Source organism: Setaria viridis, chromosome 9 (genome assembly GCF_005286985.2).
Source record: "Setaria viridis chromosome 9, Setaria_viridis_v4.0, whole genome shotgun sequence".
Classification (NCBI taxonomy): domain Eukaryota; kingdom Viridiplantae; phylum Streptophyta; class Magnoliopsida; order Poales; family Poaceae; genus Setaria; species Setaria viridis.
Window position 1 is genome coordinate 9,492,036 of NC_048271.2, and position 231,002 is coordinate 9,723,037.

General features: G+C 46.7%; 30 protein-coding genes, 1 long non-coding RNA gene, 1 other non-coding gene and 1 pseudogene across 53 annotated transcripts; 19 read left to right on the forward strand and 14 right to left on the reverse strand.

Moving 5' to 3' along the window:
* Positions 1–4,741: 4,741 nt before the first annotated feature.
* Positions 4,742–12,339, forward strand: LOC117836912 (membralin-like protein At1g60995). Of its 2 annotated transcripts, XM_034716440.2 has the most exons (15): positions 4,743–5,307; positions 6,301–6,363; positions 6,523–6,685; positions 6,779–6,945; positions 7,397–7,478; positions 7,623–7,684; positions 8,691–8,785; positions 9,419–9,498; positions 9,695–9,775; positions 10,002–10,118; positions 10,216–10,301; positions 10,421–10,527; positions 10,882–10,973; positions 11,065–11,141; positions 11,481–12,339. In XM_034716440.2, the coding sequence occupies exons 1-15, from the start codon at positions 5,143–5,145 to the stop codon at positions 11,940–11,942; spliced, it is 1,899 nt and encodes a 632-aa protein (XP_034572331.1). In that variant the 5' UTR covers positions 4,743–5,142; the 3' UTR covers positions 11,943–12,339. The 2 variants fall into 2 exon arrangements, with proteins under 2 accessions (XP_034572330.1, XP_034572331.1); XM_034716439.2 differs by having other exon boundaries at positions 4,742–5,307; positions 6,523–6,945.
* Positions 12,340–13,067: 728 nt separating this feature from the next.
* Positions 13,068–16,147, forward strand: LOC117836913 (uncharacterized protein At4g15545). Its single transcript, XM_034716441.2, has 10 exons — positions 13,068–13,704; positions 13,820–13,888; positions 14,511–14,564; positions 14,666–14,732; positions 14,824–14,898; positions 15,000–15,263; positions 15,348–15,393; positions 15,480–15,558; positions 15,654–15,763; positions 15,867–16,147. Exons 1-9 carry the CDS (start codon positions 13,414–13,416, stop codon positions 15,744–15,746), a joined length of 1,038 nt encoding a protein of 345 aa, XP_034572332.1. The 5' UTR covers positions 13,068–13,413; the 3' UTR covers positions 15,747–15,763; positions 15,867–16,147.
* A 170-nt stretch (positions 16,148–16,317) lies between these two features.
* On the reverse strand, positions 16,318–19,469 carry LOC117836914 (LOB domain-containing protein 4). Its single transcript, XM_034716442.2, has 2 exons — positions 18,798–19,469; positions 16,318–17,128 (listed from the first exon to the last, which is right to left on the reverse strand). The coding sequence occupies exons 1-2, from the start codon at positions 19,026–19,028 to the stop codon at positions 16,757–16,759; spliced, it is 603 nt and encodes a 200-aa protein (XP_034572333.1). The 5' UTR covers positions 19,029–19,469; the 3' UTR covers positions 16,318–16,756.
* A 19,289-nt stretch (positions 19,470–38,758) lies between these two features.
* On the forward strand, positions 38,759–43,628 carry LOC117837211 (uncharacterized). Its single transcript, XM_034716798.2, has 7 exons — positions 38,759–39,389; positions 40,394–40,496; positions 40,823–40,963; positions 41,051–41,100; positions 41,486–41,875; positions 42,067–42,835; positions 42,952–43,628. Exons 1-7 carry the CDS (start codon positions 39,206–39,208, stop codon positions 43,349–43,351), a joined length of 2,037 nt encoding a protein of 678 aa, XP_034572689.1. The 5' UTR covers positions 38,759–39,205; the 3' UTR covers positions 43,352–43,628.
* A 327-nt stretch (positions 43,629–43,955) lies between these two features.
* Positions 43,956–46,261, forward strand: LOC117837213 (uncharacterized). Of its 2 annotated transcripts, none has more exons than XM_034716801.2 (3): positions 43,956–44,495; positions 45,772–45,857; positions 46,093–46,261. In XM_034716801.2, the coding sequence occupies exons 1-2, from the start codon at positions 44,114–44,116 to the stop codon at positions 45,816–45,818; spliced, it is 429 nt and encodes a 142-aa protein (XP_034572692.1). In that variant the 5' UTR covers positions 43,956–44,113; the 3' UTR covers positions 45,819–45,857; positions 46,093–46,261. The 2 variants fall into 2 exon arrangements, with proteins under 2 accessions (XP_034572692.1, XP_034572691.1); XM_034716800.2 differs by having other exon boundaries at positions 43,959–44,495; positions 46,082–46,261.
* An 81-nt stretch (positions 46,262–46,342) lies between these two features.
* LOC117837212 (ferredoxin C 1, chloroplastic) lies at positions 46,343–47,130 on the reverse strand. Its single transcript, XM_034716799.2, has one exon. The coding sequence runs from the start codon at positions 46,996–46,998 to the stop codon at positions 46,564–46,566; it is 435 nt and encodes a 144-aa protein (XP_034572690.1). The 5' UTR covers positions 46,999–47,130; the 3' UTR covers positions 46,343–46,563.
* Positions 47,131–50,650: 3,520 nt separating this feature from the next.
* On the forward strand, positions 50,651–55,053 carry LOC117835228 (cytochrome P450 87A3-like; annotated as a pseudogene).
* Positions 55,054–57,651: 2,598 nt separating this feature from the next.
* Positions 57,652–60,516, forward strand: LOC117839957 (probable WRKY transcription factor 4). Its single transcript, XM_034720404.2, has 3 exons — positions 57,652–57,935; positions 58,258–58,404; positions 59,763–60,516. Exons 1-3 carry the CDS (start codon positions 57,907–57,909, stop codon positions 59,974–59,976), a joined length of 390 nt encoding a protein of 129 aa, XP_034576295.1. The 5' UTR covers positions 57,652–57,906; the 3' UTR covers positions 59,977–60,516.
* Positions 60,517–67,653: 7,137 nt separating this feature from the next.
* Positions 67,654–69,555, forward strand: LOC117839730 (probable WRKY transcription factor 10). The gene is made up of 3 exons (XM_034720138.2): positions 67,654–67,814; positions 68,364–68,519; positions 68,904–69,555. The coding sequence occupies exons 1-3, from the start codon at positions 67,783–67,785 to the stop codon at positions 69,112–69,114; spliced, it is 399 nt and encodes a 132-aa protein (XP_034576029.1). The 5' UTR covers positions 67,654–67,782; the 3' UTR covers positions 69,115–69,555.
* Positions 69,556–70,951: 1,396 nt separating this feature from the next.
* Positions 70,952–75,199, reverse strand: LOC117839728 (TATA-box-binding protein 2). Of its 2 annotated transcripts, XM_034720135.2 has the most exons (9): positions 74,881–75,199; positions 73,846–73,933; positions 73,258–73,329; positions 72,648–72,698; positions 72,515–72,559; positions 72,334–72,426; positions 72,133–72,234; positions 71,981–72,054; positions 70,952–71,448 (listed from the first exon to the last, which is right to left on the reverse strand). In XM_034720135.2, coding segments are annotated over exons 1-9 (603 nt in total). In that variant the 5' UTR covers positions 74,958–75,199; the 3' UTR covers positions 70,952–71,447. The 2 variants fall into 2 exon arrangements, with proteins under 2 accessions (XP_034576026.1, XP_034576027.1); XM_034720136.2 differs by lacking the exon at positions 73,258–73,329.
* A 5,814-nt stretch (positions 75,200–81,013) lies between these two features.
* LOC117839731 (uncharacterized) lies at positions 81,014–85,250 on the forward strand. 15 transcript variants are annotated; one of them, XR_011897153.1, is made up of 6 exons: positions 81,015–82,632; positions 82,732–83,460; positions 83,719–83,774; positions 83,862–83,994; positions 84,426–84,509; positions 84,661–85,250. It is a non-coding gene; the product is annotated as an uncharacterized lncRNA (long non-coding RNA). The 15 variants fall into 15 exon arrangements; XR_011897150.1 differs by having other exon boundaries at positions 81,018–82,632; positions 82,732–83,090; positions 83,368–83,460; positions 83,719–83,994; XR_011897147.1 differs by having other exon boundaries at positions 81,018–82,632; positions 82,732–82,937; positions 83,030–83,090; positions 83,368–83,994.
* Positions 85,251–86,198: 948 nt separating this feature from the next.
* On the reverse strand, positions 86,199–86,797 carry LOC117839727 (plant cysteine oxidase 2). The gene is made up of 2 exons (XM_034720134.2): positions 86,416–86,797; positions 86,199–86,326 (listed from the first exon to the last, which is right to left on the reverse strand). Exons 1-2 carry the CDS (start codon positions 86,795–86,797, stop codon positions 86,199–86,201), a joined length of 510 nt encoding a protein of 169 aa, XP_034576025.2.
* Positions 86,798–88,595: 1,798 nt separating this feature from the next.
* LOC117839725 (uncharacterized) lies at positions 88,596–92,008 on the reverse strand. The gene is made up of 7 exons (XM_034720131.2): positions 91,640–92,008; positions 91,468–91,544; positions 91,184–91,318; positions 90,281–90,335; positions 90,035–90,122; positions 89,295–89,393; positions 88,596–89,180 (listed from the first exon to the last, which is right to left on the reverse strand). Exons 1-7 carry the CDS (start codon positions 91,903–91,905, stop codon positions 89,052–89,054), a joined length of 849 nt encoding a protein of 282 aa, XP_034576022.1. The 5' UTR covers positions 91,906–92,008; the 3' UTR covers positions 88,596–89,051.
* A 2,025-nt stretch (positions 92,009–94,033) lies between these two features.
* LOC117839723 (glucan endo-1,3-beta-glucosidase 8) lies at positions 94,034–97,533 on the reverse strand. Its single transcript, XM_034720129.2, has 2 exons — positions 96,559–97,533; positions 94,034–95,349 (listed from the first exon to the last, which is right to left on the reverse strand). Exons 1-2 carry the CDS (start codon positions 96,903–96,905, stop codon positions 94,209–94,211), a joined length of 1,488 nt encoding a protein of 495 aa, XP_034576020.1. The 5' UTR covers positions 96,906–97,533; the 3' UTR covers positions 94,034–94,208.
* A 4,666-nt stretch (positions 97,534–102,199) lies between these two features.
* Positions 102,200–102,270, reverse strand: TRNAG-GCC (transfer RNA glycine (anticodon GCC)). Its single transcript has one exon. It is a non-coding gene; the product is annotated as a tRNA-Gly (tRNA).
* Positions 102,271–113,004: 10,734 nt separating this feature from the next.
* On the reverse strand, positions 113,005–115,606 carry LOC117839722 (cation/calcium exchanger 1). The gene has a single exon (XM_034720128.2). It carries the CDS (start codon positions 115,038–115,040, stop codon positions 113,349–113,351), a length of 1,692 nt encoding a protein of 563 aa, XP_034576019.1. The 5' UTR covers positions 115,041–115,606; the 3' UTR covers positions 113,005–113,348.
* Positions 115,607–118,877: 3,271 nt separating this feature from the next.
* LOC117839729 (uncharacterized) lies at positions 118,878–121,265 on the forward strand. The gene is made up of 3 exons (XM_034720137.1): positions 118,878–119,129; positions 120,581–120,842; positions 120,939–121,265. The coding sequence occupies exons 1-3, from the start codon at positions 118,893–118,895 to the stop codon at positions 120,995–120,997; spliced, it is 558 nt and encodes a 185-aa protein (XP_034576028.1). The 5' UTR covers positions 118,878–118,892; the 3' UTR covers positions 120,998–121,265.
* A 719-nt stretch (positions 121,266–121,984) lies between these two features.
* LOC117839726 (uncharacterized) lies at positions 121,985–123,282 on the forward strand. The gene is made up of 2 exons (XM_034720133.2): positions 121,985–122,217; positions 122,304–123,282. The coding sequence occupies exons 1-2, from the start codon at positions 122,115–122,117 to the stop codon at positions 123,044–123,046; spliced, it is 846 nt and encodes a 281-aa protein (XP_034576024.1). The 5' UTR covers positions 121,985–122,114; the 3' UTR covers positions 123,047–123,282.
* A 1,474-nt stretch (positions 123,283–124,756) lies between these two features.
* Positions 124,757–126,284, forward strand: LOC117839724 (uncharacterized). Its single transcript, XM_034720130.2, has 2 exons — positions 124,757–124,973; positions 125,111–126,284. Exons 1-2 carry the CDS (start codon positions 124,853–124,855, stop codon positions 126,064–126,066), a joined length of 1,077 nt encoding a protein of 358 aa, XP_034576021.1. The 5' UTR covers positions 124,757–124,852; the 3' UTR covers positions 126,067–126,284.
* A 1,257-nt stretch (positions 126,285–127,541) lies between these two features.
* On the forward strand, positions 127,542–128,992 carry LOC117835229 (inactive protein RESTRICTED TEV MOVEMENT 2). Its single transcript, XM_072290401.1, has 3 exons — positions 127,542–127,653; positions 127,769–128,047; positions 128,937–128,992. Exons 1-3 carry the CDS (start codon positions 127,542–127,544, stop codon positions 128,990–128,992), a joined length of 447 nt encoding a protein of 148 aa, XP_072146502.1.
* Positions 128,993–132,271: 3,279 nt separating this feature from the next.
* LOC117838626 (uncharacterized) lies at positions 132,272–133,295 on the forward strand. The gene is made up of 2 exons (XM_034718723.2): positions 132,272–132,542; positions 132,631–133,295. Exons 1-2 carry the CDS (start codon positions 132,407–132,409, stop codon positions 133,245–133,247), a joined length of 753 nt encoding a protein of 250 aa, XP_034574614.1. The 5' UTR covers positions 132,272–132,406; the 3' UTR covers positions 133,248–133,295.
* Positions 133,296–133,348: 53 nt separating this feature from the next.
* Positions 133,349–138,757, reverse strand: LOC117838625 (5-methyltetrahydropteroyltriglutamate--homocysteine methyltransferase 1). 2 transcript variants are annotated; one of them, XM_034718721.2, is made up of 14 exons: positions 138,599–138,757; positions 137,116–137,469; positions 136,938–137,025; positions 136,249–136,376; positions 135,975–136,166; positions 135,672–135,871; positions 135,431–135,594; positions 135,238–135,318; positions 134,988–135,154; positions 134,811–134,916; positions 134,406–134,656; positions 134,234–134,306; positions 134,018–134,146; positions 133,349–133,942 (listed from the first exon to the last, which is right to left on the reverse strand). In XM_034718721.2, the coding sequence occupies exons 1-14, from the start codon at positions 138,706–138,708 to the stop codon at positions 133,574–133,576; spliced, it is 2,412 nt and encodes an 803-aa protein (XP_034574612.1). In that variant the 5' UTR covers positions 138,709–138,757; the 3' UTR covers positions 133,349–133,573. The 2 variants fall into 2 exon arrangements, with proteins under 2 accessions (XP_034574612.1, XP_034574613.1); XM_034718722.2 differs by having other exon boundaries at positions 138,477–138,610.
* A 3,351-nt stretch (positions 138,758–142,108) lies between these two features.
* Positions 142,109–148,023, reverse strand: LOC117838149 (protein FAR1-RELATED SEQUENCE 5). The gene is made up of 3 exons (XM_034718064.2): positions 145,117–148,023; positions 143,496–143,631; positions 142,109–143,053 (listed from the first exon to the last, which is right to left on the reverse strand). Exons 1-3 carry the CDS (start codon positions 147,694–147,696, stop codon positions 142,548–142,550), a joined length of 3,222 nt encoding a protein of 1,073 aa, XP_034573955.1. The 5' UTR covers positions 147,697–148,023; the 3' UTR covers positions 142,109–142,547.
* A 2,203-nt stretch (positions 148,024–150,226) lies between these two features.
* Positions 150,227–153,485, forward strand: LOC117836070 (pentatricopeptide repeat-containing protein At3g16610). Its single transcript, XM_034715430.2, has one exon. It carries the CDS (start codon positions 150,669–150,671, stop codon positions 153,120–153,122), a length of 2,454 nt encoding a protein of 817 aa, XP_034571321.1. The 5' UTR covers positions 150,227–150,668; the 3' UTR covers positions 153,123–153,485.
* A 6,566-nt stretch (positions 153,486–160,051) lies between these two features.
* On the reverse strand, positions 160,052–162,317 carry LOC117839609 (protein VAPYRIN). The gene has a single exon (XM_034719990.2). It carries the CDS (start codon positions 162,049–162,051, stop codon positions 160,390–160,392), a length of 1,662 nt encoding a protein of 553 aa, XP_034575881.1. The 5' UTR covers positions 162,052–162,317; the 3' UTR covers positions 160,052–160,389.
* An 8,267-nt stretch (positions 162,318–170,584) lies between these two features.
* On the reverse strand, positions 170,585–171,374 carry LOC117840728 (protein SRC1). Of its 2 annotated transcripts, none has more exons than XR_004637065.2 (2): positions 170,909–171,374; positions 170,585–170,820 (listed from the first exon to the last, which is right to left on the reverse strand). XR_004637065.2 is itself a non-coding variant. In XM_034721250.2 (2 exons), exon 1 carries the CDS (start codon positions 171,290–171,292, stop codon positions 170,984–170,986), a length of 309 nt encoding a protein of 102 aa, XP_034577141.1. In that variant the 5' UTR covers positions 171,293–171,374; the 3' UTR covers positions 170,585–170,820; positions 170,949–170,983. The 2 variants fall into 2 exon arrangements, 1 of the variants encoding a protein (XP_034577141.1); XM_034721250.2 differs by having other exon boundaries at positions 170,949–171,374.
* A 2,112-nt stretch (positions 171,375–173,486) lies between these two features.
* On the reverse strand, positions 173,487–177,436 carry LOC117840908 (co-chaperone protein p23-2). Of its 2 annotated transcripts, none has more exons than XM_034721450.1 (6): positions 177,243–177,436; positions 175,752–175,932; positions 175,452–175,608; positions 174,799–174,830; positions 174,668–174,710; positions 173,487–174,172 (listed from the first exon to the last, which is right to left on the reverse strand). In XM_034721450.1, the coding sequence occupies exons 1-6, from the start codon at positions 177,245–177,247 to the stop codon at positions 174,138–174,140; spliced, it is 453 nt and encodes a 150-aa protein (XP_034577341.1). In that variant the 5' UTR covers positions 177,248–177,436; the 3' UTR covers positions 173,487–174,137. The 2 variants fall into 2 exon arrangements, with proteins under 2 accessions (XP_034577341.1, XP_034577340.1); XM_034721449.2 differs by having other exon boundaries at positions 174,799–174,833; positions 177,243–177,431.
* Positions 177,437–186,570: 9,134 nt separating this feature from the next.
* LOC117835894 (membrin-11) lies at positions 186,571–190,203 on the forward strand. Its single transcript, XM_034715220.2, has 4 exons — positions 186,571–186,960; positions 189,170–189,290; positions 189,382–189,531; positions 189,640–190,203. The coding sequence occupies exons 1-4, from the start codon at positions 186,668–186,670 to the stop codon at positions 189,799–189,801; spliced, it is 726 nt and encodes a 241-aa protein (XP_034571111.1). The 5' UTR covers positions 186,571–186,667; the 3' UTR covers positions 189,802–190,203.
* Positions 190,204–191,511: 1,308 nt separating this feature from the next.
* On the forward strand, positions 191,512–195,767 carry LOC117839980 (plant cysteine oxidase 2). Its single transcript, XM_034720432.2, has 3 exons — positions 191,512–192,265; positions 194,769–194,896; positions 195,040–195,767. Exons 1-3 carry the CDS (start codon positions 192,010–192,012, stop codon positions 195,601–195,603), a joined length of 948 nt encoding a protein of 315 aa, XP_034576323.1. The 5' UTR covers positions 191,512–192,009; the 3' UTR covers positions 195,604–195,767.
* Positions 195,768–204,306: 8,539 nt separating this feature from the next.
* On the forward strand, positions 204,307–206,856 carry LOC117840460 (plant cysteine oxidase 4). The gene is made up of 3 exons (XM_072290923.1): positions 204,307–205,929; positions 206,064–206,421; positions 206,515–206,856. Exons 1-3 carry the CDS (start codon positions 205,831–205,833, stop codon positions 206,637–206,639), a joined length of 582 nt encoding a protein of 193 aa, XP_072147024.1. The 5' UTR covers positions 204,307–205,830; the 3' UTR covers positions 206,640–206,856.
* Positions 206,857–208,799: 1,943 nt separating this feature from the next.
* Positions 208,800–210,187, reverse strand: LOC140221079 (uncharacterized). The gene is made up of 2 exons (XM_072290402.1): positions 209,855–210,187; positions 208,800–208,817 (listed from the first exon to the last, which is right to left on the reverse strand). Exons 1-2 carry the CDS (start codon positions 210,185–210,187, stop codon positions 208,800–208,802), a joined length of 351 nt encoding a protein of 116 aa, XP_072146503.1.
* Positions 210,188–210,425: 238 nt separating this feature from the next.
* LOC117839805 (uncharacterized) lies at positions 210,426–213,779 on the forward strand. The gene is made up of 4 exons (XM_034720225.2): positions 210,426–210,677; positions 210,859–211,279; positions 211,937–212,000; positions 212,196–213,779. Exons 1-4 carry the CDS (start codon positions 210,673–210,675, stop codon positions 212,282–212,284), a joined length of 579 nt encoding a protein of 192 aa, XP_034576116.1. The 5' UTR covers positions 210,426–210,672; the 3' UTR covers positions 212,285–213,779.
* Positions 213,780–218,855: 5,076 nt separating this feature from the next.
* LOC117839499 (chlorophyll(ide) b reductase NOL, chloroplastic) lies at positions 218,856–224,301 on the forward strand. Of its 2 annotated transcripts, none has more exons than XM_072290826.1 (13): positions 218,856–219,174; positions 219,643–219,711; positions 220,139–220,200; positions 220,340–220,426; positions 220,819–220,886; positions 220,987–221,035; positions 221,126–221,211; positions 221,616–221,673; positions 222,505–222,555; positions 222,767–222,817; positions 222,905–222,946; positions 223,808–223,925; positions 224,024–224,301. In XM_072290826.1, the coding sequence occupies exons 1-13, from the start codon at positions 218,919–218,921 to the stop codon at positions 224,062–224,064; spliced, it is 1,038 nt and encodes a 345-aa protein (XP_072146927.1). In that variant the 5' UTR covers positions 218,856–218,918; the 3' UTR covers positions 224,065–224,301. The 2 variants fall into 2 exon arrangements, with proteins under 2 accessions (XP_072146927.1, XP_034575730.1); XM_034719839.2 differs by having other exon boundaries at positions 218,860–219,174; positions 223,808–223,918.
* Positions 224,302–231,002: the final 6,701 nt, after the last annotated feature.

Genomic DNA, 231,002 nt, shown 5'->3' on the forward strand with positions numbered 1-231,002 from the left:
TGACTGGCCGATGGGACTTTTTGAGCCGGGTCATGTGTGCGATTCCAAAATATTGACCTGAGCAGCTGATGGTTCGTCAATCCCTGGAAAAAGGACATTGTGGATTAGGTTCGTTGCATAGTTGAACGTGGTTGAATAACGAACCGCTCTCTGCACGGATCGGGAACGTAGAGGGGGAAGTGGGGAGCGTAGTTTAATTAGTTCAACTTGTTTGTGACGCCTCCCACCCCATGGCCATTTGGGTTGGGGAACATGTGCTGCATGGCGCAAATTTGACTGCAATACAGGGCCGCAATTGGATTGGACACTGGAATAAGATAGACACACCTATCTAATCCGTTGCCGTATGCCTTACCAAAGCCTAACGTTGAATTATAAAATAACAGACTCCCATGCATGCCGGCCGAATGCAAGAAATGTCCACTCCATGAGGTCGTAATTAAGATTAGTTTGCCAAGCACCGGCTAGGTTGGCACACGTACGTGCCCCGTGGTAATGTGGCTGCATATGGCTCAAGCTTTACAAACCAAACACCAACATTTCATTTGTGTTTTCCTTGTAGAAATCTAATCTACTATCTTAATACAATAGTGTTAAAAGAAGCCACCACGTTTGTCAAGAAAATCTAGAAATTACTACATTAATCTAAAAAAGAGAAGAATATACGTCGTCAGATTTTATAATGATCTAATGCTCTAGATTAATCCAAAAGGTACCACATTAATCTAAAAAAGAGAAGAATATACACCCTTGGATTTTATGATGATCTAATGGTCTAGATTAATCCAAAAAAAATCATGTCAAATACTAATATACGCCGTTGGATTTTGCGATGATCTAATGGTCTAGATTAATCCAAAAAGTTCATGTCAAATACTAGTGTATATATATAAATTCAGAATTTAAAAACAAGAAAATTAGCATTTGACATCCATTGATTACGATAGATACAAAAAGATAAATTTGGAATAGAAGAAACGAGAGAGATGCAACTCCATTATTAGCACATTGATTCGAAGGCATCTAAACGTGACAATTTAGGAAGTTGTACTTTATATGGTAATTTGCATATATTATATTCAAATACAACTCCACTTTCAATTTAGTAACCGAGGAGAGTAGGAAGGTCGGAATTATATTTGTCGGAGTTTTAGTGGTAGAGAGAGGGAAGGAGGAGGAACCGTGCAACAACTTCCTGAAATTGGGCCTACACTTCGCTACTAGCGACCTACACGATGATGGAGGCCAAAAAAGAAAGAACGCCACCTCCTCTGTGATACCAACGGATAGGATCAACCCGACATAGCGGCAAAGAACGTGGCAAGTACGGGTCAGCATCGTTGCACCCGCTGCATGTGATTAGGAGATAATAATAGCGCAATAGTGCGACGATGGCTTCCTAAGCTATTCGAACCACCTTGATCGAAGAAGAGCCGAGGCAGGGCAATGGCATCAACGACGAACGGTGGAGGGGGGAAACACGATGCAGGAATAAAAGGCATTTAGATATGGACAAACGGTGATTACTTGCTCTCTATGGCCAAGCAGCACAATGTCCCAATGCCAGCAATTTATCATGTCTATCTCGAATACAATTAATGCATATGTAAATTCGTCACTGGAAAATAAAAAAATTACGGTTAATTTCCAAACAAGTTGAAAAGCAAAATAAATATTTCGTGCTAAATATAATTAATAAATAACTAATTTAGGGATTAGGATAACAAAAAGTACAAAGTTTGTGTCTATCTGTAATTCTATCTATTATATCATTACTTAATAATTTTAATATAGTAGTATTAGAAAAACTCACGGTATCCACAACGTTGATTGGTGAAAAAAGATAATAATATACAACTACTATCTCAGTCCCAAAATATAGCGACTTTTAGATATGTTCTAAGTCAAATATTTTTAACTTTTAACTTTAACCAGCAATAATTTATTTCAAATAGGAAAGGTTATAGATTATGATAGTTGAATTCGTGTTGAATCTGTTAACATCATTTTTTGTGTTGTCAATTTTTATGATTTTTTTCTATTTATAGTCAGTTCAAAATAGTTGACTTAGGACAAATGTAAACGTAACTATATTCTGGAACGTAGGGAGTAGACTTTAGTAGACCTATGTTATAACGGTTGATTGCGTGTAATCTAAAATAATTGATTAAACTAACCTTCTATGGACTCTGCAATCCAACCTTGATAAGGTTTGGCATATGGGATGAAAATAAAAGTTAAAAAACATGTTTAAGAACAACTATGTTCTCAAATTGAGAAAAAGATCCATATAACTCATCTGATTTTAAGCCTGTGTAGCTTTGCAATGAGACCAAACTCGACTACCCAATGTACTTCCATTAGTGGCTCATAGCTACGGGAAAAAGAGCAATGCCTATAAGACACTGCAAGTGCGACACCAACATGAGAAGCAGCCAGCTCAATTGACATATGCCCACGCTGAGAAGCACAACAACTTCATTGGCCTGGATGGCTTCCATCCGTGCAACATGAGATATTTGGTTGAGAGAAAATAATATTTATAGAAGATTATTTTGGGGAGAGAGAGAGAGAGAGAGAGAGAGAGAGAGAGAGAGAGAGAGAGATTGCATATGCAATTGTAAACCGTCATGCTACTGTCGTTTTCTGGCACCACTGACCAGTGGGGCTAGCAGTTGGAGCTAGACTAATGAGAGAAAACCAGCACCCACCTCATGGCCTTTTGTCCATCAAAACTCACCGGGTAACTATAGTCGTTGTTGGTGATTTGGGGGCAATTTAAGACCGAGTACCGTTAGGAAGCAGATAGGTCGCTGATTGGATGGATCATCAGTTGATTTCACCAGTAGAGTAATCAAGATGTGGTAGTGGAGCAACTTGAGGGAGTAGATTACGGCCCACGAGATCTTGCAGCACCAGCCAGTGAACGTAGTGTGTGCGGGCGAAGATGGCATATGAGGAGAAGTAGTCCAATCCATATAGTGGCATTTATGCATGGTGGTAATTCAAAGGTTGGAGAAGAACATAGAGGGCAGCAGGGGTGAAACAACCGGCAGCCACTAGGCTTGGAGGCATCCTTGCATAGAGGCATGCTAGAATATGGCAATCCGATGGCGTTGTCGAGATGGAACACTGGAGAGTGGTAGTGTGCAACATGCACGGACACTAAAGTGAGATAGACAATCAATGGATGCCTCAATTCATTAAGAAGTGGCTTGGAAGCGTCAATGTTGAAATTGTCATCTATTCGGTGAAAAAGTGCTCCAATACCAAATTACTGAGTAAATCTTGCATGGGAAAAAGAGGAAAATTAATTACTTGCTACCCACTATGACAATGAGAATGCAAATTAAGCTTGATCACGGAACCACGAATGCAGGTCACAAAGAAGCTTGACGATGCAAGCATTCAACGATATGAGGCATGCAATTCACAAAGAAGGTTGGTGCCGTAAGCATACTCCAATATGACACATGGTTCTGCCTTCGTACGAGTAACCGACAAGGTGACAAGACTATGAAATTACGTTCTAAATAAATTTGTAAATACAAGTAAAAAAACAACAGACTTATGATTCAATTGTATATGTGTGAATTTAGCTTGTATAGCTCTTAGTTAAAAATATTAGATTCGAGTTGTTTACATAGAACTGGTGTTGTACATATGTCACTTTTTATAACTTCAATTATTGTTGGAAGAGACGGAAGAAATTGAAGTAAAATCTAAAATAAGTAGTATTAAATCTAGCGGTGCTATTTGTGCGGGCCACCTAGTTTGAATGACTTGCGCTGCAGAGACCTCGTGATGATTCAGATGTCAAGCGGGGAAAAAAGATCATTCTTTTAAGATTTTCATCGTCTCCAACGTACATTTCATGACATGAGTACATGACCCGGGGGGGGGGGGGGGGGGGGGGGGGGGGGAGCAGTGCTGGTGCTCGAGAAGTTTAGCGCGCTAGCCGGCTTCGCAGAAGAAGGCAGGAGCGTCCCAAGAAAGAATCAGAGAGGCCCACGGCGGCGGCCACGACGCGACGGCTGATGGCTTAGCTCAGGACTCCACACGAGCGACAGACGGAATCAAACAGTGCAGCGAGATACCTGCGGCGCCATCTCCTGACAAAACCATACTATATTCTCTTCGGGCGGCTACAGATTGGTCCCTATCATCTGATCGGGATCGTATGACTGCTCCTCAGTCCTGGACCTCGACGTTCGCGACGAACGTGGCAGAGAGGCTGGCCGCTGGCTGGGGCCGTCGAACGCGCACCGCAGCTAGCAGACTCGAGAGCGCCGGCCCATCCCCAACTTGTTACGGTACTACCTGTTGGACCGCCGCAGCAGAGATGATTATTATCCCAGGTGGTGGAGGCCTCGGCCCGTAAAAACATTGCTCCAGTTGAAACTTAAAAAGTCCGGTGGGCTGCCGCTTCCTATTTCCAAGCTCGTTTGCGGCCCCGTGTGGCCGGGAACTTCCGGTTGTGCCACCGTTGAGTCAAAAATGGAATTCTTCCTCGTTGAGTCGCGTCCAGCCGCCGGCGGCGTATCTTATAATAGCAAGCCGTAAGACAAGCCATGTGCATGAGTAATTGTAAATCTGAAAGGAAATACAGGGTTGAATTAACGAGTAAACCCAGCCTTACTGGATGATAAGACGCCACATAAAGATCTTGGCATCCTCATCCGCTCGCGCGGAGGCAGCCAGCCACCAGATTCCGTACTCAACCGAACCAGAAGCAGCCAACCAACCAACGCGCCGGCGGCAGGAAAAATTGCTGCGTGCGCCCCGCCGCCTGCACACACACACCCTCCCCTACGCTTGGCCCATTCCCCAAGAAAGAGCCCCCAGTACTCGTACTGGCACACAGGCAGTCGCAAAGAGGGGGGGAAGGAAAGCGAAACCTATTAATCGCATGCGCACTGCCCCTGGACAAATTCAAATCCCGACCCTCCCCCAAACCAAATTCCCCAGCGCCGAATTTTAGCGGGCGTCTGCAGCTTTCCGTCGTCGATCCCCCGAATAATCCGAAATCCCAATTCGAATCGAAGCTTCCTTCCTTTCGTGGGGAGGGGGGAGGTGGGAGGTGGAGGCGGGCGCGGCGGCCCTGCTTAGGGTTTGGTGGTGGCCGGCGCCGGCGGCAGGGGGATGGATCCAGAGCAGACGTTCCTGCGGGTGCACGCGCGCCTGTCGGGGATGCTGTCCCAGCTGCTCACCCCGCGGATCCGCCTCGCGCTCGAGTACCTCTACCTCGCCGGCGCCGTCGCGCTCTTCTGCCTGCTCGTCGTCATGCACACCAACTTCGTGCAGCAGGTCAGCCACGGTCCCGTCTCTCTTAGTGGCCTGCCTAGCCTTTTCTATTGCTCCTGCTGCTGCTTCCGCTGCCGCTGCGTGATTGATTGGGAGCCCGATATGGCGCTTCTCGTGGGCTTCTGTTGGAGCAGTCACCGGGTTTTGGGTGGGAAATTCGTGCTAGCTTCAGTAATTTTTCAGTTTGATGTTGATTGTGGAAACAGAGCTACCATCGCTGCTTGCTGATTATTTTGCCGGCGTAACGTGAAGAACTTTTGCCAATCCTCTGTTGTTCTTCCTTGCATTGGCATTTAGTTTGAGCTACAAAAAAATGCAACTATTAGTTAATCACTTAATATGTATACATAGTGTTCCATTCCTGTTATGTTCATTACTGACATTTGTAATCTGGACATGCTTATGTTCTGTTCTGTTCAGTGTTCACGCCTCACTCATCATGTCAATGTATATTTCGATTGTTGATTTCATCGAGTTGCTTCTTGGTTGAATTCAGCTAATCTGAGATGTCTATAGGCATATAGCACATCATACAAAGCAAAGCCATGCAAATTTAACCTTACTTATCTAACAATTTATCTATATATCTATACATCCAAAAGAAGGCTCACTGTTACTCGCATAGTCCTAGTAACAAAGTTCCTGGGTCGATGGGGTTAAGGAACGCGAGCAAGGAATGTTGTGTGCTACTTGGGAAAGGTTTTGAGATTGTTCCCGTGTTCCTAGAACAGGAATGTTCCTGGGACAATGTGGGCATGGTTCCACATTCCCGGTGACTACTCATATCAACTGGGTAGAAACAGAAAGTTCACGAGCTGAAGGTTTGTAGCACAAAAACCTAGATTTGGAAGAAAAAGAAAGAATATCTGTAGGAAAAGAAAAGAATGAAACCCTATGTGATGGCTAATACTATTTGATTCTGTAGTCCACATGTCTGTGTCCACTCCAGTGTTTATTTCTAGATTCTCACCTCTGAATTGTCTTTTGCATCCATAGCCTGGCTGCTCAAGTGAGTTTTCTGGAATTGAATTCGGAGAAGCACAACTTGTCCAAATCAAGGTACGTGTTGATGTCATGTGCCCTTTGCATTTGTTCTTGAGTTTGTTGCTACTCTGTAAAACTAAATTATGCATGTTTTGTTCTTCTTCCTTTTCTTTGATGTTTCCTGTTCCTATTGGTGTCAATTTTAAACTGTGCTTATGTTATGAGTTGTTGTAGATTATCAGTGGGGGACTATGGGCCAGCAGAGGTGCTTCTTACATCATGGATCTCCAGAACCTGGGACGTTCAGCTGAGAAAATTTTAGAGGTTAATGGTGATAAGTTCAACATTTTGGCATCTAAGTTTTGGTCAACCTGGGTTGGCCCTGGAGCTAGAAGGAGTAAGCTAATGTTTAGAACTTGGAAGGGAGACAAAGAATTTGAGCCTCAATCCGAGAATGCAGCTGACACAACTGTTACCACGACTATTCCAGGCGTACCAGATTTGAAGGCAGCTGGAGATGGTTCTGTACACTACCCTTTATCTGCTAAGGAGTCGTTTAAAGCAGCAGTGACGTATTTGTTCAGAAAATGGTATTTTCGTGCTGTCTCATTCTGGAGGAATGTAAAGCAACTTTCAGAAAATACCCTCCAGTTAATGGTAAGAAGTTTGACCAGGATTTTGAAACTGCCCCCTTGTTTTCAATACCTGCCCAGAAAATCCTCCTTTTGTTGGGCCTAGGTGGATCGTTTCTGGTGTAGCAAAAGAGCTGCTAGATCTTTCGTTTTGGGAAAAAAGAGTTAGTTCCTAGGTGTTCGTTAGGCTTACATCTTACTTTTTGAGAAGGGTTTCTGAAAATGCAAGTTAGTGGCATTTTAGCAGTTTATTGTCTGTTGGACCAATACTGTAATAGTATTAATCAATATTCAGGTTAAGAAAAGATGCTCATCAAGATTTTTATCCCTGCTGAGTTCCATAAGTGGTACCATTTCTTTTTTGTTTATGTCATTTGCTTGTTTGTGATCTGTGTTGCTGGTTTTATGTATCGGCTAATTAGTCAACCATACATGTATTTTATTCCCTAGGATTCTCTTGTTTATTTGAATGACAGGTCAGGTCAAATTGGAATGACTTCCTCCATATTGTTAAGGATCTTCAACTACCAAGCATGGATCATCTTCTTTCGACGATAGGTAATGTTTGCCATAAACTTTGGTCATATTCTATGATGCCTTGTCCTAGAATGGTGTTTGCCTGAATCTGATTAACCTTGTTACCTGCAAACTCCCAGCACTGTTTTTCTCTAACTTCTTGCTAGCCTATGTTGTTTGTTACAGTGCAGTGGTTTGAGAGGAGAAGTAAAGCATTTGAGCCTACCTATTTATATGGGGTGGAGAAGGTCAGACTCTTCCTGGCATATTGATATCACCTAGCCACTGTCTGCTTTAATATGTTTTTTTGGTGACGAGCTTGTTGAACATATTTGAAACTTTTAGGCCACTCTTCAGTGAGGAAATAGTGTATGCAACTAGTCCATCTCAGCTAGTAAATATGCCATAAAAAAATCTGCTAACTGTGAATATGCCACTGCTTCTTGACAGTTGACAGTGGAATGTTCCATTACGAAGACATTTTCTCTTAACTTCCAAAGAGCATCCTTGCTGTTTCTTTGTTCACTTATCATTATAAACTTCGGCACAGTCTAGTGTCCCACCACTGCTGCTTCAGCGCGCTCTTCTCCAGCGAGCTCATAATGCAACCTCCACCAACACCAGTGCACTCTCCACTGACGAGATGGAACACTGCAGATACAAATGATGGAAGCTACATGCCTTCTCTGTGACCTTCATTGCTCTCTGATCTGCCACTCGCATTTCCAAGCCACCACTCAAGTTGTCTCAACACGTTGGTGAAGTGGAGGCTATTACTGGCCTGCAAGCTCACCTAACTGTCGTAATGCACTCTGAGCAGCCACTTTGCTTGCCCAGCTTGCAACTTGGCATTCTAGCTACTCAGTCACAGGACACAAAGCACTAACGTTGAAGTTGTAGGTGAACTCACCATTCACAGCACATTGGTGGATGCAATTTTTTAATTTGGCAAGGGTATAATAGAGAACAACCAATTTAAAACTGTGAAAGGTCTTTGACCTTATTAGAGTGGCACATTCACTTGAGGAAATAAGGATTTGAAAAGCAATAGCATTCACAGTCAGACAATTTTAGCAATAGAGGTTTAACTGATGACATGTACTCTCTTGAATTAACTGCATGCAAGCCTTGAGTTGCTAATAGGATTGAAGGACCCATTTGTTGTTCCTTTTATGTTTGCATGCATGTACTAGCATTACATGTTGAATAGTATTAATTTTAGGAGCTTTCTCACGTGTCCATTTATTAATGCAGGGATATTTCTTGCTTTCAGAAAGTGCTAAAATTCGTCATGGTGTTCGAACAATCAATATCACAATTTCTGCTCGAAATCCTTGCTTTGGAAACAGGTTATCTTTCATTCTTTCTTGAACCCTCCCTGTTTGCAAGCTTTTAAATGACACGGGTCGCTTGAGTATTTAACACCTTCTCATACGTTGAAACTTTGATCTGACATAGATTTTAGGAGAAAGGCCCTCGTACTTATATGCAAGTAAAGTACACTGCATATTGTATTTTAAGAGTATCGATGACCTTCTCTTGGATACATATCTGTGTCAATGTTTCCACTTCTGCACATATTTGTTCATACCAGTTTGCTACTTAGATTCCAAACGTGTAGTATCCAGCTAACAGAGTTTACATATATGGTTGAGTAACAATTTTGTACATCTATTGTATTTTCATCTTGAGTTAAATGCGGTCTTTGGCAACATTAATCTTGCACCCACATTGTAGGAACCGGTGCCATATTTCAATGAGCACTACGATAATAATTCCTATATCATTGTGAACATGAAATTTTCTATAATTTAATAAAATCTGTCAGTTGTGAGTTTGTATCCAAAATGTGAAATGCATTTCTTTGTCTACATTTAGCTTTGTTACAGTTTTTCTAGTGTGTTTGGGATGCGCTGGCATTTACCAATTGGATTGTCTGCAGTAGAATGCCATCTCAATTTTTTCTACCTTTTCCTTTTCAGGTGGCAGCAGCTTTTGATAAACAGCATTGTTGGCTATGATACTATACTTACAAACAGCTTGGTGAATTCTCCTGGTCATGGTATGCTTCTGATCCTATTGTGCATGTACCAACCTTAATCATCAGAGTAGTTCCAGGCTTGTTTCATGACAGCATTAGTAACAGCACATTTGAATTTCTTGGAAGCATGTTGAACAACAGTTTTTGTGCACTCTGTGTAACTGTTTGCGTTACGACCTGTTATAAATTGATCTTTTTTCTTTGGTACGTTGTGCAGGCTATCTATACAACTTTCAGACTAAGGAGCTCTATGATCTCAGTTATGGACATGAACCACAAGGTCCTACAAGATTTGGAGGTTTGTACAGTTAACTTTGTTTTCTCAGTATGTTGACTTGATTCATGAGTGTTTCCTATATCTATCAGAGCTTTATATATTCCAGCTGCTAAATTGCAGTGAACTTTTTAAATTGGAAAAAGGTCCTTAGTTTTGTTGCAGCCTTTTGATTGCCTTTCATAACATACATGACTCCTATCTTCCTCTCTGCATCAAATCTGATGCATTGCGACTTTGGTGTTTGCAGATTACTTTGTGACAAAATGTGGTGTACTTCTAATGTCACTCTTTGTCTTTTTTACAACCACCATGTCCGTTTCATTTACTCTGAGAGAAACGCAATCCCGCATGCTTAGGTTCACAGGTTTGTGTTCCTTTATGTAGGTTGCGACCTGGATTGCTTTGCGCTTACATATTTTATTTAATTCACCTCTTGCGTTGTTCTTCCTTGAAATTTTCAGTGCAGCTTCAGCACCATGCACGCCACCAACTGCCCACTTTTCAGTTGATATTCGTGCATGTCATCGAATCATTGGTTTTTGTGCCGGTAATGGGAAAATTCTTCGGTGTTTTGAAATATTTGAAGTTTGTGATGAAAATGTATTCACTGCAGGATTCACCAAACTTATACATAGCTCACTCGTTATTTTATTTTGATCTTTGTAGATTATGATTGGGATCCTCTTTTTTCTATTTGAATTCTACGATGATCAATTGCTTGCGTTTCTTGTTTTGACTCTTGTATGGTTATGTGAGCTATTCACAATGATCAGGTAATGTTTTACATGGAGGTATTTATGGAATTTTATTATTCTATGCCTGTTGTTATACAATTATCCTTTTATGGAGTAAATTAGGCTTTTTGCTCAGTAGGACTTTTGAAAGAGCAACTTAGATATACATTTCAGGGTAGAGAAAGCTAAAAAATAATCATTTTGGCTTGTGGAAAAGGTACAAGGCAGCTAGCATGCATGCATTTATGAGAACTGATCTTGTGCAGAACAAACTTTTGAAGCTAATTATCTTGGATACTTAGCATTTATGAGAACTCATCTTGTGCAGAACAAACTTTTGAAGCTAATAATCTTATATACTTATCTTAGTATCCTTATTTTCTCATTTTGCAGTGTGCGGACATCTATATCGATGCAGTTCTTTCCACGCTTTTTCTTGCTTTACTTTCTGGTTTTCCATATCTACTTCTTCTCGTATACTTATGGTAAGTTCAGCGGGTATCCTTTTTTTCCCTACTGAACTACTGGTTAGCATTTCTATCACTCTGACCTATGCATTGATGTATTCTTTACCAGGCTTCTCATATCTGGCATTCTCTGCTACGGCCGCATTTATGCAGCATCTGATTCTATATTTTTGGAACCGGTTTGAGGTAAGTTAATGTCTTATTTTTGTGAGTGTATTTCTCATTCTTTATCCGATGCTTATTTCTACTACATTTTGATATAATGTCCAGTTCACATTCTTTAGGAAATAATCATTGATTACTATTAGATGTTTCAAAGTTTAATATCGCTGCAATTTTTAGCTTCTGAACATTTCTTCGTATGCACAGCTTGGCATAACTTTCATGTATTAAATAAGAAAGTTCTTCCAAAACTGGTTGATTCACTAGGGAGATATTGTGCATATATTGCACATTGGTTTCATTAGCTCCAATAAGTCCTGGCTGGCCAATGTGTTTACTTCATGTTGATTTGTGGTGCTTCAGGTGCCAGCTCTCCAGAGATTCATTCGGAGCCGAGCTCACATTCACCAACAGACAGGTGTCCAGATTACATCTTCAACCATCTACACATCTACCTTACACATTGCTAGGGTAAATGTGAGGGACCCTGGCACTATAAATGATGGCCTTGGTGCTGTTCGTGAAGCAGATGCCCTTTTGGTTCAGGATGAGTCTACCAGGAACCAGCAAGAGGGCCAACAGAATGGAATTGCTGAGCCAGCAGCTAACAATGCTCTCCAATATCAGGAGCAAAACCCTCAGCAAGCTGGAAACACCCCTGCAGGCTCTGGTTCCCTGAATCCATTTGGCTCCCTTTTGTTGTGGTTGTTAGGAGGCGGTGCTTCTGATGGCATAGTTTCTTTCTTCTCTATGTTCAGAGATGTCCGTGATCATGCTCAAGATTACACTGATCCACCTCGAAATGAAAATGATCAGGTGACATAGAATCATGAAAATGAAAATGGAGTGAAGACGAATGGTACTGACGGTGGGTGCTTGGCCAGCGGTAATCTAATTTTGCGAAGATGATATGGAGCTGGCACACCCTTCAAAAAAGATAATGACGAATACTGGTGGCAGTATATACAGACTGGTGTCGCTGGAGATACCATGTTAGTATTATCTGTTTATCTGTTTTTTATTAGTAGGTAAGGATGCTGAATTGTATCTATTCATGATATATGTACATTCCCAACCGTCTGAATGGGGATGCCCATTCCAGTCCTGTACAGAAATGTCTGCAAATTCTTTGTACTTCTATGGGCGGTTTCTGGAACATACAGTGCTACTGTGTGCAGTTGTGACTGAATTCGGCAAATTTTAATGGTATGAATTCATCGTTGCTCGTGCTGTTCCAACTTCAAGGTTAGTGCTTGCAGAATAGTTCCTGGCAATTAAATATTTTTAGGTGCTCTTTGAAATTTTGAAGTGTCGTTGCTGTTGCTTTGAAATTCAGGATTTTTCTTTGGCAGTAGCAGAAGTGCATGTACATGGCTACCACTTCTGCTATTTCTTTGGATATTGTCTCTTTTTACGAGAGAACGGTATGACTCCAGCCATTTCGTCTGGCTGTTGTCACATTATTAATCCTGTATAGAGAAATGTAACCTATCACCAATTCTACAAATTTGTCGTTGCATATTCTGTTCCAGCTTCCAGCTTAATGCTTGCAAATTAGTTGCTTGAATTCTGAACACTAATTCATCTTTGAAACAGGAACTTATGCAATTTTACCTTTTTATAGTGTATATCATGTGTATTGGTTTCTGGTTTGCATATTTTAAGAGTGCATGAAGTATAATGGTAGTATCCCTTTTATAGTTTTACAGGTCTAGTCTCTCCACTTGAGAGACTAGACCTATTATATAAATAGAGATAATCTAAAAGACAGCCTCTACCAATAGGAACTGGACGCGCAAAGTCGTTGCGGAGCTTCTCCCCCAATTACTTCAAGTCGCTAAAGAGAACAGTATGAATCGAAATCTCTCGCTCTCCTTCCATGACCACCGTCCTTTTAAACGAAAAACGCCTTTCGCTTCCAAGCTCCACCACCTTATTATTCCCATTTCGTACCTCATCTCCCTGTGACCACAGGTACGAACCTCACCGCCCCCGTTTCAAACAATTGCCACTTCGGGCGCCCAGTCGCCCACCCCCCAGCAGAACCGAGGCGACGAGGCGCAGGGAACCCCAAAACAATTTCAAACCTCGCGTCGGCCGCCGAGCGAGCCCATTTCAAACCCGGAAAAACCCCAAAGCGCACCGAGGAAGCGGCGGTGGTCCCTTTCCGGCTTCCCCCCGCTCCCCTCCACTCCAAAGCGGACAAACCCAAGCACGCGCCCAATCCGATTCGGTTTCCTTCCTTCTAGGCTCCTCTCTCGCCCCCTCTCTTCCGTGGGGAGATCTGGCGGCGGCGATGCCACTGGGGGAGGGCGCGGCGGGGATGGGGGCGGGGGACTTCGCGCTGCCGGACGAGGTCCTGGCGGCGCTGCCGCGGGACCCGTACGAGCAGCTGGATCTGGCGCGGCGCATCACGGCGCTGGCGGTGGCCGGGCGGGTGTCCGGGCTGGAGCGGGAGGCGGGCCGGCTGCGGGCGGAGGCCGCAGAGAAGGACCGCGAGAGCGCGGAGCTCAGGGAGCGCGTCGCGCTGCTCGACACCGCGCTGCAGGAGACCAACGCCAGGCTCCGCGCCGCGCTCGAGGACAATGTAGGGTGCCGGCGCTCCGGGCGGCCTGCCTGCTGTTTCATTTTTGGATTGGGTTCGATTGGGGTTTCGATTTTTGACAGCGGGGATGATTGGGTGCTTTACGCTGTGGGTGCAGATTAAGCTCAGCAAGGAGCGGGACTCGCTGGCGCAGACGTCCAAGAAGCTGGCGCGCGACCTGCAGAAGGTGCCCTCATTTGACCTCTCCCTGCTCCTCCTACATCAACATTTGTGGTGTAGTGCTCTGTGTAGCTAGGATTAGAAATTCTCATATTAGGAAACTCATTAATCAGGGAGATTATATAAGTTAGGTAAGTGGGGCAATCTGTTTGAACCATTTATTAGTAGATTCTGGGAGCATAATGGAGAACTGGATTGCCATTCCTTAGGCTGCAAGTGGGATTGACACTCAGGAGAAGGATTGAATTGGTCAGATGTTCAATATCATGGTAGAAAGTCAAGGATGTTTCATGGAATAGTAGTCACTGTAAATGGCAAGAAAGTGGTAGTTAATTTGGTTTATGCTGATGAAATCGTTCGCCCAGTCTGCAGACTGCAGCCATGATCGTTGGCTTAGTGGCCCCTACAATATGGTACATTAGGGAGATGCAAAAATTAATCTGAGGAGTGAATAAATCTTTTCTCCTTTTGTTTTCTCCCCTTTTCACATTACACCAAAGGTGCAAACTTTTTTTAAGCACTCTAAGGACCAAGCCAGATGATATTTCAGCTTATCAGCCATACTTGTGTATCCTTTTTCCCTAGCCTTATTATGTGGCGGCATTCTGATATATCTGCTCTATTCTCAGCTGGAGTCATTCAAGAGGCATCTGATGCAGTCATTGCGTGATGATAGTTCATCGGTGTGTTTATCTATTTACCCAATAGATCAATTTATTCGTATGTGTTTGCTAATTTATGGTAAGGGTTGAGGTTGACCGTGTACTGAATCCTTCTCAAGCAGCCACAAGAAACAATTGACATTACAACATGTGATCAGTCAGTAGCATCAAAAGTGTCGTCATGTGGAGGTTATACATACTTTAAAATCTCCCATTTCTATTAACTATTGAAAATTTGTGACATTGATCCCTAATTGTTACTTTGTTTGAAATATTGAAGATGGTGGATCTGCCAGTCACCCTACGCCAAATGTATTGAGCGAGTCTTTTGATGTTGGAAGTACAAACCGAGAAGGTCTTGTTAGCTTATCATTTATTGTTCATCTTGACAGTCATTAACTCATTATGCTGGCAACATAATTCTCAATCGTTTGCATTTTCTTGAAAATCTATTAGGTACAGCAACAAGGCCCCTGATCCAAAAATATGCCCTCTCATCACACATCACTCCTCGCCTTACCCCGGAAGCCACCCCTAAAATATTGTCCACCTCAACTTCTCCAAGGCGAATGTCTACCACAGCAACACCAAAATTGATGTCTGGTGCTACCTCACCAACAAGAGCTCGAATTGAAGGGCACATGTCAATGACACCGTGGTATCCATCAAGCAAGCAATCCTCTGCAGCTAACTCTCCACCCCGGGGACGACCCAATCCAGGTTTCTTCTATTAAATACATGATGTTGTCTGACACTACAGTGTTATATGAATAGAATAATATGTTTAATGCTTGGGGTTTTCAGGTCGCACTCCTCGTATTGATGGAAAGGAGTTTTTCCGTCAGGCCAGGTCTGTTCATATCCTGCTTTTCTGCACCATCAGCAAATAAGATGGATGATATATTGTTATTAACTAAACTTTGTTAAAATTTCTAGGAGCCGTCTATCATACGAACAATTTGGAGCATTCTTAGCCAACATCAAAGAGCTGAATGCCCATAAGCAGTCACGGGAGGTTGGTCAACTTGGTCCATTTGCTATTTTTTTTAAAAAAAATTTGGTCCTGTTGGGGCATAACACAAAACTTGTTCATGTTTACATCTCAACCAGGAAACTCTCAAGAAAGCTGAAGAGATCTTTGGTCCAGACAACAAAGATCTTTACCTCTCTTTCCAAGGATTGCTAAATCGAAGCATGCCATAGGCTTCATGTTTCTCTTGGTAAGTTTGCTACCCAGTTACATGAATTGAAATGGTTCCTTCATCCATGATATATGTACCGCAAAAGCTAACAAGATGCACTAATTTATTGTTGGGATTGCAGATAACTAAGTTGCTGCATTAGCAACTTATTGCCATCTAGTTGCGGATTGCAAGGCCCAGGTGCAAGTTTTGACTCCATAATCCACGTTAGGTGGAATGATCAGACCTCTCTGAACAGCTGAGCGTGCAACTGATGTTGCTTCTGTAAGTGGTGTACTTGCCGAGATCGGATGGCGTTTCGCTGCCTAAATTAGGACGCAGTCTGTCATGGTGCCCATCCTTGTAAAACCGCAAAACAAACTTGAGAGTAATATTGGCATTTCGTCCCTATCTTAATCTTCACATGCAATCGTCAGCTGCATCTTGTTCTGAGTTGACCAGACATTTTTTTGCTCTGGTTGTACTGAAGTGGTTGATTTTTCTTTTAAAATTTTGCTTTGCAGCTAACAAAAGCTGGCAGGTAATTCCCAAAACACAGGCAAGAAAAGACTGAACACCAGGACAAGCATAGATACTAAAATCTGCATTTTCCATGGCAGAGTTCACCTGTTTAACCAAGCAAATGCTACGAGCAAGCGAAAGGTTCTTGCAACGCATAGCACGGTGCCCACCAATATCTGTAACAGTGTTCCACCTCCTCATGGAAGGACAGCCAAAAAACAAGGAGCCCTGGACATACTAGAAGAAGGTAATTGGAGAAGGCCTCGACTACGCCCACCTTCCTCCTAGTGTCACGCTGTTACAGCGCGCGCGCACCATATATACCTGATGATACTCCACTATATACCAACCACTAACCAGATCACCATCATCTGTGACTCAAAAACCGCACCTGATCACACGCTAAAATCAGCTAAAAAGTAAAGAACCTAGCTTGACCTGACCCCAGAATGAAGCACCTGATGCAGTCAGAGACTCAGAGTCAGCTGCTGCTGCCTCCAAAGTCCAATCCTAGTAGGACCAGAACTGGGCGTCGTCCATGCCGGGCTGGTCCACGACCATGTCCAGCAGCTCCGGCGTGGCCTTGCAGTGCGCCTCCGGCTCCGCCGTCTTGGGCGAGGACATGGACGACGGCGAGCCGGCGTAGCTGCTCCCCCCTCCGCCGCGCGAGGCGGCCTTGAGGCGGTGCACGATGTAGTCGTTGCTCATCTTGAGCCTGACCATCTCGGCCTGCGCCAGCGCCAGCTGCGCCTGGAGCGCCTCCACCTGCTGCTGCAGCGACGAGATGGCGCCCACGCAGCCGTACACCGGGTCCCGCACCCGCGCGTTCGCCTCGTACACCAGGCTGCTCACCGCGTCCCCTCGGTGCTGCACCGGGATCTCCTGCAGTTTCCACGGGGAAAAAAGTTTCAGTCTTTCAGAGCATGATCAAGCACCGACAGTGCACAGATCCACTGATGGCCATCACAGGTATTAGAAGATAAACATGACAACGTAGAAATGTAGTGCTAGAATACAGTTTCACACATGAAAAAAGTACACCATCAGATTAGGACCAAGAAGGCAAAAATAGATGGTAGTAGCTGCTGGTTTCTGGAGTTCTTGTTCCAAGAAAGGAGGAGCAGCATGTCTGCATGTTTGGTGCAGCGGAAAGTTTCTTTTTCGAACGCCATGTGCATTTCCATGCCCGGAGACGGCGACGGCCGGTCGTGCACGTACTGCTGCCCGTGCCCGACTGTTGCCGACGGCTCGACACATGGGGGAAATCCAAATCTTTGAATTCGGGATACGGTCAAGAGCAGGGACGTACGAGTCACTGTCGGTTCTAATAAATTTTGTACCAAACAGATATCCATGTCACCGGGCACATGCTGATGAAAACGCAGCTAAATCTGATTGGCTGCTCGTCTCCTAGCAATCTCCCTCGGTTTGGTTTGGTTTGTTGCTGCACTGCTCATGATTGGATCGGGTGGCAACATGACGGGCCCCGGCGTGTGCAGCGAAAGCGATATGCTATTTGCCCATGCCTTGTCGAGCTCATCATGAAGAGAGAGTTCTTGGCACAGTAACTCGGTAAGTGAAGAGCCAGTGCGAACTTCCATCGATCTGTTGATCTGTGATGCGCAGGGACTGTTCATCTCAAGAACATTACTGTACGGGTGTGGCAGAGAGCTCGGGAGCAAGGAGATTTGAGGGAAAGTGGATCAAGCTTCTGGATCAAGGGTGTGTGGAGTGCAAGTGGCCAAAGCAGCATGATCCCTAAAAGTGTGGCCAGTAGGTAGGATCGAGGCTTTGTTAATTGCTCCCTCCGTTCTTAAATATATGACGCGGTTGACTTTTTACTCCAACTTTGACCACCATCTATTAAACGAGTTAGTTAATTAAAGTAAAATGTGTATCATTATATCTATTGTTAAATGTACTTTAAATTTAACTTATAGGTTTATCTATTTGCAAAAAAATATTTGTAGAAAAGACGAATAGCCAAACAAATGAAAAAAATGAACGACGTCGTATATTTAAGAAACAGATAATATAGATGTAAAGCTTGCTACTTTTAGCAAAGCAGTATACCTGAGACACAGACAGTCATCTGAGTCTGATTGCCACAAGACAAGAGTAATATAACGCTTTGAACTATATCCATCCCCTACAGCACACATTGACGAACTGTAGTTCTAAGACTAAAGCAAATAGCATCGTATCTTACTAAAAGAATCAGCACAAGGGGAAACTAAACCATAGAGACATACAGTACATTGCTTCCGTTGCCAGAGGCCCAGAGCAGATCAATGGACGTACACAAGAATATGAGAAGAACTACTCCAACCGTGGAATTACAAGTAACTCTGCCTTGGAATAGATGACTGGGAATCAGTAGATACATGCATGGAAAGTAGTTGACTGAAGCGATGGGCACTTGGACAGTTATCTCCAGTGCAGGAGCACAGCATGGAACACAAGCGAGGAGCAGGGTGCCATACGAACATACGGTGGCATGATATCAAGCAACCAGACGACGCGTGCAGAGTCGAGCAGTGGGCGCGCGTACCTGGAGCAGCTTGCTGACATTGCTGGCCCCGAAGACCTTGTGCACGTTGGCGAACTTGTGCGGCTCCCCGGGCGGGAAGTAGGGCGCGAAGACGCAGCCGGCCGCGCACCGGCGCCGCAGCAGCTTGCACGCCGCACACGGCGCCGACGCCGACGATGCCGCTCCGCCTCCTCCCCCCGCCCTCCCGCCGACGCCGGGCACCGCCACCGCCACGGCCACAGCGTCCCTCATCGCCAACGCCAAGCCAGCAACGATCGAGTCGACTCGGCTGGAGCAAGTATATGTTGGTGTTGCCAAATTGGGCGGCTGGGCTAGATAGGCGCGTCTTCTCGTCGGGGGGGTCTCGACGTCGTCTCGTCTTCTAATCGGAAGCCCCCCTTTTAGTGGAGGCAGGGGGCAGGCAGTGAGGCAGGCAGAGATAAAAACTGGCAGAGCAGAGCAGTGAGTGGAGCCGCTCAGGGGAGAAAGGAAAAGGCGGAGAGGACAGTGGCAGTTGAGGCGTCTGTCGGCTTGGGCTAGGGGAGAGAGAGAGAGAGAGAGCAGTTGGAGGCTGGGACAGGACAGGCAGAGATCGTGCCGCGGCACGTAGCATCATGGGTGTCCCCCCCTCTCCCTCCCCCTTTGATGCACCACCCCATCGATGCGCTTCGTCGCGCTGCCTGCCCTACTATCTTTGACCGAACGATCGATCGATCGATCCGCCATTGATGCTTGATGCAACGCAGAGCAAGGAACACACGGGAAAAAGAAAGAGACGCGCGTTAAAGCTATGGCACGCATGCTAATTGCGGCCGCACCGTCGGAGTAGAAGCATTGCTTGTCGGCTGCGCCTGTCGGCCGGCCGAATCATTCGCGCATGATCCACATCATTATCCCCCAGGTTGCTGCTCCGTTTGATTCCTTCTGATTTGGTAAATACTGTCAAAAGTTAGCGGAGGAGGTGAAACTCTTCATCAGATCAGATGAGGAGAAAGGTGAACCCTGGCGACGACGAGACTGACAGCATGTGGGCTGTTGCGCAGCAGCGCCGATCGAGCCGATTGACGAGGATGGATAGGTTAGCCTGTCGGCTGATTAACCAGAGGGGAAATCTCTGTCGATCCTCGTTTGATTCTCGTCAGGCCAAAGAGAAGGCCAATAGGCCATCGGCCCATCATCTCCAAGGTCTCTGTGGGACGGCGGGCGATGTCGTCGTGCCGGGGCGGAGACACCTTTGGCTCGGTTGGTCCGGCGGTGAATGGACGGACGGACAAGATGGGGCACCGCACCATCAGGATGAAGCGCCGCAGGCCGTCAGCCCCCTGGCGTGGCGGCGTCAAACCGAGGCCCTTTTTGTCTGCACCGTCCCGCGCCGAGCAGTGCCGCAACGCGACCGCCGTCATGCCCACTTGATTAGCCTCCCTCCCTCTCTCTCTCTCTCATCGTCGTCGTCCTCCCTTTGGCCTTTGCCTTTTGGAGGCACTAATCCATGTTCCGGCCCCGTCTACTTTTGCTGCTGTGTGTGTTTTTCTTGTGTTCCTGGCAGGCTGGCACATTGCCAATCCACATTGCTTGCTGCTAAAGAGAGCCATGAGCGAGCGAGCGTGATAATTGATGCGCTTCGAGTGGTGAGGCGATTAGGACGGCCGTCGTACGGCGTCTCATCATCGCTTTTTTCAACCTTCCCAGCACGTAGGCGGCCTCGCCAGAATCATTGCCGCGGTAATCAGCGCCTACTACCCTCGGGCCATCAGGGCCGGCGGCACTGGCATGCCTAGGATCTCTGCCACTGTTCAGGACACAGTAACAGGTCATGGATCTGAAAATTAGAGAGCAACAGTGCCGGGTATGGACCGGCAAAACCATATCTTCCATGGCAGCAGGTATCTCTGGCGCGGGCGCACCCCCACACGTTGGTGTGTCGGGCGATCGAGCGCAGAGGCGAGGCAGTTGCGTTTGCGTCCACCCTCTCCGTCGTGAGTCTCGCTAGGCAGAGCCGGGAGCCGGCAGCAGGTACCTGCAGGCTGCAGCAGCCGTCAGAGTTCTACTAGTGCTCTGCGGCGCGGCGGAGGCAGACAACCCAACCGCACGACCGCCCCCCGGTTTCTCGTGTCCTTTGGACACGATCATGTTGTCACTGCAAATCCCGCTGTTCTCAGTCCAGTCCAGTGAATCAATCCACACGGATCACAGAGAGAGAAAACAAAAGGCTCCCTGCTGCTGCTGCTGCTGGTAGACAAAATCTGCGGCTGTGTACGCGCTGTGGCGACGTACACGGATCGGACGCGGGGTTCCTGAAGACCTGAACCTGTTTGTCTTTCTTTCCACAGGTTCATTGCATCAATCAGGCATGATGGATGTTGGGGGCGTTTGTATACATGAACTATATTGTGACATGCATGGATGATCCAGTGTTTCTAATCTTTGGTTTTGCTTCATATTAATGTGTACAAGGAGATAACAGGAGGCCGGGTTCAAGTACATCGCAATATTCAAAAGAGAATGTTCCAAGGCCAGTGTCTAGCTCTTTTCCGGCTAAAACAAAGCTGTGCTACTGTACTTGGTTTGAATGCTTTCTTTGCAACCTTTTCCTCTTTCCAACAATCCCCTCCCGATCCTCTCACATGCATCAGAGATTCAGAGCAGCAGCTTCTTTGATTCCCTTTTCCTTTTTAATAATGGGAAAAGTGAGACTAAAGAAACTTCTTTTGCTATCAGCCGCTCAACATCTCAACTAGTAACACTAAACATTTTCCTAAAAAAGTACTTGTAACATTGAAAAAAGAACTACTAGTACTTAACCCTTGCAGTAGTATGTACTGGTAGTGCTTAGTGGTGCTGACCAAGACATGGAGTCTAATCCAATCATCACATTTGGGGCACATGAGGGTTGCTCTCAGTGATCGGTGGCTTAAAATACTACTAGCAAACTCTAGACAAAGACTAGCTCCTAGGCGTGGGGAGTAGCCGGCCGCAGCGTAGGAGACACGGGCATTAATGAGCTACAACCTTGGACTGCTGGGCAACAGAGCCATTGATCGGCCTTCTTCTTCTTCTCCGGTACAGACAAATTGGTGATACTCCTACCCACCTGCTCCTGATACACTGTCAACTGTGCGTCCAGTGTAAAATGATGTTGCCTTTTCTTTAGAGGACCACATGATACTGCTGCGTGCATGGAAATCGAAAGTGTTCTGCTGCGCTCTTTCTGTTCACATTTTGGGCTTTGTCAGGATCTGCATTAGAGCAATCCAAGTTCATAGGAACCTGGAGCTACAATCCTTCAGCAAAACTGATACAGTTCTGTTTGTTCGGAATGGCAGGCAATAACACGCACGATTACAGATTTACTAGGCCAAAGGGGCGGTGGATCGTCGCATAGATCGAACGAGAGAGTGAAGAAACCTGTTGCAAAGAGCACGTTCAGGGCAGTTGTGCTCACAGCATCATCATCAGGCATCGAGGTAAGAAATCACGGGCTATGGAACTTAGCGGAAGTTCTTGAAAAACGCTATGGGTGCTATAGCTTAAGCTATCGCGGTGATATACCAATTTAGCGTTTTGCAAAAAAAGCATAATATAGCCCATGACATCAGTAATTTGACGATTTGCAGCTGATATTCCATAAGACCATGGCACTTGTTTAAGCAAATAAGACCATAACAATTCCCAAGTTGCAGTACTGAGTAGTCGGCACATTCACATATGGGAGGTTAGATCACTAGATTTGTAAACAGTAATCACTAAGCAGACTACAAATGATGAAACGGAATAATTTCACATCAAGTCAATATGAGAGGAAGCAGGACACCAGAAATTAGAGGAAGAAGGCGATGAGTAGTAATTGCCTGACACCCAGGCTATATCCAGACAGGCAGACACCCAGCAGCTTGCTGCAGCGTAGGGAGAAACATGTCGCACTCGGTTGCAGGAGGGAGCTAGAAGGTGCAGGTCCTAGGCTCATGTGACGCAGCTACTGTGCTCAGGCGAAGCAGCAGCCGCTGCCGCCGATGACGAATGTTTAGTCACCGACTCGTGAATGGCGAGGGATAGGTTTCTACACCCGGCAGCTATTTTAGTCATTGTTGGACTGGAAACTTGACAGGAGATGTATGGGCTTCAATTTTGGCCATAAACGTCAAGCCAGGGTAGAGCTGCGCTAAACGCTACCGTCGCTACGCGTTTTAGCGCCGCAAAATGCTGCAATACCGCAAGTAGCGGCAATAATCGTAGTATCGTAGCGCCACAACCCCAAAAACGACGCCGCTAAAGCGCTGCTATAGCCCGCTATTTTGTATGCGCTGTACCCGCTATTTTGTACCTTGTCAGGCATGGGTACAGTTGTGCTCGCAGAAGTGAAAGGCTCACTTGCCCCAGTGGTTGCCTGGAGGACTTGATGACCGAACAGCTCGGCAGGTCAGTCCCATGCTTCCCCATTAACAGTAGGACGGTCAGCGTAGGCCGTGCTGACGGGTCTGATTGGTCATGGTAAAGTTTTGGTAAGCTAATTTTTTTACCACTGTTTGATTTGTTACGAAAATTTGGCAACCTCTCACATGTATGTTACCAAAATATTGGTAAGTTTTTTGGCATGCCCAAATTTTGGTAGAGAACCGATGAAGACATTCATCGCAGCGTGGCACTGTGCAGCACTGCGGCAGACGGCGCTGAAACAGTGGCCACTGCTGGCTGCTGCACCGTAGAGGGAGAGGTGGACAGAACATCAAAGGGACAAGTGCAGTGCAGTCACTGCGCATGCATCGCTCGATATCATGTAATGAGTCCTATCCGCCACTGGTACATTTTACATCCATTCCCTCATCGCTTTCTTGTGAGGGAATTTCAACAGTTCATTTAATAGTATGTTCCCGTTCGCTCCCGATGGAATCCAAGAAAATACGAATAAGAAGCTGTTTTGGCACTACTGGTTGTAATCCTTTTCAAAAAGAAAAAAACTGGTTGTAATCCAAAATCACATTTTCTATATTTAATATAATGGATACTTAGTTTCCTGCGTGTAAAATATGAATCACAAAGCGAGATCAGAGCCGTCCATTTTTTTTTATTAAAAACAAGGTAAGAGAAATAGCGAGCTATTTCTGAACGGGGTTTTTGCCTTCCAAAGAAATCCTCTGCAAAACACAACTCGTCGTTATTGGCCCGTTAATTAATTTTGTGCCGGCCCAAGTAGGTAGTAGTATTACCAGAAATTCAGAAATCCACATTCCCCGGCCCGCAAAGCCACCAACAGCACCGTGCTGTTTAATCCCGTACCGGCAGCGCCGACTCACCAACCCAGCATAAGAAACCATTCCTGGGCGCCGCAGCCGCCGGGCTCGGTAGCGCGAGCCTGTGACTCCAGCAATCTCATTCGGAGGGCAGGAGAGTTGGTGCGGCTTTGGGTTCTTGCGGGCTCGAGCCTGGGCTCATGGCCGGCCCCGTGAAGGCCAGGAACAATCGGATGGGAGGGTCCGCTGCATCGTCTTCCATCTCGAGCTAGTGAGGAGCGCTGAAACACACCGGAGGGACCTGCCTTCCGGTGGAACCCTGATTTCATTCCCCGGGTTACCAATTTACCATCCATTGACTTGGCTGGTTGCTCTGGTTCGCTCGTATGACCCCTCGCACCAACTCTTTTTTTTTTCCTTCTCCCACAATCGTCGACTCCAGCAATATGCGAAACTGCTGCCGGTGCGATGACAGACTTCTGAATATTTCAAACTTGGTTCCCCACCCCAGACACACCAATAAGCCAGAATGAATAACACCTTCGAACGCCAGGCCTGTTAGCTCGAGCCTGCGACTCTAGAGTTTATGCCTCCTGGGCCTGATCGTCTTCTCCACGAAGGCAGCTGGAGAATAACGGTGGGGGCAACCGGCTTTGGTTTGGAGAGGGGTCTACGTCGATGGCAACTAGGCGAGAGTGATTTCTGAAGGCTTGCTTCTGGTGCAGCTCTGGTTTGAATCTAGGCTCGAGCGTATTGCTTCTCTGCTCGCTCACATCACATAGGCATACCCCCTCAGCATCAACTCGTAACTCAGTTATACCGTGCAAAATGTAGCAGTCATAGTGTGACTGCGATTTACTCACCACTCAGACCTAATCACAAGTTTTGGATGTATAGTTGCCATGTCCGAACCCCAGGCTACATTTTACTAATCAATAATCACAAGACCAGTCATAGTATGACGCTTGAAGCTAGCCTCAAGGAAACATACTGCACACTCAACTCCCCTGGCAATCCAGAGAAATACAGGTGGTACTAGAATTCTTTTCAAAACTCCAACGCCCAAAAAATCTTCGGTAACAAAATCAGCAGCTACCAGCTTACCACCATGTTTCCAGCTCTGCTTAATTATTGCCCCGACCGTGCCTGGGAGGCACCACAGTCCAACCATCCGCATCGGTGACGGGATTGGAGGGCCTTGGCCTGTCCACCGCCATCTCCTCTGGTGCAGCAACTGAATCATCATCCATCATCAAGGCATCGTCATCGTCATCGTCGTCTGAGCTATCACTGCCGTCGTCACTCCCCTCTACCTGCTCAGGAGAAGAAACACAGTTAATAAGCATATATGTACCTAGCACAGCGCCAGCGAAACTGCTGCAGGTGCAATTACAGTTTGCCAAGGACTTCGAAAACAAAATGCAATTATATTGGAGATCACAGTCCCGGGCTCCCAGCTCTAATTAGGAAATGATGTTTAATGTCCCCATGTTCTTACACACAGGGAGAAATATGCACCCACTAGTGCATACCTGCCTACTTTGGGAAACAGCATTCCCCTGAACATGCAAATTCCTTAACCTCTCTATAGACGAATAGTTGCTTTGCAGGCATTCTTCATGCATAATCAATAACTGTTCAGCGACCTGTTTACAACAACAAAAAAAGACTGTAACTGATTAACATATATATTATGCTTTGTGCAAATAAACAACATTAGTTAATACATTTTGCCCTTAATTATTGTAACAGAAAATTAAGATTGTGTGCTCTAGACCTTTAAAAAGCTTCAGAAGTTCAGAGTCCCAATTAGATATAGTAATTCATATAGAACAAGATAAAACTCATCTGAGGAAATTAGCTATTTTCAGTAATATATGTCACATGATGCACAGGAACTCCCCAACCCCAAAATTCATACTGTAAAATTGGACTGATATAATCTGCATTAATTCATACAGGACAAGATCAAATTCATCTGAGGAAACATTAGATGTTTTTTTCAGTAATATATGTCACGTAATGCACAGAAACTCTCCAACCCCAACATTCATTCTGTAAAAGTGGACTGATCTAATCCATATCCATTACCGTCCAAGTGCTTATTAATACTTCTTGGGCTACCTATCTGGCAACAAACAATTAATTCAAAGGCAGGTGTCATGATCCAAGAAGGTAATATCATGTACACTCATGTCTTGAACACACCTGACATCTCGTTTACACAACCAATTGGAAAGAATATTAAATTACTTCACAGGAAAGGAAGGGAAAGTACATGCTGCCAAACTGGGAAGGAATAGGATCGATCATCAACTTGTAAGAAACAGGGAGGTACAGCAATCCTTAATGTACTAATCAATAACATTAAAAGTGAATCCTTAATTTACTAATCAACAACAGTAAAAGTGAGATCCGCCTATCCCATCTAACATATTCAGTTAACATGTATCAAGTTAACAGTTAAAATGTAGGTTGATAAGGAACATGAATATACAGGGGAAATAACTTCCTCCTCAATACTATTATCACCAAAGTCAGCATTGAACAATTCAGATATATCATGCCCCAACATATCTGTTAAGTCTTCAAAATAATGTGGGCCTGAAAAAGAAACCTTGTCAATACTCAATACAAATGGAATACAAAAGTTCCCAAGTGGAAGAAACTGAACAATCAACCATACAAAGTCAAAATTAGATGTGAAATCTTGATTTCTAAAAATATACTGAAGCCGTGAAAAAGACGGGACAAAATTCCTTTTTTCCAAAACAGAATTCAATTGATCAATTCTCAAGCAAAAGATGAATAACCAGAATCATGTGTAAAGAATACATTTATGTGCTTAACTTTAATACAGATGACCAAAGTAAACTAAAAAAAGAATAAAGATGGTTCATGTTTGAAAGCTCGAATGCAAATCCTTACAAGAGGTAACATAGTAGACAATTTCCCGTTCTGTTAAACAAGGTCCAATTTATATCAAAATTCTCAAATCATACATACTAGCAAAAGGATATTAAGATACACTCATGTGATAAAGTTTACTTTTTTAAAAGGGTAGCAGGATCTGGAACCCCAATAGCAACTAGCTGCTAGCCCCTAATTCCAAGCTAATCCCCACACTTTTTAGTAACTGACACATTCATATTTGTGTCTAGAAACTGATTTATTTCCACCAAAACTGATTAAAAAATAGAACTGTAAAAACGCTTAAAGAGAAGACAAATAAAAACCGAAAACTTGCAGCGAAGCAAGTTAGCATGGTGGGATCCAATTCGCTTAAGGGAAACTAGTTTGACATGTTTTTGGATAATATTTAGGGTGTACTGAGTCCTTGGGCTCTCTTGAGCCTTGACATGGGCACCAATGGCATGCTTCTGCAAAGATCTGGGTGACATCCAATTGGATATGGCTATGTACCCTTGAGTTGCAACAGAATCCAGTAGGAGTTTATAGGCGGCAAATAGCTAAGAACAAAGTATCAAATATGGATTTCGTGGCTAACAACAAAGTAACAGAGTCCCACAAGTGTCTCATAAATCTCAACCAGTGACAAGAGCCTTGTAAATCTCTTCCCGTCACAACTGCACAAGTGTCCTGTAAATCTCTCCCAGTGTATTAGCATGGTGACGTACTAAGTCTCATTGCAGTTATTTTGGGCCTTTTTTTCATCGGTCTACATTTATGATTATGTAATGGATCATAGAAGCTGATAAAACATAGAAGTGATTCTTTAAAATCTAAATGAGGTGGTAAAAATTGACTACATAATACAAGCTAGCTGTGTGGTTCCCGTTTTTAAACCAAAAGCATATTGATCATTCTATCAATGTACATGTACACCCAGAGTGACCTCATTGGTTCCAATCGCAAACTAGTATTGACCATTGGAGAGGAATATTCTGGCAACAAAATTGGAATCCTTGACACTTGCATAATGAAGTGACTAAAACCATCGTCACCTCTCGGTGGCAAAGTCATGTAGAAGCAGAAGCTATTTTACTTGAATCAAATAACTACTTGTGTCTTTGAGGAATCACTTTATAACATTGGGATAACTACTTGTGTCTGATGAGCAGGTAGAAGCAGAAGCTATTTTACTTGAATCAAATAATTTGGCTACTGCCATATGCAATAATACATAGGAAAATTAAATAGTTGCATTTAGCTTTAGATTCTTCAACAAAGAATATATTTTGAAGGTAAGTTCCTACCATAAATTTGCAGTGTTTATTTGAATGATTGTCTATCTTGCTGAATTTGAATATAAATCTGTACCTTTGTCACTTGTGCCATACTCTGGTTGAGCTCATGTCTAACTGATGCACAAAATGGTGGTGGCATACTTCCATAACCTGTCCAGCATAACCAAATTTAGTTTAAATCTAAGCCTGATTTAGTTCAACATAACCATATGCTATCACCTGTACAGCAGTACACGTATTTTTCCTTGCTAAATTTGCAAACTGACTTGTCATATTCTTCGTTACAGTCAGTTCACCTATTGTCAACTAAAGGAAGCATTGTCATGAATGGAACGGAGGGGAGTCATACTCTGGGGCTCTTTTGGATGGAGGGTTACTTTTGGTCACTAGCAACTTAAACGGAACCTTTTGGTTCCACAACATTGCTCACCACTCAAGTGGACGTACGTGACAAATGGTAGGTCTTGTACACATGACATATGTCTTTTGAAATATAATAATGAACAATTGGGACACGTTCATGGATGTGTATTGGAATGAGATTTGGATTTATATGTGCATGACAAGTTAATATTGATTGTGGTTGAATGTATGGATGCAAAATGATTATTATGGTTGGAAACATGGTCGTGGACATATCTGAGAGGCATTTTCCTTCTGGTTATTATGAAGGGAATTTGTTTTGCCTATAGCAACGCACGGGCACATTCCTAGCGTGTAAAAAAAATTCAAAACACGGGCACATTCCTAGTGTGTAAAAAAAATTCAAAACACGAGAGTACTACTATAGCAAATGAGCAATTTTATTCTTGTCTTCTAAAAACTTAAGGTCCTTTTACGTGGTGGCGTTCGAAGCACGAGAGGATGTTGCCTTATCTTGAATTTGTTACACATGAAAAGCATTAGCTAAATAAAGAGATGAAAGGAGAAGGATACAATATGTTCAACAATAACACTTAAACGAGATGACATTGATTTTTGAGTGGTGAACTCCTAATATTGCGTATTGAAGTGGAATTTGTAAAATCGAAAATGTTAAAGTGTAAAACTTTTTTGACGCCTTAATAAAGTGACAAACTATTGAATATGAACAGTCCACGTTTTCGGCTTCCGGTTTTGAGGCTTGGCCCAACACACAGCTCACACACGGTCACACACGGCCCAACACACAGCTCACAGGCACAGGAACCTTCGTCTTCGACTCTTCGTGGGAATTTTTTTATTTTTTTATTTTTTATTTTACGTATTGCAGAAATAAATAGACGACCCAAAAATTTGTAGAAATAGGTCTCTGCCGTCGAAACAAACGGTGGTAACGGGCTACCGCCATCTCAACCAGTGGTAAGAGAAGCTACCGCCGGGTAAAACGGTGGTAGCTTCCCCTATCTATGCCACGTCAGCTAGTAAACCCGCTTACCGCCTTCTGATCCGGTAGGCGGCACATGGTTTGCAGCGGTGTGTGGGACGAGGCTATTACCGCCATTCCATCCAGCGGTAACAGGTTTCCATCGCCGCCAATTCAAACAGCGAGAGCTGGGTAGCTACCGTCGGTTGAGTTGGCAGTAGCTCCCCCGCGCCTTTAAAGTCGCAGCGCGGTCGGCCCCGAGCGCACACGCACACCATTTTCCACCCATCGCCAGAACCAAGCAAGCGAGAGAAGGAGGGATCCGAGGGAGCGCTCGGGATAGAGGAGGAAGGGAGGGAAAGAAGAAAGGGAGGGAGGAGAGGAGGGGAGGGGAGTAGGGTGAAGATTGAAGTCTTGTTCTTCGCTTTGTTTGAGGTATTATTACTAATACCCTAGTTTAGATTAGCTCATAGTTGGTAGATGTAGTAGTTGTTGTAGTAGCTATAGAAATGGTGTAGTGTTAATTAGTAGATGAAATCTACGTGTTGACATGAGGTATAGAAAAATATAGGTTAATCGGTGTAGTAGATTTAGCTTAGGTATTTAGGTTATAGTAAAATTAGTTTGTTGATTTATTTAGATAAATGTAACGTGAATATTATTCGCAATGTAAGAGTTATATTTTGTATAGGTATTCAGAACGTGGGTGTTTTAGGGGTAGTTGAAATTATTAGATTTAGTTACAATTTGAAAGATCTAGGATGTCGATTAGAGGGGGGTAAATAGTCAAACCTGAAAATTTTACAACTTCAAATAAGTTTATCAGCAACTTTCAAAAATTTCTGGAGATTGTTCCGAAAATTCCGAAACTTCCGGAATTTCCGGAGACATCTTTGGATTTTTCCGGAGATCGAATGATTTGAACTACTGTGACGACCGACCCCCAAATCTCCTGAGTTAATCTTAATCTAAGTCCCAAATCCCCCACCTCAGCTCCCCGAGTTGAAACGCTCAACCTCCAGTCCCGTCCCGACCCCTGAGATCCGACCCCTCTCAGCTGGATCCCAGTTCCGACCCTGCCGACCCCAACTCACCCGCCAGATCCTTCTAAGTCTTCCCGCAACATCTCTCTCTCAATCTGAGCAGTGGACCAACCGAGACTGACCGGTGGACCCACAAAATCTTTCTCCCAGATCTCCCACGGCAGACGCACTCGAGTAGCCTGCCCGCCTCAGAGCTTCTCCACCACGTGGCTCAACTTCTCCGACACCCGCAGCTCCACCTCGTCACCGGCCACGACCGGATGGATTCTCGCGCCCCCTTCCCCAATCGTAGCGGAAGCTCCCCTGCAACCCTTGCTGCAGTACCTCGCAGCCCGCGCCCATCATCACCCCGCCGGACCCCCAGCTGCGGAGCCCGACGCCTCCCGTCTTTTCCACCGCATCTCCACCGTCGCGCCACCCCAGACACGCTACGCGACGATTCCTCCTCCGCCAACCCAGACCACGGCTGCAACAGCTCCTTTTCCGCCCTGTCAGAGCTACGCCCCCGACAATCTGTTGCTTCGTGCTCGCCCGCACGACCGCAGCTGCCCGTCTTCTCACCTGTGCGCCCTCGCTTCTAGCGCCGTTTCCCCGGTCACTTCCATCAGATCCACCGCACGACGACGCCCGCCTCCGCCAAATCTCAACCACCGGCTAAACCGCGCCTGCGCCGCCCCGTCTCTGGTGCCCAATGACCGCCGGTGTCATCCCCGAAGCCCTGCTCCGCCGCACCGCTGCTCAATCTCCGCCCCGGCAGAGCACTTGATCGCTTCTTCTCGGTCTTCGCGCCGCTCCAACCTTCTCTCTTCCGCGCAACTATAAAAGGGAATGCCAGAGCTCCGCCGGAGTCCCCTTCGCCATCGCTGCCCTTCCGCCTTGCTCTCTGTTTCGTGCTCAAGCGCTACAGCCTAAGTCCCTGAGGAACTCTCCTCTCCGCTCCACATCCGCCCTTTCCAATCCACCCAGCCGCCTACTCCTCCGTGCTGCGCAAGAGCTTGCTTGTGGTCCACAAGAAGCATCGCCGCCGCCGGAATCCCGCCGGACCTCGCCGCTGTCCAAAGCCTTAGTCCTTCCGCCCAAGTCTGCTCTTTCCCGACCCCAAGCTTCACCTGTAAGACGAAGATAAGCTGCTGACCCTTTTTCCACCTCGTCCGACCCCTTCTATCCGCCCGACCCCTGTTCCGTCTCGCCCGACCCTGTCTGTTTCGCCGATCCTTTCTCCGCCTCGCGCGAGGGCTCGGCTATATCCTTTTTCCTTGACCCAAGGGTATATGTGTAAAATCGGGGACTTCTCTGCGTAAGCCTGAGGACCCCCAGCACCTCTATTCCTCTAGTCTAAGGGTCCGATCCTAAAGTTCCTTCCCATCCGACCCTTCTATCTTGATCTCCACCAACCCCAGTACACTTCCCCACCTTTTTCCGTAGCTATGCTACAAAGTTTCTGAGCTAGAACTTGCAAGTGTTGCTGTTGAAATAACCGTCTAAATGCTAACTCTTGCATTGCATTCGTGTAGAGCTGTGTCTCGCCGACGGCTTCTACGAGTTGTACCCGGCGCCAGAAGACGAAGCTGCAGCAGAGCTCCCGCCTCCCGAAGCCGAAGCCGTCCAAGCAGAAGAGCAGATTCCCTCCTCCTCGTTCGAAGGCAAGCCCCGGAGCATGAACCCAGTTTCCCAAACTTACGCATGCCTTCTGTTCCTTGGTTGTGCATTTACGTATAGGAGTTCCTTGAAACCGTAGATGCATGACTTAGTTCCCTGATCTGAACACTAGCTGTTGGACCGAGTAGATGCTTTGCTTAAATAGGAAGCGATAAAAGCTGAGTGATCTCCTGTCACTCGCGAGTTGTAGGAGTTGGTTGTTCCTTCCTGTTACAACTATAAGGACGATGGACGGGGCAGAGTTTTGGTTAATTCTTTGGTGGTCAGCTGATCGCCCCGTCTGTCTATGAAACTTGTTAAGGCCCGACAGTGGTGGTGTTCGTGATCAAGTGTTTGAAAGTACTAACCTCATACTTATTATGGGATGAGGAAGCCGAGTACCGGATTGAACCTAGACGTGAGCGGTCGCCCCATTGTCCTTGGAACGGAGTTCCCCTGCGGCCGCACGTGGTGGCAAGTGTGGTCACAGAACGGCAGAGGCCGGGTCTGTGGAACATTGCACCAAAGGAAATGGGCCCGACACGGGTTAGGGAATTGATGGGGAAGGCCGACACAGGAAGCGACCCTCGGTGGTGCGCGGATGTCGTGAGGTTAGGTTCACCATGCATGGTTAAAGAACTCGAATCGATTCGTCTGCCTCTCACAGTTTGAGACTGCTTGATCGCTATGCTACACTGAGTAATAAAGGAATCTGATGATGACATGGTCTTGATGATGATATATATACCTTTTGGTTGGTTCTATGTTTGCTTAGAGTAAGTTGCTAACTTAGACCGGATAATGAACTTAGAACTGGAGCTAAAACTTTGAAAATAGGGATCTACTTAGTGCTTCTTGGCAAACAAACCCCTCAGCCAAAGAGCCTTGCATGTCTAGAAGAGGTGGAGTAGCTTTACTCCCTGTCGGTTAAGTCTTGTTGAGCTTAGTAACTCAGCCTTGTTGTGGCTTTTCTTTTTCAGGTGAAGTTGCTGCTCCCGAGCCTTCTTCTGTTGGTACTTGGCCGCCCCAGCTCCCTCCGGGTTGGACGGTCGAGTGGGATCCCTCCTCGGACGGTGAGGAGAGGGATCACTGACGTCTTGGCTGGCCTCACCAAGGACGTCCGACCCCTGCGTTTAGCTTCCGCTGTTTACCTTCTGTTGTTTTCTTCTAAATCTTGTAAAACTCTGATGTTGTTGTTGTTGAACTAAAATGGTTAATTGGATTAGCTCAGTGGACTTGTTGTATTCTCTGAAACCGCTCACCTTCGGGTGAGTTTGCTAACTCGGTCCTGTTCAAGTGGTTAAATCGGATGAAATCCGACGGCATCTCGTGTTAGCCCAATTAAGGCCGAGTGTCGCATGTTAGGCGACTTAACCGTGCCTTGATCTAGCTAATCCGAGGTGGATCCGCCACAACTACAACCTAAAGAAAAACTTGCTGAAAATTAATTAGACGAATATAGGTTATGCAATTGGTTATTCTAAGCCTTTGGCACAAAATAGAACAGTTGGAAATTTGGTAGAAATGTAGATCGAGCACAAGCCTTAGAAATATGTTCTATGCTTGAATATGAACGAATTTAGGAACAACAAGCACAAGAGACACAAGAATTTGTTTCCCAGAGTTCAGCTTCACACCTTGAAGCCTACATCTCCGATGAGGACCCACAAAGGTGGGCTTTTCACCCCTAAGCCACTTTCCTCCCTCTAGTGACCCTAAAGATCAAGCTAGAGTCACTTACTCAATCGTTGGGGTAATACAAACTTCCCGGGGTAGCCACAACCCTTGGATGCTCCACGGGCAATGCCTAGCCGGCTAGGAGCTTGAAGCTCCAAAAGTAACAAACGCGGAACCACCAGGCTGACGAAGAACAAGGTGCTCAAGAGATGGAGATTCAACTCCACTAGCACTCTCCCTTGCTCTCTCTTAAATTCCTGCTTAAATCCCCACCAAATCTCACAAAGAATGCCAAGGAGAGTAAAGAGGGGAGTTGTAAGCTTTTCTGAAGTTCATCATAGTGTTGGGGCGAGAGAGCTTCTATTGGAGGGGGTGAGGGGGTATACTACCCCTTCACCCTAAAACTAGCCGTTGGGGGATAAGTTCCGGAACTTTCTCCAAAAACTTCCGGAACCTTCATATTCTTTCGAAAAACTTTCCGGAAAAATCCAGACCTCTGGAACTCCTCCGGAAACTCTGTAACCTCCGGAAGATTCCGGAAGATTTTTCGAAAAATTTGGACCTCTCAAGTTAGCACCATTTTAAGTATCGCCATGTGATGTGCAGGTGTAAATGTGTCTCTCATAGGTTTGTTAGATCATCTTGAGCACCTTTTTCAACATAAAGTCCAGAGATTACGCATCCCTCTTAATAGTACGACATTCCTATACTCAAATTCAAACCAAAAATAAATTTAGTCTTCAAAGTTTGCCGTTTATCTATTCATTTCCTTTTGAGGGGTCAATCACAAGTGCTCCATAACCAATAATCCTTTTAAACCTGCTTATGCACTTGAAACTTTGTTAGATACTTAAGCTTGTGTCATTAAATCACCAAAACACACTTAAGGGGACCAAGATGCTTTTCACAATTTTTGTTCATGTCGTGCATATCTTTATATATATTTTTGGAAGTAGGGTTGTTTAAGGTTAGTTAAATTTAGTAATTGCCAATGTTAATGTCGTGTATATTGATTGGGTAAAATAAAATGAATTTGTTCATATTTTTAGATAACTCTAAAATTGTTATTATTGGCAATGCTCGAGTTAGATGTTTCTACCATATATTCAAATGTAGGTGTTGTTGGACTTACTTAAATTAAGTACATGAGAGTAATTTCCACTGTTTGTATCATGTATATTGACAGCCATGTCGGAAACTTAATTTTTCCAAGTGTTCTATGGTCAGGGGAGGTTAGATATGATCTAGAAGGGGTAGATTTTCTGAATTTCTGTCGTTTTGCAAGAATTTACCAATAGCAAGAGAGAGGACTTGGGCTTTAATATGCAACTGGCTATTTAAGGCTTTTGATCTTGATAGATATCAAGTGGAGCTATCTGTTAGGGTTTGTAGTGAGGAGACGGCCTGACATAAACTTTTGGTGCTCACACGGGCTGTCAGCTGCCGTGGTGCTCACACGGACGTTGTGCTTCCACCACGGGCTGTCTACCCTGGTTTGTCTTCTCCTGCACCCGCTCGTCCGGCATACCGTGGGGAGTTGATTCTTCCACGTGCACCATCTTGGGTAGCTACTGGAGCAGGTCCTTCCACTTACGCATCGGGTACGCAATACGTGACCCCCACAGGTATGTGTTCGTTACTTTGTCATTTTCCATTGACCAATTGCTCATACTAACTTATAATTTTGTAACACAGCTCGACAACAGTACAGAGGATATAGTGCACCAGGACCGTCTTCAGCTCCACTCCGTGTGGACGACTTCAGTGCTTCATCAATACATGCTTTTTATTCCATTACAAATACGGAATGAAATTGCCAATAACACTTTTCTGGTTCGATAACAGGGTACACAGGCCACAGAGGGACCGATGAGAAGTTCGTAGAGGAGGAGATCCAGAGGACGAGTTCGGCATGTGTGGACTCCATTTTCAGCTACGACGTTGATGAGATAGGTCCTTCGCAGTTGGGTGACGCGCCCGTGCCTCCGACATAAGGCTACACTCGGGACTTCGCGACACCACCTGTGGCCGCACCAGGACGTTTGCCTCGCGAGGTTGCCCCATCGAAGCCCTTCACGTACGACCAGTACCAGACCAGAGCAGCGCAGCGGGCAGCAAAACGTGGTCGTAATGCTCCTCGTTTCAAGCAAGGACACATTTAGTCCATATGACCTCCTTCATCTTTTTTAGGCCGGTGCAGGCTATCATGTGTATGTTGCTATAGACTATGATGTGTGCTCCTTTGCAAACTACATTATATAGCCCAGTGTAGAGACTTTGACAGTTAGACCGATACAGGGTATGATGTCCTTGCATGTCCTTTTTCATTTGCCGTTATGGACATGGTCCATGGACCATCTCAGTAGCGTTCTATATATGAGACGTTCAGACAACATTCAAACGCACTACTAACACTTCCCAACATGAATCCACCGTTTCTAGTGAGGTTGTGTCTCCCTCTAAGAAATGTCGTCGTAGAGGGAGGAGCGAAATGGGGTTCCACCATGGAATGAGCACCCCAAATGCCACTGCGGCTTCCGTGCGTGGTTGCAAGTATGGGAGAATGAGACACCCAAGGGGAAGAAGGGGTGTAGGTACTTCAAGTGTCCCACATTGATGATGATTTTAATGTTAGTCCGTCCATTCATAAACCTTTTAAATACATTTTGTACATAATGGTACCTTGAACTAATAATGAATGAACATTCAAGCATGCACATTCATGAAATAGATCGACACTAGGCCTATGGGGGGTGTCCATTTGACCAGTGGTGCTAGAGACCAAAGCTCAATACTATGGTAGGATGGAAGCGGCTCGAGACGCGGCACGTGTTGCTCGGCTTGAGGAAGAACGACACGTCCGCCAACAACAGATTCGTTTGAAAGGCAAGGAGAATGAACTGCAGAGATGACGCGACCAGTTAGGTGCTTGAGAGGCAGTACTGAAATGGCAGGAGGAAGAATTCGAAGTTTGTCAGGTACAACTCCTCCAGAAAGAAGAGCGACAGAAGAAGATGAAGAAGCAGGAGGCAGAATGTTCCTCCAAAACAACGAGGAAGGGGAAACTTTCCCGGTTCACCCAATAGAACGTTACTTGTCTTCCACCGATTTACATTACGTAAGACATTTTATCGTAGGGAAGGTGCCCTTTAGGTTTGTCATATTGGGCACCTCGGATGCCATTGTACTATTGCTTGTACTGTGATAACATTTCATCTCCATGCTTTGAGTACTAAGATTCCATACTATTCCCATTATACTGCTCTGCGGCCAGTACAATACTCAAAGAGTGGTTTCCACTGTTGACGTGAACCCTCACTAAAAAGTCTACACTATCAAGAATCCTGAACGTGAAGCCTTCTCAGGCGGATGGTACTCGACACTAACCCCTACGTCCTTGCACCTGCAAAGCCTATATCTAGAATTTCTTAGGATGATGGAACACGACGGGGTACTGAGCACATGAGGGCGCAGTGCATCTTCATCTCAGCACTCCTTATATTGGACCTCCATCTCCCGTATCCTTCCACACCACTAAGCAGGAGGAAGAACAATGGCATCCACAAGAGGGAGAGGTTGTGGGAGGAGGGGAAGAGGAGGGGATGCTCCTATTCGTAGCATCAATTGGTCAGGCTCTTTTTTTCCCAATAGAGTACGAGGCATCCCTCGACGACTTCCCTCTAGAGGACAGGGCTAACTACGCCCCTCCAAACTCCCTTAGGTCTTATGACGACGCGTGGTCAATGTGTCCCCATGGCGTGGCTTGTGTCGTCCAGTTGTATGATGGCTATGGAGCTGACGTTTCTTTCGATGCTCGTATGGCTTGGTGAGTCAAGTTATTACTTCTTTACTCTTCCTAAGCTTCTCATGCTAGAAACTAACATCACGTTCAATCTTATCTCGATGAAGCAAACTGCCGCTATGCCAAGTGTGTCGATCCACCACTTCCTGAGCCAACCCAAGAGTACATCGACTACCTCAAGTGCAAGATCTTTGACTTCAAGTTTAAGATCGAGGATCTTCAATCTGAAGTTGATGCAAATCCTCGGGCGGTTAACATTGCAAGTGATTTGATTTGTACCGATCCATGGTGCAAGTGCTCCTACCACCACAACAAGGATCACTCTCCGTCTCGACCATCCTCTAGGGGTGCTAGCTACTATGGAGTTGGGCCCTCTCAGTTCTCGCAAAGCCAGTTCTACTAGCAAGTAAACATGGCTCTTTCCCTAGCTATTTCAATTACCTAAGGCATGCTAGGTTTAGCAACAACGCTTGTTTAGGATAGCATTCGTGCTGCACATGCCGCTGTAATCTATAATTAATTGTTCACCCTAGAGTCATTGTTGTTCGTATGTTGTGCACGATTTCGTTGTAATCTCGCTAGAACAGCTATGTATTTAATAGTCGGGAGTTAATTCATTTTCAGTTACTTCCTTGAATCTCTCTACCTCTCTCAAATTAGGAAGTTTCATATTGCAATAAAAAATGACATTTCTCAAATTATGAAGTTTCATATTGCAACCAAAAGTGACATTTCTCAATATTTAGTGCTTCTAATATAACTACATATTTTTTTTAAAAAAAATATCAGATAAAATTACACGAAAAAGACCAATAAACAAATCAAGGTTTTGCCAACACACACATAAACCAAGCCGCTGGTGGGAGAGCTACCTACCACCGTTTGAAATATGAGATCTATTTCTACAAATTTTTCGACCGTATATTTATTTCTTAAAAAAAATATAAAAATAAAAAAAATTCGCCACGGAAACTAGCAAGAAGCCGCGTCCGACTCGTTCACGCGTTCTCAGCTCTCATCTCTTACCCTATAAAAGTCCAGCACCCCTGCCACCCGCTGCCGTTAGCCGCCACAAAATTCTCCAATCGCATCGCCTGCCTCCGCACGCGCCTCGGAACCCTAGCCCCGGCGACACCTCCAGATCCGGCGGCCTTATACGGCGGAATCGGCCGGTCCTACCCCACGGTCGCCGTTCCCCGGCACCTCTAGTCCCCGGCGCTCAGCACCGGAGTTCTCCGCCTGCGCTCTTCCCCCGGCGGCGTCAAAGGAATCGCGCGGTCTCCAGGCTTCGTCTCCGCCCGCCCGGCCTCGACTCGAAGGGATCCGCGAGCTTCCGCCGACCGCCGACCGCCTCCCAGTAGATCGATTTGATCTGCGATTCTTCTATCGGTTCAATTTCGTGTATTTCATCTGAGGGAGAGAAAAATTCAGGCCATCTCGTGAAAAATTGTGAGAAAGAGAGGCCTCTAGTCTCGCCATCCATCCATAATGGGTGTTGTGTATTACCAATATAAGAGTGAAAAGAATATCTATTCTATGCAAGTGCCCCATGCTTTTATCTCTGTCTCAGAGCTTAAGCAGCTTATCAAGACAAGTGATAAGCACGGTCGTGGGCGAACCCGCGGCCGTGAAACAGAAGATATTATCATCTCCAACGCCCAGACTGGCGAAGGTTTGTTTTAACGGCAATAGCTTCGTTCTACTAGATTTCTTATACAGCAGCTCATATCATCCCGCAAAACCTCATCATAGTTGCCTTTGCTCTATTATGCAGCACAACAGATTTAATAAAATTATGTGCAAACCACCATTTATTATCACAGTTTTGGAAAATTAGCTATGATCGGAGCCGCTGAGATGTTTGGATTCATGCTATAGCCTCTAGGAATTATTAGAACATGTCAGGGCATGTAGTCAAACATCTATTTGTTCATGATCAGAAGACCATATATTCAAGTGTTGCTGGTACTCTCTGTTTGGGAGTTGATGCTGAGTGCACAGTTGTAGCTCTGAACAAAGCAACTTGCATACGGTTTTATCGTATGTTATTGTTTGGGTCTCACTGATTGTAGGTTTATTTCTTGTTGATGCAAATTGAAGGTTATCCAATCCAGTTCTGTATTTTGTGGTTCTTGTTTGCGATCACAAAAAACTCTGTTAAGGCTACGGATAGGTACTCCATTCAGTACAATTGTGTTTTACTTGCCTATGTCCCATTGTTGTTGAGAAAAATATGAGAGCTGTAATATCGTACAATGTAATTGCATATGGTCTCTTTGTATGCATGCCCCATGGGATGTGCTTCAGAAGGTGTTCAGCGAAGCTGTAATCCTTGATGAAAGATGTTCCACATGTAGCTGAACTTCCTTCTTGAGATTGCACCTAGCAATCCCGATGGATAGCTTGTATTTGTAAATTGTGGTCATTGTGACATCTTTTTTCATTTTTCTTTTTCCTGATACTACCATGAATCCAGGACATCTCAATAGGGGTCTGTGTAATCCCAATTGTGAACTTAAGTCAATCTGTCAGTCAAAGATCACAGTCTACATCCTAACAATTCCATTTAGTTTCTTATAAATGCATCATCAGTACACGAGAAGAATTCTTTTGTAATTTACAAAGAATATGCTTGTTTTAGTGGATTGATTGACTTTTGTTTGTTCTTGAATCCAGAATATGCAGATGAAAGAGCATTGGTACTACAGAACACAACTGTGCATGTACGCAGAATTTCCATTCCTGGACAACTGTCAGAAAAAATCGTCTTGTCCCCCGTGTAATGTCTCCTCCTCAATCTTATACTTTACATTTAAATTCATTATTGTCCTTTTTGAACAGATAGGAGACACAAATTTTAAATCATAGAACAATTCTTGTAGAATCTGCACTCAACTGGAACTTGCTAACCTGCCATTGTGCGAACCCCCACTTTCTCCCCTTCCAGGAAAAAGGTTCTTTGAACCATCTCTGTCCAAACAGATTTAAATTGCCATGTCACCTTGCAAAGTCTATAGGTCAAGCCTCAATTAAATCTGCATTAAATGATAACTTGAAGAGCAGAAATTATAACTAAGTATACTAACTTTATGCAACTAATTGCAGGCGGGAAGTCACAGAAGGATATTCTGCACCTTCAAACAAGTCAGTGGTTACTGACTTAAACTCAAAATCGTGTAACTCCACTGGAGTGCAAGATGAAGATGCTGCAATTGCAGCAGTGATCGATGCGGCTGAATTGAAATTGTAAGCATGTCATACTCATTTTCTCACATAATGTTTGTACCTTTTTTTTGCCTTCATTCTGACAATATCGTTCTGTGGTGTATGTAGGGAGCAGCACCCATCTAAAAGAGGGCAAGGCAGTGGAAGACATAACTACGGTAATGCCGATTCTTTGTTTCAACTTCAATTTCATTCATGTTCTGCTTGCTGTGTTAAGATTACAGACCAAGTAGGTTCCCTGGAAAAAAAAAGATTAATCAATTTTTTAGTAAGGAAAGCTGCAGTATTTTCATATATGTCACTGACGCAATAGTTATTTTTGGCAAGTTAATGAAAAATTTATGTGTGTGTTAAGCTTGCTCAGATCAGATTCCACTTAACTGTTAATTTTTAGTCAAACTAAGAAGGTAATCCTGGAATGTCTAACAGTATTTTACCTGATTTGCATTACAACAGCAAAGCCTTTAGTTTCAAATTGACATACATTGTTATAGATATGTTTTTGAACATTTTTTTGACATGTGTTCTATTTGATGAATGAAGGTCATGGACCATTGGAAGGGGAGACACCTCCACCTGGCTACGTCTGCCGCTCTTGTGGCATTCCAGGCCATTTCATTCAACACTGCCCACAGGAAAGCAAGACGCCTCCACCTGGATACATATGCTACAGATGCCGAATCCCAGGGCATTTTATTCATCATTGCCCGACCATTGGTGATTCCAAGTTTGACAATAATAAAATGAGTCGGTCTCTTGCCCCAGTAGTAACTGTAAGTCCTGTCAATGGCATTCTGGAAGCACTTGTCCCAGCTGCACCAGTGAGTGCTGCTGATGACTTGCCAGCAGAGCTCCACTGCCGATTGTGTAAAAAAGTGATGATAGATGCAGTATTGACAAGCAAGTGCTGTTTTGACAGTTTTTGTGATAAATGTAAGTGGTTTTCACATACTCCATATGCATGTATTTTAAGATCTTGGTTTTTGAGTGTCAATCAATGTGCATTATCCAAAAGTATTCAAGATGTGTTACAGTCCAATTTTTTTAGTAATAGAAGTATCTAGCTGTTTGTGTCAAGTAATTCGAACAAGATGAAGAACAACTTTTTGTTTACCTTTTGTCAGGCATTCGGGATTACATTATTACGGAATTGAAGTGCATTTGTGGAGTCAAGACACTAGCAGATGATCTCATTCCCAATCAAACACTTCGGAGCACAATCAGCAATATGTTGGGAACACGGGCTAACAGCGGTGGAAGTGGTACAACCAAGCACAGAAGTTCATCAGGAAGCAACCCTGATCCCCAATTACAGAGCCATATCCCTTCTGCTACCTCAGAAAGGGAGATGAAGCAATCAACAAATCTCCAGCTATCAGCAGCATCTGCACCTAATGATGGACTCCAGGTTGCCACAGAAGGTGATCTAGTGAACCAGCCTCTAGAGAAATCGCCCGCCAACGTTAGAACTCTGAGAAAAGATGAAGGCAGTTCTGCGGAAGTGTCAGCAGAGAAGGCTGTAGCAAGTGCTGAAGTCCTCAAAGTAAAAGATGGAAGTGGATTGACGTCGAAGATCACTACTGTTTCAGGGGCCCTAGAACACAATGCCACTAGGTCAAATCAACTGAAGAAGAAGCGGAAGAAGGCAGACTCAACTAAGAACGTTAATCCTAACATTGTTAACAATGTTGAATATGGTTACAACGTTCCATTTGACCCTGCATATTGCAACCCTTTTGTCAGTGGGTATCCTTGGGTGCCTGAACCTTACATGTACAGCTCTATGGGCATGCCCTACGGTGGTTATCCAATGGACCCATATGGTGTAAATCCCTTCAATGGCATGCCACTGCAGGCTCTTGCAATGCAAGGCTATCCAGCAAATTATCAAAGGTATGTATTGTCTTAGGATCCTCAGTTTGAACTGATCTTCTTTTACTGAATTATCCTCAGCTGCCGTTATTAACATCTATCGTGATGTTAATAGTTCACATGGTTGATTTCTTTAGGCCTGAAACTCAGCCCACACATTACCATGGCAGTGAAGCTGTTGCAGCACGACCTAGGCTGGCTGAGAGACCCAAGGACACTAGTCGTCTGCCCCAATCATCAGTGCGTAACCGCCAACTGGGCTCTCCTCACAGATCAGAATCGAGGAGCAGAACAAGGTCAAGTTCCGAGAGAAGGGACCATGGGCGTTCTGACAGGGCCTCTGATGACTACTATGAGAATCACTCGAGTAGGAAGAGAACGCGCGATCCTTCTCCAGTGTATGGCGACAAGCAGAGCAGCCGGAGGTCGAGACCCAGTTCCAGGAGTCTGAATCGTGAGGATTCGAGCGACGATGAGCGCAACTTCAAGAGGAGATGGGGCCGCAGATCATCAGTCACTGTCGAGACGAGGCACTGATGAACGAAGATAGGACGACTGGACGAGGGAGTACAAGTGCAGCATTCCTGATCTCCTATGCTGTCTTTATAGGTTCCTTTTATTTACTTGTAATTGTATGTATGCCCCTGAAAGCAAAGGAAAGCTTCTCAGAAAGCAGAGGAAAGATTTTCCCGAGGCGAAATGTAATCGTCATCCATCGATGCAGCGCTCTGTACTAACGAGAGCAGCTAGCTCTCGTCTCTGTAATGCAATGTCTCCTCCAAACATAAATGGAATTTCCCTAATTTCCGCGTTATTTTACATGTTGGGTCCACTTTCACCCTTCCGTTAGCCGTTTTGTTTTTGACACTTGTATCTGGTGTGTTGAAACTCGAAAGCATTTTCTGCCCTCGCATTGTTATTCAGCAGCCTCTAGTCCTGCACTCCTTGCTTTGCTGCTAGGCTCAATTTTTTGAGTCTCGCAAACAGTAAATTTGAAATCGTGTCGTTTATAAAAAAAATCGTGTCTGATATATGAAAAATCTGTCGATTGTGCAATAAACAAAACTGCGATATGAATTCCAAATTCGGTTTACGCATTCCAACATATAAACAACCACAAACAAGAACCGGCCCACACGAACCTTCGCCTAGCTCCACACGTGTGCAGCGCGCTGGCCTGCCTCACCCCTTCACGGTTCCCAGTTCCCACATGAGACAACCACAACACTACTCTACTCGCCGCCCGCGCCGCTCCCCACCCCGCACGCTTCTCTTCTCTCCCCTTCTCCCTCGCCTCCGATGGCGACGCTGCAGCTCAACCACATCGCGCGGGAGACCTCCGACGTGCCCCGCCTCGCGGCCTTCTACGAGGCCGTGCTGGGGTTCGAGCGTGTGCCTTCCCCCAACTACTCGGGCTTCCAGGTCGCCTGGCTCCGCCTCCCGAAATCGCCCGACGTCGCGCTCCACCTCATCGAGCGGGACCCCGCCGCGGCACCCGTCGCGGTGGGGCCCGGCGCCGAGGGCGCGCCGCCGTCGCAGCTGCCCCGGCGCCACCACCTGGCCTTCTCCGTCGCCGACTACGACGGGTTCGTGACCGGGCTCAAGGCGCGCGGCACCGAGCTGTTCGAGAAGACGCAGCCCGACGGGCGCACGCGCCAGGTCTTCTTCTTCGACCCCGACGGTGAGACATGCCACAGCACGTATGGTATTTGAGCATAGTTCAGATGCAGTCCCTATTGCCTAAGGCTTGCTAGTTGCTTGGATCTAAGTCCATGAGTTGTGCTATTTGTACAACCTGTGTATTATGATCTTCTGAAAATTTGTAGAATTGTTAGGATTGTGCATGTTGTATGGCCTACTTATAGAATAAGTAATTGGTGCTAACTTGGCTTTTAAGTTATAATAATGTTCTTCACAAAAAAAAAGTTACAATAATGTTAGTTTTCCCCCTGGGATTTTTGCTAGAGCTATGCATTTTCTTGCACCATATGCATAGTAATAAGGTTGCTTTGCTGTTGACAACCAGATGATGCCCGCAACTAAGCTATGCAGTGTGTATCTGATTATGATCAAATCCATTAGGGTGTAGTAATGTAATGTTCAATTGCCCTTTCTTGTGTATTTTCTGGTCAAGGTGTTGCACTTACTTGCACATGTGCTGTTGCCAATCTTAAGCCCTAACTGACTAGGTTCTTCTAAGAGTAGTAAACGTGCTTGGAATTTGGAAACAGGGTATGATTCCTGAAAACTGGGTACTGCTTTGCTACCTCTTACCTGGTATCTGTTTTGCAATAGTAAAAGATGTGAACTATTGACTATAGATAGCAAACATGTCAGCGTTTAGGGGTAGTTAGTGATTTGCAGACAGAGCTGAGCCAGAAAATAGATTGGTTTTTGCTGTTATCTGGTTAACCATGCTCTGTGTATGGTGAAACACTTAATTGGTTTGGAAGAATGTTGCCGTTTAAATAAAAACAGTGTAAAAGGGTGCCAGACCATCAATAACTCAGACTTAGTTCGGAGCTACTTAAAAATCATGTCCTGATTCCTGAAGAGTTTGGCAAACAGACCTGACTAAAACCATGTCCTGAATAGCTTGGCAACCGCTTCTCTTTCAGAGAAGACAACTGTTTTTTTTTTAAAAAAATAATGTAAAACTTATTGTGAGACACGAGTGTCAATTGTGAGACCATCAATAACGCAGACTTTGCATATTAGTCAATTCGTCAATGATTTTCTAAGACTTATAACTTGGTACTGCTCTGTATAGCACTGTCACATCCTATAATGTTATTACTAGCTTGGTTCTTGCATTCGGAATTTTATTGATTGTCAAGCAGTAGTCAGTCACCTTACTAGCTTGGACTTACTAACTATGGGCCAAACTGTGAATTATGTGTATGTTTATCTTTCCCCGTTATGCGTAAACACAACTCTCTGATTTGGTTCTGCTGCAGGCAATGGCCTTGAAGTTACTAGCTCGGGTGCAGGCAGTGATAAGTAATTAGTGAGCTTGATTTGCTGGCTCCTTCTGCTTTAGCATGTAAGTACAATTTTTTTGGGCATAATTGTGTCTGATTCTCTTTGGTTTAGTGCCTGCACGTTCTCAGTTCCCCGCAGTAGTGAGAAATCTGCTGTTGCCTGTTGGAAACTGAGCAGGCAGCTACTATACCACAGTACTATCGCATTTCCTCCTACTTTCAGTTCCTTCATGGTTCCTGTACAGCTGCACATGCATATGGGTACTACATTGATGATCTGATGCAGGTTGGTTGCAGGCAAATGTAAAATCGAAGATGTTTCCAGACCAAGCTTTGTTTCGATAAATAAATAAATCCGAAGCTTATCAAGTCTGCAAATCCACTTCCTATGTTGTAATATGATTCTGTAGTCTGTACTCGACTGGATTTTACTGTATGACAAATGAAGTTTGACTGCTTTGCTTCTCGTCAGCTTCGCATAAGTGGTTCTAGTTCCAGAAAATTAAAGCAAAGGGGATAATTCTATGTGTAACTGTGCCACAAAATGTTAGCGAAATTGTCGATCTTCCCATTTCCACCAAAAAATCTGCTTCTCGCACAGAACTGACACAAGAAATTTGGCAAAGAGGCATCATCCCAATAGTCACTCGAAAAAAGTTTATGTCACTAGAACTAATCAAGATCAAGATAGGTGTACAAGTCTCAGGACCATTATTACACACTGCCGGAGGCCGTTGCCCGGTCGGCCCGCTCGCCGCCGGCGGGGCGTCAGTCGTCGGCGGTGGCGAGCTGGACCTGGAGCAGCTCGTCCTCGGGGATGACGCGGATGGTGCAGTCGGAGCGCGGGTAGGCGGCGCAGAGCAGCGCGTACCCCTGCGCCACCACGTCGTCGCTGAGCATGCCGTCGCTCTGGTCCACCTCGCCGGAGACAAGGCGCGCCGGGCACGTCATGCACACGCCGAGCTTGCAGTCGTGCGGCACGTCCAGGCCCTCGTCCAGCGCGCGGGACAGGATGGTCTCGTCCCCCTCCACCTCCACCACGCGGGACTCGCCGCCGTGCTCGATCGTCACCTTGTACGCCCGCGGCGGCGCCAGGCGAGACGCTACCGGCCGGGCGGTGGGGTGGCGGCGGAGGCGGAGGCTGAGGCGTAGGGAGCCAATCGGGGTGGCGAGGTGGAGCAGTGATGCTGAAGCAGCGGCCATGGTGTGCGCCGTGCGCGGGCGGTGCGCGGTACGGCGAGAGGGTGTGACTGAGAGCGAGGAGGTGGTGTGTGTGCCAGAGGATAAGGCTTCCGTTTTTCTTTCTTTTTCTTTTTGTTTATTTTTCCCTGAATAAGTTGTGTGCATGCGGCAGTTGAGCCGTACTTAACGACAGGGGAATGAAAAAAGTATTTTTTTTCCCAAAAAGGTAGGTATTCGGCAAGTTATAATCTACTCTCTCCCTCCTAAATTATTAATTTAGATCGTTTTGATTTCTAATTCATGAAGATGTCTACTCTCTCCCTCCTAAATTATTAATTTAGATCATTTTGATTTCTAATTCATGAACATGTGTAATAAAAATTATAAATCTAAAAATATCAAAATAATTTACAATTTGGAACAGATGGAGTACATCTTCTCTATGCGCAACTACTTCTTTCTATAATTATTAAATAACTAGTGATATATGGTATAAGGGACGCTTGAGGGGATAAATCCGCCATCAAGTACCAATAAAACTAAAACTAGTAACAACAACTCCAATTTATACCTCATTTAAGCTCTTACCTTTTTCTTTAAAATCCAAACTAAAAAAGATACCTCCAACCGGTCCTTTGTCCAAACCTCTTATCCAAACCTCTTACAATCATTTAGATCCTATTTGGTTGGACTGTGACTTTCGACAAAGCTGCTGTTAGCTGTAGAAAAACAGCTGTGGGATATAACATAAGGCTATTTGATTAGAGTAGCTGTGAAACTGTAGGCTGTGTAAGAAATAATTGTAGTAGCTGGGAAATGTTCTTGTGCATTTAAATTTCTGTAATTTTTAGCACTTCTGACTATGGAAACGATGAACAGGGCAAGCATCAAACCGCAGCACTAGCACAGTATAAACCGAACATTGTGATTGACATTCTCTCTGTTTCTGTTAGCAATTACCAGCACGCCTTTAGCTTTGTGAGATACTGAACCATCACCATCTATGATCAATGCGATTGGGCTGGCCTGCAACATACTAATGATTCCTTATTCTGCCATGTTTCTTGTCTTGAATCTGAGGTTGAGGTCTTGATCAAATACTATACTTGTGACTTGTGAGGAGTTCAGAAACGAATTTGGAGATGTCACTGTCTGCCAATTACAGAGAACTTGCCAGCATTCCAAAGTCCAAGCAGGGCCTCGGCATGAGCAGAGTGCTCAAGGTGAGGTCACGCGCTGTGCTGGACAAGGGCGTGGGGCAGGCTGCAGTCACAGAAGGCTTGCTCGGCGTCGGCGAGGCCCCAGCGGTACCCTCAGAGAACAACAGCGCGAAGGGCCATGGCGGTGCCATGCGCGGACCCGGTGCGCCTCCTCACCGCCACGGTCATTTGTAGGGGTGGCGGGGTGCGGCGGGCGGCGAGCGGTGGGCGGCGGGTCGTCGGGGGCGGCGGTAGGACAGGTGCGCCTGGTGCGGAAGTCGGACGGAAATAGAACGGGGAAAACGAACCAGTATCTTCATAATCAGTGGCAGGTGGGTAATTTTTTTGCCCCAAGAGCAGCTGAAAGCAGAAGGAATGTGCTTTTGGTTTTGTACTAGAGAAAAAACAGTTTTTTGCCTAAAACATCTGTGACTTTTAGGTCCTTTGGTTGATTTTAATTTTTGCTAAAGCAAAAGCATGTTGGAAAGCCCAACCAAAAGCACCTTTAAGCTCTCATCCACCCCCCAGACCCCCTTCCCTTCCACCGAGTTCTCATCTAGCAGTGCCACCAACTGCTGCGACTCACGCTCTGGCAAGGAAACATTCCCGATCAATGCCACAACCGTGCTGCCAACTGCCTCCCACAAAGCCGTGCTACGACAGTAGGAGAAATGACCCATCTTTAGTCATGAAATTTGAGCTATACTTCTTCATATGGGGAAGCAGGGGAGGTATATTAGGAGATATGTTGGAGCACGCACATAAGTAAGGGGTTAGAATGTGGATGAAAGTTCCTCAAGAAGTAGGAACTCAAATTGATCATTTGGAGATGCTGTAAGGTGCAAGAGTGTTTTAACCGCCGATGCATTGATAGGTACCTTCTCCCTCTCTCGAAAGCTGTAAAAACATAGCTCTAGTTTCAGATGGATTCGTCACTTGCATGTTCAACCTCTGCTTTGATAGTTGCGATCGCCATCGAGCATTGCTGCCCAAGCCAACCCCAAGCTCCGCTTCCTTAACCTGAGCTCCACCACCTTAAGCGTCGCCTACGCTTCCCCAACTCGAGTGCCACCTTCTTTCCACGTGCACCTCTACTCCCGGCCTCTACCTCCGACCTCTACCTTGACAATTACGGCCGTCGCGACCATCATCACTCCAGTCCACACCTCTCTCGAGCACCACCTTCGTGAGTGTTGCCACGAGCTCTACCTCCCTAAGTGCCGGCAATGGTGGCGGGCTCCTTATCAAGCTCGCCTTCAACGGCGGCGGCACCTCCTGATGAGCTTGATTGCGGGCACGAGTGGGGAGGAAACTTGCGGGTGTCAGTGGGATGGCGGCCTAGCTAGGGTAAGTGGGAAGAAGGGAATTCAAAGCTGATTGTTATTTGGTAGAGCTCCGCGTCAAATGTATACAATTTTCTCTGTGTTTATGGATTTCCTATGCGACCATTATGGTTCTATTGCACCTGTAGCAATGCGGACTCCATGAGCTGCTTCCTGTAACAAATTGGGGGGAGGCGAGAGCCGATGAAACGAGCGGGAAGCGGCGAAGCTGAAGCTGACCTACTGAATTCTAAAAAAGGGGTCTTATTCTAAGGTTAGTTTCATTGCACAGTTACCGAGACTGGTAACTAGGTATCTGTGCTGAGTGTCATGGGGATGAAACTCCCCTCTCATCTGATGAAACTCTCCCTCTTAATTACCTTGCCCAGTCAGCAATTTTGCTGATGTGTCATTGAATTTAATGCCATGAAACTCTCATGAAACCCTTCATTGAGACTAGCCTAATTCCTCTAAGAGGACCTAAGTCTTAATGGAGGTTTCATGAACATTAACTTCTATACCACATCATCAAAATTGCTGACTTGGTAGCGTAATTATGAGGAGAGAGGAGGGGAGAATTTCATCAGATGAGAAATTAGTTTCATCTCCTGACACCCATCAATCTCAGTTACCAAGTTTCCAATCTTAATAACTGCATAATAAAATTATGCCCGGAGACCGAAGACTCGCCTAAGAATTACAAGAATACCGCGACGGCGTCCGCCGGCGGCCAGCACAAGAATATATAATTCCCGCACACCGAATTGATCGAGCAACACCGTCTAAAATCTTTTATTATTATTTTTGGCAGAAACAACCTTTGCATGAAAGATTCCTAGACGTACTAGTCGCAGACAAAGAAATTAAAGGGAGACACTATTTCTCAACCACCTCAAACTTTCATTTTTGTATCAAGCTGCAATCGATGAACGATAAAGGTTCGGCTGCAATCCCATGGTTTAGAGAACCAATTTTCTATTGTTCCTTTTCCTATATTCGTTTTTCCTCCTGCGTTTGTTTCCATCTTGCTGCGACGGCAGCATGACACGGTCCGTTACATATCATGAAATTTCACAAATTTTAGGAACGAGTTTAAGAGGTGCGAAAAAATTAAAAGTTTACAGAGAGTCTCGCTTGTGGCATGTGCCAAACACACGCCCGGTAAACCGTAACACGTTTAGGTTGCGGCGTAGTAAATTTTTCTTGCACATACCAAACAGGCCTTGCTAACCGGCCGGCAATATTACTCCGTTCACAGGGCTGAATTCCTGAATCCAAGCCCCACATACAAATATTTCAACGCCTGCAGTAGTATCATACTCATCTAAGTGCATAGATGCATTGTCTGCGAAGATGTATATAAGGCTCCGTTTTGTTTAGAATTTTTGGCTTCTTCGTTCAACTAATGCTCAGCTTGTAGTACTACTGCGCCGGCGAGCTAGAGCGCTGCTATATAAACATTCATCGTCTGCGTACATGAACATAGCAAAAAGTGAGTAAGGTTAGCTAGAAATGGCCATCGATTTCCTAGCTGCTACTGTGTTTGTGACACTGGCGCTAGCAACCTTGCTGCTCCGCTTGGTCTCCGGATGGAGGGCCGGCGGGGCGTGCGAGCCAAGGCTGCCGCCGGGATCGAGGGGCCTGCCGCTCGTCGGGGAGACGCTCGAGTTCTTCACGGCGTCCCCGATCCTCGAGCTGCTGCCCTTCTTCAAGCGACGGCTGGAGAGGTACGGGCCGATCTTCCGGACGAGCCTCGTGGGCGAGGACCTGATCGTGTCCCTGGACCCGGAGTTCAGCGCGCTCGTGCTGCAGCAGGAGGAGCGCGCCTTCCAGATCTGGTACCCGTCCTCCTTCATGCGCGTCTTCGGCGCCGACAACATCATCACCGCGCTCGGCCCGCTCCACCGCCACATGAGGGCCCTCATGCTCCGCCTCTTCGGCCCCGAGAGAGCCTCCGCCTCGTCCTGCTCCGCGATGTGCAGCGGAGCTCGCGCGCCGAGCTGCGGTCGTGGCTCGGCCGACCGGACGTCGAGGTCAGGACGGCCACCTCCAGGGTACGTCGATGTCAGTGACATCCCCTCGGTCGAGTTGGTGATCTTCTGTAAACTGTACTGACAACCTTTCACGATGAAGATGATATTCGGCGTCACGGCCAAGAAGCTGATCAGCCACGACGACGCGGCGGCGCAAGGAAGCCTGTGGAAGTGCTTCGACGCGTGCACCAGGGGCCTGCTGGCGTTCCCGGCACAGCATTCTACAAGAGTGCATGCAGGCCAGTGAACTTAACCAAGCCTGCAAATTAACGTGACCATCGACAAATATATATGCATCGTCGATGATAACGATCAGTGACAATTTGGTCTGATTCTCCTCATCAGGGGAGCGAGAAGGTTATGAAGATGCTGAAGCGGCAGCTCGGTGAGCGCAGGGACGCGGCGGCAGAGCGCGGGGCAGTGGATTTCTTCGATGTCGTGATCGACGAGCTGGAGAAGCCAGGATCCGAAATGAACGAGAGCATCGCGCTGGATCTGCTCTTCTTGATGCTCTTTGCTAGCCACGACACCACGTCAATTGGGCTGACCGCGATTCTCAAGTTTCTCACGGACAACCCCGAAGCTCTGCAGGAACTAACGGTAAGTGAAATATTCAGTGGCTATTTGGTTGGCTGTTGCCACATCACAACATGCATGTCTTTTCAGGAGGAGCACGAACGTATCCAGAAAAGAAGGGCGCATCCAGATTCTGAAATCACCTGGGAGCTAGGAGTACAAATCCATGAAATTCACATCTCATGTATGGGCTATGACTGTTGGAGTGTTTCTTTTTTTTAATACTAGTTCGTCAACCGTGCTCCCGCACGGCTTAATAATTTTAAAAATTATAGTTATTTAAAAATTAGATTTCCTAGCTAATAATTAAAATTATCTATCTGCAAATTTTGTATTTATTTAATATTTTTACAGTACTTTAGTTTTGATTGACTTTAATTGGTAATTACTCTATACACTTTTTCATCCAGGTCCAAATATACTGTTTTCACCTAGCTCCATACATTACGTTTAACATTGAAAATTAGTATTTTTCATCAGTACCTCTCATACATGTATAAATGGTCTACACGACGACACACATCATACATATATACCTTAACTTAGTGTTTCTATATTAACAATGATAGAAATTGATAATTTAGAATCATATATTTATTTACTTTTGGATAATTCTGTACAATGAACATGTAGATAATTACATTAAAACTTAGATGCTTACTTTAGGTTATTTTAATAATGACATACGTGGGTAATTTAGATACAAATTTAGAAAGGAATTTTAAGTTATTTTTATAACCACATGTATGGATAATTTAGATGAAGATTATGGGTTACTATAAATTATTTTTTGTAATGCAGAGGTAGGTAATTTAGCTTTTGATTTAGGGTTTACTATATTTTCTAAAAAAATTACCCGCCTATGCTATTCTGAAAACTATCCACCTATGCCATTAGAATATTGTCACAATGATAGTGGTGGTAATTTTTTTTAGAAAAATATGATAGACCAATGGCTGTGATTATTAGAGTCTACAAGACTGATGTCTAGATATTTTTGAATTTTTTGAGAATTTCCAAGCGCGTCTTGTGAAAATTAATTCGTGGTCTCTAATTTTTAAAAATAAGGGCACATAGCTTACTATCAAAATTGTTACATTGAGCTCTCTCGCATTTGTTAAATATACTAACACAATACTTATATAGATATATAATTTTTATCTTCGATCAATTGTGATAGACTTTGTTAAATATACTAACACAATTACTCTACAACGTCTTGATCCACATTTAGAATCTTTCTTTTTTTTCCCTTGCATCGCACATATACGCTTGAATTTGTTTAATGGACTCTAAGTTTGAGCTATATTAATTTTAACATGAAAATCTATATTCTTATCACTTTCTCTATTGATGTACCACTGGGTATACGTGATTTGGATTCAAATTTTTAATAATAGCATATGCGGGTGATTTAGATGCAATTATTTTTTGTAATGTTAGTGGTGGGCAATTTAGATGCAAATTTAAGGGGTTATTCAAAATTATTTTTGATAATGGCATAGGTGGGTAAATTAGGTGAAGATTAGGGGTTACTTTAATTTATTTTATATAATGGTAGAGGTGGGTAATTTAGATATAGATTTAGAGGGTTACTTTAGACTATTTTCATAATGGCATAGGTGGGCAATTGTCTAGAAAATATAGTAAATCCCTCCAATGACTATGATGATTGAGCCTACCGAATTGATGGCCAAATGTTTTGCTTTTTTGAGAGAATTTTTAGGATTTCTCGTGTCCACCTAGGAATACTATGTGGCTTCATGTAGAGACTTTAAAAGGAGCCAATAGTAATAGTAAGATAGAACAGTCAAAATTGAACTAGTCCTTAGTTATAGGTGTTAGAGTATATATCAAGGATCTGGAAGGATCTTGATCATTACACCATGAGGTTTGAACTTCCATGGGATTCATCTGCTTTCTGAATCACGTATGTAGGTTATACATGAAGCTCTTAGGCTGGCAAAGATCGCTCCGGTAGTGTTTCGAGAAGCAAAACAGATGTACAAATAAAAGGGTATGCATCTTTTTCCCACCATGTTCAGCCACAAACTGACAAACATACAGCTACATTTTCTACATGTTACATTATTCATTCAGGAGAATGGTCAATGATCTAACCTATCCATGGATATGTTGTGCTTACTTTAAACTTACACGTGCAGGTTACACTATACCACAAGGATCAAAGATCATGATCTGTCCATCTGCAGTTCACTTGAATCCGTAGGTTTACGAGGACCCATCAGTATTCAATCCGTGGAGATGGAAGGTACGCGGAACTCGCGTCAACACCAAGATTTTTGACCTAAAGAATTTGAAAGGGAAACATATCATGTTGTAGTAAACAGTAAGCTCAATGCAGTATCTTTTGTTGATCATCATCAGTGTCACATGTATGTCTGTAGGATACTCCTGAGCCGGTTGGATGCTCCAAGGATTTCATGGCCTTTGGAGGCGGTGCGCGGCTATGTGTGGGTGCTGACTTTGCCAAGCTGCAAATGTCCATCTTCCTTCACTGCTTACTCACCGAGTACAGGTACTGCATTTAAAAGCACACGTAATGTAATATTGTGGAAATTTCGAGCCGTATGGAAAGTTAATGGTAAGTTGCCATGAGCAGATGGAAAGCCATCGGTGGAAGTACCATGGTGTTCTATCCAGGACTGCGATTTCCAGACGGCTTCCACATCCATCTTCTTCCAAAAGATTGATGTGCTTTTATTTTTTTTCAAAAGATTGAAATGGCTATTGACAGTTTCAAGCATGGGTATGCTTTTATGTTTCAAAATGTTGTTGAATTGTGTGTGTGATCCCATCGATCCTGAACCGTCCGATGCCAGTTCCCTGAACCGTCATCGCCGTGTGCATGAGCGGATGCAGCGGTTGCCGCTCATGTCCACCTGTAGCAACTCCCTCCACGACTTCATATATATATGTACTAGTCGTCATTACAGTAACAGTGTCAAGTAGCAGTAGCAGGAGTTGGTGGCCATTTACCCTAAACCCTAAACCCTAATCAATAAAGAAGAATCATTCCCCATTCATTGTCTCTCACGCAATTTTCAATAATTTGCTAGCCAGTTGGTGGCCATTATCAAATTATGTTTGTTCAGTAACAAATGCCCCATTCTTTTCTTTTGTTAAATTAAAAAAAAGATCCCCACGCGTTGCGAGATTTAACCTTTATACAGATTTTGCCAGCAATTAGGCTAAATGTTTTTAAGTACAAGATACAAATTTTATACCAATGGACTCTACATAAGGTCACTTTTGTTTTCTCACTATCACTGACTGTAGCATAAAAGAACAAAATAATGACCAAAGTATGGCCTCGGAATACCTTTTGAAAAAGAGCTAGCACAGATCATCTAAATCACTAAATTGCTGTTGACCAATAGCATTTTGCAAATGATTTCTTTATTTTTAATCCTACATATAAAATTAACATTCTAAAATCATACTTATTCAAAACCTAAGCACACTATTTTTACTTAGACAAAATCTAGCTTTTGTCTTCTGAATTGTGGAGATGGAGCAAAACCTGGAAAGCCTACTAGCTGGCGGGCTACACAGCTACCAAGACGCCGTGCAGCTGCCGCTAACCCGCATAACCGCCGCACAACATAAACGTGTCGAAACTGAAGTCCGATCCGGAGAAATTGCCCCGGATCGAGAAACAACGAATTGCAGCCTCGGCTCATGTCGGCAAGCACTACTGCGACAGGAGTAGCGGACAGCATCAACACAGAGGAGACCCGGAAGCTGATTGGCTGCTCCGGCGTTGGGAACCCAGCGACGTTCCTGTCCCGTTTTTGCCGAGAGTACCTGGTAGAAAAGTACAGAAAGACCAGCATTCCACCAGCAGCACGGTGGAGACGACGATGAAAAATTCCATGGCACACAATCTTGTCGCTAGCTCCTGCAGCAGCAGGAGTCGCACGCAGCAACGCAGAAGCAGCTCGCTCGCCCGGTCCGTTCGATCGGGGCCGGCCGGCACGTCCACGGCGGGCGACGACGACTAGCTACTACTGCCGGGTCCGGGTGCCTGGGAGGCTTGGAGAGAGGCGAAAGCTACGTGTTCACAGAGGCAGACATAGTCGTCTGAGGCCTGACGGTGATCGTGCTGATGCCGTCAATTCACTCGCTTTCTCGAGTCATTTTTCCTTGCTGGATCGATCAGGAAGGATTCAGGCTACTATTCTCCAGGCGAGCAGAGCAAGCAGCCGAGGGCCGGGCGAGTCAGCGGAGCGGACGACACGTGCTACTATTCTCAACAAGTCTGAACGTTTGGCGGTTGCTAGCACAGCTGCTGCCGTTTTTCTTCAGATTATGTTTTTGACGCGCTGTCACAGAATCGAAGAGAAGAAGAAGACGCGTCGCCGACTTGGCGATGGCATAGCATAGGGCAGTACGTCCTTCTATGGCACTAGTTTTGCAGAGGGGAAAGGTAAAACTGCACGTGGATCATATCGATCACGAGGAGTTTGGATTGGCACCGGGTGTGTAGGCGTGTTGAATTGTGCACCACTTCTCCCCTGTCACGAATCATGTCTACGTATCTCGGGCGGCTGATGATCTTCCCATGCATGCATCTCCTCCCTCCCAAGTTAACGCCGACCGGGCCACCAATGGCATCGCGGTATAAAAAAAAAATATAGCGACGCGCATCGGTCAATGACAGCAGTATATTGTTTTGTCTTGCACAGTCAAAAGGAGTTCGTTTTTGTTTGGTAAAAAAAATATCACGGCTAGCGTCCGGACGTCCGATGTAAATTTTCCCTCCGTTGCAACATCAAAATAAAACATCTGCTACATCGAAAATCTATAGCTGTAACATTGAAAAATATGTGAAAAAATAACTACATCATTCGATTCCGGGATAGAAAATTCCAGCCGCAACATGAACACTAAGTTTCATGCAACATTCACTATGAAACATGCGGCAATAATAGTTGCAATGTCAATATTTAACTATTGGAACATACGTTGAGGCGTCCGATTTTTTAAGATTCCGGATGTCTGTTCTGTAGTATTACGGAAAAAATATTGCAACGGTGGCCCTAGCTAGATATGCAACAGAGAAAACCATACCCGACAAGGTGACTTTGATCAAATAATGGTAGGTGCGTTGCATCGTGTCCATGCACGCAAAGCCTTCTCGCATGTATATGATGATGGTAGGTGTAAGTACTGTAATCTTGTTTTAGTGTCGGCAAGTCAATATTGGTGTTGGCACATAAAGTTGTTGATTTTGAAGTATGAAAAAGTGGGTACGGAGATGTGTGAACGTAGGTAAAAACCCCTCGACCGGATACAAGGCATGCATACAGGTTCAGCAAGGAAATTACTCCTACCATACGAATTAGCAGCTTCGCGGAACGCGTACACCGTACGTGCGCTCCCCGTGCTAAATGAACGCTAGCTGACGGAGCGCAGTCCACGTCGATCGGCGAGACGCCTCCGCCGTGGACTAACGTGGGCCCCGCTAACGGCAGGCCTACGCCGCCGTTAAAGCAGGCGGATCCTGGCTCCGAATCTTCGCGCGCCGCATATGAAATAAGAGCAGTTCGACGACGTTGATAAATAGGGGTCCATAGCACCCAAAGAGCTTCCATCATATCATTAGCTGATTAGCCTCAGCTCCTAGGCACTGATCTCCCTCTCCATCTCTTGTTCTTCTCTGCTACCTCTCGCTCGGCGCTCGCCATCGTCGGTCCCAATGTTCCATTCGTTGAGCTTGTGAGAACATGGGAGCTGCGGAGCACGGCGTACGGTCACCACCGCGGCTCGGCGTTCATGGCATCGACATCACAGCCTGCCGCAATGTATGCATGTGTTGAACCGGCCTTCTACTCCGATCCTCTAGTTGTTTGGATTGGATGTTTATCGATCTTCCATCGATTTCCTTCCTAGGGTTTGCAACTAGCAGTTGTCATACAAGGATTGGCATATATAAAGTTATGCACTTAGCTGGGTGTATGTAAGGACACCATCAAAGTCCACAGAAACACTACAATAGAAAAAGAATTAAGTCCCCCCGGCCTCACCGATCATAGGGCTTTTTTTGAAGCAGAAATCACCATTATTCCAGCGAGCTTTTTAGAGAGACGATGAGGAGGTATACTAATAAACAATATATCTATGCAGAGGCAAAGGAGAAGAAAAGAGGAAGGAAGAGCAGGCTCTGCCCTCGGCGGCCGGCGACGGCAGCCAGCTGCAGCTGGTGATGCCCCAGGACGGGTATGAGTGGAAGAAGTACGGCCAGAAGTTCATCAAAAACATCCAGAAAAACAGGTCTACATTTCTTACGATCCATCACACGTACATAACAGCATTTTCTTTCTTCAACAATTTATATTTTAGCATATACTATCTTGTCTTGTTAAAAAAAATTGGCCCTGCTATCATGGAAATCACGTATTTCGGAGGTATATATATATAGTTATATACTCTGGTGAAGCCTGGCTGTAATAAATCGGATTATCATTTATTGACCGACCTAACTTAATCGAAATAATCCCGCTAGTCCTAGGAACAACTCGCATACCATCTTTACATCATGGTAACCATCACAGGTAAACATATGAGAGCAAATTTCTAATTCTTGTTTTACAAGTCTTGATCATCTAAAAAAATCAGAAATTATAATTACAACATATAAGCACTAGAATACGAGAGTTTCACCAATTAAAGTAAGGTCCTTGTTAACTTAGATTTAGCTTAGATCTAGGTGGCTATCCTCTCATATTTTTCTTAGATTGAGAGTTAAATCGCAACAGAAGATATAAAGTAATAAGGTGCAACAATGATGTTCTTGCCCATCCCGTGCCGAATCCGGTCAAGGCAAGGTGAGACTTATGCTACTTGGCTTACCAATCTCATAAGCAAATCCCATATTAAGTATGTGGTTTGTACGGAATAGTGCTCAAGAGACTAGCAACCAAAGAGACGGGCCTTAATCGACTCAAGCAAGCCATTTGGATTCAACTCCCAACATGGTCCTACACACTTGCCCAAGTCTCGAATCATCATTCAAGGTTGCTCATCTTTTAATTGTTGGAAGTTACAGTAATTATGGGTCAATTTTTATCGGATGTTTTGGATAATTTGAAAAAGGAATCTAAAGGGCTCCAAAAATTGGTAGTATAAATAAGGGCGACCCATTTTGCTTGGAACTAGCATTATAGTTATTCCAAGTTTGAGATGAAAATTCTTCTCGGAAGGGTACTTTTGAGTCTTCGGCTAACCTGTTTAGGTCTCTAAAAACTAAATTCAAGTTTGGGGACCCAGGAAAAATACCTAAATTCAAGTTTAGAAAAGTACTAATTTATCAAGCCATCCCATAGTATAGGTTCAATAGTAGAAATCTAAGTTGCTTCACAAGGTACATGCTAAAAGTCAAGTTTTTAATTTAATTTCAAGTTTAATGATAAATCAATTGATCTCAAATGATGCAATGATGCTAGATATGATGCACATGTATGCTCCATAACGTGATTAACTATTTTGGATTGTTACACTGGCTTTCAGAGTGAATTTCTTCAAACTCAAGTTAGAGCAAAAGAAATCACGCATGCATTATATATTACCGCGCTGGTTTTAGTTTCAAGCTAATAACTCTGGATCGCGTGGCTACTTAACGGTGCATGCAGGAGCTACTTCCGGTGCCGGCACAAGCTGTGCGGCGTCAAGAAGAAGGTGGAGTGGCACCCGAGCGACCCCGCCGGCGACCTCCGGATCGTCTACGAAGGCGCGCACCAGCATGGCTCCGGCGCCGCGCCGTCGTCTGCAAAGGGAGCCGCCGCCGGCGCCTCTAACCAGTACGAGCTGGGCGCTCAGTATTTCGGCGGGGCCCGCTCGCATTGACTCGGAGTCAAATAAAGAGGCGTCGCTCTCATCGCTCGTCGTCTTGCCACGCTGGTTCCTGTCATTGCCTGCCCGCGCCGCCGGTGGCCGTCGTCGGAGGGGGCTGGGCGACGAGTCCCTGTGGCGGTGCTGGTTGACGCCTTGCGCCGGTGCATCTACTAGCGGACCTGATATTAATTTCAGTGGAGGGATTAATTGTGTTGGAGGCGGTCTCAACTCAGTGATGTACTCCCCCAAATTACAAATCGTTTTGGTTTTGTAGGTGCATGTACATAGATGTTTGTATGAATCTAGAAAAGTTAAAATAATCATAATTTAGAATGGAGGGATTATATGATTACACTACTGCTACTATATCAGGAATTCCAAGCGTGATATGATTATTACTAGTACCCTACTTACGTTTCGCAATATATACGAGTATCTTGTCGTTGTATCACAAACAAATATAAGTTCATCTAGATCTGTAAGTCAAATTATTTTACCTTTGCCTATCCGTGTACAAAGTTTTATATGGGGTAGATAATATAAAGTGGTATTAATGTATCTATCATGTAAAAATGCTTTCATAATATATACTTTTTTATAATATATTTTAATAAATAGTGCTAGTCAAAGTATATATCGGAGATTATGTGTTGATGTCCTAACGAGTTTATAACTGTTGTAGAAATCTGATTATTATTCCTCGGATTTAAAGTACATGTTGTTTCAGAACTATTGCCAATCAAACTTTTTAAACTTTTGCAAGCTGAACATAGCTCACGATATTTACTTCTTTTTTTAATCCTTTAGAGCAACTCCAAGAGTTTCCCAAAAAAAAATTCTCAAAACTATGTATTGGGGGCTCTTTCAAAAAGAGCTGATCGCTAATAACTAACCTCCAATATTTCAAAACAGGTCACATCATCGTAATTGGACCCAGCCCGACGCCTCCCCGCTCTCTCCACGTCATCGTAATTGGGCCCTGCCCTGCCGCTTCCTCCGCCACACATGTCCCCTGGGAAGCTCGCAGCCGCTTCCACCCCTCGTTACCACCGCCATCACCCCCACCGTCACCGTTCCCAGCACCACCACTAGCACCACCGCGCGGAGGACCACCTAATGGAAGCGGCGAGGCAGCCGAAACGCTTGAGAACCACCGCCGGGGCGCCGCCACGGCGGCACGCGGTCCCGGGCCACAGAGCGCGAGCCGCGTGAGGGAGAGGAGGAGGAGATCGTCCGAGACGGCGAGGCCCCGCGGCACGGATGAGGGCGCAGGCGCAGACGCGGAGGTGGTGAAGAGGAAGCAGAGGCGGAGCGGGGCGGCCACCGCGGCGGAGGAGGAAGGGCTTGAAGCAGGAGGAGACGGCCTTGGAGAGCGCGAGGAGGGGCGTGGCTAGGTCCATCCTTCGGAAGCTTCTAGAAGGGCCTAGCTCGCGGCAGCGGTGGCGCGTAGCGGCCGAAGCATTGTTGCTGCCTGCGGCGGGGATGCGTCGTGTCGAGTGCAGGAGATTGGGGACGAGAGGCGGCAACCCGTAGTGACGGTGGCCGGCAGTCCTGCTCTTTCCCACGGCCGCTCATAGCCGTGAGCTGCAGGAAATTCCAGGATTGGGGAAGGACCGGTCCCCGTATATATGCGGGGCGACGGAGGTATTTTTAGTGTCTGCGCATGTTTACGGGAAGGACAGGGAAGTTGTTAGAGGTAAGGTTTTTTATTTTTTCCCCTAAATAAGATTTTGGGATAATTTTAAGAGAATTTTTGGAGTTGCTCCTACGTCTCTATCAACTTTTCACGATACATAGGTACGCCACAAAGAGACGAAGGAAGTTAAAAGAAGGCTGAAAGTTGCAAATGATGGTGAAATTCTTTTGGCGGTTGGGCGGGGCCAGCGCCAACGAATTCCGGCCGCCGCCGCTTTATGTCGGCAGGCACACATGAGGACCACGGCCCCAACACAAAAGACTCACGTGCTGACCCTTGTCTTCTTTTTGCCGGCTCCGGATGATCCAACCAAACGCAACGAGCCCCAAAGGCGCGCGCCTTTCATCTCAAAGACGACTTCACCCTGCTCACCGCCGGCTTGCCGCGGGCGCGCGCGGCAACGCGGAAGCAGGCGGCCGGCCTGTCTGCGGCTGGCAGGGCAGCACCACCACGACGACGAGTCGACGACGACGATCGTTTGGAATGAATTGGAAGCGAGAGTTTTCAGTTCAGAAACAGACGCGGACGCGACTAGGACGACGACCACTACTAGTCTCACCCTGGTCGCCGCGCCGATCAAATCCTAGTATTACTTCACTCGCTTTCTGCTACTATTCTGATCGAAAGCGGGAGGCGACCCGGAAGCATCGCAGCATCGCAGCTTCCACACGAGGAGTCAGCGTGCGCCCCTGTGGGGCTGCAACCCATCATAGCTCAGCTAGTTGTCTCCGAATGTTTGGCAGGATCATTTCTTCTTGCAGCTGCGTTTTGTTTTCTCCTTCAGATTGTTTATTTTTTACTTCGATCTCGTAGTCGTCGTCGTAGGAAGAAGATGCGGTCAGCTGCCGTGTCTCGTCCTTGTATTATTTGGTACTTTGGCACCGGCAGCTAGCACAGCCATAAAACTAGCCCACACACATGGATCACGGTTGGATCGGCACCACATGCATGCATGAAGTGATATGATGGTCCTCTTGCCATGCATACTAATGCCCACCAATGCGTGTGGTAATGACACAAAACTAAACTAGCAGTATATGGCTTGCCATCCACTATCGAAAGGAATTTCTCTCTGTGGTCAAAGATGGTGCAACAACTGTACCATATCCTTGATACTTTTCTTAGTTATAAGAATGCTCATTTCCATCAAAATTTATTAGAGTGCTATGCAGCCAATGAATCCATCTCTGAGTCATTCAAAATTGTAACTTCAATCAAACAATACGTGCATCCATTCAAACCTCCACAGTCCACATTGAGCTAGAATATAATGGTAGGTGCAAGTTATACTTGTTCTATATAATCATGTACAGGATTTGACTTGCGTGTCCACATGAACTCGAAATCTAAGATCGTCATTATTTTTGGTTCCTCCCTTTTGTCCTAAAGAACTGTTGTTTTCAATATCAACATGGCCGACAATTTGATCACAACCTAATGAAAATAAAATTTTGTGCAAGTACATTTGCGTGTATCATTTTCAAGTGCTCAATTCCAATGTTTCATAGAGATATTAGTTGCTAAAGTTTGGTTTTGCTTTTTTTTTGCGAATAAAGTTTGATTTCTTTTTTTTTTGTAAAAGCGACAATAGTTTTTCTTGACTAAAGGGAACAGTTCCCGAGAAGGATTCAGATGTATCTTTGCGATTTAGGGACGTGTATAGCTAATTAAGTACAATCACAAGTCACAATAATTACTTTATGCACGACGTTTTATTTTGGCAAAATAGGCGATTTGGTCTCTTAACTTTGGTACGAGGGTCAACTTCTTCCTTCAACTATCAGATCGGCCAATATGGTCCCTCAACTTTGATTTTTGGGTCAAACTCGTCCAAATGTTGATGTGGTGCTCCATGCTAGAATGAGATTAATGCGAAAAGTCTCTTTTGCCATTGGCTCCTTCCCCTCCTTAATTTCTGCCGGCACTATGATGGAATGTGAGCATTCTTGCGGTACTGTGAAGCTCACCATGGCATCAATGGAGGTAGAGATGGATTGGTGTGGCAAATCGACTGCGAGCAAGGTTAGTAAATTGCTCGTTAAAAAGGACATGTTGCTGCTGATGGCTTACTTGAGGAGAGAAATTGGACAGCGGGTAGTTGCTGCTCGTTAAAAAGGATATGTTGCTGCTGCTTGAGGAGGAGATGAGAACTAGGACAACTATCTAGGTTTGCTTGATTAGATTGTAGCATCATGACCTTGTATAGTGCAAATGGTGACGGCAGAAATTGAGAAGGGAAAGGAGTTAAGGGTAAAAAAGGATTTTTTACATTAGTCTTATGCAAATATGGAGTGCCATATCACCATAAGGACAAGCTTGATCTAGAAATGAAAGTTGAAGGACTAGATTGACCAATTTAAAAGTTGAGGGACGAACTTGACCCTTAGAGTAAAGTTGAGGGACGAAAATACCTATTTTGCCTTTTATTTTCAAAACTTAAAAGTAAGTACCAGTGGGCAAAGGTTATGCAAGAGTACGTGAAGGAGCACATACAAAATCATCCAAGAATGACGGGCATTCACGTTCGCGTGAAGAAGCATAGAAAATGAAGTGAAACCCATTACCCATTCGATCACTAGAAGCGTACACCCAATACCCAGCTGAAGGCAAAACCACTACGGGAAACCTTAAATTTGCCGAGTGTTTTCTTTTTGCCGAGTGTTTTTTTTCGGACACTCGGCAAACAAGCTCTTCGCCGAGTGCCAAGCCAAAAACACTCGGCAAAAAAAAAACACTCGGCAAATCGTGGCTTTGCCGAGTGTCAAATAAAAAACACTCGGCAAAGCACCCTTTTTGCCGAGTGTCAAAAAAAACACTCGGCAAAGAGGGGAGTTTGCCTAGTTTTTTTTTTTGACACTCGGCAAAAAAAAAAAAATTCTCTTTTCACCATGAAATTTTTTCTACTCCCCACATACAACATGTGGTACTCCATGTTAAAATTTGGTATATTTTTGAATTTATTTGCTATATTTAATTAATTAATTGCATTTCAAGGGAATTTTTGGTATAAGTCAAATTTGAACTGCAAGTGATTCAAATTATGGAATAAAATGAGTAGAAAAATGATATTCATGTTATTTGGACCAATTTGAGACCTGACCCAGGAAATGAAAAGAAATTTCGAACATCTTGTTTAGGAAACACGACCATGAACGTGTCGCAGTAGTGTTTTTAAATTGTAAAAAAAACAATCAAAGTCTGAAAATCTTAAGATTTGTCATGACGTGATGATATAATACGTGAAGGCTGTGGAAAAAAATTGAGAAGGTTTTGCACATTTCATCATATACGATGATTAAAAACCGAAGTATCTCAGAAGAAGAATAGTAACTTTGAGAGGATTCGATAAGATTTAGAGTCGAAGTGACGGTCGAGTTTGATTTGACTACAAAACTTTTTTTATAATCAATAGAGAATATATATTAGATCATGTGAAAATTTGGTATTTTTTTGAAACTGTTAAATATTTTTTAATTTTTTTTCAAAAATAGTTTGCCGAGTGTCCTAAGTGGGACACTCGGCAAATCAATCGTTTACCGAGTGTCCACTTAGTGGACACTCGGCAAACCAGAGGACCCCACCGTACCCCCCCCCCCCCGACGCCTCAAAATATCCCCCCCCCCCCCCCCCCGCCCCCCCGGCCGCCCCAGATCTCGCCCCCCTCACTTCCCCCCTCTATCTCTTCCCCACCCCGCGGCCTCCTGCAGCCGCCGCCACCGCCGCCGCCGCCGCCGCCACCCGCCGCCGCCGCCGCCGCACGCGCCCCCCCCAGCCCGCCGCCGCCGCCGCCCCCCCTCTCTCCCCTCACACCGCCCCCTCCTCCTCCCTCGAGCTCCCCCGGCGGCCCTCCCTCGAGCTCCCCCGGCGGCCCTCCCTCCCCTCCCTTCTCCCTCCCCCGGCCAGATCTGGCGGCCTCCCTTCTTCCCCGGCCGCGGGGCGGCGGCGGCGGCGGCGGATCTGGCCGCGGGGCGGTGGCGGCGGATCTGGCCGCGGGACGGCGGCGGCGGATCTGGCCGCGTTGTGCCGGGTCGAGGCGGCGGCGGGGTCGAGGCAGCGGCGGCGGGTCGAGGCGGCAGCGGGGTCGAGGCGGCGGCGGGTCGAGGCGGCGGCGGGGTCGAGGCGGCGGCGGTGTGGCGGCATCGGCGTGGCGGCGGCGGGCGGCAGCGGCGGGCGGCAGCGGGCGTGGCGGCAGCGGGCGGCGGATCTGGCCGCGGCCGTGGATGGCCTGGGCGTGGCGGCGGCGGCGGCGGCGGCGGCCAGGGGTATGTTTTTTTTTATTTTTTTCTGGAAAATAGTTTGCCGTGTGTTTTTTTTCCACTCGGCACACTCTTTGCCGAGTGCCCGAGCAAAGACACTCGGGAAACTTAGCTTTGCCGAGTGAAATTTTGCCGTGTGCTCTTCGCCGAGTGTTACACTCGGCGAAGACGTTGCCGAGTGTTTTTGGGGTTTCGCCGAGTGCCCCAGGCACTCGGCGATTTATAGCTTTCCGGTAGTGAACAAAGAAAAGAGGCAGCAGCTTCTTGGAACAATACCGTGCAACGAGCGAGCGGGTGCTGACGTAGGACAAGTGACGTCGGTCGTGTCCCCGGCGACACGCCTACTCTGCTAACCATGCGGGCCCCACGACGGCCGTTCACGGGTATACGAAACGCCGTTACTAGCAGGGCGAATTCTTCGCACAGCGCACTGTGAAGTTTGATCGGTAAACTTGGTGTGAAATCACGTTAGCTTCAAATATCGGATAAAAGTTTAAAGGCGAAGGACGATCTCTAAAGCACAACTATAATTGATATATTTATAATTTTTTTATGAAACACAGCAAAGGTATACTTTATGAAGCTGCTTCTTAAAGCAAATCTACTCGTAGTGCCATTTTTTTTTCTTGAAAATAAAAACTCAATACATAAATAGGGATGGAGCTACGCACCTTTATCTGGGTCACAAAACACTGCTCATTTTAATGGAGCTGATCCAGGCTTTGCCCCTGCTACATAAAAATGATTTGTATACATGGTTGACAATATAGGACAACATTTTTATTAATCCAAAGGAAGTAGTAACATCCAACGGTAACTTTTTGTTTACGAGGGTACCCGTAGATGTTGCTAATGGTAAGGTGTGGGTGAGGATGTGAGATTGCACCTGTAGATGTGGGTGCGGAACTGCGGATCCATGGCTTCGTCGATTGCTGCTCAAAATGCAAGAGACTCTATCTATTCTTTTGTAATGGAAACTCAACCTATGTAGCTTCACTCATTGGTGTTTGAAAGACAAGGACTCTTTCTATTCTAATGGTAGCGCCACACCTAGGCGGATTTTTGCTAGTACTCTACTAGCAGTCTAGCACTTTATCGTCCCTTTACCATCTCTATTAGTTGTTGCTGTTGTATATCTGTTTTCCACCATGAGGAGTTGAGATCACCGTGATTTTTTTGAACAAATCTTATATATTTTAGGTCTCTAAATTTTTTTGTTTGCAAATGTTGTACTATGTTGCATATTTGCTCTTTGATGTTATGAGAAATTTAAGAGTGATTGGAAGAAAATGAGAGCCGTCCATCCCGAGAAATCTAGCGGAGGAAGTAAAAGAAGTACATTGAAGTACTTAAAGAGAAGTACGAAGGACTACTGAATTGGTGGGACCTAGTACCAAAAGTAGTCCTTAAATTTATTTTTTAATTATTTTTTAGCTGTAAAAGAGCTCATGAATGGAAAATGATGAAACATAACCATGCAGGTACCATGTTAATTGCAGATATTGTTCTTCGATATTTCAAATGTAGACCTTTTTGTGTTGCAACCTGCTGCCTAAAAATTGTTAAATTTGAGGCACCTAAAATATAGCAACTCTTTTATTAAATCCAATAAACTAGCTAGTGGCAATGTTGGGTAGGACAGCATGTGAACCCGAAAATTTGCTCATGCTTCGTCTTGACGACGTTTACGTCGCATCTGAGAAGCTTCCATACGACTGACTAAACCTTGATAATAAATGTAACGCCCAAAGAGCTTCGTCTCTCTCTCTCTCTCTCTCTCTCTCTCTCTCTCAATGTTTCATTCGCTTGCGATAACATGGGAGTAGGAGTAGAGCACAGGACGTAGACGTACGGTGACCGGCGTCCATGGCATCAAGCTCGCAGCATCCCGCCGCAATGTATGCATCTCTCTCCCTCCCCGTTTTGGGATGAATTGAATCAATTTGGCTCTGCGAATCAACAAGGATGTAATGGTTTTGTACACGTTTGTTATTCACCTTCTTCTGTCTGTGCTGTTTCGACGTTTGCCTTTACACCACCACTCGGTTTTAGTAGGGTTGGCAACTTATCATGGCTTGGGTTCTCAACTTCTCATGCATGATTGATCATTTGTTTTCAAATTTTCATGTACCAACATGGAGGTATTGTCCACAACATGACCTACTAGTATGAAGTTTATATCCCTATATGTAGTGCAAATATAGACATCATTCTTGCCTACTTGCAGCAAATTGATTTGCGCATCACGATTCATTACCAGTAACTGTTTTAATCAGAACAGCTGATCCTGCTATATCTATAAACTTGATTGCATCATTGTAGAAGCTAATTAAGCACCCGACAGGTAAAAACATGTTACAGGTTGTTAAACTGCAAGACGACGATATATATGGTTATGCGTCTGCTAATGTTCCTTGACACAAGAACTACTGTAATGATGCATGCAGAGGAAGCGGCGGAGGAGACAAAAATCAAGCGGAGGACGCGGCGGCGGTGCCGGCGGCGGCGGCGTCAGAGGCCGGCGGCCAGCTGGTGATGCCCGAGGACGGCCACGAATGGAAGAAGTACGGCCAGAAGTTCATCAAGAACATCCAAAAAATCAGGTATCTCTCTTCCAGTCGATCGAACATGCACGCATCCCATTTCTTCGGCTCGAAATTGCAACTTGATAACATCCTTTCGTTCATTCAATTACCGCCACACGTGCACATCAGCTTAATTAACCGATTGCTATGCTCGCCGTCGACGATCTTTGACCTGCGTCCATCTCTCCCCCGCATCAATTCAAATCCCCGTAATCAAATCGATGTGACGGCCACTGGAGTCGCGCTAGCCGTGCATATATACAACACCCGCCGCTGGATCTTATCGTCACGGAGAACAATCAACTGAAAAAACGTCGCTTTATTAGGGTCAAATTAAAGCCTGCGCAAATTGCACAACTTGCTATTACGAATGATTGATGCTACGCGAGATGAATGGCGCAGGAGCTACTTCCGGTGCCGCCACAGGCTGTGCGGCGCCAAGAAGAAGGTGGAGTGGCACCCGAGCGACCCCAGCGGGGCCCTCCGCGTCGTCTACGAGGGCGCGCACCAGCACGGCTCCCCGTCGCCGCCGTCATCAGCGGCCGGCGGCGCCTCCAACAGGTACGAGCTGGGCGCGCAGATCTTCGGCGGGGCTCGCTCGCAGTCGCAGTGACCGACCCCAGGAAGAAAAGCCGGCGGCGGCGCCCGTGAATCCGGCCTGTCCTGCTCCTGCTCCGGCATCTATATCTCTTTCACTGTGCGCCGGACGGCAGCGGCAGGTGGCTAGTGCTGCCGTCGCCGTCGGGTGGCCATCAGGTGGCGGTGGCGATGCCGGTTGACGCCTTGCGCCGGTGCAATGTGACGTTGATTGGGGGATTAGTGATTGCTGGTCAGGTCAACTCTGATGGTCTCTAGGGTTTTTTTTTTTGGAATGGTCTCTAGATTTGTTCGCACGTGTCGTCTAAATCTTTGAACTATTAATCATGTTTCGAGACTTGTTAAATGATTTATTTGATGTCAAAACTTGCTTAATCGACATGTAATCGCTTATGTGGCACACTTGCTATGTACCATCCCGATCACTAGATGTTGGGCTAATAAGTTAGTGGGTCAACTCTGTCCACTCTATCGCTCTCTCTCCCCTCCCTCGTCTCTGCCAAATTTTGTCTATTACCTGTTATGTGATGACATTAATCATTTGAAAATTAGGGTGACATGGATGTAGGAGATGCCAAGTAGATGGACCATTTAGCAAAATTAGTGGCATAAAAAATACAATATTATTGTTTGAGGATATAGGTAAGATCTTCAAAAAGTTTAGGAACAGCCGGTGCATTTATTCTACAAAATACTCTCCCTTATTTTTTTGTTTATAAGGTACGGTGTGATTTGACACGATCTTTCAAATTACACTTTGACCATTCATTTATCTTATATTATATTATTTATGTTATGGTTATAAATTTATGATTACTGAACAGTGTATTTGATTACAGATCCAACCATATAAAATTTACATTATAAAAATAAAGAATTGATAGCTAAATTATTAGTAAAAAAACATAAGTTTGAATCGTGAAATGCGTGTGCGCCTTGCATCGCCCCTCCTATGTTTCCCACTTCAACCACTGGAGAGCTGTTTCTCGCTACAGCTGCTTGGTCGATCTCAGAAGAGGTGCCGAGCTGGGAACACATCCGAAACCGAAATGTCTTTTTTTTTTCCTTTTTCCAACTGAAAAGTTGAACCTCAATAGCAACTTGTTTGGTACGAAAGCACCAGAGAGTTGGGTTTGAGCATCCCTGCAACTGGAGCAGACGAGCAACGGAAGTCCCCGTCGTCACCAACTTGTATCATTTGCGGCCTGATCGCGACACTTTCAAAGTAGCTTTTTGGCACAGGGACAAGCCTATTTTGTTAATATTTGTTTTGTTCGAGAGGGATCGGATAAAAAGGCCACTTCAAACTACAGGCCTAACATTCAATCATTTGCAGATAGCAAGGTCCCTATGAGCAGCTAGAGCCACACGCACAAGTGTTAGCCGCTGATGCCTGCCGACAATCGATCACTGTAACTGGTGGATATGCACAAGCACAAAGATCAAAACGCTCTTCAAAAATAAACAACTTGATCAAAAGCAACGCAAGTTGGCATCACTAATTTCCTTTGACCCAAATAGTGTTTTCGAGTGAGGCAGGCATGGCTGCACCACGAATAGGAACACCAATGATAGAAGCGTGCCACGAAACTGAGTTTTCCTGCGATACGCAACGACTCGTTGCACCAAGCATTCGTCGGAGACAAAGTTGCAGCCATTCCCACACGGATACATTGAATCCTAAGACGCTGCGAAATTTCAAAGCAGAAACACAAGAAACTCCATCTCAATCAGCAACCACACTAGCACAGAACAAGACCAATTAGCATGGCTAGCTGTCACAGGTTCCACCACACAATGTTTAGCCAGCAGGGTTCATGATCCTACAGCCCTAAACGCTAAAGCATCACAAATACAACAGATAACTTGCAACTTGTCACATAGTTCCAGTATATTGTACATACTGCATAGGGATTGCCCCGTTACATACAGTGCCTGCCTTTTCATCATCGCAATTCGCAAAGCACGCTTGAAGATACTCAGAAAAGACTTTAAATGTCTCGTGTATCTCAAAGACAAACTAGGGCAAAATTTCTCTACTCTTGTTAGTGCTTGAGTTAACGCTGCAGCCACATGTGCCGTGCATGTACCCTGCAGTTCACACGAACTACTCAAATGACACATGATAAGGTGTAACCTGATCCCTAAGGCCTACCCAAACGTACAAACTCGACATGTCTTCCACCAGCTCCCGTACAAACCCACCCAACCACAACACATACTGAACATCACATAAATTACAAGGCGCTATGAGCTCCTCCAGACTTTCATGTACAGTTAAAACTTATGGTCCCACAACAGAAAAGCCTCAAGGAAGCTTGTAATTAGGAGGATGTAATCTTCACGTTATCTGTAAAGTCAAGGAAAAGATTAGTTTTTTAAAGATAAATTATGGTATTACATGCATTGTGATGAATTACCAAATAACAGAGGAAAGATCTCATCAGGCAGGTATGGAATATTATGCGCACGCATCATTGGAATGATATCAAACATCAAAAACATTTCAGCCACTCCATAATTATACATCAAACATAAAGGCAGTTGAACCAACAAGATTTCTGTACCCACAGCTTCTCACTAGTCTTTCCTCTGATAATCTGATTCGAATAACCAGCATACCATGACAAGAATGTTTGGATCACATAGTAATGGACATGTTTCCAAATCCCAACATTTTATACTGAGTCTAACAAAAAATAACACACATGATCCCCAGCACCCAGTCCCACATGTTCCTAACAGGAGTACAAGACATAGTAAACCGCAGTTATCCTGCTAATTACAAGCATTTTATAAACAGAACAAGAGAATCTCAGTTCCGGTAAAAGTCTTCTACCATGCACAGAATAGATTAAACATAGAAAAAAGGAACTACATACCATTGCTGGACTTTTCTGAACTCTGTCAACACAGGATAGATGTTTTCGAAGGCAGTGTACGTCTCCTCTCTCACCTGTAAACAAAGTATAAATGAAGGAAAAAGACAAGCGAATGGAGGGATATTAAGCATATACAGGAAATGACTGCTAACCTTAGCGCCAGTCAAAACAATCTTGCCAGAAACAAAAATCAAAAGAACGATCTTTGGTTGTTTCATCCGATAGATCAGGCCAGGAAACAGTTCCGGTTCATACTGCAACAAAGTGCAACATTTCATTATCAAAGAATGGGGCCAGAAAGGTGCAAAAGAATTACTGTGATGCTAAAAGAAGAATAGAATCATTCCACATACACTTGAGAAGGCACCGTGCGAATATGCAAGTCCCTCAAGCCTAATTGGAAACTTGACGTCACAGGAGCCAACGATATTCTGAATCTTGAAGTCCTGGCATAGCAAAGGAACTTTGTAACAGTCACAAGAAATGAAACTGATCAAAGCACAGGTGAATTTAGACAAGTATGAAAATAGTTACCTTAAACTTAGCTGGAAAGCCAAGTTTCTGAATAATACGAGCATACTGGAAATGAAGACTGGTGTCAGAATTCAGAAACCTCTAGGTAAACTAGTTCCCAACTTAAATAAAATGGTAGCAAGCCATATGGCACCTTTCTTGCTGCAAGCTTAGATTGTTGTTCGCTCTTTGCTCCAGTACAGACCTGGCGATACAAAGTTAAAGGTTCCTAGATTCAGATACGCAAGCATGATAAATGGATAAAAGATTGTAGTTCTATATGAAAAAAATGCAATTCTAACAAATACATGCTAAGAAAATTAGTTCATCCGGAAGAAAAATATTAATGCATCACTGCATTTAATTAGTGTCCAATATGACAACCAAGGAAGTCTGCGCTAATGAAAATATCAATCAAGAAAAGAAAACAACACCAACAGCCAAATATCATCTTGTATAAGGAAAAATAGATTACCGTTCACACGTAAGAGAGTGTAACAATACTATTTTTCAATGCTTGATGATTGAAAGGTAAACTGGGACAAACTAACAGCACAAAGGTTGCTACTTTTTCCATCTAATGACAACAGAGCACTAAGGCAACAGAGGATGTCAAGAATCAGATCAAATTTCATGTAACAGGTGCTATGTGCTACTAGCACAAGAATTTTGATGTGTACAAATTTAGTACAAGGGAAAATTTTGTGCCACCAAAAGCTTGTGCATTTTCGAAAAGTTGACAGTATATGACATTGGTGCCATACCATTTTACCCGATGCAAATATCAGTGCTGTGGTTTTGGGTTCTCTTATTCTCATGATGACTGCAGCAAAACGCTGTTTACAAATAGAGAAGTCAGCATACGTTATATATATAGTAACAGGGAGAAAAGATTACGAAAAACATATCACTGACAAAAAAAAACTTAGTAATGAAGTTGCTAAAGTATACCATTTGAAGTGCAGCACATACAGTGGAGAGGAAAGGACAAATTCTTACTAAATTTAAAGGTCAAAGCTTTTACAATATAACTAGTAAATACTGCATCCGTTGCAAGCCCATAGTGCTTTTACAAGATAACTAATGAATACTGCATTCGTTGTAAGTCTATAGTGCAAGCAAGTCATATATAAGCTAAAAGTTTGGAATTTGTTTGCAAGGGAATCTTGTCCTAAATTAACCATGCACTCATATTCCAGGCCATCCATTATTCATTAGCACAAAGCTATTTACACTCATAGACAAGGTTGAATATTGTTACAAAGCATTGCACTTCGATAAAGTATCACGTAATAGATAAAAATCACTGGGAAATACAGTGCAAAGCCATTGCTTTGAGGTAATCATTATACCTTTGGGTTATACTCAGCATTGCGTGCTTGCAAAGCTATTGCTTTGAGGTCAAGCTTGCAATCCAAATTAACTGTTGATACGATATTCCTGTCATAAAAAATGACAGTATACGTCAAACAGGTCATGATCGAAGCACTGCCGCAAAAGATGCGGATTTGTTCTGTAAACAATGCAGCAACACGAGATTGACCCACAATCAATACATACCAGCATGCATAACAAGATATTCATGGATTAATGAAGATGTTCTTACTATAAGTTAGTACAGATCTGTAGGGCACATACAGGATGCTTTTCGTCAATTTAGTTGGTCAACACATACATGACATTATTTGGCATGATAACATACAGGATCACAAATGTTTTGTATTAATCAAAGTCAGTTTAGGAGCCAATATGGCGCTATTAAGCCCATAGTACCTAAATCCCACAAGAAGCCAATATGGCAGATATAATTCTTCAACTAAAAACCGTCACCAAGACCCCTTATAACTTAATATCAGCTCACAGCCTCACACATCAATGCATTTAGCCCGTTCCCTGAAGTGAGATATCCAATCACAATTCAGAAGGCTCAACCCGTATCATATCAGACCATTTGTGCATGAACCAGTCAAAACATGGAATGGAAATGTTGTCAAGAAGCAGTTTTGCCTGCTGCGACTATTAGTCTATTACAAAAGAACACAAGCTTAAAGCAGAAAAAAGATCTGCGCTGCAGTTTGGCTCCGGCCCGTTCTTCGCAGATTCTCAGTTATGTGAAAGCATTAATAAATAATTACCACCAAAACCCCAATTATATAAGCCAATATTAGCCCATTTCGATGCTCCAAGCACCCGCAAGCTGAACAAAACCACGACACAACCCAACCCAACCACGCCACCACCCACACAGTCAAGACCCCGCCTTGGGCGGCGGCCCCCGAGCACCCACCCACCCCCCGCGCGAGCGAAGACGTACGGCACGGGGGATCTCTCCGCAACGCCCCCGCCCCCCACCACGACCCCCAGACGAGCCCAGATCCGGGACTTACTGGAGCGTGGGGACGATGCCGGAGGGGTGCTTGGACAGATCCACCGGCTGGCTGCCCTCGAGCCCCGGCTCCGCCATCCGAATCGCGCGCAAGGGACGCCGCGGAACCCGCGCCGATCCGGGGCCAAATCCGGGGCCGAAATGGGCGGGAAGGAGCGCGCAGATCGCGGCTTCGAGGCGGGGTTTCGAAATTCGGGGTCTTTTATAGAGATCGGTGGCGGGGTTGGAGGAGGGGAAGGAAGAGGGGAGGGGAGCTAGGGTTATCTATCTCGCGAGGAGGGAGGGAGAGAGCGGAGGCGGCGTGAGAAGGGGGGGGGGGGGGGAGGTGGTCTGTTGGTGGTGGTGGTGGATGCGTGCGGGGGTTGGCTTGTATCGGTGGACGGGGAGCAGGCGGTGAATGGGGAGCGCGTGGCCTTTGTAGGGGGACCGGCTGGACCGGCTGTGGCCGGTCGCCTTGGGTGCGGTTTGGTCACTTGGTGTTGGGTTGATCAGGTGCGCTGACCTGTGGGGCAGATATATGCGTGGGGCCCAGGTGTCGGTTAATGGGTAGATGTCTGTGCGCGTTGGAAGGGCATGGGTACTCGAGGATTTCTAAGGCACGAACCTGCTGGCTCTGGTGGTCACTTCCGGTTACTTCCGCGTTCGCATTTCGTCGCTGGCTTGCTGCACTTGAAGTCATGCAAAATTGTAATTTATCAGTTTTAGCGGGACGTAGGAATGAAAATGGATGGGAACGGCTCGCTGCACTTTGAAGTCATGCAAAATTGTAATTTATCAGTTTTATCGGGACGCAGGAATAAAAATGGATGGGAACGGGCGGGATAACCTCTTGACCTTGTTCCGTATCATATTTTTTCATTGAGAACAGAAACAGGAGCAGACGGGAATTAGGATACACGGGTATAGGAAAACAAATAAATACGAATAGAAATATAACGAAAATAGTTGGGAACCGGGATCGTACAACAGGATAGCACATTCCGAAACAGACATGGCTATGCATGTAAACGCGGTACCAATTTATAAAATAGCGTGTTATGGGATTTAGCGTAGAGCTGTGCTCAACCGCTATAGCGCCGCTATAGCCTGCTAATTAAGTACAATGCTGTTGTAGCGGCCGCTAGCATCAACCGCTATAGCGTCGCTATAGTCTGCTATTTCGTACTCCCTCCGTATAGGAAAAGGAAATCATTTTGGACAAGGTTTTAATCAAACATTGGGAACATAAATCATGAATAACTTTTAAGTTATTGAGTTTGGAAATGTGAAAGCCATATAAATAGATTTGTCTTGAAAAATACTTTCATAAAAGTATACATATATCACTTTTCGATAAATATTTTTATAAAAATAAGGAGTCAAAGTAATGCTTTGGAGACCGTGTCGCTATCCAAAACAACTTCATTTTCCTATACGGAGGGAGTACATTGCGCAGTACTGCTACACATTACACCTGCACTACTGCCCACCCCAGGCTAATCGCTCGCAATGCTGAAAGCAAAAGCAATATGCCTGCAGTGTGCACACAGCATCCAGTAGCAAGCTAGCAATAGCAGTATCAAAATTATCACAAGATGCCAAGATCAATGGACCACGACTAACCCAAGGAAAATTTGAGAACAACATAATATCAGGAACAATTGGAAAACAAATCACTCAATAATACTTGGGGGAGGCGGTGCGTCCAAGCTTGATCCTCATCCTCGTGCACAAGCGATTTGAGGGTCAAGGACTGAGGAGAGTCCGGGCGTGCTGCGGCCAGCGATTTGGGGCTGAGGAGAGAGGAGAGCCCGGCTAAGGTTGATTGGGTGTGGGGGCTTGGGGCTCCGGCTGGGCAGAAGCGATGGCCGGCGACACGTTGGGGCAGCACCGGCAGACCGCAGGCGGCGCGCGCGGCACCCCTGACTGCGTGCGAGAGGCGAGTTTTTTTTTTCTTTTTTTGATAAAGAGAGGCGAGTTGAAAAGGGTTAGAAAGTGAGAATATCCGTGGGTCTTCGCATCTTGGGCCTCATGGAGTGGTTGGGCCGTTGGGGTTCTAACGATTTGGGCCTATCCCGGATACATATAAAACGGGATAATATGGGATCATCTCGACGGAAAATGGGATCCCGCAGATACAGGCAGGATATCCCCTCAACCATATCCCGTCCCGCTCCCAGTACTCCATTCCCATTACTGGACCTTACCGTCTCGTTTTTCCATATAGCTCAAAATACGGGAGAAATATAGAAAAACGGATAGACGTTTTCATCCCTACCGGGGCGTGTCGGATGCAGTAGCCCGGCAGTCCACCAGCTGCTTACCCAAGTGGTTGATTTGTAGGTAGAGAGGATCGTGAGTCCAATAACTCGAAGGTAATCACGAGAACACGAGGATATAGACAGGTTCGGACCTCCGGAGAGTAATACCCTACGTCCTGTATTCTGGTGGCTTGTATTGCTTTGCGCTGGTGCATTGTTTATCGATTAGATTGGATGCTCTCGGGAGGCTCCCTTGGCCGCCTTGTATAGGCTGACGACCTAGAATTACAAGTCGGTTTGAATCTAATCTACTCGGTTGTTACATGATAGTTGATCTAAGTCGGATTACAATACGTATCCCGCAATATCCGAGCTGATTCGAATCGCCCGGTCTCCTTGACTTGTACTCGAAGTATCTTCGTGTTCTTAGCCCGCACGTTCTGGTCGGACGGGCCCACTTATCAGGACCAGCCAGTATCCTGGTCGGTGGGTGTCGATGTTTTATACCGGCCGTCTACCCAGGAGTACCCGAGGTAGCAGAATGTGTAGCAGGGGATCGCCGGACCTGGAACTTGAAGGTAAAAGCGAGGACACGAGACACGGGTTTAGACAGGTTCGGACCGCCAGAGTAGCGTAATACCCTACGTCCTGTTTAGGGGTGTTTGTATACTGCGCCCTTGCGCTTGGGTGTTGAGGTGTGACCTGCCGAGCTAGGTACCCCTGCCCTCCTTTATATACTCCAGGGGGCATAGTACTAGTCGGATTACAAGGAGGAGTTCTAGTAGGATTACACGGGATGAGTCCTAGTAAGATTACACGGGATGAGTCCTGATAGGATTACAGAGGAATCCTAGTAGGAGTTTGACTTTTTCCTTCCTTGCGGGTATTGGGGATGTATCCCCGACAAGCCCCCGAGCGCTTCATAGTCGAATGCAGCAGTCTTCGAGTACTCTTGAGATATTTGCCGAGTAGTCTCGGTGATCTTCGAGTACTTTATCAGGCTGAATCTTTCAATGCTTCTCAAAGCTGCCATGAGGCTATGGTGTGCTCAAAGTCTTGATCAACATGATATTGTAGTCTTCATGTATGGAGGGCGGCGAAAGTCGCACTCCATATGGAGTAGCCCCCGAGCCTTAGGTTGAATCGCAGAATCAGGCTGAGGGTCAAAATCTTGAATCTTCCTCTTTCGACTTGAAAAAATTGATTGTTGGGTGTAGCTTATTAGCCCCCGAGCCTTGGATTGATTGAATAATCAACCCGAGGGTCTTGAATCTTCATGGAAGTCATCATCCAAGTAGTCTTGCGGCGTCCAGCCCCTGAGCTTATGCGCTAGGTGAATCGTAGGAGCCACGTCGAGTAGCTTTGCAGCGTTCAGCCCCTGAGCTTGGGAGCTAGCTGAGCCACTGGAGATTTTTTGAGTAGTGATTGGTGCTTAGCCCCCGAGTTCGGGAACTAGTCTGTGCCTCTGGAGGCACGCTTGGTGTCGCGACGAGCGTCGTCGCCAAAGCTTGACTTGAAAGAAAAGATGCGTACATTATGTAGCATATTTGTAGGATTTTGAAACTGCTGAAATTTATTCAGTGATCAATATGAAGTTGCGAGTCAAGCTCTTGTTTCAGTCATACTCTTCCCGAGTAGTTAGCCTGTTACGCTTGGACTCTCAGTCTCCGGGTAGCCGTTGCCACTGCGTGTGTGAGACCTTTGTCTCGTATACGCGTATGGGCTTAGGCGTGACAGATGCGCTTGAGGCTTTCACGAGTTAAGGCGTGTTCTGCTCGAGAAGAGTAGTGACCTTAAGAGAAGACAAAAAGGAATAGTTGCTGTTGCGATAAAAAGAGAGCGCGGTAGCGCGAAAGAGTTTGCTGCCCTCCGGCGAATAGAGCGCGTGTTGTGCGCGAGAGTTTCCAGCGAGTAGAGCGCGTGTTGTGCGCAAGTGGAAAGTAAGCCGCAAAATAATTTAGAAAAGTGACTTAGCTTGATTCGTGGATGGTTGTTTGACGAAGCCGTGACGGTCGTTGATGAAGCCGTAAGGGTTGTTGACGAAGTCGACTAGTCGGAGGAGATTCTGACTAGTTGTCGACGATGTGAAGTTTGTCCCGACTAATTTTTTAGTCGAGACGAGGAGTTGGAGTAGTCCGCCCTCGACTAGCCTTGTAGTCGAGACGAGTAGTAGTCGTCAGCGAGCGTCGCGATGTGGTCGGAGTAGTCGTCGGCAAGCCGGCAAGCCGCCCGTAGTAGTCGGCGAGCGCCGCGACATACTCGGAGAAGTCGTCGGCGAGCGTCATGACGAAGTAGTCATCAGTGTGTTGCCGAGCGAAGTAGTCGAGGAGAGTAGTCGAAGTCATTGCCGAGCCGCCCGTAGTCGTCGGCGAGCTCGCAACGTAGTTGAAGTCGTCGACGAGCTGCCCGTAGTCAACGGAGTCGTCGGCAAGTCGACTGTGGTCGTCGGCGTGCCCGCGACATAGTCGAAGAAATCATCGGCGAGCCGCCTGTAGTTGTCGGGGGGCTCGCGATGTAGTCGAACTTTCGAGTTGTAGTCGAACTCAGAGTCATTGTTAAACTTCAAGTCGGAGTTGAAGCTGGAGTCGCCGTCGGACTCCGCGTTGCGGTCGACAGACTCCGAACTTTCCATTTTGGAACATTTTTGGAATATTATAACTTATACATATAGCTACAACGCATAATCTTTTATGTAACAATTTTCTAGCACAACTTTAATGGCATGCAAAACTTATGTATACAACTTTTATGCACAATTTCTAAAAGGATAACTTCAAATTTTGATTTTGAAAGTTGTAACTTATACACATGATTTATACACATAAGACAACAACTTATGTGTGATATATACAACTTACACACATAATATTTGCCATAAATTGTTACGTAAGTGTTGTTAAAACAACTTGTGCACATATCTTATACACATAAACCGTATTTACTTGAGTACACAAATAGTATGAAAAAAATTTGAATTGAACAATGTAAAAGAAAAAAACACGCACAACACAGCAGCGAGCGGGCAGCGCCCAGCGCCGTGTTCCACGCGTGCGCAGCACCGTCCACCATGCACGTGGGCTGTGGGTCCCCACTCCCTAGCCCAGCAGCTCGCGTCGCGCGCCAGGAAGGGCGACAGCGCGCGCGCTGATTCAACATTGCGGAGTGAAGCTATTTTCTTTAAACTTTTCCTCGCATCCATAAACCAAATCGAATTAATCCACCCGGCAATTGCTAAATGAAGGAAGCAAAGTATGCAATTGCCTTTAATTTCTTTTACTATCTTTTACTCCATGAAAACTGAACTTGATCCCTTCATGAAAAATAACTAGGAACAGTTCTTTTTGGAAAACCCATCAGGCTGGGCTGAAACCAGCACAGATTTACGCCCTAGTCTGTTTAGTTGCCCGATTTTGGACAACCAAAATTACTGTGATAACACTATAGCATAGTGTAGCGTTTCGTTTGTATTTGTGAATTATTGTCCAAATATTGACTAATTAGGCTTAAAAGATTCGTCTAGCAAAGTACAACCAAACTGTGCAATTAGTTTTTGATTTCGTCTACATTCATTACTCCATGCATGTACCGTAAGTTTGATGTGACGGGGAATCTTCTTTTTGCATAGTGTCAAAGTTGGAATTTCTTTTTGCATAGTGCTAAAGTTGGGATTTTGGGGTAACTAAGGTCTTGTTTAGTTCCCTTTTTCCCAACTTTGGTACTATGCAAAAAGAATATTCCCCATCACATCAAACTTGCGGTACATGTCATAGAGTACTAAATGTAGACAAAATCAAAAACTAATTGCACAGTTTTGTTGTACTTTGTGAGATGAACCTTTTGAATCTAATTAGTCAATGTTTGGACAATAATTCACAAATACAAATGAAATACATTTGCGCACCGCTGCCGCCCTGACGCCGCGGCATCGCCGCGCGGACGCATCTTCAGACTCACCTCTGACTTCTCGCTCCACGAGGAAGAACATCGCCTCGCTGGAAGGAGCCTATCGCTGGAGGATGCCTGCTGCGGTGGTGGAGGTCCTCTCCTTCACTCGACTGCTCTATTGCCCTCCACGGCACCTAAAGTGAGACATCCATCACGGCCTCTTTCCGTTTTGCCATTTCTCGTCGAAATCTATGCGCCGTAGCTCATCCTAGCTTTTTCCGGTGATGCTCCGGCCATGGCGCCGCCGTGTTGCACATGGCGCCGCCGCGTATAGTCGTCGTCCTCCTTAGTCGAGGAAAGATGATGCATCCGTGGCCCTCAGATCCAAAATTAATGGCATCGATTATATATCTATCAGATACCTCTTCGTATGAACCCGGTTCACCGTAGACCGATCTGGCCAGCTCGCATCGCATCGGCCATCGCATCTCTTCCCACTCCATGCCTCGATTCCCTTCCGCGCCGCCACCCACTCGTGTTCCGAACTTTCGCTGCGCCGCCACCCTACCTCGCGTCGCGTCCTCCCTCATCTCATCCAGGGGCGGACCCAAGTGGCACCCGTCATACCCTAGGATCAGGCCCAGCACAAGTTGTCGGCAGTTTCCCGTCCACCAGCAGATTTTCCCATTCGCCGGTGCTAGCAGATTCTCCCGTCCGCCGACTCCTCTATGGTCAGCCATCACTCGTCGTTCCCCACCGGCGGCTGGTGCTCCTGGAAGCGACGGCGCCGCATCACGCGTGACGGCGATCCCGTGCACTGCCCCCTGAACGCACTCCTCAGCACTCGTCCAGGCCGAACCTGCTTGCCGTCCATCAGGCCGAGGTGATTCACGTCCTCTCTCCTCCCATGCAGTCTCCTCTGTCTTTTTTTCTCTGTGCTCTCCCAGAATAGTAGATGGAGATCTAGACAATTAGGCATCTGGTTATCTTAGCATGTAAATAGGTTGCAACTTGCAATTGATGTGAGCGTACTATTTAAATGTTATTATATTCCATTGAGATTAACAGTTGCAGATCCCTGGTCATGAATTTCGTCCTTGCTCATAGTGTATTGTTAATTTAAATGTTTATCCTATCTCAATTCATTTTGTGAGCTTGCTTATTGCAGCTTATAACGGTATTTCTTTCTCACTTCAACTATACTAATGAGATTAATGAGGTCGATTTCTACATAGACCAAAGCAAATCCTTACAGACAGAGAATACCAGACTAAGAGATTTGGAAATTGAAAGAGAAGACAAGGTTGCTGCTTTTGATAGAGCGATAATTCTTGAAGGGAGGCTCTGAACATAGTCTGAGATCAGACAGAAGATAGAAGCTGTTCATTTTACTTCATTATTCCTCAAGTAAGTTAGTCTGCCACTGATAAATTAGGAGATCAGAGGTGTAACGGGATGGGACACTGTAATAGTGCTCTGAATCTTGTGAAATGTCTGAACTATGGTGTAAGTTGAGTTCAATGAGCTTGAGGAGAGCTCGGTCCTTGCGACAACCATGCGCGTGGTACGATTCGCTTTCTTGGACATGGCATAATGCTCTGAATGATCTCCAATCATTGTTGCAGAAGGTGCACATTTTTCTCCATTCAGTTTTTCTGCATCCAGAGCTGATAAAGTATGCATCTCTTGCACATTACTATAGCATTTCTGAGTTGCACCAAATTCAGGTTGGCAAGGGGTTGAGAAAGTCTGAACCCTAATCTTTGTGCACTGGCTTAAAGCAGTGAAGAAGTGAGCAGTAGCCAACTTCTAGATGGTTAGATACCATGTGATGATGTGAAGCATGTACTGATGTGGACCGCTAAAATTTCACCAATCTTCACTGCCACTATGACTGCTGGCTGCAGCACAATAGCAAGGGGTCCTTCTACGGGTTAGTATCATAGAAACTGTCAATAATATCTGTGGCTTCTGAAGTTTTCAAGAAACCTTGAGTAGAATTGGCATTTTACTACATTTGTTCAGGCTCGAAGTTTGATAAGGCTCTGAAAATAATCTTGAAAAGTGCGGGCACTGGAGCTTCTAAGTGAGTGCATGCCAGAACTGATCAATTGTTCTTTAAATCTCTCTTCTTAGTGTGGAATGTTAGAACTTAGAAGGGATACCTGATGTATAACTACTCTGAAAAACAATTTAGAATGTTACAGTTAATGAAGCTGTTCTTTTTCTTCCAAATGAAGATTCCGTTGCTGAGCCATTCATGCCAAGTTCATAAGCTTTTGTTAGTTCTTTGCCTACGTCGACATGTATATTTTGTTGTAGCCTACTACCACCAATGCCATTGCTTGTTCGAAATGTGTAAGATTTGTAGAGAATCATTTTGGGAGGTTAAAAGTCTATGGAACGGTGTAAAAGAGGATCAGGATCTAGATGACCTGCATCAATGCTAGGAAAAGGCATGTTCTTTTATGATATGCTCTATCAATGTCCTTCCAGCAATTTCTTTTCATAGTTTCATATGTTTAGAACTCTTGTAGGTTTGATGAAATAATACATTCCCAAATATTTCCACAACGTGTCCTTTCTTATCTCCATTAGTATGTTAGATGAATTCTTTCTGGTTTGGTTTGGGACTGAGAAAAATAATTGAGAAGCTTCTCACTTTTCTTTTGGCCATAATAAAAATTGCTGTGCTGCTTTGCTCTTCTCATCAGGGACCTTGCTTGGGGCTGTTCTTGGTCAGGCTTCTCAATTCGACCTGCGCTTAATGGTAAGCTCCAATTGTGCTGGCATCCTCTCCTGAGCCGCAGAGCATACCATCTATGACCGCATCGCAAATGTGGCTTGCATCTGCAAGGTGGCCTGGGGTGCAATTGCCCAACAGCCTAGCTGATCTTCCAGGAGGAGGAGGAGGTTTTTGGCTTCACCAACTAGGACAGACTCACGTAAAAGTTCTGTTGTCAATGGTCAGTCCATATATCACTCTTTAGGTCAGTTCCCAATTTTAAGCACAACCTTACTTTGTCGAGATTTTATTTTCCTATGATTCACTTAATTATCCCTGGAGCGATAATTATTACTCACATCGGACAATCAGAATCAAGCACTAATGGAAATACACTGAGCAATGTCCCATGAGTTGGATAGACTTTAATTCAGTTTGGGTTAATATTTGTGTAAACTAATACTATTAGCACTTCTGTGCAGGTAGAAGAATAAACAAACAAATGTAAGCTGTATGGGCATTGCCTAAATTAGTTCTATTCTTCTTTTTTATTATTTATTATATATACAATAAAATGCTGGTGTTAGTGTGTAGAACAGAAAAGGATGTCATATGGAACATTGCTGTCAGTTGACTGTTCTGAATATGTGTTCTGCTGTCGTTTGATTTTCTAAATTCACTAATGATTTCTAACAGTGTCCATGTGAAGCTGTAAGACATCAAATGACAGTAGTGAGGAGACAAGAAAGACATTGATGTGAATTCAGCATTGCCCTGGAGGTATGCTTATTGCATTCAAAATTCAATACTCTGCACTACACTTGTACTGCTTGAGCAAGTTCACCAGTTTTGTATTATAAAGTTTCCTCTATGCTTTCCTTTAACTTTAGAGAATACTGAGTAAAATTAACCATTTGATTACAACTTGCAGGTGTAACTAAGCCGTTTTGCGTGTGTTAACTAGAATAAAGGAACAGAAGAGGAATTGGAGGATGTATTTACAGAGTCCTTCATTGTTGTGCAGAATCTTTGTGGTGGGAGTGCTACCTTATTCGGTCCGATATGCTTCCAGCTTTAATTTCTCCAGTGCTGGCACAACGAATTCTTAGGACTGGCAAGGCAGTCAACTTTCTTAGAGTTTGCTGTGATGATAGTTGCTGGGCTGCTGCTGCTGCCGAGGCTGCTGCATATGTTGGCACCACAACATCTCGAGGTGGGCTTGGTTATGCAGAGACAGATGCTTTGGAGGCATTGGTTGAGGCAACCAAGAGGATTGATACACATTTGATGGGCTGTGATGATGGTTTTGTAGACCGCTTTATAATGAGTATTCAGTCTTGATTTGCCAACATAATTAAGCAAACCGAAAGAGTAGGTAGAAGCTGTATTTGGTGTTGTAGCCCATTGTTGATCTATATTAAAAGATAGTCTGGGTACTGGATGAAAATGGCAGCATTGTATCAATAATTACTTAAGCTAATTTATCTGCAAGACAACAAACATACCATTTTAATACTTTCAGTCGATGCCATTTTATTCATTCAAGTTAGTTATTTAATTTCTAAATAGAAAGAGTCTACATATAAGTATATAACCATTTTATCTGGATAGTGCAGTAATCTGTCGATCTAAAGTTTGTTAAAAAGTACAGGTGATCATATTTAGCTATTGTGGTGTGACTTGTAACTAAGCAGGTAGAAGAAAATCACAATGGAGTGAGTAGTGGTCCATGTTGATACTTATATTTTCTTCTTAACTGACAAGTGAAATCCGCAGTTCTTCTTGATTATGTTTAGAAGATATTCTCATACTGTTGTTGATAATTATAGCGTTGACCAAGCACGAGCTACCTCTGTTGCAGATGTAGTCTCCAAAACGATCTCGAGGTCTGTCTCCATTCCAGGACCTCACCAGCACAGGAGATTTTCTCCTCACGACACCATCTACACAAGCACTATTGAAAACTGTGGATGCCGTGCATCACATCATGGAGGGCCAAAGCCGCTGCTCGAGTAATAGCAAGTACACTTTCTGCCAGTTAAACTGTGGGCGCACTTTTAGTCTAATTGGTCAGTATCTTATTTTTGCATTTGTATCTACCGAACTTGATCATAAGATGTTTTATTGTTTTGCATGATGTTTTTGAAAATAGTTATTATTTTCGTTAAAATTTCAGATGCTCATAGCAACGCACGGGCACTATCCTAATAATAGATGTATTTCTTTAACAAACTCAAATGAAGATAAGAAGTACTTATAATTAGCTCCATGACATAGATGTTTGGTTACACATACGTGATGCATGCTACCAAATAAAAAAGGATACACTGACATGGTGAGCGCAACTAGAACGTCTACTTTGTGACATTGTCATAGTCACCATTTTTCACTCAGGGCATACACAATTTGGATCGATCATCTGCACCACCCAAAAACCAAACAAGTAATCTGCTGCACAGGATGATGAGCCTAGAAGATAATCAGTTTTCGATACTGCAAGCTGATAATCCGTAAGTCCCTAGGCTTGGCGACCTCTTGTAGCCATGCCAGCTTTCCCGGGCGCCTCTGCGCCTCCGTCAGCCCGCTTGTCCGCCAACCTATCAACAAACAAGGCAAGCATCAACTGACATGAGCCCACATCGATGATTTAGTACGTGTTTCACACATGGAGCGATCGAGTACTTACATGCACAGAGATTGCAGGGAAAGTCCTTGTAGTAGGTGCAACGCCGCCGCTCCGTAGGCGCGTATGGCGGCGCGAGGACGTCGAGGAACGCGCGGTGCATCTCCTCTCCGGCCACGAACCGGTGCATGTTCCCGCCGGCATCCGGGAACAGCACCCGGGCGCCGGATTCCGGCGTGACGTCGCGGTCCAGCACCTTCTCGGCGAGTATCCTGGAGCCTGAGATGGTGGAGAAGGTGCGGGGACGACGGATCCAGTCGTAGCCTTCGACGTGCGCCGACCCGATTAGGAGCTTGCTGAACACCGTCATGCCCGGGTGGTCGTGGAGGGGCATGACTGTTCCTTTGGGAAGGAAGAGCACTGCGATCTGCAACACCGTATCCATCGGTACGTCGAGACGATGATCAGCATACACTCGTTCCAGTTCATCTTATTTCTGATAAATTTCACACCGGCCCCATCGATTCATGCATATAGTGACCTCAAAATTTTTGCACCGGATGATGGATTTGCATGTAATGATGGGAGGATTCCGATGGCCGGCAGTGTTCATCCCGTGGGAGAAGCGGAAGTCGTCCCTAAGCCCGACGTCATCCGGTCTGATCCTACCTGAAAACACCATCTATATGTCACCGCAAAAATTGAAATGTTTGAATGCTGACTTAGAGAGTTAGAGGTCGATTCAAATCCAAAATCTCGGTGGTCCACAGTACTGCAAGCACGGCTCATGCAACCATGGTCCACAGTAACGACGACATGGACACGCCCTGGCAAGTTGTAGGAGGTACCCAATATGTCGATAATATCTCGGTGGTGTATCTGAAGCAGAGGGAGTAGGAGAGATGCGGAGTGTAGCCGATGAGGAAGACGGGGAGCATCTGTGATTGAAGAGGCTAGCGGCGGCGTTGTGGTTGGCAACGAAGAGATAGGCATGTCAAGGAAAAAGGGACGATGGCGGTGGTGGTGCTTTGGGTCTGACGACGGTGGTCGCGAATAGGGATGGATGCTTGATGCTACGTGAGCGCAAGCAGGGGGAAGCGTCGAAATTGTAAACGAGGATCGAGATTCATGAACGGGGAATGGAAGCATTTCTTTGTCATTTGCGGCTATATATAGAAGTGGAGTCCTATAGCGGTCGCTAGAAGCGCGTGAGGCTGTGGGCCTGCGACTGGTTTTCTCTCGTGCATATACACGTCATCACAACTAAATGTTGTCGCTAGTGAAACTGCGTATGGCAAGTTTGGATTGAGTGCAATGATAAATGATTTGATGCCGCTAGGATTTTTAAGAGAATTGGGTTTTGTGACATACGAAAAATCTTATCGAATTAATGTGAGGTTGGCGGATGGGGTTTATCCATGTGACACGATGTTATTTTTCAGCATCATGATTTTCCCTTAAAAATGCTTTTCATAAATTGAAATGTTAATGGTGATACCAAAATTTGTCTTTCATTATATTATTCTCTATTGGTATGAGGATGTCCTTCAAATTGCTATATGAAGATGTTGGGATAGTTACTAAGATTGTTTAGTTAATTTAAACCTCAAATGCATGTGTCGTGTGAATATATTTACTAAGATCTTTGCTACCACTTGTAGAACATATTGAGTTTTCTGCATCCACTTAATTCATCTAAAAGTTTAATCTGTTGATGAATAGCATGTGAGTTTGAAAAGGTCTGAAGTTTGAACTCCTATGTTTTTAAGCTTCAACATCGACCAAGCAAGAAGCATACGATCAAAATAAAACCATCCGAATTACACCAGATCAAGCGTAAATATCCAACTAAAGGATGCTCTATCGACTTATCGAGCATCTTAACGAAAACATTAAGGTTCCAAATTCCTCCGAAAACATCCCTGAACACTTCATATCCATATGTAGTATTGGTTGATAATAAAAAACCACATGACCTGCTAGTTTGTTACGAAGCTCAATACATCGCCAGTAGCCACACTGTACGAAGGGAGGACACAGCAAAGTTTATGCACTAACGTAGAAGATTCGCATAAGTGCCATTTAGATGATCAATACAACCAGAAGGAATATGAAAACAAATAAAACCAGCAGATGTGAGGCCAAAAAAAAAACGACCTGCGTTTGGGTTAAAAAAATATTTAGGCGGGATATTACAATTTTTTTCAATCTTAAAAAAAATGGTTTGAAGGGACTAAAATGAGTTCAAGTATAAGCACACACACCAAAATTCATTATCCTAAAATGAGTGTACGTTCATTGCCTCACATTATGAAAATTGAAACATCCCAGTCTCTCCGAGCATGAGCTAGTGCCAAGCATAACCTTCTACATATACATCAAGTTTTACAGAACTTGTAATTCATCTTAGTATCTGACCACATTAATCAGCAGGACTATAGGCTATCAGAAGTAGTACCCTCCGGTTGTTTCAGATGGATCATGAATGTGCATCACCAGTTGCTCTGACTCTGTATACTTCACCTAATGATCCAATATTCGGTAAGACTGAAATATTTCCGGCTCATTGATGAGCCCAGCATGTTTGGTTTCTTCAGGACGAAAAGACTTCGCCTGAACTCCAAGAAGAGCCATGTTTTCTCCATACTTCTCTATTTCAGTCACCATTCTGATGTACCATACATGGTATTTGCAAAACTTCACGCTTTTGGTTCAGCTGCTTGATTAGTACCTGTAATGTCGACGTGATCCTTTACAAATGTTCGAAGGCATCCATTAATTACCCGAGGGGCACCACCGTCACAAAATCGTTTTGCCAGATCTACTGCCTGAAAAATAAGGCGTATGAAGAGACATTCATTCTACTAGTACCCCAATATAGCTACAAGAAAGCACCATTCTTCTTTTATATACTGCAAAAGTAGATAGGGGTAAATAAGAACCTCGTTAATGACAACTTTGTGAGGTGTTCCTTTTGATGTCATCTCTGCCATAGCAATATGGAGAATGCAGAGCTCAAGTATCCTTGCCACAGGCTCATCCTGACCATGAAATTTTCCATGTGTGAACAGCATGTTTTTTATAATTTAACCAAGAGAGTAAAATATTAAAATACAAACAGGCACTACCTGGATGTTAGTTTGATAGTTTCAATAGAAAGCAGATTAAAAACTGAAGAACGAGGAATCAATGAAGTAGTATATTATATTTGCTTATTTCTTTAACTTTTATTTTAAAAAATTTGGCTTCTGAGCTCCAGATAGTAGTAACAAACATTGAAATAAAATAACTAAGAATGAGGAAACAGTGGTGCCTATAGCAAATAACTAAATAACTATGCAGGAAAATTAAGTATAGAGAAGAGGTAGTAAAAACGTAAAGGTGTAAAGGAGCACAGATTATGCCACAATGGAACCATGGGAGCCATCAAAATTCACTACATCATACTGAACAAGTGGCCAAGCAATGCCAAAAAGAAAAGCAGGAAATAATCCTTGATAGTCATACAGCTTTTGGTATGCACCAGAGTGATTATTCACTTGTGCAGTGTTGTTAAAAAAGGTGATGCAACATAGTATACAGAATAAGGATTCATATAACCAAACTTATAAACATATGAACAGCTTCATGCATGTTCGGAAGATCTGATGAATAGAAACAATATTAGGAAAAGTCATCCAACCTTCCAAGTCTGGGGAATTATTTTCTCGATGATATCAACATGTTTATCCCATCCACTGGCAACAGCCACTAAAAGTTCCCTGGACAACCTGTACTAGGAAACATGTAATTAGAATGCAAGTTGCAAGTATAAGAGTTGTGGAACTAAATACTAAATATGCATTAAATTTTATCGTATATATCAGAACACAGTGTGTCAATACCCAATATATGCCTTCAATAGAATGGGACAAGAAGGAAAGTATACCTTAAGACAAAGTTGTTGTAAACCAGCTTTGGAGGAGCTGAAAGAACTTCTGCTTCTGATTACAAGATAACAACATGTCAAACTATTTGCACAACAATAACCAAACACTAGTGGAACGTATTTACAGAAAAAATAAATCTACAGTTACTCAGTTGATTTCACAAACTATAGGAAGAAAAATGTATCCAGTTAATTTGAGCCACGTAAATGCATCATAAGGATATGTTTATGGTGTTCAACAGTATAGATGCCATTGAGCTGATGGAAAACATGCACACTGGCAACGGTCAGCAATTATCAACTTGTCAATTCAAAGTGTTTTGGCACATAGTTCGAGAATAGAACAGACCAAAACAAACTAGAGCTTCAAGATACACACCCATTTGAATCTTAAATTTGAGGTCCAACTCAGTAATTCATTATGTCACTGTTCTTAACGTTGACCACCTAGCTTAACAAAGTGACATCAAGGCGTTATTTGCCACCCACCATCATAGAGCCTAATTGCCTACTATCCCAATCAGGTGTTAAGTGCCACACAGCTACTCGCCTAGCACCTTGCGCCTTTCAGAAGTCAGAACACTGCATTAATTGTTCTCATAGCACCAGCTTGAAATTTGTTCAAAGAGGAATCAGCTAAACTCTATGGTGGGTTTTATGTCGGACATTGTCCAAAGAATAACTGTAAAAACTTGCTACAATGGAATTGGTAACCAACTGAACTAGTCCATTTTGGGAGCTCCCTGGATAGAGATATTCCATCTTAAAATTATGATCAAATTGGAAGTGTAAATTGTCACAAATTTACGAACAAGTTACAGCTCCAGCTGTAATCGCATTGACATCTAGAAGCGAACCGTCTTCAGAGATGAACTGGAAGAAGCATGGTCATATAGTAGTTACCGTTGGCCGAATCCTTCTCGTTCTGGCTGGTCAGCTTCTCAGCCTCCTCCTCCGTCCCAACCTCGAGAGGTCCCCCGCCGAAGCTCATATGGTTGTAACTCAATAGGCATGCCTTGTCGAAAACATACCCGGGCTCTGAACAAACGTGGGGGGAACCGAAATAAGAGAACGAACAGCAAATCAAATTCAAATCCATCTAGAGAACGCCACAGAATTTGAGCCGAGCGATTCGACACGCTGGTCCTTGGAACAACCACGCGAGGAAGCACGGGGAGAATCCTGACCTCGTCTCGCGCTGATCCTGCGGTCGAAGAGCCGGACGACGTCAGCGCCCTCCAGGCACGCAGCGTAGGAAATCATCCTGCGGCAGGCGGAAGTAGCGATTCACCTCCAGAAAATAACAGTGGCTGAAGCCAACTGAAGCCGCTGCTGAAGCTGGGGGGAAACGAAACTCACAGCGCGAGCTCCCGGGCGGCGCGGGGGCTGCAGAAGCGGCCGGAGCGGTCGACCTTGGCGTGCGCGGCCGCGGGAGGCCCCGGTGACGCGGGCGGCGGGCTGGACACCACCAGCGGCGCGCGGGAGGAGGCGACGGCGCGCGACGGAGGCGGTGCCGCGAGCGCCCGGGCGCGCTGCGGGGCCGGGTAGGCGAGAGTATGGCGAGGTCTAGCTCCTGCTGAGGAGGAAGACGGGGAGAAGGTGCGAGCGGCTGGCGCTGCTTCCATTTCGTCCGGCGCGCGCGGCGGTGCGTGGGTGGCCCGCCGGCGGAAGGATCGGAGCAGCGGAGGGCAGCAGCGACCAGCGACCTCGCAATGGACTATGGAGTGGGCAAGGGAGGAGGGGATAGCGAGGGGATAAGGTGGTTGCTTGCGGGGAGATCGTTGGGCCGCGCCCGGCAGTGGGGAGCAAAGCTTCTTCCGGGCCGCGTTTCATTCCGGGCCCGTAATTCGTCATCAGCGTATGGGCCACATGCATCGCGGGCCTGGAGGCCCTCGGGACCGGACCAAATCGGCCGCTTACCACAGGCAGGCTTGGGCCTACAGAAACGGCGCGCCACTCTCGTCGGGCTCTTGGGCCTCTTGCCACTCCAAAACAGCCGCAGTCGTTGCCATGCCAGATTTCCTTCCGATCTGAGGTGGGGACACGTGGATGCTTGGATGGGACTGACGGTATCCATGGCAAGGATCGAGTACTACATGTGAAGCACGCACGAATGCACGGGGAAGAAGGCGGAGCAGAGACAGGAGGCCGGTGGTCAGTGTGCGGCTCCAGCCTCCAGGTCCTTCGTTCTCTGTGTGTCTGTCTGTTGTGCGTGTCCTCATGCATGCCGCGCGGGCGTCAACCTGTTCGAACAAATACCAAGTGATTGCACGGTGTAGGAATGCACCACCCCCTCCCCCACTTGTCCAATTCAAGTGCCTGACGCCTGATGGTGCACGCCGTTCACTTTTTCTTTAACACTAATTGGAGCTTGGTATGGGTGAGCGTGAATGTCAAACGTCAACTTCCATATTCCTTCGTTCTAGATCATGTCAACGCTCTGTACATGACTGCATCATCTACAGTTCTTTCTCAACTAATTTTTTCAGATCTCGTCCGTCCACTTATCACGGTGCTACATAGCAAGCCGTCACCATCTCACTACACCAGCCTTGCGATTGGGGGCTGGGATCAGATCACGGCTATCACATGATTGTACCGCCGTGCTATCATTGTTGTACTCCTAATCTTTGTACGTTGGTTACTGTTTCACTTTCCAGTCTAGAGACTCTTAACGCAATGGTTATCTAGGACCCTTATTTAAGTTTAACTAATCTTAGTTATTTATTATTTGTATTTTATATGGACCTTTTTATTTTATTTTATTTTATTTATATTTTCTTCCAAATTCATATAGAATACTACCAATTTTCTATGCAAGGGTCACCAACCGCTATAGTTCTTTAGCCTTAGCCCTCGTGGTTCTTTAGTCCGAACTAAAATTCCTATCATATCGAATGTTTAGATACTAATTAGGAGTATTAAACATAGACTAATTACAAAATCAATTGCACAGATGGAGGCTAATTTGCGAGACGAATCTATTAAACCTAATTAGTCCATGCTTTGACAATGTGATGCTACAGTAAACATGTGCTAATGATGAATTAATTAGGCTTAATAGATTCATCTTGTGAATTAGCCTCCATCTGTGTAATTAGTTTTATAATTAGCTCATGTTTAATTCTCCTAATTAGCCTTCGAATATTCGATGTGATAGGAATTTTAGTTCGGACTAAAGAAACCAAACGGGACCTTCCTCCAGATTCTCCTTGATCCAAGTACAGCTGTAAGTGGGTAGACAAATACACAAGGGTCGCCAGTTACACCACTCTAGTTCTTTTGGGCCTATAAATCCAAGGGGACAAGTCTTTCCTGGAAAAAAAATTCCAAGGGGACAAGAGAACTAGTAAAGATGTGTTTTTTTGCATGGACCCCTAGAATTTTGAAACTTGCATCCCTATAAATTTCCATTGCCAACCAACAGCATACCATCCTTTGTGCCATTGGAGTGCCATCTGACATCAGACAACCATGGCTAATTGAACCCTAAAACTTTTCGAACACTGAGGCGGAATGGAGGACCCCACAAATTTGTTGAAGGTGAGGATTCCAACTGATCCCCAAAAGGAGAATGATGTAGCATACCGGTCCTACACATTCCAAGTGCTTGCACCAGCATTATTCATCAAAATACTTTTAGGCAATGTCACAATCATCTGACCTTGAAAAACGACAGAGGTGCTGCGAAAAATATTGATTTGTTGCAACCTGTTAGGAGACGTGCAAAATGTATTATTCTCTCTATGCATCTAGAAAAATCAAAACGAGAAAGAGTATATACGTCCTTAAACCGAAAGGGCCGGGATTACATTATGCACCTCAGAATAATATGTTAACACAGGATTATCTACAAGACCAAACAAAAATCTTTACAGGAGAGACCCCTCCTCCTCTAATTGTTAACATCACAATTCACACCAGTACGTCACAGAACAACCTGCAGGACAGCGCGAAGAACCAAGAGGAGCGGCAGAGCGGCCGCCACCGGGGCGCGCCGCCGTCTCCCCGCGGCCGACGGCTCGATCTGTATGGTGAAGTTGCAGGCATCCGTGGACGGGTTCTGCGCCGTCGTCACGGCGAGCCCCTGGAAGTCGCAGCTGCCCTCCGCCTGGTTCTGCACCTGGAAGTACATGTTGAACGCGTACGACGCGTTGCCGGCGGCGTCCAAGCCGTTGCACGACGAGCCGTAGCCGAGCGCGGTGCAGTCGGAGAGGCTGCACGCGTAGGCGACGCCATCGCTGATCCTGCTCGTGTCCGGCGCGTTGGGGTTCGCCACGCACCACTGCCGAGGCAGGTATCGGACCCCGCGCGCCGCCACGAGCGCCGCCGGCGCCGCGTTCCCGCCCTGCCCGCCGGACAGGTCCATCGGGTACTTGGGCTGGCCGTCGTACCGCACGATGCCCCAGTGGCGCTCGAAGTTTCCCGGGGCCACGCTCTTGGCGTCCTCGTCGATGAGGCTGAACAGGTACACCTCGATGTACTGGCTCGGCCGCAGCGGCGTGCCGGCGTTCGCCGCCAGCTTCCGCAGCAGGCCCGCGTAGAACTTCTGCGCGTACGCGGCGGTGGCGTGCGTGTCGCCGTCGGTCGGCCAGCCGACCTCGCCGACGACGACGGGGAGACCGCCGGCTCCCGCCGCGGCTAGCGCGGACACGAGCGTGTCGAAGTTGGCGTCGAACACGTTGGTGTACGTGATGCCGCTGCCGGCGTCCACGACGGGGCTGCTCGTGCCGTCGAAGAAGGCGTAGTCGAGCGGGAAGCCGTCGCTGCCGTAGAGGCTCAGGAACGGGTAGATGTTGACGGTGAAGGGTGCGCCGCTCTGGTTGAGGAACTGCACGATCTCCGTCATGAGGTCGGCGATGTCCGACCGGAACCGGCCGGCGGACGGGACGGGGTTGCTCACCGGGGAGTTGTACACGTCGGCGTTCAGCGGGACGGTGGCCTTTATGCTCTCGCCGAGGCCGGCGTCGTCGAGCGCGCGCTGGATGTTCTGCAGGGCGGGCAACGTCACGTTCAGGAACGTGCCGTTGAAAGCCGACAGGAAGGGCTCATTCCCAACGGCTACGTATCTGCAGGCAAATTTTGACCGCATTATTTATCTCTCCAAATCCAAAAACATCTAGCTGAGTAATTTTACAACTTGGCCAGACAGTGAGAATGCTAGTGTGGCATGCAGTAACTGAAATCAAAATAATCGGCATCGACTAATCTATGTCATCTGCCATCAGGGTTTTTTTTTCAGACAAGCTACAGTGCCATGGGGTGTTGTAAAAGCTCCTTATCTGAAGATCTTCCAAGGGATGAACTTTACGTGCAAAACTAAAGCATCTATCTGAAAACTTTAAAGAGATCTCATGTCCTATAGCCTATAGGGTAGTGCATGTCCAGTAGGCGCCCAGTGGCCACTGCAATTAGATAAGTGTCCTACTTTAAGAGAACTAATCCCCAAGAATTTAGGGGGAATATTCTTGTGCTTTCAGAAGGGCATGTAACTTATCTTCAGACATCTCAGCCCCCACAAGGCCTAGCAGATAACACCCAAGGTTAGATCCTTCTTCAGACAGCAACTTGACAGTACAAATGCAATGGATATCCATAGCTTTATGTCGCAACTTGATGTCAGGTTAGACACTTTACTGATCATAAAGGACTCCTCCGAATCAGCTGACAGAAAAGGCTTCTAAAGATTTCTGTCATACATGCTTGAACTCTGTAGTAAAGAAGTGGCCAAATATGCTGATGAAGAAGCATCAACGGTGCTGATACTAACCTCCTAGAACCAGCATACAAAGTATCCTTTCATGCAGTCTGAACTGCACCCAAGAATGTCTACGTGTCATAATCAAACTTAAAAAAAATCTCATTATGTTCATTAGAAAAGATAAGCATCCCCATCCATTTCAGTGAACTTAAGGGCCTCCTTTTTTTGGCTATTGTACGATTATGGAAATCAGTTTATTCAACTGTACCTTTACAGTTTCGGGTAACATTTTGTTGTGACCTGTGAGTGACCATTATAAGAACATGACCTTTCTTTTTTGCAGGGAAACTATAATGTTTTGACTTGAAAAAAAAAAAGATAAACGCTTTACAAAAGCACGGCAGCCGCAGCCTACAATCATAGCACGACACCTGAAGCATCAACTGCATAGCTGAAAAGGATTGCACCAAGACCAGTTGGCCATGGCCATCTAACCAAAGAACCAGAGAGCGAGTAGGATCATGTCAAAGCTAATAAGAGAGGATGGAGCTCCGATCGAGCACCAGGACAGACTCACTTGATGGTCACGCCGCCGTCGAAGTTGTAGCGGCTGACGTTCTCGTGCACCCAGTCCCTGGCCGTGCCGTAGTCGGTCATCATGTCCAGCATGTTGTTGGGGATGCCCACCATCACCTCGATGCCGCTGCCGGCGAGCGCGTCCATCGGCCCGGGGTCGGCGTCGAACAGCTTCACCTTCCTGATGCCGTTGTCCTGCAGCATCCGCACCACGGTGCCCGACGGCAGCCTGTGCGTCGCCATCGTGCCCCAGTTCACCCCGAGCGCTCCCGCCGCCGGCAGCCCGGCGACCAACGCCACCACCAGAGCGGCCATGACGGCCAGCCAATGATAGCTCGCCGCCGCCATGGAAGACGACGCTAGCTAGCTGTCGCTATCAGCTGCGAACATGCACGAACGCGCGCGCAGGTGCGAATTGGTTCTCTTGGGTGGTAGGAGGAGGAAGAAGCCGACGCGAAACGGATGATGGAGAGATTGGAGGCGGTGGGCAACGGGGATTTGTTCTTCTAGTGGCCGGCTGGCTTGCTTTTGTTATTCGAGGGGGACAAGGACAGGGGATTTTGGATAGAACAGAGCAGAACGTGTGATGACGAAGAACCACATAGGTGTAAGGAGAAAGGCAGAGCTGCTCAGGGGGGGAAAAGCTTCCAACTTTTACAATCCAAGAACTACTTGTACTGCAGCTTCGCTTTCGTAAACATCCCACATTAAGATTGTAGGAGTACATGAGGATGCAGTTGTCGATTTGTCACCAGGCCAACGCAGAGGAGAGGGACGAAGTGAACGAGAGATGAAGGGACATATCATAGGGATGGTTTCAACTGTTCTCGATAAATCTTCGTCAGGTAGTAGGAGAAAAGGAAGGAGGGACACGGTGAAGCCTCGGGTCAAAATGTGTCGCAACCGGGTTCAGGCTCACAGGCTGGTGGATTCAGATTTTTCTTGGCGTAAAGGCGGAGGATTTTTTTCTTCTTCTTCTGTTCTTGAGGTGATGTTAAGCTACGGGATAGGTTAAGTGGCTAATGCGAGTGATGGGTGGTGTGAATTGATAGCGAGGGCTCTTTGGAGCGTTATGTGCACAAAAGAGACGTTCACGATTCCTGCTCTTTCGTGAAGTCCCTGCGTGGGCTCCTTTCGACCAAAACTGGATTAGGAAAGCGCATGAAGTAGATGGGTTACTCATTGAATTTCTTCAGGAAAATAGATGACTGGGAGAGTGGACTGAAATGTTGTTGTTTAACCATGTTGCCATTGTTTTTATAGAGGAGGTTAAATCGGCCAACGCAGTCGTGCTTAGCACGTGGACGACAGTCGACAGAGGTGAATTTGGGAAGCACGTTGAACTTGAGAGATCAATCGGCCAAGAACAGGACGATCACACCTCCTAAATCATGCACAAAATTAAAATTCATCGTGACGACCTATTAGACTAGTAGCAGTGCCTAATCATTGAACGTTAATTAAATTAGGTGAATCCAAGCCCTCAAATTAAATGAACCTTTTTGTCGTTATATTTTCGATTTTTTAACACTCAGATGGGTCGGTCTTTCGCTTCAGCTTGGGCGGCTCGATCCTGACCATCCATGGAATCGTTCCAGAACAGCTGACGGAAGATGGAACGAATTCCTTGCTGGGGTGTTTCCATTTCATCAGAGACGCAGACAAGAGAGAAAACGTCATGAACTAAAGCCTCTTTCCCCATGGCGCATGCACATAGGTTAGCAGCACTAATGAAAGCTTCTTTCATACTACATGTCGCTGTAACCAAACCTGCCCAGTGTGCTCGTCGGAGAAGAACCGATCGAGCAACTTTCTTTCCCCCGCGCGGTTCGTCAGACGATGCGGTATATGATATGCGGAATGGAAGAAGCGAACAAAGCGCCAAAGCAGGGTCGATCACGACGCAAGGGAATCACATGAAAAGGGAAGCCAGCCGCGGCATCTGCCGTTTTTTTTTCCTTCTTCCTTCTTTCGCGCGCGACAGGGACGACGACGAGAGATGGAGCAGATCACGAACGGCGGCTCGCGCCTCGGTTCGTCTCCGACGGCCACCCGGCCGTAATAAGCGAGCTCCTCCTCATTCCCGTGGGCTATGATACGGTTGCTTGCGATTGATCCCCCTGCTCAGGAGGCCCGGCAGGGCAGGTCGCGCCCCGTCGCTGTCGGCGGGAGACCCCGGCGGGGCTGCGGAGATCTAGAAGACGGCGACGTCTCGTTGGCTCGTTGCTTCGTCAGAGAAGAAGCGGAAGCCTTTCCGTGGCCAGGCGCGCGTGCAGCAGCTCTCGACGCTTCTGGGGCGCCGTTCCGTTCCATCGGTGCGTACGTACAGAGATTGGTTGCATCAACGAGGCGATCTGGCAACCCGTTTTCGGCTCGGAAGGCAGTATTATACGATTCGATCGATGAGAAAGGAAATTCAGATACAACTACACAAACAGCTGCAGGCAGACATTATTGGCTCATTTCCTTTGTCTGACGGGGTATGATACTGTTGCACATCCCTCTATCTCTTTCATACACCATACTCAGGCCTACCATGCGACAATTTAACTTTTTTTTACTTGTAATTACTGAAAAAAGGGTATCTCAGGTACCAAAATCTGAAAACACCCTTGTATATTGGTCCATCCATCATCAGGTGATAATCTGGGCCTGTGTAAGACGATGTAGGCCGTGGCCCGTGTGGTGGTGGGTTGGTTAATCTTTATGCAAGCCCATTCTTTTCGGCTCATCCGGAGACCGGAGGAAATCCCTAGGAAACAATGGGCCTGGGTCTATGCCGTGTGTTTCAGAGTTTCTTTGAAATCTCCCTGGTGCCCAGCAGGTGCATGGACTCTGCCCTTGAGAAGAAGGAGAAGAAGGAAGAAGGAAGAAGAAGAAAGGGAGGGTATCAACAAATGGGGTATTACACACTAGCATACCCGATCAGGTAAGAAGCTAGCAATTTGTCACGGTCGCGAGAAAAAACTGTCACGTCTACACGCTGATTTGCTTTGCCATGCATGTCACGTACACGCTGGCCTGTGGCGGAACTAGGATTTCGCCAGAAGGGGCCAACCAAGCATCGAGCACGGCGTTGACTTCTTTTCGTTATGGTCGTGAACCATATCAATTCAACATTTTAGCTTATATTCAAAAGAACATGTCTACTAATTTTTTTTCAAGCCCTCGCTTTTGGTATCAAGTTAAAGATAAGATAATAATTTCCTTTTGTATTCTCATTTTCCAGGAGTACCAAGAATTTGGTTTTATTCATCCAGCTATACCCTAGGACACGAGGAGCAATGGCTTGTAGCTGGTTAATCACCTCAACAAAGATGTCGAAATGAATAAAACAACATGCCTATACAATATGTAACTTGAGAGGGGGGCATATGGCCCCGCCAGTGCTTTATGTGTTGGAACCATAAAGAAATCCAAAATTACTTTTTAATCTTTCCACAGGTTTGACGGGATCCGAACATCTTTTTCAAAGAAAAAGAAAAATCAAAATCGAAAATAATAGAACAGAGCATAAACCATAGAGCAGTAATGTGTCATTGCTGATCTACGGAGAATGGCAGGTACGAAATAATTTGACCCACGAATTGTATAAGCTATCCTACGAATGGTCCATTAGGTTTCTCTGCGAATATTGGTTAGAACCGCGTGGCATCCGACAGCAACAAGATGGTTTTGACAATAAAGATAAGAAGCCTATATGTGAATCCTTGGTTGCACGGAAGCTCAAGGGGCAGAAAGAGAGGATCGACCTCGTTGGAGGCCCCAACGGCAGGCTGGTTGAAGAGCAACGTTGATGGAGCATTCGAGTCTAGTTCTGGAGAGGGGGCATCGGACTTGTTATCAAAGATGAGGTAGAAGCAGTTAAATGGACATCTCGACGGTATGTGCGAAATGGAAGTGATGCAGTGGAGCTGGAGGCTTTAGCTTTATGCTAAGTTGCGAGCCGGTGCTATCGGAAGGTGATCCTCGAATCGTACTGCAGCTCTTTGGTGAACATGTTGCATAATGGAGAAGGCCTTAGATTGCAACTAAAGTTCATAGTTAGAAAAGTCGTCGAGGAAGGAATTAGTAAGATTGCAACTACTGGAGTGGAAGATTATCCGCATGAAAAAAAGACCTTAACGACGATGTGCATGAGCTCGCACAATTGGCAAGACAAATGAGGCATTCAACAGTTTGGCGTTTCACCGTCCTGTCGAGCATATTATCGCTCATGAATGTACTTTATTTTCCAAGAAATAAAGAAGCTCTCCTATCATAAAAAAGCATAAATCATAAAGTAAAGGCTTATTTAAACGTGAAAGGTTTTATCATAAAGCAAAGACTTGTTTAAACACGAATATGTAGCTAGGATGTGTATGATTGATGGATATCATGAGCTACTGATGTTGTTACGTGGCTACATGAATGAATGAAAGTTTTTATAGCTAACGTGGTCACTTGCTTTGTGATGGATGTGTGTACATAGATATTAGATTAATCTTTGTTTTGAATTTTTTTATATATCTCAACGACCCTGTTGAACTGTTGGTCGGTATAAACTCCTAAGAGCGTTGAACTGTTGGTTGGTATAAATACGTTGGTCATTATAAACTTATACCGACGCCACTTATAGCGTTATATAGGTATGGCCAACATAACTCTATACCGACCAATAATTAGTCGCTACAACGACATGTACCGACCACAATGTAGTTGGCTACGTGGGGCTGTGGTACAGTGGTTTAAACGCGAAAGGTTTTACCATTTGCTTCGGAAAGATTAACCGAATCTGGTGTCATGGCGCGGGGCATCGTCTACACTCTAGATCACGTTTCTCCGCTTAATTCAAAAAATGTCTCGATTCAGAACGAGGCAACGAGCATATATACGACGACCGGCCGTGTGTCCCCGCCGGCGCCGGTCCGGAGCACGTGCTGCCGTGGACTGTACCGAGACCGAGGAGTGGCTCTCGCGCGTGCTCTCAGCTCATGGCACAGTGCAGCAGGCAAAACGGTGACACGAATATGACGGGGCAGTCAGGTAGGGGCAGCTGACGCTGCCGTGGCGTGCATGCCGGTTGCTACGGGAATGAATGACCCGCCCCGTCCTCCAGCTTCGTCGCCGCAGCGCTCGCATTGATCCCGTACGCGCGCGACCCATCAAGCCGCGTCTATCCAACTTCACCTGCCGCTGCTGCCCATTCACGGATAAGCTGCAGGGGAGCTGCCGTATCGTATCGACCCATCGGTCCATCCCTCCATCATGATCCGGTGCCGCTGTGGTGATTACTGATAATGCCTGAACGCCGATCGAACGCGATGATGAATCGTTGGAGTGGGTGGATGGCTGGATGCTGCTGCGCTGGGGCCTGGGAGATTGGGAGTGGCCGAGTGGGGACGGCGAGCAGCGTAGGCGACGTGTCGCGTAGCAGGGCTGACGCCGGGAAGGATGCGGCGCCTGCCTGCATTCAGCGGGTCGGTGTCGACCATTTGCCGGCGCGGCGGCGCTCACCTGAGCTGAGCGTCTGAGCGCAGCACGGGCAGCAGAAAGTGCAGAATTGCCGCGCGGGAGAACATTTTGGTCGGGGGCCCCGCACGCGATCTGACAGAGAGATATTTGCAGGATGAACCTCAGCTCAAAACAGAAAATAAAAAAGATGCACCAGCCGGGAATCGAACCCGGGTCTGTACCGTGGCAGGGTACTATTCTACCACTAGACCACTGGTGCTTTGATGCTGTCAGAAATGAAAATAAATAAACAAACATTTCCTTTCCTTTCCTTCTCCTTGCCAATGCACAGCATGCAACATGCTTGTGCGGTGTGACCGTGTGGGTGACACGAGTAATGTGACACAGGACGAGGCTAGCGAGAGCATGACCTGATCACTTGACCAGTAAACCACCGTACCTGAGCTGCCATCTACACTCTGCAGTAGTACAATAGAAAGGGTTAGCACAGGAGGAACGGACAAAAAGGACGTACCCTCCGCACCCTTCTCTGGACCATTCATTGCGCCTGGCTTCAGTTGCCGCCATGGATGCGAAACAATGCCGACCCCCGCTTACCTAGTTGGTGATGTCACGGGCTCACCGGTCACCGCCAACTCGGCTAAAGCCCCGTGTTAGTCGAGGGATCGCAGTCGTGCTTCGCCTTTTGTGTTCCATCCGCCGCCGGCAGCCTCGCCGGCCGTGTAGGCAGAGAATGAAAGAAACACACCCACTCGATTCCCCCGGCCACCAATGGATTTGCCGAGCGCACGAATGAACCGCGTGACCCCGCCGGGCCCGTCGTCAACGACGCAACCAACGCACATGCTCACGGAGGAGTCAAGGGGGCGCCACGAAGACCGGAAACAAGGGTACGGACAAGAAGCATGCCGTGTGTGTTGGTCCTCGAACGAGGGCCATCGAAAAATTCAGAACCTCGGTGTTCCCGTCGTCCCTTCGTTCTCCACCGATCGAGCTGATGTAACAAAGTCATGGCACCAACGCTACGGGACCTGAACTACGGTAGCATCTTAAAGAGGACACACCGGCATTCATATGATTCTTGTCTTGTTGCCTCCTCGTCCTGTGATCCTGTCCTTCCCGTCTACACTTCTGCAGTGTCTGACATGGGCTAGTGCAGAAGGCGGCGAAGCCCCGTTCCTGGCACCACTCCTCGCAGATTTCGCGAGCGCACGGGCGGTGACAGTCACACAGACCTGACCGTCGACAGCGATCACGGCTGGCTGGGCTCAGGGCCTGGTGCTCCTGTCGCAGATTTCGCGAGCGATCAAAAGTTTTGGCGTGTGACAGGTGAGGGCAACGGTTGGTCGACAGTTGAGACATCAGCAGCGGGGGTACTGAAGAGACGCGGCAGCAGTGCTGCCTAGTGCCCACAGCTAGGCAGTCCTAGTACCACTCTAGCATAAAGCCCTGGTGCCGGAAGCAACAGCAACAGCAGCTGCTGCTCCAAGCAACGCACCCGGTGATACCACGCTCAGTCGATCCGCCAAGCTAACCCACAAACGCGCGGAAGAAAAGAATATCTCAAGTGTGATCACCACTTTGTCGATTAAAAAAATAGCATGACGAGAAAAGGGAGTGCAGAACACTTTGTTGATAAGATATATAGTATGACAATTGATCAGTTAAAGAGAGAGGAGAAAAGGATTGGAAAAGCAATGTACTCCCCTTGTTGACGCTGGCGAGCCCGAGGTCTCCCCTCTCCAGTTTGCGCGTGAAGACCCGTGGATCGAACCCAAGTTACATGCCGGCCTTTATCAAAAAAAAAAATGTTGCATGCCGTCAGTAAGCGCGTTGCAGGCGAGAGTAAACTTGCAAAGGCGATAATTCCAGACATTAGTCAATGAGGACAGTTACAGGCAGCGCAATTCATCAGTTCAGATGTAGTAAACCCTCGGTCGCTTGCTCCGTCACCTGTCGCTGCGATAACCTGGTCCTGTGGTGGTCGAGGAGGAGAAGTTGTGGACGACGACGACGACGCCACGAGACTAGGAGCACGCCCCGCGACTTGACAGGTTTTAATGGCGGGAAGTATAGAAAACAAGAGAGAGGCGGGGTGCGTTACTAACGACTGACGCTAACAGGCTAAGGATTAGGTTTAGTTCATTCATTCATCGCAGGCGAAGCAACAAGCGCCGCAGACAGACAGATCCCGTCTTGCATCCTGGTTCGTCAGCAAGCCCACTCGGGGTAGTGGGGGAGATCCCAGCCGGCCCCGCGCTTCTTCATTTTCCTTCGCACGACAGCGACGCCAAACGCCCCCGAGGAAAAACGCCCCCGAGGAAAGGACACGGCGTTCCGTTCGGACCTGGATCAGGTGCAGTTATAACTGCTACTGCAACTTAAGCAGTACCACCTGATCCAACCATCCAACAAGGATTGAACGCCTGTGATCAAACCAAGAAGCACCCCTCCTGCTTCCAAGTGAGTTAAGCTACTGAGCAATTTGAAAAGATAGTGCGAATACCACAGGAGAAAACGTTTTAGCAATAATCATTATTCTGCTTATTTTTTTTTCCAAATTCAGATGTTGATGTTGTCTAAACTGGGATGTTTCTTATTCTTGTAACACAAACCAGACGCCATGCCCCCCGAGCTAGCCGCCCGTTCCCTGCCGCCGCCGCCGCCGCCGCATCGCCCCCACCGTCGGCCACCACCTCCCCACACTCGCGGGCCCTCCCCCACATCTCCCGCCCGTCACCCTCTCCCTTCCCCCCAACCAGTTCCCACCCCCTCACCTGGGAAAGCTTCTTCAGCTTCTCCTCCCCACCGAAGACCCGCCCAAGAATCCAGCCCAGCTCACCAGATCTGCGACCCCTACCACCGGATCCGGCGACCCCTGCTGCGGATCTATCTGCGCCGCCCTCCACTCGGCCGCCCACGCAAATCCAGGCAGGAGTTATGTCGACGCCGTCCGCCGGGGCTCCTGTGAGGCGCCCCCCCCCGGTGACATCACCCAAGCTCCCAGTACAACGACTTTACTCCAATGCCGCTGCCCACCCGCGTCGCATTTACGCCGCGGAGGAGCCAAGGCCACGCCGCAGCGACCTCCGTCAGCGCCTACCATCCCCTCCGCCCGTCCTCTCGCCGAACGAGGGATGGATTACAGCTACGAAGCGCAGGCGCCGCCCATCTCCCCGCACGCCGCCCGGCGCAGTTCGACGCGACAGGGAGCATGTCCGGCCGAACGGCGGACATTCAAGACGCGCCTCTTACCGCAGCTCTGCTCTCCTTCCAGCGAGTTACTGCGGGGCGCTGCTTCATATGTCTGGCTCAAGATCACCGGGCGGCCGAGTGCAGAGATCCGGTTCGATGCTTTAGGTGCCGCCGCTCGGGACACCGGCAGAAGCTCTGCCGCGAGCCGCGTCTTCCACCTCCACCTCCACCCCAACGACCACATCACCAAGCACAACCGTCTGCTGCAGCCGCTCCCCGACCACAACGCCACCCCCACAGCCGCAAGCCGCCACCTCCTGCCACCGCCTCCTCGCGACACCCCACATCCACCCCAACTCCCCTGCCGCCACCACCACCACCGCCACCTGCGTCGTCACCTCGCCCGATGGCCATCGGCGACCCCAACACCCGGCCAGATGAGGAAACCATCATCGTGCCCAACTCCTTCGACCTGGAGCGCGACGCCAGGGAGTGGGAAGGCACGGCCCTAGTCCCCTGGGCCATCCACATGCCGCGCGGGACTGGAGCCAGGGACATCGAAGACCTGCTCCGGGAACAGCTGCGGCTCCAGCAGGGCGACGTCATCGTTGCCGTCCACCAACCAGAGCCATTCCTCATCCGCTTCACCACAGCCGACCAGTGCGCAACAGCTCGCAACGTTGGGCGCTTCCGGGGACACGGCATCGACATCTGCCTTCGGCCATGGCGCAGTCTAAGCCACGCGCTTGGACTGCGCATCTTCTACCGTGTAAGACTCTACCTCGACGGCATCCCCATTCATGCCTGCACGCCGGACATCGTCGAGAGGATCATAGGTACGCACTGCGCCCTCCAATACATCAACACTGACCTTGTCCAGCAGACCGACACCAGGCACGTCGATCTTTGGGCTTGGACGGCAAATCCAAGTGCCATCCCCAAGCGGGTCTGGTTGTTGTTCACCCACCGGCCGGCTGACAGGTCCTCCACGGTGACCATCACGTCGTCGCAGCCGGACCGCTGGCAACAGGGCGTCCGGTATGAGGTTTTCCTGCACCTAGGTGTGCTGGAAGACTACACGGCGGCGGCTCGCGACCTCGACGGCGCCATCAACAACCCAGCCGCCTTCACCCCCGTACGTCGGGGCTATGCGTGGCGCTACGGCCTCCCGGATGGGGCCCCCTCCGACGCGCGCTCGAAGTTCCCCGCCAGGCTGCCGCGCCCGCCGCGTGACACGGAACCGCAGGCCGACGACGACCGCGACCGTCGCCGTGGCAACGGGGGCCACGGGCGCCAGGACCAGGACAAGAGTTTCGGCCGCAACGACATCTCCCGCCGCAACGACCGCAACAACAAGAGGGGCGGCACCAGCTCCTGCCGCGACTCCTTCTTCTGGCCGCGTCGGCCGGAGGACGACGACAACGACGACACCGGCTACGACCACCCGGGAAGGGGACGCGACCGAAGCAGCAAGCCCCACGACAACCGTGGGCGGGATGTCGTGCGCCGCGACCACACGAGGTCCCCGCGAAGGTGGGAGGCTGAGTTCAGGGGAGGACAGTGCCGGGCCACTGCCGCCTCACCCCTTGCCGACTCCCCGCCGACCAAAGCGCCAAACAAGTCAAGCTTTGCTGCCTTCGCCCCTGCACTTCCACGCTTCGACGACCTCAGAGCCATGGTGCGTGCACAGGTCGAAGCCCTCTTCAACGCTCAAGCCATGGCGATTCAGCACACCTTCCAGGCCATGGCCGGTTCACAGGTGCGTTCAACCACTTTGCTAAGCCCAGATTCCCCTGTGCAGTCTCTGTCCAGTAAGGACCTCGGAACTTGCGGCGTCGACGAGTATTTCTCCCGGTCATGCTCACTGCTGGACGACCTTGATGCTCCGCCGCGCCCGGTGGGGAATCAAGCCTGGTCCGACAACCCGGCGCACTTGGTGCCTCTGCACCGGGTCTTCAGCAGGCTAGGCTCGGCACTCCAAGAGCGACCCTCGCTACGGGAGAGCGAGCTCGCCCTGAACCAGATGCAGCTTCCCGGCGACTCTACCCTGGCTTCTGACGGCCACCGCGCCGCCGCGTCGACATCTCCACCGACCGCCGCATTTGTTCCAACAGAGAAGCTAGGCAGGAGGCCGGCTTCACCGGCGACGACGGCCTCGTGGGCCACCTGCCTGGCTTCACGGGCCGTCTGCCGAGCCTTGGGGCCTGCTCCTGACGCGGCCACTAGGGGCGCTCACATGGGGGCCCCGGGGAGGATGGCTTCATGGGCCGTCTCCCCAAGGCCTGCTCATGTCTGGCTCCCTAGCGGGGCTCCCGTCGGGCCGATGCCCTCGCCAGGGCCGGTACAGGCCACGCCAGACCTCCCCCCTGGGCTGGCTGCGCCAGTGGGGAGTCCGCGGGCCGCCTGCACACCGGCACTCTCGGATGAGCCAGATGCTGGGCCAAATGCTGACACCATGGGCCGCCACACCGAGCACAACACTCACTTTCCTGTTTCCACAACAAATGACTTGCAGGTACCTACAGTTGGCGCCATGGAGGCCCAGGCGGCTAACCACGCCAATGTTGAGGACACCCACGCTGCGGCTAAGGGTGGGTCCGTCGATGACCTCTTCGCTGCTCCGGCCTCGCCGATCCTACACCAGCCCCCGCTACGTCGTCAACGCACGCGCCGAAGCTTTGACATGTCCGCGGTCCGAAGGAGTGCCAGACTCGCTCTGAAGCCGTCGGTTCCAGCTCTGCAGCGCGCCCAACACAACCTATGGCGCAAACTAGGGGTCTCCAACGATGAACTACGTCCAATAGAGGACATCTTGCAGGAATACATCAACTCTCACCAGTGGCCGCTCCCAGATCATGTCATCGCAGCGATGACAGCCCTGTTTGACCTGGATGATGAAGGAGCAGAACAGGTCAATGAAGCCCTTCTCCAGCACGCAGGACAGGTGGTCCAGGACATCCAGAACGAGCTCGCCATCCGTCAGGAATGAGTCATCAGGACTCCACCTGTTGTTGGAGACCTGTCATCTCCATGTATCAGTACTTCCTACCGTACGTTTTTACTTTTAACACTCCGAGCCCTGCTGGCTGCGACCTTCGGGCTAGGAGCTGCACTAGACTTCACGACTCGACCTTCTGGTCTTACCGTGCGCGACTTCGCCCTGCTGGCTTCGACCTTCGGGCATTGCATCTGCACGGTCAGCGACCCTACTGCACTTCCGTTGCCAACTCTTACTTCACCAAGACTCGTCATCTTAGGTGTGCCAACGTGATCACATACTCCCCGGCCTGGCATACCTTCACACACAAGCACTACGGACAGTGCGTTACTGTCCCCTGCGCGATTAATCTCCCAAATGCACACAACTAGCTTCGACACCATCAGTTGGAATGTCCATGGCCTCAATGCCCCTGCGAGATGCATGATTGTTCATGAAACATTAAAAGATAGGCCATGTCAGATTGCGTGCCTTCAGGAAACCAAGCTAAGCCAGATCAACACATCTCTGGCCACCTTCTTAGGGGGCTATCGCCTATCCAACTTCGCTTACAAACCGGCGCAAGGCACTAAGGGAGGAATTCTACTCCTTTGGGATACCAATTTTGTCGATCTGACGGACATCCAAATTGGGAACTACTCGATTTCGGCAACAGTATCACCGAAAAATTGCGACACCGTTTTCCGCCTAACGACAGTCTACGGCCCTTCCAGAACGAATCTAAAACCGGCTTTCATGCAACATATGCGCAATATGAAGCCCGACAACGATACCAAATGGCTTATTCTTGGTGATTTCAACCTCATATATAAGGCACAAGACAAAAACAACAGACGTTTGAACCTCAACCTAATGCGCCGATTCCGTAACACCCTAGCTTTCTGTGGTCTCAAGGAAATCCATCTGCAAAACCGTAAATACACGTGGAGCAATGAACGACGCCAGCCTACGCTTTCACGCCTGGACCGATTCTTCTGCAATGAAGCTTGGGATCTCGCCTTCGATGACCACACCCTACACACCTTATCCTCCTCCCACTCCGACCACTGCCCTCTGTTGCTAGCACGATTGTCCGGCCCACGCAAGCCGCAGCTCTTTAAATTTGAGAACTTTTGGACAAAACTGCCCCACTTTCGGGACGTCGTCAAACGAACATGGTGTCTCCCAACACACCATACCGAGCCGTTCCACCGCCTAGGGCACAAATTACACCTTACGGCACGGGCACTCCGGAAATGGAGTAACACCATAATTTCGGACGCTAGACTAAAGCTGCAGATGGCACAGGTGGTGATTCTCCACCTCGATTTAGCACAAGACGTCAGACCTCTTTCGGAGGCGGAATCTGCTCTATGAGCTAAGCTCAAAAAACGTGTCCTAGGGTGGGCAGTGCTGGAGCGTGCTAGAAGACGACAGTCATCGCGCGTAAAAAACCTCCGTGAGGGCGATGCCAACACACGCTACTTCCACCTTAAGGCCAACGGGCGATGAAGAAAAAATTTTATCCAAAGACTGCGATCTGATTCTGGCTGGGCACTCACGCATCAAGACAAACAAGACGTCATTCAAGACCACTTCAGCAATTTCATGGCGACACCACAGCAACGTACACGGGATCTACGGTGGGAAAATTTACATCACCCCCAGGAGGACCTTTCGGACCTCGACCGGCCGTTTGACGAAATGGAGATCTTCCACGCCATCAAACAACTTCCGCATGATCGGGCCCCTGGCCCTGACGGCTTCACCGGACTTTTCTTCAAGACATGCTGGAACATCATCAAAGGAGACATAATGACAGCGATCGATGCCTTCTACAACATCCGCTGCAACGACCTCAACCTACTAAATAAGGCTAACATCGTCCTTATCCCCAAAAAGGAGGGTGCGGAGGCCATCCAAGATTTTCGACCAATCAGCCTTATCCACGCTATTGCAAAAATTATCACTAAAGTTCTACCGATCCGTCTAAGACCTCATATGAACGCCATCATCTCACCCTGCCAGAGCGCTTTCATCAAGGGGCGTAGCATCCACGATAATTTCCTATATGTTCGAAACACTGCCCGACGCTTCCACCAAAAAGCAACGCCGGCCCTATTCATGAAACTCGACATCTCAAAAGCCTTCGATTCTGTGCGATGGGACTACCTTCTCGAACTGCTTCAACATAAAGGCTTCCCTACTCGCTGGAACCAATGGATCACGGCCCTCCTTGCCACCTCGACATCAAAAGTACTACTGAACGGTACGCCTCTACCACCGATTCATCACGGACGAGGTCTCCGACAGGGCGACCCGCTTTCTCCCCTCCTTTTTGTTTTAGCTATCGACCCACTACAACATATTATTTCTCAAGCCACTCAGAGGGGTCTTCTCACCAAGCTAGGAGGACGAGCAGCACGATTCACAACATCTCTGTACGCTGACGATGCGGCGATTTTCATTAAACCCACACGTACAGACATATCCAACTTGACAAACATCCTGCAACAATTCGGAGAAGCCACAGGCCTATGTACGAATCTGCACAAGACACAGATTGCACCCATCAATTGCAATACCATCGACTTGGACCAATTACTTAACGACCTACCGGCAACAAGAACAACCTTCCCAATACGCTATCTGGGCCTCCCCTTAACGACAAGGCGCCTGAGAAAAATCGACTTCCAACCTCTCATTGATAAACTGGCCGGTAAGCTATCCGCATGGACGGGTCGTCAGCTAACACAAGCAGGAAGAATAACCCTCACAAAGTCGGTCCTCTCGGCACAACCAGTATATTTACTCACAGCTATCAAACCAAGTAAAGAGGTACTCCAGGAAATAGACAAAATCCGGAAAAAATTCTTATGGGCAGGGGACCAACAACTATCTGGAGGCAAATGCAAAGTTAACTGGACGAAAACCTGCCTGCTAAAACAACACGGGGGTCTGGGTATCCCGGACCTAGAGAAATTCGCACGAACCCTCCGGCTCAGGTGGCTCTGGCATGAGTGGGTATCACCAGAAAAACCATGGAACAACACGGGAACCCCTTGCGACGAAGCTGACAGGCAACTGTTCGCGGCATGCACCTCCATCAGTCTGGGCGACGGCAAAAAAACTAGCTTCTGGTCATCTGGATGGCTGCAGGGTCAACGCCCCAAGGACATCGCCCCGCTCCTTTACACCATCTCGCGCAGAAAAAATAGGAGTGTCCATGATGCCCTCAGTCGAAATAACTGGTTACGCGACCTCGCGATTGACCATAACGTCACCGTTCCTCACCTCGCGTCGATCGCCCATTTATGGCAAATGGTCAGTGCTACGGAACTCAGACCAGGGGAGGACGACATTATCACCTGGAAGCTGACAAAATCAGGAATATATACAACGGCCTCGGCATATAAAGCACAATTCCTGGACTGCACCGAAACACCACACATATCATCCATCTGGAAATCTTGGGCACCACCAAAGTGCAAATTCTTCGCGTGGCTAATTACACAGAACCGAATCTGGTCAGCTGATCGCTTGGCCAAGCGCGGTTGGCCGCACAACACATCTTGCGTCCTGTGCCGATCCACTATGGAGACTGGACACCACCTTTTAGCTGAGTGCAGATACACACGGAGAGTCTGGGATCAAACGGCGATATGGCTAGCGCAGCCTAACCTACGACCAAATGAATGGCGACCTTCATCCAACGCTCTGGAGTGGTGGACGGCTATCACCACAACACCGGACTCGCCTCGCAAGGCTCTACGAAGCCTCACCCTCTTAATCATGTGGGAAGTCTGGAAGGAACGGAACGCACGTATTTTCAATCGACACGAAACATCACCGACAACCCTAATGATGAAAATCAAAGATGAGACCTCAGCTTGGCTATTGGCGGGGGCCAAAGATCTAGCGATTCTTCTATCACGCGAGTAGTCCCATTTTGGCCCCTTTTTGCCTTTTCCTTTTATATTTCGTTTCCTCCCCGATCTGTCGGGTTTTCCTCTGTTTTTTTCCTACTCTATCAATGAAATAGGCACCGCCTCGTGCCCGTTCGTTCAAAAAAAAAAGCATATGCTAAATAGTAAATTAAGTGTCACAAAAGAGTACATAATAAATTGAGAGCCATTTGATATTCCCTGTTCCTAGGTAATGTCTTGTACATCAGCTTGCAAAATTTACAGAATAGCACCATCAAAATGTTGCCGCAAAAAAGTAAAAAAAGGAGGATACATAAAAAACTTTTCCCAAGAACAGTAATACTTGACCAGATTTTCCTTCATCACCATTCTAGTCGTTTACTCACTATATAGTACAGTGCTTTAGTTGGGAGGGGCCGGGAAATATCTCATTGAGCCTAATCGTTTTTCCCTACAAAATAAAGTAGCTGCATGCTGGGCCTTGCTGGCTGGGCAAATATAGAGAGAAAGGGCGGGAAAAGATACGCTTTCTTTCATCCAGCACGTTGCTTGCCCCTTGAATGGCTTGGATTGTCCTACTGCTTAAGTTGAATGGCTTGGATTGTCCTACTGCTTAAGTTGCAGTAGAGGTTACCACTGCACTGGATCCAGGTCCGTTCCGTTCCGGAGGAGGCGTGCGCCAACCCAACTGGGGATTCATGCGCCCAGCATCCACGGACCACCGCAAGAACATGGGAAACTTTGCAGTTGCAGGGGAGACCATGGTGGAACGTTAGCTGGAGCCGTGGACCGAGCTGAGCTCAGCGATTTCAACGAGAAACTCAGGGACCAACGACGGTTGGCGATCGAATTTTAACTTCTTTTTTTCAACCAAACACTGTTATTTAACCAGGGATTTTGAACAGTAATAACAGACAATTGTCTGCGCTCTTCCAGTCAGATACCATTGCAAAACAGAGGAGGAAGTGGGGAACAAAAAGAACAGATTCTCCGAGACGACAATACGACATTGATCAACACCTATGCGTGTAGTGGTGGTACGCTACAGTAATAATATATACAAGATCACCTATCCTTCGTTCTTCTTTACTACGCCAATCTAGATCTACCATCATCATCAGTTTGATGCTGCTTCTTTACAATGATCAGTAGCAAGGAACAAACGAACCCTGGCAGGGGGGAGTGTCAGTCACTGCTAGCCTGCTAGCGTGTGATGCGAGGCGCTCTCGGTCCCGGCTTCTAGCTACTCCAGAGCCCCAGGGTCTCGAAGACGCGCACGGCGAAGAAGCAGAGGTAGATGGCGATGAGCCCCACCCCGTAGACGCGGTCGATCCGCATCCCGCGGACGGGCACCACGAACAGCGCCCACGCCAGCGCCGCGGCCAGGAACCCCACCGCCTCGTACGCCGCCGCGTCCGCGGGCACCAAGAACGGCGCCGGGTGCCGCGCGCCCGCCGCCAGCGCCAGCGACAGGCCCAGCCCGACCACCGTGTTGAACAGCGGGCCCGCGTAGCACCCGGACACCGCCGTCTGCGCGCCCCCCGGCCCGCCGTGCACCGCCATCGCCACGTTCGACACCAGGTCGCCCAGGGAGTCGCCCCAGGCCAGCACCGTCACGCCCAGCACGCTCGGCCTGACGCCCACCACGTAGCCGATGGCCACCAGGAGCGCCACGAGCTCGCGGGCCAGCGTGTACGCCCACAGCACGCTCATTAGGAAGCCCGCGGCGAGCCACGGCACCCGGCGCTTACGGCCGCGGGGAGGGGAGGTGGCGTCCGTGGTGGCAGCGGCGAGCGCGGCCAGGATGAGGCCGAGACCGGCGCCGCCGAGGAGCACCGCGAGGCTGTGCCGGTGGGTGGAGGACACCGGGTTGTGGCGCTGCGATGTCCAGGTGAAGGCGAGGAGGACCGGCGCGAGCGCGGCGGATGCGATGGCGTAGGGCCGGGACCAGCGGTGCGCGGCGATGTCCGGGATGGTGAGGCGGCGCGGGAGGTACAGCGGCATGCAGAGCGCGGTCGCGAGGCAATGCAGCCAGGCTCTTCCCCTTGATGCCTCTGTCTTGGAGTGGGACGGCAGGGACGGGACGTCGTCGTCCTCATCGAGGAGGAGCGGCGCGGCGAGGCCGGCGGCGGGCGGCTTGCCCTGCTCGGCGCAGCAGTGGGAGGTCCAGACGACGACGACGTAGCCGACGTAGAGCGAGACGAACGACACGGCGACCCAGACGGTGACTGCGCCGTTCACGAGCACGGCGAGCAGGTAGCAGAGCGCGAGGAGGAGGAAGCAGAGGTCGCGCACGAACCCCCGCGGCTCGACGACGATCCCGCCGCGGGCGCCCACGGCGAGCGCGACGGCGCCCGCGACGACGGTGGACACGAAGAGCGCCCCGCCGAGCGCGCTGTCGAGCCCGACCCCGCCAACGTCGCCCGCGGCGAAGGACACGACGCTGGCGAACACGTCGGGCGCGCCGTTCCCGAGCGAGAGCAGCGTGACGCCCGCGACAGCGGGGGGAAGCCGCAGCGCCGACGAGAGGCCCTCGAGCGACGCGCAGAAGTACTCGGACGCGGTGTCGCCCAGCAGGTAGAAGAGCACCGCGAGCCACAGCGCGAGCACGGCGCACGCCGCCGCCGGCGCGCCGGCGAAGCCGCAGTAGAAGAGGCGGAGGTAGTCGACGTACCCCGCGGGGGAGCAGGGGGAGTGCGCGCGGAGGTACGCGCACCGGGCCTCCCCGCCCGCGATGGACTGCAGCTCCGCGCAGTCGCTCCCCTGCGCCCCCTTACCGGCGAAGAGGGACGAGGAGGAGCTGCCGTCGCGGCTGGGGGGAGTGGGGGAGAGGAGGGAGGAGGAGGTGAGGAGGAGGAGCAGGAGCAGGAGGAAGCAGGCGCTGGGGACGGCGGCGGGGGCAGTGCGCGCGCGCCTGCGGGAGAGCGCCATAAAATGGGGAGCGAGGCGGGGGGTTTAACCGGAGCGGGGCTCGGCCGGCATGCCGCGGCAGTTGGGGATCTCGGTCCGTGGACGGAGGCGGGTTGAGGCGGTCGTGGGGCTCGTGACGAGATGCGCGGGGGCGGAGGACTCGTGGGCGGCTCTGCTCGGTTCGGAGCTCGGAGGCAGCAGGACTCGGGGGAGAAGAGACGACTGGGCTTGGGTTGTGGTGGGCGGTCGGGGTGGGCGCTTCCGTCCTCGTTAAGTAATGGCCGGGGAACGGGGGAGGAGGACGTGCGAGGCGACGGTGAGGTGGCGCGTCCGCGTGGAGGGCGGGCGGGGGAAAGGGATTCTAGCCTTCTGGGGATGTGGGTGCGGGGCGGGGCGGGGCGGTCGGTGGCGACGACGCCGTGAATCGGAAGGGGGTGGAGAAGCGGCGGCCGGCGGCCTCGCAGTGTGGATATGGAGATGACGCGCGCTTCGGGCGGGGACGTGGATGCGAGTTGAGTAGAATTTGCGCAGAAATGTTGCGCCAAATTGGGTGAAAACTTCGGAATTTTCCACACCAGTCTTTGTAAGGTTCAGCATCGTTCGCCCTTTGCCGAGATTGGGTTGCCGCATGGCTCTCTTAGATTTGATCGAAGTAAACTCGAACCCACTACTACTGCGTATGGCAATCGGCAGGAGCGTCTATAATTAGCAACTAGAGGCGGTTAATGAGGTATCCTGAGCTCCAAGTTATCCGCCAGAAGCCAAAAATTGGCAATGATTCGTTAATTCCTGGGCGGTCCAGGAATCTGAAACAGACGCGCGACCTACGCGAAAGCTGCAAGTAGCTTTTCCCAACTGCAAAGGCGATAGCTTGGGCGTGAGTTCCTGGGCCGCCGAACCGGGCTGACGCCGACGGCGCACGTACGGGCGATCGGGCTCGCGCCCGCGAACCAACAGCAGGCCGGAATCGCCAGGCAAAACCGCGTTCCCCCCAACTCGTATCGCCGGTCACGTCGCCCTCTCCGATATCCGCCGCGCCGAGGGCGAGCTCTGCCGGTGCCGGATCCGTTAATCCAGATCCAGTGCCTAACATGGCCGGTGGAGCGGAGGATACGAGGTGCAGGAGAAGACGGCGCCGCGCTGCCCGCCCGCGGCGCGGTTGGCGTCAGCTCGAAGCGCGCGACGGCGACGGGCATGGATGGTATCACAGCGAGCGCCGTGGCGTGCACGGATGAGACGAGGGCGGGGCTTTCGGTCGGGCGCGCGCGGGCTTTTACACGTACGCGTAAGGCGTAACCGCTGGAGCGCACGTACGCGTGGCACGAGCTTCCAGCTGAAAGTTTGGATTCCGTATTTTAATGACGGCATTTTCCGTCGTTTCTGGGAGGCATTTTCATTTCGGCTCGTCTCTGGAGGAAGTCCAGAGACGGTGGTCAAACGCCACTCGCTCGGGGCCTTTTTGGGGAATGCGCCGCGCCGTGCAGCTGTGGGTGACGCCGTGAGCTCTGAGCTGAAACGGAAAGGGGAAGAAGCGGCGGCAGCCGGCGTGCGGAGGGGGCGACCGCGATTGCGCGCGCGCTGGGATCGCCTTGGGTGCGCACGTGGAGGCGGGGGGAGGATACCTGTCGGTCTTGTTCGCTCCTCAGTCCTCACCACCGTGATTTCGATTCATGTGGTCAGGGATATACGCGGTTTGCCGTGTGGTCCGTCGTCGGTGGGCGCGCTGCGCAGCAGTGGTCTGCCCTCTCTCCGTGTCGCTCCACATCGGCTGGGCTCTGGTGTACGACGGGACAGTGCTGTTGTGGATGTGGTAGGCACTGTCGTGTTTGGGAGTGCCTTAGGTGTTTGGGAGGAGGGGGTTAAATTTTAGCCCCCGTCACATCGAATGTTTGGACACTAATTAGGAGTATTAAACCTAGACTAATTACAAAACTAATTACACAACCCCTAGTCTAAATCGCGAGACGAATCTATTAAACCTAATTAGTCCATAATTTGACAATATGGTGCTACAGTAACTATTCGCTAATGATGGATTAATTAGGCTCAATAGATTCGTCTCGTGATTTAGCCTAGAGGTTCTGCTATTAGTTTTGTAATTAGTTCATATTTAGTCCTCCTAATTAGCATCCGAACATCCGATGTGATGGGGGCTAAAATTTAACCCCCTCCTCCCAAATTTACATAAGTCGCAGCAAGTCATTCGAGATTACGGAACGCGCCGCGACCCTTGCGCGCTTCTTGTCTACAAGTACTCCACCGTAGGAGTAGTAGCTAGCCAAAGACCAGCATGGTTTGTCTTTTGCAGGGTTCCCACCGTATGGCAGCAGCAGAGATTTTAGCACATACATATACTGGGACTCATGCAAGCGTGCTTTGTCAGTTGGTCCTAAGCAATTCGCTACATGCCAGATCCGGCAGCGATTGATTCGTTTCATCCTGGTGGAGGCGGCCCAGGCATCGGAAACCGACAAGTCCGATTTGTGAGCGCCGGATGCTGGGCCAAACCAGGACGGACGCCGACGCGCGCGCGCGCCGTTCGCAGAATCGCAGGTGATCGGGCGGCGACGCGACGTGCCCGGACCATCAGGGGTCGAAGGAACCCTACCGAAATGACGCGCGTGACTTTGATCTCTCTTTCGAACGAACGGGCACGAAGTTGCCTATTTCATTGACACAGCAGATGGTATAGAAAAAAAATCTGACAAGCAAAAAAGTTTACTCTCGCACTAAAAGGGCGCTAAATCTTTTACCTCTGCTTAGTCAGTAGCGTCGTCGATGAGCTTTCTTATTGTTTGAAGTTCCGTTCCTTCCATATTTCCCACACGATAAGTAGTGTTAAGCTTCTCAGGGCTTCACGGGGGAGTCCGGAGTTGTGGTAATATTTGTCCACCATTCCAGAGTGTTGGTTGAGGGACGTCACGTCGTTAGGTATAGGTTTGGTTGTGCTATCCATTGCGCTGTCATTTCTCATATTCTCTTTGTAAATCTGCACTCCGCCAGGATGTGGTGACTAGTCTTCAGGGTTTTGTCTACAGAGGATGCATGCAGCATCGTGCGGCCATCCTTGCTTAGCTAGCCTATTCACGGACCACACGTGGTTTTGTGTAACGAGGCACGTGAAGAAATTTACATTTGGATGGCTTCGGTCTCTCGTATCTATTGATTTTTTTAGCTGGACTGTATTATAATCTTAGGTGATCCAAACGGGTCTTACTCTTAGAGTGATCCAAACGGGTCTTAGTAGTCCAGCAGCAGCTGACGCGACGTATCGCTCGTCGCGTCGCTCTCCAGCGGCATCCGCCGCCGCGCCAGCCGCCAGGACCTGAGCGAGCCTCGGCGAATTGACGTAACCTGTGCACGTGAAGAAGATAAGAGGGGAGAGGCGGACGGAGGAGACGATGGGATGACCACGGTGCGGCCGCCGAGCGCCGGCAATCCACTTGACTCGTCTTCGGAAAAAGCAAGCAGGCCCACAATTTGTTCTCGAAATCCAGACGTTTCCTATCGAGTTCATTGCATGGTGTTCTAAACTTCGCTACTTCAGTTACTTTCAATTCCTCTACACATCATCTCGCCCGGCAAAGTCAGACCAGCAGCAGTAGTGGTGGGCCTTGCTGCCGTGGACTCGCAGCAATCGCACTGCGCTGCAGCACAACGACGAAGTCAAGTCTGAATATGGACCCAGCCCGCCTAACAACTAGCCAATGAAAGTTCAATTTGAAGCCCATCACAATTCACGGAACAGCCCGGCCCGTCATGTCTCGTATTCTCTCACAATCTTGACGGGCCAAACGGACCAACCGTCCAGCATCAGTTTCCATTTTCCAGGCCCGACTTCGTCTGCAAGTGGGCCCTCGTCAGCAGGGGGCGATGAACCCGAAGCTGCTGGGGCTTGGAAATCTGAGAAGCGCAACAAAAGAAGCTCGGGGAGCTCTCCGCTGCGACGGCGAGGCCGAGAAAACTTTCCTCTTGCAGAACATGGAGGTCTCCGCTGGGCTCCGGCAGCCGCCAGTCGCCCCGGCGGCGTCGCTCCGAGGGCGTCGATCCGTGCGGCCGCCGTTGCGTGCGGTTTCCCCTTCGACGCGGTCCGTGTCCCGGGCGGTTAAGGTGGGTCTTTCTCTTCGATTCTCCTCCTGTTCCGGCCCCTCGAGAAGGTTGGATTGGCCGTGTCTTTAGGGTCTGCGGGGGTGTAGGAACCGTGGGGTAGGCAGACCTCGCCCTCCTGTTCGAGACTGCTGCCTGCGGAGCTCCAAAGGTGGAGTTTCCGCGTGATGGTGTTTTGGGGGACGAATTCTGATATTACTTTGGTGCGTCATTTTCGTGCTATTTTGCCCGCTTTCCTGCCGGATTGGATAAAGGCAAAATGCTACATTTTGAACAGAAGATTAGCGCCTATATAACCCTGTGAACAGAAAAAGCTCCCATTTCTTTGGCCTCTGAAAATATTGCAGTTCCATTTGTTCCTACTGAATGGGCCAATAACAATAAGATGCTTAATCCCAATAAGTTGTGTGCGAACTGCCCGTTTACAATTTTTTTTCTACTATAAAGTGCCCTAGAGAAACTGTCATTCTACAGGTTTGAGGGATGAACTGTTCTGTTTGTGATCATAGTACCCTGGGTGGTTGATAATTAAATGATAAGGGATGATAGCATTGGTCATGTTTCCAAGGAAATAATGATCTGATCAACAAAGGTGCATTCAGTTGAGTATACAATTAGTAACAGTGTGCATACTAGAGAATCTTCACCGAGGAATTGATCAGCGCAAGTGAACAAACTATCAAAAAACATTTTGAGGAACTAGGTAGGGCACATGTGTCCACTGAGTTGCTGGTTGTGATAAGAAATTGTAAGTTGTAACACTTAAATGTGAACTTGTAGGTTGTTTAGCAGCATAATAGCTGTGAATTTAACTATGTGACTCTGAATATAGTTGTAGTATTCGTGGTGATTGATTTTCGTAAAGTTGCTCTCCTGTAACATGTTACTGCGATGTCTCTGTTGGTCAATTTGGTACTTGCAAATCCCTCAGGCATGTTTCTCTTGTTAGTGTCATGCACAACAAGTCTGCGCCTTTCCATATGTGAAGGGCTGTCATGTGACCACCGTTCAGTGGCAACTGATGTTTCTTTTTTTTTGCAAGCCTGAATCTGTAGTCTTGTAGTATGTCCTTTTTTTGGCAGATCAAAGAGTTGCCAGCTAATATAGCTCACTTCTATCACAATCAATGATAGCAAGTACTGATCTCTATCCAGTGTTCAGCATCCACAAACCTAGTTTCCTATAGAAATCATACGCATGCGTGCCATTGAGAAGAGTGGGGGAGCAATTGCTTATTGATAATATAGTTAGGGAGGCAGCTGTCCGACGAATTGTCGTTTTTCTCCTGTTCTATTTTGTTTGCTTGATTGCATCATGCTACTGGCTTTTTCTTGGTGGACTTTGGATTGATAAGGGAAATTTGTTTCAAGGGAGTGATATGTTGCTTTTTCTTGGTGGACTTTGGATTGATAAGGGAAATTTGTTTCGAGTGATATGTTTTTCTTGCCGCGCAGGTTAGAGCAAGTGCAATTTATGACCTCCAAAGAAGTAAAAGTAACCTCGAATCATTATTCTGCTATGACAAATCTGTTCCAGAAGAGGACATTGGGAAACCAACTGGTCTAAATTTGGAAAAGAAGAATGTTGGGGAGAATCCTCCCTGCTCAAGCTGTGAAGCTAAAGGTGCTGTGTTGTGTGCAACTTGTGCTGGTACAGGCTTGTATGTTGACTCAATACTAGAGAGCCAAGGAATCATTGTAAAAGTCAGATGTCTAGGTAAACAAGCTTTTGGCAGTCATTTTGCGTGGTAACAGTTTTCTTGCTGTACAGATGATACATGATCTACATGTGCTAATCTTCAAATTACTGTAGGTTGTGGAGGAACTGGAAACATTATGTGCTCCAAATGTGGAGGACGTGGGCACACATGAATGCTAAAACTCTTGAAGATCGTCTCATCAAGACAATTTAACTCTATTTCTGCATATTGTGACAAGCAAAAGAGTTCTTCTCATATGGCTCTACGAGCGATTCCTTTCTGTTAAATATATGCCAATTCAGCTGCTGTAACTTGAGAATATTTACATGTATACATGCTTAGCTGTTGAACCATGCCGCTTTTCGTTTTCTTCTCTTTTGTACCTTGACATTTGGGAGCGCGATGCTTTGGATTATTTTGGTTTGTTGCTGTGCGATAAAGGCATAATGGCTCGTGAAAGATGCAGAAAATGTCTGAGAAATGAATTGGTTATGCCCCATTCTATTAATTTGGTTGCATGTAGCGAGGAGCCGAGGATGAACCGTGTGGCTATACCCATGGTCGCAGTTTTCCTGATGCTTATCAAGTGATCCTGCCATTTCACCACACGTGCAATGTTCTATCAGAACAGGCAGTGCAGAGCGCCAGATATATGCAGGTTCTGGTGACATAGATGACAGATTTACTCACCGCACTTTCTTCATTTGTATGACAGTATGAGATCTAAGCATAACCAGAACCGGCAATCTGGGTAACCTTAAATGGTCTGCTTCTTTGCTGAGAGTCTCAGCCTATAAAGTGTGTAAAAAGCAACAGAATTATCTAAACACTACTTGGATGATGCCCCATCGGTCATTTCCTAATTCTGATGGACCCTTTGTTGGACCAATGTCCTGAATTCTAATACCTATCCCACCCCAATTAATATGCTTCTCTTGAGCCATGGGTGCAAGCACAACATCCCCCGCAAAATTTCACATGGATTTTCCCAGCCCAGCAAACCAAGCAAGGAATACTTGGTGGCTTGGCCAAGCTTTTGCCCCCAGCAAGGTGAGGTGGGAAAATCCAGAGGGTCACTTGTGCGCTAAGCCAAGTTCATGCCCGAATCTATTCTTCTCCTCTGCTACAGCTAAATTAAACCTCCCGCCCGGCCTATGAATTTGTATATATACATCCCCACCGCGATGGCCATTGACATCAACTGACCAACACCGCCGATCACCGCCACCATCGGAGACCTCTATCCCACGCTGTAAGCTAGCTCAGGGAGAGACCGAGAAGCAGCAGCCATGGACGCCACCAGGGCCAGCAACCGCGCCTACGAGGAGTACGACCCCTCCGTCGAGTGGAGCCGCGGCGCCGATGTCGACAGCGTCAGGATCACGCTCCCAGGCAAGCGAGAGATTGACGACGACGATGACGATACAGCTTCATTGTTGTTCCTTGATCCCCTGATGAGAAATTAATGGTGGCTGCAGGGTTCAAGAGGGAGGACATCCGGGTGCTGGTGGACAACCACGGGCACCTGAGGACGCGCGGCGAGCGGCAAATCGCCGGCACCAGGTGGAGCCGCTTCCAGAAGGACTTCCAGCTCCCGGACAACTGCAACGTCGACGGCATCCGCGCCAAGTTCGAGAGCGAGACGCTCACCATCACGCTCCCCAAGAAGACAGCCTCTCCGCCGGCCCCGTCGCAGAGGATCCCGCCACCGGCGCTTCCGGAGCTGCCGGCGAGGCCCGCCGTGCCGCCCGCGGTGCCGGCGGCGCCGCTGGCGCCTGCTGCCTCCCAGAGGCAGCCCGCCGAGCGCAGGCCGTCGCTGCCGAGGAAGCCGGCGGCGCCGGAGCTGCCCGCGCGGCTGCCCTCCGTTCCGACGCCTGAGCCCGAGCCGTCGCTGGCAGCCGTCCAGAGGGCGAAGGAGGAGGAGGAGAAGAAGCGGATGGAGATGGAGACGATGGGGAAGACGGAGGAGGACAGGAAGGCGGCGCAGAAGAAGGAGCAGGAGGATGAAGCAGCGGCGATGGGAGAGATGGCGATGGCGCGCCAGCCCAGGCCGGCCTCCGCGAGCCGCGGGCTGCTGGTGAACGTGGCGGTCGCGGTGGTGGTGCTCCTCGGGATCACCGCCTACGTGTGGCACACCCTGCGGAACGCAGCCGGCGGCGCCGGCGATCACGGGCACGGGCACGGGCACCTGGGAGCCGGGAGCTACGGCGACGAGATGTGAGCGAGCTGAATCGAGATGTGGCGTGTGTGCACTGCGCACTAGAAATTGGCAAGGAGCCAATGCAAGTATATACATACACAGATACATGGGGGGATGGGAGGTGGGGTACATGTACGCGTGTTGTTCGTTTATCATCTGGCGTGAATGCTTGATGAGCTTGAAGATGGGTCATTTGCTTGGCTGAACAATTCCAAGAAAATAAGATGATAAGCCAAGACTGTACTATTTCTTTGTCATATCACTGACGATCATCAGAAAAATAGTTGGTGCGCGCCTGTGCTTCCTAGTTTATATCTCGGGGCGCAGCACCCGCCACGGCACACGCACAACCGTTTCCCCTGGAGGGAGCGGCGCGTGGCCGCCGCGGCGCCGTCCTCTCGGACGCGTCCCGGTCCCGCCATACGTTCTTCTCCAGCTACAGCTGCAGGCGCCGCTCCAGGCTCCACAACACGTCGCCCATGGACGGCCGGAAATGCCGCAGTCACTCAAGCCGACGATCCGCGGGTCCGCTATCTGTTGGCCAGCCTCCCCTCCTGCTGCCCCTTCACCGCTAGTCACTCGGCGAGGTTGATCTGGTCCCGGCCATGATTGATCACCGGCCGCGCGCAGAGCGCCTCGAACAGCACCACTCCAAAGGAGTAGACGTCCGACCGGTCCGGTCCGTCGCGCCTGGTGACCACGGCGACTGCGTGCTCCCCGCCTCCTCCGTCGCGGTCCGCCACGCACGGCGTCTCCTCCGCAGCAGCATGAATGAGCAGAGAGTACGGTCCGCTCGCCGCCACGTTCTTCGTCGCGCGGTGCGTTCCGTATTCGATGTCCGGCGCCACCCACCTCCCAGGCGCTGTTATAGAAGATACTTGTGTATGCGTTAGATGATTCCCTGTGTGCATGGATTGTAACGCAGGCTAGCAACAGATCATGGGATAGCGCCAGGAGATATGCAGTTAGAATAGATAAGATTGTTGAGCAATATCTCCTGGCCGTCCAGGCTGTTGCCGGCACCTATGTAAATGCCACGATCGGGGGTTTTCCGATCTATTCCATTGAACACGCATCGTCTCGACCCTGAGCTTGCGCCTCTGAATCTTACAGGCGCAACCGGCCGACGGGGCGTCGTTGTTTTGAGTACTCGACGTGTGAGTACACGGCAAACTAATCTGATGTGTGTCTGCTTTGGTTGATCCTTTTGGTGAGATGGGCAACAAAAAGTTACTCCTATATAATAAGCTCGCATTATTGCAGATAAAATGTAACTATTTCGAACATCACACTCTCGTGTAGTGATTCTTTTTAGTAATCTTAATGCGTAAGGAATCTAGAAAACTAACCAGCAATTTGAAGTATGAGGTACATTTTTATAAAATATCGCTGCACAGATACTCAGTCCTAACGAACTAATTACCTTTCTCAAAGTAATCAGCCACCTTTGTTTCCCATCATTCCGCAAGGCAATTACACTTTGATCTGCAATGAGGGCTAAGTTATATATTACTCCCAACAACAACTCTCGGCTGCTGGAAAAAAAATAGACGTGGAAGCATGTTTTATGATACCCTCATTTCGCTCATGGTTGTCGGTCGGGAAAAAAGCTGCCGCTTTCTTACCAACCCGTCCAGTTGGTTTCAGAACGATACCGACAGCCAAGAGCGCAAACCACACAGCCACGGATGACTATATATTGACATCAACCAGGCAACCTGCAGCGTCCAGCAACACCACCACACAGGCCATCACCCCCAAAGAAGCACAAGCAGGTAGCGCTCCAACAGCACCAGCACATTTAGCTCGAGGATCGCAGGGCAAGAGATGGCAGCATCCATGGGTCGAAGCACCGGTGGCCTCAACGACCGCACCTTCGAGGACTACGACCCCGCCGTCGAGTGGAGCCACGCCGCCGACGCCGACACCGTCACGATCTCACTCCCAGGCAAGCAATAAGCCCGCGTATTATTGTTGATTACTCCCTCTTCGATCCCCGTCATCATCAGCACGCAGCTGACTGATAAGCTCTTCATGTCATGTGTGCATTGCTCCATCAATGAACGGATGTGCCATGCCAACCAGGGTTCAGGAGAGATGAGCTACGGGTGCAGGTGGACAGCAAGGGCCACCTGCGGGTGCGTGGCGAGCGGCCAGTCGAAGCGGGAAGCACCAAGTGGATCCGCTTCAACAAGGACTTGAAGCTCCCGGACAACTGCGACATCGATGGCATGCGTGCCAAGTTGGAGGACAAGAAGCTCACCATCAAGCTCCCGAAGAAGAACCGTCCCTCGCCCCCGGGTAGCTCTGCTCCTGAGCCAGCGCCGGCAGCGCAGAAGGAGGAGAAGAGTCGTCCCTCACCTCCTGACAGCTCTGCTTCTGAGCCAGCGCCGGCGGTGCAGGAGGAGGAGGGGAAGGGTCGTCCCTCGCCTCCCGGCGGCTCTGCCTCTGCTCCTGAGCCAGCGCCGACAATGCAGGAGGAGAAGAAGAGTCGTCCCACGCCTCCTGACGGCTCTGCTTCTCAGCCAGCGCCGGCGGTGCAAGAGGAGGAGAAGAGTCGTCCCTCGCCTCCCGGCGGCTCTGCTCCTGAGCAAGCGCCGCCGCCGACCCAGGAGGAGAAGAACAGCCTTCCCTCGCCACCGGACGCCTCTGCTTCTGAGCCAGCACCGGCAGTGCAGGAGGAGGAGGAGAGTCGCCCCTCACTTCCTAACGGCTTTGCTCCTGATCAAGCGCCGGGGACGCAGGAGGAGAAGAAGAGCCGTCCCTCACCTCCGGACGGCTCTGTTCGTGAGCCAGCACCGAAGATGCAGGAGGAAGACGAGGACGAGAACGAGGACGAGGAGGAAACGATGGTGGAGATTGAGATGGCGGACGGGAGGAGGCCAATCCACTGGATACTGGTGGCCGTGGCGGCGGTGTCATTTGTTGGGATCACAGCCTACGTGGTGTGGCGCAAGCTGAGGAGCGGCTGTGCCGCCGGAGCCGGCGATCACGGCCCCGGGGAGCTGGCCGGAGCAGGAAGCTACATCGATGAGATGTGAGCGAGCGGAACCGTTGGTTGTTTTGAGTACTCGACGTGTGAGTGTACACGGTAAACTAATAATGTGTGTGACTGTGTGTCTGCTTGGTTGATCCATGTGGTGAGATCGGCAAGACAATTTGCTGCTTGTTCCCTGCACCTCTTGTTGATGTCGTGTTGTGTTGCGCGCGCGCGAGTCAGGACTTTAACGGAATCATAGCTCTCGTGTCTTTTTTATAATCCAACTCACTTCTATCTATTTTTAGTTCAAAATCATATAATATTATAGTTAGGTCTTTATTGAGTCCGATCTTTAAATTTGCTAGGCTAAATTAGAGGACCCTTTACCACCCCTACGTGAGTGTCTTTGGTAATTGGTAGTGTTTATATGCCCAAAAAATTGTAATTTGAAAGTAAAATCCATCTCTGCATCTTCTACCGACTACTACTAAATAATGTATTGTATGGGTTGTCTGTACACACATTTAATATGATCCCTAGTGAAATGACAATCTTGTATATAGCAGTCATTCCCATTCCAAGTGAAGAGTTTCTTTACACCGTTTCCAACAGTCCTATATTATTTTTAGGCCATGTTTATTTAAGCTTCCTAGCAGCTTCTCAGCGTGAAAGCCAGAAGCTTAAACAAACAACGATTTTCTCGTATAGCTTCCGAAAACCTGGAAGCTCAGAAAAGTTGATTTTATATGAAAAGCTGAAAAACTCAGTTTTACGAGCTTTTCGTAACTTTTTTGAGCTTTGAAAGCGAAACACATCTTCTAGAAGCTAGTGTTAGCTTTTCAGAAGCAAAAAGTCAACAACAGCTTTTCAGAAAAGCTCAAAAACAACATCTCAAACAAACAGGCACTGTTTATGTTGGTGAATGAAAAAAAACTCTCAATATACTTTCATTTTGCCATTTCATAAGCTAGTCATAACATTTCATTGTTGCATGCATGATGTTGAGATCAAACGTGGTATATAAATTATGTAACCTATTGTAATTGTACCTAAATTAAGTACTAGCATACTAGCCATAACCGTATGGGATGACAAATGGTGTGGGGATGAAACAAATCGCTTTCAGTGGAGGTTTTATTCCAGCATCACAGTTACTAGCTGTTTACACTGATGAAATCCAAATTTTCTATCTTATTATAAATTTCATACCATTTCACTGTTTTTGTCTACATGGCATGCTATTATTTAATAAGAATGGTTTCACGAGGACTCCAATAGGTCTGATGGATACGGGACTAACGCATAGTGGGTTGTTACATAGTCAAGTCCACCGAAGAATATATTCCCATGTTCCAATAAACGTTTGATTGTGCAAGTTTGCAGGTAGGAGTGTATATATATATATACATCCACCCCAATGCCACGGATTACTATTGACATCAACCAGCAATACCTTCAGCCCCCCACAAAGCACAAGCACTAGTGCAGAACCGGTCCATAGCGCAGCAGTCGCAAGAGCAAGAGACCGCAGCATCCATGGATCGGAGCACCGGCGGTGCCCTCGACGACCGCACCTTCGAGGACTACGACCCCGCCGTCGAGTGGAGCCACGCTGCCGACGCCGACACCTTCACGGTCTCACTCCCAGGCAAGCAACAGGCCGCTTCTCCTGTCTCCTCTCTTCGATCTCCGTCAGCAGCAGCAGACTGATGAGGAACTCTTCATGTCATGTATGCATTAACGATGGATGTGCCAACCTGCAGGGTTCAATAAGGAGGAGCTCCGGGTGCTGGTGGATAATCACGGCTACCTGCAGGTGCGCGGTCAGAGGCCGGCTGCAGTGGGAGGCAGCGACTGGATCCGCTTCCAGAAGCGCTTGAAGCTCCCGGACAACTGCAACATCGATGGCATCCGTTCCAAGTTCGCGAACGAGACCCTCACCGTCACGCTCCCGAAGATGACTCATCCCTCGCCTCCGGATGGCTATGCCCCTGAGCCAGCGCCGACGATGCAGGAGGAGAACGAGGACGAGGACGACGACGGCGAGGAGGAGAAGGAGGAGGGCGAGGAGGGAACGGTGGGGAAGGTGGATGCGGGCGGGAGGCGGCCGATCCGCTGGCTACTGGCGACCGTGGCGGCGGTGCTCTTTGTTGGGATCACAGGCTACGTGGTGTGGCGCAAGTTGAGTGAAAGGAATTGACGCTCGTAGCGTAAGAGGGGGAGGGGTGAATTAGATAACTTAAAATTTTAACCTATGACTTTCACTATTTTTTATAAAACATAAAATAGATCATACTATCAAAATATGCAACTAAGGTTGATTTAGTGGGAAACCCTCATCCTAAAATAAGTTTTGTAACCTAGAGCCAATCTAAGAAAGTAAAGGCACACAAGTTGCAAGTATGAAATCCGAAAACATAATAGGTGAGGATGAGGGGAAGCAAACTCTTGACACGATGATTTATCGCGTGGTATCGGTAGGCACTAAGCCACCACTAGTCCGCCAACCCGGTGCTGCCGTCTCCTCCAACCCACGTGAAGAGCAGGCCCCTCCTCGTCAGCCGCGCGCCCATGGTTCACGTGGCACCCGACGAGCGAGAACGGATCGCCCATCACCACTACCTCTAAGGTTCGTCAATTTATTCGTTTGATCTTGCCCTGCGTCCTCCAACCTGTGGCGTCGCTGCTCTACGCGATCCCGCTGCCAATGTGCGCACTGATATGTGGCCCTGCGCCCTCCAACCTGCGACATCGCCCTAGGAGATGTGGAGCTGGTGCGCTTGTCTTCCGCCGCCGTTCTGGGAAAAGAATCACCATCAATGTCGTCACCATGCAAGGGCCATCCGTTTTGCAACCCTAAGGAACGAATATACCAAGGTTAGATCCCTTATTCATCGTGTGATTAATGGGTTTAATCTGACTTCAAAACAGTGGTCAATGGGTTTAATCTGACTTCAAAAGCTAAGGCAAGATTAATACTCCAGTGATCGAGGAATTTCTAGGTGAGACAAAAGACCGAGTATCAAATTTCTCTCCCAGTTAGGAAGTTTAAATTTTGCAATAAAGTTATTTGATTCTGAAAATTAAGTTTGTATCAGAAATTAGGATCTTAAGAGCTTTCATCTGGTGCATGCAGATTTTACATCATGGTGCTTCTGAAAATTATTTGCAGCGAGCATACAGTCCCTACCATTTATTTTGCTAATCTAGACAGTGTGGTGCTTTGATATGTAATCAGAAAGAACAAAAAGAATTAGAACAATGATGAATAGGTGTGTTACTTGACAACTGGTCAAATTAGGTACTAAAAAATATAGAGATGGCATCTTAATCACTTAGGTGCTTCTGAATTGAGTTCATGTACGGTATGAATCATGATGGATAGGTGCTTTGATCTTTTCAACAAAGATCAGGGAGCCCAAATGCAATTGTCTAATTCAGACTGTCACAGGTAGAATCATATTCCAAGGAACTTTGACAGAGTTAAGCCTTTCATATACATGCCTTCTATGATTATTTTAACTGTAAAAGAATGTTCTCTATGTTTTAACACATCCATCCATCCATCCCTCATGGAAAAGAAATTCTATTCAATTACTGGAAATGGTACAGGAGCATTGAAGATTGACATCTCACACTTATAGTAGTTTGCCAAAAAGAGTGTGCTCTATACCCTAATCATTGGTTGTGCGCCAGATTGAAAAAAAAGGTAATTTTGCCATAGAAATTCTTATAAGCTTTTAGCAGTTACTGATAAATTGTCCTCTTACTTTGATATACTCTTGTTATCCTAACATGGTTAATGCAATTCATACGTTCTATTTGAGAAATCATGGTGAATTTTGATGCGGCTTAATAAAGTTATCTAATGGACTCTTCTCAATTTTTGAACAACCATGCATTTCTGGGCTGACAATAGTGGTGGATGCTAATCTATTAATTCTAATAGGTCAACCTACTTTTTTTACAGTTAAGAGCAGTGAATACATTTTATATATACTTTTCCCCAGGAATTAAAAATCGGGAGATCACTACAGGAATCCACAATCTAGAACCATTTTTTTATTTGTCTATGCATGGGCAAACATATGTAAGTATCTGTCCTACTTAAAAAAGTAGTAATTTTCCTTATACTTTTTAGTAAATTCATGTTTTGCAGATATACATATTTTTTGATAGTACGTATCTGTCCTACTTAAAAAAGCAGTAATTCATGTTTTGCAGATATACGCATATGCTCACAAGCATCATCAATATTGGTGCTGGATAGTACGTATGCCGCCATTGCTCATTATTTCTTGAATTGTATTTCCTATCAGACTGGGCAATCTACAATGTAATTCTCTTGAACTGTAGGGCAAAAAGCTGATGCAACCTCATCAAGGTTATGGTCAGCAGTTTATTTAGGGCCTCCTTGGCTAGCATTCAGTTCAAGCAAACAAAAGGGAGGTTGGTCAGGAGCTTATCAGGTCCTTGGTTGGCATTCAGTTCAAGCAAAGAGAAAGGAGGGCATGGTCAGCATCATTTTTGTGGTCCAATAACTATATATATTGATGTCACGAAGAAATGTCATGTAAACACTATTTTTATCTCTCTTTCATGGACATATTCATATGTGAGAACTGATTCTACAGGTGGCAAATTGTTGAATTCTAACATAGCCTGATTTTTTGAAGAAACTTTTCTCACCATCACAAATATGAACATATTCATTTGAATGAAGTTCAATGGTAAATTCTGATATGGAGAACAATTGAACAATAATTGAGCATATCAGTACCTTATCTCAGCAATAGTTGTGAAGCTATCTCCTGCCCCAGGACCCCAGGACCACTCCTGTAGACGACCACAGAGCGCATCGGTGCATGGCTTCAGTGCTAAATCGAACACATTTGATTGGCTACCACCAGTGGCTGCTGCATCCTGGAGATCACATTTTTTGAAAACTATTTATGAGAATAAGGTATCTTGAGTGATTTTTGCAAGATGAAGGTTTGTAAAATGTTTAGATTGTGAACATAATAATGGGACATATCATCATTTCTTCTAATCGAAAATTTAAGCAGGTCACAGAATAAGAGCCACGAAAGAGCTCGACTTGTGCAAGGAGGAAAAAAATTTCATGCATGAACGGATGCAAGGACTGAGTTTGGACCTGATCTGAGGTGATGCCGTTGTCGACCTGCAGCAGCGCCGTCGAGCTTGGGAAGGGAACCCGCACCCGCTGTTGCTCTGGCCGTGTAGCACATCCTCAGGGAGGGTCAGAGGCATGTCGGAGTTGGCCGGGCCCCGTGGATCAACAGGGTGATGCTGTGGAGATCGATTGCAGATGAGCGCGGAGTTGGAGTAGGAAAGAGCCCGCGGCTCCACCACTGTACTGCCTGGAGAAGCTGCAACCGCCGGCCCTCGCGAGCCACGAAAGAGCCCGACGCCACCGGCAACACACGGAAACGACCCTAATTTAATTTAATTGTAAAATTATATATCGGCCAGTATGTATGATTGATTATAGCTCTATTAATATGTGATGAATGGATTATGATGTCAAAAGATACAGAACTAGCCGCGCTATTGCTAGTGGTACGGACCATATAGGAAAATAAAGTCGTAAAGGATTTAGGTCAAAATCATTTGAAATCACATAATTTTTCCATGTGCCATCATTTTAAAACTTATTTAATATGACTTTTAAAATGCAGACCAAGCATCTTGGTTTCAGATGGTGCAGACTGCACAGGGGAAATTGGAAAACAATGTAAAGTTGTAACCACTGTCATGGCGGATTCTCTTTGAGTCTTGCTGGTAATTGCTCACATCGCGCGGTGTTTGTTGTTGGGGCAAGGGTCGTTACAAAATACAAATTAGAGAAAAGTTATGTAAGTTGGTGGGTTTTTATTGTTTTAGAGCTTTGCGTCATTTGAAGCAATTTGGATTTCATTTTGTATGGCTTGTCAAACTGCTCCAGGTGTAATTTTGTAGCAGGAGGACAGAGTAAGGTGCTAAATGCAACTGTCTAATGCGTAGTGTTATTTGCAGCTGATGCTGACTTTTGATGCTGTATTAGCAGTTTTCCTTAGGATTGATATACGTATACACACACCAGCTGCCTGATCTGATATATGCCCAACACGACGTCTGCTTTGCCACTACTAAGTAATTCAGGCACATCGGTACACACTGCAGCTAAAGCAAGGCATCTGCAACTCGCTGAAGCAAAGCAAGGAGTTGCCTAGCAACAACCATTTCCGTGTAACCCGTCTCGGAGGCAATCTACTGTAGTTCTAAACCGTACTAACCCCCTAATCCTCCGTCATAGCCTGATAGCCACACTAAAGCTTGAAGGATTGACAGCTCTTTCGCTTCAGGAAAAGGATTCGTCAACCCAGGTCCCCATCATCATCATGCAGGCAGCCGCCGCGGCGCCCGCCCCTCCGCCTCCGCCGCCGCCGCCGCGCCGCCGCGTGTACACGGCCCTGGACCCGCAGTGCGAGTGGAAAAGCACGGAGGAAGCCGACACGCTCGTCGTCGACGTGTCAGGTAACGCCCTGCAACTCGCCATTCAGCGTTGCAGCACCAAGCCTGTCACATCTTCTGAAAATCTGAACAAATGGCATCCTTCGTTCAGGGTTCAGGAAGGAGGAGCTGAAGGTCCTGTACAACACACGCCGGAAACTCAAGGTCGCCGGCGAGCGCCAGGTCGACGGCGGCCAATGGGCACGCTTCCTCAAGGTGTTCCCGGTGCCGAAGAGCTGCGACGCCAGCGCCATCGAGGCGAAGATGAACATAGAGAGCGCCCGGCTCCTCGTCATCCTGCCCAAGGGATCACCGCTGCCGCCGCCGCCGCCGCCGTCGTCCAAGGACAAGCACAAAGAAGATAAGCCTGGGAGATCCCAGTCTCTTGGAGAGCTGATGAGGCCGGGCAATGCGGATGGCTCCTCAGGTAGCAGCAGTGCAAGCATGTGGAGCGCCCAAGAGGATCCAGGGAAGGGCAAGGTTGAAGACAAGGAACGTAAAGGTCAGGCTGTGGAGGAACCGAGGCAAGATCAGCAGATGGCCATACAAGATTTGCCAAGAAGCGACGGCGGCGCAAATGAAAATGCTGCCAAGAACGATGAGGGTGATGGCAAAGGTGAGGACAAGAGATGGTGGAAGAAGATCAGAGTCCTCCATGTTCTTGGCTTCGTTCTCGTCCTCGCATTGGTGGGTGTTGGTGCCACCCTCCTGTATATAGTGCTGCTGTGAAGAGTGTGTAACAGTTGTGTGTTCAAATGTTATCATGTGCAAACGCAATGGCATGGCAATCCTCTTATAAAAGTTAGACTGAAAGATGGCAATGCAGTTGATGATGCGATTTGAACTGCATATTTCATTTCTTTTTATACCAAAAGCGTACATACCCAAAAACCACCTAAAAGAGAAGACACACCAAACTTAACAGTACAACGTATACCGGCAATACCATATCAATGAGACTAACCTAACCATGGAACAGGGATGAGGCAGACATTATTGAAAACAATTGGCCCTGTTGGCTTTGCGTTCAACAAACCGTGGAGCTAACAAACGACTCATTTCGCGCTGGCAAGCTGGGTGCGGATGAGCTTGGTGGCGGAAACCATGTTGGTCAGGGCGGGCTTCACCTCTGTGTACTTGCGGGTCTTGAGACCGCAGTCAGGGTTCACCCAGAGGATGTTGGTCTCAAGCACAGCAAGCATCTTGTTGATACGGTCAGCAATCTCCTCGGTGGAGGGGATCCTGGGAGAGTGGATGTCATAGACACCAGGGCCAATGCCAGCGCCGTACTTCACACCCTCGCGGAAGACAGATAGGAGCTTCTCATCAGACCGGGAGTTCTCGATGGTGATCACATCAGCATCCATGTTGATGATGGAGTGGATGATATCGTTGAAGTTGGAGTAGCACATGTGGGTGTGGATCTATACAAGAGAAAGGACTGTCAACAGGATGCTAACAAAGATTTCCAGATATCTCACAACTTGCAAGATGGTTACCTGGGTGGTGTCCTGGACTCCGCAGTTGGTGATTCTGAAAGAGTGGACAGCCCAGTCCAGGTAGAATGCATGCTCTGACTTGCGCAGGGGCAGGCCCTCCCTTAGAGCCGCTTCGTCGATTTGAATCACCTGCAAAGAGCAAAATATGTGTTGTAGCACATGGACATATTGATGAAATAAGAACTAGAAAACAAACTTATAGAAGTATACACAAACCTGAATACCAGCAGCCTCAAGATCCTCAACCTCCTTTTTGATAGCAAGAGCTATTTGGTAGCAGGTCTCAAACCTGTCACACAAAGAAAAATGTAATTACCCAATTCCACACGGAGCAAAAGAGCAAAACAGTACTTGGAACTGTCTAAGCAGAATGTAAGCAGTAACAAACCTGGGTTGGTCATTCCTGACAAATGACCAGTTGAGGATTGTGACCGGGCCAGTCAACATTCCCTTCATTGGGCGAGAGGTCATGCTCTGTGCTGTCTTGGACCAGAAGACAGTCATGGGGTGGGGGCGGCTGACATCACCATAGATAATGGGTGGCTTCACACAGCGTGATCCATAAGATTGCACCCATCCGTTGGCAGTGAATGCAAAACCAGATAATTGTTCCCCGAAGTACTCAACCATGTCATTTCTCTGTAAATACATAAACATTAAGTTACATAAATAAGTAACATTTCATCTGCAGAAAACAATAGATAATAATGCTAAAAAGAACTAGTTTATAGGGGGGAGAAAAGCTAATGCAGATAGCCTAGAATGAACATCATCAGTACTTAAGAATACTCACCTCAGGCTCTCCATGCACAAGCACATCAATGTCAAGCTCCTCTTGGATCTTGACAACCTTGCTGATTTCTTCCTTGATGGCACTGATGTATTCCTCCTCAGAGATCCTACGAAAACACATTTCAGTAAGAAAAAACGATGACTATATGACAGTAATAATATCTCTGGAGACGCTTACTTCTTTGCCTTGTACTCACGACGGACCCTCCTGAGTTCCACAGTCTGAGGGAATGAACCAATTGTAGTTGTGGGGAGAACGGGAAGGTTGAGCTTTTTCTGCTGAGCATCCAATCTAGCAGAAACATTGGTAGCACGGCGGTGGTCAGAGCCCTTCAAAGCAGCTGCCTGTAAGAAATGTATTTCTGGTTAAGAATTGCTGTGTACTAACATCCAATTGAGCATTTATTGAGTAAAGCTCTGTTACTTACCGCCTTCTGAACCTCCTGATTTGTCACTCTCGGTGATGACTTCCTTGAGGCCAGAGCAGCAGCATTGGCTGCAAAGTAAGCCTGTACACGAACATGTCAATACAAATAAAAAAAATAATTTAGGTACAGACTGGGAGGACTCTGCTAAAGTTAAAAGGCCTCAGAGAATGAAGGGAAAAGAACAGTGTCGAACCTCATCCTTTTGACCTGCCAAAGCCTTGGCAAGGGCATTGACCTCAACAACCTTTTGGGCAGCAAATGCGAGCCATGACTTGATCTCATCATCGAGCTTAGTCTCATTTACAAGATCAACAGCAGTGTGCATCAGCGAGCAGGAGGTTGACACCACGAGCTTGTCTGAACATGTACATAGTTATTGAATAACTTATGCAGTGAGGAAGACAGATAATAAGAATATATCTTTCACTGCTTACCCTTGCCAGCAACAGCCTCAAGAGACTGAAGAGTGCTGAGAGATGCAGCAAGGTCATCAGCCCAAATGTTCCGCCCATCTACAACTCCGGCAAAAAGGTATTTTCCAGAGGGGAAGCTGCTCCTAATAAGATCAAGTGTCTTGGCTCCACGGATGAGATCAAAACCATAAGCAGTCACACCACTCAAGGATGTGAGAGTCCTGCATTTGCAAAAGAATGAGTGTTCAGTTTTCTTTCTCAACTAAATTACTCGGAAAGGGACATGATGGTGAAGAAGAGGATTTTTAATACTGGAAAACATACTTGTAGGATTCAGCAGGAATATCAGCAAAGTATGTCTCAATAAGCACATTCAATCCAGAGAGTGCTGACTCCAGTTCAGCATATGCTGAAGAGAATGCAGCCAATTCATGAGCATCAAGGTCCTTAACAAGGGTAGGCTCATCAAACTGAATCCATGAAGCACCAGCTGCCTTCAGCTCAGCAACAACCTCCCTGAATGCAGAACATACCACATTATAAACTAAAGAGGTTCAAGCTGAAAAAAGAAATTTAGCTGTTTGATATGGATGCTTACTTGTAGATGGGAAGGATGCTACCAAGAAGTGAAAGAAGAGAGAAAGACTTCTCCACACCCTTGGCAGGCTTAGAGAGCAACAAGTAGGAGACTGGTCCAATAAGCACTGGGACAGTATCAATGCCGAGCTGCATAAGGGGCAACAAAATGCAAGTGAGCAGGCATTATTTTCACAAAAAATAGCATGCCACTTCCTTTACAGGGTAAAAAACACCACTGAAAAAAAAAAGATCACTCTGGGAGTCCTAGTGTATTACTATTATGCAATTTGGAACAAGTAATTTTATGTGGCAGTTATGCATTATGATGTAGCACTACTTTCTTCATGATGGCAAAGTTTGCCTGTTCCAAGACGATCCATTTTTGGACTTCAAATAAGGCTTGCAAAAGTCAACAAGTTACAATTTACTCCAATGTTGTGGAATGTCCATATATATACTGAAGGATTAAACCAGTAAAGGACTCAAATAAGCCATATACTTGGTATGACTGAAGATCTATTAACAAAAGTAGACACGCTAAACTAATAATATACGTCGGAGTCAGATCATATTCAGATAGCTCGGAGACATACACATGGGATGGTGCACTTTTCTCCTCTGTATTACTAAATCGCACAGGCATACAAACTATGACTATATAACAAAATTACAGCTAGCTGAAACAGTACTGTGGTTACAGCTACATACCGCCTTTGCCTCCTTGTACTCAGAGACAGCCTTGTGTGAAGCGTATGAGAACTTGGTGCTTGGGCCGAGTTCAGGGACAATAAAGTGGCTGCAAAGAGAAAGGTAATAAAAAAATGTTAGATCAATACCACAAAAGGCGACCTGTTGGTAAACATTCAAGAGGTCGGAGTTGACTTACTAGTTTGTGTCAAACCACTTGGTCATCTCCATAGCAGGGACAGTGGCATTTCCCCTGGCCATTGAGAAGTAGGTGCTCAAACCAATCTCACCTCCGGTCCAAGAGTAGCGCTCTGGGACAGCTCCAAGCATGGCGGTCGTATCAAGGACCTGGTCATAGTATGAGAAAGTGTTGCTGGGAATGTACTTGATCCCAGCTTCTGACATTTGCTTCCAGATGCTAGACCTGAGGTCAGTGGCAACTTTCTCCAAATCCTCAGCGCTGCTCTTCCCATCCCAGAAAGACTCCAAGGCAAACTTGAGCTCCCTCTTGGGGCCCATGCGAGGGTATCCAACAATATGGGACGCCATCTTCCTATACCAGTGAAGAACTAAAAATCAGCTTGATTAACAGGAACAGGGGAGATGTCTAGGTACTTGTCTCAGCGAGCAGCAAAATAAGCCAAAAATGTATTCCTGTATGTTCCAGCAGATCATGAACTGAAACTTGGTTCTTCTACAACTGCATGCGTTTCTCCAATGAGATTCAAATGCTTCAGTGCACAGAAATACCTTGGATTAATCAAGGCCGTTTCCTTAAATTGGGCAGCGTTAACCATACCATGGAGGTATGAAATATGCACTAAAATCCTCCATTTTGGTTGCAACCTAGCCTTCCCAGGCAGTGGGTACAGGGGAGCTAAAATCGGTGGGAAGGCAAGTACTGTCCCTCTCAGACATGCAGATATCATGCTACAAATAACAGTCGTAAGAAACTATCATTCGGAAAATTTTAACTAACGAGTAGGATAATGAAGTGTGACTTCTTCAGGAGGCATATCAGGTGAAACAAATTCATCAGTGTAAAATTACTGCTATCCGTTCAGAGACCCAACCAATGCAATCTTGGATCATATATATACATAAAAAACGAAAAATTCTAAGGTATCATCAACAGATCTAACAAAAGATGTAAAGACTACGAACCCGTTCGTTGGCATCAATCTATGAACCAACGACCCATTCTGCTGTTACCAAAATTCTGGGATCTGAGAAGCCAATCCACTCTACACGTAGATACGGGCAGCCCTTATGATTACGACATGAAAGCATCACCTCTAACACCAAACTTAAGGAATTGGCTCCAATCCCGTAGTAACCCAGTGATCTCAACGACATATACACAATTACACATACAAAAAAAAAACACCCAACAATTCAACCAACCATTCCCCAACCGAAACCACCGAGCCGTAGGAACCCCGGCACAGAAGGAGACAATGGCTAGGGATCTAGACGCCACAGACAACAGCAGGCGGCGGCCCCAAAACAAACAAAAAAACAAAAACTACGAGAAGCCGCGCGCGTCGTCGGACCACTCACCGCGCGGCGAGGCGGCGATCCGGGAGGCGCGGGGGGAGGCAGCAGAGGCGCGGGGAATTGGGGAGCGGGCGAGGGGGCGAGGCGCTATATAGGGCGAGGGAGCGGTGGGGAGGCGCGCTTACCCTTGGACCGTGGAGCGGGGGAGTAGCGAGCGCCGGGAGACGAGGAGGACGAGACCAGAGGTGGGTGGTGATGATGAGCACGAGAAATCCGAGGGGTTTGGGGGGTTCATTTATAAAGGATCACCGTCTGTGTGTTAGGTGGTGCGCGCTAGGGGGATTTGGTGAGATCCATCCCGTCTGGCAAATCCGTTGCCGGTGGCTGTACGTGTACTGTATCAAGACGAGATATCTCTCAATTTTAGGCGAGGGTTTAAGCTTCTCCGTGGTGAACACCAAGGTTTAGTCGGAATTTGAAATTTTTAGGGAATTTCATACGAAGCGACTTGGATTTTATCACTGTGCATGTAAAATCTTCGTCTCTCAAGAGGGACGTGCTGATACGTGTTGCTTGGGAATTGGAATCGAGTGTGCCAATGTTACTACTGTGTAAGTTGTAACTGAGGTTGGCATTATAATTGTTCGTAGTATTCATTTACATTCTGTCAAGATTGCTTAGGTAAAGAAAGGCTGCGCTCCCAACATCCACAGTGCCATCGGATTGTTTTTCACTCTGCACATTGTGAATCTATACTATTTCATATTTGTTGTCACGACCTAATAATTTATATATGTAAAGAAAATGACAGCAGCAGCATACGCAGCGAAAGCCAACCGGGAAATTGTAGGAAATGGAATCAAAATGGAAAGAAAAGAAAAGGAAAGTACTAACGGGGGTTGGCGAAGGCGAGCGAAAGAAACGCATATGGAGATGTTGGTGAGACGTGCGTGCTTGCAGGGCGGATGGGGGTTGTTGGTGATGTGACAAAGTCCAAACTCAATGACTGAACTCTACCTCCTTTTTCTTGATCTTTTGCTGGGGAAAAGGAAAAGAATTTATGCATGGGCACGGTTGATTCTTCACTCTTGTGATCATACATTTCACTTCGGACTCTAATTCCCTCGTGAAAGATGATGCGAGTTCACTAGAATATTCTGCTTGTTGACGGTTCTTCACCGCATTACTCTCCATGTAGGCACTAACTGGACCCGGCCATCTCTCACCAACAGCTTCATTAGTTAGCCTTTGCCTTCACTTTCTAAGTTTCGCTTGCCTTGCTGTCTTCTTAGATGAATACTTGCCAGAGGTTGGCCACAAAACGTCAACTATTTTTCTTGGTGCATTTTTATTTTCAAACTATAAACAATGCTCTCGATTGGTGAGGCTATTAACAACACAAACATACAGGCCCAATTCCTCCTTTAAAAAAATGGTCCAATTGGCGAAGCTTTTGCCATTGCAAAACAACCCAAACTGCACCCAAACAATGTGGAGTTGTGGAGGAGTGATGCCACGCACTCAAAGCAGTGTTTTATATGGGATCTGATTAGACGATAATGACGCTAGTATAAGCTCTTTTAGTCCATGACTAAACTTCAGTCCCTACGCTGTTTGGATCCATGGACTAAAATACATTAATGAAGATGAATAAAGATGATATTATCCCTGTTTTGAAGATGGAAACTCCCTGCTCAGATTCATGAAGGTGAAAGCCTGAAGGAAGTAATTTCTGCTTCCCGTCGCTGTGGCTGCGGCCGACGATAAGCTCCCCGATGCAGCGCCACCGCGCGATGGAGCCCGTGGACCCGCTCTACCGCGGCGGCCGCGAGGGCGAGGACGCCTGCTACAACCCGAGCGCCCAAAGGCAGTAGCTGTCAGGCGACGCGCCGTCGAGCCCCACTTCAGCGTCCGTCGTCGATGCTGACGACAAAGATGATGAGGAGGACGTGGACACAACGGAGGAGGTTCGCACCTGCTCCAGCTGGAACAGCCGCCCCAGTGGCGCCCTCGAGCTTGGCGCCGGCACCGCGGCAGCGTCGTCCAGCACCCGGCTGAACACCGGGTAGAATGCCCGGATGCAGCCGCTCGCCGCCGCGCCACCCCCGCCCGCCGCCACCGGCTCCCACAGCGGGAGGGAGGTCGGCAGTGATGACGGGAGCCGGGCAGGAGGGTGGCAGGAGGGAGGCCGGCGGAGGGGGCCGGGTGGGTGGGAGGCAATAAATGAGGGGCAGGGATGTCTTCAAGGCCTTTTAGTCCACTTTATTCCAGCCCTCTTGGACTAGAGGACTAAAGGATTTAGTCCACATTTTAGTCCACCTGTTTGGCATTTAGGGACTAAGACCTTGTTTGGTTCCACGGGACTCCTGTCACATTGAATGTTTAGATACTAAATAGAAATATTAAATATAGGTTAATTACAAAACCAATTGCATAAATGAAGGCTAATTCGCGAGACGAATTTATTAAGCCTAATTAGTCCATGATTTGACCATGTGATGTTACAGTAAATATGTGCTAATCATGAATTTCAATTAGGCTTAATGATTCATCTCGCGAATTAACCACGGTTTATACAATTAGTTTTATATTTAGTTCACATTTTAATCCTTCTAATCAGTATCAAACATCCGATGGGACTCGAACTAAAAATTAGTACATGGATTCAAACACCCATAAAAGGGCCAAAATAGGTGGACTAACGTTTAGTCCACCTATTAGTACAGCTAACCAAACAAGCCCTAAATCTAACAGACGTGCACTCCCCAGCATTCCAACCTTCCCAAGTGGAGTAGAAGTGGCTCCTGCCTGCCTGCCCCCACCAACCATGAAAGCTCCATCCAGCTACTTTTCTTGAATCTGGCTTACATCAGACTCAAAACACATGCGCACTGCATGAGTGTCTGCATTGTTTTTTCTTTCTTTCTGGTTGAACAAAGGGTTGCTTGATCATGGCCGAGCAGAGCTAGGCTATCCTCCATTCATCCTCTCACTCAGAAAGCAAGACACGATGCGCCCCACTTGCTGCCTTTGGGGCCCACCAGGGAGGAGAAAATGGGGCCATGGTAGGTGCTCCTACCTCCGGGGGGTTGGTGGTCGAGGTCGACGGATGACATGCCCGCATACGCGTGTGCACCTCCTAATTCGGAGAGCACTTGGTGCTTGAATACGGGTTCAGTCTAAGATTCTTCACGCTCATTAGGGTAAGTGCAGTATCGTTTTGGTTGTGTTTTTCGTGCAGCTAAACAATCCAAACTTCAAGGTGCTGCAATTTTTGCTACTTAAATTGGTTGTCCAAGTCACGTTCAAAAAGACCATGCCAAGACAATATCAAAACACCACTGTGCATTTCTTTACCCGAAAGAACCAGTTCATTAGTTCCGGTTTCAAAAGTTGCTGGTGCTGGCAAATGCATTAGCCAGAGCCGGTACTCCCAAATTGCATGCGTGTACCGGCATGTTAAACCTTTACGAGACAAAAGTTGCATCCCGTCCCAGGCATGCCATGATTCTGAAAAACCTATGGATCTGGGTGACGCGTAGCACCGTCAGCGAAAGGCATAAGCAACAACCTTAACATATATTTCCCGCTTGGACGTCGCTATGCAGAAGTAATTTCGTCAAATTCACAAGTTGCACAAGAATCAACTTTGTTTTTTGTCCCAACGAACCAACCACTCTTTCGAGACAAGTCAATGGACAAACGGGGTTTTGTGAGCTTCAAGTCCAGCAAGTCTCTTTCCAGGAAGAGAAAAAATAGGGGGTACAAAATTTTGGACTGTTGAAAGCAGTTCGCCAGCATACAACTCGTGCTGTACATAACATAGCTAACAAGCTACACATGTGAACTGACCATCAGACCGACTGACCATCCTCACCAGGAGCCAACCAAAAAAAAAGATTCAGAGAGTTCAATGTCTGTGTTTAGGTTAAACAAGTTGGGTTTCTAGGCATGCTAAGTGAGAGAAATTAAAGAAGAATTCTAGGCTCAAGGAGGTGACAGCTGGGACCTGACCTAAAATACAGGCTATAAACATGTATACAGCTATGCTCTAAGAGATTCCATTGGTGAAAGAGGTTGTTAAAGATCAGCACCTCACAAGCCATTAAGGGAGGTTAGTGCAGGGAGAGAAGATCATTCATGCTCCGCGTCATCACCAGTCAGCCCCTCATCTTCGTCATCAGTGTCGTCGTCATCATCGTACTCATCATCATCACTGCCATCTGAGGAACCGAAGATTGCGTCCTTGGCGGCTGCGGAATCACCAAAGCTGCGCTGGCCAGGGTTTGCATGCGCCGAGTTGGGTGTGTTCACTGGTGGTAGCGAGGAGAGCGGTTTTGGTGCTAGTGGTTTCAGGTAATTTGGGAGGCTTTCCCCAGGCCTGATTCGGATGGCGTCTTTTGACTGTGCTGCTTTTATGATTGAAGCTGCATCAGATGGAGACGCGATGCGCGCACCAGCTGCAATGGCTGCAGCCCTTATAGAATAACCCTCAGGATTTGTACGAGAATCAATACTCTCAAGCGTTTTTGTCTGTGAAGGTGTAGCTGGCTGTTGTGTAGATGACTCGGGTTGATGAAGACCAAGTGATAACTTGCCATTGTTATTGCTATCTCCAGAATTTAAAGAGTTCACACCAGCTGCGTCAAAAGTAACCTTGTTAGAAAAATGGATAATGATATATGCACTAACTTCTAAAAAAATAAAATACCTCACATATATCACAGCTACAGCTTAAAGAAAAGATTCAGGCACAAATTGGCAAAATTATGACATTTTTTTTGGATACGAAGCTTGCCCCATTTCCATTTCACAACGGAAATTCCAGAATGTTTGGCATACAAGAGTTCAAGAGAGACACAACGAATCTATCTAAGCTGGCTCAAGCTAGGTGAGATCCGGGATTACCTAGGATTCCCAGGAGAGGGGGCATAATGAATTTTCCAGGCAACACAATGTTTGGAATACAACATAATGTGCAAAATTATGGCATACAAAAAAAAATCGGATTGGATGTTTGAAATAGCTTATAGATCCAAGTAGCAAAGTAAAATCATGGTTCATGGGCATGGCAACACATACCTGCAGGTATCTTGGAGCCATCCATGGATGGAAGGCACAATCCGATGGGAACAGTCACAAGCTGCGGCGCCGCATTGGAGTTTAGTGTATTTACACAGCATCCCCTGTTACCATTAGCTTGGGACAATTCAGGGCTCTGCAGATTCCAGACTTAATGTTAGAACACTGAAGCTAGTGAAGCATATTATGATTAAAACTGCAGTAATTCTGTACATGTAATAAGGAAATACAAACTACTCATGACCACAAGGAGAAAAGAAGCTATGGCGCAAAACGAAGCTGTACACTGAGGCTTATAATAAGAGGGACTTTGATATGGTCTCTGCTGGTAATAACTTAACTAAACTGTTGTGCTAAGTTCTTATAAAGTAAATCACCTTCTCACAGAGGACTAAAAATAAAAATGTTTGTTTGACTGATGCAACTGGAATAACTCAGTACAAAACCCAATTAGATGTCAAGAAAACTGGATTGCAGCTGATAATAATTTGGCAAAATTGAAGACATCAGAGGTTTATTTTTTCCATAAAAAATTGGGAGTCACAAGCAAATAATATTTACCCTAAAGAAAACAAGAGAAAGAGAAATGCTACAACTGCAATATATGAGATGCAACATTTCTGACATGTCAGCCCTGGAACAAAATTGGTAAGGATACCATGATTTTCAAACCCTACACTACTGACAGTTACCAGGCAAACATGTCATATCCAAAACATAAATAATATGCACCATCCTGATACAAACTAACAAACCCATCCTGGTTCTCACTTAATATGGATTTACCACAACAATCCTGTGTCCATAGATACTCCAACCATTTACTAATAGCTATGTTCGTAGCTGAAAAACAAACTCAAGCATAAGTGTTTATCAGCGCCCTATTAATGAATCATTCAAAGTAACTTTGAGAAAGTGGCAGTTGTAAATCAAAATGAAACCACTACAGGTTCTAACACTTCCTTTACTAATGCGTAATAAAAAAAAATATAAAACCTTGATTCTATCCCACCTGACTATCCATAGAATCATAAATTACTTATATGCATTCAAAGAAAAAAAATAAGTACTTATATGGTTCTCACTTGGAAGTGAAAGGAAGAAAATGAGATAGGATATAGGCAAAGCAACATCTAATCAAGACGGCCAATGAACAAAAAGAATGTATACACAGTTCATTCTGCAGCAGAAGGGAAAGGGACCAGATACAGGAGAATAGTCGTTTATTGTCAATTTGTCATTGATGGTAAAACTGAACCAGTGCTGCTCTTTTCATACGTCATAAAAAAATTATAGCACGATCCCCCATCCCCTCCTAAAAAGGTGATCAATGGACACATTATATCCTAGGAGACCAATAAAAAAGGTGATAGACACATACAATAGTACAATACAGTACTGTTTAAACAAGGAACAGCAACTCTTGATACATGGTTAAATTTCCCATTGATGATGCAGATGAATGAGAATTCACCCTGAAAGGCACTTGGAAAAGAAGTGTGTACTTCACAGGAATTGTGCCTTTGCTCCTGGAAATTCTGTAAGAACTAGCTAGAATAGAAGTATAGAACGTTTGAAAATATGCAGCATATGAACTTTGGTAGTCAGCATAGTAAACTACCTCTTTTATTTGTGAAACAGCCCCTGTAGATTTTGCTTCTCCCCCTTGCAGATTTCCTGACGAAGGTGCTGATGCTGATGCATTTCGGTCAGGTAACCCAGTAAACTTATCAACAACTACAGAAGCAGGAGGTATATTGTCATCAACTGAATTACTCGTGCCTGATGTTTGTCCATATTGGGTACTCAAAGAAACAGGAGCGGCAGCAACTAGCTGGCTAGGCCCTTGTAAAGCACTTGATGAGCCAGGAGCAACAAAAAGAAAATTAACAGGTTGTTGCACATACATAAGTTGATTTGATGTGGTGTTCTCCCTTGAGCTGTTTGAATTCCTTTTTCTCTTCTTTTGCTTATTAGAACTAATCTCCTGAAATTTTCCAAAACTTTCTGGTCGTTGGGCTGCAATTGGCATCACTGCTAATGGTGCTACCTGTCCAATACCTCTCTTGGCCATATTAACCCTGTTAGCAGCCTCTTGAAGAGCCTGCATGGCCACAATATAAACCTCTAATGATGATGCTCCCTCTTCAGCATACCTTAGTGCTTCACGACACAAACTGTTGTAACGCCATGTTGGGGAGTGCTCATCATCTTCAGCGCTACTTCTTTGCTCCTCCTTGGGCTCCTCAACTCTGTTAACTTCATCAACTTTCTTGCTTGAGCTTCTATCCATGGCATTCTTTGTCCATCTTTTTACAAAATACTGAGAAGGAAGTGCAGAGATACCTCTTACACCAAATACAGTAAGTATGTGCCTACAGACTATACCAAAATATTCAAACATCCGACAGCTACATGTTGCAGAACTTCCAGAAGAACTGAACTGAACTGTTACAGGCTTCTCACTTCCTTCAGATTTGGTCACTATATAAATGGAAACACCACTTTCCTCTTTTACCATTTCAGCAGTGTAAACAGAAGCATCGATCATTTCCTGTTGAAATTTCAAAAACATTGACCTTGTATATAACTCTGCTCCCTGCTTCTCTATAGGAGATGATGTCTTGATATCTGGAAGTGAATATTTTGTTTCAAATTCTTCCTTCACCTCCTTCTCATAACAACAGTCTAGAGCTTTTTCATACTGCTGAATGAATGACTGTGAATCAGTCCTGGCACTGATATAACCTTCAAATAACGAACTCCTGGTTGCACACTGCTGCTTTAATGACAGATCCCCAAAGAATGTGTCTCTCAAGTACACTGGAACCCATTGATGACGGCAATTGTACATTGAGTTAAGCCATTCAGTATTTTGAGAGCTGACCATAGAAATTAATGCCTTCCAATTTGCTTCAAACTCATCAATTGTCTGAGACATGTTGATACAATTGATAAAGTCCACATGGAAGGATGGGAATGCATTCAGGAGATGTGATAGCTTATCCTGTGCTTCATTCATGATGTGCCACTTACAAAACTGGAGCCTAGTAAGAGGATAAACTTTCGCAGCAGCTGAATGTAAAGTATTATCATGCTCCATGGTAAGAGAGGCAGGGTGTTGACCAGACATTGCTAAGAGAAATGTCTCAAACAACCAAACAAATGATGCTTCATTGTTATCTGCAATGATGGCACAACCAAATAGGACTGGCTGGCAATGGTGATTGACTCCAGTAAACACGACAAGTGGAAATTCATGCTTGCTCCTTTTGAAGTAGTCATCGAAGACGATAGCGTCTCCAAAGTCTTTGTATGACGTCCTAGCTCTCGCGTCAGCCCAGAACACATTCCCTACTGGACGCCCCTCAACAAACTGCATGGCATAAAAGAACGCTGGGTCTTCAGCTTGCATGCGCTTGACGTAATCCAAAATTACTCGGGTAGCATTCCCAATACCATCCGAAACATAATGAGGAACCATTTGAACTATGCTTGCGTGAGGCACGGACGGCGTAAGAGGTGTTGGTGGCGGCTCAATTGCCAGAAGCATACCGCCATTCCGATGCCCCCCAAATGGCCGCTGCTTCCCACACTCTGACAGTGGCTTGTGCGGGCGCAGACAATGCGCCTGGTTCGCAGGGACCAGGGGATGGTTGTGAGCAGTCTCCAGCTTGGTCACAGACCACCGGCCGTTGTCCTGCTTCTTCACCCGGATCATGGCCTTGCAGCCAACCCTGGTGACAGCCCGTGTCCGCCGGCCCCTTGCACTATCATCATCGGCAGCGTCGGCCACATCGGCCCGGGCAACCTCGTTCTTCCCGCGGTAGGTGCGGAACCCCTCCTTGGCACAGACGAACTGGCGCGACATGACGGAGCCGTCCCGGCGCGAGCGGTGCATGACGCTAATCCGGGTGCTGAAGCCGACGCGGTGGGCGTACACGTTGTAGAACGTCCAGGCGTCCTCCTCGTCGTCGAACTCCATGCCCTCGAACGGGTCGACCCCGTCGTAGGCGCCGGCGCGCGCGGCGTACGCCGACGCGGAGGCGGAGGCCGACGCCGAGCTCGCCGGCGCCGAGGCCCCGGCCGAGCCGCTCCCGGCGTCCACCTCCATCTCCGCGCCGTAGCCGACGCTGTCGTTGTCGCCGTCGCCCATTTCGCTCCCGGGCGACCCCTGGTCGCTCCCCGCCCCTCTCTCCATGGCCGCCGCGGCGGACGCCCCCCAAAAAGGCGGCGCCCCGAGATCAATCCGTCAAGGCAGCGGCATATCCATCCCCATACAGGGCACGGACATCCACCCGCCGGCTACCCGGCTCCAGGCCGCTCCGGCGGGGACGGAAAAAAAAAAACGGGGCCGAGGCGATCCACGCGGCGAGCGAGCGCGATGAGAAATAAGGGGAACACTGGGAGGTAGAGGGGGCGGTGAGAAAGGGGGCTGGGCGAGGGAAGCGGGGGCGCGCGACGGCGAGGGGGGCGGTGCTCCGGCGAGGTGGAGGGGAGGGAGGCGAGGAGGTGGGGTGTGGGGACGGGGACTGGGGGAAGAGGGGCGAAGAGGGGTTGGGGGAGCGTGACCGGCTGAAGGGGGGGTTTGACCGGGCGCACCGGATCAGAGGGGGAGGGTCCCGGGTCCGGCTCGCTAGGGTTTGTTCGCTTTGGGCGCCGGGACCGGGTGGGGGTGGGGCTGCCCGGCGCCTGGGTTTGTTCCGTGGCCCACCGCGATTGCCTGTACTTTGACGTGCGCAACTGGGTGGAATGGATCATCGGATGGTGGTCAAAAAGGCCCAAAAATAGGGCTTTGCATTTTCATTTTCTTTGCAAAAAAAAGGTTTGGCTGGCAGTGCATTTGAAGGGCACGTTTTTTTTTATATACTCCTCCTACAAACTATTATTTAGATTCTAGGAAGTGGATTGTAGGGTCATATGCTTTTCTTATATTAATTACTCACCTGGTCCCCATTCAGTATGCGACACTTGGAATTTGAATTGTCAAGCGTCCCAGCTTTGGCTGATGTGTGTAAAGCATAGGATTACATATTTTCAGGTTGCCCCCCCCCCCAATGAAAATAATAGCATTACGGTATTACCTTGAAACAATAATAACATTAAATCCGTTACTAGAATACTCTAATAATAAATAATCTTCAACAAGCTCATTTCGTCAATTGGTCTAACCATGTTAATGGCCAGCAACAAAATGTGAATAAGATAATGTTAAAACGGCTCCAGCATGGTGTGTGTGAAAACGGACCTTATCAATATTTTCTTTTGTAGCATTTGGTGTACTAAAATCAGAGTCTGTTTGGCACAACTTTAGCTATGAGAGATTTACATTAGATTTACAATTTATACAATAAATTAAAGTGAACTAAATATTTATATTTAATTAAAATATAGGTAAAGTGGTTTATCTAAATGTTTCCACGTACTTGTAGCTCCAGATCTAATTTTTTATGAAGCTATAAATATCCAACCTTAAGAAATAAGCTGGAGTCTAAATTTTAAAACAGCTCTCATAAAACTTAGATACTATACTAAAATTAAAAATTCTTGGCCAAAACACGATGCTTGCTGTACCACCCAAACCTAATTATAATGCTCATTTCGAATGGGGGAGTTAGAGTGCACTTGAGTGAGATTGGCCTCCTCTACACCTGAATGTTTGCTTCATCCGACTCTTCCTTTTTTCTCCACCTTCCGTGCAAGCCTTGAAGAGCTTTCAGGGTTTGGGTTTGGGGAGGGGCGTACCTGTCTCCGGCAGATCTAGAGAAAGCTTCAGAGCAATAGGGTAGCGAGTGGTGGCGGCAGTAGAGACGGTAGCGAGGTGGGGGCTATGGCATCAACGCCGACGGGGTCTCGAGTGAAGCCCTGATTGGGCTGTGGAAGGGTGGGGATAAGCAACGGCGATGACTTGACGTGGGAGCTAGCAGTCGAGATGTTGGTGGCGGATCTAGTAGCTCTACCCCTAGAAATGGGCAGGGTGGCACTTGCGACGAGGGCGAATAGCGGGACCGGATGGAGGAGGGTGGAGAGAGGTGTCGGTGTTTTATATCCGGCAACCTACCGAGGGGTATCTCGAGGTAGTAGATTGGTTGGTAGGGGATCATCGGACCTGGAACTCGAAGGTAAAAGCGAGGACACAAGACATGGATTTATACAGGTTCGGGCCACCAGAGTAGCGTAATACCCTACGTTCTGTTTGGGGTGTTGTATATTGCGCCCTGCGCTTGGGTGTTGTTTGGCGTTGAGGATTTGGTCCTATGTTGTGGTTCTCTGAGGTCTTCGCCTACCGATCCAAGGACCCCTGCCCTCTTTTATATACTCCAGAGGGCGAGATTACTAATCGATTACAAGGTAGGAGTGGATTACATGGTATGAGTCCTAGTAGGATTACAGAGAAATCCTGATAGGAGTCCATCTTCTTTCTTCCTTACGGATATTGGGGATCTATCCCCGACAAAAGGAGGAAGAAGGGAGGGTGGGTGGACTAAGCAAGGGCAGCGCCCTGCAGGTGATGAGGTGACGATGAGAGTGGTGGGCGGTGCATGGGTAGTATTAAAGGAGAGAGGTAGGGGTGCGGAAGAAGATAGGGTTAGAATTTAAGTCGTATGTATCAAAAATTCAAATGTGGGAGAGAGGAAAAAAATATATGGTTACACGTAGACAGCCCCTTCTAGATTAGCTTACTGTAGCTAAATTTCGCCATCAAATCAAATGAGAGCCAAATTTTAGGAAAATGATTTTTTTTAACTTCGGCAAGAGGCCACCGAAACAAACAAACAACATGGCCTGTTCAACTTACAAGCCGGCTGAAAAGCTGAAATAACTGATTTGTTATGAGAGAAAAACACTATTCGGTGGCTGCTGGAGCGAACAGCGTGGCATCCCCGTCCACCGGGCCTGGGCCAGCAAATCCCCCTCCAGCTGAACCAGCCGCCCCTCCAGGCCTCCACAGCCGCCGGCCACCACGCCGCCTCCGCCAGTACGCTGTCGCCGAGCTCACCGGCTCCGGTGCCTATCCTCTGCTTCAGGTGATTCGAAGGCGGTGCCCACGGCGTACCTCCAGTTGGGGCGGAGAGCAGCTTGGCGGCAGAGGAGGGACAGCCGTGGCCGGCGGCGTACCTAGGCGGGGAGGACGGATCGACGTTCTACTCCCAAATGTAGCCGTCTTGCGCAATGCTTTGTCCGCGGCGAGGAATTCGCGCGTACGCCGCCACTGCCCTTCTTACCGGTCGCAATCTCATTGCCATCATCCTTCCACCACGCCGGCGGCTGCCTTGCGCTCGCGCCATGCTCCTGCCGCGAGTTCATCTCCGTCTCGCCTCCACCGCCGCCGTCCGCCTCCATCCACCTCCGTCCGGCGCCTTCTCTCACGATGTCAAGGACAAGAAAGAATGGCAGCTGGAGCTGGAGCAGCACATCGCCCGCGGGCAGCTTGCCTTTGCCCGCCAGGTGTTAGATAGAATCCCCGCGCCGGATGCGCGAGCCTACAACGCGCTCATCCGCGCCTACTCCTGGCGCGGCCCCTTCCACGCCGCCATCGACCTCTACCGCTCTATGCTCCACCGCCGCGTGGCCCCCAACAAGTACACCTTCCCATTCGTCCTCAAGGCCTGCTCGGCGCTCGCCGACCTCCGCTCTGGCCGCGCCGTCCACGCCCATGCCGCTGCTGCCGGCCTTCACACCGATCTGTTTGTATCCACCGCCCTCATCGACCTGTACATCAGGTGCGCTCGCTTTGGCCCCGCAGCCAACGTCTTTGCCAAAATGCCCACGAGGGACGTCGTGGCATGGAACGCCATGCTCGCGGGCTATGCTCAACACGGCATGTATCAACACGCCATTGCCCACCTCCTCGACATGCAGGCTTATGACCGCCTCAGGCCCAATGCCTCCACCCTCGTCTCCCTTCTTCCACTTCTTGCACAGCATGAGGCGCTCTCCCGAGGAACAAGTGTCCATGCCTACTGCCTTCGTGCCCGTCTCGACCAAAAGGAGGAACAAGTGCTTGTCGGCACTGCGCTGTTGGATATGTATGCAAAATGCAAACGCTTGGTTTATGCTTGCAGGGTGTTTCATGGTATGCCAGTCAGGAATGAGGTCACTTGGAGTGCGCTTATTGGAGGCTTTGTGATGTGCGATAGAATGGTGCAAGCTTTCAGTCTGTTCAAGGACATGCTGTCTCAAGGACTGTGCTTTCTCTCTCCGACCTCTGTTGCAAGTGCCCTTAGGGTCTGCGCCAGCCTTGCAGATGTTTGTATGGGTACACAGCTGCATGCTTTGCTTGTTAAATCTGGTATCCACGCTGATCTCACTGCAGGGAATTCACTTCTTTCAATGTATGCCAAGGCTGGCTTGATCGATGAAACAATGTCACTCTTTGATGAAATGTCCGTCAAGGACACAGTCTCTTATAGTGCACTTTTGTCAGGGTATGTGCAGAATGGTAAGGCAGAGGAAGCATTTCTTGTCTTCAAGAAGATGCAAGCCTGCAATGTGGAACCAGATGTCGCGACAATGGTATCTCTGATCCCAGCCTGTTCACACCTGGCCGCTTTGCAGCATGGGAGGTGCAGTCATTGCTCTGTCATAATCCGTGGGCTTGCATCAGAGACTTCTATATGTAATGCTTTGATAGATATGTATGCAAAATGTGGAAGGATTGATCTCTCCAGGCAGGTTTTTGATAAGATGGCAGCTCGGGATATAGTATCGTGGAATACAATGATTGCTGGATATGGAATTCATGGACTCGGGAAGGAAGCCACTACATTGTTCTTAGGCATGAAGAATCAAGGTTTTGCACCAGATGATGTCACATTCATCTGTCTAATATCTGCGTGCAGTCATTCTGGACTTGTGACTGAAGGGAAGCACTGGTTTAATATGATGACACAAAAGTATGGTATACTTCCAAGGATGGAACACTATATCTGTATGGTTGATCTTTTGGCAAGAGGTGGTTTCCTTGATGAAGCCTATCAGTTTATCCAGAGTATGCCTCTGAAAGCCGATGTCCGTGTATGGGGAGCCTTGCTTGGAGCTTGCCGGATTCACAAGAACATTGATTTAGGAAAGCAAGTCTCAAGGATGATCCAGAAACTAGGACCTGAGGGGACTGGCAACTTTGTTCTGCTGTCTAACATATTCAGTGCTGCCGGGAGATTCAATGAGGCAGCAGAAGTTCGAGTAATACAGAAGGTCAAGGGATTTAAGAAGAGTCCTGGTTGTAGTTGGATTGAGATAAACGGCTCCTTGCATGCATTTGTTGGTGGAGACCAATCTCATCCACGTTCACCTGACATATATCAAGAACTTGATAATATCCTGATAGACATTAAGAAACTGGGTTACCAAGCTGACACCAGTTTTGTTTTGCAAGATCTGGAGGAAGAGGAAAAGGAAAAGGCACTCCTTTGTCATAGCGAAAAGCTAGCAATAGCTTTTGGTATCCTCAGTCTTGGTGAGGATAAGACCATTTTTGTTACAAAGAATCTCCGTGTTTGTGGAGACTGCCATACTGCCATAAAATACATGACCTTAGTTAGGAACAGGTCTATCATTGTCAGAGATGCTAACAGATTTCATCATTTCAAGAATGGGCAATGCAGCTGTGGAGATTTCTGGTGACAGCACCACCACCAAACAGAAGACCATTTCATAAATTATTGGTCTCTCAGGACATCATGTGACAGAACTCATATCCTAACATCCATATTAGCTCAGATGTTCCTCATGAAAAGCCATGTACATCTCTTGCCTCACAATGTGAAGCTGAGGAAGGAGACAAGATCCAATACAAGGAATTTGAAAGGAGGAGATCAAAGCAAAGCAAATGCCAAAGTAAGTCAGGGTTTAAGGAAAACTTTTTGGCACATGGCGAACAGGACATGAACCACACAGCTCATGGTTTGTAGATTATAATTTATAACATAATGTACATAAACCAAGATTGGTAATCAGATTTATGAAGGCATTCTTTATTCTTGTTCATGTGTCAAGCTGATACAAAGCATTAGTATGCATTTCATTGTGATATTAGTATTTTCGTAGTTGCGGGATTAAATTCTGTAGATTATATATGAAAGATGGAGATGAAGGGATGTTAATTGCTTTTCACTTCCTTCAGTAAAAAAACATGGGATGCCTGTCAAGGCCTCTTGACTGAAATGAAATGGCGTAAGGGAAAATAAACCTAATAGACTATTGGCAAATGGAACATGAGCTACAATTCCATGACAAAGGTGGGTCTCTATTGAGTGGTACAGAGGATTATTTTTCTAGTATCTTCTGGACCCACTAATCTCATATCTTGTTTTTTTCATAGAAAATAGAAATGTGCCACCTTTTTCCTCTAAATACACAATTTCTAATTTATTAGATCATTCAGTATAATACATATACATATTGATACAAAATTATCTTGTGAATTAATGATATACTGTGCAGGCATGCAATTTATTAGCCATTGAAATTAATTCTATGAAACCAATTGATGAAGGACACTCACAAAGTCTCTTTTAACCTATTTCAGTTTTGGTTGAAATATTTGTGGCCATCAATAAATTATCCCAGAAGATGATGGAAAAAAACTATTAATGCTTCTATGTAATAAATTAGCCATTGAAATTAATTCTATGAAACCAATTGATGAAGGACACTCACAAAGTCTCTTTTAACCTCTTTCAGTTTTGGTTGAAATATTTGTGGCCATCAATAAATTATCCCAGAAGATGATGGGGAAAAACTATTAATGCTTCTATGGAGGCGTGATTTTCCACCTTTGTACTTTTAAATGGAAACTGTAGCACCAGTAACTCAAAATTTTGATTTATTGCTCTCTTTATTTCAAGATAAGTGCTTCTTTGACCATTGGTGCTACTTGGCCCTTGGTTCCATCATAGTAAAACTAGAGATATGTTGACAACAGGACATCAAACGTTAAGACCATTAAGTATATTGCTTGCACATGGACATCAGTAAGTTGGAGAAAGTATCACTGAGGGGAAATCTAGCTAAGAAATTTTCTTGGTTATCGGCAAGAAACATTGGCATTATGATATATTGGATTCTTGTATCTTCAGTGACTTGGATACTGTAGATTCTCATCTTCATTCTCCATGCTATGTGCTTCTACCTCTTCGTTTGTTTGATTTTGAACATTTTTGTTCCTAGGCAGCAGATGCATTGGTTGACATTATTTTCTCTAAATTTCTGGTTTTAGTAGAGATATTACAGTTGTAAGCTCATGAGTGCTTAACCATTCTGTTGTACTATATCTGGGTTAATCAAACATCTGAAATTGCAAATGGTTTCACCATAACACACTGCCTTGCGGTCATAGTCCGTTTAATCATTCGTTGATGTGAGTTTGCCTGAATTGCATATATGAAACTTCAGTTCTTGGTGCCGCAGATCAAAAGGATGTAATTTCTCTTTCTGCTGAGACTGTTCGCACAATTTTTTATCCATTTTAAAGAAATTGACATTGGTACTCACATAACTTTTGAATGGGCAAGGTTTGCATATACAATTGAATGGGAATGTATCATGCCTTTAAAATATTGGTTAATAAAATGATTTGGAAGGTTGTAAAGATCTCGATGGGAGCTTCTACGTGCAGAAGTTCAAAAGGGAAGGGATTTGGATGAGAGAATGTATTTGAAGTCCGCAGAATGTACAAGAGTTATATTGGAATTCATTGGAGATGCAGACATCCCACAGTTTTTGCAACGACAAGGTTAAAAGATCAACAGAGGGTTCAGATCTGGATGGATTGCGTTTTCGAACTTCCTTGTGGAGACAATGGGCGCTGCTGATTGTAATCCTGCAAAGACAAGATTTGCTTAGAATTCAAAAGTTTAATCTGCATCTGAAGGAACAACGCCTAGCCAGAGGCTTGTAAATAGAAGGGATACATTTTTCTCTTGCTCCAGAAACATGAAACAAGAAAAGTGAAACGGATACGTTTTGGTTTACTCTGTGGTAATCATATGTAAGAGTGAGCTGCTGCAAGATAATTTGGATATAATTCATTTCCGAGGTCAAGTGAAAACATGTTGATATAACAGGTTTAAACTAAATTGGAGATGAGTAATTTGGAGTCTGAACCCCCAAATACATAAATGCTCACCCAACGAAAGGAAAATCTAAAAGTTAACTTCACTCATTGTGATTCTTAGACTAGGATAAGTTTGGACATGACAAGGTTCACCAACTTAATCCATCGCTACGTGGGACGAACAGCAAATCCACAACTCTGAGTGCATCCTGCTCATTCTCTATCTTGTACTTGCGAATCACCGCCGGCGCAATCATCAGCGGCTTCCACTGCTTCGTCTCATTCCACTTCATCAGGCTCGCCATGAAATCCTTCCAACTGACAAGCAACGCCCTCTCTCCAAGAGCTTCAAGGAAGCTCCCACTCTCCCACCCATCCATCACCTTCTGCTTCACCGGGAAGAACCGCAGAGCCCCCGGGACCATGACCATCAGCTGCGCCGCCGATACCTTCGCGTCATCCCTGTCCCTGGCACTGGCAGTGGACGGATCGAAGCCGGAGGAGTCGAGGAGAGGTTCCTTACCGCTAGCTTGAGCGCGTTCCAAGTCACTAGCTAGTACTCTAGACTGCATTGTTTCTTTAGAAATGCATTACATTTTTGTTCTGCGAAGAGAAGAAATACATTACATGAAAATACTGATTTTGATGACAATGGAAAAATATTAAAATTCAATCTGATTGTGAAATGTGAATAATTCTGAAAACACTAAAGGCCAGACCCTAGTCACATAATCTGAGAAAGCTCCCATGTTCTAGCCATCCATCTAGTAGAGCCGATTTTTAATGGTGAATATCATCAATCGCATCTAGAAGGACGTCATGCACGCACGCTCGCACCCACGTGTGTACACCTATGACCATGAAATGTTAGTCTGGTAGACTTTGAACTTAACGAAATCATCGGTAGACGCCTCACTGTCAACGAAAAACTAAAATAAATAATTAATAAAAATCCAAGCATAGGTTCCACATCAAAGAACTCATGCGAATCTGTGTGGCTGGCATTGTTTTGTCTTTTAAGGATCAACTAGCATTGTTAATGACAACGGCCATCAATTTTTACCCTACCAAAATCAAGCTCAGCGGCCTGTCAGAAGCCCATGTAGAACTGTCTCCTGTATTAGTTAGCAGGAAAACCAAGCATATCTAAGAGTAGAAATTGTAGTATAAAGGTGTTTTTTTTTTTGCGAGGAGTAGTATAAAGGAATTGAATGTGTACGTGTACACAACACAAAGAAGAGGACTAAAACCAGTGAATGAGGGCATTGAGGTGTTTAGCTCCAGCAGCAGATCGACCCTAGGGAGGCCTCCTCTTTGATCTTGCTCCGAACTCTGAATCGCGGCACAACGTTCTACCGAAACCATCGTTAAGAAATTTCATGCTTGTGAGAAGTTTTACAGGGCTGGCCACTGCAGTTCACAGGGGCCAGGGGGCACCGTGATGGCGTGGTGGCTGCTCAATAAGAATACAGACATACTTGCCAGGAAATAAAAAGGACCAAATGATTGGCCCTGAATGAATGATAAACTGTTAAAATTCTCAGACGGCATAACCATGACTAAAATATTCTTAAAAAAATTAAAACAATTGAAAGCAAAGCAACTAAGCTGTGGATGTGGATGATCTTCCTAAGATTACATGGCCGTTATTTGGAGATTTAGCTACTTCTGAAGCTTAACAAAGCAACCGAAATGATCATTTCCACATATCTTCCCGATATGTGCATCAACTGCCTACCTATCTAGTCAAAGGCAGGCAGTAACGTTGTGCATCCCACCGCACCGGTAGCACATGTCGACCGCTTCCGTCGCGGAAACCGTGTCCGTCACGAGGAACGCCTCCGTCTCCATCACCGCGCAGAAGCACCGCATCCCATTGTACGCCCCGCCCCTGCCCGCCACGAGTAGCGGCCCGCAGCATGCGGCCGTCGGGACGAAGATGTCGGCGGGGCTGGGGATCGATCTCTCGCTACAGCATGCGCTCCATGGGTTGGGTGGGGATCGATCTCTCGCTACAGCTGCTAGTCCCTGCTGCTACTTGGGCTCGGTGTTGTAACTCTGGACAATGGGGAAAGCAGGGAGGCGAGCCTTGTATAGGCGCGGGCACCGTGGCAAGTATGCTGTTGCTGACTTGCGCCAAGCCTTGTTTCAATTGCCAATACAAGTTCAGGAAAACAAGTTTAGCTTTTTTTTTAACCAACCAGGCAAAAGAGTTGCCGATTATATTAAAAAGAAGATAAAACTCAGATCGAGCAAATACAACCAAAGAAAAAAAAAACAACACAAATACCGGCCAGTTGGATTGGGTCATCAACACACGCCGCACAACGCCCTCGCACTCAACTCAACAACACATCGGCCAGTTGGATTGGGACATCAACACGTGCCGAGCTCAACTCATCGCAAACAAGCAACTCTGCCCGGTCGGATTGGGACATCGACACGAGCCGCGTAACCGTCATTGCTCCACCATAGCTCCTCATCACCAATGTGACACCACCACCACCACCACCACCAGACTACCATCATCAGCAAACGAGTAGTGTTGACCACCAAAAGAAGCCAAGGACACGCCAGCGTCACCACTTGCGCCGTCGTGACCGACGATGTTCCGTACCGAGCTAACCGCTACCATGTAGGGTTGGTCGCCACGGATCGCTGCAAGTCGTGTAATTATCACACCATCGTAGTTGCTTGCGCCGAGCATTTCAAACTTCAAGGTTTGAAGAGTAGGTGGGTGTGTCATGTGGTTTGTCTAGGCATCATCTCACACAGGGCAGATGCCTCATGCAAGCATGCATGTACTATGTGTAGGCAACAAATTAAACATAGGTCTCAAAACCGTCATGCTGGAGCTATGAGTGTACCGGCGACCGTTACAAGTTTGAAAAGGGCAGCTTTTGAGCAATTAACGCATAGAAAATTTCCTCTAATTGGCATGAGCCCTTTCTCTTGGAGGTTTGGTGGAAGCACACTGTCAGAAATTCGAGTAGTCTCAGCTATTTACAATAATGAAAGCTGATTAAATGGAGTTAGATACTTCCTCTATTTTAATTTTAAATTATAAATCGTTTTAGCTTTTCAAAAGTTAATAGATTTTGCTACGAATGTAGTTGTATATCTAAATGTATAGAAACACAAAGAAACTAAAAAACCAAAACAATCTATAATTTAAGATAAACAACCTATAATTTGAGATTGAGGAAGTAATGTAAATGTACATTTACATTTGCGCATGGACAAGGCTGCTCTTGGGTGGCACCGTGGCAGGACAGCGGGCACTGCCTCTGTTGCCGGCATGCCGGTGCGAGTGCGACGATGTTGTGACGGATCGGAGAAACAGAAAAGGATAAAAGCCATGGTCGACTCTCGACTGCTTGTATTATTGGGTAGCATATGTAATCTGCCGATCGATGATCTTCCTAATATAAGCTTACATGGTTTTCTGCAGATCTAGCTAGATACTCATTATACTAATGCTAAACTTAGCAAGGCAGTTGACGTGGATCATCAATCTCCACATGCATTTGCATTGGCGGCTACCCCTAACCCATGCAGACCGTAACGTTGTGCCTGCCGCCGCACTGGTAGTACATGTCGACGGCGTCCCCCGTGGTAATCGCCACCGTCTGGAAATCGTCCGTCATCAGCGCGGCGCACAAGCACTCTAGCCCGGTGTGAGCGAACGGCCCGCCTCTGCCCGCGGCGAGCAGGGCCGCGCAGCACGGGGCCGGCGGCGGGACGGCGCCAAAGTCGCGGTCTCGCGGAGGCACCTGTCAGCGATCTGGTCGCCGAGGCGAAAAGCGTCGCACGGCGGCGGCGCTCTCGCGGGGCTCCGAGGGGGCGTCGCGCTCCGCCGCGGGTCCGGAGCTGCATCATCGTCCCCTGCTGGCTCGCTGCTCGGATAGCTTGCGCCGGCGGGGCATGCTACTCCGGCCAAGACGACGCCGAGCAGCACCATCGCCAGACCGAACACAAGGTGGTGTGGTGGGCGCTCCATGGGTTGGGTGGGATCTCTCGCGACGTACGGCTAGCCCCTGCAGCTACACCGGGAGAACTCTGAACGATGGAGAAAGGGAGGGAGGCGCGCCTTGTATATGCGCGGGCACCGTGGCGGGTGGGCCTGCCGCTCTGCGTGCCCCGCGCCAGAGGGCTTCATGCTATCCGGGCAGCCGGGCGAAGGGTGTGTGACTGTGTGCTTGGTGGGCCGATCGAGCATGGCAGCAATTCGAATTCTATTCCTGGCAATGCACAATTCATATTCGTAGTATTGGACTTTTTTTGAATCTGTATTTGCACGGGATTCAGCTAAACATATGCATTTGATCGTGATTGATCAGTTCAGTTGCCACACCCCTTCGATCGTGCCCATATCCCGAAGATTTTGTTCATCGCGATGATTTGGTTCATTTAAGGATAGGCACTTGAAGAGAGTTGACAGTATGGCCTTCCTATATCAGCCTTTATGAACCAAATCATCCTTGTAAGGATTTAAAAGTCAGTAAAACTCATTTATTGAAATAAAATCATCGTTGTACAATTTACAGCAGGACATTCCTGCCTCAAGTCATAACTACAAACCCAAGCCATCAGTATAGTGTGGCACAACGAAGTGAAAAAAGAAAAACTGAACACCTAGCCCTGAGCAGTCTATTTTTACAAGTGTACTACACAGCCTCAACCACAAAGTATAACACATATATTACTTGCCTGTTTCTTCAAAACAAATTTGAATTACTCGTCTCCAAAACTAATCACAAATTGGAGCAAAACCTTCCGAGGCAGTCTTGAACCAAAATTCAATAGGCTCTTCTCAACTTGGGCTTCGGCACAGGGCTAGTGCGACCACCCCACGCTAACCGCGGCTGCTTCGAACCCCTCCTTCCCGCCACCAAACCGTATGGCGCCACCGATGCTTCCCTTCCGCCCTCGCCGCCTCCTGTCCATGCTACCACCCTTTGCCACCGCCTTCTCGCTGACATCCTTCCTCCCCATGCCGCCGGCCTTCTCAAGAAGCCGCAGCACTTTGGACTTCCCCGCGGCGGCCGCGACCTCGGCGGCAGTTCTTCCCTTCACCGTCGTGGCCTTGGCGTTCGCGCCGTTCTTTAGGAGGATGTCTACCACGTCGGCGCGACCCGCCTCCGCCGCGCAGTGCAGCGCCGTGTACCCCTCGGCGTCGGCCGCATCAACGTCCGCGCCGCGGTCGATGAGGTCGCGCACCGTGTCGGCGCGCCCTTTGAAGGCGGCGCGCATGAGCGGCGTCCACCCGTGCGCGTCCCGCCCCTCGACGGACGCGCCGCCATCGGCCGCGCGCCGGACCGATCTCACCTCGCCCTTGCGCGCGGCGGCCAGGATCGCCTCGCCGAGGCCCAGGAAGTCCATGATCCGGCCGCCGTGGCCCTCCTCGGCGGCGATCTCGAAGGCCGTCTTCCCGGCCACGTCGCGCACGGCGGCCGTGCCGGCCGCGCCGTGCGACAGGAGGAGGCGCGCGACCGCCTCGTCTCCGCGCCTCGCCGCGGCGTGCAGCGCGGTGGCCCCGTCCGCGCCGCACCTCGCGTCGGCCCTCGCGCCTGCCGCGAGAAGCGCCTTCACCGCGTCCCGCCGCCCCGCCTCCGCGGCCAGGCGAAGAGGAGTCTTGCCGTCTCTCCCCGCCGCGTCGATAGATGTGAACGAACACGAGAAGGACGCGGAAGAGGACGAGGCGGGAGAAGCGGAGGCGGACTTGGCGAGGAGCAGCCTCAGGACGTCGTTATGGCCGGCGGCGGCGGCCGCGTGGAGCGCGTCGGAGCCGGTGGGCGTCGCGCCGTTGGCGATGAGGAGCTCGGCGATGAGGCACTCGCCGGAGGCGGCGGCCGTCTCGAGCGGCGTCCGGCCGCGGCTCGGCTTGTCGGCGTCCGCGCCGTACTCGAGCAGCACCTGGACGATGTCGGCGCGGCCGAGGCCGACGGCGAGGTCGAGCAGCGTGCGGCCGGAATCGTCGGCGGCGTCCGCGGGGTGCCACTCGGGCTCGCTGCGGTCGAGCACCTCCCTGAGCGCCTCCACCGCGCCGGCCGCCACCAGCCGCGCGGCCACGGACGCGCCCACGAAGCTCGCCCTGATGCCGCTGTCCACGAACACCTGCTTCCTCCTCGCCGAGAACCACTCCGGGTTGACCGAGTCAAGCGCCGTCACGGGCTCCTTAACGGCGGCGCCGGGCGCCACCACGCTGTGCAGCAGGAACGCGTCCTCGCCGCGGCTCCCTCCTCCCGACCCGCTGCTATGCCCCTCCGGCGCCGCGGAGCCCAGGTACATCACCTCCACGGTGACCGCGGCGAGCGGCGCCAGGATCCCCGTGTGCGGGCGCACCGCGAAGCGCCCCCGCACCGCCGGCTGCAGCCGGAACGCCACCGGCATGGTGTGCATCGCGTTCCGCAGCGTGAGCTCCCCCCTCGCCTGCCTCCCGGGCTCCACCCGGACCATCACCTCGTTCGACGGCTCCGGTATCACCAACCGATCCATGCCGTCCTCCTTTCTTCCTCTCTTCTCTCAAAGCTGCAGTTTCTTCTTGCCGTGCTAGAACACCTACCGCGTCTCCTTTGAGTTGTTGGTCGAGCCAGAGGTGGAAGAAGAAGCCATCAAGAGGAGTGGGAGGAGGGACGGGGTCTTATGTACCACCAACACGTACAGTTTGGCCGGCGCGGCGCGGAGGCGTGCCACATGGTGGGTGTGAAGAACAAGGAGGACTTGTTCTATGTGGTGGCAGCTCCAGGTTTTTTAATGGCGGGTTTGGCGTCTGGTGGTGGGCACTGGGGTTTATTCCGGAGGGCAACGGAGATCGACCGCGGTGGCGCCTAGCGGCGGCAACTTCCCGGCGCCATAGCCCGTCGCTGTCGCTCGTCATTGTAGGTGATAAACAAATGATTTAATGATATGAACAAAGCAGAGGTGATTGGATGCACGATCGTGTTATCACTTTCGTTTTGGGTGTGGTTAGTACCTGGCAGTAGGAAGCATTTCGACAGCAAGAACAGTTTCGATTTCAATCAGTCGAGATTGAGCTGTGGCATATTTCGTTTCTTCAGAATGTTCGGTTTGCGCCTGCCAGTAAGCTATTGTACAGTATGCTTGAGTAGACCTGACAAACGGCGGACACTCTGTTTCTCAGTCTGAATGCTTCGAAAGGACCTCTATGCTATATATTTTTTTTCTGAAAATCTTTGGCTGCAAAGTGACTGATTTCTGAATTCGTTCTTAACCCTTTCATTTGAGGAAAAGAGACAAGATGGTAATGGTTGGTTTCAGAAGTCATTCTCTCAGCGGTGTGACCGTGACAAGCCAATGCAAAATCTTCAGTTTCCATAGGCTAGACCAGATCACTTCATGTGGAAACAAACAAAGTAGCACATTGTAGTCTCATGCGCCAAGACATGCTGCGAAGTAGATTCAAAATACGCCATTGCAATGCATCTAGAACAACATTTCCATAGTTACGAACCAACAAAGTAGCATTCGGAGTTTCTGAGCGCCTTCAGTAAATTTATGCGACGACAAGAGACCCGTTTAGTTGTATATGCATTTCCTTGGAGATACTTGGTTTCCCCGTGGGTCGTACGTGGACATTTACCCCTAACACATTTGCTGGACTATTGGGTCTTGTTTTCTACATTGAAAGTGACATCAAAATTGACAAAATGTTCTTCCTTTCCATGAAATCTTCCGTATCGGACACCAGAATGGTTCTTAAACAAAACACTGCCTTTGTCATATTAATCGCTCTCTGTCAATACTGACAGCTGAATGCGATCGCTTTTGTTTGAGTTCGGCGCCCATGGATTCTCTAGTATTTGATGGATCTGCGAAGCCACTGCTGGCGTCATCAGCTTTGGATTTCATTGTGAGTGATAGGTTTGGTGAAGTGGTTGGATTTCCGCTGAGTACAGTCCCATTGTTACATTTACGAGGTGAAGTTGTTGGATTTATGCTACGTACTTCATGTTTATCCAGTTAAGTGCAGTGTTCTCCGATCGGTACAAAATGCATTACCCAGTCTCCAATGGCAGCATACTCTCATGAAAGCTACATTGCTTGGCATGCTCGTTAGTCATCCTCACAGAAATGCTTCTTCCTCCATCAGATTAAAGGTCTTGATGAATTGGTCGTCTATATGATTTAAACATTTTCCAATGACCTGGTAATAATCTTCAGCTTTCACTTTCAGCTTCTTCCATAAACCGCGTGTCATGAATCATGTCGTATGAGCATTCAGCCATTTCATATGAGCATCCTACAACGGTATCGACCAACAATACCTGAATCATCAAAACAGACAGTATCATTATATCATCGCTAAGGGATAAAAATGCAAAGTAGAACGCCTACTTTGTTTACCAGGCTAACAAACCCCTAAGCTCTGCATATCAGTCCGGAAAGACTCGTTCACAGAAGCACTGATGCATGAGTATTTTATAATCCTGTGGCACTAAGATATGCAATGGACCCCCAGTATGATATCAACAAAAGAAAATTTTGCTCTTCTAGTCAAAGAACTGTCAGCACATTGGAAACTAATTTATGTTTGATTTATGAAGCTGTACGACATCGACATTGACGTCGAGATCAAAACTGCCTTGCATTCAAACACATGGAGGATCTTCATTTCTATTCATCTCGCTATCACGATCGATCTTGACATTTTTCTATGCAACTGGGGGAAGAGCATCGTGAACTGCACTAGATGAACATTCCTCATATCTGTACTAGCTGTACTTGCCGAGCGTTAACATGTTGCTCAGCTGTTAAACCACCATTGACTTTTACGTCTCGCCAGTCATCGATCGCTTGCAGTTTGGCACTAGGAAAAAGTTGGTTGTACATTGTTATTCACGTTGTGTGTAATGTTTCCTAATCATTACGTGTCCAGCTTAAGCTACATCACAGCTAGATTGTCCAGCTGAGCTAAGTAGCGTACCTGGACTGCATTTCAGTCCATGTTAATTGCTGAAAAGTTGCGATCACTTTGGATCTCTACTGACAACTGATCTAAACAAAATAAAATCTACGAAACCCGCGGCATGTTTTAAAAAGAATGGAATATGGGGTATATGAGCCATTTCTAGGACCACTTCCAAATTACTTGGTTAAGTAACTTCACCAGATAGACTCATGGGCAGCCAGCTATACTACTCTCATTTGCCAACTACACTATGTTTGGATAGGGTCCAAACCCTTACAATTTATTTCAAAGTTTGGCTAAACCATAAAAATTCTCGGAGCAATCTCTCTCATCCTGACAACAAGTAAATGGAGGCGAGTTAATTGATTCCCTTCCATAAGCATCACTACTAAGTAAAACTCCTTTTTATTCCTTATTACACGTCTTTCGGTCTTTTCACTTTTATAGCTTTTTCCCAATTGGGCCGTCGACACAGTCATGCCATGCCCTGCAAATCATGTCGAAATACATCAGCTAGGAGACAGTCATGTCATGTCCAAGCAAAACCGTGCGTTCGTTCCATTTTCTAGCTGTAGTGCACGCATCGTTAATAAGAAATCATTGGTAAGGATCTCAGTTGCAACTGCAAGCACGATGCTGATCTGCTGATGCATGTATGCTTTACATTTGGAGTCCGAAACAGGGGGAGAGAACAAACCACGCTGACCAGGCTTCGTCTTCTCACCTGCCCCTGTTGCACACACCTTTTTTCTTTCTTTCTTTCTTTTCAAACGAATATTGCCCACACCATCCAGGGTGTTATGATGAAATGTGCAGATTACTCCATATAAAAGGAGCAAACTCGATCAATACATGTAAGACAACTACATATCACCAATAATCTTGCTCGAACCTAAGGCATTTTGATATCATAATTCATAACCATGCTATTTTTTAATCTGAATTGCTGAAAACTTGGGCAAAGAGGGGGAAAAAACACATGGCCGTTCGATTTACCTTGTGTGATTCGTGCTCCGATAACCTTTACAGGCGCACCGGATCCTGCTCCAACCTTTGGAAAGATGGCGGCAGTACCAACGGTCGCAGGATTGTAGAGGGGAGATTTGCTGGACAATTGGATCTTGGCTTTTTCTCGAAAAAAATGTCAAGAAAATTGAAAAAAGATGCTCTTCCTCCCTATGAAAGTTTCTGCATAAGACAAGTAGACAATACAACCCTTTTAAATCAAATACTGCATTGCGTTTGTCATATTAACCACCCTTTGCCCATATGGACAGGTTAACATGGTTTCTTGTCTCTTATATTTTTAATGCATAATTGTTTAGCACATAATGAAAACGCTAAGACATAGCTGGAGTCACCAACTTTGATATCAGCGTGACGGAGAAGATTTAAGGAATGGTGAGTAATATTTGTAATCCTCTCTCGTAGGTGCATTTACAAGGCAAAGTTATTGGATCATATAGATCGTATTTCACTTCATAATTATCTGTTCAGCTGATATCTAATCAATGTTTGCCATGTAGGTACAATATTTTCTTGTCACTGTTAGCTGTATTATCTCGGATATCTTATGAAAACATATTACGATAAAAAAATACATTTCTTGGCGTGCTCTTAGTCAAGAAATGCTTCTTTCTGTTTCTAGAACAAGGTGCTGATGAATTGCCTGCACAAATTACATTTTCTTAAAACATTTTTAGTGTTTCAACTATTTGCTGCTGAATGGTAGGATAATTCTGCAACAATGTTGAACTGATCCACATGCGTGCATAGAGAAGCTTCAATTCGCTGAGTATTCGGTCATTCGTCATGTAGAACTTCAGGTTAAAAAAGCGTGGTGCTACAGATTTTCCGCAAATTTGTGGAAAATTCGTATATTTATCTATTTACCCTGTCATTGTTTCGTTCGGAATGGGGTAAAAATTAACTGAGCTGCAGCCTGCCTAACTGTTTATAGATAATGAAAAGTGACAGATACCTAACCTCTATACAATCCTAAATGACTGAACAGAAGCATGGTCTGTGAGAATTAGGATACATCTTATGGCACCATTAAGATATGCTAATGGCCCAGTGTGACCTCAACCGACAGGAAATTATGGCCTCAACCAATAGGAAACTAAGTTAGCAGTTGAAATAAAGAACTGATCTCCAGCACATGCACACTGCAAACTGAGATCATCAAACTGCCCTGACATTCACACATATTGAGTCAGTCAGCAGCACAGTTTCTTTTCCACGCATCTGTCACAATCGTTACCTTGTCATCTTTTCAGAGTAGGAGCATCCTGAACTGGAGGGGAAATTCTGTATATCTGTACTTGCTGAATGCTGAGTTAGGGACATTGCTATGACTTTCAGCATTTAAGCTGTTAGCCATTGGTTACGCCTTGCTCCTGATCAGTTGCAGCTTGGCACTGACCGTACAGGAAGGTGTACTAACCTGAGCACTACAGCTAAGTGCGAAGAAAATAATACTTGAGCTACACATTTTTATTTACGCTGTTGTTTTGTTGCTACTAATCATTGTATATACGGTCAGTTTAAGCTACATCTTCAGAGCTGTATTCATCACTTGATCGAAGGCTAACCAAATCTGACAAATGGAGTGAGCTTATTCAGGGGTGAGCCGGTGAGGTGTTAAATTCGTTAATGAACGCGAACTCCTCTGTTCTTTTCTGAACATGACACAGTCCACCCTCAAGCGTCGAGACAGTCATGTCATGTCCAAGCAAATCATTCAGAAGCACATCAGCGACGAGACTGTTACGCCATGCCCAATCAGAATGGATCGTACGCACATTGTTGCTTGCTGATGGCCGTAGCACAGAATAGATTCATCGATGAGCGATCAATCATTGGTGAGGATCTCAGTTCAGTTCATATGTTGAGTGGCAAGGATGCTGGATTGCTGATGCCGAACGCATGTCTGCCTTACATTTGGAGCCAGACACTGGGTGAGAGCGATCATGCTGACCGGGTTCTGATCCTCCCCGCAGCTGTAGCCCAGATCTTCGAGTCCTGAAATGCACAGACGCTCCAAATGTCAGCTCTGATTCAGTAGGAAGACTTTGTCGATCGACTGAGAGTCTGAGACAAACAAGGTGCCACTGCATATGAGACCACTGTATCACTGAATGCATATGTAGTGCACCGGCAGCGTCAGAAGAGGTCTCTTCCCGTTCACCTGTATTGTACCTCTGCAATCCTTGTGTTCTTTTTTTCTCCTCGAGGAATTCTTGTTCTCACATTTTCAGAAGTTTGACCATAGATATGCTAACTCTCTCAGGATTTAGATACCGAAACCATGCAACTGAATTTTCTTTTGGAAATTCATTCACAAAAAACATAAATTCATTATTGCACATCGTTATAACAGTTTCAAATGACTATTACTATGTGCTTATATTTGCCACTATAATAGCTCAGCAAAAGTTTAATTCATTTTACATCTCTTATTAATTATCACCGATACTGCGTACATTGTTCGGTAGGTTATATCTCAAGAGTATTTTTTTTTGGCCATAAAGTGTGGCAAATCGTGACGGGCCGAATGTTTCTTTAGAGGATAAAATGGGCCAAATGCTACCAGGTGAGAGAGCTTTGGCCCATCGAGAACTATGGACAGATAACATAAGCACTCCTCGTGCCGGGAGCGGGGGACGGTCTCACGGTGTTACAAGAGACTCTCCAACAGCTTACCTAGATCAGATTGCTATACTTAAAAATTGTAAGAATACTAAAAATAATAAAAAATACAGCTCCAACAGATTACCTATATGAATGAGTATAATAGGTCATGATCTTTTTTCTTTCCTCGATCCAAATATACCGATCCAAAGAGTGGATTGCTATATTTTGTTGTCCACGTGCGAGAGCCCATTGCCACCGTGCGGATGTTTCAGAGCTCCTCCCGTCACCGTGCGCCCTGCGCCCTGCGCCCTGCTTGGCCGTACGCCGCCCTATCCCGCCGTGCGGCCCCTTCCCCCTTGCTCCGCCTCGCCGTCGCACCGGATTAGCCTCCGCATTGCCTGGCCGTGCGCCACCCTTCCCTAGGCCCCGCACTAATCTCGCCGCCGCCTGCCCTCACCTCTGCGTCCGTCGTGCTGCCTCGCGAATCGAGCTGCGAGCTGTGGCCCCACGCAGCGCCGCTCGCTGTGCCGCCCCGCGCATCGATTTGGCTACCGGAGGATCTCGAGGAGGCCGCCGCTTGTCGATCTGGCCTCCTCGCCGCCTCTCCCCTTCCTTCCTGAGGCTCGGGCACGCGCGGGGAGCTCCGGCGGACGAGCGGGCGAGTGCCGCCGCGCGAGCGACCTCCACCCCCGACGCGCATAGGTGAGCTTGCGTGGCCGCACAACGAGGAGGGCGGAGGAGCGCGACCGGCGTCGATTCTCTGCGGTGGGGCTCATGGATTCGGGCGGAGGAGCAGGGGCCGCTACCGATTTGAGCGGAGGGCAGTGGAGGAGCAGCAGGAGGGACCCAGGGAGGAGAGGGTGGGAGAAGAGAGGTTGGGGAAGAAGATGAGTCAATTTTGTAGATCGGTCCTAGAAAAAAGATTGTGTTCACATATTAGTCCTCAAAAGGAAATATAAGGCTCTATTTGGCATGGCTCCAACTCTGGTGGATTTGCTCCACTCCAGAACTCCAAAAATAAAATGAGGTGTTTGGCTAGATGGGTGCCTCCAGCTCCAAAAGGAGGGTCTTTTTGGATGGATTGTCACTTTTACCCAACCCATGACCCCACTTGTCATTTGGTAACACATTATCTTCTTCTTCGGGACGCTCACCGTCATGACGTCGTTCGTGCTCGTCTCCTTCGACGCGCACGCATGGCAGGGCCGTCTACGCCGCGTCCTCGACCTCGGCTCATCATTCCTCACCACACACGTCCTCATCATCCCTTTGAATTTGGGCCTACAGGAAGCGAGCTGAGGTGAAATCCCGCCAAATTGTTTGACGCACGCACAAACAACGTTGGGAGGGTTGTTGCAGGGAGAATCAGATCGACCTGGGTGTCGATTCCGAAGAGGGTGCGTTGGGGAATGTCGAGCAGAAGCGTGGATCCCTTCCGCACCAGCTCCATCGCCGCCGCTTGCCATGCCAGTAGTAGCTCGTCGGCTGGCGGCGGGGCTAAGGGGCCGGGGCGACCGGCGGGGGGCTCGACGGCCAGCGGCGGGCCAACCCTAAAACCGGCGGCGCTAGAAGAAAACGGGGGCGGAACAGGCGCATGGGATGGGATTGAGGCGCGAGGGGGGAGGGGAGGTTCTCAGGAGGAATATAAGCAAAATATTTTTTTAGTGTAACCAGTGGTATTGGTGGGTAATTACCCACCAACTCCATGAGGAGGTTCAAAGAGGTGGTTTTTAAGCTGCAAAAGAGGTGCTCCAAAACTCCACCGTCATTTGCACTACAGCTCCATGAAGTTTTGGAGCAGGGATGTTTGACTGGAATTTTTGCTGGAGTTCTGGAGTGGAGCCATGCCAAACAGGTTCTAAGTATCCAATTTTAAGTATGCTGTTGGAGAGAAGCACCTAAATCTTCTCTCTCCTATACCTAGAACAAGTTTTGTTAGAGATTTGCCTTTTATCAAAAACTTTGGAACTTTTTCTATCAAATTTCATTATTTTAAAAAGTTATTGTTCTTCTGCGAAAAAAGAGATAGTAAGTTACTGGTGTATCTTCCGCGAACTTTTTTTTACCAATGTTCCATTTTGTCATTACTAGTTCATTTTATTTTGTGGGCCTAAAATCCCAAATATATATCAATTGCGCCGCACCACTCCTATTTTCTAGTAAGATCTTGTATATTTGACAAGAAAAGACAAACAGTTACTACTACTACTTTGGTGGTGCGTGTCCTTGTTGACTTTGCCGTTTATTTTCCAAAAAATAATGTTCTCCTCAAGAGAGAGCTATCCAATGTGCAAGTGTGCAACAGCTAGCTAGATCTAGGGTGTGGGAGTCACATGCATGACGCATAGCACACTCCCAAGAAAAGGTGGATCCCCTCAATGGCTCAATCCTGCTTCTCCAACCTGATCCCCTTGAGAGCGATCACATAAACAATACCACAGAAATATGTATGATACCCGTGAATACATGGCAAAGGGACAAGCTCGCAGATCAATTTCTGCATTAAAATCTTATTATTACAAGGTAGAACCGTCCACAGCCATCATTAGGAGTAGTACATCACCCAGCAAACAAAGAGTCTGTTTTTTTTTCCCTTTTCCCATTTCTCCCTTGATTAGCACACACACGCATGACACTCGTGAAACATTATTACATCACACAGCTTCTGGTAGATAGTCCTCTCCAAGCACATGTTTCGCCTGTAAGCACACGCAAAAGATCACAAAAGAACACTCAGATGATCCAGCAAAAGAGGGGAAAAAAGGCAAAGAAAAAGAATCTTATTACTTGGAAAAGAAGATCTGGCCGCTGGTGCCTGCATGTTTACCGGCAAGCACGGCGCGCGGCGGCGAGCTGAGGCGATCAGTCGCTGTCGCTGCTGCTGCTGCTGTGGCCGTCGTGGTGTCCCTCGCCGTGCTTCTTCTCCTTCTTCTTCTTCTTGTCCTTCTTCTCCTTGTGGTCCTTGTGGTCCTTGTGCTCGCCGGACTTGTCGCCGTGCTCGCCGGTGATCTTGTCCTTGATCTTGTCGACGATGCCCTCCTTGTGCTCCCCGTCCTTCTTGTGGTGCTCCTCGGCCTTCTTGTGCGCCTCCGCCTTCTTGTGCTCCTCCTCCTTCTTGTGGTCGCCCCCCATGTGGAGGGTCTCCTCGATCTTGTGGATGATGCCCGACATGGCGATGCTTCTCTTTTTTGCTCGAGAGGGAAGTGGCGATGGAGATGCGGTGCGGTGGTGTGATCTGCCCTTGGCTCTCCGGCGCCGGTATTTATAGAGCGCCGAGGTGGTCCGTGACTTGCGGTGGGGTGTGTGAAGAAATGGAAGGCCGATCGGATAAGAAGGACGTGATGGCACTAAATAAAGCAGAAAAATGAATTGAAGGCAGCAATTGCTTTGGGTACCGACTGTACGCACCAACCGTTTTGCTGCATATTTGCATATTCTAAGCTGCACATTTTTCTGTCTGGAAAGGAGAGCAGATAGCAAATATCCGATCAAATATAATGACAAACGGAACGATTGATGTGGGAATCCCACTAGCGCAAGAAGCACTTATTAATTTCCTGGATTTGCGTGTTTAGCAACAATTGTTTGATTTGGGTTTGATCCCCCATTGATGCATGCATGATACTGGTCTATGAATAGAGGGACCATTCGTTAGTGTTGGGGGATAGGTCTTTGATATGCCGAGTCACCGACGGAAAAAAGCTGAATGGCAACAAGTTAACACATTAATCTGAGGTCTTGTGTAGTTGCCCAACTTTGAAAATGCGAAATCACTATTGTAGCACTGTAGCGTTTCGTTTGTATTTGTGAATTATTGTCAAAATATTGACTAATTAGGTTTAAAAGATTCGTCTCGCAAAGTACAATAAAACTGTGCAATTAATTTTTTATTTCATCTACATTTAGTACTTCATACATATACCGCAAGTTTGATGTGATGAGAAATCTTCTTTTTGTACAGTGTCAAAGTTGGGAGTTGGGGGACTAAACACGTCTTGAGGGCGTGGTTGAGTCCAAGTGGAAGAGAAAGATAATGATGGCAAAGTGTCAAAGTTGGGAGTTAAGGAACTAAACACGTCTTGAGGGCGTGGTTGAGTCCAAGCGGAAGAGAAAGACAATGATGGCAAAAACTCATTGCAATATGAATGTAGGCGGAGCCGTGCTGGCCTGTAACCGCCTGCCGCGTGTGCACGGGTCACGTCAACCGCGCGCGTACTGGCCGGTGCCGCCGTCCCTTTTCCTGCACGTACCTCCACGCATTTTTCCTCTTCGCTCGAGCTGATCCAAGAATCGTGAGTTGGTGACCGTGACTCCATTTGCGTTCGTCGAGGAAAGGATGCAGCAGGTCGCGACAGGGATGTCCGTGCAGCCGTGGAGATCCAAGAACCACAGAAAAGCCCTCTCTCTGGGGCTCGAACTGATCAAAGAGAGAAGTGGTCATGACAGCGGAAGGGGCGCACGAGTACACGAGTACAGGACAAGAAATTCTTCGAAATGTAATTCTGCTGCGAATTTGCTAGAGCATTCGTGGATGATCCCAACATGTTCAAGGCGCACGAATCCACCCTGTACGATTGTTCCTCCATCATCGAGACACAAATAAAAAGCAAAAAAAAAAAAGATCTCACGACATGGTTCCCAATAAGGTGCACGATGCCGTCCACACCTTTATTGCAAATGGAGAACGGAATCTGATGCATGCCGACAGGTAAAATGGATTTGATCCGTAACGGTGTCCATCCATCACCGAATCACGCGTACTTATAAATATCGATGCAAATTTCAGCCCGGGCCACCCGCAAAAGTCATTGATATTTTTCATTTCAGCAAAATCTAGCTCAAAAAGACGCGTCGCCATAGAAACAGTGCAGGTTCATGTTTTGGATGTCGATGCCATGGCAACTTTCAGGCTAGTTTTTATCAGGGATGTTTGGGAGACAGGGGCTAAACTTTACACTAATTAGGAGTATTAAACATAAGCTAACTACAAAACTAATCGCACAACTCCTAGACTAAATCGCGAGACGAATCTATTAAGTCTAATTAGTCCATGATTTGACAATGTGGTGCTATTAATTAGACTTAATAGATTCATCTCACGATTTAATCTAAGGATTCTGCTATTAGTTTTGTAATTAGCTCTGTAATTAGCTTATATTTAGTACTCTTAATTAGCATCGAATATCCGATATGACAAGGCTAAAGTTTAACCCTGTCTCCTAAACACCCCAAGCACCCCCAAACACCCCTAGGTAACCACTCAGAATCAACCTTCCATCTGCTTTGCTGAAAAGGCTGCCAGCACACGCTTCATGGCAGCATCGGTTGCACGTCAGAATCAAATAACAGCGCCATCACCATCGCATCAGTGTTTCAATGCCGTCGACATTACATTACAACGATAACAAGCATCAAGCAAGCTTAGAACCAGCGTGACATCTAAATCTTGATGTTACAAGAAAAGCAATCCTGATGTGCAACTGCTAATGCTCCCGATCTGAAACATGAAAATGTGCAACAGTTTCGAGAAAACATCACATGGAGCACTGCATATATAGTGCTCGAAACACCTAGCGAGTCAGGCACTCAGGCAGGAATTCTGAACCTCTGACCGAGAGCAGTGGAAAGCAAACAGCTCATGCTCTCACTGCAATCCAATGGCATATAAACAGAGTGACAAGTACATCAAACCACCCTGCCTGCCAATGGTAATCCATACCAAGATGTCATGATTCCATAAGATCTGGACGCATTGTCGTAGTTGAATTAGGTCAATTCACTGGCGTTAGGAGTTAGTCGGAAACTAGACAGCTCATAGCTACATTCAGAGCACAAGTTCACTTGTCAGGAAAGATACCCGGGAGATAAAAGACATGCGAAGCAAGGATCATGCCAAAAGTCTGGTGCCATCGCAGATGCTTTGCAGGTAACAGCAACTACGTTAATGGAGAGCCTATCTGTCACGTCAAGGGTAACCTGTTACAGCAGATCTACTTCCTTCACTGGAGCAGCCAAGTCACTTGCCCCTTAACTTTTCAAGGTCAGGGAGATCTGCAAAAAACAGACAAAGCTGTTAGACAGAGCATGAAGTATGAATGGCTGCTAGTTTGTTGACTAGGCAGGTATTAGAGTGATTGTGTGATTCACTCAAATAATGTTTGCATATCTTCTAACGCGAAATGGACTGATAAAAATTGCCTGCTATCATGCCTAAGATGAAAGATAATGGACTGAAAAAAAAGCTGGTATATCACTCAAAATATTGTTTGAATATCTTCTGAAGTGAATTGGACTGATAAAAAATTGCCTACCACCATGCATAAGATGAAAGATAATGGACTGAAGAAGAAAACTGGTATACTCTGAAAAAGATCCATGCCCAACCCAAATGCAAGATAGCTTATGTTTGTCCTGAGTGAAATGTGTGGTTTATGTCTAGAACCTAGTGGGTAGGTTTCATTAAGGAAAGTCTAGTTCACATTAACAACCCTCTGGTACTGTTATCAACAAGAGAGAAAGGAATTTAAGTACTAGATGGGCACTCACAAAGCATCCCATCATCATCACCGCTTTCATCTCCTTCATTTGCCTGCAACAATATGGAGATGGCAGTGACTATAGGCTGCAGTACAAGCGCTACATCCAAACAAACAAAAAATCTTGACTATATTTCATACCCCATCAAAGTCATCATCTGAATCCCCCGAGGCTTCTGCAAGAAAATGCTTGTCAGGTACACATGCATATATCAATGAATGCAACATTTGTGAAGAAATCAGAAGCTGCGCTATACAAGACATGTGACTCTAGCCACTGAAACGAAAGGCATAACAATTGTAGGCTCCACAATAAGATAGCGGTTATGTTATGTAGCCACTGTATTTCACACTGAAACTACTGCTACTTCAGACGAACAGAACAGAGAAAACTTAACTAGTCTGCCACCGAAATGTTTGTTTATTGCCATGCTAAGGAAACCGAGAATATAAACTATGGACTTGTCACTTGACCCTCAGACACAATGAATGATATGGTCTACTACAGCATTAATGTCATGAAATCTGGATCTGATGATGTCTTTCACCACAACTGGATAACCATAAATCTGCTTGGTCTATAGACAAGTAAAATCAAGGATCTCAGGGTCATACCAACAGCAAAATCTAGTTCCATCAGAAGAAATAAAGAATACATATTTCATCCATATAAACTACTGAATTGCAATGGTTTTCTTTTTACAACCCTTTAATAGAGAATTCAGAATGCCTCCAGAACAAAATAAATAAATATAAAATGCATGGATCTGTGAGTGTACATCATTAGCACATACCAGACTCTTCATCCTCATCACACCATTTGTTCCAGTCAACTTTGATGTATGGATGCTTTTCCTCTGACTTCAGCAACCGTTTCCACCAACCTTTCTTTTCCTTCTGGATTGAACAGATTATGTTTCGCAAGCCCATCTTTGTCTTCGTTTTACTTCCCTATAGACCAAGCAGATTTATGGTTAGCCACTAACAATTCACATAAAAAAATGGATGATGTCTTTCACGACGACTGGCTAGCAACTCGTTTGCTCACATCGAGCCTATATTGAAATCCAGAACAGCAAGCAACATGTACCTACCTCTGGCAGCACGGAATCAAAGAGCTCCAAAGTGAAGCTAAAAGGTTCCCCATGGGCAACAGCTGAGAAGGTAAAGAGGCCCTTAGGTTCAGTCTTCAGCACAACATCTTTTGCATCTGGCAATGAGATAGTCAAGTAAATCTTCTCGGAGCGCTGAGCCCACAGCACCTCAGGTTGGCGGCTGCATGCCAAAGAGTAAAAACCACGTCATACCAAACAAACAAACAAAAAAAAAATGCTTGCATCAGGGGAAATGATCTGAAAAAAAAACCCGTATTCCAAATCTTCAATAGATTGCAAAATTCTATGTGTCACAGGTAACAAAAAAAATGATAAGGAGGAAGTGAAGAGCAATTGTGGAGACAGTCAATTAGACTATTAGAGTCTAGTGCAAAAAACAAAACAAAATGTGTTCACTAGAAAACATGAACACTGACACAGGCAATTCATCATATAACAGATATGCGATGAACATACTGTCTTCTGCATAGTTCCAATCGTGCCATTTTAGATGACAACAAATAATTAGGTGTTACCCGCCAAATGCAAGTCAATTTTAACTATTCAGTAACCAAATGCATGTCCTTTCAAACATGCAATGTGCAGCATATTCTGCAGATGTCCGCATGTTATGCAATAGATTTGTGAACCCATTTCAATGTAATGGTAACTGCAAGAGTACTATAGATCAAAAGTAAACATAAGCATTCCAGAGCGTCAACCACCCATTGCATAAGAAATTACAATGAAAAAATAATACACCGGATAATCAAATACTAGAGGTTCTGTTTGACAATTTAAAACTGACGCCCCTACTGCAAATACTCCCGGATACTGCAATCTATTACACAGCCGAAAGAAATTAAATTCTATTCAACCAACCCACAGAGCAAGGAAAATGATCAACCATTTCGTCATTCTAGGAATGGATCAACAGCAAATGCTGGCAACAAGCAACCCATCAGCTACATCATAGTTACTCTCCGAATAAAAAAAAAACACTACATCAGGCCAGGGAGGCTGAGTTGCTGAAATCTCAACAAAACGATCACGTTCGATTTCTCTGCGACACGAAGGGTAGAACAAACGAAAGCAGGCGACTCGGTAACGAATCAAACGGCTGAATCCTGCGAACCTGGGAGACCGGAGACCTCCCTAGACATCGCTGATGAAGCCGAACGCCGTCTCGCGCGCGCCCTTGGCCTCCGCAACGAGGTCGGCCGCCTTCAACATCGCTTCGCCGAGCTCCATGGCGCCATTGAGCTGCGGGCCTCGGAGAAGCAGGGGCTCTGCCCACCTTTCCAGTACCACTACTACAGATGCGAACTCAGATCCCATCCAACCATTCCCCAACGCCTAAGAAATGAAGAACCAACGCGACGGCTATTCCATTCCAAAAACCCAAGCATCGCCATCCACTGGGCACGAAGCCACGAAATATCAAGGGGAAAAACGGAGAGAAGGCACGGAGGCTGGGGAGGGGATGGATACCTCATGGCGGCGGAGTAGGGTTCGCGGATTGGCCGACTGGAGGTGGGGAAAGCGAGGGTGCGCTGCAGGGGAGAGAAGAGGAGAGGTCGAGAGGACGATGAAGCGCACGCAGCGGCGGCAGCACGCGGAGCTCTGTATTGCGCTTCGCCTGCTGTGGCAGCTTTATTTTCCGGAGTAAAATCCTGGAACTGGCCCTACCCTTCGGATGATTCTCATTTTTGCATTTGCCTCTGCCATTCCTTCTATCCCCTTTTAGGTGGCGTTTGGATCGTGGGAACGGGGTATGGAAAGGAAACGAGGCAGTATGCCGTGTTCGTTTTGTGGGAAAAGAAAAAAAAAGAAACAGAATGAGAAATGTACCCTTCATTTTCCATCGATTCTATTCTATCGGTAGAGGTGGGTTATAAGAGGATATGTGCATCGGCGATGGTGCTTCCCGAAAACAAAGAGGGCCAGTGTTGGAGGGAGCCGGCATCGTCGACTCGGGGGACACGAGGAATGACCGGAGGAGGTTGACGTGGGGTGCGATTGGTTCGCTGCACCCCCGCATCCAGGCTCTCCGCGTGCGACCTCCGTGCGATTGGTTTTCTAGGTTCGTTGCTAGGCCTGCAAAAGGGCATCTGGAACCTGGCTCCCGAGGTACGGCCAGATTCTTCGTTTCCCCAGAGCTAGGCTCCCGGGATGCGGCGGCGGGAGCAAGGGCGAACGCGCGTGGGGCGACACTGCATGCGTGCGTGCACGCGGGAAGCTCTAGGGTTACCGCTCCGATTTCGCGCCATCCGCCGGCCATAAATCCTTACCGCATGCTTATTGTTCATGCAGCTGCTCTAGTCACTGCCATGTATGCATTCTTCCTTAATAGGATTAGAATGGGTCAATGCTCACGACCTCAGATTAGTTACACCCCAATGAGTGCTATGGATGAGGAATGATAAAAGAACTTGGATAAAATTTATAACTGCAACGATGTAGAGTGTGTAAACATGCTTCGCATGAGAAGAACCCCTTTCTTTTCAGCTATGTAATTTTCTTAGGAACAGAACCTTACCTAGAGACACCATACATAGCAGTGTAGAAGAGCAAGTTGCAATGTTTCTTCATGTTGTGGGGCATAACCAAAGATTTCGAGTTATACACTAAAATTGGAGGAGATCTATAGAGACGGTGAGTAGTCATTTCAAAGAAGTGTTGTATGATATTGGTGAACTTAGGCATGATATGATTAAGTCTCCATCAAGTGAGACACCTCTTAAGATCAGAAACAACTCAAGATGGTACCCATATTTTAAGGTCACACAATAGTAAGCCTTAAAAACAAATGCTGCACACCTGAGTGCATATTTTGTAACAAAAAACTGTTAGGTTTCATGTAGGATTGTTGGGGCAATAGATGGCACTCATATCTATGCTAGAGTCCCAGTCAAGATGCAATCAGCATTTAGGGGTAGGAAACACTACACAACTCAAAATGTGCTAGCTACAGTGGACTTTGATTTGAAATTCAAATATGTCTTGGCTGGGAGGGATATGCACATGATGCCACCATTCTAGCTGATGCAATAGAGAGGGAGGATGGGTTAAGGGTTCCAGGAGGTAATGAACTAATTTGGTTTCATAAATTAAATCACAATCTAAATTACAGTAGGAATAATATCTGTTTATACTTTTTCTAGGGAAATTCTATCTAGTAGATGTTGGATATGCATGTCGTCCTGAATTCCTTACTTCTTACCGAGGCACTAGATATCATCTTAATGAGTTTAGTGGTAGAAATTATTTAACCAAGCAAGAGAGTTGTTCAATTTGAGGTATTCAAGTCTGTGTGTAATAGCTGAGAGGGCTTTGGGGACTTTAAAAAATTAATTTTGTATTATTGACAACAAATCTTTTCATCCTTTCAAGACATAAGTCAAGTTGGTCCTTGCATGTTGCATTTACACAATTGGATACTAGGGCATGGTACTGATGAGGTTATTCCTCTTGAGTCCACTTGGGAGACTAATACTGGTCATGGGCACGGGGTTCCTATGGATGACAATGCAGCATGGGCTACTGTTAGAGATGAATGGGCTAATCAAATGTGGGGAAATAGGGGTAATGCTCACATGTATATGCATGTAGTAGGTTATTGTACTTTGTATTCTAGATAATATATGCTCCTAAGCTTATGCATTGGCCAAGTTTGTATGCTATTTGTTTAATCCATTTACTTTGAACTGAGGTATTGGACAACTATGCAATGATGATTTATTCATTCTGTTTCACTTGAACTTAAGACATTGGAAAAGTGTGCTATGATGATTTGTTCATTCTGTTTCATTTGAACTTGAGACATTGGACAAGTGTGCTATGATGATTTATCCATTCTGTTTCATTCTTTCCTAAGGCATTAGGCATTATGCAATGATGATTTGTTGTGTTTACTTAGCTGAGGCATTGGCTATTATGCAATGATGATTTGTTGTGTTTACTTAGCTGAGGCAATGGGCATTATGCAATGATGTATTATTGTTTTGTTTACTCTTTGCTGAGGAGTGGGCAATATGCAGTGATGATTTGTTGTTCCATGTTTACTTCCTTCCTTCATTTCCTCCTCACATCTAAGTTGGGTGGCACCGTATGTATTAGGAGATGGCACAAGGCAATGGTCACTTTGACTTGGTTGAGGAGCTTGAGGCTATTGAAGCTGCTGCCCAAGCTGCTATCCAACCTGCTGGTGGTCAGGTTGGTGCCCAGGTTGGTGGTGCTGCTGCCCTACAATAAGATGGACCAATGTCATGTCTGCATTTGTACTTCACCGCTTCTACCAGCTGATCTCCACTGGTATGAGAACTGACAAAGGGTTTAAGGAAGTACACTTGAACCAAGTTGCCAAGGCTGTGCATGAGTTGTCAAGCAATGAGGTGACTGGCACCCAGATGTACAACCATTTGAGGAAGTGGAGGCAGAGGTGGATCAGGGTGGTAAAGCTTAGAGAACTTAGTGGTGCTTTGTGGGATGAGGATAACTTTATGATCACTTTAGAGGATGAGCACTATAAGAAGCGTATCAAAGTGTGTATCCTTTCATGATCACTTATATTGGTTCCATAAATTCATGATGATAACATATGCTAACCTTTCATTTTTTGGATTTCAGGCACACCCAAAGGATGCTGATATGTTGAACAAGCTAATAGAGAACTACCAGCAGATGCATATTTGGGAATGGGATGGCTACAGGAAAGTTTGCCATGGGCTCTAGTGAACCTTTGGGCTCTCCTTTTGACTTTGTTGATTCTGAGTCAGATGCCATAAAGGTTGATGATGGGACAAAGGTGCTTGGAGAGGCACCCAAGAGTCAGTGCTGCTGTTGTTGGGTCTGATACAAGCAACAAGAGGAAAAGATCCATGCTTAGTGAGGGGATATTTTGTTCATGACTGGGATGAGTGATGCAGTCAACAATGTTGCCAATGACATTCTGCAGACCAAGGTTGAGGATGTCCACCCTGATCTCTATGATGCTCTCATGTTCATGCCTGGATTCACTGATGAAGCACTGATGGCTGCCTATGAGCACCTGCTTGGCAACAAGGCTCATGGTACTGCATTTGTGAAGATGAATGATTCTCACCGTGTGCTATAGCTGAGGACTTTCTTGGCCAAGCACTACTACATGCAGTAAGCCAATGATCAGGCAATGGGTTTTTTTTTTGTGCGGTGACCATTCTTTTGTGCAGCTATCCTGATGATCAGATGGTGGTTTTTTTTGCAGTGAGCCTCCTGATCTTCTGACCAGTTGATCTATTGAACCATGTTTTGTGCAACTAACCTCCTCTCTTTTACTAACTATACCTTATAGTTGGTAATTGACTCTAGCTGCTAGTACAGTATATCTTAGACTAATTGGATTTGTAACTCAACTATGAGTTATCTGATATCATGACATTCTGGTGATGTGGTTGTTCTGAGCATATGCCCATTGACAATGATGATTGATAACTCATTTTGCTTGCTGGTTTCATCTCATTGCTGTGAATTTTTTTGAGTGCTAATGGTACTTGTCATTGTTGTTCTGAGTATATGCCCATTGCCAATAATGATTGATAACTACATTTGTTTCATTTTGGTTGTTGGTTTCATCTCATTGCTTTTTGATTTCATCTCATTGTCAATGATGCTTGCCATTCTTGTTCATCTTGTTATCATTCCTGTTCATTCTATTATCAACCTATAATGCTGTGCCATTTCTACTTGTTGTCAACCTGTTCTGAGCATATGTTCTTTGCCAATGATGATATATGTTACATTAACCTGTTATCATCATCTGTCAACTTGTCAACAACCTGTTATTGCCAACTTCTTTTTTGGCCAACGATAGTTTGTTTCCCTATTTACTCTTCAGAAATGTCCTGCTACAGCTTAACCTAAGATCAAGAAGGTTTCTTGGGATTTTAAAGATGTCATGATGTTATTAGAGGCTCCAGTAATCTTAGTTCAAGCTATAATAATTGTGGTTTTACTTTCAAAATGTATGTAATGTTAGACTTGTAACAAACTGATATTTCATCCAATGCTGTGAATTTTTTTGAGTGCTAATGGTACTTGTCATTGCTGTTCTGAGTATATGCCCATTGCCAATAATGATTGATAACTACATTTGTTTCATTTTGGTTGTTGGTTTCATCTCATTACTTTTTGATTTCATCTCATTGTCAATGATGCTTGCCATTCCTGTTCATCTTGTTACCATTCCTGTTCATTCTATTATGAACCTATTATGCTGTGCCATTTCTACTTGTTGTCAACCTGTTCTGAGCATATGTTCTTTGCCAATGATGCTATATGTTACATTAACCTGTTATCATCATCTGTCAACCTGTCAACAACCTGTTATTGCCAACTTCTTTTTTGGCCAACGATACTTTGTTTCCCTATTTACTCTTCAGAAATGTCCTGCTACAGCTTAACCTAAGATCAAGAAGGCTTCTTGGGATTTTAAAGATGTCATGATGTTATTAGAGGCTCCAGTAATCTTAGTTCAAGCTATAATAATTGTGGTTTTACTTTCAAAATGTATGTAATGTTAGACTTGTAACAAACTGATATTTCATCCAATGAAGTAGCTGGTGGTAACTTCACCCTATGCATTCAAGAGGTGATTATAACATGGTGCATTAGATCAACTAAACAAACTCATCTTGCATCTCCTATTTGAATTCTGTATGTATTCATGCAACAATCATTGTCTCCTTTGTGGCCTGGTTGGAATAGGCAAGCAACCAAATATGGGGCATTTACATCCTTAGGGCCTGACTCCAGCTGGCCTGGCTCCCTGGTGCGAGCCAGGCTCGCTGGGGAAGGGAACCAATCAGGCCAGTGGGTGACATGGAGCGTCGACGGCTGGATCTAGAGTTGGATTCGCACGAACAAATGGCCGTCGGAGCTGACCTCACCTAGCGCGCGCGGGGCTACCGATGTTGCACTCGTCTGGCAAGCACGACGGTCGTGGGAGACGCGCTCGACTGGCACGCGGCACCGAAGACGAGCGAGCCTCGCACGTGTGGGTGCAGCTGGAGCCTGCGCTCCTCTCGCACGTTGGGCCACTGGAGCCCTCGCTGCTTGCTTCGACGTGCAGGCCGCCGGAGATGCTCCGTCACGCGAGGGCCGCAAGGGGCTGCTGCTTGCCTTGCTGAGTGAGCACGCAGGAAGAGCTGCTACTCACCGTACTAACAGGACAACAGGAGTAGTGAATGGAGCCGTCTAGAGAAAACAAGATGAGGTGGACCAGACGAAGGTTGTAAATGGGTCACAGGTGTGTGAGCTTGCCAACCCATAAATGCATGTCACCAAGACATCACTCGTAGAAACCACCTCTTCCAACTCATCGTTTTTCTTCACGTGGACCATAATAAATTATAACCACATCCTTCTCCTCCGTGTGTTGCGCTTCTATCCACATCCTTTCCTCTTTGCGTTCGTTGTCCCGGTGAGCCTGCGAGCGGGTCTCCGAATCATGGCTGGTGGGATCGATGGTGGGCTGCGGCGTTGACCAAGCTGGTTCGCCGGCGGAGCCAAGGACGGACCATGACGTGGAGCAAGTATGTTCTAGCGGGGCCAAGGGCAGCAGCGGCGGGGCTCGAGGCGGTGGTGAGCTGGGGCCATGCACAGACCAAGAGCGAGCAGCATGCCCGAGGGTGGGAGACCGCGTGCGAGCGCACGCGCCAGCGACGGTGGCAACGGCGGGGTGCGTGGGCAGCCGGTGGCCCCTCCTCTTCCTGCCTTTCTACGCCAGATTCGGCGGCCAGGAGAGCACGCATGGCTGGTGACGAGTGGTACAGCCAACAACAAATGCAGCTCGACCAGCCATGGATTCATGCAATTGGGCTTCGATTTCAATCATTCGTGAGTCAATTCATTGTTTAGGCATCTGATTTTTAGCCAGCACTTTCGATTTTCCATCGGTCATCGAGCTCAAGGGCGGCCATCAGGGCGCAGCACAAGCGGCAGAGCCGAGCTCTCCATCACGGGCAGCAGCGGCGCCGCCGAGCTCTCCATCACGGGCAGCAGCGGCGCCGCCGCTTCCCAGCAGTAGGCTCACAAAATGTGTACCCTAAATAATTGTCGCTTTTGATTTCCGTGCCGGAAGTTTGACCGAATTTATAGAAAATATGTGCACTGTTTGTATCTTCAGATAAATTTATTAAAAAATCATATTCAAATATCTATCTAATAATATTAATTTTGTATTATAAATATTAATATTTTTTTATATATATTTAGTTAAAGTTGTTTCTCGAGACAATGAAAATGACATTTATTTAGGGACGGACGGAGCAAGCAAGAAACTCCTCCCTCCCAACTCACAGCTGCTCGTGTCTGTGTCTCCGTACCTTGGTGCGCGAGTCAACAAGCATGCGACCTGGTGTCGTCTTTTTTTTCTTCTCTCGCACCTTAAGCGGGTGTTTGATCCCCAGACTAAATTTTAATCCAGGTCACAGGTTGTTTAGATATCAGATTAAAATAAAACTAATTGCATAAATAAGGGTGAATTCACGAGATGAATCTATTAAGCCCAATTAATCCATAATTAGCACATGTTTACTATAGCATTATATGGACTAATCATGGACTAATTAGACTTAATAGATTCATCTAGCAAATTAGCCCTCATTTATGCAATTAGTTTTATCATTAAATTATATTCAATACTTCTAATTAGTGTGCAAATATCCGATGTGACAGGTTTAAACATCCCTAATTAATTTTATGGAGACCAGCTAACCTAGTGGGTTAGGACAGCTCTAAGGAGAATAGTTGCTATTTTGCATAGCTGGTGGGTCCTACGTTATATCCCTAACCCAAATCAAGAACTCCAGATACGAGAATAACTTAAAAAAAATTATATCCTTATCCCATACCCTACTCATCTATTTCCCTTTCCCTATTCCAACCTCTCTATTCTATTTTCCCTTTCCCTATCCCAACCTCTCTCCAAACAACACCTGAAGTTTTACCCACCACTAAAATACGTCTTCGTAGAAAGATGACGTTCTCAATATGCTCATATAGGAGCTGAGAAATACGCCTTCGAGACATGGAAACGGTGAGCGCATGCGGCTGTGCCTTCGAGTCGAAGGCAGGCAGGGCCGTTAATCACGGTCCCATCGCCGAACCACAATCAAACGGTTCTCCAATAGTAGCATGCCACCGGGGCCGGTCCTCAGATTTGGAAACTCTAGGGTGAAAAGTAAGGTCCTGTTTGGCACGGCTCCACTCCTAAACTCCAGCAACTCCATAAAAAAATTCAGCCAAACACCCCAACTCCAAAACTCCATGGAGCTGTAGTGCAAATGGAGGTGGAGTTTTGGAGCACCTCTTTTGCTACTTCAAAAACCTCTCTTTTGAACCTCCTCGTGGAGTTGGTGGGTAATTACCCACCAATGCCACTGGTTACACAAAAAAACGTTTCATTCTATTATCCCTTCTATTCTCCCGAGCCTCACTCGCCGCCAGAGCCCCGCCCGTCACCGCCCGTCCCCGCCGCCCGGCGACGCGCCCGTCACCGCCCGTCGCCGCCGCACCCGGCGCCTGTCACCGCCGCACCCGGCGCCCGTCACCGCCCATCGCCGCCCGCCCGCCGCCGCACCCGTCGCCCGTCGCCGCCCGCCGCCGTCGCCGCTCGCCGCCCGTCGCCACGCCCGCCGCCGCCCGCTGCCGCCCACCGCCGCGCCCGTCGCCTGTCGCCACCCGCCGCCCACCCCGCCGCCCGTCGCCTGTCGCCACCCGCCGCCCACCCCGCCGCCCGTCGCCGCCCAGCCCGCCGCCCATGGAGGGTCTCCCGTGTGCGGCACAGTGCAATGGAAAAAAGGGAAGAAGAAAATGGGATAGAGAGGATGACAAGTTGGGCCTTAATTGGGGTGCAACAATGGCAATCCACACTGAAATCGATCTTTTTTGGAGCTGAGAGCACCCATCTAGCCAAACACCCTATTTTTGTTCTGGAGTTTTGGAGCGGAGCTGGCTCCATGTGGAGTTCTGAAGTGGAGCAGCTCCACCCGGATTTGGAGCCATGCCAAACAGGGCCTAAAACTCGGTGCTCTTTAATATAAACAACTAATTCTGGGTTCCGTATTACTCTCAGGTCTTGATTACTTTTGCAAAATTTATCCATAGCTCCTCTCGGTAATTCTATCAACTCATCTACACGTCCTTTTCTCATTACCTGATTCATATTTTCTAGACGACATCATATCCTACAGTGCTAAAATTATTATAGATACACAATAGTTATAAATCAGTTGAGATTAAATAACTTGTGATAGTGAATTAATGGTATGGAGAATTGTGAATTGGCAATCGAATCACCTGATCACATAAGCGAATTGACGATCTCTTAACTGATCTCCGCCCGTTCACTGTTTCGCCGAGGGGCGGCGAGCGCGCAATGCGAGCGAAAGAGAGGACCAGCGGCAGGATAAGGCGATAGGGACGAGGGAGTGCGGTAAATGAATTGGACCTTTTTTTACCATGAAGTGGGCCCACCTTAATGTTATTTTTTACTGTAAACTACTGTGAGTGGGGTAGTAATAAATGCTATCTTTTTCGAGACCCCACCTCAATACTATTTGAAACATAAGTATTACTCTTACTCTAAAAATTGTGTTACGAGTTACTTGTATCCGCGGATTTGGCCCTGGGATTTGGGGTCCGGGGTGGCCGCACACCCTGCCCCCTACTCCCCTAGGCCAGGCCCTGCATGCCACCTGTCACCTTCCACGTCACAGCTCCATCGCGGTCCCACCTCCCGGTCTCTACTTTCCATCCCTTCAAAATTGATCTCATTCAAAATATGCAAAACAGGAGAGGGGGAAAACGAAGAAAGCAAAAGGAAAGGAAGAAACCTCTCTCCTTCCTCGATACCGACGACACCGACCGCCGCGGCGATGGAATACTCCGGCGGCGGCGGCGGCGGAGCGACGCTGTCAGAGATGTACCAGAGCGCGCGGCGGCTGCTGCTCTCGGCACGCGACGGCGTGGCCCGCGTCGAGCGCCTCGCCTCGGCGCCCACCTCGTCCTCCTACTCCTCGGCGCCTCTCGTCGGCGGCGGCGGCGCCCCGGACCCTGCGGTCGCCGAGGGGGTGCGGCGGGAGGTGGCGCAGATCCAGGGGCTGTGCGCGCAGATGGATCGGCTCTGGCGGTCCATCCCCGCCAAGGGCCAGCGGGACCTCTGGAAGAGGTGAGGATCATATCTTCCCTAGATCCCTGATTCCTCTAAGCTGCTCCGTTATAATTTCTTGCGCCGAACGTCGATTGGTGGTGAGGTGACAGAGATCTCGCAGCGCTTGGGTTCTAGGTGTGATGCAGATCACAGCTTTATCACACGAAACTTTGTGGTAATATTTGCTTGTTCAGTTGCTAGGACGTGAAGTTTTGTGTCAAGAGGGAGTAGTTGAACTTGATTTACCATGACCTTAGGCATTTGCGTGGATCATTTATGCAATACGAATGTTGTTTTGTACTACCTGGTACATTGCTACTAGGTTGGCTGCCATTGGATTTGCCATGCAGCATTTAAGTCAGTTATGCATTGGGAAGTGATGAAAGAATCAGCATGTCGAATCTGTCGTTAGCGTGTCTACTTCAGTGCTTTTCTTGACTGAAAATCAGATTAATAGCTTTTATATTATTGTATTTCTGCTCTACATAATGGTTAATAGGCGCTGTATAAATGAACTAAGTATTGATGGGATACTGGTAGTTTCATAATCCCAATGGGGGTTTCATAGGAGTTTCATTCTTATTTAATGATGTAACACATCAGCAATTTTGATGACATGGCATGCTAATTATGAAGAGAGAGAGCGGGAAGGAGTTTCATAACTCTGTATACGCTGATTCTAAGACTATGAAACCTGATGAAACTGACATTGGGGGCTAGAGAGTTTCATCTCATCTCATCTCATCACGTCCAATCACATGCCTCACAATTAAATAGTATGTCTAGCCTATGAAACCATGAAATGAAACTCTGCATTGGGAGACATTATTTCATTCATCTACTTAAACCTCTTTTGATGACATGTCACTCTTGGAAACTGTGAGATGAAACTCCCCACTGGGAATAGCCTTAGTGTGTCTACTTCAGTGCTTTTCTTGACTGAAAGTCAGATTAATAGCTTTTATATTATTGTATTTCTGCTCTACATAATGGTTAATAGGCGCTGTATAAATGAACTAAGTATTGATGGGATACTGGTATTCTCATCGGACCTAGAACATATTTTCATTTTCGTATGAGCCAGAGATTTTAATTGAATGTGCTTACTTCTTAGTGGAATGAGTGCCTCCCAGCACATGCTTTGCTTCTGTCATGAGCCAGGAATTTTAACTGGATTTTTCTTCCTAAACACTGGGAGTAAACAAAGCAACAAGTAGAAATCTTACACTATCAACTTCATTAGTTCATTGCCAAATGTGAAATCAAGGGTGCAACTTAAGCTGATTAGGGTGCGGCGTTATAACCACCACCAACTTGATCTGTCACACTTAATGTTAGTGTTGCTAGAGTGCTAGACATGTAACTTAATGTTAATTCAATGGTTAATCAGCAAAAAGAATATTGTGTTGCACTCCAATTTCATAGTTCATGTTAGGAAACTTAACTTAATTTTGCAAGAATTTGGATAAGCAATCATGCAAGCAGACATGTATGGTTTTCCTTTCCTATTCACTTCTAATTGTTTAGCAGTACTTATGTTTGCATATTAACCTTCAGGGTGCATTAAAATGTTGCAACTATGCAGTAAACTATACATCCTTGATTTTTGGAACCTTGGACTTACCCTTAATACCAAATAGTGCCACTTGACGTTCTAATTGCATATGGGAGTAATCTTCCCCATTACCAGATCTTGTAGTACTTTTGTATGGATTTGGTGTTCGAAATTTGAACCACACACTGGATCACAGGAAACTGTTCTTGTATGCACTTACCTTCTGGGATATCAATTTCTGGTTCCATTTAAAAAGATAAAGTTTCTAGTGCTATGTCATTTAGTTTTAGTCTGCAATAGCAGAACTAATAACTTCTAATATGCTGAGATCTTTAGAACTGTGCCGTGTAGCAATGCTGCATGAACTGTCCAAGTTGGTCATACTCCTGGCTCTGAATTTTGCAGAAACTGTGTAATCATTATAAGGGTTGTCTGTTTCTCACTGATATTCTAAGTTTGAAACCTTGATCTCTCCTTCTGAAGTGCTGAGGGTTGCCAACTTGCTATTTCCCACATTGTGTCAGACGAATGCTGTAGGATATGCATTAGGTTGTGAAGTTCACTCCCCCCTGCTGCATGTCGGAAGTTTAGTTTGTGTAGATGGTAGGAGTAGGAGTTCTGTAGATGAGGTTTACCAAGTTTATAACACCTTATTTTGTGTTGTCTTGGCAGAAAAGTGGAGCAACTGTCTGAAGAGGTTGATTCACTGAAGGAAACCCTTGACAGGCATACTTTGCGTCAAAAAAAGCGGATTCTGGAAGCAAAAGAAAGGGCAGAGCTATTTGAGAGAGCTGTAAGAAATTCTTCAAGCAAAGCTTGATTCATTTTATTTTCTGTATTATGATTTCAATTGATTAATAAAGAGTTGAAAATTGCTGTTGCAGAATGGTGAGTCCTCACATGTCCTTCGAATATTTGATGATGAAGCCCAGGCAATGCAGTCAGCTCGTAGCTCCTCGCGTATGCTTGAAGAAGCTTATGAGACAGGCGTCGCTATCCTTCACAAATATGCAGACCAGAGGGATCGGCTTAAGGTTAAAAAAACTACTGAAAAACAGAATATTTCTGAGGCCACAATCAACCATCATTGCTTTCGATGCTCTAACTTCTGCTTGCTGATATCCACCTTCACTGTATTGCAGAGTGCTCAAAGGAAAGCTTTGGATGTCCTGAACACTGTTGGCCTATCAAACTCTGTTTTGAAGCTTATCGAGAGGCGGCACCGTGTGGACAAGTGGATCGCATATGCTGGCATGATCATCACCGTAGTCGTGATGATTGCATTTTGGCGGTTGACACATTAGATCTGCACTCTGTTTGTTAACTTTCAGTTTGAGATATGATATGTGCAAATCGGGAAAATAGGCCAGATAATCAGCTGGTGAGAGTTTCGTGCTGGTCGTGGACCAGTCTAAGCTTGCTCTAGTTGGTCCTCTGTGTGCACTGTTTTGATCAGTTGATGGCCTCACAAGTGTAAAAGCATATTCTTCACGGCATCTTTACAGGTTCAACGCAGGCATCCATGTTGGTTAAGTATTCAGATTCCTCCTTTGTATGCACACCGCTGTGTAGTCTATTGCTACAACTTTCATGTAAGTACACATGCTTGCGCTTGATGCAAAAGTGTAATGCCACTGTCTGTTTCTGTACAAAACATTGTTTTCATAGCATATGAAATGGAACTAGGATTCATCCGTGGAAGAAAATCCGAAGTACGTACTGTATGAACTAGGAACCGAATAGGACAATCCTATTATACCTTCAGAAGAATAACATAAATACATGAATCCTGGACATTCAGATGTAAATGTCCCGGCTCGATTGGAATGACGAGTTTTTCCGTTTTCCACCACGAATCCCGCTGAAACGTTGGACCTCCACCGCTCCACGTCGTGATGGTTGGTTAGTTGAAAGTTGAAACACAAAAAACGTAGGTTTTTTCAACACTTAAAAGCTAAATAACTAGGAGTAATTTTCAGGGTTAAGAATCTTCTTTGCTGGAGACGAAATAAGTTACTTTTTTGGGCTGAACCTCGTATGAAAAGAAGGAAACTACTACTCACACCGATTTGAGTTTGCATATAAGGTCTATACGGTAGAGCTCCATCTGATTCTAATTCTTTATGGGAGATGATTATCTGAGAGAAGTGATTCTATGGTTAAAAGTGATTCTCTTTGATTCTTTAGTATAAACTCTTGAAATCAGGATGGAGAATTGCTTCACAGAACCAAGAAAAGCTACTTTTTTTTTCCGCTCCCAGACTCTTATTCATTTCAGAGAATCACTTCACAAAATCAGCGAAGAATCACTTCTCTCTGAAAAACCGTTTGGCAGAGCTCCTGCTGTAATCAGCAGAGAATCAGTTTTGGAAGCTCTGCCAAACGCACCCTAAGCGACACGGGTATCATTCCGAAAATACAATTGACTACTGAATTTTGTTATTAATATTTATAAACCTACCAACAAATATTTTTATGAAACTACTCTTCTAGGCAAATATTCTCATAATAAAATTTTCATGTACTCGAACTCACCGCATAAAAAATGCGACTTATATGAATGCATGGTTGATTACAGTAATCCTGGACGTAACTTATTTGTGACTGCTAGGAGTATTAGATGCCTGGATCAAAGATTAAATGAGTCAAATGGACTTGAGGAGTCGTCCCTTCGTTCCAAATTGTAGATCGTTTTAGATTTTTTAAATTTATAGATATTATTATGCATGTATATGTCTAGGTGCATAATAATAATACGTATGAACTAAAAAATCAAAACGATCTATAATTTAGGACGGAGAGAGTAGCTAACTAATCAGCGTATGAAAAAATTGTAGACTTGAAAGACGAAATTAGGGCGAAAAAAAAAAGCCTAAACCATTCCTGCGTGTTCAAACATATGTTTCCTCTTTGGTTGCTCGTACAAACAACGTTGGTCTCGCTAGCGTTCACACGGCAAGCTGACAAGCAATCAACTTACCAGTTCTGCTTCTGCCGCTCGTCCCTCTCTGGAGTTCGGATCGCATCGCACCAGCAGCAGGGCGCATCCTAGCCGTCCATCCGGTCCCCGGGCCCCGCCAGGCGCTGGAGCGGTTTCCCCGCGAAAACGCGGGCGCCCCCGCCCCGGGGGAGCAGATCGACCAGCCAAACCTTCCTCGCCCGTCCTGCAACCCGAGGTCACGTCCGCGGTTCCGAGGAAAAATCCACTACTGCTGGTATCACCGCTCCGCGTCGTTCCGGACCCCGCCGGGCTAGGCCCCCCACCATGCCGATCGCCCGCGGTTTTTCACCACACCACTGGAATCGCCTGCGCCGAGCTAGCTACAGCCTACAGGCTGCTCTCTTTATACTAGTCCCCCGCATGCTCCTGCTTACCCGTCGTCTAGCTCCGATCCATTTTCTGCCGCGCCGTTGTTCTTGCTCGGCGCGACGTATCCGCGAACGGGCCGGGGGGGAGAAGACTTCCTCTTGATTGATCTGCCGCGGGCTGCTGTTCGGCCGTACATGTGTTGATGATGGTGGCGGAAGGCCGGAGCCGCGGCGGCGGCGGCGCGGATGGGGTGATGAAGGGGCGGAGGGATGCTAGCAGGCGGCGACTGAGCGGAGGCGTGAGCGTGCGGCGGCGCGTCAGGGCGGTGGACGCGACCGCGCCAGCGCCGACGACGACGACGCCGCTCCAGCGGCTGCTCGCGGCGTGCCGGCGCGCGTTCGGGGGTCCCGGGACCGTGCCGGCGCCAGACGACGTCGCCCTCATCAGAGGCATCATCGGTACGTGCATGAACCGAACGTGGCTGCATCGTCTGTTTACGATACTCTGTTCTCAGTAGCAACATCTTCGAGTTACTATCCTTAGTATACTATGAGTACTGCTCCGACTTGTCATTGTACCGGAATTAAGAAGTAGAATTTCTGAACCTTTTGGCTTTGCGCCAAAGTGCAAGTAAATATCAGCCGATCGAGAATTTGTTCTTGTTGGAAGGCAAGAACATTATTTGTTTGCCTGTTCCTCCTCATCATGATTCATGAGCATGAGCACACAGGTTTGCTGCACCGGTACATGGATCAGATCTGCTGCACCCTGATTCAGAGCAGCATGCAGCAGCTTCTCAAGCCCCTTTTCTGTGCCGTCACTCATGGCCTTTTCTGTTCTGGTTATCTGCATGCCACCGTGCATGGGCATGGCAGCATCTGGTTTCAAGTTTTGACTACTCTGATGAATTGGGTTGGGCACGGCATCACAGATAGTATGTATTTCAACTAGCTATCAACTACGCGCGCGTGTGTATATATATATATATATATATATTTCTTTTTTTAATTGTATTTAAATGTGTGGCAGATCACAGATCAACGACCTTATTTTTTTAAAAACGAGGCCAAAACCATACATCGCTCGGTTAATTTGGGAAAACCGGGCTAAAACCATGACGAGCTACCTAGCACCACGTCCTAGCACAAGGACGGACTTTGTGGCATAACCACGGATAACAACAACACCTTATCCTAGTACAAGGACAGAATTTGTGGCATAACCACGGGTGACAACGTACACCCTAGCAAAATGTGGCTAAACCACATATAACAACACATCAAGACTCAACATCAAGCACCTCCATGGCATCACCTTGAGCTTGGTAGCTGCAATTACATTTGAGACCTCAATAAGCGACGCCTACAGGTAGACGCGATGTTGAAGACGCCGCTGTCGCCAGTCTGTTGAACCGGAGCATGATTTTCATCTGAAGGTCTCTCATAGTTGCAGTAGGAGTACGACGATACCTCCAAGAAGGCGAGAGGCATTGAGGACGTCGTCGTTGGTGGCACCGACAAGAAGTCGTGCACTGCTTTTGCTGAAATCTCCTACCAATGCTGCTCGGTGAACCTGGCGAGCAGGAGCCGCATGATGGCATACGACACTGCTGCAGCGAGGCTAAGACGTTCTCAGCAGCGAGGCTCGTCACCCCTGAGCGCACAGGTCTGGCCACTTGTGGAAGGCCAGCTCTTGCGTTGTGCAGCCGCCTCCGCCAGGGAGCCACCAGATCCGGCTGTGCGCGAGCTGCCGGTGTCCACTGTCGGCGCAGGGTGCAACAACTGCAGGTGTAGTGCCCCACCGGTGACCGGTCCATGGTTGCTCCATCCATGCCATCAATGGCCAGATTCGGAGCCTCCGAGGCCGGAACCGGCCATGGAGAGGGTACCTTTGTTGTTGCTCGGTCGATTTGTGTTGATTTGTGTCTTGGAGGAGACCACCGAGGACGACGGCCAGCAGCAGCACCGTCCCGCTACCGGCTCCAGCCCTGAGCACAAAGCCTCAGGCCAATGTGGACGGATGCTGCCGTACAACCTCCGTCCAGCAGCAGCACTGCTCGCCACCGACTCTTGCTCCGAGCACACCACGCCACACATCGGCGCGGAGCCTTGGACCAATGTGGACGGTCGCCACGATACAGCCTCCGTCCGGCAGCAACTGCCGGCCATCGACGCCGGACAGATCGCCCCTGGCACCACACCGGCCACTGAGGACGACGTCCGGCACAACACCGCTAGCCGTTGGCTCCGGCCCTGAGCGAACGAGCAACCACTTGCCGCTGCCGTTGCGCACACCTGCCCTGCAATGGCGACAACGACAACTAGGGACTCCCTTCCCCCCACAACATCAATCACCATGGCAGAAGCTTGATGTGAGGGTGGGGAGCATGGATATGAACAGAGGTTGCTTGGGGCGGGGGGGGGGGGGGTGTTGAGCACCTAAGATTCAAACAAAAAGAAAGGAGAACAGGAGGAGAGGAGGGGGAGCTGCGAGCTGCGAGCAAAGGCCGACTTCGGCCTCGCTGGCCGGAGGAGGAGGAGGCTTTTGTGGGGTGGTTTTTGGGGCGGCACAGGGGCCCCTCCTGTCAGCCTGCGAGGTGACGCGGAGGGGACGACGCGGAGAGTAGAAGTGATCAACAAACAACTCTATAGAGATTGAGCCGTGTGTCTCTCTCTATATATTTCAATTTTCAACTAGATTCATTTGGTTCGTGCCTTCCCGTTCAAAATAAAAAAGATTAATTTCGTGTCACACATGTTCTTATTTATCATCGATCTGAAGACGCTGGTATTGCCACCAGGTGGTAAATCTTCGATCCACAGTTTTGATGCGTGGTAGTCTCCTCTCGATGGCTTGACGGGCTTTACTTTTTCAGACATCTTTTTTCTTGTACGCGCTGTTGTGCATTTCGGGCTCAGTCAAGAATCGGCCTTGACCACTTAGTCGTGTGTTCGTTTGCAGACAAGATGGGACCAGAAGACGTGCACCTGAGCGCCGTCACCAAGGCCGCCGCCGCTTGTGGCGTCCAAAGGCGACGGCGCCGCCCGATCATCACGCGAACCACCATCTACGAATGCACAAACTTCTCGGTACGTACAGAATGATCGATCGAGGACTGACATGTGTTGATCTTCTCATCAAATTAAAGGGGCCTGGTAACAGCTCGTGACAAGGATATATGGTATTTCCCATTGATTTCTTGGTCCGATCGATATGATGCCTCCGCATGCAGGTCGTGGTCTTCCTCCTGCCCCCGGGCGCGGTCATCCCGCTGCACGACCACCGGGGGATGACGGTGTTCAGCAAGCTCCTCCTCGGCTCGCTCCACGTCACCTCCTACGACTGGGCCACCGGCGCCGGCGCCGGGGCCGACGACGACCCTCCCGTCGTCGGCGGCGCTCCGGCCGCCCCCGGTGCTCCCCCGGCGCTGACGACGAGGCTGGCGAGGCTGGTGCTGGACGCCGACCTCCGCGCGCCGTGCGGCACGCTGGTGCTGTTCCCGGAGTCCGGCGGCAACATGCACCGGTTCGCCGCGTCCACGGCGTGCGCGGTCCTCGACGTCCTCGGCCCGCCCTACTCCGGCGACCGGGACTGCACCTACTACCAGGACCTCCCGTACTGCCCCCAGTCCCATCGTCTGCTCGCCGGCGCAGATGATGAGGAGGCCGCCGGCGTCGACGACACCGCACGCGCCGCGGATGAGCAACGTCGTCGTCTGGGGTGGCTGGTGGAGACGGGCAAGCCCAGGGAGCTGGAGATGTACGAGGTGCCGTACAAGGGCCCTCCGATCCTGTAGAAGAAGAAGAACCCTGCAGAAGACAGCTGAGATCGATCAGATGATATGCAGCTAGCGCAGAACGCAGATGCATGCATGTGCATGCCGTGTGCTTTCGTTCCCAAACAGTTTCAGAACGCAGCGCAGACCTCTTCCAGTCTGCTGATCTGTAACCGTGTTGGCTACTCCTGTAGGTTTTCTTGTCCGGCCCCGTGAGCAGTGGCCAGTGGGCGAGCCCTCCACCCGGTTTCCGGAATTGGCAACCCAGCGTGCCGCCGGCTGCTCCCACATCTGGTTTCTTTCGCCATCGCAGCTACTTGATCTGGTATACTTAGGCGATCGCACACCTAACTACTCTTGGCCTACACTTGTTCCTTTTGGGCTGCTAACCTTAGTTTATCTCAAAGTTGCCGTCCCTTTTTTCTTTTTTTGCTCAATTGGTTTGGCTAGATGTGCATGCCGCACACAGACCCACACAACACAAGCGACGTGCTCCCTCGTGTACCCAAGGGTGTGCCTTCATCGGGCACCTCAAAGTTGCCGTCCCAGTCCCACCTTCGTTCCCTTTCTTTGCCGTCCGGTCCGTCTTTGGGAACTTTGCAGTGAAAACAACGCCTACGCTGGATGGATCTCGGAGTCGTCCTGCTACGTCATCTCTACTCGATCTCTATGATTTGGACGAGGCAATTGTACGTGCGTATATGGCAAAAGCAAGGGCATGCATTATTGGTGCCGTTCTGAAATCTGAACAAAGCGCAGGCAAGAGGATCGGACCTGGAAGCCAATCCAATTGGCCAAGTTCAGTTCTTGACCAGACTGCTTCAATAAACTCCAAAAACATGCTTGCCAGTTGCCACTGCCAGGCGCGGTGACGGCGATAGGAGACCAGACGAAGTCGATATGATTTGTTATGTGTACAGAATATTTAAGGAATTATTTAAGGTTTGAGATTTTGTAGAACATAATCATACCAAGAGAGAACAATGTGAAGACGTAAATTTCTACTAGTATATAATAACAACACATAGGGAGCGGCCGTCGGCTCAAGTGCTCAGCTCGTTAGAGGCCATCACTTGGCATGGTAGTTCATTAGCACGGTGATATTCGAGTTCTTGACCACACTTTACCTTGTGTTGCAGGAGCTACCATGGGCATTGAACCATCCAGTAGAACTGGGGGTTTGATCCAGCAATTGACCCTCCAGATGCCGGAGGGAATCCGGAGGTAGCTGCTGAAGCGATGTGGTGGGACGCCAAAATGGAATTAGAATGCATGCATGAGCTTGTTGACAGAAAAACAAATTAGCAGTGATAAATGACGACAGCGACGGTGGTGGCAATGCTACAAAGTAGACTTTTTTAATTGTGCTTATCATGGTTAGTCGTATAACCTTTTCTTTGTAGCATCATAGCATGCATCAGGTTGTGAGATGTAATCAAGCATCTATGTCATGACCTAATTAAAAGCTCAATTAGTGGTCATGTTGGTTATAGTGGAACATTGTCGTTAGGGTTTTGGAGTCCTAGCTAGACACCGTGTGTCTCACAAAGATTCTTCTAGGGTGAGTATGCAAGCGTGAAGCGTGTGTCAGTGTATGTCTTTATCTGTACCGTGTTTCACAAAAAAGTGAAACTTGATTGTTAGGGGTTGGTAAAGAAATCAAAAGATAGGTGAAGAATGCTGGTGCAGTGTCCCATGCGTGTGTGTACTGAAAAAAAAATACTGATGCTGATCTCAACTAGTAGCCAGTGAAAGCCACGGGTCAAGTGTAACAACCAATTTTACATGAGAGTTGGTTAACAGCTTGAGATATGGATTGAAATAACAGTAGCCGAATAGCTGGTCCTATATATACCACACTTTGCTGTTTGTTTCTCCTGCGTTATCCTAATCTACTTGCAAAAAAAAAAAAACAAGCTCGTACATGCGTTCTTGCGCAAGTGTGGATTCCACGAGTTCGCGCGCCAATGTGTAGATTTTGGGGCCGATCATATCCATCAGAGCGAGAGGAGTGGCCAGCCTTGGCAAATGCCAGGTAGCAGGCAAGAGCGCGAGGCCGTGAGAGATGATGACAGGTGCGGGTCGCAGGGGCGACGATGATGTCCAGCTGACGGGTTAGGGTTAGCACAGGCGATGGCGCCTCCGCGGATGGCTCTCCAGCGGCTGGAGGCACAGCTTTAGTATGACGGCTCCCGCTAGTCCACCGTGCTGACGGCCGACGTCGTCTCTTTTGTATGCGGCATAACTGGGGTATGCCACTACGATAGAAACCATTTATTTGCGCTGGCACATGAACTACTTTTATTGCGGGCGGGTCTAATTGCGGTGACGAACAAGCATCCGCCGCCATTTGCGCTGGCAGTAGAATGCTGGCGGGAGCCGTCAGGACTGATGTTTTCTACCGCAGTGCGCGTTCTGGCTACCTATTATCATTAGCTAACAAGAAAAATGATTACTTGGAGCAATTTCAGTAGTAACTCTATTGAGGCTCCTACTAAAAAATTAGAGGTTGAGAATAAAAAACTCACTCTAAGTAGGACCCCTACTTGGATGCCTACTCTAAGGAGGCCCATACTCGGCGGTTGTTGCCGTTTCTTTCTAAGAATTTTCACCCTCTCAGCCTACATCCCTTCATCCAGGTTATACGATGCAATGCGAAATCCGCCACCAAACGCACACATAGCTGCGAACAATATTAGCAATTAAATTACCTATGCCAACATCTTCATAAATATATCGCAATTTGGAAGATATATACTCATAACGATAGAGAATAATACAATGAAAGACAAATTCCTGCAACCCATTAACAATTTTGTTCTAAAAAATGACTTATTAACACCTCAAGCCATGGAAAGTGTTTTTGGAAAAGGTTCAAGGTATATGTGAAAAATAGTATGTTAACTAGATACAATTTTTCATGTCCCTAAGCCTATTTCTCTAAGGTCCCGTTTGGATCGTTGGAATTGAATTCCATTCTAATAATCATAATTTAGACACCAATTAATTAAGCTAATATAATTGTATGTGGAATATATTTGTATATTATTGTTGGCGATATGGGAGAGATACTTATGTGCTGCACTTCTACTATAGGGAAGCGAGTTCAAGAGCGTGCTATAAGAATTGAATTCCATTCTAATAATCATAATCTATAGAATCAATTTCCATCTCCCACCCTATGAATTTAAGATAGGCTTATATCTAAACTTTGGAAAGTTGTGGAATGCCACATTCCAAGATAAATTAGCTTACTCCATTAAGTAGATTCCAATTCCTTTATTTGAAGGGATCCAAACGGGACCTAAGCAAAAATTAAAAAAAAGGACAATGCTAGTCTGGGCGGAGTTGGGCTCGGCCCACGACTAGGGCCAGTCAATAGAGATGATGGGCCAGCTGTATGGGGCCTCTTGTAGCTACAGTAACACAGTGTGAAAAAATCAGCCCAATGCCTAGGGCCATGGCCCATGGCCCTACTGACCCTAGGCGTTCCTCCGCCACTTATGCTAATGACATCAAACCAAAATATACACACAAGTATTTTTCGCTAGCGACAACGTATACTTGTGATGACGTGTGTACACCCAAGCACAAACCATCCATCATCTAATCAATATATCCATAAGCATTTTTTTTGCTAGCGACAATATCTACGTGTGATGACGTGCGTACATCCTAGCATAAACCATCCGTCACCTTACTTGTTTCTAGTGAACGCTAACTAGGACTCCACCTCTATATATACCTGCCAAAGCAAGAGGAATGACATCAACTCTCCATTCATGAATCTCAATCCTCATTTACACTACCGGTGCTTCCTCTTCCCCTCTCCATTCCACTGCTTATGCCCATGTAGCCTTAAGCATCCGTCCCCATCCGCAACCAACGTGTTCGGCTTCAAAGCACCACCACCACCTCCACCGTGCCTTTTTCCATTTGCTTACGCTTCCCTTCTTCCTCATCAACCAATACTCGCAGCTCTCCTACCCCGCTATTGCAGATACGTCACCGAGATAATATCGTCAAATCGGCCACCTCCCCGTACCAAATCTGGTGGGGGCAAGTTTATGCCGCTCTCCCAGAGCCTCGTCTTCACTTGTTGTCCCCGTCACCTGCACCACATCATAGGTAAATTATGTTTTCTAGAATTTTTTTAGCAACACTCATATCTTTTATATGCGCGTTCAATTAATATACTCTTGTCAGCATTAAGATTTCGGAGCCAACTTCAACCACACTGGTTTGGTGGTTTCTAATTTTTTTTCCATGCTAGATCATTGTGTTGGTTTTTCTTTTTGGAACCTACCAAGTATATCCCTCTTTCTTTTCGGAGAACAATGCCTATCCTACTAGCAAAATTAACCATACCAACAATCCCCAGCCACATCGAGTCACACAGAAACGGAGCCCTGCAGCCCAGTGCATCATCTGTTGCGTTGCACCATCCTAGCACGTTGCACGCAAAGATCTTGTTTCCTTTCGGTTCACACACCCAACCCTCCACATCCATGGACAGATGTACGTCCCAACAAATTAAAGACTCGGGTAGCCACCAAAAGATACAGCTTGCAGCTGGTAACATATCGGTTTCTTGCCCCTTCTCCCACTACGCCGCTTGCAGCTGCGTTTGGAAACGAGCGCAGGCTCCAAGCGGCTTTTGGAGGGCGCTAGCGCTAGCTAGCGGTTTCTTCCAACCCACCGTTTCTCTACTGCGTAAAATGGTCGGCTCCTGCCGGCGCTGCTTTTCATGATCGCTGTGTTCTCCTTCTTCTCTACTTGTGTGTTGCGGGCTCATAGAGTTCTCTCTTAGAGGTCAGGTGGTATTTGTTGTGATCAGGGATTTCGTACAGTGAATTCGAGTCCTGATCACTTTCTCGGGTTGCAGCCTTGCAGGAGTGGTGCTTCATGTGTGTTGTCATACTGCTGTTACTGAGACGATGGAAGGGAGGGGCTGTGGTTGACAATTGCTGGAGCAGCTCAATTGCTTGAGCAGCAGTCAATGGTTGTCTAGTGCTTCAATGCTTGCAGGAAGCCAATGGTTTGGTGTATTTTGTGAAAGTATGCGAAGAGTGGATCTCCCAAGGGTTTCTTGAACAGGAGGCAGAGGGTCCTTGTTCCTCTGAAGTTAGCAGTGAAGCAGGCACTAGAATTTAGATTTTGCACGTGGTATGGCCTTGGATTCAATCACAGAGATCTCATAGTTTCATGTATTCACAAATTATGTTATATGTGTGTCTCTCATCTCTTGTAGGCATGTAGTGATGGAAATGTGTGGTCATCGACTCATGGTCTATCTGTTATGGTCATCCCGGTTTAATTTTCCCATTCCCACCCACTTCCTGGGATCTTGTCCGTTTTCTTTATGTTGTCTCAACTTGTGGTCTTAAGAGACTAATTTCCGCTCATGAATGGAAAAGGATTCCCCGTGTCAAAAAAACGTGTACAAAAATCCTTGTGGTACGGTTTTTTTTCTTCAATCAGAATTCTGTAAATTATTACTGTTGCTTCTGCTTGTGTTGCCCGGCACAACTGCAATGCAACTGTGACATGCTAACTTATAGCTATGCTTCATAGGGTAAAATTAAAAGGCAATACAGTGCGTCTACATGCATGTTTAAATTGTTGAACAATAAGTTTATTTGCAGTAAAAACTCAGTCAATTTTAGGTCAGGTTAGAGTTTGAAGGGGTTCCAGCGCTTGACCTGGGTAGAGTGACTGGTTAGAGTTTGAAGGGGTTCCTTTAGGTCAGGTCCTTAGTGTCGTTTCCTCGGTAAGAATCTGGTTTTCAGAACTCGCTCCATTGCAATCACTTTTCAGAACTCAACTAATCGAATACCTGCTAGATTGTTGATCATGTTGACTGCCGGCCAGCAGTCGAGGTACTGTGTATAGGACACTGTGGGGTGATCACCCATCGGTTACTAACCAAGGAGGGTTGTAAACTTATAACATGTTTGTGATCTTGGTATGCTGACGGAAAATCAATGCAACAGAGCACAAAAACTCAGCTTCAATCACCAATTCACCACTTTGTTGAGCGAAAGCTTTAGTTGGTTGATTTGCTACCTTTCTTACAGGTCAGGTAGCAGAGAAGTTTGACAAAATTGCTAACGTTGTGGACTGCGGGATTATTTGCGGCAAAAAGCAAATCCTTTCAGTTGTTCCAATAAACCTCAATCTGCTCCGATCCTCTTCAGATCATACACTGATTACATCGAAGGGGAAAGTGCTGCAATTTCCTATCCTTAGAAATATTTGGTGATACAGTAGCACTTTATATAGAATTTTTGGTTTGATGTGCAAAGGACCATCTCTCCAAATTGTTCGTATGGCCACATTTGCTTGCCAGCAGACACCGCCATCAATGGATCTGGAAATAGTAGTTGTCCAGATGTACAAAGAGACCAGCAGCATGTGCATGCTGCTTCGATTCTGCTCTACCAAAATTCATTTCACAAATGGATTCATACAGCAATCAGATTACGGACACTGTCAAGTAGTTAAACACTCGAACTACGGACACTCTCAAAATAGTCAAGTCACGCGCAACCTCAGGAAGCTCGTGGATAATGGCTTTGAGGGCGTCGCGCAGCTCAAGCAGCTCTACAGGGATAAAGTGCGCGGGCTTGTGTTTCGCCTTCTGCTGTTTTGTGTGTTATTAGTAGTACTCGCTCTTGCCATTTGTCAGTGCGATAAGCGGCACTGCTAGATTGGTGGTAATGTTGCATCGAAGGAAAGACTGCCCATGTGTTTGGTTGGTTGCATTATTTGATTCATGTATGAAATGATGCAAAATGGGTGTGTTTGGTTGCATGCACCACATGATGCATGCATGGATGATCCTGGATAGGGTGGTTCAGACAATTTGCTTGTACCATATGGTTCACTCTAATTAGTAGAATAATGTATTAAGTGTGACGGACTCATTCCGGATGAGTTGGTACAATTCACCCAACCAAACAAAAATATCATTATTATTTTGAATCATTTTATACATGAATCAAATGATGCAACTAACCAAGCACACCCAATAAAAATGATCCTTTTGTTTATTTGGTTGGGTGAATTGTACCAACTTATCCAGGAGGAAGTCATCCCATTTAATATATTATTCTACTAATCAGAGTGAACCATATGGTACAAGTAAATTGGTTGAACCACCCCACCCAAATTGGTTCAACCACCCCATCCAGAATTTTTGGTTTGATGTGCAAAGGACCATCTCTCCAAATGGTCCAAGAGGACAGCAGTGAGGAAGGGATTTTTTTTTTGACAAAGGGACGCAGGGATTATGACTGCATATAATTTCATAATGGCACAACAAAGGAACACCACATTTTAGGTTGAATTTTGGTATAACCCCTAACGTTTTTATAAATAATAACTTATTAACACTTCAAAGTCATGGAAAGAGTTTCTAAGAAAATTCATGGTACATATTGAAAGTAGTATTTGTGTCTCATAGACAAACCCCATTTGCCAACCGCACATTAAATAAATCATGGAAAGTGTTTCTAAGAAAAAATTCATAGTAGATATTGAAAAATAATAAGTTTTTTCCCTATGTCACTAAGCTTATTTCTCCTAGTAGAAACAAAGAAAGGCTAGTGACACTAAATTTAAACCCATAATTGTTTTGGCTAGCAACAATGGCCCAGTTTGTTTCTACGCTTCCGTGAAAAGCGGAAAAATCCCGCCGAAAGGCGCACGGCCGATGCACTTCTTGGTGGTGCAAGCGTGATGTGCTTTAGTTTTTGAACAGGGCAACACGAAACGTGTGACGTGGCTCGCCACACGATTTTGGCCAACGTGCTGATGCAGGAAGATCGTCCGCCAAACACGGCAACAAACAGAGTCGGTGTCTTTTTGATGCAGGAAGATCGTCCGCCAAACACGGCAACAAACAGAGTCGGTGTCTTTTTGATGCAGGAAGATCGTCCGCCAAACACGGCAACAAACAGAGTCGGTGTCTTTTTGTGATGACGTGTGTATAACTTAGCAGAAACCATGTGTCGTATCGTGTGTTTCTAGTGACCACGAATTGGGACTCCAGTCTATATATACCCGCTATAGTAAGAGAATTTCTCAATTCTTCATTATTCATGAATCTCAATGCTCGTTTACACTACCGGTGCTTTCTCTTCTCCTCTCCATCCCATTGCTTGCACTTATGTAGCATCAAGCGTCAATCCCTGTCCGCGACCATTGTAGTTGTCTCCAAACCACCACCACCATGCCTTTTCACATCACCGGTGATACCCTTCTTCCTCATCGACCAATACTCGCATCTATCCTACTCATGTTGTTGCAGATATGCCACCGAGATGATATCGTCAAGTTGGATACCTCCCCAAATCAGATCTTGTGGGGGCATGTTTGTGCTTATCTCCCACATCATTGGTGTCATCGTCGGTCACGTCCACGACATCACAGGTAAATTGTGTTTTATGAATTTTTAGCCAGCACTCTTATTTTTTACAAGTGCATTCAATATATTCCCTAATCTTGCCTTAGAATTCTGATTACGAATTCACCTAATTCCAACCACACAGTTTTTTTTACGCTAGATCATTATGTTGGTTTTTTGTTTTGAAACCTACTATAATGTTCATCCACCTTTAGTTTTGGAGAATAATTATTTTGCTCCTCTTTATCTACTATAAATACCTTAAGCAATACTCAACCCCATGACACCTCACATACACACCACCTCACAATGTTTATCCTGAGGTCAAAATTAACCGTACAAACAATCCCCAGCCACATCACTATATCAATCACAAGATGCTCCTTTACCAGCACACAGAAACTGAGCGCTGCAGCCCAGCACACCCTCTGCTGCCTTGCATCACCCTAGCACGCTGCATGCAGCCACTCACGTTCTTCCTCCTCCTCGCAATATATCCTCCACCTGTAGTGCCAATCTGCCAGCCATTGTATCAGTATGGCAGCAAGAAACGCAAAGCCTCCACACCCAGCCAACAAATGACTCAGGCGCCAGCCAAAAGATACAGCTTGCAGCCGGAAACAGATCAGTTTCCTTGCCTGGCACTGCAGCCAAAATATACAACTTTCAGCTGGAAACACACCATCAAACAGCACGCCTCTCGCATGCTGTCAAGTTCTTCTTCCTCACCAGCCAGCGGACGAGTATGGCATGCAGCCAGGACATAGCATGCAGCTTGAAACGGCATCGGTTTCTTGCCGTGCTCGGCGACGCACCGGAGGGAGATGTTAGGATATTGGGATTGCTGTGGGCTGAAACGGGAGCCGGGAGGCGCTAGCACTTTCGGCCGGCCGGGGGTTTCGTCCAATCCACCGGTTGTCTACTGCGTGAATCTTGAGCTCATGAGTCATGGCGTGCACCGAATTTCGCTTGCGAGGGACTCATCATGAGATGGCGACTCGCGTGTATAAATGGCAGGCGCCTGCCACCCCTGCTCCTCATCCATTCACCATCCATCACTGTGTGTTCGATCTCTGCTCGCTGTCGGTTCTCTCGATATTAGAGGTCAGGCTCTCAGGCGATCTTTGCATTTGCAGTAGCAGTGTTTCAAGTGTGGTGTTGTGCTGTTGCTGCTGGTTGTGTACCGCGAGGTCCCTGGCTATGGAGGGAAGCAACGTGGCTGGAGGAGTAAAGAAGGAGGCTGTCGATGCGGCAGCTCAGGGGGCACCGTTGCTGAGGGCTGGAGGAGTAAAGAAGGAGCCAGTGGACGAGCCCACGGACGCCGGGAAAGAGCTCCGGGAGGAGGCGGCGGATGCTAGCGCGGCGAAGAGGCGGAGGGAGGAGGAGGAGTCGGGGGACGAGGCCGTGGGGGTAGGGAAGAAGAGGCAAAGGGTGATGGTGGCGGCGGCGCCGTCGTCGTCGAGCAGGAATAGGACGACGGGAGCGGATGCGACAGCGGCTGCGATCGTTCCGCAATGCCGGTGCAGCATGCTGTTGTCCATGCCGCCTCTCCAGCGCCTCCTGGATGCGTGCCGCGACGTGTTCAAGGGCACCCCCACACCACCCTCGTCCATCATCGTCCCCTTTATCTGCAGATTAATGGGTTCGTGCCGTACCGTTTCGTTGAACGCGAGCACGCATGGTCGTACGATTTCGCGAGCTCCTGAATCTAAGAAACAGTTGCATGTTGTTATTGACTGAGACATGTATGTTTTAGACCTCATGTTTGGATCTGAGAAACAGTACCATGTTGTTATTTGCTTGTGTTTTCAGGGAGGATTGGACCGCATGACGTCGGGCTCATGGACGATCTCGACTACTTCCACAGGATGAACGCTGCTGCTCGCCAAACCCCACCAATCATCACATGCAAAACCATTTACAGCTGCAGCAATTTTACGGTAACTATATCGATCGACCGACCCAGCTTTGCATAAGTGATCACTGACATGTCACAAGACAATGACCGTAAATGCATGTGTGTTTTGCCTCTGAATTCAAGTAATTTTAATTTCAACGTGTTGCCGGCCCGCAGATCGCGGTCTTCTTCCTGCCACAGCGAGCGGTCATGCCCCTCCACGACCACCCGGGCATGACGGTGTTCAGCAAGGTTCTCATCGGGTCGACGCACGTCGAGGCCTACGACTGGTTGCGTCCCCGCGTTTCCGGCCAGGGCTCGCCGGCGGCGATGCTTGCAGAGAAGGTGCTGGACCACAACGTCACGGCGGCGTCCGACGCCTGGGTGCTATTTCCGGACACCGGCGGGAACATGCACCGGTTCGTGGTAGACGGGCACTGCGCATTCCTCGACGTCCTCACGCCGCCCTACGCGCCGGCGGAGCAGAGGTCCTGCACTTACTACGAGGACTTGCCCTACGACGAACTCGACCCCTGTAAGTACTCGCTAGCTCCATGCATGAATCAGGAAGAAGCTACAAGACTGAGGTGAGCTCATGTCATTTGGTGTTTGCTTTGGTTATCGACAGGTGCTGTGAGCAGTGGGTTAACGGAGGCGCAGAGGCGACGACAGCTAGCATGGCTGCGGGAGGTCCCCCAGCCTAAGGACCTGAGGATTGCCAACTTGCCGTACCAAGGCCCAAAGATCTTCTAGGGTTGGCAGCTAGCAGATCCCGTTTGGCAAATTTCTAGCTCGGTTTAACTCTCTTAGCGGTGTTGATAGATCCGAATCGTGCTTGTCCAATGTCCTGTTAGATAAGAAATTGGCAGTGATATACGACGACGACGGTGCAATCTTATGAAGTAGACTTTGTAATTGTGGTTGTCATTGTACTATAGCTATTTTATTCGTAGCTTCATACCATGCTACACCACATCGGAGGTCTGAATTAATAGGTCATAATGGCATGGCAAAGGCACACCACATCGGAGGTCTGAACTGGGAACAATAATACTCCCTCCGTCTCCATCCTAAATTATAAGTTATTTTAGCTTTTCTAAATGCGTAGACATTATTATGCATCTAGACATATGGTATATCTAAGTGTATAATAAAACATATGAATCTAAAAAAGTTAAAATGATATATAATTTGGGGGTATATCTACGTATATAATAAAACATATGAATCTAAAAAAGTCAAAATGGTATATAATTTGGGACAGAGGGAGTAGCTACTATGAAAGTAACTATCCCAACATCTTCATGTAGCAATTTAGATGAATACTTATACCCATAGAGAATGAAATAGAATGGAAAACAAATCCTTGAATAACCCATGAACAGCTTTTTTTTAAAAAAATAACTTGTTAACGCTTCAAGCACTCATTGTAAGTGTTTTATTAAAAAAAAAGTCATGGTAGATCGATGTTGAAAAATAACATTGCCTCATACGGGAAAACCCATTTACAAACATGGCCATTAACTACATAAGATCTTTCCTATGTCAGTAAGTCTATTTCTCTTAGCGAAAACAAATGAAAACAATGCCAAAAAAATCAATATACCCTTAAGCATTTTCGCTAACGATGAGTGGCTACTTGTGATGACGTGTGTACACCTCGAGAAGAAACCATCCGCCACCTCACGTGTTTCTGTTGACCGCTAATTGGGCCTCTACTTCTATATATACCGGCTATAGTAGGAGAAATGCTTTCAATTATCCATTCATGAATCTCAATCCTCGTTTGCACTACCAATGCTTCCTCTTCCCTCCCCCTTTCGTTGCTTGCGTCCATGTAGCCTGAAGAATCCATCCCCACCCCGCAGCCGATGTCACCGGCTCCAAAGAACCACCACCACCACCACCTTTTTCCCACTGCCGGTACTCCCTTGCTTCCTCATCAGCCAATACTCCCGCATCACCGCTACCATGCATTTTTCCATCGCCGGTGCTCCCTTTCTTTGTCCTCATCAGCCAATACTCTCGCATCTCTCCTACTCCCACTGCTGCAGATACACCACCGAGATATTATCGTCAAATCGGCTACTTTCCCCAATCAAGACTAGCAGGGGCATGCTTATGTCGTCCTCCAGGATCATCACTCTGAGTGCTCGGCACCATCCACTGTGCCACATCACAGGTAAATCATATTTTTGTAAATCTTTTATCAACATCTTGCTTTTTACATGTCCATTCAATATATTCGTGTCGGAACTCGGATTATCCTATTCACCTTGTAACCACACCGGTTTATGATTTTTTTATGTCAATCGTTGTGTTGTTTTTTCCTTTTGAAACCTACTAATATCCGTCCATCTTTCTTTTCCACCGGAGAACAATTATTTTATTCCTCATGTACCTGTAATAATTTAGCCGAAATCAAGTATGCATGGAACCCTCACAATCCAAACCTACATGCATGTATGTTTATCATGCAAGGCTGCAAAGCAAAATTAACCGTGCAAACAAACCCCAGACGCGGCAGTCTCACAAGATGCGCATGTACCAGCACAGAAACTGAGTGCTGCAGCCCAGCACCGAATAGTATGGCATCGAGGAATGCAAAGATCTCGATTCCTTTCGCCTCCCACACCATTCCTCTACATCCATGGACAGATGCACGTCCCAACAAAAGACCCAGTAGGCAGCCAAAAGATACAAGCTTGCAGCTGCAAACGTATCAGTTTCTTTTGGAGATAATAGAGGCTGCACCGTCGCGAGGCACGCCACGCTTGAAGTGGAGAACCACGTGCCTCTTTTGGAAAGTTGGTGGAGTGGAGCGGTGCGGCGCGGCGCCTTTCGGCGGCAATGCCATTTGACGCTACCGCCTCTCAAGCGCCTTCCTGGACGCGTGCTGCGCATGGTAGTACGTTACGTCATGGCGAGGTCCTGAATTTATGAAACATTTGCATATATGTTAATCACCACATGTGTTTAGAACTTTAACCTCCCGTTGGCATTCGAAATTTCCATTCCCGATGATCATATCGATGCTTGTGTTTTTCAGAGAAGATCGGACGCGAAGACGACGGCTGGCATGCCTGTAGCAGGTCGGCGAGCATAGGGACTTGAGGATCTGCAGCATCCCGTGCCAAGGCCCGAGGATTTGCAGCTTGGCGTGGGGAAGCTGCACCTGGGGATGCCTTTGCACAAGGTGCCTTTGGTAAGCTCTACAGGGGAACGTACAACGGGATGGATGCTGCCATCAATCTTGTGGATGGATCTGAGGATGACCCTGAGAAAGCTCAGTTAGTTGGGCAGCAATCAGCCCGGGAAGTGATGATTCTTGCAAAGGGTGGATCTCTCAAGAATTTACATGTTGCACGTGGCATGGCCTATGCCCACGGCCTTGGCTTTATCCACAGAGATCTCGTAGCTAGTTCTATCTCTTGTATACATGCCTAAATGCCTAATCCCTTCCGGCAGATTGCTTACTTGGTTTAAGCGCGTGCTTGGTTGCACGCCACATTTCGCCAAGCCTCATGGATGTCGCCACAGGATGCTGGCCAGTGCTTGGTTGGGTTCAAAGCTTTAGCGCGCCACACGAGATGCAGTTCATTTCTACGCCTTCCCACGCTTAAATTGTGACGCTCTTTATTTGCACCACCGTTTTGTGGTGTCGCCACACAAATTTGGCAGACCATGGTTCGCAACCAATGCAAGCAGGCCCTAACTCTCTATGCGGTGGAGATCAGGACAAGAAATTAGCAGTGATAAATGATGTGATGACGGTGATGGCAATGGTGGAGATCAGGACAAGAAATTAGCAGTGATAAATGATGTGATGACGGTGATGGCAATGTTACAGTGTAGACTTTTTTTAATTTATTGTGCTTATCATGGTGTAGATAAGAAATTAGCAGTGATAAATGATGTGACGATGGTGGTGGTATTGTAACGATGTGAGAGATCTGCTGACACCGGACTTTGGCCGTCAAAATCTCATAAGATCCAGAGGTCATCGTGGTCGCCACTCCTGCCAACACCTCTCGGGTGATGGAATTCAACAGGTAGCTGAGGAGCTGTTGATCTTTGCTCACCCACGAATCGTACTCGGGGTTGGAGACTTCTTGCTTCGTGCCGTCCAGCAGCACCTCCAAGGTTTGGCTCGGTGCAGGGACTTTTCCCTCGAGGATCCCAAGAAGCTGGGCGCCACAAACCGCCGGGAGGAACTGCGCCTTCCACAGAACATAATTGTCCCGTGTGAGTTTCTCGGACACCACCGGCCTAAGCTGCAGCAGCGTGGAGGAGGACACCATGGTTCGAGCGGACGGAGCACCATGAAAGATTTGGTGGAACTGTAGTTGCCTATTTCGACATACTACAGGTTGCGTGTTTATATATGTGAGTATTAAAGACTCCAACATAATTACAGATGAGGTCGTAGGATATCCGGTTTGTTGGGCTGCGTAGGTTTACAAGAGATAGAGCCGCTAGGCCGACTATATCTCTAACTTCAACAGCCCGGGGATCCCTCGCGGCACCGGTAGCGCCGGGCCGGGGCTCCCTCGGCCGTCGCGAGCCCCAGCAGTTGAGGAGGCGGCGGCGTCGTCGGGCCTGGACGAACACCTGATGGTCGGCGCCCTCTTCTCCACGCCGCCCTCTGCGTCGTCCACTTATGCAGCGGCCAAGCTGCAGCTGTCCCTGCCCAGCCCGAGGTCGCCGCAAAAGCTGTTCGGCACTGCTGGCGCCGCCGGGTTTAGTCCTCAAAAGCTGCTGCATTTCTCCGGCCTGACGAGACTTCATGTGGTACGCCCACTAGCTCGCATTCCCTCTTTGTCCTCTCGTTCTCAAGTCTTGCAATCTGCAGCATGATTCTCTGACAGTTAGTTCTTGCTGTTCGATTGCTGTCTGTGAGCATTGGTAGTTAACAAATCAAGGCAGCTGCAATGCAATCTGATCCATGTTCGATTGATCATGGCCTGTGCAGGACCCCTCGTCCTGGTCGTCAGGGGCCTGCGGCGCCAGCCTGCTGGAGGGGAAGAGGGCTCTGTTCAATGCAGACGCCGGCGGGATCAGTGTGGTGGGCACCGAACTGGCCCTGGCTACTCCCTCCTACTGCTGAGCTGCTCCTACCTCCACTTCGTCACCTCCATGGTCCCTCCACATCAGTCTGGAGATTATTATTAGTTGTAGAGACTCGGCATCTCCCTCCGCGGACTTCCATTCCTCGGTGCCCGTTCCCCAGCGCCGTTTCCTGTCGCCTCGTCCTGAGCTGGGACCGCCGCGCTCTGCTTCTTGGAATCGCAGTCCTCGGCGTCATCCTCATCCAAGAGGCGGATGAGAACCTGCGATTCATCGACTCCGAGATCGAGTGCATCGTGCAGTCCGAGGAGAGCACTGCCAGCAAGGTACACTTTCTTTGCGTTTTATTTGCTTGCGTTGATACAGTAGTTCGATTCTTATGTCTGCGTTAGGCTTGTTTCGCAAAAGTCATGATTAGGGTCCAATGCTTTCTGATTCATCGGAAAACAAATAGGAATCGGTAAATAGATTTAAATGCATCAGGTATGCAGGTTTCAGTTGGAGGCCGGAAGGAATTGGGTGCCAATTTAACCCAGATGGCACATGGTGCCTCTTGTGATGGACCAGTGTGAAAATGTGATTGTCACATGCTTGGATTCTAGATTTGAGGAAAAAAAGAAAATATTTTCCACATTATGTTTTTCTTGCTTTCTTGCGTCCAAAAGTTCTGAATTGTATTGTGGTGTGTTAGTGTTTTGAGTTTGTGCCTCGGTGCCTGTCCATGCTCTCTGAATTGTGTCTGGTAGACTATTAGTTTCGTCATGTATGTTTCATTCTGTGAAAACTGAAAAAAGAATGGATTATTCTGTGAATTATACTCCCTTCCATACACACTCTGGATTTCTGTTCAATTAGTGTACATGTCTTAAAAGAAGTTGTGGTGATGGTAGGGAGAAGCTTGCACTGTTAGAGAACTGCAAGTTCATAGTAGAATGTTCCCACTAGACTTCAATTTGTCAGGTTTCTAACTGATTCTTATGCAGGATGTTAATGGAAATCTGCCGGCGTGCCTTCATCAGATGAAAAGTTCAATGGGTGTTAACTTAGGTACATCTCTTGTAGGCCAGTTTTGATGTCTTTCTTCCCATTTTTTTCACTGCATGGTGTGATGCATGTTTTGGTTTGCCTTCTATTGTCCTTCATTTTTCATAGTTTTATTTTCTATGGCAACTTCTGAGTTCACCGATTATGACATGGTGATCAACCATGCATCTTCAGTTGATTTCTAATTCTTTTTATCAGCCTTTCCTCCTACAGGTGGGATCCTCAAACCGGCAGCAAGAGCAGGAGCAAGAATAGGAGTTCAATATCCAGCTTGTGGCAGCAACTGAATAGGGTCAGACACATCTTGCCAGCGAGAGTCGCTGAATTTCCAATTCAGTATTTAGGGTTGCCATTGACACTTGGCCGGTTGAAGAAATCACATCTCCAATCCCTTGTTGACAAGGTAACAGCCAGCATTCCAACCTGGAGAGCACCTTTGATGAATAGAGCTGGCAGGTTAACCACTGTCAAAGTTGTGATGAGCTCCATCTGCGTTCATACCTTGATTTCACTAAAGATCCCAGATTGGGTGTTCAAAGAGATTGATAAGCGTAGAAGAGGATTCCTTTGGGAAGGAAAGCAGGAAGCTAGATGTGGTCACTGTCTAGTTGCTTGGACTACAGCCTGCAGGCCAACTGACTTTGGGGGCCTAGGCATTCCTGATCTGCGATTAGCCTCCTTTGCTCTCAGACTCAGGTGGCTTTGGCTAAAAAAAAACAGATCAGAACAGACCATGGAGCCATATGCAGATAGATTTTCAGCATGACAGGACGCTACAACAGATGTTTCAAGCCTCCATTGAACAGCTAGGAGATGGGCACCTGGCTTTATTCTGGTCAGACAGATGGCATCGTGATTCATCCCCTTGTATCTTGGCGCCACATCTATGCAAGCTCATAAGGCCAAAGATCAGAAGACGGCACACCGTGGCTCAAGCCTTACACCAGAAACAATGGATAAAGGACATTGTCGGATTCGCTACAGTGCAGGCGCTTACTGAATACGTTCACCTTTGGCATGCTCTGACTGGTGTGCAGCTATGACCCGGGGTTGAGGACATCGTGTCCTGGAGATGGGCTCCATCCGGCTACACGGCTCGATCGGCCTACAGGGCCTTCTTCCAAGGAGCTATCAAGTTTGCTGCGCATAAACTCGTTTGGAGAGCATGGGCGCCCCTGAAAGTGAAGTTCTTTATGTGGTTAGCAGTGAAGGACCGTTTGTGGATGGCTGAACGCCGGCACCGCCGGGGATTGCAAGACCATGTTGCATGTGCTCTTTGTGAACAAGACACTGAGACTTCGGATAACTTATTCGCGCAGTGCTCATTCACCGCTCAGGTTTGGCAAGCGATTGTATCACTTCTGAACTTACAGAATCAGCCATCCTCGCAGCAACTCTGCATCACCAACTTCTGGCTTCATTTGAGGAGCGCTGTGGATACTTCAAAGAAGAGAGGAATCGACTCAGCTTTCTTATTGATCTCGTGGAGTATCTGGAGGGAGCGTAACAGCAGGGTTTTTAACAGGCTGCGGCTAAACCCCATGGGCAGTTGGCTTGTGAGATCACCGAGGAAGCCCTTCGTGGTGCGGCGCCGGAGCTAAGCACCTGGCGTTACTGGGCTGGCCGGGGCAGCACGACTACTAGACGCTTAGGACTGCTCTTCCCACAGCCACCATTCTGCTTTTGGTTGAGTTTTACAGTTTAGAAGTTCAACTTTGTCTGTCTAGACTACAAATTGATCAATTGATCATCTTATTAATTTGTCTGTATTGCTTGGTGTTATTGTGGAATTAAGCTAAACTTTGACTGTCTAGACTACAAACAGACTAACACTGACCCTGCGTTGCAACATAGCATCATTGTGAAGCCCTAGAGAATTGATGGGCATTGGAGAAACAATTAGGCAAACACCCAAGCCAATAATGATTATGTTCTCCAGATCTTTCAAAGTAATTCTCCTGTGTCAATGTTGGCCAATCAATTACAAGAAGCAATATAATTACTTCTAAAAAAACTGCTATGAAATACATTTTTTGCCTTTGTTTCATGGAAAATAAAAATACGGATCTGAGAGAAAAGACCTAAGTTTTTGAATGAAAAGCATTAAAAAGTGATTAACTCAAATCCCTCATGATTTCGATGTGAATTTGAAGTTTTTCCCAAAGCGTTCTTCGTGAAGGGTGTTCAGTTTTTTCCAAAATTCGCGATGAATACCTAAGTTTTTTGAGGTATTCTTCCCAGATCTATTAGCTCTCGAGGAGTTTCTACTCTGGCTCAAGTTTCGCCTCGATCTGTTGTGTTCTGAGGAAGGTTTTTTCGTTCGAAGTTTGGAGTGTTCTTTGTTTCTTCCTTCTGTTCTTCTCTCGGGCAGCAGGCGAACACAGCAGAGGCGGGCGCATGCTTGCGTCAGCACCTGCGTCAGGCGTCAGCGCGTAGGGGCCATTGCCTCCTTCCCTCACGGAGAAACACCGTCATCCGAGTAGTGCCCCCGCTTGTTCGCCGCGCTGCCAGTGGCGAAGTTTAGAGCAAATTGGAAAGGGGTGTGCTTGCTTTGTATATGTACAGAGATGAGTCATGGAGGTGCAAATATGGTGAAAATTTAAATATATTCACTGTTTTTTCATTTTTAGGGGTACATTAGTACCCACTAATTACCATGTATGTTCGCCCTGCGCGCTGCCGAGGGCGCGTCGTACTCTAATCCGCCAGTGAGTCCTTTCCTCCCTCTCGTGTCTCTTCTTCGATCTCACCCTTCATCGTGATCCCACTCCCACCATATCCACCAATATATGCAACGTATAACAATCCCGGCCAGTATGCCATGTGTATATACAGAAAGATATCGATGCATGTCACAACGTAGCTAGTCAGCGAGAATCAAGGCATGGATCAAGTCCAAGTAGTTTTTTTTTTTTTTGAAAAAAGGGAGACTTCCATTTCAGTAACCAGAACAAGATGCCAAATGACTGGCCACCGCCCACCATGCCATTCATACAACATGGAATACTATCAGTGACGTGAGCAGTACACATGCTGCTTTGCAAAAAGAAAAAAGAAAAAAGAAAAAAGCCCAGAGAGTCAACTAGTAGTAGTGCAGTTAGCGAGAATCTAGGCATGCATGGATAAGTCCAGCCAGTTTTGCCTGAGGGAGGGGTGTTTGGATCTTTAGTCCGGACCAAAGTTCATATCATATTAATTCGGAGGCTAATTAGGAGGACTAAACATGAGCTAATTATAAAACTAATTACACAGATGGAAGCTAATTCGAGAGACGAATCTATTAAGCCTAATTAATTCATCATTAGCACATGTTTACTGTAGCATCACATTATTAAATCATGAACTAATTAGGCTTAATAAATTCGTCTCACAAATTAGCCTCCATCTGTGCAATTGATTTTGTTATTAGTCTATATTTAATACTCCTAATTAGTATATAAACATCGATGTGACAGAAACTCTAGGAGTTGGTCAGCAGCGTGAGATGTGGATCCAAATAGCGTGGATTCCTATGCTAATCACTAGGATTGAGGTAGTAGTCTCTACGGGCCTGTTTGGGACCGCTCCACTCCAGCTTTTTCAGCTCCGCTCCCAAACCATCTGCCAAACACCTCCAACTTCAACAATTCCAACTCAAAAAAAAAGTAGATCTAGGGAGCAACTCTAAGGTTTTTTTGGAGCACCTCAAAGGGTACTCAAAACACATGTTTCATACCTCCTCTTGGAGTTAGGGGGAAATTACCCACCAATACCACTGGTTACATATACCGGTTCGGAAAAAAAAAGAGCGACACCCCTCGCGAGTCTTCCTATTCCGCCCCGCCCCCTCCCTTCATGTCGCGACTCTACAAGATGAAGTGACAAATTCTCTACAAGATGCCACCGTACACATGCACAAGCAAAAGATGATTGTTGTGACTACTATGGTCCTTCACAATTATATCCGTGAACATGGAGGTGAAGATATTGACTTTGATCGATTTGATCGTGATCCTAATTACATACCTACTATTCCGTAAAGGTATAACAAATATGCAGTTTCTCAATTGGCATCTGACCGGTCTACTTCCGATGTCAATGCTCCAACTATGGATGTATTTCGTGATGAGTTGGCCACCGCCCTTTCTCTCGTTTGGAACTAGTTAATGTTGGTGTGATTGATTTTGTAATATCATTTGATGTCACACAGGAGGAATTTTAATTTTTTTATTGGAACAATATTGTTTTTGTTCTCTAATATGAAAATTTTCTATGTGAAAAAAAAGATGAGCAGTGCAGGAACGGGTACAGTAACTATCGTGCACTGTAGCGCGCGAGTACTGTAGCACGTGGGTACCGATGCTTGCGGGGAAAAACCAAAGGGGCAAGAGTGACTTTTCCCACCATTTTCTATAATTCTTGAAGCTGAATTTGCATCCGATAGCCAAACCGAAACATAGCTTCCTAGTTTTCTAAAATTGGTGGAGCGGAGTTGGTGAAGTACAGCTGTTTTTTCGGCGGAGCACCAAACCCCTACGGATGGATCGGTTGCCGTAACCCGTATATCCTCTTCTGATTCCTCCAAATGACCAAGGCCCCAATACCACACACTCCTTCCCTTGGTAATGGAAACACCGTCCGAGGAGTGCCACCGGCCGCTCGCTAGCTCACCGCGCTGCCGAGGCCGCGTCGTCCTCCACCGCTAATCAGCCAGTGAGTGCGAGTCTTCGTCCTCTCACCATTCATCGTGAGCCCACTCCCACCAATACAGTTCCATTTCACAAAGCCGCAACCTTTTTAGTTTATGATAAGTATGATGCATGGATCATATCGTTCACCATGCATGCGTGCTGTAGCTGTCTGTGATCCAAGATTCCTGTTGGAGAAGCTTTAGATTCCGAGTTTCAATCAGGAAAGTATGTTTTTTTCATGTTCTGAGATTGATGAAGCCGAAGACGAGAAAGATGTATTCCACATTATTGATTGTATTTGAAATTTTTGGCTTGTTGGACTTTCTTTTAGCTTGAGAATATAGCTGACGGAGGGGTGAATCACACAATGAACGTGCAGCCGGCGATGCTGACGGCTCTCCAGCGTCTCGTCGACAAGTGCCACTCTGTGTTTGATGGCTCCAACGTCCCGCCGACGGACGACGTCGTCTCCATCATCCGCGGCATGATTGGTGTGTTGTTCCGTCTTCTGACTGGTTAAAATGCCTATCATTAGCTGACAAAACTGTTATTCCCCTGCCTAAAATGCCCATAATCATTAGCTGACAAAACTGCAACATTGTGCTTTCTTTTTAGGTCTCTGCGATTAACATTATATTATATTGTGCTTAGTAGAGCCTTAGACAAAGACTGTTCATAGGCCAAAACTGCAGCCCATCAGCATGGATGTGCTACGTACGGTTCCGTTCCAATTTGATGTGATCCGATCATTCTTTTTCAGACAAGATTGGACCAGATGATGTTGCGCTAACGGACGACGTCCGCTTCTCCGACGAGATGAATGCCGATGGCAGCCAGAACCCTCCGATCATCACCTACAAAACCATATACGAATGCGGCAACTTCACTCGTAATCCATATCTATATATCTACCAGCACAAAATTTAGAAACGGAGACATTGCATTGACGATGTGACAATGTCACAAAGGTAACTTGCAATGGTTGTAAACTAGGGATACAATGCAACCATTCTGAGCTTCTGGCATCATCGATCTGTTAGAAAAAAAGATGATATAAATCTATGTAGCATGTACCTTTCCCCTGTTACGTGAAGGCACTGGACATGTCTTTTGAAATTAATGAACAACTTGCTTTTGTTTATCCGATGAGAAATGTTATCCATTTCCCGATAGATTTATTTTTGGATAAAAAGCCTATTAGATTTGTAATGTTCTAGGCCAAGAAAGAATTAGTATAGGCAGAGGAATTAAATTTTCTACATAGAAAAAAGAACAAATGTCCTAAAACAAACCATATGGATTTTTAATTTTTGTTATCAATTCACATACCTCTCTGCCCGAGAACAAGAAGAGATTTTTTGTCATCAGACCATCCGATCGATTTAAAACCAGCAGTACACCCTCGTTTTTTAAAAATGAATTGGGGGAGAAATTAAAACGCAGCGGTGTGCACTGAAGATCTTGATGCAGATGGCCTACCAATGACTCTGAAACTCACGGCATGGATTGATGGATAGATTTTGCTCACAGGACCAGTGGAGGAAGAAAGCGCGGCACGTCAGTGCACACACCTTGCTAGCAATCTGTTTGGACTTTGAAGCGAACATGAAGCCAGTCCAACGGAGATTGCTAGCAAACAACGAACTGACTTGAGCCGTGTCACGCAACACTAACCGAGAAAAAGAGACCACGACAGTGAGTTTTTTTTTTCTTTTGGGGGGGGGGGGGGGGGGGGGGGGGGGGGGGGGGGGGGGTCGGTTCTGCAGAGTACGCAATCTGACTGTGACGGCAAACTACGGTCCATTTGCTCGTGCCGAAGTGTTTGTTGCCTGCAAAACTTGTTCACCGGGAAACTTTTTTTTGGTCCGCACTGAGCCAAAGAAAGAAAAAAATCTACACTTTTTTTTTTCGTACGAAGAGGGATGATTGATTATTCGTTGTCGCCATTTCATTTTACGATATCAGTGGTTTCGATTTAGATATTGAAAGTCTCGCAAAAAAATAGATTCTAGAAATGACATTTTAATCTCCCCTGAGGATTTTCTTTGCAGAAATCTCCACATGAAACTGAGATAAACTGCCGAGTGCCGTGCTTCAGATTGAGGCAGCTCGAGCGCTTTCACTGAGCGGTGGGCCCTGGTTGGTTATCTATCCAGACCCTCCACGGCCCAAACGGACAAACCTCACCTGCGACTCTGAGAGCAGAGCACCCACCAGTTCTCTCCTCCGCGGCTCCACGTGTGCCGCCTCAATGGCCGCCAGCGTCGCGGCCCACCTCCCGCTCCGGGCCCCCGGCCGGGTCGGCGCGGCGCCGTCCCGGTCATCCGTCGCCGCTGTGGACCGGTTCCGCGGCCGGCCGGAGCGGCGCGGGCTAGCGGCCGCGCCGAGAGGCGGGCGGGGACTTGCCTGGTTGCGGGCGGAGGCTGTATCCGGCGGTGGCGGCGGAGGGGGACGGAGGGAGCCCATGGTGCCGCCTTACAATGTCCTCATCACCGGCTCAACGAAAGGTGCGCAGCTCGGTTATTACGAAATGGTTGTTGGTTCAACAACCAAGGGGGAGGTTCTGCATTTCTGAATTCGTGCTTAGATTGAGCGACAGTGCATGTATTCTGAATAGCAACCGGCGACTGCTGAGGTGTCTAAATGAATGCTTGCAGTCTCGACCTTTCACTCAATCAATGGTCGATAGAACCTTGACCTCGAAATTTCATTACAATTGAATGCAGGCTCTGTTTTCAGGAACATAAACCTTGTATACACCCAGCAAAAAACAAAAAAAAGGAAGTTCAGGCATAGCGTAATTGCTTCACCTTGTATAATCGTTTTCATACAGATAAAAAGTAGTGCATGAGAAGTTCAGGCATATCGTAATTACTTCACCTTGTAGAACCTGTTTCATACAGATAAAAAGTAGTGCATGAGTGGAAAACTCGTTTCTTAGATCTTACCCTGTGGTTTTCTGTATTCTTACGCAGGTATAGGATACGCGTTGGCAAGGAAGTTTCTGGAGGCTGGTGATAATGTTATAATCTGCTCAAGATCAGGTATATAAGGAAGTGTCATTGACATGATGCACCAAAATGTGTGTTTATCTTGGTCTAGCATGCATTACAGTTTCAAATTGATCTGCATAGTTGCCTGCCTCTCTTTATTTTTCTTTATTTATTTACTCCTTTTCCATTTTGATGACATGATGATCTGTCATTAGTTTATTTGTCATCCATCTCTTGCTATCTGACACTCCATTCATTTCTCCGGTCTTGTCTCACAAAATGTACTTAATTTATGTGCCAGTGTGCCAGATCTTTTGGGTCAATGATCTGGCATAGAAGTCACTACTGTTTTCTTTTTTTACTAAATAACCAAATTTTTAGGTACTTCTGGAAAAAATAGGATGAAAAAGTGAGTATGCAATAAATTACAATTGATACCAGTTTAGTCTTTCCTTGACATGCAGTCTATCTTCTACAGCTGAAAAGGTAGAATCTGTGGTCGGTGAATTGAAAAGGGGATATGGAGAGCAACATGTGTGGGTACCTACTGCTGAGCTACTCGGTTCTTATTTCTTTCATCAAAAATTATATCCATGTATCGTGTTTGCTGCTTGGATGTATCATGGAGCTGCACATTCTGCTTCTTAATAGTGAATTGTTGCCATTTTTCTTGTGACAGGGAACTGCCTGTGATGTTAGAGATGGAAAGGATGTAAAGGCACTTGTGGAGTTTGCACGTGACAAGCTTAAGCATATTGATATATGGGTACATTTCCATCCACCCACACAAACCAGTTGCATGCGCACTCATATTCATCATCGTTATTTCTGATATACAACTGATGCTTACTGCATAATTTCCACTGTATCAGAAATGTTTTGTAATCAGGTGCATGAGGTATGAAATATTGGTGTGGCTTGTTTATTTCGTAGCTCTTTCCTGTGCTCATCTTTCAGCTTTCCTCCTTTATTGTTTTAACTTCATTTTAGTAAAAAATAACTCGGTTCTGTCCTACTGAATCTATTTTTTCTTATTTACAATGCCACCTAGTTCCTCCTAGGTTGATCGAGTTTTTTTTTTGTTTTCTGAATTAGTTTGGGTTAAATCTGAATGTCAGTAGAAATCTGGTCTCTCTTAATATTTTTATTTTGGTGCAGATCAACAATGCTGGATCAAATGCATATACATACAAACCGCTGGTGGAAACCTCTGACGAGGCTCTCATGTAAATTTCGTCTTATTTGAGCAAGCTTGGCGAGTACATTTTTATACATTTGTACCATTTAGTACCAATCATTAATTGGCCCCTTTCCCTGATTTACTAGGGAAATTATCACCACTAACACCCTTGGATTGATGATATGTTGTCGTGAGGTATTAATCACACTCAATATTAGCTTTCTTACATTTCATATGATGATTATGAATAATTATTTAACCAGCATCATATTCTTGCCATTTTAGGCAATAAACATGATGCGGAACCAACCTCGAGGTGGTCACATATTTAACCTTGATGGTGCTGGTTCTGATGGAAGGCCGACTCCAAGGTATGTGTTTCCATTTATTCTTGTGTACCGTAATATGGACACAGGACTGAGGATCATGCTGCTATATGATTTTATCTTCCTTTGGGTTCTCCAATCTCCAATAGTATGATGCTGTGAAGTTTGAGATAGTGCGTGCCTTCCTCCTGGTTTTAAGTGCTGGTAGGAGAGAGACCCGTTTCCTCCCTATCCACATGAGCGTGTGATGTAATTGACTATATTGCACTTGACAGATTATGAGGGGATCAGTAGTTTGGATAAGTGAATTAGTTGTGAACAAAGACAAATGTCAAACAAGTATACACTAATTTGAATTGTGATGCCTAATATCCTGCAAAATGCTACTATAGAACTCTAGCTTTTTGTCTCACAGATATACCACCTGAATTTTAACTGATGGTCACCAGGTTTGCTGCATATGGTGCAACAAAGCGAAGTGTTGTGCATCTTACAAAGTCACTACAGGTAAAGACAACCCTTTATGAGGATAAAAACCTCAAATGCTTGGTTTCAGTTTGAAATTCCCAGTGAAGTATGTGATTGTGATGAACCATTTGCTTTATTGCCTCATTTAATTGTTAATTGCCTTGATGAAGACTATACACTACACTGCAAATGCGTAACAACTATTTCTCCATGTTCAGAACCATTTGAGATTTTTTTTTATTGAACATGCAGGAGAGCTTTTAGACATATGTCATGTGTATGGGTCCAGTGCTTTTGGGCTAACAGCCCGGCCGGCCCTGGATATGATTGAATAGAGATATGAGGAGATCAGAGATCTCAACCGGCTCTGTTTCCATAAGCCACAAGATCTCCTCACCCCTTTGTATATGTAACCCATGTCTTTCAATAAATCTAATATACTATTCCACTCAATCTCCATTGCTTTCAAGAGCTGTGTATCTTTATATTAAAGATAGAAAGGATCATTTGAGAGTTATTGAAATAGTCAGTCGGTATAAACTAGCACCTGAATTTCATAGGTGTTTGTTTTTTATAACTTAAATGACTAAAGTTTTCCTGAGCATTCAACCCTCCCCACCCACCCCTACATACGTACAAATATAGGTAATACAAATAACCACCTTGCCATTTTATCAAAAAGAAACTCAACCATGGCGGAACTCCTCACAGGCTTTCTTTTAAGAAGGTGCCGTGCTTCGGACCCGGGTTGGAGGGGGGTTTCTATGTCCCCCAGAGTTCAATGCCCTAACCCGCCCACCATGAGAAGCTTGGCACCTTGCAATTTTATCAGAAATTTCAGGCAGAAAAATAATTTGATTTTGATTGCAGGCTGAGTTGCAGATGAATGAAGTGAACAATGTGATGGTGCACAACTTATCAGTACGTAACCCCAGCATTTCTTCTGTTGACATAAATATTCTGGACTTGTTAATTAGTCTGAACTACATTAAATCATTGAAGTAGTTTGATTAGCTACTTTCTATAGCCTTTGTCCATGTGTAAATGCATAGCTTTTGGAATGTGTTCTGCCTCTGTGATCTATAAAACGCTGAAGGAGCAATTATGTGAATTATATGTATATTCCGTGCAGCCTGGCATGGTCACAACAGATCTTCTTATGTCTGGCGCTACTACAAAACAAGTAAGGGATCAGGCTCGTCTCAAATTCTTCCACCATAGCTTATAAGAGAATTCATGGGTACTAAATTATGAACTTTCCTGATGTCAGGCCAAATTTTTCATCAATATATTAGCTGAACCTCCTGATGTGGTAAGAGTTTATCATTATCTTGCATTCCCAGTGTATCGTTGGTTCTTATTGTACAGCTTCCATGTGGCAAAAGATGCAACCACTCATTAATTGTTGTATCCCTGTATCTGTTTTCGCTTGTAAACGGTTTTCCTAAAAACTGAGACAGTTCATTGTTGATTTGATATATTATCTGTTATCTTTGCTTGCGTAACGAAAGTTCAAATGTTCTAGTGATAGTGAGTTTATCATGCATACCTTTATATCTGTTGAACTCTTAATATTGTGCCGTAAGGAAATAATGGGATTTTCGAGTATTTATCTAAAGGAAGGAACAAACGAGAATAAGAGAAAATTGCTTCTAATTTGTTTTATCCAAGTGAGATATATGGCATAATATTCTTCCATTTTTATATGCTGAGCTAAGCCTTGGCTAAACCTGGGAAATCTGGACGTGTGTATTTTATTCAGCCAGTAGTTTAAATGTAAGGATACAGAACTTTGACAATTATCATACACAAAAGTACTTACCTTTATCATAAGAAAATGATTTTAATTGATCCCTCATGAATACTCCTATGTTATTATAATTATTTATTTTTTATAACATATACTTAGGAAAAAATAGTAAATAAAACGGGAGTTTTGGGGACTGCATTATCAAACCAAATGGAGTAACCTATCAAATTTAGTTTTTCACAGTTAGTTTAGTTGAAGTTGTATTCGTGGACCATAACATGCATTGTTTGTTTATGCCGCATATGAGCTCTTGCTTTATTTCTTAACTAGTTCAATTTATATAAGACTTAGCAGATCCCTTTTTAAGCTTCTTATGAGACTATATGAAACAGAAATAGTTACTCTTGTCTCACTACTACACAGGTCGCTGACTACCTTGTTCCAAACATCAGAGGAATCCCTAGCAACCAATCAATGAAGCCAACTTACATTCGCTTTCTCACAGGCTTGAAAGCCTACTCAAGAATTTTTTCAGTAAGAAGTCTCTGGATCAATGGTGCTATTTCAGTTATTTTTGGCATCCTTGACATTGCCAATTTTCCTGCATTTGTAATACACTCTCTATGATTTCACCTGCAGAGACTTGCTTTTGGTGCTCGAAGAAACAAGTATGTTACTGAGGATTAGTTGTCCCTGTTGCCAGCTTCCAAGTTAAAGTGACTAGGAACAATTTTTTCGTTGTCTATGTTGAGTCATTTATTTTTCTCAAAAGATAGAATGTATTGCTGATGTCATTTTGTGAGAACACAGTAATGTGCTCCTCTTCAGCTCTTCTGTACAGTGGTAGCAATTTGATTACCTTATTAAAGCTACTGTCCTATTCTAAATCATTTGCAGTTCATGTGATAATTTTTTCACCTTTGTGATCTCAATGGCTGTACAGATTTCCAACAATACTTGGACCACAAAATTGGCAAAAATTGTTTTATGCATGTTCTAGAGCAGATCATGATACATCTATGCACCTATATGCAATATTGAACATATTGTCCTTTGCCTGTCAAAATTATGCACCTAACTGATTCATTGATGTATCAATATTTTGTTTATTGGAAAGCATGCAGATGGCAGTACAAGTGTACAACCACAAGACAAGGCACTACTACCTTGCTGCTAGGTGTTGGCAGGATAAGACTTTGCTCACATCTCAAGCATACAGCTTGCCTGATAAGTTGATTTCAGCATTAATCTGACGATGCAAATAAACAATCATGATATTACACACCTGTTTTCCGCCATCTGAAACATGCAGGTTTCGTTTCAACACATCTAGGGATGCCAACGATGACTAGATTAGAACACCGAAAAAATTTAGTAGAGAGGAAGATCTAGGAGTGCAGAATACTCCACCAAGTTATCGTATCAAATGGTAGCATAGCACGAGCAGTCGACGAACGCCGCCTTGGTCCTCCCGGCTCCAGCCCCGGAACCACGCCAAAACAAGCCATGTCCGCACCAAAACAGCGAGGTGTCGCGCCAAAAGGACGTCGGCCGCTGCTTTTTACGCTTAACAGGCCGTGTTGTTGGGCCACAATACGTGCAAACCAGCTAGAGTGCCTAGGCTCAGCTGCTCCGTTGGATGGTAGTGAACGACAACGATGGAGTGACTGCCGGGAGCAGTCGTCAAGACGGACTTCGAAGGATCTCGTTCCCGACAATTGTGGTAATGGAACGCTAACATATATAGAGAAATTCTGCTCTCGGAAAACATGTATAGTGGAATTTTTTACAAACTTTTGTACACGTTTTTCAAAAAAGTCTACTAAAATAATTATATATTTAATAAATATTAGTAAATAATATTTGTAGTAAATATCTTCATGCAGCCATTATGATTTTCAAAAATAAACCTAGCAAACAAGAATTATATTCGGTAACCAATAATTTAGCATCATATATTCTAAAATTATCAATAATAAAAAACTTAATTAACACTACAGCTATTTGTATTCAACAATTTAGCACTAGTAAATAAAAAATTTATTTAAATATCAAAAGCCTTAGGCCTCATCACGGAGAACAGAGGGACTTTGTAGCATAAATTACTAAAAAAAATATCCATAATTAATGTATTTCATCCATGTACGCAACATATACGCCACTATTTATTATCGATTATAGAATAATTATTCAAGCAGAAGTTACAACACTAGTTTAGTTCCCATAGTTGTTGGTTCATTCCGATCCTATCCGCTGGGACGACAATAAAGTAACATTAGGTTTATATCCCTACCATTTCGGATTCTTGCTATTCACGGTAAGACTTTTGATTGACATCCTTTGATATTGAATCTTTCATCTAAGGATAGGTTCAAACTTAAATTTGTAGAGGAACAATCAATCATAATTTTAGCATAGCTTATATTAACTTGGTAGTTGTCATATTAACTCGATGTCTCGATCCGTAAGTGACTTTTCTCTCGGTTGACGATAAAAAATGGCAGCAAGCAGATCAGGCTGGAACCAACCGGTCAGACCGGTTCCACCAGGCGGTCTGACCGGTCTGGGTTCTGTAGCCGGTCCGGCAAAGATCGACCGGTCTGACCGGTGGGCTCCACAAGTCCGAGTAGAATTGAGGAATCTTGGTAGATTTAGACTTGTAAAAGGATTTCCTTGCGGGCAAGACCTCCCCACCATATAAAAATAAAGGGACACGACTGGTTGAGGCTTATCACCCAATCAAACAAAACTTTTATCTATTTTTATCTCCAAATCCTAACTTTTCCACCCCTTTCTTTCCTCATTCATCTCTACGCTGGTTGAGGATGTTCTGAGTGGCCTGCCAATCTTAGAGCAGCCCTAGGTTTGCCATCCCTGATGTGGTCCCTCCCGGGGTGGTGGGCGTAGGTTTTCGCAGTGCGCTTGTATAGACCGGTCTGACCAGCCAGGGGCAGGAGCTCCAACGAGGAGAGTTTCGACTACCGTGCGATATAGCGCACTCGTGCGTTGATAAGAAAAAGCCTCAACACATTTTGGCTACTCCACCAGGGAAGAAAGATCTGGTTTTACAACCGCTCTATCAAACCCTAGACAGATGGGATCTACGACCGACCTCAACAAGAACAGCATCATCATGGCTAACATCAAAAGTCTCAGCGAGGAGGAGCAGCGAAGATACACGTTGCTTCAAGAGTACATCAAGCTGCAATTCCTTACGAGCGTAAAGAAGGATCACCAGGGCAAGACTTCAAGAACACAAGATTTTGAGATGCCCGCAATCAAGATGAATAATGACAAGATCGAGGTATTGAGCAATGTAAGCCAATCTTCCCTCGACCAATCTGCGATTAACAATAGGTTTAACTCTGCTTTTGAAATTCAAGATCGAGTTGTTGCGGGTTTGCTTGATCATTTAGAACAGATAGAGAAGGATAAAAGTGTTGAATCTAATATTAATAACATCCTTCCTCAAATTGATTCACAAGGAGGATTACATACAAGTTTGTCAGCTACACGAGATTCTGTTCTTGAAAATCCTGTGTATGGCATGCCGGCTAACTTCTACTCAGGGTAGACGCCACCGTCGGGACAGCCGCCAAAGCTGATTACGGCTGGAGCAGTCAGACCAGTCCAAGCAGGTATGAACCTGACTCAATTGCTATTGTGCCTAGTTCGGCTGCTCCTAGCCATACTAATAAACTTGGGAATATTTTTCCTACATTCAACACACATCCCCACCTATTCCGCATGCTAATATTTCATCTTATGGTGTGCCTAGTGATATATATAATGATCTTTATCGAATACAACTCATATACCCTATGTGAATAGAATAAATACTGTAGCTACAATGCAATCACAGCTAACTATTTAATTTTCTAAATTTAAAGAAGAGTTGGCTGGTATGATGAAAAATAAACTCAGCATTGATATAGGTGATTCTAGATTGTATCAAAAACCTTATGAAGCTGATTTTGACTTTATTCCCTATCCTCCTGGTTGGCGTGTGCCTGATTTTGTTAAATTCAATGATGAAGACAACAGCTCTACATGGGAACATATTAGTGAATACATTGCTCAACTAGGTGAAGCAGGCTCCTTTAATGCATTAAAAGTATGCTTGTTTTCTTTATCTTTGACTGGAACTGCATTCACTTGGTTTTCTTCTTTAGCTCCTAGTTCTATTGACTCATGGGATTAGTTAGAACAAAAGTTTCATGATCCCTTCTTCAGTGGGAGCTACCAATTAAAATTGACAAATTTAACATCAGTTAAGCAAGCTAGAGAAGAATCAATTTTTGATTATATAAAATGATTCAAAGAAATAAAGAACCATTGCTTTAATTTGTCTATTTCTGATTCGGATCTAGCTGATCTTGCTTTTAGAGGTTTGAGATCCTCCTTAAGAGATGCGAATAAATAAGGAAAAAGAAAACTTTAAATCTTGTCAGTCTAATATGCATGCTATTGAATATGATTCTGAAACTTCCAACAATGATGATAATGAAGTTTTTGTTGCTGAATTTGTGTGGCCTTCTAAGGTTCAAACTTATTCTTATTCATCTCTTAAGCCGGCTCATAAGGGTCAACAAGCGATTGGAGTCTTTAGGGAGGATTGAGAAAGATAAAATTCGAGTGGCAAAAGCATACAAACGGAAGGTGAAGGATAAATCTTTTTAGGTTGGTGATTTAGTTTGGAAAATGATTCTACCTACAGGGGCCAAGAGTAGTAAGTTTGACAAATGGTCTCCAAGTTGGGAAGGACCATACAAGGTTGTAATGCTATGCTCCGGGAATTCCTATATGGTGGAAACTTTGCAGGGACAATGGTTTCCTAGAGCTCTTAATGGTAGGTACTTGAAGAAGTATTATCCTAGTGTGTGGCAAGAAGCTTGATATAGCATGACCGATGTTTTTGAATATCGCCCTTAGAATGAGTGGCCGATGGATTCTGTGAGAAGCATCACCCTTAGGCTTATGTTTGTTTTCTGGTACGCAAAGCTTTACCAAAAAATGTTGATGAGCAAAAATGGCAGCAAGCCGACCAGGCTGGAACCAGCCGTCAAACCGGTTCCTCCAGGTGGTCTGACCGGTCTAGATTCTATAGCCGGTCTGAAAAAGGCCAACCGGTCTGACCGGTCCTCCCCGAGTCCAAGTAGAATTGAGGAGTCCTAGTAGATTTAGACTTGTAAAAGGATTTTCTTGTGGGGCCTCCCCACCCTATAAATATAAAGGGCCACGGCTGGTTGAGGCTTTCACTCAATCAAACAAAACTTTTATATATTTTTATCTCCAAACCCTAACATTTTCAACCCCCTTGCTTTTCTCCAAACCCTAACAGTTGCGGTCCGGGTTGTCTACAGTGTCCAGCAATGACGAGCAGCAACCTGGAGGAGGAACGACTGTCAAGAATGTACACTGCTCCGCCATCCTTGCCGCAAGAGTAGAGCTGTTGCATTTTGGCGCCATTTCTGCCCATGCATGTCATTACCATTTTCACCATTTTCATTAAATAGATAGATGTGTTGTGTTTGTGGGTAACAGTTAACTCAAATAAAACCAACTAACTGCAGACCGACTACTCTAGCTACTTTCATTGATCCATGGCAAAAAGAATAAACTACTACTATTGTAATGAATAATTACATACCGATTCTACACATTCCATCTTGTTTATTAGTCAGGAATGGAAACAATTGCATACCTCCTTTTGGTGTCCTGACCACTGACGCCACGATGTCACTGGGCCAACACGGGGTGCGGGTTGGGAGCTCGTAGCTGTTGCAGAGTCAGACACAAAATAAATATATGATCCAACAAGTCTTTTGCTGCATGCAGCTAGTTCAATGTAGTGCGTGCAGGGGGTGAGTGTTGAAATATGCAATGCATGCTTGGAACATTCTGGAAGATTGTGGAGATCTCGAGAGACTAACTTTGCCATATATAAGGATAAGATCATGACAAGGTAAGAAGATTCTAGAAAATTGGAGAGAATGCATGAGCCATAATTGTCATGCTTCATAGTGAAGTGTAGAATATTTTAGCATGGTAGAAATATAAGAAACTAGATAAGAATAAGGAGGGTTCTAGAGTTAGGATATTTTATATTGAAGAGTATGGAAATTGCCACATGGCAACACCACAATGATCATGAGCACCTATAAATAGAGGTGCTCCCCTCCCTCCTAGCCAATTTCTCAACAGTGAGCGAGGCCAATTATTAGCATATACATGCAGAATGTAGTATAATTAATAAAAATCAGACAGTCAGCTGAGAGACACGACCTACCAAAAACCTTTGGACTTATGACTATATTTGCATTAAAAGGCTAAAGTCTAGCACCAACTCAACCAAACAAGAGAGTTAATCGGTGGGCTAAACTTTAGTTAAACTCAAAAACTGTAAAAGCATCAGCTAGGATAAACTTTAGTTAAGCCAAAAAAGATGTAAAAGTATTATTTAGGATAAAAGGATTCTGACTTGTCAAACTAACAGCTTGGAGAGCAGCAAGTTGAGGACGTGTGACATGATGCTGAGTCTGGGAGTTGTATGAGACCTCCTAATCCGAGCCTAAATTGAAATTATAGATCTCATTAAGAATGTCACTTTCTTGAACCCCAACTCTCCAATCATTGCCAAAACTAGCAACAACTGCAGCACAGATGGCATGATACTCTGAATCAGCAATCTTGGATGAAAAGAAATCATGCAACTCCTCGAATAAGTGAGGGTAAGAGACCATAGGAATAAGAGCAGATGTATTGGAAAAATTGCACGGTCCTCAAACCTATTCCTCATCAACCAGAGTAGATAATCCATATCTACTGGTAGCCAAAGCCTCCCATGAACATTAAACAATTTCAAAATCAAATCCGCTGTTGCCTTGTAATTAAGTCGTAGATGAGCATTAATTGTTGCATCATCCAAATCTTGCTTTGTGAGAATATGGACGCGTCAAAGCTTTACCTTCCCTGAAGGATACACGCGAACTTTGCTTTCAGTGAGAAGATCAACACAACCTCCTTACAGCTCAATCTTTCTCAAAGTCTTGATCGAAGATCTTGAAACCTTCTTAGTGATCTCAGAAGCAAGATAATAAGATTTGTAACTGTGCTCACCAGGAAGAGTTGGTATACCATCTGTTGTTGAATTAAAATTCACTTCTGAGACCCTCTTATTGTTCCTTCTGAAATGATCCCAAGTGACTCTCCTGTTAGCAAAAACAACATGGGTGTTTTCCCGAGAGAAATACTCAAAATTTCTCAGCATACGGCGTAATAAAGTACGGGCAGTATACTATAGTGGTTTAGGGTTTAGAGTTTTGGGTTTTGGGTTTAGGATTTGGGGTTTCAGGGCATGTTTGGTTTGAGTTGCTTATTATAAGCAACTTAAAGTTGTTTATTTGGAGTTGCTTATTTTTAGTCTAGCTGTTTGGATACCCTTGCTTATGAGCATTGAATGAGGTGGACATTGTCATATTTGCCCCTAGCTGTTTGGAGAGAGAGAGGAGTAGAGTGCATTGAATGAGGGTAGGAGGTGTAAAGTGCACCTTTTAGTCCCCATAAGCAACTCTTGTGTTGCTTATTTGCTAAAAATAAGCAGCCCCATAAGCAACCC

Bases quoted from the DNA above. Each gene is read 5' to 3' on its own strand.
- LOC117836912 (XM_034716439.2), top strand. From the start codon at position 5,143: ATGGATCCAGAGCAGACGTTCCTGCGGGTGCACGCGCGCCTGTCGGGG. The intron at 9,776-10,001 runs GTTTGTACAGTT...TGGTGTTTGCAG, and splicing joins AGGTCCTACAAGATTTGGAG to ATTACTTTGTGACAAAATGT. The intron at 10,119-10,215 runs GTTTGTGTTCCT...TGAAATTTTCAG, and splicing joins CCGCATGCTTAGGTTCACAG to TGCAGCTTCAGCACCATGCA.
- LOC117836913 (XM_034716441.2), top strand. From the start codon at position 13,414: ATGCCACTGGGGGAGGGCGCGGCGGGGATGGGGGCGGGGGACTTCGCG. The intron at 13,705-13,819 runs GTAGGGTGCCGG...CTGTGGGTGCAG, and splicing joins GCGCCGCGCTCGAGGACAAT to ATTAAGCTCAGCAAGGAGCG. The intron at 15,559-15,653 runs GTTGGTCAACTT...CATCTCAACCAG, and splicing joins CCCATAAGCAGTCACGGGAG to GAAACTCTCAAGAAAGCTGA.
- LOC117836914 (XM_034716442.2), bottom strand. From the start codon at position 19,028: ATGAGGGACGCTGTGGCCGTGGCGGTGGCGGTGCCCGGCGTCGGCGGG. The intron at 17,129-18,797 runs GTACGCGCGCCC...TGGAAACTGCAG, and splicing joins ATGTCAGCAAGCTGCTCCAG to GAGATCCCGGTGCAGCACCG.
- LOC117837211 (XM_034716798.2), top strand. From the start codon at position 39,206: ATGGGTGTTGTGTATTACCAATATAAGAGTGAAAAGAATATCTATTCT. The intron at 40,964-41,050 runs GTAAGCATGTCA...TGGTGTATGTAG, and splicing joins GATGCGGCTGAATTGAAATT to GGAGCAGCACCCATCTAAAA. The intron at 41,101-41,485 runs GTAATGCCGATT...TGATGAATGAAG, and splicing joins CAGTGGAAGACATAACTACG to GTCATGGACCATTGGAAGGG.
- LOC117837213 (XM_034716801.2), top strand. From the start codon at position 44,114: ATGGCGACGCTGCAGCTCAACCACATCGCGCGGGAGACCTCCGACGTG. The intron at 44,496-45,771 runs GTGAGACATGCC...GTTCTGCTGCAG, and splicing joins CTTCTTCTTCGACCCCGACG to GCAATGGCCTTGAAGTTACT.
- LOC117837212 (XM_034716799.2), bottom strand. From the start codon at position 46,998: ATGGCCGCTGCTTCAGCATCACTGCTCCACCTCGCCACCCCGATTGGC.
- LOC117839957 (XM_034720404.2), top strand. From the start codon at position 57,907: ATGGCATCGACATCACAGCCTGCCGCAAT. The intron at 57,936-58,257 runs GTATGCATGTGT...ATATCTATGCAG, and splicing joins ACATCACAGCCTGCCGCAAT to AGGCAAAGGAGAAGAAAAGA. The intron at 58,405-59,762 runs GTCTACATTTCT...CGGTGCATGCAG, and splicing joins AAAAACATCCAGAAAAACAG to GAGCTACTTCCGGTGCCGGC.
- LOC117839730 (XM_034720138.2), top strand. From the start codon at position 67,783: ATGGCATCAAGCTCGCAGCATCCCGCCGCAAT. The intron at 67,815-68,363 runs GTATGCATCTCT...TGATGCATGCAG, and splicing joins TCGCAGCATCCCGCCGCAAT to AGGAAGCGGCGGAGGAGACA. The intron at 68,520-68,903 runs GTATCTCTCTTC...TGAATGGCGCAG, and splicing joins AAGAACATCCAAAAAATCAG to GAGCTACTTCCGGTGCCGCC.
- LOC117839728 (XM_034720135.2), bottom strand. From the start codon at position 74,957: ATGGCGGAGCCGGGGCTCGAGGGCAGCCAGCCGGTGGATCTGTCCAAG. The intron at 72,560-72,647 runs GTGCCATATGGC...CTTCATTTCCAG, and splicing joins CTAAGCTTGCAGCAAGAAAG to TATGCTCGTATTATTCAGAA. The intron at 72,235-72,333 runs GTATGTGGAATG...ACTTTGTTGCAG, and splicing joins CGCACGGTGCCTTCTCAAGT to TATGAACCGGAACTGTTTCC.
- LOC117839727 (XM_034720134.2), bottom strand. From the start codon at position 86,797: ATGGATACGGTGTTGCAGATCGCAGTGCTCTTCCTTCCCAAAGGAACA. The intron at 86,327-86,415 runs GTAAGTACTCGA...GTTTGTTGATAG, and splicing joins TCCCTGCAATCTCTGTGCAT to GTTGGCGGACAAGCGGGCTG.
- LOC117839725 (XM_034720131.2), bottom strand. From the start codon at position 91,905: ATGGAAGCAGCGCCAGCCGCTCGCACCTTCTCCCCGTCTTCCTCCTCA. The intron at 91,319-91,467 runs GTCAGGATTCTC...ACGTTTGTTCAG, and splicing joins CAGGATCAGCGCGAGACGAG to AGCCCGGGTATGTTTTCGAC. The intron at 89,181-89,294 runs GTTCTTATTTAC...CTTATTTTTCAG, and splicing joins ACAAAGTTGTCATTAACGAG to GCAGTAGATCTGGCAAAACG.
- LOC117839723 (XM_034720129.2), bottom strand. From the start codon at position 96,905: ATGGCGGCGGCGAGCTATCATTGGCTGGCCGTCATGGCCGCTCTGGTG. The intron at 95,350-96,558 runs GTGAGTCTGTCC...ATTTGCCTGCAG, and splicing joins GACGGCGGCGTGACCATCAA to ATACGTAGCCGTTGGGAATG.
- LOC117839722 (XM_034720128.2), bottom strand. From the start codon at position 115,040: ATGGCGCTCTCCCGCAGGCGCGCGCGCACTGCCCCCGCCGCCGTCCCC.
- LOC117839729 (XM_034720137.1), top strand. From the start codon at position 118,893: ATGAACCCGAAGCTGCTGGGGCTTGGAAATCTGAGAAGCGCAACAAAA. The intron at 119,130-120,580 runs GTGGGTCTTTCT...CTTGCCGCGCAG, and splicing joins CCGTGTCCCGGGCGGTTAAG to GTTAGAGCAAGTGCAATTTA. The intron at 120,843-120,938 runs GTAAACAAGCTT...AAATTACTGTAG, and splicing joins TGTAAAAGTCAGATGTCTAG to GTTGTGGAGGAACTGGAAAC.
- LOC117839726 (XM_034720133.2), top strand. From the start codon at position 122,115: ATGGACGCCACCAGGGCCAGCAACCGCGCCTACGAGGAGTACGACCCC. The intron at 122,218-122,303 runs GCAAGCGAGAGA...TGGTGGCTGCAG, and splicing joins CGTCAGGATCACGCTCCCAG to GGTTCAAGAGGGAGGACATC.
- LOC117839724 (XM_034720130.2), top strand. From the start codon at position 124,853: ATGGCAGCATCCATGGGTCGAAGCACCGGTGGCCTCAACGACCGCACC. The intron at 124,974-125,110 runs GCAAGCAATAAG...CATGCCAACCAG, and splicing joins CGTCACGATCTCACTCCCAG to GGTTCAGGAGAGATGAGCTA.
- LOC117835229 (XM_072290401.1), top strand. From the start codon at position 127,542: ATGGATCGGAGCACCGGCGGTGCCCTCGACGACCGCACCTTCGAGGAC. The intron at 127,654-127,768 runs GCAAGCAACAGG...GCCAACCTGCAG, and splicing joins CTTCACGGTCTCACTCCCAG to GGTTCAATAAGGAGGAGCTC. The intron at 128,048-128,936 runs GCGAGGAGGAGA...ACTTCAAAACAG, and splicing joins CGAGGACGAGGACGACGACG to TGGTCAATGGGTTTAATCTG.
- LOC117838626 (XM_034718723.2), top strand. From the start codon at position 132,407: ATGCAGGCAGCCGCCGCGGCGCCCGCCCCTCCGCCTCCGCCGCCGCCG. The intron at 132,543-132,630 runs GTAACGCCCTGC...TCCTTCGTTCAG, and splicing joins GCTCGTCGTCGACGTGTCAG to GGTTCAGGAAGGAGGAGCTG.
- LOC117838625 (XM_034718721.2), bottom strand. From the start codon at position 138,708: ATGAACCCCCCAAACCCCTCGGATTTCTCGTGCTCATCATCACCACCC. The intron at 134,917-134,987 runs GTAAGCGTCTCC...GTGTTTTCGTAG, and splicing joins CGTGAGTACAAGGCAAAGAA to GATCTCTGAGGAGGAATACA. The intron at 134,307-134,405 runs GTTTGTTACTGC...TTTGTGTGACAG, and splicing joins GTCAGGAATGACCAACCCAG to GTTTGAGACCTGCTACCAAA.
- LOC117838149 (XM_034718064.2), bottom strand. From the start codon at position 147,696: ATGGAGAGAGGGGCGGGGAGCGACCAGGGGTCGCCCGGGAGCGAAATG. The intron at 143,632-145,116 runs GTAGTTTACTAT...TGGAATCTGCAG, and splicing joins CTGTTTCACAAATAAAAGAG to AGCCCTGAATTGTCCCAAGC. The intron at 143,054-143,495 runs GTATGTGTTGCC...CTTTTGACGCAG, and splicing joins TGGCTCCAAGATACCTGCAG to CTGGTGTGAACTCTTTAAAT.
- LOC117836070 (XM_034715430.2), top strand. From the start codon at position 150,669: ATGCTTTGTCCGCGGCGAGGAATTCGCGCGTACGCCGCCACTGCCCTT.
- LOC117839609 (XM_034719990.2), bottom strand. From the start codon at position 162,051: ATGGATCGGTTGGTGATACCGGAGCCGTCGAACGAGGTGATGGTCCGG.
- LOC117840728 (XM_034721250.2), bottom strand. From the start codon at position 171,292: ATGTCGGGCATCATCCACAAGATCGAGGAGACCCTCCACATGGGGGGC.
- LOC117840908 (XM_034721449.2), bottom strand. The intron at 175,609-175,751 runs GTAGGTACATGT...CTTGGTCTATAG, and splicing joins TTGATTCCGTGCTGCCAGAG to GGAAGTAAAACGAAGACAAA. The intron at 174,173-174,667 runs GTGAGTGCCCAT...TGTTTTTTGCAG, and splicing joins TGATGATGATGGGATGCTTT to ATCTCCCTGACCTTGAAAAG.
- LOC117835894 (XM_034715220.2), top strand. From the start codon at position 186,668: ATGGAATACTCCGGCGGCGGCGGCGGCGGAGCGACGCTGTCAGAGATG. The intron at 189,291-189,381 runs GTAAGAAATTCT...TTGCTGTTGCAG, and splicing joins CAGAGCTATTTGAGAGAGCT to AATGGTGAGTCCTCACATGT. The intron at 189,532-189,639 runs GTTAAAAAAACT...ACTGTATTGCAG, and splicing joins ACCAGAGGGATCGGCTTAAG to AGTGCTCAAAGGAAAGCTTT.
- LOC117839980 (XM_034720432.2), top strand. From the start codon at position 192,010: ATGATGGTGGCGGAAGGCCGGAGCCGCGGCGGCGGCGGCGCGGATGGG. The intron at 192,266-194,768 runs GTACGTGCATGA...GTTCGTTTGCAG, and splicing joins CCTCATCAGAGGCATCATCG to ACAAGATGGGACCAGAAGAC. The intron at 194,897-195,039 runs GTACGTACAGAA...CTCCGCATGCAG, and splicing joins ACGAATGCACAAACTTCTCG to GTCGTGGTCTTCCTCCTGCC.
- LOC117840460 (XM_072290923.1), top strand. From the start codon at position 205,831: ATGGACGATCTCGACTACTTCCACAGGATGAACGCTGCTGCTCGCCAA. The intron at 205,930-206,063 runs GTAACTATATCG...GCCGGCCCGCAG, and splicing joins ACAGCTGCAGCAATTTTACG to ATCGCGGTCTTCTTCCTGCC. The intron at 206,422-206,514 runs GTAAGTACTCGC...GGTTATCGACAG, and splicing joins CTACGACGAACTCGACCCCT to GTGCTGTGAGCAGTGGGTTA.
- LOC140221079 (XM_072290402.1), bottom strand. From the start codon at position 210,187: ATGGTGTCCTCCTCCACGCTGCTGCAGCTTAGGCCGGTGGTGTCCGAG.
- LOC117839805 (XM_034720225.2), top strand. The intron at 211,280-211,936 runs GTACACTTTCTT...ATTCTTATGCAG, and splicing joins AGGAGAGCACTGCCAGCAAG to GATGTTAATGGAAATCTGCC. The intron at 212,001-212,195 runs GTACATCTCTTG...TCTTTTTATCAG, and splicing joins TTCAATGGGTGTTAACTTAG to CCTTTCCTCCTACAGGTGGG.
- LOC117839499 (XM_072290826.1), top strand. From the start codon at position 218,919: ATGGCCGCCAGCGTCGCGGCCCACCTCCCGCTCCGGGCCCCCGGCCGG. The intron at 219,712-220,138 runs GTATATAAGGAA...TATCTTCTACAG, and splicing joins TATAATCTGCTCAAGATCAG to CTGAAAAGGTAGAATCTGTG. The intron at 220,201-220,339 runs GTACCTACTGCT...TTCTTGTGACAG, and splicing joins ATGGAGAGCAACATGTGTGG to GGAACTGCCTGTGATGTTAG.